Source organism: Scardinius erythrophthalmus (assembly GCF_964197995.2).
Source record: "Scardinius erythrophthalmus genome assembly, chromosome: 19".
Classification (NCBI taxonomy): Eukaryota; Metazoa; Chordata; class Actinopteri; order Cypriniformes; family Leuciscidae; genus Scardinius; species Scardinius erythrophthalmus.
Window position 1 is genome coordinate 23606378 of NC_138239.1, and position 288358 is coordinate 23894735.

Consider the following 288358-nt stretch of genomic DNA (forward strand, 5'->3'; position numbering starts at 1 on the left):
ATGAAAATATGTGTGGAAATTGATTTTATCCATCTGCATTGGGAATTGATTGGATTATAAAAAGTAGGTCTTACATAAAATTAAAGGTCCCGTATTATGCCCCTTTTCACAAGATGTAAAATAAGTCTCTGATGTCCCCAGAGTGTGTATGTGAAGTTTCAGCTCAAAATACCCAACAGATCATTTTTTACAGCATGTTTAAATTGTCATTTTTTGGGGCTCAGAAAAACGCGCTGTTTTAGTGTGTGCCCTTTAAATGCAAATGAGCTGCTGCTGGACGACACAGGGGGCGGAGCTTCATGAGCTCGCGCTCAGTCTCTCAGGACAATTTCATCTCACGGAATGATGATAATATCAGAAACTCTCAGTAATGTGTTAATTTCGAGTCGGACAATAATGCCTACAGAGTCAGAGTGCTGTATAGAGATGAAACAGGTATAGTTTAGTAGTTTAATTATGGTTATTATAACGTATTTGACATCTGCTTGTATGTATCCATTATTTATTAATAGCCTACAAGTCTGCTGTTTCGGACCAGGTCCGAATGATGATCAAACATACTGATGAGTTTAATAAAGTTTATTGTACATCACACAAAAGATGAAGCGTCAGTTTTACTTCAGAAAATCACTGTAAGAGCTGAGTAAACACAGGAAGTTATTAGAAGTGCGCAAGTACATAAACGAATTTCGGTATAGAGTTGAGGGAGCATTCCTGTGGGCGGAGGTTAGTCAAAAAACGGTTCTAGTGACGTCATTAAAGAAGGAAGTAGAGGGATGTAGTCCAAACGGGCCGTTCGATGTTGGCGACTTCTGTTAAATAAAATATCTCGCTTGGCATTGAACTTTGAGCTTTATAATTTTACAGATATTATTTATACTCTAACAACAACATTACACACTAACTAAAGTTTGAAACATGGGATCACGAAGAACGGGACCTTTAAGTCGAATATGACTGCAAGTTTGCCTATTGTGGACTATTAAACTCATTCATGAAAAATATTTTTTATTTTTCTATAGGTGAGATCAGTTTAAAAAAAAAAGAGACTGTATTAAAAGTTAAATAGGGTCAATTCTTATTGACTTATCATGCTCAGCTGTACGTACATCTATATGCATAAATCTTACCTGTAATTGACTTTCATAAATGGCATTTACTGATATAGCATAATTGGGGTCTCATCATAGTAACTCTAATACTCATGCTCTGCTCTTTTGATCTGCCCGTGTGATATTTAAGGCCTGGCGAGGAGACAACTTGGACAAAGACAGTGGAAAAACATTTCTGCTATTTATAAGGTCTGATTAAGGTTCAGAGCTTCTCATGTGATAAAAACATAAACAAGTACATCTAGTTCATTGTCACATCACGGGGTCAGTCGCAGGGGGCTTTGAGAATTTAAAGAGCAGCCCCTTCTCAACGGGACCAGCAGCTTAATTAGACACATCACTGAAAGTCCTCTTGTTTTCAGACATCATGGTCCTCCTGCCTCATGCATGTTTTGCATGCTGCATGCATGCATTAACCCACAAAAGGCAAATGATCAAAACCACTATCTCTAGTTTATAATCAACATGAAGGGAGTCCTGGTCCTCAGAAAATGTCAGCTTGTTTTTATAGGTTATATAAGCAAATCTCTTTTGTAAACATGGAGCGTTTTTGAATCGTTAATGTTCTGTAAAATGGAGCTTGAGAATTTTTTTTGTCCATTTTATTGTCCATATATGTCAAAGGAAGTCAATGATGACCAGAACTGTTTGGTTACCAGCATTCTTCAAAATATCATCTTTTGTGTTCCGCAGAAGAAAGAAAGTCAGGTTTGGAATGCCACAAGGGGAAAATGATGGGAAACGTTTTTTTCGGGTGGGCTTTCCCTTTAAACCCCACAAACTGAGGCTTCATCTGATATCGCATACTATCTTGGTACTTATTTTGAATAAGTAATTACTTTGCAACCACTAAAAAAGTGTAAAAAGAATGTAAATACTACATCTGCCATTATCATTTGGCCTGCCAGTGTCAGTTGCATCGCTTCACTGCCATTCACAAATCCTCTCCCGTGGCCTCATGGGATAGTTAAGTGTCCATATGCACAATTCAGAATCTCGCTAGAAGTAGTAGGTCATCCGGGTACTTTTTGCCTATCTTTTACAAGTACTGTGAATTCAGACATATTTCTTTTGTCTTATACTTTTTTCACCAATACATATGGAAGTATGCGATGGAAGAAAAAGTGTAAAAAATGTATAAAACAAATTCTATGATCAATAAGTCATGACAACATGTTTTACATTGCTTTAACTCTTCAAAATAAGTAAAGCAATTTTCCACTTTTTATAAGTTATACAAGATTCAACTAATTTAAGCAAGTTTAACGTAATTTAAGTTGAAATGACATAAACATCCAGGTTGATTGTACTTAAAAATTTAAGGCAGCGACTTTTTTTTTACAGTGTAGATCAGAGAGAAAAAAAAATCTTATTTGTCTCCATTCTGGATGAGACTATGAATATATATTTACTAAAAAAAAATAATATATGTGTTGTTGGGACACAGGAAAGACTGTATTATTAGCATGTGTGGTGTTTACAATAAATGTACTGAGAAACTGACTTATAAGCTTTAGTAAATCACTAGTACAAGGGGTACTACTAGAAATTATACTGTAAAGATTGCTAAATATGTCTTAGCAGACAATATATAACAATACACACGATATCTCTGACTTCAGTTAAAGCAAAGGTTTTGTGAAGTATCGCCACCTAGAGGGGAAGTCAGGTAAAACATGCATTAGCTGAATGAAAAACATGCTGCTTGGCACTGAAAATAATTTAAACCAGTTTAGTTTGTAAATATAATACTGTAAATGTGATTTTTCTTTAGTTTATTTTCAGCATGACAGATGATGTCGATAGGGCTTGTAAACCCATTGCTTTAAGGTGAATCAACCTCATGCTGTAGAGTACAACCTGGTTCAGTACATTACTATTCTCAATCTATACTTGTATAAGTGGTTCTATACATTATCTTAGATATGGTAAATCTGCCACTAAATACCTTTAACTGCAACAATGAGTAAGGCACCTAGTGTACTTCGTTATTGATAAAATTCACACTTTTCCTTCATTTGGAACCGATAGCAATTACACTTTAACCATTAAGTAAACACTTCCTTGAATCCATCTCCAACAATTGTAAAGATAAGAACTTCTATACTTTACAGCCAAGTGACCTTCAGTCTGCTTAATCTGTCTGCATGGTTATCCGCCAAAGATATATGACACATACTTTGATGGTATTCTTACGAAACACCTGTTTCTGTCTGCTTAGACACACCTGAGCCACACGGACCAGGTGACCACAGATTGGAGGGACTGTTAAAGGGCCAGCGTCCAGCCATGATTGCGTGTTACTGATCGATATTTTAGGTTTTGGGAATATCCCTACAGTCATGTGAACATTTAAGCTGTGGCTTCAGGGTGTGTTTTGGTTCTAGAAGTTCGGTGCATGTGAAATGGAAAAGATTTATGGCAAAAGGAAGGGAATTACAGGTTTAAAGTTTGTTTCAGCACTACTATATCTGCTTATTTGTCTCAGAGCCTCATCATGTGATGAATGGCTTCTTGATGCCTCAGTTCACCCCATGGTAAGTTTCTTAAGATTTGTTCATCTGTAGTCTGGAACAGTATTGAATTTTTTCCCCCCTCAATTTACTTGAGCTAATGTCTGAAATATTGTGATTGCAGACAGCCAGAAGTGGCTTCAAACAGTGTACGGATGCCATTTGCCAAAGTGAGTAGGACTACTGCCAAGGTTTTGTAATAAATTTACAACTTATTTGCTTCTTTCACTTCGGTTTCTGCTTACTTATTGGTTTACAAACATTTACAATCTTCCTGTCCAGATGTTGTGTGTCAGCTCGCAGCACCTTATTCAACCTGGATCGGATCTCATAACATAACTATGAGCTGGGAGTCCCTGAATCAGTCTGATGTGGTGTATATTCTTCAGTGGACCGGTCCTAGTCTGTCTGGTTTTTGGGCACAAGCAGAGGTACTGAATGATTTTATGTTTATATTAATATTGATGACTAATAATTATTTGTTGCATTTGTACATCATACATTATTAGAGAGTGAAATACAGCATCATGCATTTGGATACAAAGAATATTCAGGATATATTTAATTTTAAAAATCAAAAGGAAAAAAAAACATATTTTTGCATCTATAAAGGCTATTTTATGACTATTAAGATATTTTGCATTGTGACATTATTTCAATGACAACTTCTCCCAAATCTGCCCTACTCTGTTCATAAACAATGATTAACATGATTTTTTTTAAAATCATTAAAGCTTAAATTCAATTCAGAATAAAGATATTAATGTGATGTATAAATGTACATATATATATATACACAAAACTGTAAAAAAAATGGTTTGGGCTCAGTTAGATTTGTATAATTTCTCTTATGCTCACTAAGTCTACACTATAAAAAAAAGTTGCCGCCTTAAATTTTTTAAGTACAATCAACTCAGATGTTTGCGTCATTTCAACTTAAATTACATTATGCTGACTATAAAAAATGGTTGAATCTAGTAAAACTTTTGAAAAAAGTAAAAAATTGCTTAACTTATTTTGATGAGTTAAAGCAATGTAAAAACATTGACATGAAACTTGGCATGAAATATCACTGGTACATTTCTTTACAGTTTTTTTGCATAAGATTAATTATTTTGGCAATGCTTTGTTTCTTTCCTCATAGAATGTTACAGAATCTACATACACTGTCATACAGTTGGAACCTTTTACCTACTATAAGTTCAGGGTTTGGGCCGTGACAGCAGAAATACACGCGTGTTCTCCAGCAAGCCATTGGTTCCAAACAAAACCCTTTGGACGTAGGTTAAATCAACAATTGATCAACAGTCTTTTTGCATTATGTTTCAAAATCAGTTGTTTAAAATGTTTCTCTTCCAAAAGTGCCCTCCAGCCCGTCCATTGAGAGTATTGAGAGCGTGTCTGGACAGAGTGTGGAGGTTCGCTGGTCTCTACCTGAGAAACCAGGAGGACCCATCTTGGGCTTCAACCTCAATCTCACATCCAATGAACACGTCATCAGTGACGCAACAGGAGGAAATGTATTCTTCAACACATTCTACCCAACGATCCACAACACTACATATAGGTAGTGTGCATACACAGTCTCCTCAGTTTTATAGTTATGCATTTTAAACTTTAATGCAACATAGAATGCAATATACAATGCGTTTAAAGGGTTAGTTCACCCAGCCATGGAAATTCTGTTATTAATTACTCACCCTCATGTCGTTCCAAACCCATAAGACTTCGGTTCAAAATAATCTCCAAACGCGCGTTCGTGCGTCAACTCAACTGTCAACTCACGTCAACTGTTGTGTTGACTTGAGAGCAGACGTTGCTGTGTGAACGCACTAATAATTTGTAAATTATGTTGTTGTTATTGTTTTTGCGCAAATAAAGCACTTGTGTCACTTCAGGAAATTGTGGTTAAACCACTGGAGTCACATGGATTACTTTAATGAAGTCTTTGCTACCTTTCTGGGGCTTGGAAGTGGTAGTTGCGTAGCTGTCAACGGAGGGACAGAAAGCTCTCAGATTTCATTAAAAAGATCGTCATTTGTGTTCCGAAGATGAACGAATGTCTTACGGGTTCGGAACAACATGAGGGTGAGAATTTTTGGGTGAACTATCCCTTTAGGTAGGCCCATACATTTTTACATTTCTGTGCACCCTTGGGATTCCAAACCATGGGCTTGGTATTACTTGCACTATGCAGTTTGATGTTATTATTTTTTGTTGATATAAAATCATGCTTGTACTTACTGTGTCTTACACAGGATCTCAATAGCTGCTGTAAATCAAGGGGGCCAGGGTTCAGTTGCTGAAGGCAGCATAACAACACCAGCACAAGTTGGTTAGTTTAAGCTCACAGTGAGACTTTCCGGCAAAGATGACCCTAATTTTGCCAAGTATAGGATGCTTTCTTGGATAAAAAAAAAAAAAAAGGACCTGGAGCAACATTACTTTTGCTAAAATTGTAAATTAATAATAAACATTTTCTATTCTTTAATATTTAGTGATATTTTTATTTCTGCAATTTCTTGTATTATAGTCTACAATTTGGTGATTTAAAAAAAAAATAATATAATAATAATAATACATTATAATAAAGTATTATTTCACTGTAAATATACATTACCGTTCAAAAGTTTGGGGACTGTGCGTTTTTTTTAAAGAAATTAATACTTTTAATCAATAAATTGATCAAAAGTGACAGTAGAGACCATTTATAACGTTACAAAAGATTTCTGTTTCAAATAAATCTTTTGAACTTTCTAATCAACAAAGTATTTTGAAAAATCTGGTTTCCACAAAAATATAAGACAACGCAACTGTTTTCAACATTGATAATAATAAGAAATATTTCTTGAGCAGCAAATCAGTAGCAAATTATTATATTATGTTATTATATTACTGTATATTATTACCTATTAGCGTGATTTCTGAAGGATCACGTGACACTGAGGAGTGGAGTAATGATGCTGAAAATCCAGCTTTGCCATCACAGGAATAAATGACATTTTAAAATATATTAAAATATAAAACAGTTATTATTTTAAAATGTAGTAATATTTTACATTGTTCATTTTTACTGTATATTTGATCAAATAAATGCAGCCTTGGTGAGCATAAGAGACTTCTTTCTGCCATAATCACGTTTTTTTGGACTCTTTGTGTTTTGTTATCGTCATTCATTTGTCATTCAGCTGTGCACTCATCAATCACCATCATTATCACCTGCATGTTTGCTTGAGTATTTGAGTATTGTATTTTCATGTATTTGAGCTCTGAACCTTCATCTTCGTGCACTTTATACAACACTAGTTGTGACACTTTCAAAAGTTTTTTGAAAAAAACCTCAACTTTTAAATATTGGCACCAACATTGAAAAAGCATATCAATTTCCTTTAAACCAAACTTAAAATCTGAGAATGTTATCCGAAAATGACTTGGCGAAATCACGGAAAGCTTCATGCAGCCGAAATACTTCAACTCTTCTGCTAATGTTTCTCAATGCATCGTGCTTGCAATGACTTGAAATAAACAATCTTATGGCTTCATCTGCGATGCTTTTCAGAGCAGAATGGAGGCCGCTGGGTCTTTGCGTCCAGATGGAACTCTTTAAGGATGAGAGAAGAGGATGCAGGTTTCTTCACTACAGCGCTGTGTCTCTCAGATAGTCTAATCCAGAGCAACATCACAGGTCCATTCCTCTGAATATCATTACATTTTTAACATCTCCACCATACAGGAGTGCTCATAGGAAAGAAGAATTACAAATGAGAGTCTACTTCAATATCTAAGTTGTTTCTCATAGACAGTAAGAAGATACTGAGAAAGACCCAAGTAAACTAAAGTTTATCCAATTTTACAAAATTCCCAAGACCAAATGATCTGAGTTACAGACAATATTTGGATATATAGCTTTGGAAAAGCAACCTTTAAGCAATAAGAATTTCCTTTAGATGTAGATGGTGCTTGCTTTCTGGCTTCTCACTGTTTTTTTTTTTGTTTGTTTGTTTTTTACAGGGGTGGCAGTGCACTACAGTTCCAACCATGTCTACTTCTCTGAAGGGACTCGTATCTGGTCGAAAGGGGCTGGGAATCTGACTGACCACTCAGATCTCAAACTTCTGCACTCTGCCCCGCTGGAGGTCACAGCACTGACTGTAGACTGGCTTTATCATAGGATTTACTATGTTTCCAGTGGAAGGGTGTGTATTTATCATTTATCGCACTTTAAAAACAATATTTAAATGTTCTGGAACATCCTACCCCATAGACTCCCATTGTGCATTACAATTTGCACATTGTGTGTATTTACCTTTAAATAGGGACTAAAATGACAATTTAGACAACTCTAAAGATAAACATCATATCAAATATAATTTTTTGTACAAAAAAACCCAATATAAGCATATATAAATTTTACTTGTGTTTACAAACTGAATGGCAGTTCGAAATGTAACAGATGCCATACAGAGAGATGAATTAGTTTGAAATTGGAATTTTATTTAAATGCTGTCATTAAACTTTATTTCCCACAAAAATCAAATGCAGGTCTACTATTGTGGATTGGATGACTGTTCCTTTCCAGTGGATATAAATCTCAACCTTTCCAGTGACATTGTAAATATTATAGCAGATCCGTATAATGGGTGAGAATCACAAACATTATTAAATACTGTTTGGCTAAGCTTGAATGTAAATCAATGTCTCGGCTTAATATAAAGCTATAAAACATTGTATAAACCCTCTGCATTTACAGTATTTTTTATCCTATCCTTTAGAGACAAGATTTTAGTTTATTATTTGGTTGGTTTTATAGGAATAGTACGGAGCCCCCCTAGTCCCACTTTGTCAAAAAAATTAATTATAACTATCTCGTGGCCTCAAGATACTACCTCGAGATACTCACAAGTTACTATCTTGAGGCCATGAGATAGTATCTTGAGGCCACGAGTTACTATCTTGAGGCCACGAGTTACTATCTTGAGGCCACGAGTTACTATCTTGAGGCCACGAGTTACTATCTTGAGGCCATGAGATAGTATCTTGAGGCCACGAGTTACTATCTTGAGGCCACGAGTTAGTATCTTGAGGCCACGAGTTACTATCTTGAGGCCACGAGTTACTATCTTGAGGCCATGAGTTACTATCTTGAGGCCACGAGTTACTATCTTGAGGCCTCGAGTTACTATCTTGAGGCCACGAGTTACTATCTTGAGGCCACGAGATAGTATCTTGAGGCCACGAGTTACTATCTTGAGGCCACGAGTTACTATCTTGAGGCCACGAGTTACTATCTTGAGGCCACGAGTTACTATCTTGAGGCCACGAGATAGTATCTTGAGGCCACGAGTTACTATCTTGAGGCCACGAGTTACTATCTTGAGGCCACGAGTTACTATCTTGAGGCCACGAGTTACTATCTTGAGGCCACGACATAGTATCTTGAGGCCACGAGTTACTATCTTGAGGCCACGAGTTACTATCTTGAGGCCACGAGTTACTATCTTGAGGCCACGAGATAGTATCTTGAGGCCACGAGTTACTATCTTGAGGCCACGAGTTACTATCTTGAGGCCACGAGTTACTATCTTGAGGCCACGAGTTACTATCTTGAGGCCACGAGTTACTATCTTGAGGCCACGAGTTACTATCTTGAGGCCACGACATAGTATCTTGAGGCCACGAGTTACTATCTTGAGGCCACGAGTTACTATCTTGAGGCCACGAGTTACTATCTTGAGGCCACGAGATAGTATCTTGAGGCCACGAGTTACTATCTTGAGGCCACGAGATACTATCTTGAGGCCACGAGATAGTTATAATAATTTTTTTTAACAAAGTGGGACTAGGCGGGCTCCGTAGAATAATTCACACAAAAATGAAAATTATGTCATAATTTACTCACCCTCAGGTTGTTCCAAGGCTGTATGAAGTTCTTTCTTCTGTTGAACACAAAAGAAGATATTTTGAAGAATATCGGTAACCAAACTGACTTACATAATATTTTATTGGAAGTCTATGGGGCCCATCAACTGTTTGGTTACTCATATTCTACAGAATATCTTATTTTTGTGTTCAACAGAAGAAAGAAACTCATACAGGTTTGGAACAACTTTGAGAGTGAGTAAATGATGACAGAGTTTACATTTTTGGGAGTAATTTAATAAAATTTAAAAATTGTATTGTCAGATGGCTGTTCTTGTTGCTGAGCAGTGGAATATACCGTTGCCCTCTTCCAGACGCCTCTGGCCAACAACATGAGATAAGTCACATCGTAAAAACACATTCGGTCTCCAACTTTGTGGTCAGTTTCCCCAATAAGAGACTGGTTTATCACAACAAAAGTGATCAAACGCTCAACGCCACATCTATGGATGGATTATTCCCCATTACGCTGTACAAAAACATTAACTTTGAAGCAAACAGCATTGTTTATGAGGATGATATCTTCATGCTCACCAATGGATATGCACTTTATAAAAAAGTTGGCCAGAGTCAAGTGGCCACCTTCAATGAATTCCCGATGGACTGTGATGTCATCCATAGTCAAAATGATGGATTTGGTAATCTCTGTGATTTTAGCGCATCTGCGCAACCTTATCCTGTGCCACGAAAGCCTAGACATCTACAAGTCCTGTTTGGATCAGATAAAGCCAATGTCTATTGGGATAAACCTGAAAATATGATTGGTGCAAGTGAGTGATACCAAGTTAATAGCACTATTGGGTTTTTTATTAGTAGGTGACTATTTTTTAAATATTTTTTATTCATTTATTAAAGCAAGATTTATTGGTTTAGATTTAATTTTGCTAAACATTACAATTGCTGTTGTCCATTAAATAAATGCAGTTTTGTTCCACACAGGTCCATCTGCCTGGCAAAATTGGACTTATGCTATAAACTGCTCTATGAATGGTTTGGTCGTGATGAGATTTAGTGGAAAAACTGGCACACATGTAACCGTCCCAGATCTGCAGAGCTCACAGCCGTACAGCGTCACAGTCAGGGCTTGTTCTCCTGCTGGATGCTCCAGATCAGTCTCATATGAAGGAACAACTCTTCAGCCTGGTGATTATATTGATGCACTTTATCATTTACTTTAATGTTTTTAAAATGGCCACTGTATAAAAGTCATCTTTTTTTCAGCCGATGAGCTCCCATTTATTGCTGCTGCAAGTGATGATGAGATATGGAAGCAAGATTTGGAGAGCACTGAATTAATGGAACCAATAGTGTCTTATATTGGAGATGTGAAAGGTAAGAAACCAGAAAAAATCATATATAGGCTAGACCATAACAGTGGACCCAAAAGGTATTTGGACTCTTTTGAACAACTAAGTCAAAGTTAAAAATGTTTAATTTGCACTGCATTAGATACAAAATATCAAACTATAATATTTTTTTACGTGTTGGTCCCATACAAGTGTCCTAGCAGAATAACCACAGGTGCGTAGTTTATTATATTAACCATAAACGTTCCATAAACAGTGTTGGGGGAAACACATTACACATTCAGCAATGCAAGTTACCTTATCAGATGACTTTTTCAAGTAACTAGTAAAGTAACTCATTACTTTTAAATTTACAAAAAAATATCTGAGTTACTTCTTTGAGAAGCTTTGCTATTGATTGCAAAACTTTTCAGTTCTTTGCGAGCAAACTCAAAGTTTCTCGGGTGAACGCAACATAAACTTTACTGAGAGATTGCAAAAACAGTGACATTTTTTTTTCTCCCATCTCATATTTTTTCCATCACCATGTCTCTTTTGGGGCTCCGTAAGGGTCTGACTGTTTAAAGGAAAATGAAATTGGAAAGGGATGTTTGTAGTGTTTTATTGTGCTGTTTTCTGTTTCATCAAATAAAAACACTTGAATTGATCCCACATTACCTATTCTACCTGTTGTTTTTTTCACATAGCAAGTAGCCTACATTATGATATGTGATCTCATTTAGAGCAATCCAATTTGGTAATATTAAAAATTGTGTATCTGGGTGATCCAATCCAATTTTGCTTTGAAAAATTGAACAAAAGTAAGATGGATTACCTTATCATGGATAGAAATAATATGGGATTTCCAAATCCAGACAATTCTGATCCAGATTAAACTTTTTAACAACTGCGTCCTGGTGTGAAAGATCCTTTGTTGTTTTTATGTTTATTTTTTATTTTTAATATTATAAAACAAACAAGGCGCGAGCCCGGCCCAGGTGAGAAAAGCAATACGCAAATGCTTTAGGGAGTTACTCAATTTTGTAATGCAATTTTAAAAGTAACTTTCCCCAACACTATCCATAAAGTTTGACTACCAAAATGTGTCCAAGACCTTTTGCCTTCTTTTTGAACAATATATTTAATGTTTCATATTTTGAAACGGGATAAATGACTCTTGCGCCCGGCGCAAATCTAAAAGGGGTTGGTCTGAAGTAGCTTCATTATTCATAGGTGTGGTTTGGGTGTAACGTGAAATAAACCAATCAGAGCGTCATCTCACATTCCCTTTAAGAGCAGACGCGCTTTTTCCATGGCGGATTGCTATTGTAACGGCGGATTTGCCAGGCGCGCGCCAGGAGCGGATCAGCCAAGGAGAGCAACGCTCTCGTCACGGCCGTAAAAGAGAGAAGTTACATTGAAATCTATCTATCGTAATAATGTATGATTTGCAAAAATGAAAACTGCTGCTTCTGTGTAGATGAGAGAATCAAAGTGTATGCGCGTTGTGCACACGCCACATTGATTATGGCCAAGCATGCGCCCTTAAAATAGCATATGAATAACATGCGCAACGCGCCACTGACTTTAAACTATTTTTTCCTGGTTAGTGGCGCAATTGTTTTCTAAACCTGCAAAATAGCATGAAGGAACGTTTGCGCCGGAACACGCCTCCTTTTTTGCGCTGAACCACTCAGGGAGCGCAAGTGTATTTCCCAACTTACCGACGTGCTTCTGTGGAGGGAAAAGCGCGCTTTGCGCGGGTGCAAAATAGGAATGATACATGCGTCGGTGTACAAAGTCAATTGCGCTGGGTGCAAGATAGGGCCCTACATTTTACAGTGTCATTGTTACTGTTACTGTAGTAATAACTATAAATTATGCATAATTACATGTGATTAACCCTAAGCCAAACCCTCATCCTAATCCTAACCCCTATAGTAAGTGCATGTAGTTCATTATTATTACTCAATACTTAAATGTATAATTACACTGTAATACTAACACCTTAAAATAAAGTGTAACCAAATCTTTTGTAACATTTTAAATGTCTTTACAGTCACTTTTGATCGATGTAATGCACCTTTGCAGAATAAAAGTATGGAAACACTTTATTTTACAGCATTCTTGTTACATATGTTACATGTACTTACCATAGTATTAACAGTAAATTATGCATAATTACATGCAACTAGCCCTCAACCAAACCCTAACCCTATAATAAGTACATGTAGTTGCTTATTATCACTCGGTAGGCTACTTAAATATATAATTACACTGTATTAATGACACATTAAAATAAAGTGTAACCAAAAGTATTAATTTCTTTAAAAAAAGAGAAATTTTACCGACCCTAAGCTTTTCAACAGTAGAGTATTTATTTAAAATACATTCCACTTGTTTTAAAATATTTTAGTTATATAATGCAATAAAAAAAACTATAGAATATCATTATGCATCCCATATTTCACAATGCAACTCCCTATAAAACAAGGTCAATAGCATGTTCTTCTTTCGTGATGAGCAGGCATGGATTGGTATAGCTCCACAATCTACTGGACTAACAGTTCGGGACACATTAACTGGATTGAACTGGGTAATCAGTCTCTGAGTGTGATGACAATGCCATCGCCCATGAATGCTGAAGCGCTGGCCTTTGACTGGTTGGGACAGTATCTATACTGGAGCTGCAACTCAAATCAGGTATGCTTTTAAATTAAGTCATGTTTGAATAAGTGTAATATTGAAGACATAATGAACAGAAGCTACTAATCCTTTATTGATTTTATATGAACTAATTGTGAGCCATCTTGCATCTCTTATCAGATATGCCGAGGGTCTCCTGCATCTGGTCATGGGGTTGAGATATTTCTTCAAGCAGAGCAGAAGATTCTCGGTTTGGTGATTGATTCATTGAATGCTGCCATCTACTGGACCACTGAATCATCAGTAGAAGGCTGTAGACTGGATGGAGAAGACTACCAACTCCTGGATAAACTGAGTGTGTTCTCAGGGAAGGAGGTGAGGACCTAATATACACTGCTAATACACTATCATTCAAAAGTTTGGGGTCTGTAAGATTTGAATAGTTTTTTTAGAAGACTATTATTCTTACTGGGATATAGTGAAACTATATAATAGTAAACAAATAATATTGTGAAATATGGCAAAATTTAATTTTCAGCATCATTACTCCTTCATGATCCTTCAGAAATCATTCTAATATGCTGATTTGCTGCTTAAGAAACATTTCTTATTATTATCAATGTTGAAAACAGTTGTGCTGCTTAATATTTCTGTGGAAACCATGAAACAGTTTCTTCTGGATTCTTTGATGAATAGAAAGTTCGGTTACACTTTATTTGAAGGTGTCTTTGTTACACAGTATTTATACTGTAATATTAATTAACTACATGTACTTACTATAGGGTTAGGATTAGGGTTTGGTTTAGGGTTAGTTGTATGTAATTATGCATAATTTACTGTTATTACTTTAGTAACTATATGTAACATATGTAACAATGACACTGTAAAATAAAGTGTCACCGAAAGTTCAAAAGAACAGCATTTATTTTGAAATAGAAATCTTTTGTATTTAGTCTTTACTGTCTTTTTTTTTATCAATTTAATGCATACTTGGTGAATAAACGTAATAATTTCTTCTTCTTTTTATTAAAAACATACTGACCCCAAACTTTTGAATTCACATATACACCCTGTAGACTCTTGAGTCCAGCCTTAGCGAAAAATTTTATTTCACTGACGAAAATCTCTAAATTATAGGTCGCTGGTATCACTTTGAATGTGATTGAAGGAAATCTGTATTGGTTGGTACAGGACGGCTCCCTGTTGAATCTTTACAGAGTCAACATCAGTCCTCTCAGGTTGGTACATATACAAATGTTGAACAGCTAGATCTCATTAATGAATGATCAATTTGGCTCATAATAATATTTTCATATTGAATAAATTTAGTTTTTTAATGATTTGCATAAATTCGTCCATTTGCTGTAACTTTAAAGGACGCAGAAGTCTAAAGTGGTGGAATTTGCAAGATGGACCACATCTCAAATCTCATATCATCAAGTGGGCTCCTATAGCGGACGACTTGTTTGGTTGGATGAGAACAAACAGCTCAGGATTCAGGAGTTGAACCAAAACAACAGTGTCCTGATGTCTTTCAGCAAACCACTGACAGCGTTTTCTGTTGTACAGCAAATGCTGAAACCTCTTCCAGGTCAGCACTGTATCATATCATATGTAATTTTGCTGTATGTGATTATCATAATCATTTTGTGTCTTTGTGTTTGTATCCCAGATGGATTTGTATCTCCTCCTTTAGTTATTCCACCTGCAGTTTCCAAAATTGTTCTTGAAGGGAATGACACATTCTTTCAGATACACTGGGAACCCAGCAGTGTTGACTACGGGACAGTGATTTATTGCGTAGTGTCTAAGGAACTGTGGAAAAATGTGGAACAGCTTCAAAATGTACTACACCGATTTTTGTTTATTATTGTAAATTAGATATTGTAAATATCTTTAAAAAGTACTTTAAAAGAAAACAATGTTTTATGTGACCATTTTTTTGTGTAAAATGTATTGATGATGTATTTCCAACACATTTCTGCAGAAATACCCCTCCAGATATTGTCACCCTGTTAATACGTTTTCCGAAACAGTCATAAACGTCACACGATTCAAACCAGGAGCCAAATTTAACATCACCATAACACCCTTTTCATATTGGGGTAGAGGGGAATCGACACAAACAACGTTCATTACTCCAGGTAAGAATGCTGCATCATTGAATATATATAAAGCTAAAGATGATTAAGAAAAAAATACACAGCATACCTTCCATTTGAATGAAAATGTACTTTTTTGCTTTCTGTGTATTTTATTGTGCTATCTAATACAAAAAGGCATTTTAAATGCACTGTGGTTGTCATCGCAGGTACTTCATTAGACACTGACATGACGTTGATTATTGTGATCGTATCAGTCGCTGCTGGTTTTACACTGATTATTCTCATCGTCGCAGCAGTCAGTAAGTACACAAATGACACAATTGCCTTTTATAAAAGACTGTTTCATTCCTGTAAGACTGGAAAAACTGAAAACAAAGGAAATTGCCAAGTCAAATCACCCTAATCTACATCTCTTTCCCTCCTTCCCCCCATTCTTTCTCTCTCTCATGCTGAGATCACCAAAATTCACCCAAAAATCTATATGGTTTCATGTGAATAATTATCATACACCACTATACATGTCTGGTATCATTTGAAATTTCTCAGTGTGACTGGTACAATGGTCTCGTCTCCACAGAAGTAAACCAAAAGATAATTAAGTTTTTAAGAGTTTAGAGATATCTTGCTTACAGAGAAGGGTGGGGCTTTCATATAGCATCCTGCCCTCAAAAGGTGTAAACTCTGAATGCAAATTCCCATTGTTAGCAAATGTTTCCATGTGAAAGAAGCGTCTGTCTCGATCTGAGTACTTAAAGAAATGCCACAAGAGGCTCGGGCGATTTTAATAGTTCAGTTTAGCCGTAAGTCATTATGACTGTTCGTATCTACTGTTCGTAATGCATTATGAGCATTATGAATTTTTCTAATGTCAGGTTTGCATCTTTTCTCTTTATTCCAGAGCATTTGATGTGTATGTAATGGCATGATACATTAACCTGAGCATTAATAAATTGTTACGTTTGGATTTATTCAGACTTACTCTGAAATTATTAAGTTTAGTTGATTACTTTGTAACCATTGTTACCGCAAAGCTGCGTCCAGGGTTAAGTACATACTAGATCTCATGTTAGATGGAGTATGGGGCACATCTGGTGAGATTTTAGATTACTGACTAACTGCTTGACTTTAACTAAGTTGTTAGGCTAGATAAAAATGCTATTGAGGTATAGCAAGCATTGGAGCAGCATTATCTTAATGTACTAGCCCATAACCTCTGGTTATTGTTTGGGCTATAACTAAGTTGTAATATAGGCGACTGTATGGGGGCTACATGGGTACCTTTTAACAATAGCGTGGGCGGCATAACCAAGTTATTGATCAGACTGGTGAGTTTGTGATCGTGGGCCCGCAAAAAATTAACGGCCGGTGTGAGGACCCTGTGCGACTTTGGTACCCGAGTGAGCAGGCATATCAAAATGAATGATAGAATATGAAAGTACAACATTTACTTCTGTTTTGATGTAGATCTGTGCAACATTTACTTCCCCTGCTGTTTTGATGTAGTTTGGCACAGCCGCCGTAAGAAAAAGTATCATGGGACAGTTACACAATCCGGTGTGCACATCCATCCAGATGTTGAGTTGGAGTATATTCGAGGTTTAGTTGGTCTTGGGAACGCCTGCTTTGCCATCAGGTACACGTAAACATCACTTACAAACTAAAGCTTCATTTTAATATGATTTTTTTTTTAAAACCACAAATATGTGTTAATATTTAAACAACTTTCCCCAGTGCCATACCTGCCCAGGGAGAGATTGAGTCACTTCCCGTGTTTCCTAGAGAATGTCTGAAGCTCCAGAGGTTGTTGGGTAGTGGTGCTTTTGGAGAAGTTTATGAAGGTGTTACAGTTGGCAACCAAATCACTGGAGTTGTGCCAGAGAGGAGAGTGGCTGTCAAGGTACATCTGGTTTAAACTGTTTAAATATTCCACTTTAAATAACATATATATATATACATTATATATACATGCATACATACAAGTAGGCTGTTTCAGCAAATAGCCTACCGATTCCAATCATGATGTCTGACAAATCAATCTCTTCACAGACACTGAGGAAAGAAGCCAGCGACTATGAGAAAACAGAATTCTTAAAAGAAGCTCATTTGATGAGGTAAAAGGAAAATTTGCTCAAAGCATCACACTAAAAATATGATTATAATAGGATACAATGGTGAACAACATATGATGATGATGAGGCACCCTGGCCTAGAGCAAATGGCAATGTTTGTGCTGGGGTCTGTTGTTATTCAGTGTTTTGGGGGAAAATAAAATCTAAACAGGTGTTTTACCCAAGGGGCTCTGTTTTACTCTATTGATTTACACTGTTCAGAATTTTGGGGTTGGTTTTGTAAGAAGTCTCTTTTATGCTCACCAAGGCTTCATTTATTCGAGCAAAAATATAGTAAAATCAGTAATATTGCGAAATATTATTACAATTTAAAATATAACTGTTCTCTGTTTAAAAATAAAATAATTCTTTGATATCAAAGCTGAATTTTCAGCACCAATATTGACCCAAAACCTTTTGAACGGTATTTTGTTTGTCCAATTATTTGGAGCACATTTATCATGCATGGTTTTGTGTTTGTGGCTCTCCAGCCAGTTTAATCATCCTAACATCCTGCGCTTGCTCGGAGTGTGTCTGCTAAACGAGCCACATTACCTCATCCTGGAGCTGATGGAAGGAGGAGACCTTCGATCTTACCTGAGAGGAGCTCGTCCTACCAATGTTAGGCTTTGCTTTCAAATATACTGTATGACATGCTTATTTACTGACAACACTAACATGTTCTTATGTCTCATAGACCCACAAAGAGCTACTAAACCTCACTAGCCTTCTGGACGTCAGTTTGGATGCTGCCACTGGATGTGCTTATTTAGAAAGGATGCACTTTGTTCATAGGTAAAGATGTGCTCATATACTGCTAATGCATTCCTGGAGCGCATGGTGCTCACAATGCCAAGGTCATGGGTTCAATGCATGAACACATACAATGTACACTTTGAATGCAATGCAAGTCACTTTGGATGAAAGTGTCTGCCAAATGCATTTAAATGAAACTACATTCAATGGTTCGTGTACAGGGATATCGCCGCAAGGAACTGTTTAGTGTCAGTAAGAAGCTACACAGACCCAGAAAGGGTCGTTAAAATCGGAGACTTCGGATTGGCCCGTGATGTGTATAAGAACGACTACTACAGGAAGAAGGGCGAAGGTCTGCTTCCTGTTCGCTGGATGTCACCAGAGAGTTTAACCGATGGCATTTTCAATAAATATTCTGATGTCTGGTCAGTATCTTGAGTATTAATGTTGTCTTATCTAGTAACATGCATATTCCAATAAAAATGTTTTCCTATAATTTGCTTTTTCCAGGGCATTTGGTGTGCTCTTATGGGAGATCATGACTTTAGGAAAGCTTCCATATCCCACGTACACCAACCATGAAGTCTTAAGCTTTATCAGTACAGGTGGACAACTGCCTTCACCAGCAGGATGTCCACAGAGATTGTAAGTGTTATGATTTCTACAAATACGTTATAAATTGATGGAATGCGAAGACAAAGATATGACGTGCTTTGAATGAATATGGTAAAAAGCAAAGATTACATTTCCATTTTATTACTGCTTTTTGTAGGTATAATCTGATGATGAGCTGTTGGAGTAAAGAACCGACTGAGAGGCCAAACTTCCAGTACCTTGAGGAAACCCTGAATAAACTGAGAGATTATGAGGAGAATAAAAGAGCAAACCAGAATGGAGCTGAAGGTCACGTGAACCAAGCCTACCAGGAAGACGGTGTGATTTTATATCAATATAAATATCAATATAATCAAAAATATTAGCTTTATTTCATCATATAAAAAGAATAAATGTTATGAATCTGATTCATTTGTACATCTGAATCAGATGTGCACAGATTTGTGACTTGTTACATGTACCTCTTGCTGATTTTCTCCAGAGGAGGAGGTCTGCACTGGTGTCGATGAAGATGAAGTTCTGGAAACTGGACTGTCTCCTGTGCTCAGCAAAGAGGGACTGAATTACTTGATGTATCGAGCTGAGAGCCCAGACAGTGTGCGAACAGACACATCGACACCCACTGAAGATAGATGAGACTATAATTGCCAAAGTCACTGGCACCTCAAGTTTGCACAAAGGCCTGTGAGCTGGACCTCACTTTTGTAATCTTCTTTCTTGTAAATATTGTGTTATTATAATAAAATAATAAATATTGTATTGTTTAATGTATAATGTTGAATGATTAATAAACAGATATCAATATTCTGCAAAGCAGTTAGATCTGTATTCGCTTAAATAAATACCAGTACTTGAAATTTTGCAACTGATTAAATTGTTATCTGGTTAAATTATGCAAACAGCAAAATAATAGCAATGATAATTTTATGCATAATGTGTAAAGTGAATGAACAATAAAAGGCATTATATCAACACTATAAAAAACCTAGGCCTACTTGCAATTCTGCAACTTACAGTAAGACAGTCAGACCATCTGTCAATTTTGAGATGTGGGGCTTTTTGGATTTTCCTAAAGTGTTTTTTCAGACTAGTGGAAAGAAAACATCCAAAATACACTTTTAAGACCCTCTCATCTTTGACTAATATGTCAAAAAAAAGAGAAAAAAAAAAAAAGAAAGAATTTTGAACCTGGCTTTATTCAATGTTCAGATTTTTGTTCTAGAAATGTATGCAAATTAGTGCATATTTAATTAGATTTCTCATTTGCATATTGAAACATTTCCGAAAACTTGTGGCTAATACAGTACAAAAAATACTGGGGAAGTACAGTGATATCTTTTTTTACCCTATTCACCTGGAGTGTCTTGCCTTAAAATGGTTATATTGTGCAAACATAAAATAGCCTAATACATTTCATGTATATATATATATATATATATATATATATATATATATATATATATATATATAATTGACAGAAATATTCAATGGCCATGGGATAGAAAAAGAAACGGGAAAATCAAATAAAAAAGCATTTATTTAAATTAAAATTGTTATCCTATTGTTATACTATGCAATGTGTTATTAGGCTATTTTATGTTTATATGTTATATTTTTGATGTCAACAGATTAACATTTTATTCACGACACCGCCCCTTTGCGACGTATGGTCCTCGCGTGTCACGTGACCGCCGTCGGTGGAAGCAGCATGGCGTGTGTGAGCGCGGAGCTCCTCCAAAAACTCTACTTTATTTGCACTTAGTTCGTCTTTATATTCAATCCATCAAAGGCGACGTGCACGTATTGAAAGCTGGAATAACACTCGCAGCATGGACGAAGGGAATAAACTCCAGTTCCCGTCCCTACCCGCCGCCAAAGAAGAGCAGCTGGTATGTTATGAACGTTAGCGCAGTGCTAACAACTGCTGGCTCACAGTCACTCTTCAATATGTCTGTTTTAAAGCATTGCCTGTCTGACTAGTACGTGTCAGTGCATGAATAAATACAGAGGTCTTTGCTGACATTTTAATGGATAATATAGCTCTTTAACTAACTCTTTGCGGTTAGCATGTACATTCAGTGGCAGTGTACAAGAAGAACAACAACTCAAAAAATCAAAGTCATCTATGCTGCAACATATCTCATTACAAATGACGACCTAGGTAGTATTTATTATGATACGCTGAATAATGTGTGAATAATCCGATAAATTAAACGTATTACCCTTTATTTATACGTTTAGACACTACCAATCACATTACTTGTCACTTACCTCCATTACGAGACTAATATATTGAGTAGCCTATAGTCAACTACAACAAAAAATAACCCATTTAATTGGCAATATACTATTTTTTTTAAAACTTTAATCTTAATAAAACGTACATTTCTAAATAATTAAAGTCTTCTGTGGAAGCATATTCTATGCAAACACAAGACTTGGCCAATGCATTGCAAGTGTATGATCCCTATTGTATGCATACTTCAAGTGCCTTCTTGCTTCCATGCTTTATTTAGGTCTAACTTGAGCAATAAACCTGACAGAAACCGATTAAGTGAGAAAGTGTTAACATTGTTTAAAAATGTCTGTCAAACCGATTATTGGTAGTTAGATGATGATAATTTTAATCCCTGTATTGGGCTGCAGTTTATGGTGCAGTGTTTATAGTTATACCTTTTCTGTTTTTTTTTGTTGTTGTTTTTTTTTACTGTAAGAATGCTTTTAAAAACTAATGATCTGATTTTGCAATCCCATTTCTACAGGATTGGGCGTATCCAATGAGAAGAGAGATGCAGGTGATCATGAAAATAGACTTTTCACATGATTGTATATCATTATGAATTGTTATGGCTTCTATACAGTACAGGATATTATTTTGTTAATACAAACATCCAGTACTTTTGCATGTTTTTGTTTTTTGCTATTTAATGTGTCTTTACTGTCAGCACTCAGGCACCTTCAATATAATTTTTTTGTATATTTCAAAATATGCAGTTTCATATCTCATTCTCATCAAATGATCACTTTTTAAATTTAAATCTGATGCACTGATTTAGGAAATCCTCCCAGGCTTGTTTCTTGGGCCCTATTCAGCTGCTATGAAGAGTAAGGTACTGTAGAGATGATCTGTTCTCATGCATCATGATGAAAATAATCTGTGCCCGGTTTCCTGTAATAATTCATCCTCTCTTTCAGCTCTCAATGCTGGAGAAGCAGGGCATTACTCACGTCGTGTGTGTCAGACAAGACATTGAAGCCAACTTTATAAAGCCAAACTTTCCCCATAAATTTAGGTATTTCGATTTCTGGTAGTCCTTTGTTCTATGCACATATGCGAGTTGTACTCAATATAAAGGTCCACTATTTCTAACAGCTGATTTACTTTAATTATTTGTTTATAGGTACCTTGTTTTAGATATAGCAGATAACCCTGTGGAAAATATAATTAGATATTTCCCAATGGTAAGCTGGTCTTTATTTATATAGTTTGTTATAATAAATGCTTTTTATTTGGTGTGTGATACTTTTGTCTAATTATGATTACCTGATTTTCTCTCTGTAGACTAAAGAATTTATTGATGGATGTTTAGAGACGGGGGGTAATGAATGTTTTTCCATATTAATCTTGTGTAGTAATGGCAGCATTGATACGAGTACAAACTTTATACTAAATATACATTCAATACTAGATTTTCTCATCCATCTTGCACATTTTTGTGTTGCAGGAAAGGTACTTGTTCATGGAAATGCAGGGATATCAAGAAGGTTCATGATCTTTTTTTATTATTTATGTTTATAAAAATAATTTCTTTTGACTGTCTCTTTTTGGATTTTTAAAAGAATCACTTTTGGGTATGTGGTTTGATTTTACTTAATACATCTAATTTATTTTTTTTTTTTTTCAGTGCTGCCTTAGTTATTGCCTACCTTATGGAGACATTTGGTGTAAAATACAGGTAATAGAATTTGTTGGAGATGCAGTTCACGCAGTTCCAAAAATATTAATACATGATAATACGAGTTTGACTTGAAGCCAATTGTGGATGCACCCATATGAAAATTTTGGCCAATAATTCTTCATATTTGAAAGCCGATAACTGATATATTGGCCGATAAATCTAAATCCAAATTTTATATAATTATTTCTGATTACAAAACAATTATCGCCATTAAATCCATATCCCAGCACACTATTATCATGATGCCCTCATTATAATTTTATGTAGCGTATATGACAGACTTGCCCTGCACATGTTGCAATTAACGGTATTTTCCTCTTTGAAGTGATTTCAATCATATTTCAAGCAATTCAAAACCATCATGGCGAACAGTGTGCATCTGAAGTGCCTCAGCTGAAGGAAATAATCCATTATTTATCGGCTTAAATATATCGGCCACATTTTCTTATCGGGTCGATGACGATAACGTTAAAAATTTGAATTTATCGGCTGATACTGATATGGTGGCCAATATATCGTGCATCCCTAATTGTGTCATATATTATCTTTACAGGGATGCCTTTAGTCATGTACAGGAGAGAAGGTTTTGTATTAATCCCAATGTTGGCTTTGTTCATCAGCTACAGGTATGATTTTAAAGTAATCTCAGCATTAATAGTTCATTCAACATTAAGTGCTATAGCTGTTTTATATACATACATGCATAATAAATGGATGTTCTTTCTGTTTTCATCAAGGAATATGAAGCAATATATCTTGCAAAGCTAACCATCAAGATGATGTCACCCATTCAGTTGGGCAGGTCTTTCTCCATCCAAGCTGGGATGCCAGGTAAGAGAACAATATTTTATGACCCAGTGGTCATAGTCAGTTTGTAATAGTTGAATTATTTCTACTAGTGATGCATAGTAGAACGGTACCGTATCCAGTCCCTCTAGGATTTTGCATTTCTGCGATTCACTTTTTTCTTGCAATTTTTCTAAATTGCCACAGATCTCCCGCAGATTTTCGGCCTAGACACGTCGTGTGATGTCATCATAGCGCACATTCAGCCAAAGCCCACTTCGAAGTAGGCTACATGCGTTAAACCGCTAAACTTCTGTTTGTGCCGTTGCTTCGGCAATGCATCTGTCACTACCAGTCAGTCAACCACCGCAACCCCGCTCACTCTGAAAGCATCCATTCTCTCTCTCTCTCTCTCTCTCTCTCTCTCTCTCTCTCTCTCTCTCTCTCTCTCTCTCTCTCTCTCTCTCTCTCTCTCTCTCTCTCTCTCTCTCTCTCTCTCTCTCTCTCTCTCTCTCTCTCTCTCTCTCTCTCTCTCTCTCATACACACACACACACACACACACACACAAACACACATGCTCTGAGTGACATCGTTCCATCAATCGGTTCAGTTTATCAACAGTGCTTGTATACTGCATAAAAGTGGCTCGCGCACTCTGTGACAACCCCAAAATGGACGAGGAGCAAGATGGACACGCTGAATGAAAATGTAAATTCCCTCTCTAGGTGGCGCTTATGGAGCAGCAGTATTATAGCGGTTTCCAGAATACTTAAAGGGATAGTTCCCCCCAAAAATGAAAATTAGCCCATGATTTACTCACCCTGAATCCATCCTAGGTGTATATGACATTCTTCTTTCAGACGAATACAATCGGAGTTATATTAAAAAATGTCCTGGCTCTTCCAAGCGTTATAATAGGAGTCAATGGGTATATTTTTTTGGAAATCCATCAAATTTTGCTGTCATTTTACGCCACAAAAATCAGGAAAAAGTCCCACGAAATCCTGGAGGGACTGCGTATCAGTTATCAGCTGATGCTTTTTTTTTTTTTTTTATCAGTATTGGATTTTTATTTGTATATGCTCATTTAGATTACCTTTTCCATAATCTAATCCTTAAAAACACTAATACTTTTAAATCTTTGGCAATTCTCAAAATGAATATTAATTTTTCATACTGTGCATTATAATGTTGCAATGCCTAAATTCATTAGTAGCATTTACAATGATTGATTTTAGTGTTTAGTGCTAACTTTTTATTTATTTTGATGAAATAGTGCAGAATTTTCTATCTTGTTCTCTTATTGTGTATTGTCAGTTTCTTTGCATTCTGACTCTGTTTTTGTTGTTGGCTTCATTTGATTAATGGTTGTTAGTAGTAATTCATTCGTTAGTCACTTCAGATGAAAACATTTGCTAAATAAAAATCTGTGGTGATAATGATGATAAATTATATGGTCTATTGTACTATAAGACTTGAGATGTGTAATTTGTAGAGGTCTGAATCTTTACTTTCCTCGTGATTCAATTTGATTACGATTTAGAGGGTAGCTATTCGATTATAACATGATTCTTGATGCATCATAATGCATCTTTTCCTCCAATTCTTTTATTATTAATAATAAGATTAAATAGTTTTTTTTTTTATTCTTATTAAAAATAAGAACAAAGATGGAAACGACAAACAGTTGAGCAAATACAATATAAGAAACAAATTAAATTAACAGTACTTTACTTTTTTCATTTTATATGTATTTAACAGAAACATTCAAGAAATTGAATAATCAAATGTAAAAAATAATCAATCTTTAGTGTATTTATTACAAATAAATAGATTATTAAAGCTAAAAAATTATTCAGTCAAAAGCAAGTGATATACGCAACTTTTTATATATATTACTAAAAAATAAATTACTTGCAATAAAACAGTACATTTACAGTACAGAATTACATTTTCACCTGAGATTTGGAGCCAAATTACAGGGGGGAGAAAATGACTTAAGAAAGATGGCATCATTATTTTATTTTTACGCAGAGATTAGTAGGTCTATTAGTTAAATCTGTTTACTTTAGCAATCTTTGTTGCATTATATGCCAACAGTGAAAGTTCAAAAATGGGAAAAAGCACTTCTAGTGTTTTTTGTCCCAAGTTTGTATGCCTGTAACTCAAGAATTTTTAATATGCTTTAAGACAAACCATGTGCAAATTCATAATTCATCACCATTGCCGATTATTTTCTCAAAAACGCGAAAAACGCTTGAAATTGCTGGTGTTGTGACGACACAAATTACCTTGTAACCAATCACGTCAACGGGTGGATCTCTGAGCTGGTGTGAGTGAGTGGAGGTGGGGCTAATTAGCATATTCATAGAACCGTGTATACTAAATGAGGCAAGGGTGTAGAGTTACATTCAAGCTATTTTAAGTCATTTTGGTGATTGAGGATGAGTTTTAATGGATAAAATGACTGACTACAGGGGGACTTTAGCAGAGTTTCATAGAATATACCTGTCTGAGTGCCATAAATATTGTTTTTTCAAAGTTTGCATGTATGTAACTCTAAAAGTATTAAAGAGATCTCAATATCCTTCTAGATTCTAATTCGTAATAAGCTTTACTTTTGGTCTCTTCACATTTAAGGTCCTATAGGGTTCAATCACATAGATATTAGGATCCCAATGTGACTGCATGTTCAAATTGTTGAATTTTACCCATGTTCAACAGTCAAAAACCAAATGTGGGTAACTTTTCAAATAGCTGATACTTACTGTGTTTAAAGAGGAAAGTCTGAAGAACAAATAATACTGAAACAAGAAATGCATCTTATTTCCCTCTTAAGTAAAGCGTGCCAAAAATTAAAACATTTTTAAGTTTACATGTCTGTAACTTAAAAAGTGTTAAAGACATCTTAATATGATTTTAGATTCTTATTCATTTGGAACTTTTCTTTTGGAATCTTAATTTTTAAGGCCCTATATGGTTCAATCCCAGAGATATTGGGATCGCTGCGTATTTTAACTCTTGGTAGCTTCAGAAGCTGTTTAAATGAACAATATTCTTTTCAATATAATATTAAAAAAAAATATATTTTTTTTTGAGAGCAAGTTAATGTGCCTTACATTTTCAATGGATTTTTGGAACTCAGAGAGGTGTGTTGTATGCAATTGTTTTGATAGAGGGGAACAAGACACATTTCTAGTTTCAACATTATTTATTCTTCAGACATTCCCCTTTAAAAGTATCAGCTGTATGCAAAGTAAACTACATTTGGTCTTTGACCACTGAACTGTGAAAAATACAACAAATTCAACATGGAGCCGCATTGAGATCCCCATATCTATGGGATTGAACCATAAAGGATCTTAAAAATGAAGATTTTAAAAGAAAAGTTTTAAGAACCAGAATCTAAAATCATATTGAGAAGAAGAATATTTTTGGAACTCAGACAGGTATGTTCTATACAATTTGTGATAGATAGATTGATGGTAGTTTTCTAGTTTCAACATTATTTGTTGTTCAGATATTTCTTTTTAACAGAAAAAAAAATCAACTGTTTGCAAAGTGACCCACATTCGGTTTTTGACCACTGAAAATGTGTACAATTGACCAAGATTTAACCAATAGACCTACCAATCTCTGTGTAACAAAAAAATTATGATGCTGCCATCTTTCTAAAAATATGAACAAAATAAAAAAAATTGAGCCAGTTGATTTGACACAGAATGACCCAATTATATTCCACAGCTCTATTAAATTGTACATGTTAGTAATATATGAAACTACATTATTCTTAAATGCATTTGTTCACACTGTGACTGTGGCTGATTTCTTTTTTTCCCCTACAGGAAGCCTAAAGCGAACACTAGAAGAGGATGAAGATTTTGGGAGTATGCAAGTTACAGCAGCACAAAATGGATAGGCTTTACTAAAAAAGTGCTTTACCACAGTGGACTTTTCTTTTTACATTTTTATTGGGATTAAAAATGTAAATATTTGTACAGAGGTTGGGAGGGAGAGACTGCTCCTCGTGACCCTTGGAGCTGGAGCTGGGGATGGTTTGATATTTTTTTTCTTTTTCCTTTTTGAGCTGTATGCACTGAAATTTTTTGCAGTTTTATAGTATTTAAAGCATTTTGCATTTGCAGCGGGACAGTATTGCAATAATGCACTTTTGATACTTGAATTACTATTATGTTTATGGACAGATTTGGGTTGGGGTGAGGGGGTATCAGAGGAATGCGACTCACTGCCATAGAAGTGAAATGGTAGGATGAATCAGTCGTCATGTAAGGAATGAATAAGGAAATACGTTTTGCCATAGAATTAACATCCCACTGCTCAATAAAAGATGGCTACTTACACCATGTGTTTTCAATGTTATCATTCCCTGGTGGAAAGATATGTGACTGCTTATGATAGAAATGTTGGGTGTGGATAGATTTCGAATGATAATCCAACTTCACTGAAATACATGAACTTCATATTTTATTGTTTCTAACCCTTCACCCACTTGTCATTCAATGGTTTTACATCAATTATAAAATGTAACGGTTATAAAAGGAAATATAACATCACTGCCACATATTTATTTGTTGACTGACAGAAAGTATTTAGATGCCCTTTATTTGTCGGCTTTTAGTGCAAGTACAAAAATAAAGGCATAGCGTAAAAAAGATGTGCTTTCATTACATCAGGATATATTTCAAAATAATTTATTTTCCTTCAACTAGGTTTGACACAACTAATGATTCAGCATCACCAGTGGCTAAGACAAGCCAAAACTGAGAAAATGCATGAGCATAATAAATAAATGTAAATCATTTTTTTTTATATTAATGATCTCTACGTTGAATGAAAACTGTGATTTGAGTTTTGGTATTTTTTTTTTAAGCATAAAGCACAAACCACAGCATTAACATGAAGTAAAAGAGGGAAATATGCCTTAAACGGTTTTGTAAATTGTTTGAAACAGTCTCTGTAATTAAAAATGCTTTCCCTCTAACAAAAAAAAACATGTATAGAAATCTTTACATTAGAAAATATTCAAGTACATAAGCCCTTCTCCTTTAAAACAAAACAGAACACAGTGTAAACCACATAGTTCGTATATGATCAGATCTGATTTCTACAGCTTTCTCTGCAAGTGCTTGATGTTGACTTTTAGAAAGAACGTTCATGAATATGCTCGTCTTATAGTGAATTCAAAATGCTTCTTTAACAATATTTTGTTATCGTTACTCGTCACCAAATGATCAAGTTTATTTTTTTATTTTTTTTGCTGGCTAAAAGTGAAAACTTGGAGGTAGTCTGATCTAAGATTCTCAGAGAATAGAACAGATCAAGAGTTCTAAAGCAAACATTCTGTGATGTTCGAGATTCTTTTGGATTCAGTCAAAGAACCGGCACTGCATGTAAGCCTCATCTGAAGAGGAGTAGCCAAACTTTTTATAAAATTCCACATTTTTTGGCGCACACTCCAGTGTTACTTTGTAGCACTGCAATTTTTTGCTGAGGAGAGTCAATGTTGATACCAACCTACAAAACAAACAAAATACGATATTCAAACATTCACTTTTGATACAGATGCGTTGAAAGAACATGCAGTATTCCTTAATCATGCACAATTAGTGTTGTGAAAGTGTTTTTAAAACCCAAACTCACAGTTTTCCCAGCTGTTTTCCTCTGCACACATCACTCACAACCACTTCTTCCACACGCCCCCTCTGCCAGGACAAAAAAACTAAATTATATTACATGTTCTATGAATATATGCGCTCTGAAAATACAGATTTAAAATGTATTAAAGTACCTTTGCACAAGCGTGGATGAATTTGTGCTCTATGATAAGTGTTGCTGTGGCAACAATTTGTCCAAGATTCGTGTCTTCCACCACTATGACATAATAGTCTCCAGATTTCTTCATATGTTCAAAATTTGCTGAAATTTTTTTTAAAAAGTGATTTTTTTTATAGTTTATTTAAAAAACAAAACAAAAAAACATATAGACCTTATGTAGCCCCGCCCTCTTTTCAGGGCTGCGCTCATGTTCTGTCTTCCGGTTTGTATTCCTACAGTATGAAGGTAAGATCTTACGGATTTATGAATGAACCGCTCATTTTAAAATCTTCCCGGTCTACTGACATTTGGTATGATATCCTCTTCAAACATCACAATGCTCAAGATAACTTTTGTTAACTCTACAATAAGTAAATGCATTTCACCAACTAATTACTCTTCGACAGTGATGCCATAGAAATACGGAAGTTCAAACACACACACAAAAAAAAAAGATGGCTGCACGCTTGTTTCTCTGGCACATAAGGTCTATATGAAGAACTGTGAGATGTTTTGAGTTAGGAACTTGCAGAACCTTTGAACTGTTCTTCTGTGACATCCCCAGCCACCGTGAGCTGTGATAAGACCTTGTAGAAACCTAAAAAAGGCATAAAGACAAACATATAACATGATTGTTTGCGCTAAAGCAGTGGTTCCCAATTCCAGTCCTCGTGACCCACTGCTCTGCACATTTTGTATGTCTCTCTTATCTAACACACTCAGTTCAGTTCATGGAGTCTCACCTAATGAGCTGATGATCTGGTTCAGGTGTGTTAAATAAGTGAGACATACAAAATGTGCAGAGCAGTGGGTCACGAGGACTGGAATTGGGAACCACTGCACTAAAGTATTAAACGTGAGTGGGCAGACCAGTATCAGTACCTCTGTCTAGGTCAGCAGTACAGAGAGGACGGAGGACCAGACCTTCTCCAGGCTGAGACGGAGAAATGGGAGGCGAGAAGGAGACGGTGTTGCTGCTCCAGTCCAGCTCTTTGAGTAGAGAAGGATCAAACAGGGGCGTCTCGTCCAGCAACATTCCAGACGCCCTATAATAAAATAACACGTTAGACAAATTTATCACGGATCAGGACTCCCTGTCAATAAATGTGTTACTGGTAACATTTTATTTGGACTTTGACCATCCAAACATTTACAATTCAAAGTCAAACTTGTGTACAGCTGCAGGTGCCTGTGTATGAAATCATCAGTCTTCTGTAATAAAATACAAGACACGCTAGACTATTAGAGTTAACTAAAACCATAAATAAATTTGTGTTACTTTTTAAATAACGTTCACTAAAATAGTCATTTAAATAAATCAATATCATAGTCAATAAATTAAGATTTTTTTCAGCTAGTTGCCAAAGGAAACAATTCTCATTTAGTTGAACTTGAACTAAAATAATTAAAATGAAACTATAAATAAATATAACCAAAACACTCAAAAAAAACTTTAAAATTAAAACAAAATAAACACTCATTAAAATAATTAATCAAAACTATGATAGTATCTCAATGATAATAAGATACCTTATCTTGATCTTTCTTTTAGAAGTGTGTTGTGTAAAGTATTTGAGTAAATATAATTAGTTACTATACTTGAAGGCTTAGTTCACCTAAAAATGAAAATTCTGTTATCATTTACTCACCCTGAAGTTGTTAGAAACCTGTATGAGTTTCTTTCTTCTGCTGAACACAAAAGAACATATTTTGAAGAGTGTTAGCCATCAAACAATTAATGGTAGCCAATGACTTACATAGTATGGACAAAAACCCCCAAAAAACTATGGAAGTCAATGGGGCCCATCAGCTGTCTGCTTACTGGCATTCTTCAAAATATCTTCTTTTGTGTTTAACAGAAGAAATAAATTCATACATGTTTGAAACAACAGAATTTTCATTTTTAGGTGAACTATCCCTTTAAAAAATCCAGACCAGGTGAGTAGCCTAAATGATGGCATAGTGAACTATCTCTTTAACTGAGACTTGAGAGTCTGTTAGAGGCTGTTGTGTCGACCTTGATTTATTACAATATTGAGGTGTTCAGTTTTATTTCGATTTTAGAAAATAAACGTGATTGCTCTCTTCACAAATCAACAGTTTCTTGTTTTTCACTGGCATGTCTCTTAGGTGTTCAGTGTTAATCATCTTTAAGCCTACATTCATTACGAGTACAATACTTAAGTACTGTTAAAATCAAATACTATAACCCCCGGTTTCACAGAGAAATCTTAAACCTAATCCCAGACTAAAATGCCTGTTTGAGCTGTTTTAACTGAAAGCAACTTGCCCTGATATCTTAAAATATGTCAGTACCATTGTTTTGTCTCAAGATGCACAAGAACAATGTTTTTTTTTAAGGTACGTTTATAAAAGCTATTTAAATGTCCTAATTAAACTAATGTCTAATCCTGGTTTAATCTAAGACATGAAACCAGGCCAATAAGACTTTTTTTTTGGAATTGGTCACATGTAACTTGTGATGGTGTCATTTTGTCTGTAAGGTATCTGAACTTTTACTCAAGTATAGTTTTCAGGTACACTTTACACCTGTTACAAACCAAAAATCCAAAGTATGACATCTTGTACAACATTTTTTTTTTATCGCAAAGCAGTTTATGGCAGCCCCTAATAAATGAAACATTTAAATGACAAAGGTCACGATTCAGTGTAGAATAGAAAGTACATAATATCACGTCCAGGAACTGATCAGATTTATTCCATATGCCTTTCATTTATATAAAAAAAAAAAAACCTACTGTTTTCTGGGGACGAAATCATCCCACATTCCCAATTTGTATCCCAAAATACCGTCCATGTTCAATTAAATGATAAAAGAGCTCGCGATCAAACTGCTTTAGAATCGTGTATCTGAGCTCGATTTGTCATTTACTTACGGAGACATTCGGATATTGACAGCTTTTGCTTTTCTAAAATGTTTGAATGAATCCTGGCACCTCGATTCCAGTAACAGTGATCCTCAATGTTCCAGCATGACATATACTTCCTCCTCCTGCGTTATTATTTTACACCACACGTATTCTAACGAGCCCCGCTTGTCACCCAATCACTGTTTGCTGTGGTTGGTCCGGTTGATAATCGACTTCTCAATTGTCCAATCGCAAACTTGCTGCAAGTACATCTGACCAATCATCGCAAATACTGATCAGATAAAGGGCGGGACCTGCGTGTCTCACCCCCTCCTCCCTCTGTCTGCGTGCGTGGAATATGACGTGGCTCGGGGTTGAACGAGGGCGCGGTGCAATGACGTTCATATCCGTCTAGGGAAAGAAAAAGATGTTTAGCAGGATAAACGTGAAGATTATAAACTGGTTCTGTGATCTTAGACGTGTTGAGTATGAAAACTGACACCTTCTGGTTCGACAAGACTGAAATGAATTGAAATGAAGAGGTGTCTATCAGTGTATTAGTTACCCACCGTGTAACCCGCGCTCGAACGAACACCTACAAATATTACTGTGGTAAATAAGTTGATCCAAAATACTTCACGGTTAATACATATCGACTCAGCGACAAACTGATAAGTTATATAATACATGCACTTTACTTTACAGTGTGATATTGGCTATAATATAATGACATTTTCAATTTATATGTTTCTTGCATAAATATTATTCCAGTTATAATACACAGCTAATTTTGAATGGCTGTCAGATGGAAAGAATCAGCACCGGTTACTGGAATTCATCTCTCTTCCTTCACGTATTGATTTTCTCAAGTGTCTAAACAAAAATAACTATTAATAATATTTTCAAATGTTTTTAAGCAGATATATTTTGTAGGATGTGACTACAGAAAGGACCAACAAGAAATTTGAGAAGGAAACACCACTGATGGCAAATCCTTCCATGTGCCTGCACTATAAGGTATAATATCAAAACAGACCACAAAGCAGTCAATAATTCAAATTATTTGCCTCAATATTCCTTATGAAGGATATTTAAACATTTTAATACATATAAACCAACCATTCTGCTAATTTCATTTCTCAATTCTAACAATGTCATATCGAACATTTTAAAATTATTTTTCAAAGAAATTAGCAAGTAAGGCTTAATGGTGTGGCTTGTCAATATGGTGCACACATTTAATGAAATAATGATGGTACATATATAGACAAAGCACTTGTGACAACAGTGATTCCATAATGCGTCTCCAATTACTGCTTAAAAATGCTGCAGGCATACTTAATAAGCTCAATAACTTGCATGAAAAGGGAAGCCGAGAGACAGCAGATATTGAATGAACCTTGCGGGAAATAGGGAGGCTGAGAGCACACAAAATGCCTGCAGAAAGCTGATATACTAGTTCACATGACTATACCATGGATCATTACATTGAGTGAGATACAAATCATTGAAATACAGTCTGTTTGTCTTTAGTGCCTGTACATGGCCGATAAAATTAGACAGCAAATATTGGCCTAACATATTTTAATGTACATGATTTATTAAAACAGAACAATGTAACATTGTCACCCTATTTAATGTGTGTATATAAAATAATTTATGATGCTATATTTGTAAATCTTATTGTCGTTTTGGTCACACTTTAGATTAGGGTACAATTCTCACTATTCACCAACTATTTAAGCTCATGCTCCACTCGTCACAATGGTGGTAATCCCCCAAAAAACAAAATACCAGAAACTTTTCTAAACTATAGCAACACAAAACATTAAACATGACTAAATCTCCCACTTAACATTAATCTGGTACAAAACAATTTTAGCATTTACTCTCCCTTTTAAGTGTCATGGCAAAGCATGCTGGGGAATAGAGATCCCACCCCAGTTTCAGTTAAATTTAAGTTTGTCTAAATTAAAAGAAACAAGTTCATAGAACTCAAAACAATTCAACATAATTAAAATGTGTAAGTTTTGTGAACTCAAAAGAAAAGAAAGTTCTAAATACTCATAAAAGTTAATTTGATTGAACTAATTTGTATAATTTAAGTTGGCTCTACTCAACCAATTAATTCTTTTGAGCGTTAGGGTTTACAGTGAATGACCTTCGCTTCAATAAACTCCTAATTACTGCTTATTAATAGTTAGTAAGGTAGTTGTTAAGTTTAGGTATTGGGTATGATGTAGGGATGTAGAATATGGTCATGCAGAATAAAGCATTAATATGTGCTTTATAAGAACTAATAAACAGCCAGTATCCAAGGAATATGCATGCTAATAAGCAACTAGTGACCCTAAACTAAAGTGTTACCAGAATTTTCTGTTCACTCTTGTCATATGACCATATGAGTAAAATGCAATGTTTATGGACAAACTTCTGATGAAACTCAGAGAACAAGATTAATTAGAGAATTATATTATGTCCCCAAAATTGATCTCAAACTAATTCAGTAGACAAAAAAAGACCCTGGTTAGCAATTTAATGCATTTGTAAAAGTGCAAAAGTAACCTTGAAATAAAAATGGACAATTCTTGCTTTTAATGGAATGTTGAATAGTATGCATTATAAATTATTTATCTGTGCACGTAATACATTTTTTTTTTAATTGATGTGCCCTCTCTTGCAGAGACATCTCTTCTTTTCTCTGATTATGTGTTTTTTAGCTTAAGGTCGGGATAACCTGTCACTCACACGAGATCGACCAATAGCAAACCACAACCAACCAATTCCCGATGGATAAAATCCCCCAAAAAATTCTTGTTCGAGAAGCCGCTTCGCTCAGATATTCGTCACAATAGGTAAGAAAAACAACTTTCCATTTCATGCCGACTTTAATAATTTTTTATGCAAAGCAGTTGCTGAGTTGTTTTGATTGGATGTTTTTAATGTGTTGCTATGTGCTGGTTCAAATCAAAAGTGCAAAAATCTGTATTATATTTAAGTGCCATCAATGTTTGTCTTAACAGGTTTTCCAAACACATCGGCATCTGCTATTGGTCGGTCAAATAGATAATCCTGTCCTCAAACTCACGCCCCTGGTTGAGTCAGTGTTGCTATTTTGGGCTTGTCGGAATGCCTAAACAAATACATCAAGGTTTTATAGCGCCAAAGAGACAAATCCATCGGAAAATGCTTTACTTTCTTGTTTCTGCATATTAGAAAGTATTTTAATACTAACAAATCACACACTTTGGCTTTAAAATAACAACAGACAATTTGATTTCTCTCAAAGCACTTGCTAGCCCATAACACAGACACCCAGAGCACCTCAACTGCAACAGCCGTTACAGAAGCCATCCAGATACTGATACAGATCAATGGAGAGAACATGAACACTAGAGCCATGGAGCCAGAGACTTCCCGCTGATTTAATTACAGACTTTCCATCACTCAAAGAGCCACCGTTCTGAAGCAACATCAGTAGCATCTACACTTGAATGATGGTCATGCGATATTATCGGCCAGACATGTTGTGAACCGGTGCAGACAATGGAATCATTATGACTGCAGGAGTCTTTTTCTGAGAGCCTTAAACTTCCTTATTACCATAAACAAGTCTTGGGGGAGGTGTTAAGACTGTACACTGAAAAAAAGTGCTCATAAAATGAGAGTAAGGCTTGTATGGCTTTTGTCTTACAGTTTGACAACGCAATCAAATGAAAAATTCATGATGTCCATGGTTGCTCTGCTGTGCATCAGATCGATAGCACAGTAATAGCTGGCATATCTGAGACTTGCTTGGCAAGGTTCCCTCTCTTTGATAAACTGTGCCATGTTAATGGGCATACTGAGTTACTGTCCTCTTTGTGGAGGAAGCTGATTTTTCACTATAGCATACAGATAAAGAGGACAGATTTGTGCACATGTGTGATACAGGAGCTTGTTCTCCCAGTTGTCTGATCCCGTTACTTCTTCCAGCTAAACATGCTTCACTTCTGCATTGTGCGGTCTGGTGGGAATCCAAATTTAGTCCCAAGTATTTGATAGAAGCAGTACAATTCTAGTAATTCATGGGGAGGGAAGGTTAGAGGGGAATAAATGATGCTGCTCACAAAATGATGATTCAAAATTCACTATAAGAATACATTTTGATAATGATAATTTAAAGTAGTGAAAGCCTTTTATTCTAATACACTGTTTTGTTTGTTTGTTTGTTTTTTAGGTCAAGCCATCGACGGCAGATAAACTTCTGATCAGTAAGTTTATTTTATTAAATTGTTTTGCTCAAATGGGCCTACAAATGGTTTTGTAGTCCTTTTCATCCGCTTCCCAGCATGCATTGGGGCATGAATAATTATGGTTAACAGTTTTCAAGGCTATTTTGTTGTCATCTTGTGTAACCTATTAGTATTGTGATTACTTTAAATGATAAGTTAGGTGATTGTTCCGACACTTTCAAACCTGGAACGATAATTATAAAGATAACTTTAACGAAAACTAGGTCCATATAAGCATCCTCACCAACGTACAATATTGTTCTGTATATTGTTTCTCTGTGCCCTTATCGTTATAGTTGTGGTGTTGACTCTGTTACTCTTTTATATTTGGAACGATTTTTAAAACTATATTTGTCGTTATCATCTTTTGTTTGTGGCAATGTTGTCTTTTAGTATTTTTTAAATTCTGTAACAGTATTTCATTATATTTTTTATTTCCTTTTTAATATATTTTTGTTTTTTATTATTTTTTATTTCAGTTTTAGTCATTTTAGTACTTAAACTTGTTTATTTTAGTTTATTTCAACAATTATAATTCAACATTTTTATTTATCCCTTAAGACTGAACAAATTAAACATGTAAATAAACTGAACAATTTACATACATCTCCTAAATTCATAATATGTCAGAACATTCACTTACAATTAAAAAATACTTTCATAACATTTACTCACACTGTAAAAATACATGCAAAATGTTGCCTTTATTTTTTAAGTTCTACAACAAGAAGGGAAAAGAATATAAGAGAAAGGACCAAACGCATAATAATTCTTACATTTGTAAGATATGCAGAGCCTTTACACATTGATCCGATCAACCTCTTTTAACAGATCGCAAGAGAATTCATCACTCAGTTTCTTGCATGCTGTCCTGCTTGCCTCACACATTTGTGTGTAGAGTGAAAAAGAGAGACAGATTACAGTGAAAATTTATGAAAACAAGACGCACAGGATGCTCTGCTGAATAATTCATTGCTATACAGTGGCCTGCCTGTGATATTAAACAAAAGAGAGTAACATATTTTAATATTTGAGAATGATATCATCTAATGACTTCACAGCCATAATGAATTATTGAATTTATTTTGTAATCCATTTAGCCGGCCGGAACTGCATGCCTCTGATATTCCTCTTGATATTTGATACTTTCTGGGTGGATGTGGACCCCTGGCCTGACCACCATCTGAAATGGGTGTCAAAAATTGCTTTTACGCCAGGCAAATGTTTGCCGGATGTTCCCAAATTAAAGCAGGGCACATATCAATCAATAAATCAATGAAGTAGAGCTCTCAGTGTCTGTTAGGAAATTTCCCATTTCCTTCCTAACAAGGTTGCTCTCGTAAATAGACGTCCATTATTATTGACTAATTACATTTAGCTCATTGATTCATTGATGGTCAGTCAAAGTTCATGCTAAAAACTAATACATTTAAAAAGATTTTAATGTTGTGGGCTTGTGGCTTATTTAAGAGATAGACATGTTTTGCAAGTAAAACTGCCTATAATAATATAGCATACATATATATAGTTTAAAACTGATATTGATTATACATCGTATTGCCTGCTCATTTAAAATTCTCAATGTCATTTCTTCAGGACAGCGTATTCATCGTTGTATATGTTAGGTTAACTGTCCATTGACAAAAGTACCTCTTCCGTCCAGTGAAGGGCAAGTATTCCTCTGAGGAATTGATACTTGAGAGGTTTTAAATAGGAGGGATGCGCTTCCTCCCTTCAGTTCATGCCGAGCTCTCACTGCACGAACTTCAGGCATGGAGAAATTCATCACTCCTCTGTGAGGACGTAAGATTTTCCATCCTGCATTTTATTCTGAAGGTAGGATTTGATATATATATATATTTTTTTTTTCATAAAGATACCGGTTGAATAGTTTAAAGTTTTCAGTTATTAGTTGTATGTGCGTCTGTTACATGTATATAGTTGTTATATTTATATATAAAATAACAGATATCCTGAGTGCAGATGATATTTAATGTTTTTTAAATTAATGTAGGAATTCTAAAATTATGTAGACCTAAACTGCTTTACAGTTACAGTTGTAAATTGTACATTACAGTTTTCCAAAATATGTATTTTTTTATTTTATAAAATGTATATGATATATATAAAATATATATAATTGCATAATAATTGCATATATATATATGTGTGTGTGTGTGTATACAGTGTATATATACATATATACGTATATATATATATATATATATATATATATATATATATATATATATATATATATATATATATACATACACACACACTAGCCTGGGAAAACCCAGACAACTTCCGGCAAATTTAGATTTGCTCTGCAAGTTACTACTGAGAATGGTCTCAGAACCAGGCTACACACACACAGTATATATATATATAAATATTTAATTTTTAATATAATTTAATTTCCTAAATATTTAATTTATTTAATTTTAGTTATTAAATGTAAAATAGTTTTTAACTAAATAATAATAAAAAAAGATTATTAGTCTATTATTTGAAGTATTTTTATATTTGTGAATAGAATCCTGTTTATTTCCTGATAACTCACCACATAAAAGTTATTTGTGACTGTAGTTGGATATGAATAGTCTGTGTCTGTCCATCAATATACAGAGCATTCATTAATATTGTAATATTTTATGCCTTTCAGTATGGAAACCTTAAATTAGATTATTAGCCTTGCAGTAGTAGCAGTAGTATTATTCCTCAAATTTTTCTTTGCCAATCGTAATTGATTTTCAAATTCTGTGCAGCACTTTTCTGAAAAGGGCCTGCAACAATGTCAGAGAGGAAGCCCAAAAACTCGGACACACGTCCCAAGAACCTGCGGAGCTGGAGTGCTGATAGTTACATCCGCAGTATTAAAAAACGCTCCCGAGGGTCACGCCATGAGACAGCGCCCAGTGGGGAAGATGGGGAAGGAACAGACGACCAGGGCGTACGCTCTGCCTCTTGTCCTCGGAGACGTCGAGAGCGAAAGTGCAGCTGCACGATCCCTGGAGAACCAGATTCAGACTCTCCTTGCAGGAAAGGTCTGTCCCGTCGTTCCCTGAGGCAGAAGTTTCAGGATGCCGTCGGCCAGTGCCTTCCTCTTCGCAACCACCACCACCATCATCACCAGTCCGGGTCCTCGCGCCCGTTCTCTGTCCTCCTTTGGTCCAAACGGAAGATTCATGTGTCCGAGCTCATGGAGGACAAGTGTCCGTTCTCTCCGAAATCTGAACTAGCTCAGTGTTGGCATCTGATCAAGAGACACGGCGGTCACACCAAACCCGCTTTAAGCATCGAAACCGAACCCAAGGGTCCCTTGTTATCCTCCTCACCTCCAGCGCTCATTTCCTGGGAGGAGATCAACTCATCCGGGGCTTCTAGTCTGGATGACTGGGATCCGTCTTTTGCACATGGGGACGCCCAGTGCTGTGCCCACACTGACTACATCCTGGTTCCAGATCTGCTTCAGATCAACAACAGCCCCTGTTATTGGGGGGTCCTGGATCGTTTCGAAGCCGAGCAGCTTTTGGAAGGGCAACCAGAAGGAACCTTCCTGCTACGAGACTCTGCCCAGGACGAATACCTCTTCTCGGTTAGCTTCAGGCGCTATAGCCGCTCCCTCCACGCTCGGATAGAGCAAAACGGGAAGCGCTTTAGCTTTGATGGCCGTGACCCTTGCATGTACAGAGATTCCAGCGTCACGGGCCTACTAAAGCACTACAGTGACCCTGCCAGCTGCCTGTTTTTTGAGCCTCTTCTCTCTCGCCCTCTACCTAGGAACTTTCCGTTCTCTCTGCAGCACATGTGCAGGGCGGTCATCTGTAGCTGTACAACATATCAGGGCATTGATGCTTTGCCATTACCCTACACTTTGAGATACTTCCTTAGGCAATACCACTATCGGTGCAATGGAGCTTGTGCTGTTTAAAAACTGTGACAGAAATGGGACGAAACTACATGTTGCTGGATTTGACGGATTGAAAGGCACAGTAAATGTATTCAACACAGCATGGTGGACGTACAGAAGTTACCATGCAGCACAAAAAAAAAAAACAGTTCATGTTTCTAATATAATCTTGTGCAAACCAAAGATATGCAGGACATTGGTTCACATTTTAAGTATTTTTTGCAGGTTTTCAACTATATGAATTTAATTTCTGAAATAACATCATCTGTTATTATCATTTACTTTTTGTATGCAATTTTTACTTTTTGTATGCAGTTTTGTACCCTAGATCTTCATGCTAAAACAGGGAATTAATAACTTTTCTTTCATTTATTGGAAGTTTTTCCTATTGTAGTACTTACCAGATTCCACTAGATAGCAGACTTGTAAAACTGACTTGACAATTTCTAACTACTACTACTATCTATTCATCTTGTATTTTAGAACTTAACAGTGCCTAAACCATATCTGTTTGAGTTGCAAAACCATGTCAGTATATTATTTGATAAATCTGTCCCGTATAACCACGCAGTCTTGAAGCAATTCAACCACATATTGTAGCTAAACATTTTCAATAAAACAAGCAATAGAATCAACAAATAAGTTAAGACTGATTTGTTTCGCTGTGCTATGGTTTACATCAAATCTCCTTTCAGATTATGCTTTATCATACAAGATTTCACTGGGTGACTATATGTGAAGTTAACTGCTATTTATGAATCTGGGTGTATTGATGTACAGGGACAAAACCAGTAAACTGAGGGGCATATATTGATTAAAAGATCAATAATATTCTCACTTTTTACAAAATGTGATATGATTCTCTCTTAGAAAACTGATTTACTCATAATCTGCCAAACCCATTCATGTTAAATATTTATGTTCGTCAGATGATGAAATCTTTATGAATTTAAAGTGAAGGATCTTTATCATGAACTCTTTATAGCTCATATACCATTGTGAAATATTAGAAGAACCTCTATATAGACAAAACAACAAATGTCGCATTCATAATTAGCAAAACAGTACAGACACATTTTTCTACTTTTAACTTCCTTGTAGGGGCTATTTGCTGATCACCATTTAGGTCATTTCAGATTTTAAATGTCTCAAAGATCCTTCTGAGAACAATTCGTCTTTAAAATGTAGGCAAATCCGGACACACGTCCACAAACAAAAAAGACAGGAACTAAATCATGCAGAAATGACATGCCCTAATGTGACCATTAATCTTATCATAATATTTGGTATTGCATTTCATTCTACAAGCAGATACAAGAGCTGCTTCCTGGAGTATCAAATTATTCAACAAACAGACAATGAGGATAATTTGTCTATTCTCTTGAAGAGGATTAAAGTACAACCCTAGGCTGTATTACATTATTGATGCTTAAGCCTCATACCAGACAGTTTTGCTTCAGGCAGATCCAATTGCTGTTTGCCACTTATTTTTTTGAGAACGATTACATTGTTTTTGCATGCGGCTCAAGCATTTTAAAATAATAGTAACTATGAGAAATTATCGACTGATTCATTTATAAAAATAAATAATTATTTTAAAAATACTTTTAATGTAGAACTAATATGTCTGGAACGTCACTACACGTCACACTTTGGGTGGGGCCAACACTCTGATTCAGCCAATGACATTTGGTAAAAATTAACGGTCCGTCCCACTTTCACACGTCACTAGTGTCAGCGCGGGAGATGTGAGCGAGTGTGGCGCTGAATGCTGAGAATTACCGCCAAGTTAAAGCTGTAAGTACTGCGTGTTGTTTAAAACATTTATGCAGCGTATATCGATGTATTGTTATTCGATTATAATCGTTTACTTTGACACTCGCATTCTCCCTTGGGATATTTTGTTTTTATTCCGCGGTTGTTGTCGATCATTTTGCATGGAAATCAGCTGTCTTAGAAGCACATTTGCACTTCTTTGTTTTCCAAAGATTGTTTTTTTTTGTTGTTGTCTGAAACTTGAGATAAAAATGAACTTACTTTTAGTAAAGGCTGATTATGTTTGCATCACAAAACAAAAAAATGTCAAATGACGTTAATTTCTGGTTTGTAAATGTGATCATGGTCATTCTGTTCCTTGAGAGAGGAAGAGATCAAGTAGGGAAGTTACATTAATAAAAACAATATCATTTGTCACAAGTCCCAGTAGTTACAGATAATGTAATTTTTTTAAATGTTTGATTATAGAAGTAAATTAGAATGCTGTAATTATTAGTATTATATATTTTATTATTATTAGTATATCTGTTATATAAGCAAATTGAGTATCAATGTGTGCAAGTTACATTAGACTATAAGACTCGATACAGAGTAATATTGTATTGTAGTAGCACTGAGGATAAATTAATTTATCGAATTAGTTATCAAATTAAATTATGCATTATTCCTGTATATGAAAAGCTTAATTTCAAATGTAAAATGAATTATATATAAATTATATGTAATGCAAATATATATTATTACACATATCACCAGCAGCAGACATTGTCTGTCCTGTATCTGATTGTCCTCCTGAGAGCATCATGCCGTGTGAAAGGAAGCCCATGCGTTACGGTCACTCAGAAGGCCACACTGATGTCTGCTTTGATGATGAGGGAAAGTAAGTGACATCTTCTGTAATATCTCAAAACATACATTTGATTTCAGACTTAATAAATGGGCAATAATAAGATGCCTGTAATCCACTTTATGATCTTTCCCAGATGTATTGTGACTTGTGGCAGTGATGGTGATGTCCGCATATGGGAAAGTCTAGATGACGACGATCCCAAGTCTATAAATGTCGGGGAGAAGGTCTATTCTGTAGCCTTGAAGGTAAGTTAACATTTGTTTTGGTGTGTTCTTTCACAGTGTATTATAAAAGCATATTATATTAATAATGCTACAGAGAGCTTTCTCGTAAAACACCTGAAAACGGTCAATTATATTTGAATCCTGTTCATTTTACTGCTATTTAAATGTCAGTGTTTATTTTTTCCTACAGAATGGAAAGCTAGTTACAGCAGTTTCCAACAACACGGTTCAGATTCACACTTTCCCAGAGGGAGATCCAGATGGCATACTCACTCGATTCACCACCAACGCAAACCACGTCACCTTCAACGCCAGCGGGTCAAGAGTGGCTGCCGGCTCAAGGTACGAGTTGCTTTCATTCCTTTACATGCTGCAATCGTGTTCTTAAAGGGACAGTTCACCCAAAAATTTAAATGGTCATGTCATAAATGACTGTAAAATGCTTAAACCCATCTTTGGAAACAAAAATGAAGAACTTTTTAATGAAATCTGAGAGATTTCTGTCTCCCTGTTGAAAGTCTATTTACCCAAAACTCAAAATGTTCATTAAGAGATCATAAAACTAATCCATATGAACAGCTCAACAGCACTTGCTTGACAATCTAGAAAAAAAAACTTGGTTCTTGTGCATCAAGCAAGCATGTTTGAGCTTCTGTTTACCGAAATTAAATCTGTTCATCATTTAAAGCAATCGTGTCTCTTCAGAAGGCTTGGATTAAACTGCTCGATTTATAAGGATTTTTCTTTCTTCGAAAGACATACAGATTTGTCTTTAAGCATGTTTGTCTTATTTCCATGTTTTGTTTTTTATATGTATTTTTAGTAGCGGTTTTGTGTATTAGTTAAAATTGGTGAAATAAAAATCATTCAAATCTCATGGGTCATTTAATATTTGAGTTCTCCCATCTCCGTGCTTTTGTGGAGAGGAAACCACTTCGATTGTTGTATGATTAGTTACAAATGGCCGCTTGCCGGACATATGGATTGTTTTAAGTGGCTGCATCACGGATGAAGGCAGCGAGCATGTCACAGCATTGATTGAGCAGTTTTATCCCGCTGCCGATGCTTGAATATTGATGCACTGGCAGCTGAGCTCCAAACAGGTTATTTGATTTTTTTTTTTTTTTCTATAGAGGTCGGAAATGAGTTTTCATTTATTTCCCCACTTCAGATCAAAAGATCTACAGTGCCAATATGAGTCTCTGTTGAGCTGAAAATGGTGGAGGATGAAGGGGCTAATCTTGGCGTTCTGTTTTCCAGCGACTTCCTGGTGAAGATAGTGGAGGTGGCGGACAGCAGTCAGCAGAAGACCCTACGTGGGCATGACGCTCCCGTCCTCAGTGTGGCTCTTGATCCTTCTGATGAGTTCCTTGTGAGTGTCATGGTGCCTTTTTTGATGGTCAACAGGTGTTATGTTTTAAATGTGGCTAAATTAAGAATTGCTCGTGAATCAGTTATCACTGTCATGTTTGTCGCATACATTACTGTTGAAAAGATTTTGTTTAAGAAAGAATGCATTAAATTGATAAAAATAGTAAAGACTATTAATAATATTACAAAATATTTCTGTTTCAAATAAATGCTGTTCTTTTGATCATTCTATCAAAGAATCCTGGAAAAAAGTCATGGTTTCCACAAAATATGAAGCAGCACAACTGTTTTCAACATTGATAATAATAAGAAATGTTTCTTGAGCAGCAAATCAGCATATTCAAATAATTTCTGAAGGATCATGTGACACTGAAGACTGGAGTAATGATGCCTAGAAGTCAGCTTTGCCATCACAAGAATAAATTACATTTTCAAATATCTAAAAATAGAAACAGTTATTGTAAATTGTAATAATATTACATAGTAATTCTGTTTTTACTGTATTTTTTTATTAAATAAATACTGCTTTGATAAGATACACTTTCAAAAGCATTAAAAATCTACCGATCCCAGGCTTGTGAACTGTCCTGTGTGTTGTTTGTGAAATTTAACATGTACTGATGAGTATTAATGTATTTAAAACGACTGTTGGGCCAGTATTGGTAATTTTGTTGTGCTGATGTGACTTCCTGACAGGCTTCCTCCAGCTGTGATGGATCAGTCACTGTGTGGTCTATTGAGTCACAGGTGAGGTATTATCAGCTCTTTATACAACGAAATAGATGTACAATGATGTCCAAAAGTCATAGAGCACTAATGAAAACGCTTCTATATTGCATTTTGTAATTGTAACTTTTATTACATACCATAACAATTGAATAAACAAATCAAATTTAACTGTTAACTTTTAGTTTTGAACATTTATTTAGAACTAATTCACATGGTGCAAAATAAAGCAGAATCGTCAATAGTTTTGCATTTTATATGAGCCTTTGTTTTGTTCACAAAAAAAAAAAAAAATCCTAGATTTTCAGTGTGATCTCAGTCTTCTGGGCCCTTCTGTATTTTGATGTAAAGCTAATCCCTGTTGTGTGTTTTAGACTCAAGTAGCTCAATGGAAAGTTCTCCAGAAGTCAAGTGATGTTAGCAATGCCAAGTCTCTGTGTAGACTTGCTTGGCAGCCTCGTTCTGGAAAGGTATTGAAAATGTCACGTTTATATAAGCTTTTTTTAAATTCACTTAACATTTTCAGGTTTCTCTCTTCAGTGGCTTCATATATAACTACTTGATGAGCACATCAGTCAATCTGTCAGTCTTGTAAATGACTCCTATCACCAGTTTCTTACAACAGTCGTGACATTAAGATACATTTTCTTTTTTTCATTGTTGTATGTACTTGTAGCTGCTTGCCGTACCGGTGGACTTAACCATTCAGCTGTATGACAAAAACACATGGACACATGTTAGCACACTCTCTGATGAACTCATCACGCAGGTCAGTAGAAAACCGTCCAGTAGTTTACAGTGGAACAGTTGTTTATAAGAGGAATATAATTAGAAAAGGTCATTTGTGGGTGGTGGAAACCTTTATTAGCGTTACAATTGCGTATTAACCTTTCCCTTACTGTATCAGATGAGATAATGTACTTTGTGGTTAAAGTTGTGTGTTATATTGCAATGCATTTTAATGTTGTCATGAACAATTCTTTCCGATTCGTTCTCCTCTCCAGGTTTTTAATGTTGTGGTCTGGTCGCCGTGTGGGAAGTTTCTGGCTGCAGGAACAGTTGGCGGAAACCTGTTGATTTGGGATGTAGAGGCCAAACTGTGTATCGAGAGGTTATAGTCATATTGATCTTAATATTATTGATCATTTTGCATGTTGAAACCCAGTGTTGGAGGTAACACTTTACAAGTAATGTGAGTTACACAATCAGATGACTTTTTCCCAAGTAATTAGTGAAGCAACACAATGCTTTTAAATTAAAAAAGTTCTTCAAAAGTAACATAACACATTGCTTTACATAAAAAGTAACTAAGTAGCGTTACTTTTTAAGGGAGTCACACAATGTTGTAACGCATTACTTTTAAAGTAACTTTCCCCAACACTGTTGAAATCTGACTGTAAATATTGCATTGACCTCGCATTGAATATAACTGTACACAATATTGGTTGTATTTGAGGATGTTTTTAGTGGTGATGGTGTTTGTTAATCTTGTACCATTGCAGACAGAAACATGAGAAAGGGTTCACTGTGTGTGGGATGGCGTGGCATCCCTCTGGGGGCCGGATCGCTTACACGGACACAGAGGGCTGCCTCGGGCTCCTGGAAGACGTGTCGTCCTCTTCCTCTACCATCCAGAACACCAAGGTCAGTTGTACCCCCAGGCTCTCGCCTCCCTGAACATACTGCACCAGAAATAGCATCACCAACGTAAAGTCATGAGTGTCTAATAGGGATGTAACGATACATTGTTATAACGAGATATCGCAGTATAAAAATGCGACGATATGTATCGTCGATGTAAACAAAACGAGTTAGTTTTTCTCCAAGACACAGCTTACTGTATTTATAAAGTATAATTCACACAAAAATGTAAATTGTCATCATGTTCTCACCCTCATATCGTTTCAAACAAAGGATTTTCGTTTATCTTCCAAAATATAATCTTAAATTATTATTACATTAGTTCATGTTCATTCAAATACTTTGAAATGTTATAATATAACTAAATTTGATATTCATACTGTAATATGCATGAAGTACTGATTATCTAATGTCTGTACATAAATGTTAATTTAAATGTGCTCCTTTTTTTCAACTCATGTAAATGAATGTATAATGTTTTTTTTATGCTGATGTTTAGGCCACTGCAGCTAAAGAAACAAATGACTATGATGACCTGTTTGATGAGGATGATGACCGGATGCTGGACGAGGGCACAAGTGACTCGCGGTCTCCAGTGAAGAAACCCATCATGGATGACGATGACGAGGACGACGACCTCATGCCTGCCACGGGCAGACCGCGGAACAGAGGGTCATTCTTGGATGACGATGACAATTCTCAAGGTATGAGGCATCACCGCAAAGCAAATAGTGTTGGAAGATACTTCAAGTAAAGCGCTTTAGTTAAAGGTCAGATGTTTTGGTATCTCAAGATCCAGGCTCTGTAAAACTGGATGGACTTCCAGAGGAGGATGGCAACAGTGCTGTTCTTCCTGCAGTGGGTCCTGCAGTGTCCCGTCCCATATACGAGGGTCCCATGCCATCACAACCCCAAAGGGCTTTCCAGCCGGGATCTACCCCAGTGCACCTCATGCATCGCTTTATGGTGAGGAGAAATCATACCCGTTTTCAAGTCAAGTCACCTTCATTTATATGGCGCTTTTTACAATACAGATTGTATCAAAGCAGATTCACAGTGATAACATGAAAATAATACATCAAAGTTTGTTTCTAGAAGAAAATTGCGCCAGATGACAACTAGGGCTGGGTTGAGAAATGGATAAATACACATGAGATTGTCAAAATATCCTCATAAACACAGTCGGTTATGTCTTAAGTGAATGTAAACAAAAGAAAATGCACATGTACAGTACATTGGATCTGTGCATTAGGTCTTAAAGTGACAGCACCCTAATAAACCTGCAGCCATCTGTGTCGTCAATTTTAAGGACAAAAGAAAAAGAAAATCACTCACTGCCCTTGACTGAATAACTTTTAAGGGTCAATCTATATTTTATTTATAAAAAGAAAACTATGCAGTGCTATTTTACATCTGATTTCAATTTCTATACCTTGAACTTTGTTCAGTGGTGTTTGTTTGTGCTATTGCTAATTCATTTATTTGTTCTTATTTTATCAAGACTGTTTACTTGTCTTTAATAATGTCTGAAATTTATATTAGTTAGTCTAGTTTTTGCTGTGATATATTTGTTAAAATTAAAGGCAAGTGTTCATAAGTGTTTAGGCTACTGATTTGTGTTCATGGTTTTCAGCTGCAACAGAATGTTTTGCAAAAAGACAGATTAAATGTGTATATCTAAATGTTTGACTTAAATGTTTATTTTTTTTATTTTATTTTTTTTACCTTATTGGAATTGAAACTGGGAATCGCTCAAATTCAGCGATACGGTACCTACCCTAACTACAACACCATAAACATAATATGCATTACTAATATTTAATAACAATAATTTATTATTTTGAAAACACAATAATGTGCAAACAACAAGAACCGTACAACAACTTGAAGGGATTATGTTGATTTCCTGTTAAATCAAATGTAGTAAGTAAATATTTTTTATTTTTATTTAATATGAGAAGGTCTTTTAAAGCTCCCTATGTTCCCTCTCAGATGTGGAACTCCGTGGGCATCGTCCGTGGCTATAATGATGATCAGGACAACGCCATTGATGTGGAGTTTCACGATACTGCTATCCATCATGCCATGCATCTCACCAACTCCCTGGGCCACACCATGGCTGATCTATCCCAGGAGGCCGTGCTGCTGGCCTGTGAGGGAACTGATGAGCTCGCCAGGTACAAGATCTCAGTAATCATAGTTGACTTGATTTTCTTACCTGATTTAGACATTAAGATTTTCCTCTCTTTAATTTAGACATTTGCTGAATTGGATTTAGAGTTTTTTTTTTTTATTCAACGGGTCAGCTATTACAGTAAGTTAGATTACAGTCAGGAGAAGCTGGTGTGAACCTTGCTCTGTAGACCCATTTCCCCTTTGTCCTGAATTGCTTGTCCTTGTTTGCGAAGCAAATTTGCACTTTGCCTCCATTTTTATTTGCATAACTACTGCCTATCTGTGAAATGCACTGTTTTTAAATGAATAATTAATTGCAACTGTTCTAGTGGAATAGCAAATAAAAGGGGAATAGCTAATTTTTTGTGTAAAACGGGTTACACATAATTTTTATGATGTTATATTTGATATTATATAATTAAGATGTTCTTGTTAGTGTAATTATACATTTGTGACCCTGGACCACAAAACCACATGGGTAAATTTTGAAATTGAGATTTATACATATGTAAGGATATGACAATATTTGGCTGAGATACAACTATTTGAAAATCTGAGGGTGAAAACAAATCTAAACATTGAGAAAATCGCCTTTAAAGTTGTCGGTTTATGTTCACGATTTTGCTGCATTCTCTTACAAAAATAAATATTTTATATATTTACGGTAGGAAATTAGCAAAATATCTTCATGGAACATGATCTTTACTTAAAAAGTAAAATCGATATTTTTGACCCATACAATGTATTGTTGGCTATTGCCACAAATATACCAGTGCAACTTATGACTGGCTTTGTGGTCCAGGGTCACATTTAAGTACTGAGTAATATTAAGAACATATACTTAAAATAGCGTTAGGGTTATGATTGGGGTTAGTTGCATGAAATTATGCATCATTTACTTTTATTATTACATTAATTATATTGAACATATCTAACAAGGACACTGTATGATAGTGTTACTGGAAAATGTAACAGGACCGGTGTTGTAACATAATCACACCCTGAAACTCCTTAAACATAATGACATAAAGTATGAAAACTGACATAAATTAGAGAGAAAGTAAATATTTTGGTATAAAGAACAAGTAACATCATAGAAAACAATAAATATTGTGTCATAAATATTTTAATAGAAAATCTTTTTGTTCCTTTCTCAAATATCTAATTTTCACTATATTTTTCTCTCTCTCTCTCTCTCTCTCTCTCTAACAGTAAGATCCAGTGTTTGCACTTCTCGTGCTGGGACACTCATAAGGACTGGATGGTGGATCTTCCTAAAGGCGAGGATGCGCGTGCCTTGTGTCTGGGTCAGGGCTGGGCGGCAGTGGCCACCAGTGCTCTGATGGTCAGGCTGTTCTCCATCGGTGGTGTGCAGAAGGAGATCTTCAGCCTGCCAGGAGCTGTGGTCTGCATGGCAGGACATGGAGAGCAGCTCCTCATAGTGTATCACAGAGGTACTTAATTGTCGCCTGGTTCAGATTAGTGAGCAAGTGACAAATATCTGTATCGGCCAACGGTTGTTTGTTAAAATCTGTATTGCACTGGCACAAAAAAAAAAATCCTAATGGTTTATCCCTAATGCTAGTGTTTGTTATTTATCGTTATATTTAAATGATTGGCAAAGCAGTTGTAAAAGAGAAAATATTGAAGTTACTTAAAAACAAAGTAATAACTTGTGAAATGCCACATCTGCAAATGAGAATCCGAGCAGATTCTCCAAAATGAATCTGACTTTGCTTGTGCTTTTTGTCTGCAAATTGTATGAGCTTGATTGTCATGTATGCCGTCAGGTACTGGGTTTGATGGAGACCAGGCCCTTGGCGTACAGCTGCTCCAGCTCGGGCAGAAGAGAAGGCAGGTCATCCACGGAGAACCGTTGCCTCTCTCACGGAAGTCCTATCTGGCATGGATGGGCTTCACTGCAGAGGGTGAGTCACCGTCAACCTTCCGGTTGAGCAGGAGTTACTCGCATACTTCCTCAAGCTCTACTGTATTCACTTCCTGCTCTTTGAATTGTTTTCTTTAAGGAAATTGAGAAAAATTAACAACTGCCTAGAGAATTTCTATGTAACCTTGACTTTAGCTTCAATTTCCTGATAGTTGTCACATGCTATGCACAATACTGTTCAAAAGATTGGGGTTGGTACATAAAAGTATAGTGTTTTTGATCAAATAGATGCAGCCTTGGTGAGCATAAGAGACTTTTCAAAAACATTAAAAAACCTTACCAACCCCAAACTTTTGAACAGTAGTGTATGCATACAGACAGCCTCAATCAAAGCTAATAGACGGACTAAAAAAAAAAAAAAAAAATTAATTAAAGGAGTCCTGTGGTTTCTTTGGTTTACCTTTACCTATTTGAGTAGTGAATGATCATAACTCTTTTTGCAGGAACCCCGTGCTGTATTGACTCGGAGGGTGTTGTACGTATGCTGAACCGGTCCCTGGGGAACACATGGGCTCCTGTCTGCAACACCAGAGACACCTGCAAGACCAAATCAGACCATTGTTGGGTTGTTGGGGTTCATGAGAATCCACAGCAGATCAGGTGCGTCATTTTCCTTTATTCACAAATGCCAGATCTTTATGGAAGCTTGTTTCCACCCCAAAATAAAAAAAATTAAAAGATAATTGTGGCTTTTTATTTCACAATTGACTGACTTATGTCCAGAATTGCATGATATAATGTCAGAATTGCGAGATTTAAAGTCAGAATTGCATGATATAAACTCGCAATTTCATGACATACACTCTCTCATGACAAAATGTAAGAATTGCGAGTTTATATCATGCAATTCTGAATTGATAACAAGCAAATACGACTATATCGTGCAATTCTGACTTTATTTCTCACAATTGCGAGTTTATATCATGCAATTCTGACTTTATAACACAATTGTGAGTTTCTATAATGTAATTCTGATTTTCTATCACACAATTCTGAGATAAAAAGTCAGAATTGTGAGATGAAAAGTCGCAATTACCTTTTATTTATTTTTTTATTCTGGTACAGAAACAAGCTTTCTTAGATCTGTGACCCACTGTGTCTATAGTCATTGAAACTGGGAATCTTCCTCATTTGTCTCAGGTGTATCCCTTGTAAAGGCTCACGTTTCCCACCCACCCTACCCCGTCCTGCTGTGGCCGTCCTGCCCTTTAACCTGCCTTATTGCCAGACCACTACAGAGAAAGGCCAAATGGAGGTATGGCCTAAAATCCATCCTGGAGTCTTGTCAAATTCATTCAAACTATAGTATCATGTAGAGTTCTCTACTAATATGTGTTTTATTTATTTATACATTTTAAATTGTTGGTCTATATAGACATGTTCAGAATGATGTCTTAGCAGTGTTTCTTGCTGTTTTTTGCTCCAGAATTGTGTGTTTTTATAAAATAGGTCAGCCTTTAAAAACATGCATTGTTTCATTCTTTTTTTTTTTTTTGATGTTAATTTAAAGGGGTGGTAAAACACGATTTCACTTTTCTAACTTTAGTTAGTGTGTGATGTTGCTGTTTGAGCATAAACAACATCTGCAAAGTTACAACGTTCAAAGTTTAAAGCAAAGGGAGATATTTGCTTTTAAAGAAATCAATTTCTAAGAACTACAGAAACGGCTGAGAAGGACTACACGACATTCCTGTGGGCTTGCTGACATCACTAAGCCCAACATTTACATAAACCCCTCCTCTGGGAACACAATACATAGAGGGGGCGAGGCCATTTTATGTTGCTTTGGAGAAGAGTTGTTGTGGTAGTAGAGAGTCTTTGCCGCTATGCCGTCGAAACGCTGTTATTTTCACCCAGATTGCAGGTCCACTTTGTTCAGTCTTCCTAAGGACGGTTACAATTTATTTTTAACTCGGTCCCTCATAATTATAATCCAAATGTCGCTCTCTGTGCTGCACATTTTCCGGAGGAAAGCTTCCTCAATCTACGAGTTACAATGCAGGATTCACACAACGGCTTGTCCTGAAAGATCGAGCAGTTCCAACTTTAAAAACAGAAGCTGTTTACGAGCCACAACATGTAAGTATGATTTTTTCGTTGATGAGTTTTCCTGTAATAGTTCGTATTGTTAATTGTACATTGTAGTGAGGAAGTAAACGAAGGACAACGCTGTTTGTCTCCACAAACCAGTTTGTTAAATGCTAACGTTAATTCATACTTATCCGACAAACACATACAAACTTCTGTTTAATATCACCAGCGCAGCGAACTTGGAATGTTCGTGGTTGTTGTCGTTTATGTGATCACTGTAAATTATTCTTTGATTATAGCTTTTATGTATTGTTTATTTACAGGCATGCTAAACATGGTTTGTGTTTGATTTGGCTACTGTTGTAAAGCCGATGTTTAGTGTTCGTATTGGGTTAATAGTTCTGGCGACAGATATTTAGCTACAATCGTTTTAAATATACAAAAGTAACAGCATCATATAGCGATCACAATAGATCTGCAGTCTTAAAAAAAAAAAACATACCTTTCTGAAACGTCCTTTAACAGCCGTTCTTGAACAGGTTCTGCTCGATCCTCTCCACTAACATTCTCTGGGTCTGATTCGGGCTCAAACTGGTATGGGAATATTAACGCCGTTGTTTACTGAAGCACAAACTACCGGTGAGGGTAAGGGGCGTTTCCGAAACAACGTGAACTTGGCGGTTAGCGAATCACAACACACTGGGCCAGCTAACCAATCTGAGCCCATTGCGTATTTTTGAGGGCGGGGCTTCTTAGAACCAGGAAATCATCCGACCGTTTTTACAAGGAGGGACAGAGCAGTGTAGAATAATGGTTAAATATGTGAAAAATAATGCGAATTTTAAAAAACGAAGCATGAACACATGTTACAGTGCACCCCACAAACACAATCAAGCCTTCGAAAAAAGGTGTTTTACCACCCCTTTAATTTTATTTCCAGTGTTGCTGACCTGGACTAAAAGTTGTAGCCATCCCTGTCTTGCCAGTGCATTATTTGTCTGACACTTGATGTGGATCCTGAAATATGCCATATATGTGTTTTGTTAAAACTGTTTATTTATGTTTGTTTTCTAGGAGCAGTACTGGCGGTCTATGCTCTTTCATAACCACTTTGGCTTTCTGTCATCCAGTGGTTATGAAATTGACAGCGAGGGTCAGTCTCAGGCCGAGAAAGAGCAGCAGGAACTGCTAATGAAGATGTTCGCTGTAAGTCATTCACGTGGCCAGAACAGGAAGTTAAAGCCTGGTTAAATTCAATTGCTTATGCCTGGATTGAATTTCACTGTGTGATTTCTGTAAAACAATTGTGGAATGTCGTATATCAGAACTCTGCTTTGACGTGTGCATGTCTTATATTCAGGCTTAGCTTGCACATTCGATCAGATTGGTTTTAACGGTCCTTCCAGACATCTCACCATGTTTTATGCTGTTTGTTGTCTGTTTGTGTGTGTGTGTGTGCCCGGGCAGCTGTCGTGTAAACTGGAGCGTGAGTTCCGGTGTGTGGAGCTGGCTGAGCTGATGACTCACAGCGTTGTGACGCTCGCCATCCGTTACGCATCTCGTTCCAGACGCATGGCCCTGGCACAGAGACTCAGTGAACTCGCCCTGGAAAAGGCCAATCAGCTGCAGGAGGAGGAGCAGGAAGAAGAAGATGAGCCGGCCTATCAGAGGTTAGCACGGAAATCCGGTTGTTATATTTATATTAATTATAATTTTTTCAGCTCTACTCCTGGAAATTAGATGTCTAAGAATTGTTGGATTGGTTGCAGTTTCTTAGAAACTAGTATTTCTTCTTGGCTTTTAAGCAGAAAAAGCTTATGAACTGTGGGATCAGTGTTTTGCCTGTTATCTTATTTATTCTCTCCTAAAGTTTGTAAAACCTAGAAACAACCTAGGATTTTTTTCTGTCTTTTTGTTTTTGTATCCAGCCCTAGAAAAGTAAAAAAAAAACCTCATATTTCTACATTGAATACTTTTTTTGTAGTTATATTTAGCTCAGTTGCGATAGTCTTTATTTCCCCTATTGTGACGTATATCAGAGTGAAATGGCTTCTCAAACAAGAAAAAATGTAGGGTGTGACTTGATTTTGTCCATGGGAAATGATTGGGTGGTTGTGGTTTTCTGGAGTGACAGGTTGTCCCGCCTTTGTGCCAGTAAACGCATCGTCAGAGAAGAGATGTCGTTCATCATTAATCATTTATAATAAATACTATCATTGTCAATGTTGATTTCATGCTGACTTTAAAATACGTAATCTGCTTTGTGAATCCAATGTCTTTAAAATTATTTCAAAGTGAAAAAATCCCTTTCAATAGTCATAGTAGGATTTGACCAAAAGTTTTGGGAACTCTAAATCAAATAACCTTGAAAATTGTGATGCCAACATGCCAAATATTTTGTTTCTGTATATTTAGACACACCAGTGGAGAATATAGACGATCCAATAAGATGAGCAGCAGACAAGCACAAGTTGAGAATGGCTGTGAGGAGGAGGAAGAGCAGGAAGAATATCCACAGGAAGAGCAAATGGATGCAGAGGAATCAACAGAGACCAGGAAACCACGTAAATATGCTGTTTTTTCTCCAAACACATCTGAAAAGTAGTATAGTAAACCAAATGCCCCATGCATTTCAGCTGTGTGTTTCTTGATGTTTGAAATAGAGGCTTTCTTGATCATTCACATTACTTGTTTCAGCATGAGTCTCAAATACTGCAGTAGACAGCTTTAAGATTAAGAAATGCATTTTTCTTTAACCTGATTTAATTGTTTTTTAATATGAAGATATTTTGGCTTGCCAGGTTTGAATCCATTCAAAAAAGGAGGAAAATCACCTGAAAGGCCCTCTCCCAAACCAGGCGAGTAGAATATTAAACCATTTCTATAAACGGAAAATTATAAAACTCGAAGGAATATGTAAAATAGTTCAAAACTGAGCATTTATAAACCATCAACTCCAAATGCAACATTTTATTTTTCAGTGTAGAAATAAAGGAATTCATTTTTGATTATCTAAGTGCTACTTTTTTCTACATGACATCTTTAACTTTCTAATTAATTTAACAATTTTTCAAATGACTTTGAGTGGTATAAATGGCTGCCATGAGAGATGAGTGTCTGGTGACAATAACAATTGTGCTTGTGTGTCACAGTGAGCAGAGAAGGACGCGTGAACCCTTTCAAGGTAAGACGTGCACATTGTTAGTGAAAGTAAGCAAGCTCCATATACGTGTTGTGTTTCAAGAATACTTGACGTGCATTTTTACATTTACATTATAAAAAATGCATTTAAACTTACAGGTGTCTGGTGCAGAAAAGTCCTCAAGTTCTCCAGCTGGTCAGCCCAGAACGACTAATGTTTTGGACAGCATGACGATGTCCAGCAGAAAACCTGCAACTCTCAGCGGAACATCAAAACAGGGCAAAGCCCCCGTCCTGAAGCCCCTGGCACCCAAGCCAAAGTCCAAGGTACAGTGTATTGCTCAAATACAAATGTTCTCCATCCCTGTGGGGTCACACAACCTGTCTGACCCCATAAAACTCACTCTTAGCTCTGTCTGCAAGGGATGACCTGGTTATCTTTTCCTCTAACAAATGTTCTGCTATCAGAACTAAACAATCTTAGAGTAAAATGTCAGAGGTGTTTCTATTGGAATATAAGCATTTTTAGTCAATGCACTGGACACAAAAATCCCATCTTGTACAAAACATCTTTAGATGAGCTATAGAGAAAAATATGTGAGATGCAATCATTTCTCACAGCGAGTGCCATGCGCAATAGAACAATAACAAAGACGACACAGTACACTGTCATATGGAGGTAAACACAGAGCTGAATTGAAAGCATGGGGGATTATTATTAGGAGGACATGATTGATAAAGGCCAATGGAGGGAATTTGGCCAGGACACCAGGATTACACCCTTACTCTTTACAAGAAGTGCCATGGGATTTTTAACGACCACAGAGAGTTAGGACCTCCTCAGTGCAACGTCAAGTCAAATCAAGTCACCTTTATTTATATAGCGCTTTTTACAATACAGATTGTTTCAAAGCAGCTTTGAACGTCTCATCTGTAGGACTAGTATATGAGTAAAACATCTCACTGTCCCTCCACTAACTTTGCTGCCAACTTTCATGTTCAATGAGTGACCAAAGAACTACCGCTATGTAAAGTCTTTGGAGTGACTCCCATCAGCGCAGAATTGTGACGAATGTTGATCTAGAGTGCTGTTAAAGTTGCATGAATTCTGATGATGACTGAGGTCGCATTACAAAACATCAGACCTGTATCTGATTTAAGACCACATATGGAAGTGGGCCAAATCAGAAAGGAAAATATCAGATTCCATGTGGTTTGTGCTGTTCACATTGTTATGAAACACTTTTTTTTGTTCTGCAGTCTGAATGTAGTATTTTTTTTTTTTGTTCCTTCTTTTTTTAGACCCAGGCCACACTGCTGCAGATGAGTGCCTCTAAAGGAAACAGTAAGAAACAGGAGGACAGCCAATCAGAAGCTGAGAAAATGAAACCAGTTCCTGCGGCTACACCTCCAGTATCAGCGGAGAATATCGAAAACAGAAAGTAAGAGAGACCGCAGCACCTTTTTCCATGTCAGATGTCATTGTTGCCCAAGTGTCTATAAATGATCAAATTTAGAGATGCACAATATAAAAGTTTGTATGATTGCTTTTATAATTCTTTTTATGGCTGTTAAAATAGTGTAAATCATTTTCTTAAAGATAAAAGGTGCCTGAAGCTCTTGTGCCAGTCTAAATTTAAATCCTGTGTAGTATAAAATATAAGAACCTTCACAATTTGGCATAGATGAAGAGTTTGCTGTTAAATTCAAATTTCTGTTAATTAAAAAAAACATGATATTGTATTAGTTATATATACAATGTTAGCTCAATCAGATTAAAGCAGATAATTAACACTGTTGATTGTGGTTGATCGATGTTTAATTTCAGTAATTGTATACATTTTATTTGCTTTTATTAAATAGTGTGTGTGTGTGTGCATATAATTTATTTACATCCCACAATTACTCAAATGAAATTATAGTAAGTCATATGTCATTACTTATAATCAGTATTAATTTTAATTTCTTTTTTTTAAATGGTAAATCAATCGATAGTTATCTGATGTCGAAAATCACAAAATATTTCCAGATGAATCAGTCTTTCGCTATTTGTTTTGGCTGACACCAGTGTGTTCATCTGTATGTTGTGCTTCCCTAATCAAGTAGCAGATGATTGATTAAGGAACTGTCAGTCCTTTTTATTGGTTTGTTTGCACTTGTCCATAACCAGTTTACTTTCTTTAGGCCAAAAACCGGCTTTCAGCTGTGGCTTGAGGAGAATAGGAAGAGCATTCTCGCAGACAATCCTGACTTTGAGGAAATGGATGTTATCAAGGAAGGCATGGGGCGTTTCCGCACTCTCTCAGCAGAGGAAAGACTGGTAAGACATTTCATGCATGGGACATGTATTTTATCCAAAACAGTTTACTTATTTCTCAAGCAAATCCTTCAACCTGTTATTTAATCCAGGAAGGTTACTTGGGAATTTCCGTTTCAGTTTTCTTGCATGTGTCCTCGTTGTTATGTGACAGATTTCATTCGTGCACTCGTGCGGTTTTTTTTTTCTAGTTCAATTTCCTCCAATTTTTTTATGCTCTCTAAAACTCAATTTATCCATGACAACACTGTTCATTAGCAGGCATCCTCCTGTTTTCTGATCTCCACTTACCTGTGTACATGTGTGGGCTTTCCAAACACTCTCCGCCTGTATGAACAATCTGTTCGTGATCCCGCACCCACAGAGCCACTCAGTGCAGGACAGAATGACTCTTCACACACTCCAGCCTGGAGGGCGAATGGGTGGTACGACTGTTGCTCTGGAAACTCAGGCTGGGGGTGTGTGCCGTACTCATTGATCTTATGTTAATGACATGAGGGTGGCATTAGGCGGTGAAAGAGTGCGTTACAATGGTGAATGGCGTACATTGGGAGGGGGAAGGGGAGGGAACGTGCAGAAAGAGTCCCGGTGCTCATATGTGAAATGGGTCCGGTGACTCATCACGGTCATCTGTAAATGTTCACCTCCTTTGTTTACGCCAACCGTGAACAAATGTGTCTGGGTTGGCAGTGGTTTGTCAGTCATTTTTAATTACAATCACTGAGGCTTATTTGAACGATGCAGTTTAATGCTTGTGTATAAAAATCCCGTATCTTTTTCATTCAGAACTGGACGGAGAGAGCAAAGGGCAACTCGGACCCCAAGAAAAGAAAGCGCGAAGATGAAGCAGGACGAGTAGATGAACATACGGAGTCAGACGAGGGCAGTGCCAAAAAGAAAAAGTCCCTGGATACTTCTGCTAAACTTTCTGCATTTGCATTTAACAAAGAATAGTACTTAACACAATTTAGTTTAATGCTTATATATTTTTTACATTTATATTTTAATATCGATTGGGGGGGAAAACTTTTAAAAGTAGTTTTTTCATTGCTTACTGTGATTTTTGTCTGATCATTTGTGATCCACTTGTTCTCCATAAATTTTCTCAAGTTGGAGCTCTTTTGAAAGCAGTACACGTCTCTCTTCATTTGCATTTGAAATGAAGCAAAGGCTCTTTGTTAATAAATTTGCAAGATGGTTGATAACAAGGTCTCTTTGAATCTGGTGATACTCTGAATGCTGTGGTCTCGCCTACTTTATTTTTGGCTGCTTTGTACATATGTTGTTGTGTGTGAAATTTTGTACTGTTTGTAAAACAATCATAATAAAAGCTAAAATGTTGTATTTTGAGTCTTGTCTGCTGTATTTTCTTTATTCTAAATGTTATCTTGGGAAATCTGCAAGTTGAAAGAGCGTAATGTTGCTTATTGCACACCGGTGATGTAATGACGGGCATCCTTCAAATGTGAAATGAATGGTTTTCTGATGTTCATCTGTGGTCACTGAACTTTGCTTTTGCAACCGGACTGACATGAAATGAAACTGATCTGAACTGACATGTTGCCACCAGTACAACCTCTTGGTTGCCTAATGCATTTGACTTTAAAAACACTGATTTTATTTTTAATCATAAGAACAACCTCACCCAAAGGTCTAGTCAATCCCCTTAGGTGGTTTGATCTGCTCCAAGACATCACTTTAATGTGTAGAAGAGATCTCATCCTCTTACTAGATACAGGTGGCCTGACGCAAGCACGCCTCTCGGCCAACAGGAATCGGGCTCCGTGACGCAGTCTCTCCTGTTGACCAATAGGAACGCGTACGGATTAGCTCATGTTAATAAAACCCCCGTCTGCTTCTACAAAAGAACCGAGTTTGACAAGAGTATTATAACCGTTGAACTTCACTCAAGTTTTTTTCTGTTACACCTTAAGCAGTGTTTTAAAGACAGATTAAAAGTAGCATTAAAACCGACTTTGAGGAACCCAAGCTGTCACTTTCAGGTAATCATGGAGCGCCCCAAACAGAAACAAATGAATCAAAATGAAAATGAAACAGATGCCGCGGTCAATGGACACTTTGACAGCCGGGTGAAGATGCCCGGATGGAGCGCCGGTGGTGCCGCCGGGGACCCGAGCACCGTGTCGTCCCCCAGCGTGATGGAGAGCTGGCGGGAAGAGCGCACTCGCAGTCTGGAAGACAACGAAATGAGCTTGCCGAGCATCGCCGCGGCTTACACCACTATCCTCAGGGGTCTCGGGGAAGACCCGCAGCGACAGGGGCTGCTCAAAACTCCGTGGAGAGCCGCCACAGCCATGCAGTTCTTCACCAAGGGCTATCAGGAAAAAATCATTGGTGAGTTGCGAAAATGACTGACAGGTGAAAAGCCGTGTGCACACTTTTTGTGGTTTACTTTTGTTTTTAAGCACAATACCTTTTTTTCCTGAAGTTGAGATATTCTGAAGTGTCAGGGTGTTTTATTCTATTCTCGAAGAGAAATAAACACGATAAAACATCAACATATAAGTTAGCATTCTGTTTTTCAGTAGGCTACTTTACTTTTTTTATTACACTAACGTTCATATGCGTTCTTGGATTCAAAACCAACTAGACAGAGCGAGACAACAGGGGTATAAAGTTGTTTTTACAAATGTTTACAAGTAGCCAAGTTCATTGAGTCAGATTTTTATTAATGAATCAGTTGATTTAGTTTTAAAAAAATGGTCTGAACTGACTCAGTGTGGATCTGGTCATGGTTAACATCACACTGGAGGTTAAGAATGTTTGAGAAGATTTTCAATAAAAACTTAATTTAAATTTGGGTCTCTTACTCATGTAAAACTATCATATGACATCAGAAGACTTGGGATATAATGCACAAGTCATATGGACCACTTTTATGGTGAGTTTGAGTACTTTTTGAGACATCATACTGATTTTATGGAAAACATCAGCCAGTACATTCTTCAAAATCATGTCATGTATTTGTATATGTATTTTCAACACAATTTCATGGCAGTTTTTGTCATATTTTGGAATTGGTGGCTATGTACAAACTCATTTCGTGCATTTCACTGACGGTTAGGTTTCAGGTGGACCTTCATGCTTATGTTTTTACAAATGCTTACGAAATCGACCTCCTAAAATAGTTTTTTTTTTGCTTTGCTTTGACTTAATTATGATGCAGAGAGTTTTATAACCCACAGACCATTCATCTTTTACAGACTCAAGCAGTGTCAAGCATTTCTCATTAAAAGTATTTCCTCAAACACTTCCATGTGCCATCAATATAAACAACTGGCCCAACAGGTACTCCAGCTCAAAGCAAAGGTTTATCTTGTGTATTTGTTCACTGGTCACTCTCAGGCTGTTGTCTAAGTGGTTGAGCCAGGGTGCTGCCCACCGTCTCAACACCAATAGCATCCCCACATAGAAAACAGCACATCTGGACCTGGTTTGTGTAGCATTTTTAGGGCCCATGCATGTGGAATATATTAATGTTGCTTTTTTACCCCCCAAAAAACTCCTTGTTAAAGCAGACTGCCCTCAATGACCTCAAAACACTTACATATGCATTGCTTGAACATGGTCCACAGGTCATAGATGGTAGAACATGCAATGTCACGGTGACGGAAGGTCTTCGTCTTCGATGAGATTGGCTAAGGTTTGCACCACCCCTACAGCTTCTTGAATTTTTCTGGAGTATTTTTTTTAGTCTCCAACAGAAAGTCATTTGCAGTGTTGGGACAGCTTTGAGGCAGAAAACTAGCAATCTCAGTGGGTTTGTGTGAGGCTGTGTTGCATTTTCATGTTTTTGTGGGTGACTCATGAGTTAATTCTCTGAGAAAAGGAAGCTGTTGGTGCTTGAATGTTTTTATGGAAATTAGGGATGCGCGATACATCGGCCAGCATATCGGTATCGGCCGATATATGTTCATTTTTAATGTTATTTTTATAATGTTATCATTATACTTATGTGCTTGGGACATGGCTTTTAATGGTGAGACTTTTGTTTTTGTAATCAGGCTTTTAAAAATTATATCTAGATTTATCTGCCAATATATCGGTTATCGGCTTTCAAGAAATCAGTTATCGTTATCGACCAAAAATGTTAATATCGGTGCATCCCTAAAAACTTGAGCCATTTGTCGATATGCAATACGTATCGCATTCTCAGTGTTTTTCAATAATTTCGACCAAACAGCCATTGTAGACATAGACAAATAGATTCAAAATGTTAAATGTAAGCAGTCAAATACAAATAAATAACTTTTTACATTAAATTAACACAAGAAAATAATAATATAATAATTTAAACACAAATATACTGTATATAAATATAAAAAACAAACAGCAATGTTTACATATATTTTCACTTAAACATTTTAATACATAAGATATAACAATGCCAATGAAAATGAATAGTTGTATCCGTTTTGAACACCATTTTGCTTCTTAAATTTATATCAGATGGCAATAAAATAGCTTAATGCGGCTGTATTTACACACATATAAGAGCTGTATTTATGAACGTGAAATAACGATTCATTTTCCTGTCGATTAATCTATCTATTATTTTTCCGATTTATCGAATAATTTGATGATTACGAGATAGTAGTCTACATTTGAGCCTACTATAAACATTTTGATGATGGAAATTAATAGTTGAATCCGTTTTGAGCACCATTTTGCGACTTAAATTTATATCAGATGCCAATAAAGCAGGGCTGGAACTAAAAGATTATTTTTTCGATTAATCGCGTCTCGCACCCACGGCAACTCGTACAAAACAATGCTGTATAAATGCAGCCGCATTAAGCACAAAATATAGGATTCGATCTCTGTTAAAAAAAATTCCACACTTCAGATCTGGCTCGATATTTTTAGAAAAACGGCTGATCTTCAGCATGCCCGGGAGCCGCCATCATTGGGGAACATGCGACGCATTCCACTCAAATTGACTTAATCGAAGCAATCGGTTACGTTGACACGTCGTTCCAGCCCTACAATAAAACATATCTGCTACTCATTAGTCACAGACAAAAGGAAGGAAGGATTGTGAAATGAAGGAATTATCATTGCATCATTATTATGTATTATGTTTCCTTACAGTTTATGGACCCATGTCCCATAAAACCATTACAGGTCATAGAGACGAGTGATATTGCTCCAATTACAGCGGTTTACGCAGCTCAGTACGGTTTCTTTCCTGCATTACCCATCATTATGCTGCGTTGTCCCCTGCCCCCACTGGCTGGACGGATGCCTGTCTCTTATTTAAGAGATGGAGATCAAGCCAAGCCCTCAACAGCAGTAACATTACCCATAACCAGCGCTCTGCTTGTTGAAATCTTCACAATTTCAATGGGTTTCTATGGTTACTTATTGTATTTCAAGTGTATGTTTGCTTAGTGTGTAAGCAAGTTTGTGTTTAATTGAGTGTGTGTGACGGTGGCAGCGAGGCTGAAAGATGACTTCGAGGAGATGCTGATTTGATTTCCTGTTCTTTTTTTCGGTGCCACCACCGTCATACGTGAGACCTTTTCATGTGTTGTGCCTGTGCATTTGAGAGCGGCTGTTTGTTTAGGACGAGACTGATGACAGTTGTCTCTCGTAACAGCTGCTGCCCTCAGGTTAAACTCAGCAGAGATGCTCAGATCAGCTACAACATTTACACAACACTGCATGCGTATATGATCGGTTTCTGTAAAGCAGGCTGGTTAGTGGTGACCAGAATCAGTTTAAATATTAACAAAAGTTCGAGGAACCATGAAACGACATGGAAATAACCACTTTTATGAGAGATACTATCAGTTTGTCAGTGGTGGTTGCATAACTATTATTACTATTGCTCATTACCAGTTTTTAAATCTTTTTTCCCCTCTACAGACAATAATGTTTCCTCAAATCATGCAGCTTTCTATGTGATCTGACTGTTTTTGGGAAATCTGTGAAGTAATTCCCAGAAGCTTAGATTTAAAGGAACTTAGTCACATCTAGTGACCCGAATAGCACAGATACTCTTTTGAGACCCATAACACCCTTGCGACACCCTAACAACCAGCCACAACATGATGATGAGTCTGCACGCACGAGTTTTGCTCTTTTTTTACTCTCTAGAAAATGTAAAAAATATTTGTTAGATTTAAGTGCTGTCATACCTGTCCTGTGGTCATAAACAGCCTGAAAAATGATTGCTTTCTGCCTTTTTCAATCACACAGTGACTGCACAAAAGTGGCAACAAAATATGGGAGTCACATCTCAACAAAACCCTGAAGCTTCGCCGTCGGTTTGCCATGTTTCCACGGAAACCTTCCCTGAGATAGGCAGCCAGGAAATTAAAAAGCCCCGCAAGAAAAGACAGTGCATTCTCAATAGATAAAATGGGATATGTTTGAACAATGATTGAAGCTAAGAGAAATGACACAGGAAGAGCGCATGGGGTGAAATATAATGATTTCATGATGTCATATCACTCACTTCATCTTGATTTGTTGTTGTACCTTCTTGTAGATGTCCTGAATGACGCGATCTTTGATGAAGACCATGACGAGATGGTGATCGTGAAGGATATCGACATGTTTTCCATGTGTGAACACCATTTAGTTCCCATTTTTGGCCGGGTAAGACTAACCATTTCCCTTTTCCCTTCATTAGCATGTCACCCTTGCACTGCAGCCCATATGACCATATTTGTGAGACACCTTTTTTTTTGCATTAAATATGTAGTTTTAAAAATGAATTTGTCACACCTCTATCCTATAAGGCTTTTAGGATAGGTTATTAAAAGTCTTTATTTAATCTTTTTCAATAAAAAGTTTATTTTATGATCAATTTCTTAAAGTCATTTTTTTTTTTATTTAATATATTATAAAAAATATATATTTTCATTTTATTATTATTACTTTTTGCTTTTGCTATTTATTTTGCATTATGTATTTAATATCCAGGTCATTTTCAACCCCATATTCAAAATAATAAAATATAGAAATGATTGAATTATATAAATTATTATTAAGAATTTATATTTTGGCAAACAAATTAAGCCTATATGTTTGGAACTATAGATTTTTTTGCATTATGACATTATTTTCATAAAGCTTATTGTAAGTCAAAAATAGCACTCTCATTACTGTAATGTGGAATCAATACTAATATATTATTAAAATTGTTAAGTATATTGTGAAGCACTGTTGCTCAAGTAAGTAGTGTTGTAAGTCAATTTATGCTGACTAAAAATCAGATTGATTTTTATTTCACTTTGAATTTGGTGGCAAATGTGCTTAATAATCACGACAAGAAATGCATTAAAAACGGCTTTATTTTTTATGCAATTTTTCTTGTGTGTGTGATTGTGGAGTGAAAAATGACCTGGACTTTTTTTTGAGAGAGTGATTCACCCACATGAAGGCAGAAACATTTTTTTTTTTTTTTTTTTGATGCACCTGAAAAAACTTGATGTGTAATCTGCCAATAACCAAGTTAATTAGCTATAATTAAATCTGGAAACAGGTAACGAGAACATGCTGCAATATCAGATCTGAGTTCCGCTGAAAAACAATGACCACTTTTTATCCTCTAGGTTTGACATTTAGTACCTCCCTCGAGCTCATAGCACCGCAGGTGTCTGCCATTTAAGACAAAAGAGACGCCGTCGATCCTGTCACGCCACAAATGGGCTACTGATGATAGACTGAGCCATTGATCAAGCGCACTGAACGGCTTTTTTTTTTCCACCACTTGCAATTTTGTTTGTCAGATGCTGTTGTAGGGCCGTGGTTTCCGCTTTGTCCCCCGCTGATAGCTCCCTATCCCTTCTCATCTATTTACCTCGCCTCTCTCTCCGCATCTGCAACAAGATAATGACTCGCCAATTTCTTTCGAAGAGGCGTGCGTCCGTTCTCTTTCATTTTTGGCCCTCTTGCTTGCGCTTCAGCGTCCTCCATGATTACACTCTTAGTGTCCATCACGAACACCGAGGCCAACAAGTGCGCTCTCTTAGGCTAGAAACATATCTACCGTACAGCCGACACACGTCTTACCTGTTGGTCTAAAGTGGATTTCGCTACAAAAAGCGCTGGTAAAGTTCGATTGATGCATTTTAGAGGATGTCGAGAGGAGTTTGCCGGCCCTGAACGAAGGCCAAGAGGTTTTTCAGTGACGCGCAGGATTATCGCATCAGAAGAGAAAAAAGAGAAAATTCTTGCGTGTCTGTTGATGCTGCCCTTTCTCTGGGCCGTTTCATCAAATTGTTGGTGACATTTCAGTTTGATGGCGGAGAGGAGGGGAGGGGTGCGAAGATGCACATGTACAGATACGGCTCTCTCCAGCCACTGTTTTACTGTCTGCATGTTTTACTTTTCGTCTGATTCTGTGACATGTAGCTTGCTAGTGCCAATATACAGTTTTGAAACAGGTAATCATGTAAAAAAAAACGAGTTCTGGAAGAATTGTGTATATACTCCCATGTTTTGTAGTTATATCTTTCTGTTGTCAGTTAATGTGTTGTGTTTTTCACAGGTGCATATAGGTTACCTTCCAAACAAGAGGGTTCTTGGTCTGAGTAAATTAGCACGGTAGGTCAAATACTCCCAGTGGCTGGTTGCATAAACTGCTTCGACTAGTCTTAAGTTAGCCATAACATTCTTTTCTATCAAGACTGGTCGATTGGTAGATTGGTCTCTCTCATTTGAATCCGAAAAGTAAGACTGATTAGCCCAAACTATTTGCTAGTTGGTCAGACTAGTTCTTGAGACTGAGTTAGCGGGTATGTTTATGCAACTGGCCCCAGGTTTCTCACACAAAATGAATGTAAAACCTGTTTCCAAATCCAAATTCCAAATTGACAAATCTTGTTTTTTTATGGAATGCTGCTGTGTTCATTACAGATGTTTCATCGGTGCTCTTTATTATTTTTATAAATTCAAGTGCCCTTATAATCTTCAATCAAAATAACTTCTCTACATCGGTTCACTGGCATGAGGGCGGGACAACCTGTCACTCACATGACATCACAGCAATAGCAAACCACAACCATCCAATTAATTTGCAGTGGACAAAATCAAGCCCCGCTCTAAATCTAAAGCAGTTTCACTACATCACAATAGAGAAGAAAGGACATAACTTCCTACTTTAATTTATTTTTATTTTTTTCATTTTTGCCCGTTTACATCTCAGTTTGTGTTTTCTCAAACATCGGCCTCAAAAAGTATTTGGACTCTTAAAGGAGAACTCCGGTCAATTTTAACATTGAGCTCATTTTTTTTGTAAATTTGGAGTGGTGTCAGTAAAGAGAACAACGACAAAAATCGGTGTTGCCTACACCGTGTTATCCTCTTTTTAAAATTTGCACCCTGTTGACTTCAATGGTCAAGTTTTAAATCTGCTTTTAGCCTCTTAACATCCTTGATGTGTCATTACAAGTGCACAGCCAATGTGAGTGATTCCTTCAGAGTGAACACGGGTGAATCTGACTGCAGTAGATGTGAAAGATATTAATAAAAGTGATGTTAATTGTTAATCAGTAGTCGATTGTCGAGTTCACACGCATAGGTTTAGTTACCTATGATCACACGCGTGAACTCGACAATCGATTACTATGGACTTCGACCGAAAACAGGATGTAAACACAGGTATGTCCGCTGGCTGAAATAACATCATTTTTATTAATTTCTTTCACATCTACTGCAGTCAGATTCACTCGTGATCACTCTGAAGGAATCACTCACATTAGCTGTGCACTTGTAATGACACATCAAGGATGTTAAGAGGCTAAAAGCAGGTTTAAAACTTGCCCCATTGAAGTCAACAGGGTGCAAATTTAAAAAAAAGGGATAACACGGTGTAGGCAACACCGATTTTTGTCGTTGTTCTCTGTATTGACAGCACTCCAAATTTACAAAAAAATGAGCTCAATGTTAAAATTTACCGGAGTTCTCCTTTAAGCCACTTCCATCTTCCAACAGTCATTGCATTAGATAACAAAATACAGTCTTAGCAGACTAACCACAAGTGTAGGTTATTACATTAACTCTGGATATGTACTACTAATGTTTGACAATCAGAAAAGTATTATAAATAATAAAAAACAAAGTTTTTTTTTTTCAACTAAAATTTGTATGTGGGGTCAGGAAGATTTTTTAAAAGAAATTATTATTTTTTATTTAAATAGAAAACATTTTTTCACCTTGGTGAGCGCAAGAGACTTTTTAAAAAACATAAAAAATATCTTACTGACCCCTAACTTTTGAACACTAGTATGTGTATATAAAATATACAGGGGTGCTCTGTTTCGACAGGTTTATAAACGCAATTAAACTCTTTTAATTGAACATAGTTTACCTTCTCAAAATGCGAATAGTCTATTATTTTATTCCTCATGGATTTTGATTCACGTAAACCAGAGTGAAATTAACAAGGCCTTGTGGCAAAAATGCCTTCAAAATGAACAAAAATGCCCCTGAAAATATAAAATACCGCAATAAAGATTTCCGGTTTTCATATTTATAACAACGTAGTTAAGCAATAATCTATCACACAAGCAAGAGTGCTGTTTCTCCCCAAAAATTATTTTGAATATGTGATATTGATGTTATAGAACATTTAAACAATAAGTTAATATGAAGTCATTTACATTTTAGACACATATTGTCTGTTTTTGCTCCTTCAACGAAAATAGTTTCAAACAAAGCCACATCAGAACCGTTGCACGCGTCTTGCAACCCCGTTTCTTTCCTGAAAGAATCTGTTTTTTATCGAATTGATTTGAATGAATGATTCAACGACTCATTAAGCCATTGATTTGCCGCCACCTACTGGCGGGTTTCTGCTGCACTCCTCTCTGGAGGTCGGCACAAGTGTAGGAGGCTCGTTTACTGCCTGCAAAAATACCTCAGTAGCCCGTTCTCAGAGAATGTTCGTTAAGCTTTGTGGCATTGACAAGTTTAATTACATCGTTATAAACTAATACTATAGACTTTTCTACCAATACCTTTCAGCACCCCCAATCCAAAACATCTTCCCACACCCCATTTATGTATTTGTGTGTGTACATATATATATTTATTTGAAACTTGCTATCCTTCTTTAAAATATATTGTACGTTTTTATATTATGTAGTGCCATTCACACATAAGGTATATGGCTTAAGTGTTCAAATTCTTTTGGGCCCATTGCAGGTTCATTTATGTTTTTCTAGTGCAGTATCGAGTCTTAATGGATCCCTTCAGGAGTATGCAAATTTATCGTGCCACAATGCAGTGCTTTTTCAGTGAAATCAGCAGCATACGCACGAGTGAAGGAGATTAATGGCTCTTTCGCCTCAGGAATGTTGTTCGTGTGTGAAATCAAGATGCACGTGTGTGTGTGTGTGTGTGTGTGTGTGTGTGTGTGTGTGTGTGTGTGTGTTTGAAGCAGTGAGAGTGTAAGTGTCTGTAAGAGGATTAGACACAATGTGTGAGTGACAAAGAGAAGCTTGATCCAATTTGACCCCAATACCTGTGGCTTATCCATCTCACAATGTACTAACCGTAATACTACACTCCACTAATGAAGACATGACAACAGCAGTCATGTAACTCTTACCAGTACCACACACACACTTAATCACACATGCACACACACACAGTTGCATTTCTGATTTCTAAAAGTGGTTATTGTTTCATTAACCTATATCATTACCACAAACAACTGAAATCTCTGAGCAGTAAAGTTCATGTAATCAAACCACTATTACATTAAATTGAGGTATATTGTGTATAACTTAAGCTTAATTATTAACTATGTTTATGCTTTTTGTTTTTCCCCAGGATTGTTGAGATATACAGCAGGAGATTGCAAGGTAAAGCTCTTTTTTCCTCCCAAACAAACAATTCTAGGATGGAATATTATTCATACACCTTCCAAATCCTTGTTTGTTTCACTAATAGCTGTGAAACTTCTGATCTGTCGGCTTCTCTTATTGCAGTTCAAGAGCGTCTAACTAAACAGATTGCGGTGGCCATCACCGAAGCTTTGAAGCCTGCTGGTGTCGGAGTGGTTGTTGAAGCCACGTACGTGAACGTTCAAGTTCAACGTTATTTTACAATGCTCTGTCTGACTAGAACTCAAGATTCATTTTCTCTCCTTTCTGTTCTCCAGTCACATGTGCATGGTTATGCGAGGCGTCCAGAAGATGAACAGCAAGACTGTGACCAGCACCATGCTGGGCGTTTTCCGCGAGGACCCCAAGACACGGGACGAGTTCCTGACCCTGATCCGGAGCTGATCTCTGCACTGCCAAAACTCTCAGTCCAGCCCCCTTCTCAAACGCCTCAGCGACGAGGCCCTGCTGCTGTGTAACATAGAGTCCCACCCGCCTCGGTAACACCATCTCATCTCTGTCCCCTGTGTGTGTGTGTGTGTGTGGTGTGTTTCATTGATTAAGGTTTAGTCAGTCGAGCTGCGGGAGCCTCTGCTGACAGGACTGCGGCTGTTGCTGTAACATGGAAGCATTGCGTTCTAGATTAGCACAATTTAACCTCTCTAAACTAACAAGCACCAAAATGTGTTTACATCTCTCTCCGGTCGGGTCACTTTTGCGCTCTATTAAACGCAATTGAGTTGCCAGACATACACAACAAAGCAGTTTTATTTTCACGCTTTTGAACAGGGAGGGACGTGGCATTCTGAATACTCAATTTTACTGATATAAAAAGTACTGTCGAGGTACCGCGGTACAGTAATGGTAATGAAAATCACCATGGTACTTAATTATTACCAAAATTCATATTCCTTGATATTTACAAGGTACTTGAATAGACAAGGTAAAGATTATTATGGTATTATAATGGTACATGTCCCAAAAGACATAGTATTACAATAGCACCACTTTTTAAAAAATGAATAATCCCAGACAGGTTTTATTGTTGTTTTACTATGTGCTGAAAATGTCTACGCTGTCTTATAATGTAATATTTAATATAACGTGTCCTGTGCATCAGTCAGCATTTGTGCCCAAACCCAAAGTTCTTAAAGGGAGAGTTTACCCAGAAATAAAACTTCTATCCTCTTTTACTCACCCTAAAAGGGTGATTTACTCATTGAAATAATGGTACAAAAATAGTACTACTTTTTTTTTTTTTTTTAGACAAAATCTAAAAGAAATCTAAATAAATAAAATAAAAGTTGTATATGTTGAGCATCCTATTTGATATTAATAGGCTTTATTGGCTCATATACAATAGTATGATATAGTAAGAATATGAAACTCAGACATTTTTGTCAAAAATTAGCAAAAGTTTGCAATTTGGTGCGGTTTCTGATTTTTTATATGACCAAAAATAAGAAAAGATTCTGATAGGTTGTAATGTAAATCAGTGAGATCTTTATAACAGTATAACACATAAATATCACTTGTCAGTTGTCATTTACTCACCCTCATGTCACTATAAAAATCGCTAAAGAAATTTCTGTCCCTCTTATTGAAAAGCTACGAAACTTTGACGCCTCAAAGTTCATAAAGAGATCGTAAAACGAATCCATATGAATTGAGCGGCGGTTGTGTGGACTGAAATCTCTCGGATCAACTACGACCATACACTTCATATCGCACATCCTGTTGCGGATGGACACATCACGATATCAATGCTAAAACCATATATCGTGCAGGCCTTTAAAACTGATAGAAGTTTGATTTTTGGGGTGAACTATCCCTTTAAGTGTTTATTATTGCTAGTATTTTCAGGTTTCGTGCAACACTATTATTTTTCTGTTTCGAATCAACTGTTGAGTCTGATGTGTTGGATATTACGTGTTGAAGTGATAACCAGGTCCAGCCTTTTGAATATCCTGTCTGTATGGCCATAGATGTTGTTTACACTCTGAAGGTTGTTTTTTTATTTCTTGGGGGGAAAAAAAAGACCAAAGGTGAAAGGTCCAGTGGAGGTCAACATAGTATCTGATTTTGCACATTGTGGGATTCATGGAAAATACCGAACATACCTGTACTGATAAATGTGATCTTTGTAATTAAAGTATGATTTAAAAAACAAGAAGATGGAAACCAACTAAAAGATATTTTAAGATTCTACATTTGTAGAACATATTTTGTACATTTACTCTGATGCATGTTTACCTGTCCTTGGGTATGTGTAATGTGTTTTGAGCATTATTGTTAGAATTTCAATTATATACTATGTATCATTGTAGAAAATTATATTAACCTCAAAAACGACGGATGCTGTGGATTTACTGACACTAATGTATTGCCTGTGACTTTTTATTATGACAATTTCTTTGAGTGATGTTCTGCATTTATGAGTTCGAATGAAGTTCGGAGTCGTGATGCTTCTGAAGACGCTACGAGATGTTCAATGTCACATTAAGAACATGAGGACTAGTGTTAATCATGTGGCCTTCTTTAAACGAAAGACTCAGTCTTTCAAATACTTTACTATTGATGTTCATCATCATTTTCAGCTTAAAAATAATAAATCTTATGTAAAATATGTTAGCATGTTCTTGTTTTTTGTGTGGGGGTTGTCAGAAAGCAACGTCGTTTATCGTTAAATAAAGATTAAGCGTGATTTAAACATTTTTATTATTATTACTATTTCTTGAATGAATTTGGACTCTGGAGACGGGAAGAGTGTGCTTATCGTGAGACGACAGCATAATAACTAAACGCGAAAAAAAAATGAATGTAGAAAAGGCTTCATTTCCTTTAAGCATAATATCCTATCTTTCATCATTTTCCCTCCTTTTTGATGCGAAATAATGACAATTTTCTTGTGATTTGTACAAAGTTAAGTTGTTTTTTTTGAATGACTTTTATTTCATCTATGTATTAAAATAGCCAATTTCACTTTCTAATCGTTCAACATGTTTGCATGACCACCTATGTGACACTTTCATTTGCATATCATAAAGCTGAGAGTGACCGAGAGTGACTTGTGTCACAGAGAGCCCCGCCTCTTGGCAATATCAATCCGTCTCGAGCTCTCTGATTGGTTGAGATCGAGGAGGCAGTAAATTCCTCACAGACTCGTGGTTAGGGCTGCCCTTAATATGAGCAAACAAGCTCAAAGCAAAGCATAAAACAGCTTGTTTGAAATCAGAGAAACACGTGAAGTCCTTTTCAAAAGTTACTCTTTAATACTTTTCGTCTGTGGTTATTACAAAAATGTCAAGCATTTAACACAGACCCAAATGATACACATTCAGTTGGCGGACAGAACATCACGGACACATACACACAGTATAGCAGGGATCAGCAACTCCGGTCCTGGAGGGCCACTGTCCTGCAGAGTTTAGCTCCAACCCTAATTAAACACACCTGAACAAGGCAATCAGTGTTTTCGGGATTACTAGATAGATACAGGCAGGTGAGTTTTTATCAGGGCTGAAGCTAAACTCTGCAGGACAGTGGCCCTCCAGGACCGGAGTTGCTGACCCCTGCAGTATAGTCTCCCACTAACACACACAAGGCCACGAACCAAAGAGGGAAAGATATTAACGAAATCCCTCTTTTTTTTCTTGACTGAAGTCGTTAATTTCAGTAAAGATGTTTAAATCTGCGCTGCGCTGCGACGCCTCACAGGTAAGCGTTGGAGCAAACACCTTCCGATGATGACACAACATTTTATAAGAGGGTATGTACAAAAAAAAATTACAAGACAATCCGGTTTCTCACCTGGATACACAGTGTCACACTCGCACAAGTACAGACAAAAATATATACACATCTGCGTGTTGTACAGACAGATATAATTCATAACTTCATAACAGCACTGAAGTACCTAAAGCATACAGATTCCCATGAACTTCCAGCACGCTCCTTCTGAGCCTCACGGAAACGAGAATCAGCTCGTATGGACTTTGTATGATTTGAAGTTTCCATCATCAATGCGTCTGGCTTATCTCTATATTTCAGAGCCATATAAAATCATTTACATTTGGGGGTAAATGTCTGAATACAAAAAAAAAAAAAAAGGAAAAAAAAAAAAGGCACTGCCATTTGTTATTCTAGATATGACTTCCCAGCCTCTTGCATGCATCTCTAAAATATAAATTACTTTTTTTTAATCGTTTTTTTGTTTGTTTTCGCACTTTTTTTATTTGGTTTTACCTTTTCATAAACATAACAATCTTTTAAAATATATATTTTATATATATACGCATATGTACGTCAGCCTGCAGTCAATACAGGACATCGGCTCTTGAAAATAACGAAAACAGAATAAACAACGGGAAAAAAGAGCGTAGTAAAGCAAAAAAAAAAAAAAAAAACTCTTGTTTCAGAATAAATGCAACATAATAATAAAAAATAAAATAAAATCAGCATTAGATACGTTCTGATTTGCTAACGCGCCCAAAACAAACAATGAAGACTTGCGTCATACTCCGCTATCCAATCGCGAGCGAGCAGCGTTCTTCGTAAACAACGACGCAATGACGCTACGCATATAAACACTGTAACAGCCGAGGTGAAAATCAGCAACAGAATAACGGTGAAAAATTGCAAAACAGCAAAAACCAAAAAACGATTCTTATATAAAAAAAATATTTAACCACATTTTAAAGAAAGAAAAACTGGCTCTTTGTTTACGACGTGACAATAACACTTTCCTTAAAATACACCATCTGGGGAGGGTTAGCAAAATAGAAGCATTTAGAGATACTCACAAGAAAGTAAAAAGAAAAGAAACCAGCAATATTTAAAAAAAGAAAAAAGCCTGACATGTCTTTTGACTATCACGTAGCCTATGTTTTTTTTTTTTTTAGATAAAGAACGCAAATTGGGAAAACAACGTCAAAAAAATAACTAGGTTGTTATTTGAGATGTACTTATGGTTACCAGCCATAGCAAAAGTTAATACACAAGGTATCTTAAATAATACATCTAATGAATACAATAACCTCTGCATCAATAATAGAAAAGAATAAATAATCATTTGAATCTGCTAATTGTTTTCAAATGGCAGTGATGAGTGGCTTAATACACACGAACAAATGCACCTCTATAAACAAGATGCACAAGATGCCACATGATGGTTTGCTAACATGCTTTGTAAAACACTGGCTACCATTTTGTTTAAGGCATTTCATGCACTTTAAAAGCTCTAGTTTGGAGGCACCAAGTCTCTATGAAGCTGAAACACTGCATAGTCAACATTCTCTCTTTTAGGCAGCTTTATAACCGTGTGGGTCTCCACTCGATGGATGTGAAAGTGCCTCTGTCTGTTTACTGTCATGATCTGTTTCTTTGGATGAGCCGAAAAGCATAAAACACTTGAGGTGTGGGTAGGTGCATCAAGTTGCAGGCCGGCAACACGCGGACAACAGGGTACAACAGTCCTGTGGGGTGGGAATTGGGGGGGGGGGGGGTATTTGGCGGGAGGGCGATGCTAATCCAGTTCTCCCCCCACCCCCCCACCCCCCCCGCTGCCCTTGATTCACACCGTGTTGCTGATGAGAGTCTATTGCACATTTTTGCAAATTCACTTTTGACGGTTTCAGCAAGGATTCACAGCACCAACGGCACGAAGAGCAAAGTTATTATAGCAAAAACTCTAATTAATATACATTAACAATCACTGAACACCCTCATAAAGGGCCTTTAATGTCCTGGATTACAACAGTTAAAGCAACAACAATAAAAAAGACCCTTCCCATGCAGAAAATCAGATCTTCACTTGTAAGAGTCCAAAACTAAAAGCTCATTTCTTATTGTAAACTTTCTACTTTTTATACCTGGCATGATTAACTAATGGCTGATATTAAGACAATGCTGAAATAAAAAAAAAGACTAGCCTCATTTATTGGTAACTATTGCACAGTTTCACCACAAGGCGGCGCTCTGTATTAATAACTGGTGCATTAGTGTTATTTCCTTATACATTTCAATGTGACATACATCTCTGCCTGTTGCTCCCACAGTCTCATGTCCTGCTGACCAAGTGTACCACGCATGTGATATCCCAAATACACAGACGCAATATCAAAACGTCCATATGACCCAAAAATCACTCCACGGCTGTGTGTTTACAGAAAAGAATTCAAAGCATAAAACTGATCTGTAAAAATGTGAATATATCTCTCTAGGCCCATACAGAATCTGTAGAAATCTCTGAACAAACATCATTCATGAAGTACACATCTCCCAAGTCTAGTGTTTTAAACCACCAATAAAAGCTATATATATTTATATATTATATCAAAATATAACATATTTCTGCATATTCTGCCCGGACCTGTGCACCTCTGACCTACACGTTCACCTGCTCCACTTCAACCTTTCCATCTACTTGCATTTGCTGGCATTTCTCCCATATTCCCCTCCTCTGACCTCCTGATCTCCCTCGACCTCTGTTCCTCACGTCAGAATCGCAGACCCTTCCACCCGCATCACTTCCTGTTTCCTTTCCCATCGCGGCTCGCACGTTCCCTCTCTTTCTTCCGAGTACCATCCGTAGCTCTGACTGTCTTTGTAGTGCTGTAAATCAGCTTTCCTGCTGGCACAAAAGAAAACTAGAACAACAAAACAGTAAATACAAACAATTGTAAACTATGAAGCCGTTTAGGAACCTAAAGCTGTACACCCGTCCTCGGATTTGAACAATTACTGTTTTGATATCCTTGACAGTATTGTGTGTAAACATACTGTGACATAATATTTGTAGCATCTGCACAGAGGTGCAGAAATCTAAGCTGTTACTACACGTCATCTGGTTTCGTCTGCTGGTTGGTTTTGGATTTTGTGACGTCCCAGACTGAACGCTTCCAGTGGTCTCCGTTGCTTTACGGACCCCCTCTGATGGCCTGCCTTCACGAAGACCCTTTGCTGTGATTTTCTCCCAGAATCGAATGTAAACACGCTGAAGTAGTCGTGATGACAGAACTTGCTCGTGTTGAGCCTTTCAGTAAACGGTGAATGGCACTGTGTAGGCCACGCCCCACCTCTCCTATTGGCTATTGGGTTGGTAGGTGAGCAGGTGGTTTATAGACAGAGGGGCTCGTGACCTCTTGATGACCTTTCCCCTGCTGCCAGGCATGCCGTCTCCCCGCGCGCCCCTTTCTCTTCTCTTCTCTCAGATGGTTGAGGTTCGATCGACGCCATCTATGGAAATATGTGACATCACAGTTTTTGAATACTATCACAGAAGACAAACACTTCTGGAAACATTCACTCAAAAATATGTGACATCTTTTATTCAATCACATGTTCCATTCAAATTTAATGCTTTAACAGAAGTATTTTATGCTCACCAAGGCTGCAATTATTTAATGAAAAATACAGTGAAAACAGTGAAATGTTATTACAAGTTTTCTATATGAATATATTTGAAAATGTTATTTATTCCAGTGATGCAAAGCTGAATTTTCAGCATCATTACTCCAGTCTTCAGTGTCACATGATCCTTCAGAAATCATTCTAATATGCCGATTTGCTGCTCATGAAAAATGTCTTATTATTATCAATGTTGAGAACAATATTTTTGAGAAAACCGATACATTTTTTCAGGATTCTTTGATGAAAAGAAAGTTCAATAGCATTTATTTGAAATAGAAATCTTTTGTGACATTATGAATGTCACTTTTGATCAATTTGATGCATCCTTGTTGAATAAAAGTAACAATTTCTGAACGAATGATATAACTAAGAAAATATAAAGCACAGGACTTCTGGGAATCCACTTTGAGTGACTCAAATGACTCAATGAATCAGTTTAATCTAAAATGAACTGGATTCCCAACCGTAGAGTTTCACAGAGCAAGCAGTGTCATTCTGCGTAATGAGGGCACCAAAGCTCCCAGGCAGGGTGCTGACCAGAGGAGCTGGTTGGTCCTGAGTGGGGGGGTACGTTGCCACATGAACACTACGGGCTCTGTTGGCAGCTGTGGAGCGAGCGGGGCATTCCTGAGCTCACCGCATGCGCTGCCCACTGCTTCTGCCCGTCTCCCTGATTCAGCCTGTCTGCCTCTCTCCTGTCTGTCTCCCTGCACTCCCCCAACACAAAGCTGTGCTTGTCCAGCGCCGAGCCCACTGCACTGAAAGCCTCTGTGTCAGCTCTGAGAGAAAAAAACTCTCTTTATGTAAAGAAAACCTCCACTTCACACGGGAATGCTCTCTGCATTGATCCCGCGACGTGTGGATACAAAGTAACGCTCCTTCCCCGTCTGGAACTGATAGTCACAATATTATACAAGATTGTTGTGTCTGATGCGTCTTCGCCCACAGAAACACCTCAAAAAGTTCAATTAAATGTCGCGGAGAAGAAAAAAACATTTCCCCTTGAGCATTTTCAAAGGGAAAAAGAGCACTTCAGAAGGGTTTTTGACCTTTTAAATGAGTGTCAGACGGGATGATCCCGACAGAAACGTTTTCCTGTGGGGTTTCGTGACACTCCCGTAGTCAGCATGGATCCAATCCGTTTCCTCAAATTCCATTCTCATGGATTAAATCAGAGACTTTTTGTCACACAGATTGGTAAACAAACAAGTGAAGTATAAATAACATTCTTATTCATCAGCTTGCACCAAAAGATGAGTATTAGAGTATAGATTCAGACATCAAGACGTGTATAAATCTTCGAAAAACATACCGACAGACCGCTTAACAACTACTAGATAAGTACTTCCTGTTTTCAGAGATGGACATGTCAACATCTTAACAAGTAGACAAGTAGTTTAAGGTTTTTTTAAAGGTGGATATGTCAATGTCATTAAACTACTACTGTTAAGTGTTCTAACTGCTAACTTTTCCTTATATCATTTATTGTTCATGTGGATTGCAAATGACAGAGGTTCAAATCCATTGTCATTTATTGAAGATATTAACAAATTAATCTCTGATAACATGTTTATTGTAGGATATCTGCGTGCCCAACTCTTAAAATGTTGAACTACACTACGGGTAATATCTCTTAAGCTCACAAAGGCTGCATTTATTTGACAAAATACCCTTAATATTGTGAAATATTATTACAATTGAAAATAACTTTTTCTGTTTTAATATATTTTAAAATGTAATTTATTCTTGTCATGGCAATGCTGCTTTCAGTATTTCCTTCCCAATAAATAATAAATAAATAAATAAAAACTGATGTAACTGACCCAAAATGTATGAATGGTAGTGTAATTGTCATAACATAACATTGATGAACTATTATTTTAAGTGCAGTATTTGTAAACTGAACAAGAAGTGGACACGTACCTCCCAGAGCGTGTTCGGTCATGCTGAGACACAGAGACTCCAAACGATTATTGATGTCTGGCTCAGTCACAGGCACATGTAAATCTGCAAAACCATAAACAAACTGTGTAAACTTTAACAAATGACGACAATAAACAACACATAACAAGCCAAGTGAGGTCTCCATGACTTAGACTGATGTCTTGACATACCATATAATTTAGAAAAAGGGGTTATTTGTGCTTTTTGCCACATGTTAAAGACAGGAAGAGAAGGAACAGAACAGATAGAAAATCAGTAAATAGATTCGGCACACAATGCAGGTCAGATTTGAAACTTCATCCATGCTGATTATTTTTATCAGACACTTTCAATTACAGTACATTTATTACATGAAGTGTCGCCCTTGCATCAATCAATGGTTATGTGTTTTGCTCAAAAGCACAATAGATTCAGGTCACCCCTTGTCAGATTCAAACCTTTAACCTTGAAGTTATCAGCCCAGACCTTAGACCAAAAGTTTCAGATAAATCATAGATAAAAACAGTCTCTAATAATCTGACCAATATTTCATCCTTTCTTTTTTACCATTAACCCACTCAGACCTTTACCAGCTACTAAAAAGCCAAACAAAGGTCTATTTCAAACTTCTCAAAGTGTCCCATTCACATCCTAGTCATTATGCCTGCTACAATTGATCAATAGGTCCAAATTGCGACCTCAATTTTCAAAATTCACAGCCATTATGCTTGCAAATTACACTGAACTGATTGTGAACCGAATGTGATCAGTTCCCTCAGTAGTATACTGGACTACAGTGGGATCTCTGTTGTAAAAGAGTTGATTCAGTCTGGATGGGGCGGACTCTGGTTGCTCAGGACTCCTGCAGCGCTGCTTGGCCTGGCCTTTACAGTGCTCGTCTTTAGCTGAGTCAACAGCAAACAGGCCTTTGAAAATCCCTTGTGGGAAGGAAGAGCTGAGTTAGGCAACCACTGGCTGGACGGAACAGACAACCTGCTATTTTTAAACATTAAATCCTGTAAGGCCCCTCAAGTCTCTCTCACAGTGCTCTCGTTTTGATGCCTTTGAATTAATCAAGGCGTTAGTATGAACGCATTGGGATGGGCAGCAATGAGAAAGGGAAGGAGGAGAGTCAGAGAGAGAAAGTGGCAGGCACAAAGAAAGTCATTGTAGCATGCAACCTAGCACACAAAAAACACTGCACACACTCCCGTGCACAGCCCCGCTTTCTTCTTCTTCGAGTATTTCTGCAAATCCGCGAGAACGGAGCAAACTAAAGGAAGTGAGTTTCAGCTGCAGGCGGAGAGGAACATCTGTCTGCTCTGAATGTGTGTCAGTGGAGCACACACAGCACAACGCTTGAGTCGATGTGTGAAGAGCATGGAAAACTTTCCCTTTAAACATGTGACGCGGTTTCAGTCAGAAGAAAGAAACTGTCTCTGATCACTAGCAAATATTTGATAATATCTTTTTACTTGACAAGAGCCTTATTATAGCTCAGAAATACATTTAAAATAAGGGTATCTGCCTGTTTAAGGGAATGAAATTTAAGACATTTTAAATCTTTACAATGCAAAAAACATATATATATATATATATATATATATATATATATATATATATATATATATATATATATATATATATATATATATATATATATATATATATATATATATACACACACACACACACACACACACACACACACACACACACACATATAAGTAAAACAAATTTATATAAAAAATATATATATTTTATTAAAACCTCTGATTGGAATATCTTAATTTATTTTAGCTTTTTGATCATATTAATTAGTACAAAAATGTGGTCTAGAAAAATGATGGTGCCTTCACACAGACTTTAAAGGGTTAGTTCACCCAAAAATGAAAATTCTGTCAGTAATTACTCACCCTCATGTTGTTCCAACCGCGTAAGACCTTCGTTCATCTTCGGAACACAAATTAAGATATTTTTGATGAAATCTGAGCCATGTCTGAATCCTCCATAGGCTTCTTTGTGACCGAAACTTGCTGGCCCAGAAAAGTTATTAAAGAGATCGTTAATATAGTCCAAGTGACTCCAGTGGCTCAATCTTAAGTATATCAAGCGACGAGAATACTTTTTGTGCGCAAAAACAAACAAAAATAACGACTTTATTCCACTATTCATTTCCTTCTCTCTGGACCTCTAGTTGGTTCGCGTAGTGTTTTTGCGCTGCGCGTCTGTGTTACACGTCACCACGTAGGCTCACTATTGGCCGACGCCGGTCATGTGTGTGATGCGTGATGACGTGCAACACAGACGCGCAGCGCAAAAACACTACGCGAACCAACTAGAGGTCCAGAGAGAAGGAAATGAATAGTGGAATAAAGTCGTTATTTTTGTTTGTTTTTGCGCACAAAAAGTATTCTCGTCGCTTGATATACTTAAGATTGAGCCACTGGAGTCACTTGGACTATATTAACGATCTCTTTAATAACTTTTCTGGGCCAGCAAGTTTCGGTCACATAGCAGCCTATGGAGGATTCAGAAATGGCTCAGATTTCATCAAAAATATCTTAATTTGTGTTCCGAAGATGAACGAAGGTCTTACGCGGTTGGAACAACATGAGGGTGAGTAATTACTGACAGAATTTTCATTTTTGGGTGAACTAACCCTTTAATACAGCACAGTGTAATGCACACTTGAATGTTGATTATTCATTTTCATGCACAGCCAAAAAGAAAAAAGAAGAAGAAACAGCAGAATGACCAATGGCTCGGATGGCACTTCATTTACAAGCTTTTTTTAACCCCAGAGTTCATTAACTGGAGGGAAACTATTCCAAACTGTTGCCTCTCTTAAGTCATCTGGGGTTTTTTTGTGTCGGAGATGAAGGAACTCCAGACTGTGAGTTACTCATAATCAGTGTGTTTGAGTTCCTGTCTCTTACCTGTTTGCTGGAACATGGCCATGGTGTGTGGGTTGGTGTGGACGGGTAGTGATCGAGTCCTCTGAACTGAGCTGTGTGTGCGGCTGGGCATGCTGTTACTGCCCCCTGGGTTGGCAAACCACAAACCCTAACAAAAAACAACAACACACGTCAACCAAATTACATTCACATCATACTACAATCTGTGCTCATGTGAATGTGGGGACTGACAAAATAGACTTGGAAAATAATAACAAATGTAACGGAATTCATTCAAATAAAATCTGAATAACACATGAAAAACAGTTTCACATATTATAAAGCCTTTTATTGTTCCAAACATAAATGTCTAGTTATAAAAGCACATCCTTTCTCATTCATTCAGTGTGAAACATGAACAAATTTAATGTCACACTGGGTAAAACAGGATTTCTTCTGATTTTGGGGTGACATTTGTAACTGATTGTCTTGTAAGTTTCATCCATTCATGGAGTGATTTGATGCGAATAAGCCTTTCTAACCTGCCTATCCTACTTTCATTCACTCTCTCACTCCCTTCATTTGACTCCCTCTCCCCCCTTTCCTGGCCCTCCCGTTCAGAGGAGCAGGGAAAAACAGGAAATGCCTGTGCACTGTTCTCACTGCCTCTGACTAGCTCACTCTCTCTTTCTTTTTCTCCTCTCCTCTTCTTTTCTCCCCTCCCTCCAGTCGCACTTCTCCCCACACATGACTCATCGCTATTTCGCGCACCTAACCCCACCGTCCACAGACTCTGAACCGGGGAGGCAGTTGGAACTTCCTCCCATTGTAAGCGTGCCTAGAAAAATGTTTGAGCAGACACGCAAGAATGCCAGGTTATCGCTCGCTTCCAAAACCCAATCCTCAGTTGTTCCATTCAACAGTGATGTTGGAATTCTGGAATGCTGTAAATTGCCTCCAGCTCCATCCACTTCAAAAACTAGTGCTCCCTTCAGTTTGAAGTGGTAATAGAGTCATTTGTTGTTGAAAGCCACTGTAAATGACAAACCTGTCTGCCCTGTTTCAGGCCGGTAGGGGTGCTGCTGCTGCTCCGGGGGGTTGGTCCGAACAGCCCGGTGGTACCCAAAAGGCCAGGTCTTATACCAGGCAAACTCCGCATCTGATACTGGCGCAAGTTTCTCCGTGTGGGAACGCCGCTGCCTACACAGCCCGTGGTTGGGAGGGAGTTGGACTGACCGTAGCGGCTGCTGGAATGAAACAGGCAGACAGCGTCGTAAAATATATAGAAAAATTCTATATTAAAAAACAGAAAATTATATATACAAATATTTAAAACAAATTTAAAATGTATATAATAATATTATTATTAAGATATTATACATTATTAATATATACACGTGTGTGTATATATATTAATAATAATAATAATAATAATAATATTATATCCATTTTAAAAAGAAACGTCCTGTCACTTTCAGCTGATTTTTTTCCTAGCAGTTATTTCACTGTGTAAACATTTGTATGAACATAAAAAGATTTAACAACCGAGACATAAACGGACCAATTTTCACAGGCATCTGATGAACAGAAATGGAATAATGAGTCCCTGAACAGAGCTGAGGTCAGTATCAAAAGTAGCCGTCAGTATGTGGAGTGTCCACCGGCTGCTTTGAGTACTACTGTACATCTCATCCTCATGGACCGCAGCAGATTTGCTAGTTCTTGTTACTCCACCCTTCCACCCAGACACTTTTTAAAGCTCTCGAACACGTCTGAGGGGACACGTGGTCTCACGTGCTTTGACACTGCAGGGATGACCAGCTGTCCTTCCTGTCTCCCTGTGACACTGTCTTAGGCGTCTTACATTACAGACATTGCAGTTTATTGCTCTGGCCACATCTGCAGTCCTCATGCCTCCTGCAGCAGGACTATGGCATGTTCAAATGAATGTTCAGATGAAGCTTTTTTGGCAGCAAACACTTAATATGGGTTTGGTTCATACAGGGATAAAAAAGTACCCCATGAGTAAAATGAAATACTCTGCTGTATCTTTAATGCTGTGGGCCTAATTTTCTGCCAGAGGTCCTGGACATCTTGTTCAGATACATGGCATCATGGATTCGATCAAATTCGATCAAAAAGACAGTGATCCAAAAACAAAAATAAAAATCAAAACAAAAATGGGTCACTGAGCACAAAACCAAGCATCTGCAATGGCCACCCCAGTCCCCTAAACTGAACCCTATAGAAAATGAGTGGGCTGAACTGAAGAGAAGAAGCACCAACACAGATCTGGGAATCTGAAGGATCTGGAGAGATTCTGTATGGAGGAACGGTCTCTGATCTCTTGTCAGGTGTTCTCCAAACTCATCAGACATTATAGGAGAACACTCAGAGCTGTTATCTTGGAAAAAGGAGGTTGCAAAAAGTATTTAATTAAAGGGGGCAAATAATTGTTCCCAACGTGTTTTGGAGAAAAACATTTATTTCATAATGTGATTTCCCCCCCTCTTTATATATATATATATATATATATATATATATATATATATATATATATATATATATATATATATATATGCAATGATATGTTAATTTTAAGGCACTGTAAACAAATATAACAAATAAAAAAAAGAGTGTACAGTTTAATTTATTCATTACTTTAATGTATTTGACAGCCCTGATTTGTATTAAAAAAGACTGAAAACAAGCGAGTGCTTTTGGTATAATTTTGATTTTGGCAGAAGTACAAGACAAAAAAACAGAGTCTGTGTAGGAGGGCCTTCCAGTACTGACTTTGGCAATGGGGACCATAAAGTTACAAAGGTTGTGAACCACTAATGTAGAAGTCTGTAATGCTTCACGCTGAGACATAAAATCGGAGATTCTAGCTGAGTATCATATGCTCTATTTTCAGACCCTGATGCAATCCAGTAGGGAGTGACGGCATACCGTGACTCATAGTCCTAAACACTTCTGTGTGGTTTGTGGTATCCGATCATTATTAAAGTCTTAGTCCAATAAATAAAAACACAGATGACAATTCTGCCCTAAATCAATCAACATATCTGACAGGGTAAACCTCAAAAGTACCGTTCTTGCCTAAAGTTCTCAGTCCACTGTATGATGTCATTTGGTAAAACTTGAGCAACAAAACAGGTTTTCTTAGGAAACACTGCCCTATTAATCAGATCAAAATCTTCCACTGAAATTTACTCAATCATTTACAAGTCACTGATAATGTACAGTTAACCTGTCAGTTTATTACAGTCATGATGGTGCAATAATGATAATGATAAGTTTATATTCTTCAAAATATAAAAGAAATTCATACAGGTTTGAAACAACTTGAGGGTGAGTAAATGATGACAGGATTTTTATTTTTGGGTGAACTATCCCTCTAAGACAGCTACTTACCAAATTAAATTGCCAAAAAAATATTTTATGAAAACTGACAGACGCAATTACATGCTAAAACTATCTGGTAGATGTAGAAGTATCCGTTTATTTTATTTGGATTTGTTTTATTGTATTTTTCTACAGCATGTTTCGGATGTCTTGGGTCAAACTTACTCCAAATAGGAAATCCTGAATAACAATGAATTTTTGAAGGGTAAATTTAAGGATAAAACAGAGGGTTAAAACTAATATCGGTCTAAAGGGTTTCAATATGTCGGAGGGACATGACGTTTTCCAGTATCAGAGTTTCTAGGACCCCAGACAGAAGAAAAGTAAATCTCAGCAGAAACAAATGTTAAATTGCGTGCTAATCATGACCTCCGAAATTCACTCTACCTTCGTCTCTGTCCTGTTAAGTCCAGTAAAGTTTTCCGTGAAATTGACCGGAACTGCACCTGCACCTGCTGTTTCCATGACAACAACCTCTTCTTCTGCGTCTCTGTGAAGGCCTGCGAGGGGTGCGAGACGTCAGAGCAGTGAGGGGTGGGACAGAGAGACTCAACACTGCCCAACATTAACATCACACCTCATAAGTGAAGACTCCAAAACCTTGTCTAATGGGACTATGTCTGCTTATTCTTTGATTATGTGTGATTTGTTCAGCAGTTTCAATAATAAGAATAATACAAACCAATAAAAAGAACTGTATGCTTGCCATTTGCTGGCTATGACAGTCACGAACGACTAAACTAAAGCAGTTTTGTATTTTGATTGGGATAAAAGCACCTAATCAGTAAATGCCTTAAACACCATGAAGTCAAAATTGTTTAGTGACTTTAAGATCACTTTTATTAGCTTTGAAACATGAAATAAATTATATTTTTTTAATCAGATAGACTCTTCTGCAGTCTTCCTGATAAGAAGACCATAAATATTGATGACAATATACAAATACAAATTTTATCCAATCAAGTGCTCTCTAGGATGATAACGTCCCCATCGGTCTAAATCAGAGAAGCAAATCATGATTAAATCATGATTTTAATTATTTAAAATTAGATTTTATTTTTTATATTATGTCCTTTTGTCTTTTTTATTAGTTTTTAAAAATATTTCTATTTGGCTTTAATTTTTTATTTATTTTTTCTGTTTAAGTTATTTTAATGTTTCAACTTCAACTTATTTCAGTAAGTTGCCAAACATTTCTCATTTGTGACCCTGGACCACAAAACCAGTCACAAGTACAGTCGCACGGGTATATTTGTGGCAATAGCCAACAATACATTGTATGGGTAAAAATTATAGATTTTTCTTTTATGCCAAACATCGTTAGGATATTAAGTAAAGATCATGCTCATGAAGATATTTTAATTTTTTTTTACATAAAATATATTTTTGTGAGTGGATGCAGCAAAATCGTGAACATAAATGGACAACTTTAAAGGCAATTTTCTCAATGTTTCGATTTTAATTTTATAAATTATTGTTAATATTTTCAGTACTGGTTACCTAACCATTTTACTAAATAATGTAACATAACTATAATTTTAATTTAATTTTACTTTATTTCTAGCTTAACTTTAATTACAGAAAAAATATTGTTAATATTTTCAGAACTGGTTACCTAACCATTTTACTAAATAATGTAACATAACTATAATATAACTATAATATCATAACATATTTTTCTGAGTGAAACAGGATACTCAACAAGTTAGGACTTGATTGTCTCCAATGAGAATTTATTGAATAATAAAAAGCGGATCAATATTTCATAATAAGACCCAGAACTTTCATATATTAAGAAATTAATTTTGCTTTCATGAATGCTTACCTCATGAATTAGGCACTTATCAATAAGCTGTAGGTAGGAACTAATGTTCTCCTCATCCGACCCGGAGACGAGGAGTTGTGTGCAAACTGTCACAAAGAAATACAAAAAGAGTCACATATTTATTCAAAATAAAAATAAAAACTTTTACCATGATGCCAAAACTACTACTGCTGCTGCTAGGTTTCAGTATGAGTTTAATGTGACTTTCAGTCTCATATGTTTATGGAAAGCTCAGCAAAAATTAAGGAAAGTAGATTACATAATCTCTGTCTGACAACCTCTGACCCATTTTTCTGTCTGTAAGATAAAGACGTGTGGAAATGGAAAGTAACGGATAGGATTTAAACAATCCTAAAAGCCTCAAATGATTCTCAGATTACGGGAAGGAAGAACTACGCGTGAACCTTTGCCCATGACGCGAGTGAACTGAGCAGGGATGTCTCCCTCGGCTATGAGCGTGGAGTTTCCCTCCGTCTCTCCTCCGCCCAGGTGTGAGCTGGCGATGCTGCTCTTCCCCTCTGCGCTCAGCAGGTGGCGCTGTGATGAATCCTCTGTGCTGCAGGTTTTAATGGGCGTCTGGATGATCTGGTGGAGCTCCTGCAAAGGAGCACGTAGATTCCCTCCCTCCAAAATATCCTGAAAGAGAGAGCGAGAGAGCGAGAGAGAGAGAGAGATGACAAATGAATGGATGCAAGTTATTCAAGGTTGCGGTGCAGCATTATTTTGGACACTTCCATAAATTCAATACGGGCAACTGTCAGGTGTCGGGATATTTCAGACATGTAATGAGGCGGAAAATGACATGTGAGGACAAAATAAAGGTCTACCAAAAATACGTGCGTGTTTGTTTCCCCGTCGCACGGTGCGACTCTAACGGGGCCGACACATGCGGGGCATTAAAACTTTAAATGGATCCGGCTATCGGGAGGAGGTGTCTTATTTCTGAAGCTACAAATGTTCCGAGATGGAAAGCTTGATGAAAAGGTTGCTCTGAAATTAGACATCTGGCTCCTTCCTGTCTCTTGTTGTTTCAAATATTGTTCTTGAATTAAAAAGATGATAATTAACACGCATTAAAACTGCATGTGAAAATGATATTAGCGGAGGTTCGGGCTCCAGAGTTAGTGTGGCACTGCTGTTAAAGATCAAGGCTGGAAACTGTAAGATTGAAGGTGGAAACTAAAAGTGAAACAAATGAATGCGAATGTGAAGTTTGTGATCAATAGGACTGTTCAGATTATGGGTTGAAATAAACTGAGATGGGAAAAGAGAGGCTCTGACCTTCTCCAAACAGCGCAGCATGTTATGTCGGTCTTTCAGCTTCTGAATACTGATGATGATCTTGTGCCGTGCCCCTTTAGTGACTTGCTATATCAGAGGAAAACAATGTTTAAGACACAATCTGACATTCTACATGACATAAAAACAGATTGCTTTTATCTTACCTGATAATGTGCAACAATGCTACAACATATACAATTTACAAATCTATAAATGTAGGTACAAGATGGGCAAATTATATAAGATTCACCTACAATAATAGCCAATCAATAGCCAAATTTCACACATAAAAACTTTTCCATATGTGTTATTCCACAAGCAATGTCTTTCTATGTTTTGTATGCATTGCTACCACAGCAACTCTACAACTAGTTGTGGGCACAAAGTATTTGGAGCTAAATGCACAACATAGCTAGCTAAATCAAGATACTATAATTGTGAGTCTCCCGTGTATCACATAAATGACAAGAAGTAATTAAGTCTTGTGTTTGGCTCAAACTCAGCATGTCTGCATCTTGTACATGCTAGAACTTCTCTGGCAATGTTACTTTGTAACTTTAAGCTATTAAACCGATTGGAAGTGATCTGCAGTTTTTTTACTTATTTTCCAATATGAATACCTAAATTCTTAAAACAAGACACATTTCGTTGAGAAAGAAAACTTCACTATATGAAGTCTAATTTTAGAGATGTCTAATAAAATTGAGTGAGATTTATGCTTAAATTAGAAGGGGAAAAAAACTGCCAATGGGGTAAGAAATATAAATCGAAAGGCAACACAAATGTGTGGTATAAATTGGAAAAATTCAAACATTAAAACTATTTTTTCGAGGCGTAACAACGAAGAGCAATGAAAGCACCAACCTGAGCTTCCAGCTGATGCTCTGACAGTGACATCATCTCATCATATGTCATGGTGGAGAAGAGCCCGGCGTACTTATGTAGACGTAGACTCTTCAGCCATGCCGGCACATCTGAAAGTGACATCACATTATTTCAGATGAAAAGCAATGCAAGATTCATGTGAGTGACCTAATTTTTAAAGGTCTGGGGGCTCATCTTAATGACTCATTAGACCAATTATTTATTTCCAAGATCTGCTTTGCTTGCACTAAAAATGGGTTTAACACAGTCAGTCACATCCCTGTTTCTTTAAATCTGCATGAACACATTTGTGGCTCACCCCTCATTCCGCTGCCGTCCTCATGGAATGTACTTCGGACAGCAGTGTGTTCCTCCAGGTGCTCGCTGCCTCCGCTGCCCGAGGACGCCACGCTGCTCTGGGGAGAGATGGGGGCGTGGTCGGGGGCCGGCCCGCGGGGACGCAGGTCCTCCTGAGAGAGCCACCCGTGCCCCAGAGGCTGGTTAGATCCGCCGCTCATCGGAGGGGTCAGAGACACAGAACGCCTCAGAGGACTGTGCTGCCCACCCGACAGGACTGCGAGAGAAAAGAAAAAAAAAAAAACAGACATGCGCCGTGAGATCATCGTGAACACAAACAAGTCGGGACCGTTATATTTCCGGAAACTTCTATCAAAAGCTTCAAATTCACAAGCTACGTTTAGTAGCTCTGCTGTTACCAAGCAGACATAAAGAGGAACTTTTTAAAACGCTCTATTTTCTGTCTAGTCAGTGTGGACAATCTGAGGGTAGAATAGTACAGGGGCTTTCAGTTGCTTTAAATATGCAAAATTATTTTGGACTGCAATGAATATGAGCAACAGGATATGATTTCATACTCCAAGGGTATTCTGAATAAATAATTAATTAATAATAATGAATTCAAAATGTAACAATACCATCTACTCCACCATGCAACTCTTATTTTAAACTGAAACTTTTTTGATGTGACCAAAACAAAAGAAGAGTTTCTTAGATGTTTAATTATTACATTAAATACAATACAGTACATTAGAACTGGATTTTATTTTTATATATATTGAGGTTTCATTTTAATTTTAAGTCATTTAAAAAAAATTTTTGTGTTATTTTTAATTTTAGTTTTACTAATTTTAGTACCTGAAATTAAATGTCTTTTTTTAATTTAATTTTTTATTTAAGTTAGTTGTCAAGGTAACATTTCTAATTTTCATTCATTTTTCTTAAATTGAAACTTTTCATCTAATTAAATTATATATATGATTCAGCTTTATTTCAATAAATTATTTTTTGTTATATAGTTTTCAATTTAGTTATCAATAACAGTGGTTTACACAAACTTTTCAGACTTTTCATAATCTTTGTTGAGACGCATAAAACTATCTATTAAATCACAATACTAAGAACAAAAATTGCTCATTTGTTTGATTCAGTTATTTTTTACAAAGTACTACTGACAAACATCATAATATGTAACTTTAATGACATGTTATGCACATGCAGTTAGTAAGTACACTGATTTAAAGGAGAACTCGGCAACTCTAGCGAACTCTAGTCACTTCTTCGCTGATTTTTCCTTTTGTTGTCGCATGTTTTCCCCACGAGCTCCCCCTACAGCTGTGGTGGGGCGTATATTTCACAACACAGTCGTAAAAAACTCTCTTGCGGCAGCCTCCTCCCCCTCTCTACCGCTGCTCATGTGCGTTTGTTTTGATCGGAGCAAGCCAACTGTATCGCGTGGAGCTATGTCTACCGAGGTGGGTAATCTGGTAATACATCATACATGCGTGTGTGTTTATGTCGAATTGCCGTAAAGCAATTCGTGTTTCGCGCTCGTTCTCGTTCTCATTCTCGCTTCTCACGAGACTTCCAATTTCTATCTTGCCGGGACGGTAGTGAACAAGTTGCAAGGTTGGTTTTCCGCCTGGGAACGCTGGGGGGAGCGGGGAAAGTCACCAATATCACCAGAACAGGTTGTTTAACCATCCAAATGATTTCTAGACAGTTTTATTAAGTTAAAAAAGCTACCAAGTTCTCCTTTAAGTCTCATAACACAACATAAGAAGTTATAAGCTGTTAGGGTTAGGTATGTATGTTTTTTGATTCACTGGAAAAAAATAAACCCTCATAAGAGTCATTCATTTTGGGAATCAGATTACACTGTTTTTGATTCACTGAAAAGAACCGACTCATGAGAGTCTGAAAGATTTAGAACCCGTTCTAAACAAAAGTTTCCTTTCCCTAAAGACAGGCAAATGATATGTTATCAATAACGGGTAATCAACTCAAATTACAGTATGTACACATGAACCGTACCCCAGATCCCATTTTTAAGCAGACTTGTGTGTGGTTCCTTGGTGTGAACTTTCACTCCAAGCAAACAAACCTAAATCTGATGTCAAAGAGATTCAGATTTACAGCACAAATCTGAGACAAGTCTGACTAACAGCTTCTGTAGCACTTATTGCTTTAGCCAGAACAACCAACACAAGTTTATTTGTTTCCTCCGAGGGGGGGAAACTTGGCAAACCAAACAAGCTGTGAGTCTTTTCCATTGCACCTACTAAACAGGTGAGCCTGTCTTCTTCTTCTGGAACATTCAACCCCGCCACGGGTGAGGGGAAAGAGGAAACAAACAGAGAACGAGATGGAGAAGATACGTTATAGGCCGTGTGGAGCCCGTCTTCTCCTCCTATATGCGGCTGTAAATGTTTGGACTATGTATAGGTCTTCGCGGGCTAGTTTAAAATAGGTGCCCAGCTAACATTTCAAGTTCCAGTCCCTAAATATTAGCCATTTTCCCTAAATACAAACCTCCACAAAGGATACCTTACAAGGGAAGAGCTGGGATGGTATGTGGTGCTTAGTTGGGGAGGTGAGAGGGTGTTTGTGTGAGTAAAGGAGGACACAGGATGCTCTTCTAGTTCAATTTTCAATGTTCCATGGTGATTATGAGGAGAAAATTGACCATGTTTAAAAAAGGTCTTATATATTGTTACAATTTATTCTTAGTCAAGGAGACAGTGATGTTTTTTACTCTTACTTCACAATTAAATTTGCATCTAAAAAGTACATTTGCACCTATCTCACTTTGTTGACCTGATACCCTACATAACTGAAGCAGTCATGATAAAGTATTATATTTTATAATATTAAAAAAAAGTATATAGATAAAGCAGTCATTTTGTGCCTCTGTCACGTTTTGTTGACCTGTTTATCTTACATGGACCAAAATCAGAATGACTTTTAAAAGCCTACATCCTGAGGTTGCTGGAGGAGAGTTGTGAAACCAGTCCTTTGTGCTGTTGAAACTCTAAGTAGTCAAAAAATAAAGAGGATCTGGTAGAGCAGTGCTTTAAATGTGCCCTTATTTATATCCTCAGCTGTCTCCTTCATCAGAAAAAAAAGACCCTTGCATTCTTAGCTGGAAATATCGTGCTCTGACCACAGATATGTTCAATCTGAATATCTTTGTTACGCCCACAGCACGGCTGTGTTCTGAATGCTCCTACATGCGAGGTAAAATTGAAGTCTTAAGTACAGCATCTGAATTGTCCTGGAGGACATGGGTAGGGATTTAAGAGGGTCACTCACAATAATGTAATTTTTTAAAGAGTTGCTGAATCTGCAGCTGTTTTAATCTCACTTGCCAAAGGAAAAAAAAAGCAGATAGCTTAGATGAAACACCTGTGGTTATAGACAGACAAAGAGTGTCCCGGGTTAAGCCAAAAGTGAAGAATAGCCCACTCACTTGTGTTGGTCCCACTGCCTGTTCCTACAGCATTGATAGTGGAGGGCACAGAGGATGCTGGGTACAGTGAGAGGTGGCCGTTTTCACAGCCCTGTTGCTGATGCTGCTGCCAACTTCCGAGCCCAGAGTCCCTCGAGCCCTGCCAGCCATTGAGGCGGTCATCCGACCCGTAGCGCTGGTGGTGGGGGTAGAGGTGAGGAGGCTGCCCGTGGTGAGATGAAGACACACGCTCAAGGGAGTCTCCTGCTCCTCGGGCAGCCGCCCGCTCCTCCAGGTGGTTGAGCCAGAGGGCGAGGTTCGCCCGGTCCTCGAGGGAGGTTGCAGGGTGAATGAGGGCGTAGGACAGAAGCTGCCTGCTTTCCTCCAAGTGCCGGCCATGTTCGATAGTGTGGCTCAAGATCTTTGGCAGGAGACTCATGTACTCCACCTTGGCCTCGACGTTCCCCGGTTTAAGGAGAGGCAGGTGAGTCAGAACCAGAGAGATGACCCGTTCCTTCGTCTCGCTCTGCCACTGACTGATCAATACTGCAAAACAAAAAAAATAGCATTAAGTTAGGAAAATGTTAGCACGAGTTAACAGAAAAGGCAGTTTAAAATAAAGAATGAAATAAAAGGAATTCAAAGTATAGTGTAAGTTTACATCTTAATAAAATAAAAATTAAATAAAATAAAAGCTAAGGGAGGTAGGGTAATGATCACATGTTCACAGAAAAGGGCACATTAAAAATAAGTAATAAAATAAAAGGAATTCAAGGTTAATAAAATATGAGATTAACTTGAGCAAAGTCATCCCTGTTTTTCATTCTTCCTTTAAAATAGCTGCCACATTTTAAATCTTTTTTTGAGAGCACTACTCATAACCAGGGTCACGCAGCCTATTTTAACATGCCTCAGAAACTATAGGAACTATAGATATTTTGAGGTCACGACAGAGGCTTTGTCCACCACCAATAATAGAGAACGTCGGCCACGGAGTGAACTTCTGGCCACTTCCAGATCAGGTCTATGACTCATTTATTCTCTTGGTCTGCCTTTTACGTATAGCCACAAATGGGATCCAGGAATGTCTTGTATGATCACAATCTCATGAAAGCTAGAAAAAAAAAATGTCTCACTCACATTTTTAGGATGACTAAGATTGTGTTTCATAACCATATTATTTAAAAAAAAAAAATAATAACGTGAGAAAATAATGATATTTATTATTTAAATTATATAAAAAAATTAATTAAACATCATTGTAGTATGTGCTACTACCTTTAATGCGGACTTAAAGAAATCATTATTTTAAATTGTGAGTCACAACTGAAAATAATGGGAATTACAAAAATTAACTTTATAAGATGATGATCTACACTCAAATACTTTAACTTGCCTTTATTAAATAGTTTCAGTGGGACATAAAAATGTAATTCTTCCTCAATGAACAAAATAATTTGAAAAACGATCACATCCGGATACATTATGGTAATGAGAATTTGCGCTTGGTCCCAAAAAAGTTCTAAAAATAAGTCATATTTGTTATGCAAAACTTTTCCCTGTTTGATTTTGGGACAAAATGAGACCCTGACACGTTCTGACGAGTATGCAAAAAAAAAGAAAATAATCATTACCATAAGATCAATAGACATATTTTGCACTTCAAAAAGACAACAATGATTGTAGCGTTAATGAAACAGGATGATAAATGACTGTTTCATAAGTGTGTGCATGAGTAGAGATGTTTCAGAGGTCTTCTGTCATGTTTAGCAGGGAGCTATGCTTGTTTAGACCACATCATACCAATGTCATGCTAAAGAGAGACACACAGACTTGAGGACAACTGGGGACCAATGATTAAGTGTCTCTCTGGGAGTCTTTTTCAGGCACTTCCATTTTTACTGATGGGCCAACGGCCTTCAAGAGTGGTCTTTTATCTGAGACTTTTAAGCAATATTCAGTATTCAAACCCGCAACTTATCAGTTACTAAGCCAGACTTTAAAGCAAAATCCATTTGTCATAAAACACAAAACAAAAAGTGCTTGATGGAAATATTTAATCAAGTTCATGTCTTCAGTACTAAATAAGACCATGTGTGTGCAACCGCAATCACAAACCACTAAAAACATGCCATTTTAAGGGATGACTTTTGCAAGATGTGACAAACTATGTAAAAAAAGAACGTTTCTGAAATCAACATTAGACAAAAGCGCCAATTTAGAAACACAGGAAAATCCAATATGTGGTGAGAGAAGGTTATTCATCCACCACAACGTGTCACCACTCAGCCCGGTTCAGTTTGTGCCTTGCCAAAGGTTGTGATGAGTTTATCTGGTAATAAAGTCCTCATGACCCTCAGTAACACTCCTCTACTAAAATTAGAGCCCAGCATTCAACTTGGCCAGCGTCCTGCTCTACCTCAGTGGTTGCCAGCTCCTCTATGGCTCCCACTCTCCTCCATCATTACACAGTTCTTCTTCCTTCGCTCCACCCATCCAGCTGGATATAGAGGGAGTGCTGCTGCTAAAACAATGCAACCTACTCATCTCAAGGATTCTGACTTCCTCTGCCACCATCCCCCCGTTCACTTCCTTCAGGATCCGATCACAGAGCTTCCAGAGAGACGGTAGCCCTCTTTCTCACGCTCTCCCTTTTCCATGCGTCTCACTGCTGAATCCTACATTGGGAATTTTGCAAGAACAGACTCACCAGATATTGCAAAACCCATCTCATGTGTGAGCTAGACAAGTTCAATAAATAATCTGAGTTCAGTCAGTTTTTTGCATACTTGCATTACGTTCTGACACATTTCGGAACATAACACATACCGATAGGCCATTAAATTGCTGATATTAAAATTCTATATTATCAAGTTACATTATTATAGTATTTTTGAATTAGCTTTTATTTTTATGTTATTTAGTAATTTATGTGCTTTTGTAATTTTTAAGGCCGGTTGCATAAACCGCTAAGACTAGTTTTACAAGTAAGACAAACTTTTTTCTTTAAGACCGTTCATAATGCATTTAAATTAGTTACATAAAAATCTAGATTGGCCTATTCTGGTACCGAAAAGTAAGACTGGCTGCCCCTTGACAGTTAGTGGGTCATACTAGATATTAAGACACTGTCTTAATATAATGGCTATGTTTATGCAACTGGCCCAATGTTTATGTTTATGCAACTGAAAAATGTTGGCAAAATGGTCTAGTGGTTTTGGCCAGCTGTTAAATTCCCAAAAAAACCTTTAAAACCAGCTTGACCAGGCTAGGAGAGCACACACAGGACGAGCAAACCTGGATTAAGCTGTTTTTATCTGTAATCCAGTGAAAGGTACATAAAACATACTAATTCATAATCTCATAGCTAAGCAGTCGGTTCATAGACCCCGTTCTTGTGGAACGTAACCCTCACAGGAATGCGCTTCTCTCTGACTCTCCTTCTGAGCCCACAACTCTCTCCTTTTAACTCTTCTTTTGACTTATCCACCAAACCGCCTCCCTTTTACAGTATTTAAACTGTTTACAATTCGTTACAATTGCATTGGGATGTGACTTAAAGAAAGAGAGAGAAAGAGGCCGAAACGGAGTGAAAGCAACACTCTGCAGGGGAGTCTGTGAATCACAGTTGATTCACGGCGGTCAGTCTGAGGAAAGCCCTTCTTTAAGGCTTCACTGAGTCATTTTTAGACAGTAAAACAATGTGTTCCAGTGAACTCCACGTGGCGCCCGCTCTCAGGGAACAGAGCTTTCAAACATCCCTGAGTTCGGCCGTAATTTGTTTTTTTCTCCACCCCTTGCACTTAACCTTCCGATTGGTTTAAATTAGAAGCTGCTCTTCAATGGCACAATGTTTGAGTGCACAAACTACTCTAGAGGAGCGAGGCATGAGCAAAAACAATGACTGAAAATATTCCTTCTGAGTGAGCCTCACTAAACACATTACTGTCTTTATGAGCAGGTCAATGAATCATTCAACCAACTGATTTGTTCAAGAACGAAACGACTGACTGGCTGAATTTAGAATATCATGCTATCATTCTACTCCTAATTTTAACATACAAAGGTCTGACAGAAACTGTAAGAGTAGCAATTCAAATTCAGCCACTGTGTTTATGAGTGAGACAATGAATCATAAATCGACTTCAGAACCAATCACAGACATATCCGATGAGCGCCTGAACACAATGGCAATTAAAAAATGTCAGTACCGACTTATACCGAAGTTGATACTTGGTACTTTTTGAATTTTGACAACTCTACTCAGGAATAAAACAAGACTGGCTGAATTTGGAATGTCATACAATCATCCTACTTCTAATTTTACATATAAAACATGAAATAGTAGTAGAAATATAGTAGCATGCTACTAGTACGCTATTTTGAATTCAGCCATTGTTTTTATGAGAGTCTGAATCATTTATTTAACTGATTACTGATTAAATCTCATACACATAATAATACTAATAATCAATGTCAATATCGAAGTGTATCTCCTGGCATAGCAGGGTGTCAGAGTCGATATGTTACATATGAAGCAAAGAAGCCAGTGTGATGAAGAGAATACAGCCAGCCTTGTACATCGACAGACCTTTAACAAACAAACAAACAGAACACAGACAGACATGCTGTTCACCAGACGGAGATGGGTGATTAAACCCAAGCAGTGCACATTAGAGACCATTCAGCCGACCGTACGCAGACAGACATTTTCCCCTTTTAATTAGATGAACTTTGAGTCACTTATAATGAGAGACTGAATATAAACCCCCTGCAGGCCGGTCACAGCATCAGTGCCCCTCCTGAATATGGATACACGCCCAGATAACATGCAACCCCCCCATCCTATGTCATCAGATGCTCCATTAACACCAGGGACACAATTGGCGGCTGATAAAAACACATGCACAGTCATACAAACAGTCACGCACATGCCTACATGTGCATGGGAGGAGATGTGTTTGTCAGACACATGATTCTCTCGAGCTAAAAATAGGATGGCCACAACACCAAATCCAAACACCAGGGGACTGGTGATAACACCCTATTTATACGAGACCATCAGAGACGACATCAACTGAAACCACACACACCCTGTGCTGACACACTGCACACAGTAAGAAGGTCACTGAAATGTGGTTTTGTGACCTCATTTTCACCTTCGTCTCTTAAAAAAAAAAAAAAAGTACTATGGTATCAGATTCCCATAGTACATCCAGTACATAGTCTTACATTTTTTCTAATATAAATATACACTCACCGGCCATTTTATTAGGTACACTTTGATAGTACCGGGTTGGACCCCCTTTTGCCTTCAGAACTGGCTTAATTCTTCATGGCACAGATTCAACAAGGTGCTCAGTTGCCAAAGTGTGGCGAGAAAATATACCCGAGACCATTACACCACCAACAGCCTGAACCATTGATCCAAGGCAGGATGGACCTATGCTTCATGTTGTTTACGCCTAATTCTGACCCGACCATCTGAATGGCGCAACAGAACATCGAGACTCATCAGACCAAGCAACCCTTTTTCAATCTTCTATTGTCCAATTTTGGTCAGCCCATGCCAATTGTAGCCTCAGTTTCCTGTTATTAGCTGACAGGAGTGGCACCCGGTGTGATCCTCTGCTGCTGTGGCCCATCTGCTTTAAGCTTTGACATGATGTGCATTCAGAGATGCTCTTCTGCAGACCTTGGTTGTAACTAGTGTTAATATCAGTAACTGTTGCTTTTCTATCAGCTCGAACCAGTCTGGCCATTCTCCTCTGACCTCTGGCATCAACAAGACATTTTTGCCCACAGAACTGCTACTCACTGGATATTTCCTTTTTCAGACAATTATCTGTAAACCCTAGAGATGATTGTGCGTGAAAATCCCAGTAGATCAGCAGTTTCTGAAATACTCAGACCAGCCCGTCTGGCACCCACAATCATGCCATGTTCAAAGTCACTTAAATCAATTCTTCCCCATTCTGATGCTCAGATTGAACTTCAGCTGATCGTCCTGACCATGTCTGCATGCCTAAAAGCATTGAGTTGCTGCCATCCATTTGATTGGCTGATCTTTCTGACCCCAAACTTTTGTACATACTAAAAGGTACTTCAACAGCACCATCATAGTGTTTTTTACAGTAATAAAATAAAACATTAGGGTAATACAATTCATAATGTGGCTGCATCCAAGGTGATCCTGGGCTCAACTATTGTCCAATATTTGTCTTGTTAGCACAACAAACACAGCAAGAGTTGGTTTACAACAGGATCATTCCCATTTATAGTTGTTGAGTCAACAAAGTAAGGACACAATGTGTTCCTGGGAGGATGATGCACCACTTTTTAATCTCTTCGGAGGGAGACAGTGGACACACAACGTCAGGTTCAGGAATAATGCCAATAAGCACCAGGCGCAGCTGTAAAAGAACCAAAACTGCTGTATAACACATCAGAAGGTCTAAAAATTAGGTCTGTCTGTACTCTTTTTTCCACTTATGAGGGAAAAAACAACAACACTGGAATTGGTCTGTGGACACAGTACGAACTTGCACCGAGAAGATTTTTCCAATAGGGAAAGAGGGGAAAGGAAAAATGGCCTATTTGGAAAAAGTGGCTAGAGAGTGAGAAGAGAAAGAACGAGCGAGCGAGCGAGCGAGCAAGAGAGAGAGAGAGAGAGAGAGAGAGAGAGAGAGAGAGAGAGAGAGAGAGAGAGAGAGAGAGAGAGAGAGAGAGAGAGAGAGAGAGAGAGAGAGAGAGAGAGAGAGAAGAGAGAGAAAGAGAGAGAGAGAGAGAGAGAGAGAGAGAGAGAGAGAGAGAGAGAGAGGATGCCCCACCCATCCCTCTGGCTGCTTGCTCCAGCTCAGCAGTGCGGAATGTTCTGGCATACCACAGGTCTAACAGAAGAATGCACAGTTTCCGACTGGGGTGCGTTGCATCCGAAAGGACGCTGGTTAGACACATACCTTCTTTTTGAGATCATCCCCCTCAACGCTACTTTAGCAAACACTTCCTTAAACGGGCTCCCCAAGATTTAATGCATTCAGCAGAGTAGTGGGTGGAGAGAAATATGGAGCATCATTGATATAGAGAAAGGGAGGGGAAGAGAAAAGAAAAAAAGTAAGGAGAATTACCGTATGGTTAAACCAAACACCATTCCACCTAATGACCAGTGGAAACACTTCCATGTGAAGGACAGAGGCCCATTGAAAAGATTCCCAGGAGTCCGGAATAAGACACTCATGTGAGTGGGAAGCTGGGAGGAAAGCCTCAGATGACACTCCAAGAAGGAACAGAGGAAAGAATGAAAAAATGACAGAATCGATGTGTGGTATCCTGAAATGACACCCAAGGGGAGTGTGCGTGAAGCTCTGGAGAGGCTGACGCTTTAGTTGGCAGAGAAAGAAAGAATGTAAAAGAGGCCCCTGTTGAACTTCAGTGGCCCCACCTTTCTTCAACAGCAGTTTTAACAGGCAATGGCTCGATCTCTACAGGTCTCCACAGGCCCGGACCCCACCGGCACCCTGTCTGGGCCTTATAGTGCACCTAAATTTCAGTATGTACAATAGCTGGGCCAAGCCATACAGATAACAAATTGGCACTGCCCATTGGGAATGAAATAGGGTTCAGTGAATTTATTACAAGTTCTTGATGGCACAAAGTTATTGCATTCTCAAAACGCGGAATAAACTTGTATGCAAAGACCATGTTTTTTTGTGGGCATGTTATGTTGTAGGCCAGTTGAATTTGTGAAGGTTTGACAATCATATTTGATTGAAATAAGGCATGATCATCTTCCTCGGTCTGCCTCAAAGGTCCTGACCTTCTGACTCATACACAGACAGAGTTGCCCTTGGTCAGCTGAATTAATTACCCAGAAGGTGTAAACATACAACTTCAGGTCATCCGCCCCCTCAGTTCCTCTTCGCGCACAAATCGCCTAATGCTACGTCTGCTGTAGAAATTAGAGAATGAGGCCGACAGTTCTAATTTTGGCTTGGCAGGCTCATTGTACTGAGAGTGTCTGTACTCGCGCATACACTTTCTTCCTCTCTTCCTTTGAGCCAGTGATATTTATGGCCGCTAATCCTGTTCGATGTTGGAAATAGCAGCGCAGGCTAACTAACCATTGAGTTCAGCTGGACAGACAACAAAGTGGGAAACACCTGCCTCTGTCAGTAGACACAGCAGTCACAGTGGCTCCAAGTCATCTGTGCGTGTCTCTATTGTTCAGAACGGATGATGAGCTCCCTCTCTCAAATGCAGGAAGCTCGTCACGTCCCACATGTGAACCTCATTCACTGACCCCAAAGCGTTTTTTCTATCTGATCTTTAAGATGTTAAATGAAAGCCCCGACAAGCTTTCAACCTGTGAAAATGAGCAATGCTGTTTCCATCTTGACCCCAAATGTGCTGCAGTGCAAAAACAGGTTTGGCCTGATCCTAAAAAAAAAGAAACATTCCGATATTTTGATTATCTGTGATAATCGCTGAAACAACAACCGCAAAAATATGTCGACTATGAACAATTCCTCCATAATCACAATAATGAATGGCCTAGTCATTGCATTTTTCTTTTGATATGAAGGATTATGATTGTTTTGCTACAGAGTGCTAATATTTCACCTCATCAGCAGTCAGTGAGGAAACTATGAGGCCTCAGACTTTGGCCCCAAAAACCTGCTCCATTCATACCCCCAGATAGGACAACCTCGGGCAGGAAGTGCCATTGTAACCTGATGACCGTAACAGCCGTAAAAGATGAGCTGGAATCAAACGGAAGTTTAGTCTACCTGTGGAAGCCCAAGGGGATGCGTGTGTTAAATGAATTACTCCATGTACAAATATTCCATGTAGTCTTTCAATTAATAAGAGTAAAACAGTAATACAATGTAAAACAAAAAAACAAACAAGCATGTCACATTGTAGGACATTTTAAATTGAAGGGACATAAAATTAACAATTGTCATTTTGACTTCATGTAATTTGTATTATCTACATAGAGTACATTTAAAAGCTACAACAATTTTGGTTAGAATAACCAAAATAAGAGTGTCAGACCTCAGAATTGTAAAATTTAACTTAATAATACTGATTAGGCTACATGATTGATGAATGGTCGATAACTACATATCCTATTCCTTTTTATGAAAAAGTAACTAAAATCTACTTAAAAAATAGTAGTACTTATGACAATTTCCATATAAAACAATTTTATCCTTCATGAAAGAATTAAAAAATATTAAATGCCTAAATTGTTGCTGTTCATCAATAAATGGATGATGTTAAAATAGTATATTTAAGTAAATTTTTAAGGTAACACGCCAAATTTTTGGGACTTTAGCTTATTCACCGTATCCCCTAGAGTTAGTATCTCTCAGAGCAGAGTTGAATCCAACTCTGAGCAAGCTCTCTGCTCCTCACCACAGGGCTTCTCAGGTGCTGCGAGCAAATCACTTCGCCCAAGTAACAGTGCTTCACCTTCTGAGAATATAGTTCCCAGTATGTATACGGTTAAAAGAAGGCTGTGTCTCATGTGACTTTGTTATTTGTACACGCTGTGACTATACAAATCACAACATGTAAATAGGAAAATGTTGGCGTTATTTTGTCACTTATTGGGAGCAGTGTGCTAGCTGGAGCCGTTTACCTCCAGTCTTTGTGCTAAGCTAGGCTAGCGGTGGGTGCGTAGTTACCGCACGCACGGAGATGAAAAGGGTATGTATGGACTTATCTAACTCTGGGGGATACGATGAATAAGCTAAAGTCCCAAAAAATCGGCGTGTTCCTTTAAGTAAATTACAACAGTATCAAAAATGGATAATCATTTTCTAAAGATTAAAGCAGCAGTATCTGGCTGATAACGGTGCCAATATATTCTGTAAAAATCTAAAATTATATCAAAACAATTATACCTTTAATGATCAAGTTAAAACTTATTTTTTGTTAAAAAAACACTATGAGGGGCAAATAATAATAAAAATGCTACTTTTGAGCAAGTCCCAAGTCAAACCTGATGTGTTCCTATAAAACTGAGCAAAAAAAAAAAAAGAAAAATTCAGGCTTCATAGAATTTTTTTTTTTTCTCAAGGAAACTTTGGAGACAAACTCTGGCACAATGTGTCACTGTAACCAGATGGATGTAACATCTATAAAAGCCTCGACTGATGGAACATCAATTTAGTCTACCTGTAGACGTTCCAGGGGTTTGTGTGTGTGTTCGTGTGGCGCAGAATGTCACAGCTGGAGCTATTCCTGGAATGTGAGCCTCAAGTCTGCGGATTTGAGCTCAGAGAGCTCTATTTAAGGAAATGTCTGGGCCCCTGTGCTACTTGAACCCCCTCCTCATTCACTGATCATTATTTTCCTATTCGGAAGAAATCTTTATTTCCGTACCTGCAGGAGAGAGAACAGAGATTCTTTTGCGAGCTGATCTGTGAAAAAAGTCCCATTTAGGGCAACTGAAAAGAACACATCCTCAAACTCAAATGCAAACCCACTCCTGCTTCACGACTGTCTGGGAGCTGAACGGAGTGGTGGGAGGGGGAGAGTCTCAGCCTGACCTCTTAAAAGCGCAATCAGCACTTTTGAACAAAGTCTGCATTGTGGCACCGTGATGCAGCTGCCTGCACTATGTATTGCAGCTGCAGAATAACGCATACTAAACAGCAGCCACAAAGAGACATGACACCAGCCTCACCAAAGACACACTCAAGTGAAGCTAAGAGAACTGCTAGGTATGTGAAGAGCGAGTGTCTTGACGCATTGTTCTCTGCTGCAGTCAAGCGTGCACTGACAGCTCAACCGAAGTGTGGCACGAGCTACAGAACCGGTCTGATGGCGTGGGAGACAACCGAGAGGAGCATGAGGCAGGACACAGGAGGTGGAGAGGAAACCGTTGAAGAGGAGAGCCTCGCCAGTAGATTTCACCATCTTTTAAGCAAAGACACATTCAATTCATTAAAAGTGACAGTAAAGACAGATTTCTATTTCAAATAAATGCTGCTTTCTAATCATCTAACATTCTAATCATCAAGGAATCCTGAAAAGTGTATCAGTTTCTACAAAAATATTAAGCAGCACAACAGTTTTTAACATTGAGGATAATAAGAAATGTTTCTTAAGTAGCAAATCAGCATATTAGAATGATTTCTGAAGGATCATGTATGTGACACTGAAGACTGGAGTAATAATGCTGAAAATTCAGCTTTGCCTTTACAGAAAGACATTACTTAATTTTAAAATATATTCATAGAAAACAGTTATTTTAAATTATAATAATATTTCACAATGTTACTGTATTTTTTTTTATCAAAGCCTATATAAAAAGGTATATCGCTCAACTCCCTAGCCATGATAAAAATGAATAATTGGATGTGTTATAGCCTAATCATCATTATGTCCAGGGATCAATCAAAAGCTGATTGATCTCAAGAAAGACTTATCTAGCAAACCTCAAGACAACATAAGATAAGAATCTCCCAAATGACAAAATGCCACATGCATGAAAACTGCATGTAACCAACATAAAAGTAGATTGCTATTGCTGTCTCAGCTAATCAAACTGACTTGCAGTTGAGCGCAATTGTATAGACAAGACCGCAAATTAAACACAGTCTCCTTCAACAGCAGCAGAGATGCCATAAGGAAAGCAACTGTTCTCAGTAAGGAGAAAGGGTGATATATCTTATGCCTTTCAAGTACCTGCATGTCATCCATTCCTTTTCGCTGAGATGAGCATATTTTGCCATTCATTAGGATGAGAAACAGGTGATGTGTAAGTTATCACCCAGACTGACTCAAGTGCTGATGTCATCCAAGCTCAGCATTTCTCTGAGGCACCTTAACAAAGTTAACATCGGCGCCACGGTTTCAACAACTTAACTCACGTGAAAAACAAGAAGTGGTACCAAAGTAAAGCGTGTCTGAGAGGGCAAAGTTAATGCTAATTACACTACATTGAGCTTCTCTTCAAAGATTTTCAGTTCAATTTTGACATAGCCTATAATGTTCAAGGTCTTCTGTGTACAACAACACATTAATATCTAGCTAATGTTTAATGCTAATACATAAATACATGTTTTTGCCATTAAATTGACACTGACAACTCATAGATGATCAAGGCCGGGTCAAAAGGATTTATTAATGTCAGTTAATTGAGTCTGGTTGAGAGGAATGTGAGGAAATTTAATTCCATTATATCAATTATAAATTAAAACTGATGATTGATTATGTTATGACCTGTAATGGTCCAATATTTTATTGTATAAGACGACAAAAGGTTCAGATTGAGTCTCATGATCAATATTATTACCTAGCATTTGTTATTGTATTTTCATAAAACCATTTTATGGTTTAACAAAAAACTATGACTTTATAAAGACCAAAACATAAAATGTAATTGCTCTAAAATCGCAACTGTGCTACAGTGCTACAGTATTTTGTTTGTCTAGTAGTTTTTAATCGATGGTCTAAAATTGAAAAAATGAGCATCAGCGTCTTAAAGGGATAGTTCACCCATCTTCATTAGTGTTTCAAAGAAGAACAAAAGTTGAATGCTTTGTAACGATGTGGGTAATCAATGCCAAAATTTCATTTTTGGGTAAACTATCACTTTAAGGACTTTGTGTTTTACTAGCAACAAGTCATAAAATCACTACAGAGCCAAAAAAGACCTGCTGAACAAGAAGAAGAGGGTCTTCAGGTCTGGAGATTAGGAGAGATAAAGCAAGTGCAGGTATTGCAAAAAAGACAACTCTACTGTATAAGGGGAAAACAGTCTAGCAGAATAATGTGAGAGAGATGGTATATTGATGTTTTATCCAAAGCAACATACAGTAGACTTAAATTAAAAAGAAGAGCTCATTTGGACAACAGGTGGATGATGGTTTAATTTTACACACCAAGCCGACGTCAAAGAACTATAGCAACGACGAAAGCTGACTGTGTTGTTGCCTCTCATCGGCTGTGTCTCGGGCCAAAAAGCTGCGCTTGAACACACCAAAAGGACTAAAGGCGACAGTCAACTTGCACGTGCAAGTAAATACCTGTAGGCCTATATATCAGCAGGTATCAATAGTCTATTTTTGTCATTCAATAAGGGAAACCAAAACTAGGACTACGGATAAACAAACCATAAACAAAGCAGAGCTTGCTTACCATTTTGAAAATCAATCACGCTGATCACATTCTTCATTCCAGTCAGCTCATGTTATTATGAACATATTCATGCATTCGAAAGCTCAAGTAAGATGAAGTAAAATTATTACAGTCTTCTGTCTGTACCATCTTGACTTCTTTGCTCGCTTTCATCACTCGTTTGCTAATCAGTTCTCTCTCTCACCAACGGCTCAAAATGCCAAATCGGCCTAAAAAACCCGGACGGCGTTGGACTAGAGACTTGGTGTGCCAGTCTTTACACCAGCGATATTGGTGATACAGAGACTATTAGTGATTCCAACAGGCCAGTAACCTGGTAGTTCTGGAGAACTTCCCAGGAAATTGTCCCTAGTATCCATTCTGTTCTACATTCTACATGACAGGCAACATCAGCTCACATGAAGTGTAATGTATGTCCTACCTATCAACTTCACCACTGGCCAGACATAATTCTCAAGTGCTGTTATTTTAAAATGGTCAAGCCAACACAGAAGACAAGGGATGGGCTTTCACACTGACTCAACTAATCTTATACTCTCAAAAAGGGCTGACACTATAAAAAAGGAGAGTTTGATTCAGAGCAAAAAGGAATATTTTGGCAGGTTCTCCATGGCTCTCCCTAGGGTTGCGTATGAGTTCACGGAACACACCGAGGGCCAGAAATAAACTGTTTGCTCATGCGTGGGTGCGATGTAACAGTTCGACACCCAAACCAGAAACAAGCACTCTTTCTTTTCCAAGCAGCTCATTGACGTTTCTCCGAAAGGCAGAAGAGGAAAAAAAACACATAAAACAGGCCGGACAGGAGAAGGGTCTGGACACTGGTCACTAGGGAAGGTGCGTCTCAAGGTCAGTGGATGAAGGCAGGCAAGCACACAAAACTCATAATCATAGAGTAACATTATTCACAATTTTAACTGACTTCTCAATGTAGCCTAATTATCTTCCTTCGCAAATGTAATACTCGTAATGTGTTCAGTTCCACTTTTAAGAAAATAATCAAAATCATGTGTAAAAAGAAGCTGTAGAAAGCTCACACACAAAAGTAAAATATATTTAAATATATTAGTCATGTTAAAAAAGATCTTTTTAAAAAAACATTTGAAGGTATAATTGGCAGTCCTAAATTAACTATTATACTTTCAAAACTGTATGGCATAAATAGAGTATATCGACGCACAGCAATAAAAAAAGCTAAATTTTAAACATTGCAAATAAGTTTACATGTTCTGTTGTGTGCATGTTTCCAAATATTTGTTAAATAAAATTTAGCTTCTTTCCTTAAAGAGGTGATGACATGAGAAATCACATTTGCCTTGATCTTTTGACATATAAGAGGTCTTTGTACAATTAAATCATCCAGCAAGTTTCAGAGCTTAAACTTTCTCCAGATTATAAACCAAAAATGGCTCGCTTGGATGTAGGGGGACTTGTGACGTCACACAGGCAAATGCATTTGCATATGCCTGCCTCCAGAGCAAGACATCGACGAATAGTTTTACATCACACATCACAGGCCCCGCCTACTGCCGCTCAGTCACTTAACGGCTAACACTTGTCCACACCGCATGCGAGCATCGTGTCAAAAGCGAATAGAACCCATTATAAACACTGACGCTACACTAGATACAGTATACAGACGCCTGGGCACTTTACTCCACACACTTTAGTCTGCAGACAAGAGGACAACTGTAGAGGAAATAGAAGCGTAAAGGAACATTCATTTTGACACGTCCTGTTACAACAGCTCATTTGCGTCTCTGTACAGACTTGCAGGAACAAGTGTACAGTTCATTTTTAATGGCGTCCTGGATCGCTTTGGAGGAATATAGACCTTATGTAGCCCCACCCCTTTTCAGAGCTGCACTCGTTTTGTTCTGTCTTCCGGTTTGTATTCCCACAGCATGAAGGTAAGATCTTACGATTAATGAATGAACCGCTTGTTTTAAAATCTTCCCGGACACGTGTGACGTAGGCGGAAGTGCCGACCCAGTGTTTACAAAGATAACGTGCAAAGAGTAAGTCAAACGCCCTTTACAAAAGAAGGTGAAACAACGATGGCGGACGATTTTGATGTTGAAGGAGAAAATGAAATCGAGTTTTTTTGCCCTACCCTACCTTCCGCCAACGTCACGTGTGTTCTTTCCAACGTGAATACATAATGTGTGAAGTCGTGGACGCGCATCACAGTGCTAGTGCAAGATGAGCATTTGTGGTTAAAAAGTATTTACATTTTTATTATTTTAAGAAACTGGCCAATCGTTTGGCTATATAAGACCCTTATTCCTCGGCTGGGATCGTGTAGAGCCCTTAGAAGCTGCATTGAAAATGCAATTTGGACCCTCAACCCGTTGATCCCCATTGAAGTCCACTATATGGAGAAAAATACTGGAATGTTTTCCACAAAAACCTTAATTTCTTTTCGACTGAAGGAAGAAAGAAAGACATGGACATCTTGGATGAAGGGGGGGTGGGGGTGAGTAAATTATCAGGAAATTTTAAATTCTGGAGGGAACTAATCCTTTAAGACTGACCATTACATTACAAATTACATTACATTACAAATTAGATTCCCTGTACCTCAAACTGTAAAGCATAGTGCCAACAACAGCAAAGTCATGGGTAGGGCCCTAACCATCAATGGTTAATCAATCATTCACAGACAAAATCAAAAGACCAATACATAAACTGATTTATGGAAGATTGAAAACCCTTGAATTCTAAAGCGTAACATTTCAGCTCTAACTGTAAATTCGCTACATACAATAGTTCAACAGTGTGAATGGGGGACAACGATCAAACAAATGACTATTTAGAAATATCAGTATGTCAACACAAATACTCTCCCGTCACATTACCCGTCACAATGGGGAATGTCAGTTCAGTCCAGCTGGTTCGGTTTAAATACAGTATGGGTGTTTGACATTTCCGAAGGTACATTGCAGCATCTCACAGAGAGGCCACCATGTTGGAAAAACAACTCAGGGAGCCTTCATCATCTCAAACACACACACACACACACACACACACACACACACACACACACACAGAGGTATGAAGTCAGTCATTCATAACAACAGTGCCCCTCCTGTCCGGGCTCTACTCTGCCTCTGGGCTGTGAGGTGGAGGGGTGGAAAAAGGGCCAAGGGTTAAACACCAGCTCAGACAGGAATAATATTCCGACAAACATGTGCCCTCTCTTGTTTACGCACATAGACTTACACACACTCTCTGTTTTATCTGAAGTCCACACTGGATGGAACGGTCGAAAAATTCAAACAACAACAAAACCTAGGCCAGGGCTGTGTAGCTTTGTGTGTTTTGCCTTCACTTCTTTCATAGATACTTAATCGCACATATGTCAATTGTCAACTTAAACCACTGTACTGATGGTGTTTAAGACTAATATAACTAGATGAAGGTATCATCACCAAGTAAATGTAAACTCTACTGCACAAAAACAGCCTTTTTAGCATTTAAAGTGTAAGATATGAAACTGAATACAACATATGCAATTTTACCTCTGACTAACACACAAAACACACATGCATTTTGTTAATGTGTACGATGCTGAGATGAGAGGCAAAATAAGTTGCATCATTTGGGTCAGGGGAACAAGGCAGCTCCTTCACAGAGGGAAATAAGTAGGTCATTGTGGATTCCTCTCATTGGCGCAGTTCTTTCCAAATAGTTGCATCTTTCCACTCAACTTCCAGCTGCGAGTTAACTCTGAATACACTATTCTAATGAACAGGGATGTCTTAAAGTGGTCATTTACAGGTTTATAAAAAAAGAAAGAAAATTGGACTTTGAGGATAGATGAGAATACTCATCCTAAAATAAAATTCAACATGGCATGTCTAATCAAAATTACAATTGATATGTAATAGTAATATAATTATATGTAAGATGTATAATAGAAGTAAAAAATGACATAAAAATTGTATGTATGTATGTATGTATGTATATATATATATATATATATATATATATATATATATATATATACATACATACATATATATATATATATATATATATATATATATAGTAGTGCTGTTGAATCCATTAATCGTAACATAAATGTCTTTGTTTATATAATATATGCATGTATGTATGTATGTATACATATACAAACAAAAACTTATGTTATATGGGATTAATCGCGCACTAATATTTTGACAGCACTCATATATTGTTAACAGATTATTGATTAATGATCTAATTATAAATGTAAAATATACAATAAAATTATATATATAAAAAAAAAATTATATATATATATATATATATATATATATACACAACATACCTATATACATACACACATATATTTATATACATAACATATACTGTCAAATTTACTATAATTATTTTATATGCAGACTATATTATATAGAAATCGTATATATATTATATATTTCTGCATAGATTATAGATAATAAAAATGTATTAATGTTTATTAATCAATTTGATCAGTCAAATTTCTAATTTGCCATCTTAAATACACTATATTTTCCACGCACTTTAATAAAAAAAATCCCCTTAATAACCAAGTAGATTCAAAACCACACCCAAGTCAGACAATTCAAAAACTGTAAAATATCAACGTAAGATTGGTTAAAATTGTGTCGATCTAAACAAGTCAAAACGTAACCTTCATACAGGAAAACAGACAACTAAAACATCTGAAGTGAGATAGTTAATGAGGGCCCAGGCTAAACCAGACGTCTGCTTGAATGAAAGAAAATACGCTGATTAACCAAAGAATCCCTACTGTCTGGTGAGTAATAGGAAGCTGACATGAGCTTTGGGCTGACATAGGCAGGACTGCGTAATACTGCCCTTAGGTGAATCGCACAGGTAGGCATGCGCAGACAGTCACATTTGGAGTGCATTCATTCAAAAGGTTACCACCACATACAGTACAAGCATGCAAATCCACCATCTGCAATAACAAACCACAAACTCATCATCAACGTATGATTCCAACAGCATACACCAGAAATACACTATCCAGAAGAGTTTCAGATGGACTGCACCCCGTCAGCTGGTTTTAATGTCAGTGGACACACCAGGGTGAGGACCACTTTAAAAAACTTCATGAGTTCTTCTTTGATGTCTTCATCTTGAAGTTTTAGAATAACAATGACAGAGCTGCACTAAAACCCCTCATATAAAATACAACACGCACCACTACAAGGAGGCTCTTTATGAGTCTCAGCCCACTATAAACTCCGATGGGAATCCCATGTTTGAGTTTTAGGGCATGTATGTGTGCAAGAAAGAAAAATACAATACTTCTTTCTTACGGTACATTTGTCCTTACGTATATGAAATACCCTCAGGTCATGCCTTCAGCTCAGCATGTTGGTCTTGTAAATAAATGAATGTGCTCTTTCGTCATTAGGCAATTTTCCATGGTCACATGCACACTCCCTCAAATTTAGCCAAAAACTATGGATACAAAATCACATATTATGCTTTTTAAATACAGATTGGAGTCAAAGCAAATCTCTATTACACGAATCTGGAATTTGTACCAATGTCTAATGGGTAGGTTAAAGACACCAAGAAACCTCTACATGAACCAAAAGACCTGGGTGCACCTGTTCTTAACAGGTACAGCTCAACACCACGCGCTCGCATACGGTTAGTAGTATTGGCAGAAAAGGTGGTAGCTTCTGTACTGACCTGGATTATTGGCCTCCCTTTCCAGAACATGCAGCTCAGTGCAGTCAGCCAAGGAATGCTCCAGACAGAGCTGAAGGAAGCGTGCTTGGGTCCGACTGACCCGCTTGAGGAGAGATAGTAACGCCACTGTCTGTTCGCACTCGTTCCAACCCTTAAACCAGCCAGCGAGGACTCCCACCTGGTCACGAAACATCATGATCTGGTGGGCAGGCTCACAATACCAAGAATTGGAAATCAGGTTCGTCGAGAGGGGGAGCGAGAGATGGCCACGACCCAATGATGTTGCTTTGCAGCTTAATGGAGACTCGCCACACAAAAACACACTTGCTTTTGCCCTCACTTGAGGTTTGACAGAGAATAGCCCTTTTATTTGCTAGTAGGTACCAACGTATTGCATCTTTGTTCTTGGGTTTTGGGAGTTAGGCTTGGTGGTAGGAAATCCCTGTTTGAAGCTTTTGATGTGGTATTCGTCAGAGCTCTCCTGCCCTCTGGCCACTTCGGGCTTACAAAACGTTCCTCAGCTTTCCTCCAGCATACAGTGACTGTCCAGCTTTAGTCTTGATGGCATTTTCCACAGAGAACATCTCCTTTCTGTAAAAGTAAAGAGTAGAGATTGTATAGTCTGTACTTCAGAAGAAAAACATACACAAAAAGGCAAGCCCTGGTAAAAATGTAATCTTAAATGTCATCTTAAAGCTGGGAATTGTGTTTTGGAAGCTGCTTTATAAACCATGCTGGTCTTTTAGCTGTTCAACCAGTTCCAAAAAAAGCATGACTACCTTATGCTGGTTTGGCCAGCTGATAGTCAACTTGCTATTAGTCTACCAGCTAGTAGACTATCAGCTGTATAGTCCATAAATTCTGAAACTCATTGCTGGTTTCCGAACCCTTTGGAATCTGTTGGTTGACTCTTTCAGACTGACAATGACACGTACATAAAATTTCTTCCAAGAAACACAAACAGGGTAACCATTTATAACAAGTTGGCAAATATCAATGGTTTCAGTCCATGAAACAACTCTACTTTCCTTTCCAGCGACAAAAACAAACCTGTTTCATCCATTGGTGTTTCATTCGAAAATGAATCAGAGTTTGAGTCGTTTAAGAGAATGAATAATGTGTTCATTTCAATGCACAGACTACTAGTTTTCGCTCACAAGCTGACTATAGTACAAGAAATTAGCATTAGTTCATTAATTAAATGAAAAAAGAAAAGAAGAACAACAACAACAACGAGGCATCTCGTTCACAAATGAAAGGAATAAACTAGCACATCTCAATAGTGAATCTTGCATCTATCTCAGTGTGAGTCGTTAAATTCTGCACGTGTCACAATTACATAAAGGACAGAGAAGAGGAGAAAAATGTATGATCTTTCGCAAATTAAGAATAATTCAGAAATGTCGTCCCCTATTCTATGGGGTCAAATGTCCATTAAAAACACCTTTTTCTGTGGATTAATTTACACAGATTAATTGTTCACCAAAAGACTATCTATGTGCGCTAACTAAGTAAATATAGCCTATTCAATTTTTATTTAATGCAGACTTAGACTATGTTAGCAAAAACCTGTTTTGGACTAAGCGACTGTGCGTTTAACGAATCATTTGACGATTCAATGACTCGATCACACAAAAATAGACTCGCTGATCGCCACCTACTGACATAACGATGGATCCTGCAAACAAAGAACAAATCCTATTTAGTGATTCTAAAAATTCGAGTCTGAGATTAATCCAAACTTAAGTATTTCTGAGGGGCTAGTTGACACATTAGCGGGCGCGAGCGAGTTTATAAGAATGCAGTTATAGTGAGCATCTATTAAAAGCACGCGCTGACGTTACACACACACAGATGAACTGTAAAAGGGAACTCCGCAAAAATAATGCAGCCTCAATATCTTTTCTGAGTCCTGTATGGTAACCTAAAGTACACACTTACCTCCAAAAGCCTCACATGTGGACAAATAAAAATAAACAGGCTTTCAGTTTCTATTCGCGTCCATGCGGTACTCAAGCGATCGATATCCGAACTGAATCGCAGACTGTCCAGAACATTCCCAAAAATTGTTGCTCGACTGTCCCTACTGTAAGTCTGTACAGCCCTCATTTTCACAACTCTTTACATCTAAAGCAATTTCACACTCTTAAGTCAGCAGTGTGGTTGGTTACCCTGACTAAACCCCCTTTATTAAGTATAATTAATGAACAATCCAAAACTTTTAATAAAACAGACGCGTTGCGATTTCCATTTTTCATACTCAAAGAGTTCCCATAGAAAGCTACCGTTGTAGCAACAAAAAAAGCTGGGACGAGAGATGTTGCAACCCAAGTTTATACTGTAAAAGGCTATTATACTCTAGTAAAAACCCTCAGAAGTGACTTACCTAAAGGCGCAGTTGCATTGGTGCTGGTCGCAGGACAGGACTGGACGGGACGGGGAGCGGTGCCCCTTCACTCTGGGTCAGTGTGTTTGTCCATCTTGACGAGGTTTTCTCCCCGCAGTCAGTCGCTCTTGTTTAAGCAGCAGAGGAGAGTCTCGGCATCGCTTCCCACATGCTAATAATTAACACGGAGCATTACGTCAGGGGCTTGGCAGCACAAGGAAGCACAAAAATAGAGAATGGAGTTAGGGAGCAGATCGTATTGCTTATCCTACAGGAGACGACTGACCGGGAATCAGGGAATCTTTTTATTTTTTTTAAATAAATTATTTATTTATTTTTTAGGGAGAAAAGAGTCCGAGAGGTGTCCGCATCAAACTGGACGACGTTACGGCAGGAGTGGAAGTTTTGTTTGAACTGTTTAGAGGGGAGGGGTAGCTAGATAAAAAGTTCTGTTCGTCGAAGTCTGAGGACGTTTTTTTTAGAATGGAATTTTGTAAATCTGACCTACTGTGACGCGCTGAATGTGGGTTACAAAGTGTCGAAAAAGGAAACTTGGACACATTCGATTCCGCCCTTGAATTCTTCAGCTACAGCGAGGCTCGTTGCAGTAGCGGATTCCGTCCATGAGATGGCGCTGCTCTACCACAGTTTGAAATCAGGAGGATAGATAGATAGATAGATAGATAGATAGATAGATAGATAGATAGATAGATAGATAGATAGATAGATAGATAGATAGATAGATAGATAGATAGATAGATAGATAGATAGATAGATAGATAGGAAACTTTGGAAAAATTTAGTAAATGGTATGCTAAATCAAATAAATAAATAATATTCAAAGAAAAGAGATATATTTGCTAAATTAAATTCATATTATAATATATTATAGATAAATATAATATTACAAGAAAAGAAATATAGCTGTTTAAATAAATAAATACATCTAAAACATTTTGCTGCATTACACTTGAGAAAAAAAAAGAGTTTCTTGATTTTTAACAGTTAAATAAAAAGATGTACTGTATTTAAAAGTTCTGCCTGTTTAAGAGGAGAACATCACTAGAAACATTAAAGGAAACTGGATTTAAGCATACTAACATTTCACCATCAGAAAATATCTTTTTCTGTAGGCTACAGTTGACAGGCTGTATCAGTATCACCGCCTAATACTGAACTTAGTATTTGGCGACATCATGTGGAGAACTGCATGTCGTGCAATTTTCATCCAAAGGAAGGCGTTCCTAGTTCATGCTAACGATATTAGAAGAGATGATTTTACAGTTCAACCCGACAGAATCACTGAGATAGTTATATGAGAATAAAATAAAGCATATTTTGCTACACAATGCTTTGTGGATGCGCGTTAGCTCCAATCATTCATGTATCGGGTGTCGTGTCGCAGCAGTAGTCGTTAGGTCACGTACTTCACGTAGCGGCTGATTCAATCGGAAGTGAACGTGTCTTTACGTGTTATTTACTTGAACTACGCATTACACAAACACCGTAGCGAGTGAGCAGCAGTGTGAAGAAGACCCGTTTTTACCGAACTCGGTTCAGTGATAATGAAATCTTTCATTTTGTTGGCGGTTTTACTCACTAGCGTTCACGTGACGACAGCTGGATCCGCTGCTCACAGGTGCTTCTGTCAGGTGAGACGCACAATATACAACATCGCTGATGTTGTTACATCGCTTTGGAAGCAGATTTGAATTAAGTATCAAATATGTGCCACTTACTAGCCTAAAAATTACAATAGTAAGGTATGTCAGTCACTAGCCTAAAAATTACAATAGTAAGGGGTTTATTTGGTCTGAAACTATGGTAATATCATATGGTAAGTAATCACTCAAATATACCGTGCATGTATACGTCCCACAGTCATGGGAAATTTACAATTATAGATATTATTAATATTTACATGCTGTTTTATATTTTCCGTTTTGATTTTAATTTTAGTCAAAGTGTTAGTACCGTAATTTTGTTGTGTGTTTTGTTTTTATTTCGTAAGTAGGCTAAGTTAGTTCATTAAGTAATGAACATTTTTTATGGTTTTAGTTTTAGTGAACTTTAATAATTCTGTTTTGAAATTGTGACTTAGTGTCCTAAAAAGTATTTTCTATAATTGTTTTCTAGTTATGATCAGCTCAGATATTTCATCAAATATTAATAGCTGTGATTAATAGTACAGGGTGGGCCATTTATATGGATACACCGTAATAACATGGGAATGGTTGGTGATATTAAAGTCCTGTTTGTGGCACATTAGTATATGTGAGGGGGCAAACTCCTCAAGATGGGTGGTGACCATGACATATACTAATGTGCCACAAACAGGACTTTAATATCACCAACCATTCCCATGTTATTACGGTGTATCCATATAAATGGCCCACCCTGTATAATAGATAGGCCTAACAGTGTGTGATTAGCCTAAACAATATTATTTTGAAATTTCCATGTCCAGTTATCCACAAACAACTTGGATGAAAAGGTGTGGCAATATAAAGTACTATAGTATTACAATTTGCAACCATCACCACACCATGGTACCATTACAGTACTTTTATTTATAAAGTGTGTTCTGAGACTGTTAATATTGGTTTGCGAATAAACCTGATTTGATGTCGAAATGTGTCACTTTTGATTGATTAATTGGTTACATTTTGGTTGTAGGTCACCGGGACTCTTGATGATTGTGCGTGTGATGTTGAGACCATCGACAGTTTCAACAACAAAGAAATCTTTCCCAAACTACAGAAACTACTATCATCTGATTATTTCCGGTTTTACCAGGTGATTTTATTGTTGACGATACAGTGAAAATATCTATTCATTGTTCATCTCTAATATTCAATAGTCTGCTCCTCAGGTCAATCTGAACAACCCCTGTCCGTTCTGGACAGACCACAGCCAGTGTGGACTCAAATACTGTGCTGTGAAACCGTGCACACCGGTGAGCTTTGCAAAGTTCATTCAGATGATTTTGTCTCGAGGGATTTTGTGAAATGAAAAGACTCCTTGTGTCTTTCTGAACAGGGTGAAGTACCAGAGGGTCTTAAATCCAGCAGTTATAAGGTATTAGAAAGTCATATAGTGTATGTCATGCATATTGGTGTTGTTGGATGTTAATAATTTTTTCCCATAGTATTCAGAAGAAGCTAGTCAGGATTTAGAGAAATGTGAGAAGGAAGAGAAACTTGGAGCTGTCAACAGTTCTCTAAGGTTTGTTTAAAAGCTGTTGCACCTTCTGAGAGTCAATAATACTCAATATTTCTTAACTTTTTGACCTTGTTTGTGTGAGTTCTCACTCAATGTTTCTCTATGTAGTGATGAGACACTTCAGGCTCTTCAAGAGTGGAAGAAACACGATGATGAATCAGATCGTTTCTGCATGTTGGATGGTAGTTTGTTAGTTTGATCAAATAATCTGCTTTTTATTTGAGGTGCCTGATAATGGGCAAGCTCACATTGGGCTACAAGTACAGTATGCTTTACAGCTTTAGTCATCCTCCACAGGCTGCATAATTGTTTTTTATTTTATTTTCTCAGATGAGGACTCACCTGAATCAAAGTATGTCGATCTCCTGCTAAACCCTGAGCGTTTCACCGGCTATAAAGGACCAGAGGCCTGGCGGATCTGGAACAGCATATATGAGGAGAACTGCTTCAAGTAAAGAGTCACCTTTATTCTGATCAGTGTGCAAATTATTCATTTTAGGTCACAGGAGGTCAACTTTAAGGAATTTCTAAAGGAAGTTTGTCTCACTTTTCCAAATGGACCTTTTATAAGAATCCGTCCGTGTCCCACGGCGGTCCACAGACTGTCTGGGTGACGTAATTTTCGTCATCAGGAGGGTCCACGCACTCTTGTGCAGCCCAATATTTGTGTCTGTGTGGACAGTGTGCGTACACCTGTGTGAGTGCTTAAAAGTCCACTAGATAGAGTGCTTGCACCGAACGTGTCTTTCCACACTCATGGCCAAAGGAGTGTACTTTGAAAGGCTTGCACGCTCAACTGTACACGAGACAGAGCGTAATGTGGAAATTGAAGTATAGGGCCTTAAGAATAGTTAGCCAACTATCTTAGCCAGCTAACTTCATGGTCTTTTGATATTATCTTGTGATATGTCAATAATAGCATAATAAACGACCACAACTTCTATCCGTGAGTGTTAAGTGCACTCTGATTTATACACTCAGACCTTTTCTGATTATTTGTAAAATAGATTATGACATATCGTATATAAAATGAAAGACTGTGAACCTTTAACATTTGTGATTACAGAAATGTTTGAAAATGCTGTTTGAAATTAATTACACTACCTTTCAAAAGTTTGGGGTCAGTAGGATTTTTTTTTTTTTTAAGGAAGTTAAAATTATTCAGCAAAAATGTGTTAAATTGATCAAAAGTGACAGTAAAGACATTTATAATGATACAAATATTTATTTTTCAAATATATCTGCCTAGGAAATCGCCTAGTGTTAATCTGCATCGCTATTTGTACTCGTGAATACGCAGGCCACAATAAGTAATTAGGTGTTTTTTTTTTAATTGTTTATATCACTTTTACTCAGGACATGCTACCTGGCAACAAAGGATTCCATTCATTGTGCTAAGCTAAGCTAGCGCCGACCCTGTCAAACTAAAACAATGCATGCACTGAGACAAAAATGCATTTGCCCACCTATCTAAATGTAGGAAAGAAGGTGAATAAGCCCTGTTTCAAAAAACGGTGGAGTGTTCCTTTAACAGAATAATTCATCTGATATCATCATCTTAACCTTAAATGCTAAATACAATGCACTTCACTTTAGTTTTTCATTTGATGTTATGTCAAGACGTAGATGTAACATATTCTTAAATTTGTAATCCCACAGTACTCATAATGTTGTAACAACTTCCATCCTTTTTTGTTACTTTTTCAGACCGTATTCAGTTAAGCGACCGCTGAATCCTTTGGTGTCTAACAGTGGTGAGCATTTATTGCTAATGCATTGTTTTGTGTTTTCAAGTCTAAAATGTGTCAGTTTTAAAGCACATAGATTTTTCAGTACACACAGTAGATCAAATAGAGCTCATGACCTATAATCCTCTCTCTCTCTCTTTCTGTCCACTTTAGGAGATGATGGTAAGGTCATGTTCTTCAGATACATTTAACCCAATTTGATTATCTAGATAATGACATGTCTATTTCTTATTAAAGGTCAGGGGTTCTATCGCTGGCTGGAGGGTAAGTGGCTCTTAAAGGGAAAGTTCAGGCAAAACTGAAAATTCTGTTACTCACCCTCAAGTTGTTTTTCTTTCTGCTGAACACAAAAGAAGACATTTTGAAGAATGTCGGTAACCAAAAAGTTGATGGACCCCATTGACTTCCATAGTATTTTTTCCCCTCCATACAGTGGAAGTCAATGGGGCCCATCAACTGTTTGGTTACAACTTAAGGCTGATTAAATGATGACAGAATTTACATTTTTTTGGGTGAACTATCCCTTTAAAGGTGCTCTATCGTATATGTACTACTGTATATTTAAATTGACATATTCCTTACATGTTCCTCTTGTTGTTTCCCTAGGCTTGTGTGTGGAGAAACGAGCTTTCTTTAGGCTGATCTCAGGACTGCATAGCAGTATTAACATACACCTGAGTGCCAGGTACCTCCTCAATGGTGAGTACTACCTATTTGTTTCTTTATAATTATTAAAAAAAATTCTGGCACTCTTTAAACTTGTCTGATTTGATTGGTCAGAAAACTGGTTTGAAATGAAGTGGGGTCACAATGTGTCCGAGTTCCAGCTGAGGTTTGACGAGGAGCTGACAGAAGGGGAGGGGCCAAAGAGGCTACGCAACCTCTACTTCCTGTACCTCATTGAGCTGCGTGCTCTGGCCAAAATTCTACCGTATTTTGAACGTTCCACCTTCCATTTGTACACCGGCCAGCCGACACAAGACAACGAAAACAAGAAACTGCTTTTAGAGCTCCTCCATGTGGCTAAGTAAGAGCATTGCAATGGTTGCATCAAAAATGTAACCAATCCATTTAGAGTGGTTAAAATATTGGGTTCTTAATATGTATAAATATGTTTAAAAAATGTTATTTAACTAAAGGCTAGAATAAACTATGCGATTTTTGCCCTGATTTGCAGAAGAAGAGTAGACCAAAGTTGTCAAAAGCCAGAGCAAGCGTAATTGAAGAAATTGCGTAGTGTATGATGGTCACTTAATGTTTTTTTTTTTTTTAGCTTCAGACTATGATTCCATACAATCAGATGATACAAACATGTTTACAAAATTGTAGCCGATGGACCCTTTTCACATTCTCAGAAGCGGAAGTCGTCATAGTTGGGTAAACTTCTATAGCTGTGAATGGGAGACGACAGCAAATATCATTTTTGTATTTCCATTTGCTCCAATAGCAAAATAAAAAATCCATGATAGAGTTTCCACGTCTTTCCAAAAAAGGGAAAAGATTTCAAGAGATTGATAACAGCAGGCAGAAGAGAGAATGACGTGAAATTTGCCGTCACTCCATCAGCTGTTGTATTAGAAACGCCCTTTGTTTTTTCTCATTAATTGAAAAGGTAATGTAACACAAAGTATAGCATTATAAATGTGTATTAAATAATTTTTTTAATGAAAATATGAATAACTACTAGATTTGCAATGTTAACTGGAAACGCGTCATCAGTCTGTGGAAAGGGTCCTTCTAAGAACACATTTTGTCATTTGTCAAAAATTTTATCATAATAAATATTAGTTAATTTATTATCTATAAATTGAGTACATTTAACAGTACATTATCATAGTGAGTACAATATATACTGTAATAATGTAACTTACAGTAATAGAAAATAATTTTAGATTTATAATATTAATTTTTCAGTTTTCAGATGCCTGCATTTTAAGATGGGGTCCCTCACACAAGGATGATGATATTTGGGGGGCCGTGGGAAACTTCTGGTGTAGTGTGTTCCAGCCGTGATATAACGAATTCTTTATTTGCAGATCTTTTCCATTGCATTTTGATGAGACTGCTCTGTTTGCTGGAAATAAGAAGGAAGCCATGAAACTAAAGGCCAGTGGCTCTTTTCCAAGTTTGCTATAACAACAATGATACAGAAATGTAAGTTTTAGAGCAATAATAAATAAATTGGTTCTTCCTTGACTATAGGAAGACTTCAAGCTCACCTTTAAGAACATCTCGCGCATCATGGATTGTGTCGAATGCTTTAAATGCAGACTTTGGGGCAAATTGCAGGTAAGACAACAAAGATCATGACGGGTAATCGGATGATGTTATTTGTGTTGAAATGTGAAATTCAATAAATGTCTCTCATAGACCCAGGGCCTGGGAACCGCACTGAAAATCCTGTTCTCAGAAAGGCAAATCGAGGCCATGCCCAACACAAGCAACACCAATCCATCATTTCAGCTCAGCCGGCAGGAAATTGTGTCTTTGTTCAATGCTTTTGGAAGGTAAGTCATTTAAAAGGAATGTCTATGTCTATTTATGTTCAAATATCTTTAGTTGAAATGGGTCTTAATTATGTTTTTTTTTTTTTTTTTTTCAGGATCTCAACAAGTGTTAGAGAGTTGAAGAACTTCCGGTCGCTGTTGTCAGAGCTCAAACAGTGACAAAGTCCATCCTTTGGCAACAGTCAAGAACTTGATGTCTATAATCACATGAAATGACCGAATTCTATCCTTTTGGGTTGATAAATGACCGTTTTCAGAATGATGTTTTATACCAGCTGTTGATAAATACAGTTGACAGCTCTGCACTGTTTTAATCCTTAAGAACTGAGAACTTTAGTCTCAAAACTGTAATGTTAGGGCCAATTTTGCACTATTACATGAAAAATACATTTTTGTAAGTGACAATGTCTCTTGGTAAATCAATGGAATTACATAAATATACTTTAAATGGTATACAAGAGGGACATATTTTGCATAATATGAAGTCAAGGTGGCATTTCTTTATAGGTGTAATCATTTTTTGGGGGGGAAATGACCATTTTGAAAAAATGCCATTCAAATTTGTGGTTATTGTGTTGTGTATTTTGAATATATGCCTTAGCACCTATATTTTGTGAGTATATTGACTGCATTTAAAAAGATCAATGCTTTATTTTGGACATTGTTCTTTTTTTTCAATTCTGAGTTAAGCAAACACGTGCTTTGCTTTAATTTTGTGATGAATGTTAATGTGTCTTGGGGAGGTTTATATGTGTCTTCTTTTATACATTGTTTTATACATTTGACACTTCAGTGCATTCAGTGTGTACACTTGATCAATATACGTGTTCCTTGGCAATCAAACCCTTGACATTGTTAGTTCCATGATCTTCCAGTTGAGCTGCAAGATGTAATGCAACTGACAAAGGTTTTACATTACATACTATAACTGCTGAATATGCAAAGTGCTTAATCAAACATCGAATAGCTTGCAATATTAGATTCATAGGCTCCTAATTTAAGATGTTCCATTAGACTACATGTTCAATTGTGGCCTGCAGTTCAGCCAAGAAACTAAAACGCAATTATGTTAGACATTTATCAAAATAAATGAATGCTAGTATTTTGAATGGAAAACACTGAGGGTAAGAAAGAAACACTTTAGATCTGGAGTTGAAAAACATGTATGCATATACACACTCCTGTGCAAAAAAGAAAAAGGGCCACGCCAAAATGGCTGAACACCAAGTTTTTATTTGCATTAATTGCAAATTATTGGTCAGGGAAATAGCAAAATGTTAGCAAATTCACTACTTGAAAAATGTATTGCTGCCTCAGTTTTTGGCAGAATATGAGAAATTGACCAGTGATTTGCGATTAAATTGGTTAAAACGAAAAGACCACTAAATATTTTGCCATTTTTTGCCTGGTCCTTTTTTCCACTCTCTCTTTTTTAAACTTTTTTTTTTTTGGCCCAGGATTGTGCAATAGACACAAAACATTACTTTTCTGTAATCTTCTTTACACCAAATGACCCAGACATCACACCAAACCTGCTTTTAAAACAGTGCAATAAAACTTTATTTTTTTATGGTAGTGCTTGTGTACATCTTTAATGAACTATGAACATGGGTAAACAAGTTACATTCATTGGCCTCAAACAAAAATAAAAGGCTTTACTTGCTCTTTTGCTAGATTCAAGAGTTGATAAGACAGATTTTCACAGTAACATTTTACAGACCAGACTCACATTTATAAATTAATAAAAAATAAAAACAAACCTACAACTCATACACGTCCCCATCCTTTCTGTGGTTTGTCAGGAAATGAACCCAATCAGCATTCAATTTAACGCACAACCTTTCCATCAATTAACGCTCATGTTCGCTAATAAGTGAAAAGCTTTGCTACACATCAGCTGTCAGAAAGCAAGGAAGCAGGCCAACTTAAAATGTCCAAATCAATGAAAATCATCCACTTGTTTAGTACAGCATACACAAAATCCTGCAAGACGCAATTTAAAATAACGCATTTTAAAAATAAATCCAATAGAGCAGGTGCGAATGGCGTTTCAACCATACAGCTGCACATTCATCATATTTACACCACCTCTGATGATTGCTTCAGCCAAATGATTGTTGATATCTTATACACAGCTCATAACATACGGAGCAGCAAATTAGGTGATTAAAAAAAAATAAGCTTCATTTTTTTTTTGCTAAAACACAAAACAATTACATTTCAGGGAAATGGAAAGGGCCGCTTCATTTAAGCTGGATATGGGGCACTGATTGCTGGCCAATCACGCTCCTGAAATACAATTATACAGGAATGATGATATAAAGCTTATGAAACATGTTCAATACAAACGTTAAATTTGTGCAACAAGTTTTCGTCTAGGAAAACCATACGACGGCACCATTTCTGGCTTCCCTGGAAAATGATATACTAGATTTCGACTACTGATATACGTGGGTAAATTCACCCACAAGCCCTCAGGAGTGTCCTTCAGAAGCCAAGTACCAAAATATTAGAGGATGTAAGTAGAGTTAGTCACACTTGGTACATTTGAATACACTAAGGCTCAGTCGTCGTTCCAGGGATTGTGGGAATCAGGTGTCTTTTTGTCTTTGGGAAGCATGGAAATCTACTACCATAGAGGCTCAGGGATCAAGCCTGGATTTAAGCACGGGCTCTTTGGCAACAGAATAAAAACATTAAAGGAAATCAAGAAAGAGACACGTGGATTTCGTGAATGACAGTGCACGTTTGGTCCTAGTACCAACGGACCCAGAATCCTCTTTCACTTGCATGTCTCGGATGGACTAGGGGGTCATGCTGTTTCTCAAAGACGAAGACATATAAAAAGTATACTCCCCAAAAATTTGACAATCCTCACCACCATCACATTCTGGCCTACACCTATTCCAACTGATCCAAATATGAAATGTAGGCCCAAAGTAAGTGCAAAAAGTACATCCCAACTCACAGAGGGGAGTCCATGTGCTGAAGTCTCCAAAGAGTCAATTGCGACAACATTCTGAACCCAAGGAAAGGTGATGGGATGAATGGTTTTCGGAAATGAGAACATCGAAGTAAGAGGAAAATCTGGTCCATTTGGTCCAAATAAAGCCCCCTCCCCCCCATCACCTTTGAATTGTCCCTTTAAATGTTCTGCCACATGGATGTGAGCAGAAACCTCGACTGAGGGGGAAGACAACAATAAAACACTGCTCAGTGATGTCCTGGCTGAGCCAAACCTCACACTAGATCGATCCCACATTAGTTCTGAGGGGTGGTGTAGTGTGTCTGAGAGGTTGAGTAGTAGTTTTGAGGGGTGGAATAGTAATTGTGGTGTTGGTTGGTCTGATTGTTGCCATAGGCAAAGAGAAGAGGCGCGGTTGATGTTTGGGGGCCGTTCAGCAGGTGAGGGATCGGCGTAAGGCTGCCATTCCTCTGGATAGAGCCGTACCAAATTGGGCCCGTCTGTGGCGTGGACGACAGGACACTGCTGGAAAACAGAACCTTAAGACGTAAGGCCCGTTCACACTAAGGATGATAACTATAACAATAGAGATATCGTTCTAAATAGAAAAGAATAGCAGATACCACACGCCACAACTATAATAAAGACATCACAGAGAAACAATATTGTTAAAATCACTTGCAGAACGTTTTTTTTCCAGCTCATGAACGATAAAAACATTGACAGCCAATCAGAATCAAACTGCAAACTGCAGCGCGCGCTCAGAATGTGTGGACGCTAATATAGTTATCTTTATAGATGTCATTCTTGATGTCAACGGGCAGTTAAACGCTAGGTGGCGCTATTACACATCTTCTGAAAGAGTAAAGAATTTCCTGATCAAAATCCGTGCGAGGAAGATGCAGATACAAGCGATATCATACGTAATCATATGCATATGTAAAATAACAAGATCATCAACATTAAAAAGCATATAAATCATAACTGCCGAATGCTATTGAATGAAATGTCGACCCAGGACGAGCTATAACTCTGCAAGCTTTGGAGGTGTTGATCATCGTTCTGAATTCGTTCAAAAAACGTGATTTTCTCCGCTTTTTCGCTTAAAATGTTGCTTTTTTAAATTAAACTTACCAACATACAAGTGTTAATAAAAAAATAATGTATTAAGCTAAAATACAACTTTTTTGTTGACGTTAAAAAGCAGAGAGGGTCTGTTTCTTTCTTGCATGGTCAGATATTCATACAATAAAATATTCTGGAGGCCATGAAACTTTTGTGAAAATGATCAAAAACGATGGCGGTGGCTGACATCTTTTTTCAAAAACGTGAAGACGTGAAGGTGCGTCGGGGGCCTCAAGACAAACTAAAATGGTTGCAAATGCAACAAAAAATAAACATTTGCGAGTCATCATTGCTGTTCGCAAACAAATGACTTTTATGAACTAGTTCAGTTAAACTTTATTTTAAGGTGTCCTTGTTACAGTGTAATTATTAACTTAAGTACTGAGTAATATTAATTAACAACATGTACTATAGGGTTATGGTTAGGATTAGGGTTAGTTGCATGTAACTATTATTACTAGTAGTTACTAATAGTAACAGCATGCAACACATTTAACAAGAACACTAAAACAAAGTGTTACCACTGGTTCCTTTTAAGTTATTCATGAAACAGCCTTGAACTTGCTCATGAGTAAGAGGTTCAAAAGTTTGGGGTCAGTAAAAATTATTAGTATTCATTTTTAGAAATTAACACTTTTTTTTAGCAAGGAGGCATTAAATTGATCAAAAGTGACAGTAAAGTTATATTAAATAAATACTGTTCTTTCTTTTAATCAAAGAATTCTGGAAAACAATGCATCATGGTTTTCACAAATAATATTAAGCAGCACAACTGTTTTCAACTGATAATAATAATAAATATTTCTTGAGCACCAAATTGACACTGTAATTGTTGCTCACCAAGCTTTGCCATCACAGGAATAAATTACATTTTAAAATATATTAACATACTATACAAAACAGTTATTTTAAATTGTAATATTTCACAATATAACTATTTTACTGCATTTTTGATCAAATAAATGCAGCCTTGGTGTATAAAAATATATATTTTTTAAAACCAACCCCAAACTTTAAACGGCAGTGTATGTCAGATTCAAAAATGCTTTAGGTCTGTGAGACTTGCATTAATCAATCTTACTCACCATTTGTTATATACAAGACACTTACAATGCACTTAGTGAAGCACTTCTGAACAACAATGTTTATTGAGAAATAAACTTTAGTGTTTATTGAGTAAACTCGCGTCTAAAAAAAGGGGGCCGATGGCTCCTGTACGGTGTAAATCATTTTTAGATGAACCTTCCTTTAATAACGTCATAATAACTGCAAGTAACTATAACACACATATCTTTTTAAAAAGATAAAATTTGACTAAACACACCTGCATCTCTCTCCTCGGGAAGTTGTGTTTCTAGACAGATCATCGTCACTATCATAGCGCCGTGGGTTGTCGAAGAAATACGCCCTGGAACTAAAGCTGTGACTGTTGATCATGCCGCCCGGTGTCTGCGGAAACAATGTATACAAAATATAAATAAAACCATATGATTGGCCTAACACACCAGCAATGCAGCATGTGATGTTGTTTTCAGTGGGGCAGACGTATGAGTAATTAATTCTATCTGACAGGAAAACAGCTCTCCATTGGGGCTTAAAAAGCCAATCTCAGGCTCTCGTCATTGAGTAAGTGTCCAGCTGTGATATTGACAGACGGATTTAGAAGTGAGACAGGATTAGACTTTCACCAGGTTCTGATTGGGCCGCTGCACTCTGAAGAACAACACCATCAGACTGGTGGGCAGCAACTCCCAAAAGAACAGGATGATCCCAAAGACCACATAGGCTTCCCCATTGATCTTCTCTGCATCCGCCTGGAGACACAAACACAATGCAAGACAAATTTAAACACTGAGAACCATATTGATGTATTGATGCACTGTAAAGGCCAATAGACCTTAGTCAGAGTGGACACTGGGGTTGTTATTGCTAGCTAAAATTAAAAGTTTTCCTACACTGGAATTAAGAAATAAAATAAAATATAAGATGGAAAAATTCCTAAATGAAAATGAATTTTTTTATTTTGGCTTGGCAACTAACTTAAGTAAAATAAGTTGAATTTCAAAAATTACTAAAACTAAAAGAAATATTAAATAAAAAAAGAAAAAAAAAGAAAATATGTGCTATTGTGTTTCTAAGCAATCTGACTTAGCCTATACCAAGTTTTTTTTATTTTTTTTTTATTATGTATTTTTACAAAAACAACATTATCAAGATGTGTTGTCTTGTTCTAGCTAACCAGTTATGAATCAGAACTGATCAAATTATAATGTACATTTGGGAATGCAACATGCACCAACCATCTTCCCAAACTTGTAATGGCAAGTGTCAACAAAAAAGAAGCTTTAAGTGCTTCCTGTCAAAATAAAAGCTCAATTTTTACTGTTTGAAAACGTAGAAATTAAGAAAGCCATACATTTTAGCACTGTAATTTTACATTTGTACTTAAAATAAATTATTAGTATTATTATATTTTTCTTAAATACTTGAGTTTTATTTTACAGTGAAATATAATGATAGTAATATTTCCTGTTTTGTTTAATATTTTTATTTAGTAATACTACCAATCATAAAAAAAATAATCATAATTATGCAGCTTTAATGATTATAAAATAATAATTATTATTATTATCATCATCAAAATTTTGGGCCATATTGTGCAGCCCGTCAAACAAGCACCGCATTTTAAATCTGAATCGTAATTTTTATCAGAAAAATTGCAGTCCGTTTTTCCCCTAAAAGCATGCCAACCTAGAAGAGAGTGTCCATGCACATACTCCACAACCATTAAAAATGACAACAACACGGCACAGCTAGTGGCCTACAAAAACAAAACAAAAGCACAAACATCATGGACACAAATATCTGCAAAAAGACAACACAGGACAAAGCAGGATGTATACAATCCCAGAATTAGATGCCTAGCATCAAAACAGCGAACAACAAATCCTGACAACAGCTTTGCATGGGACAGACAAAGTGGCTTTATGAAGAATAAGCAAGCAGACAGCCACCCAAACATATGCAGCTGAGTCAGAGAAGGGGAACCTCGGCCTCCTGTCGGCCCGTCTCAGAGGTGAACCCAAACTAGGTCACCACCAGGCAGCAGTCCTTTCTGCACAGCAGCCTTGCCCGGGCTATTTATAGCAAAACAAAGACCTTTCCCCCACAGAGCCCATATCCGTCTAAATCCCCTCAAATGGATTGTTTCTGCAGTGCGCAAAGAAGCATAATCCATGTTGAATTACTTTATTTTGAATGAATGAAGACAACATCTCCTTTTATAAAACACCAAAACTGCATTTGTAAATATGCAACAAAAAGCATTATCTAAAATTCATTATAGCATGTATTAAACTCCAAAATACTTCAAATCTACCACACGCAAAACAGAATGACTCGAACCCTTGAAGGATACAGTACTAAATCAGGGCACACAAGAATTAGCAACTATGACACACATAAATGCATTATAACTTCATAAATCTCATATTAAGATGAAAAGAACATTGATTATTAACTCAAACAGCTGTGCCACACTAGCAGCAGTGAGCTCTCTGAGACTTGTTTATCTGGGACAGTTAAAGTTCAATGAGGGTTTATCAGTGTTATGCTTTCTTCACACACTTCCGTTCTAAAGTTTGGAGTCGGTAAGGATTTTTTAATGTTTTTGAAAGAATCTTTTATGCTCACCAACTTGAGTGGATTTATTAGATCAAAAATACAGTAAAAACAGTAATTTTGTGAAATATTATTACAATTTAAAAGAGATGTTTTCTATTTTAATGCATTTTAAAATGTATTTTATTCCTGTGATGGCAGTCTTCAGTGTCACATGATCCTTCAGAAATTATTCTAATATGATGATTTGCTGATCAAGAAACATTTCTTATTATCATCAGTGTTGTAAACAGTTGTGCTGCTTAACATTTTTTTTTAAACATATTTTTTTTTTAGATTCTTAGATGATCAGAAAGTTAAAAATAACAGCATTTTTTAAAAATAGAAATCTTTTCTAACAATATAAATGTCTTTACTGTCACTTTAATGCATCCTTGCTGAATAGAAGTATTAATTAAACAGCAGTGTATAAGTGTAGAGGCACAATTTTCATTCTTTAGTTTATAACTGTTAAAGGGTTCATATACATCGTTTTTATTCTGTATTTTTTTTTTCAATAAAGATACACTAAAGATATGTTGGCCTCTGTATCACCATCTGTTTATAACATAACATTGCATGTCACTTGCAGAGTAGTTCAATCAATCAATCAATCAATCAATCAATCAATCTATCTATCTATCTATCTATCTATCTATCTATCTATCTATCTATCTATCTATCTATCTATCTATCTATCTATCTATCTATCTATCTATCTATCTATCTATCTATGAATTTCTTTCATTTTTAAGCTTTAACAGTCATAATTGAGTTTATTTCCCCCCCTCATTCTGACCTTTGGAATTAACAATAATAATATATAGAGTTATGCTGAATGTACCTGGTCAGATACATTGTACCAGCCGTAATTGAATGGGCTGGGCCGATCTTCAGGAGAAAGAGCCACCACAACCAGGTTATAACAGGCTCTGGAAGTGTAGAGGAGTATAACTGCTGCCCCGATGGCTGTGGCCTGGCATACTGATGTCCCCTAAATCGCAATCACAAAGATCACCGCATTTAGACAGAACAGTAATTACTTTTTCAACACCGTTCGTAAGCGATCAGCTGTTATTGCACTGTCATACTGAAAACACTGCACTGTTGTTCTGAACCACAATCGCATACTTCTGAGTATAAGTACGTACTAACAACATGTTTTAAGTATGAAGCAAGCCATTATCCAAATACAAAAATGCTTGATATAAATCTCAAAATCCAAACAGCATCCCTTGTTCACTTACCTTTGATTCCAGGTAGACATTTGCAGAAGACATTTTAGCGATCTTGAAGATGCATATGGCGAGTGAGATCGCACAGAGAACGAAGAGGCTGTCGTTAACCAGCACTCGTGCCAGAACGGCATCCTTCACCTGACTCTCGGCCGCATCACCCTGAACCAGCATGGCACACGTCATGTTCACCACCAAGAAAAAAACACCGGCCAGCAGAAACCCTAGACACAGGGGCACCCTATTGAGAGTGGAGAGAAAAATTATTTTACAGAAAGAAACATGTCTTGAACAACCTTAATAACTACATTTTATTATTAGATTTAAATTATTTCATTTTAACCCGACTAAACATCCCTACACGCATTGGACGCGATTCATCAGTGCACTTTATTCTAAAGAATGTATTTTTTCATTTTTGATAATCTAATCAAAATGTAATGCATTTCTTTCATTTTTTCTGAAAAATGATATTATTAATAATTCAATTCACCCTCTTATGTGGAATCAAATCAAGCCCCGTCCTATCATTCTTCATGCTCAATATTTTGATTCACTCAAAAATACAGCATATTGAAAAAAAATCAATACAAGGTGAAAGCTCAAAGACGTTAAAGAGACGAGCGCAGTCAAGCCGTTGCTTAGCTCAGTCTGGGTCATGTGTCAATCCTCTCCTCCACCAAATGCCTCTGGGACGGGACAAGGTGGGAGGATTTGATCTCCAAGCTTTTCACTCAGCATCAGACTCGAATCACCTGATCAAAGCCCCATTTGTACAGATCAGATTAATGCTCCAAAAGAAAAAAAGAAAAAACGAAAGTCTGTTTAAAAGTTGGCTCAAACTTCTTTAAAGTCTTTTGATATTTTCAACCAAAGAAAAAAGGCTTCTAAATCCTTCTAATTTCACCCCAAAAGAATAAATGTTCACTCTCATGTTGTTCCAAAGCTGTGTGATTTCTTTTCTTATGTGGAAGATGAGTAAATAAGTAGTGGGGCTGTCAGACAAAACAAAAAAGGCTACATAAAAGTACCATAAACTATTTTATTCTTTGCTTTATTCCAAAACATCTGAAGCCATATGATTAAAACCTTCACCATTAACCTGTTTGTTGAAATTAAAAGTGACAGTAAAAACATTTAGGCAACACTTTACAAACGTCTCATTTGTTAACATTAACAGATGTTAATATATATTTTTACATCTATTGCTAACCTTTGTAAATGTTCATGTTAATTCACAGTGCATTAACTAATGTAAACCGATACAACTTTTGATCTTAAAAATGTATTGGTAAATGTTGAGATTAACATTAACTAAGATTAATAAATAGCATGGAAGTATCGCTCACTGTTAATTCATGTTACGTTACCGACATTTATACAAAAAATAGAGAAAAAATTGTTTTTTTTTTTATTTCTGTGTTTTGTGATCAGTGACTCAAATTTCGGCTATAACTTTCATGGTGCTTTGGTATTTGAAGCTTGACAGGCTCAGTATTCCTTCATTGTATGGAAATATGAACATTCTGCTAATGTTCCACAGAAGAAATCATACAGGTTTGAAATGGCTGAGTAAATGTTTTTTTTTTTACTATCTCTTTTAATTAATGTAGTGTATAGACAACAGTATGCCAATTGTGCAGGGATGACATATTTTTGTAGGCCAAAACCCGGAAATGAGTTATCATTTTAGCAAGTCTGGTTCCATTATCTCCGTTCCGTTTTTTGAATGAGTTTTTGGTTAAATGCCTGAAATAAGGTCTCTGGTTATCACAAGTTCAAGATGTTTTATTCTACGACATAAAATGCATCAGTAATACATACTTGTGTTTTTTTTTTAAAGCTTTCACTTGTCTTGCAAAAGGCAGTTGCTAACATTGTGGCTAAATGCGACTACAGAGGTTGTCAGGGACATTAAACATCATCATCCGAACAGGTAAATTCATCTACTTTGACTTTTATAAGGTTTATAATCACACTTTTGCAAACAATTCTAATTTAAACTTTCAGGGAAAATGTTTTTAAACAAAGACTAAAAGAGTTGTCAAAGGCTTAATGATCGTGATGACGCTGAAGTCAAGCGACTGCGGCGTAGTTCGTTTATAGCCTACCTTTAGCTTTTGACTTCGGCAGATTGTATTTAGGCTTCAAAATTCATAAAAGTGGTGTTAATCTGTGAAGATTATCATGATGAATAAGATAAATAAGAATCATGGGGCCGGATTTACTAAACAGGGCAAATTAGCGTGGGAGCGCAATTCCAAAATGGCGCCGATGGAAGTGGAAAGTTCTGCGTGTGATCTACTGACGACGTGCAAATTAAAGAACACAGACGCAGATCATTTCCATAATGACCAACACAATCAACCAAGAGCAGCGCGAATTAGCGTCTGGTTTAAGACATGCTTTTTTTTTGAGTGTTAAATAATGGCGCAAATACCAGTAAACTGACTAGCGCAAACCTTAGTAAACCACCTTGTGTGATTCATTTAAATACTCTCCTCCCATAAATTTTGCTTCTGAAAGGGAAACTCTTACAAATGCATATGCAATAAGGTCACCCGCAAAAATAACCCTGTTCACACCTTATCAGTGCTAATTTTTCACTCCGCGTCTTTAGTAAATCCTGGCGGTACTTTTTTAACGGCAAAAGAGGGTTTGCGCTGGCGCAAGCTGTGAGTAAATCTGGCCCATTAGTCACAGAGCTTATTTTTGCAATAATCCAAAAGCCAATGGAAAAATCCTATTGGGTTTTTGTCGAGGCAACCAGAGTGATGCTAACTTCCGGATTGGCCTAGAAATATACGTAATTCCTAAACTGCTCTATACTAAACACTCTATAATAATAACAAAAAACCTGAGTGAAAGTTGGGCAAGATTTCAGGGGTGATAACAGTTTAAAGCACTTGAAAATGTAAAGAAAGAGCATATTGTTCATACGGGTGCTTTCTCACTAAGCAACCAATTCATTCACAGCACTTACAGCTAAGAAAGAAAGTCTCTTACTTGTACTTGTTGAGTTCTGGGGAATACTTCGCTTTGGCTTTGAAAATCACCTGTGGAAGAGGACATAGTAAGATTTTATTACTTGCAAACATGACCAGGACAAACTCTAGCTTAGATCTTTGGTTATTTGAGGAGAGATTTTATCAGTACAAAGCTTGCTTTCACCAAGAAACTTCTGCTAGTATCTGTACTTCAAGCCTGCTCACAGGCCAAGTGATGACTAGCTTGTCCTAAAGCAAATATAAGGGTGAGCAGGCTATATCTCATTCTCTGAGTTTATTTCAACAGAAACATCTCCTGGTTAAGCAAACATCCTCATAGCGCAATAACCACTGAAAGTTATTGGTTTTATCAAAGGTCTTTGCAACTCTAACCCTAATGTCAACCCAAGGCAAGCACAACTAGGCTTGCGCAACCTTCACTGATAAGTGTTCACGGACAGTTTTCACTCTGACTTGGCCTTCAAGTATTTCTCACAAAATGTGAACTACATGAAGGCCATTAGCAAGTGATGTACTGTAGCACCATATACACTACAGTTCAAAAGATAGGGGTCAGTAAGTAAAAAAAAAAAGGAAATTAATACTTTTATTCAGCAAAGATGCATTAAATTGATCGAAAGTGACAGTGAACACATTTACAATGTTATAAAATATTTCTATTGCAATGGCTGCCTGTTCTTTTAAAATCTCTATTCATCAGAGAATCCTGAAACAATTAAATCACAGTTTCCATGTGACACTGAAGACTGAAGAAATGGCTGCTTTGCATCACAGGAATAAATTACGTTTACTCATATATTAAAATAGAAAACAGGTATTTTACATTGTAATAGTATTTCACAATACTACCGTTTTACTTTTGATTAAATAAATGCAGCCTTGTTGAGTAAGAGTCTTCATTCAAAAACATTTTAATAATTACCGACCCCAAACTTTGACCGATAATGTATGAAGTTGAGCACACGCATGTCCCCATACTTCAAAGTAATGATTGGCAATTGAAGGCTTTCTTTAAGCTGTGTCATATTAAATTCTGTACATTATAAAACCACAACAGTAGACGGCAGCTGGAACAGGAAAAGGAAATGACCTCACCAGTTGCTTTCTGCACCTGCACATTGAAAAGGTCTGGGTTTCATGTGAAAGTTAGATTTCAAATGAGATGAAAAAGGATTCATTATTAAAATCTCTTTATTGATTATAATCAACTCTAAAGAACATTTAGAAAGTGAAAAAGCAATCTGCACATCATTCTGCAAAATCTAGCCCTTCTGTTTTTTTTCCCCATTATGACAACTCATGACACTATCCAAAAACAACCATGGTACCCTATGTAGTCGACTAGTTGACTAAACTACTAAATATAGAGCTGTACGATTCTGGATGAATTGAGGAATCACGATTTTTTTTTTTTTTTTTAAATAGAGATCATGATTCTCCCACAATTCTGAACAGACAACTTAAAATAAATAAATATATTTTTACGAGAGGTTCTGACAAAATGTTAATTGCTGCAGTCTATTTAAAAATATTTAATTTGAACTTTTTTTTTTAAATCCATTTGAATGAATGATTCAATGACTCGTTCATAAAGACTTCACTTGTTTAATCTGGATGAATCCATGGTTTTGAATGAATCTCTTGAATGATTCAATGACAAATACATTTTTAAGTCACATGTTGCCACCTACTGGTGTAAGAATGTAACTATCAGTGTTTATATCCAAACTATACGCTTTTATCCTGGTACGTCTGTGTGATGAGTTGAATTATTAAGAAAGAAATAGTGATACTGTGTGGTTGAAAAGACTGTTTGGGAAGCTTTACCATTCCTATACATGGCAACTGATCTCTCAAGATCAGCAGCAGCGTCCAACACAGATCTGAATGTTCGCTGTGATCGTACATGTCAAAGGTTTAGTCGAATCGTTGTTATTTAGAAATAAGATCGCGTGGGTGTTTGAATCGAGATTGCGATCTTTTAACGATTTATCGTGCAGCTCTAGTTAAATATAATTTCCCATTAAAGTCAAAATGAAAAGGAAGTTGCGATAATCTTTTCATTGGATCATTGTGGTTTGCTATTGCTGTTATCTCAAGAGATGTCACTGCGTGATGGAGGGGAAGTTATTTTGATTAAAAATTACACACATGAATTAAAAAAGAATAATGATGTGCACAGATAAATCATTTATAATAAATACTGCAATATTCCATAAATAGCTAGCATTGTCTGTTTTGATTTCATGGTGACTCTAAACTTTAACATATTTACAAATTTCAGTTTGCTTTAAATCATTACAAAGACTCCACTCACGATGGTGACCTGTACACTTTTGTGATTTACAATCTATGGCACTTTCACAAAACATTTCAACGGAAATGCTTCCAATTGGGTCATAAAAATTGAATATTTGTGACACAAAACATAAGTACCGATGCATGGAATGATCTTGGACACAGTGACAATAAGGCAAGGGATAATGGGAATTTACTAGGTTCCTTCATTTAAGAAACAACAGTGAAAACTCACACGTCATGTCTACATTCCTGATCACACATATGTAGGATCCTGACTCCACTCTTCTCAGACATGACTGATGAAATGCAACAAAGTACTCTCAGATTGTAGACCAAAATGAGAAGGACAAGTGCCAAATGATCTCAGACCGAGACCAAAATGAGAAGGACAAGTGCCAAATGATCTCTGTAAAGAGATCTCTCTTACGGCAAACCAGCAAGACTTACAGCAAATTTATTTATTTTTTTAAAGGATGTCTGTGTAACCAAAGCAGTATTGCTCATGACTATCAAGAGAACTCGGGTGTAAAACAGCTGAACACACCAGGACAGTGCAGATGCCTCCATTCACTGGACTACGACACCCGTCCAACAGGCTGCGTTTGACAGCCATCAGTGGCGGCACATGAGCAAATGGAGAACAGATGCTGTGTTGTTTGTATATGCACAAGGGCAGTGGGCATCTGCAGTGACTTAGAATGAATTTGAAGGTTTCATGAAGAAATAATAAACTTACTTTAAAATGAATCATATATTCAATCATTATCACTGAATTAAAATGTACAAATATCCTATTAAGTGGAAGTAAAATTAAAAGGGGCAACAATTTCAAAATAAAAGTACTATTCAGACATGCTAGTGTTCATATCGCAAAGCTCCCTCTCCCTCCCTTCCACCTATATAATTTAGCTACAAAAATGGGTCATTCAGAAATCATGGTTATGTCATCACAACCATAAAGCACATTCACATAAGGCCATTCACTTTTAGATATCTATATCTTTTTACAGTATTCAGCCACTATCCTGTGTGAAACATGCTGGTGCAGAGGTTTAAAAGTTTGGGGTTGGTAAATTTTGATTTGATCAAAAAAATATAATTCCAAATTAAATAACTATTAATGAATTAATATATTAATTCATTTTAATATATTTTAAAATGTAATTTATTCCTGTGATCAAAGCTGAAATTTCAGCATCATTACTCATCTTCAGTGTCACATGATCCTTCAGAAATCATAATAATATGACGTTTTTCTGCTCAAGTATTTCTTATTATCAATGTTGAAAACAGTTGTGCTGCTTAATATTTTTGTGGAAACCATTATTCATTTTTTTCAGGATTCTTTAATGAATATAAAATGTATTAATTTGAAATGGAAGTCTTTTGTAACATTTTAAATGTCTTTACAGTCACTTTTTATCAATAATGCATTCCTGCTGTTTAAATTTGAACGCTAGTGTAAATCTTAAACGTACAGTATCAAAAACAGCCAAAGAGGGTGGAAAATATCACAATTTAGGGTGAATTTGAAATTTTTTACTGACCTTCAAAGAAAAGAAAAAAAATCAAATGCTCAAAATGCAAAATATGACAAATTTAACAAGGAAATCAGAAGAGATAAAAGGTGCAGTGGTCGATACTTGTGTTGTGTATGAATTGTGCATGCTGATGCGTGTCATCCTCATGTGTCTCCCGGAAGCAGACGCACTGCAGACTGCACCGAGACACCACAGCACAGCATGATTCTGAGTTATAGAAGACTTGCAAAAATAAACACACAAACTGCACCTCATGTTTCGTCATCTCACGAGAGAGTGATAGGCTCAAGGGACCCGTGTTGCCCCGAGCGCAGTGCTTTCACAGAGAAAAGGCAGCATTAAAACCTCCTATCTTTCTGCTCTCAGCTCCCCACCCCAAAGCAGTCTTACATGCAAAAACAAGGTCAGCACACTCCGCACTGCCTCCAAACAGATTTGATATTGCAATTTGTTTGTCACACGGTGGAGAAAGGTACAAGTCATAGGAAAAAAGAATAACTAAAAAAGTAGATTTTTTATCCTCAGAAAGAAAGTCCAGTGTAAAAGAAATAATCACAATGCCCCAGTATTGCAATGCAGTTGCTAGGGTGATCTAAGTGGTTGTTAGTGTGAGTTAATTGCTTAATTATGGGGTTAGAATTGTTTCATTATTCCAAATAATTAAAATTAAGATTCACAAATATAATGAAAAGAGATTTGCAGAAATGAATCAAATTCACAAATAAATAGATTAAGATCCACAAATAAATGTAAAGAGTTTCACAAAAATTATCAAATTCACAAATAAATAAAATTAAATAAAATGTTAAAATACAAAAGTGTTTTATGTCAAAACACAACTCTCCCTGGCATTCATTTGTGGATCACTTTTTGTGCATTTGTGGATCCCTGCAAGCATTTGTGGATTTTGAAACACTTCAAAGTCGTGCAGAAAAATCGAATAAGTGGACTCTACCCACTGTTTACTCAAGCCAATCAGATAACAGCCACATTGCGCTGACCAATCATAGCAAGTTCTCGCAACAACCAATCACGATTTGCTTTACAATCAGATTCACAGGAACAGATTCATTTTGCACCCCTGAAAGGAACTATATTCTATGGTCTCTTTGTGTGGTTAAAACACCCCGTTTCCTGAAGATTATTGGAGTTTAAAGGGTTAGTTCACCCAAAAATGAAAATTCTGTCAGTAATTACTCACCCTCATGTTGTTCCAACCCCATAAGACTTTCGTTCATCTTCGGAACACAAATTAAGATATTTTTGATTAAATCTGAGAGCTGGATCACTCCTCCATAGGCTTCTAAGACATTATAACTTGCCGGCCAAGAAAATGTATTAAAGACATCGTTAATATAGTCCAAGTGACTACAGTGGCTCAATCTTAAGTTTATAAAGCGATGAGAATACTTTTTGTGCGCAAAAAAAACACAAAATTAACGACTTTATTCCACTATTCATTTCCTTCTCTCTGGGCCTCGAGTGAATTCACGTAGTATAACTGCGTAGCGCTTCTGGGTTATACGTCACACACATGAATTGAACTAACCCTTTAAGGCTTCTTTATATTTCCATCATTGGTGAATTGGATAAACTCAGGATTATATACAAAATATAATATAGGACATATCATATATAACACCAAATATGAGGCCAAATGACCATCATTGATGTAACAGTATAAGAGTATACATCTTTGCATTTATTTTGGATGCTGTCAGTAACTTAGAGTAAATTATTAAGTCTGATTCATATGTAATATTATTTGTGTGATCAAGTGTTTTAATCAAAAATGATGCATATCACTGGTCTGCTGGGTATTTCACTTGTTTCATGCAACAACACCCTGTCACACGTTTAAAAAGAACCCACCAATATCTTCTCTACAAACAAAGGGAATCGTAATACATGTACAGTATTTAATGTTTAAAATACTATTTATAATGCTCTATAAATCGTTAGATCCATGGAGCAGGTCATGTGCTCATATGCGTCATTAAAACTGCTTAAATGAAGAAGTGGGAAGCGGTGCTGGCTGTTGTATAGGAGAGTAATTTCACCTATTACACAAACTCGCATGTTTATCACGAGGTTGAATCCAGTTATTCATTAGTCAGCTACTTATTGATGCTTTTCTGTTCCATCTTGAATAACGTGACTCTTCCATAACGCGTTGTTGCCATAACAGAGATGTAAAGCACTCAAAGGCTCATAAAATATAATACTGTGGCTTGGCTTGATACACAGTCTAATGGTCTAACGAAATCCAAATTTTAAACATCTTTTACTGTACCAATTTTATGGGCCTTATGAATGCCAGGCAGAGTTGTGTTTGTGATATTAAACACATTTGTAGAAAAAAAAAGCTAATTTTATTAATTTGTGATTTTTTGTGTGTGTGAGAAACTCTTTACATTTATTGTAATTAATTAAATCTATTTATTTGTGAATTTGATTATTTTTTGTGAATCTCGACATTTATTTGTAAATCTCAATCTATTTGAAATAATAGAACAATTCTAACCCCATATTTACTGGTCCAAGTCAAAAGGGCCCTGAGAGTCTTTGATATTCTGGTAACATGTAGGGCCAGTATTCACTCTCAGTATCTTTTTGTTGTTGTTTTTACTGGGGCATTACCCTTTCAAAAGGAACACCTTTGTACCTTATATGAATATTAATAGGCTACCTAAAATTACATGTGTACTTAAAGCATACATTTACTTTTTGAAAGAGTACCGCCCCAGCGATAGCTTTTGTACTTTTTTTTTTCCTGAGAGTGTTCAATATAAAATATATTTTAATGATTTCTATTTATTTAAATAAAATTAAAATAAAGTTGAACAAAAAAGTGAAAAAGAAAAGGGAGCAAACAAATAAGGATAGGCCTGTATTCTGAGCTAAGACAGACATGTTTTGTTTGGTATAAAATGTGAACTCATGACTTCTATAAGCACACGCACAGGCGCGCACACACACACACACACACAAGTAACTTTCGGCCAGTCACATAAAAAAGACAAGAAAAAAAAAGGAAGCAGGCAGGAGTCTTCTCAGAGGACTGATATTTAAGCCCTTTCTGTGACCCGTATGCAGACATTTGTCTCAGTTCCTTAAATGTATTTGTACCATAATAAGACTTCCACATCACACTGAGTCATGCTTTTGAAAATGCATAATGCTGCGGTTCGGTGTCATGAGACTTTGTGACTTCTTCCTCTTTTACTGATGGTGTGGAATGATATCGCTATACGCATGATGCTTGAGAACTAAAACCAAAAAGATTTATTCCACAATTATATATAATATAAAATTAACCTAGCAAGAAAAATAGCTTGTTTTATGAATAATATTAATGTCCTTTTTTAATTTTGTACATTTTTATATTTAATTTTGATGTTTGAGTCCATTGCTCCAAAAATTTCACACAAATACAGGTTTTGATTTCAAAGATATATATATATATATAGGATACACACACACACACACACACACACACACACACACACACACACACACACACACACACAGTATAAATGTATATATATAATTTAATGTAAATAGGCCCTACAAAACTGTTCAGTGCATATGTCTGATTTACCAAACCAAAGAGAAAGAAAGCTTTTATCTGAATGGACACTGAGGACTTCTGACATGTTTACATGTTTGAACACATAATTTCCTGTTTTCCTCCTCGGTAATCAGAACACAACCCTGCAAACACACACGTTCCCCTTCAGTGCCTCATGTCGAGCGGGCCCCAAGGAAGTTTAAAACCAGTGATTCATCTACCTACACTAAGAAACAAATCTGGAACGCTCCCCTCTGATATGTTTAATACTTGTTTTTGTACAAGATTGCTACGTAGAGCCCTCACTGAACATGTGAGTGATGGAGGTTCTGTATCCTGTGTGAAGTCAAAGCAGGTCAAAATAAATAAATAGGCCTACATACACAGTAAGACTCATTGGGATGGTTAATAGTCAACCAAACTAATCCATTCAGTATCAACAATTTCCGAGCCAAGCTGGATAAGTTCAGGATCGTGCCAGGAAAAAGTAGGTTTTTAAGCTGCTACAAGTCAAGGACTGCTTCCAAAAAATCATTATCATTATCATATTATCAAAATGCAAAGATATTCAAAAGCCTTATTTGAGACATTTAGCAACAAGTAAATGTTCTGCTCTCAACAAATTATGCTGGGGTACATCATTATCATCACATAAAAGGTCAAAAGTGTCAAAATTATAAGTCATGGAGAGATAAAAAGTTGAAATGAGATACTACGTCATAATTTTGAGATAATTATGATTATGAAATAAAATTATGACATAAGATTAAATTATAAGATACTAAGTAATAACTATTGCATAAAAACCTAACATTTCTGTGTAAAAATTACTTTTTGTGATAAATTCAACTTTTTATGTCATATCAATCATGATTTACCAATGCATTTTTTCTTCTTCAGATTTGCCCAACCTGTAATGGCGAATTGTATAGCTGGTCACTTTCAATGTCAGATAGCCTTTAAGTGGGACCAGACTACTCACTGGCAGTCAAACTTCAGGCTACCCAGGACAACAGGAGTGCAAACAGCTTTCAGGTTAAGGCACGCCAACTTCATTTCCAGACTGCACATGCATGCTTTACCAATACACCCAATTCCACAATAAAAGCAGCACAAAACCACTGGACTTATTGAACAGTATGACCACTACACTTAAGCCCAGATAATAAAACAAAAACACTCTTTAGACTCTATTAGTCTTCAGAATCCTGTTTGGCAACTCTTGGGACAATCATTCCCCCTATCTATTTGATTCTGATTAGCTTGCGACCGTTCAAGCGGGAAAGTGCGTGTTTGGGGAGCAGAAATGATGCGAGTTTGAAGCCCATGCCAAGTGAGTCATACTTTACTGTCCATAATAACACAAACCCTTGTATAACATCTGCAGCCAGCAAACACACACTTTCACAGAAAAAGCATTGACAAAAAGTGTGAATAAACATGCTGTGGTAACTGAAATCATATGGGTTACGCTTTCACGTGATGTCACGCTAGCTTTGGCACACAAAAAAATCTGTATATAATAATACGGTAACACTTTACAATAAGGTTCATTAGTTAACTACATTAGTTAACTAACTAATAATGAACTGCACTTATACAGCATTTGTTCATCTTTGTTAATGTTAATTTCAACATTTACTAATACTTTATTAAAATCTTGTTAACATTAGTTAATGCACTGTGAACTAACATGAACAAACAATGAACAGCTTTATTTTTATTAACTAACATTAACAAAGATTAACAAAAACAGTAGTAAATGTATTGCTCACTGTTAGTTCATGTTAGTTAATACATTTACTAATGTTTAATAAAGGAAGCTTATTGTAAAGTGTTACCAATAATACATTCAGGATAGCTTGATAATAGCTATTTATAACACCACAAGGAGTTTTGTGTCTTGGAATAGCTTTAAGGCTATTTAATACGCTAATGTAGTCCTAAAATGTACATTTTATTCATTTAGCAGACCATGTTGCCCAAAATGACATACAAATGTGAGATTGCACCACTGTTCAAAAGTTTGGGTTGAGCATTTTTTTTTTTTTTTTTCAGTTAAGATGCATTAAATTGATCAAACTGATCAAATTGTAAACACTTTCTCATTTAATTGTTTTTTATTATTTTAAATAAATGCTTTATTAAAACTTTCTATTCGAATTTTTTTAAAAATGCATCAGTTTTCACAAAAATATTAACCGTTTTTAACATAAGAAATGTTTCTTGAGCATCAAATCAGCATATCAGAATGATTTCTGAAGGATCACGTGACACCTTTTTTAAAAAATATATTAAAATATAAAACGTTTTGTTTAAATCCTCATAAAATTGCACAATATTACTGTTTTTTTACTGTATATCGGCATAAGAGACTTCTCTTAAAAAAAAACTTACCAACCCAAAACTTCTGAACGGTAGTGTAGTGTACATGAATATTTATGCAAATAGAAGTTAACTTGTTACAAGATACCTTGGCTAACTAGTGGGCATCAGGGAAAAACACTGCAAAAAGTACGACATGGTCCCTTTAAGATGCTGACATATAATAGAGTCAAATTCAGCCCACTTATGTAGAGAAACAACAACTGTATTTTCCAGGAACAAACAAGCAGCTAATTTAGGGAGCAGGACGATTAAATGACTGTTTTCCTTCAACACTCTTGTGGACTGTCCTCACGATCCACATCTTCCCTTTACAAGACGAGCAGGTCTACAGAACCTAGATATCCCTGCCAAAGAATCTGTGGCCTAGTTACAGATTAACAACAGCCATCCTAAACCTCTCCTGACACAACAGCACAACTGTTAAAACCATTAGGAGAAAACAAATTCCAGCATAAACCTCTCCAAGTCAGCTGTCAAAGGGCAAAATGTGATCCATTCCAATAAGGACCAGCCAATGAACAACTCTAACAGGTGCTTAAGCTTGTTGAACAAATAATGTGGCACGGTTCGGTTACCAATCCCGATCACGTGACTTAGTCCCAAGTATGAGTAAAGAAGCACTGGAGGCGTGTAAACAGCAGTCCACCTAACATCATAATGATCTATACCAAACTTGCATATCTAGGGATGGTTTACAAGGACAAAAACGCTGAGAGGGTGTGTGGGGAATAAGAAAACAACATTCCAGTAAGCTGTAATGGAGCCGAGCGGGGGCGATGCCAACATTTGGCTGACCATTATAAAGATTCCTTAGCAAACTGAATTAATAAGACTCTCCGGGATGACACGGCTGCAGAAACAGGCCGTCAATGAGTGGTTTGACGTGATAAATGTGAAGAAATGTCATGCTTTAACAAACTTTTATGGTCAAGAGATGACAGACAGATATTAAGTAAGGTCTGACATAAGCAACGTCAAGGATATGTCATTCTTTCAAAACTGTATTGAATAATAGAGGAAATTGGATTAAATAAGCAAATTTATGCAACTGTACAGTAAAACTTCACATTGCACTGTTTTATAATACGTGACTGAAATATACTGTATATACCCTTAACACTTTTTTTTTCCTAGGCAGATATTGACTTGGGACTATATTAGGGGGAAGCACAGGCGAAGCACTGCTACTTGGGCGCAGAGATATCACACCCAAGTAGCAGTGCTTCGCCTGTGCTTCCCCCTAATATAGTCCTTAATATATAAGTCAATATCTGCCTGGGAAATCGCCTAGTGTTAATCTTCATCGCTATTTATACTTGTTGTGAATACGCAGGCCACAAGAAGTAATTAGGTGGGGTTTTTAAAATTTTTATATCACTTTTACTCAGGAAATGCTAGCTGGCAACAAAGGATTCCATTCATTATGCTAAGCTAAGCTAGCGCCGACCCTGTCAAACTAAAACAATGCATGCACTGAGACAAAAATGCATTTGCCCACCTATCTAAATGTAGGAAAGAAAGTGAATAAGCCCTATTTCAAAAAATGTTGGAGTGTTCCTTTAATGCCAGAAGTGCTATTACTAAATAGAAAAACTAAGATACGTGCTTAAACAAAACTACAAGCTGCACATTTCTGTTTTTAAACCCTCCAGGACGCCTTGGCCCATATACTTTTATTGTCTCTCAAGGGCATTACCCTCACCGGGACTTTTGGTCATTTTTATAAAACGAGGGATAAGTCAAAATTATTGCCTTAAGTAATCGAAAGCATGTCACAGATGTCAATTTTCCTTTTCCTTTACCTAGATTCTAGAACATTCTTGTGAAATGATGTTTAAAATAACGCCCGGGCAGCACCAAAAACTGCCGACAGTGTGCCACCAACTGCATCAACAGCAAAAAACATACAAGGGTGAAAAATGGGCCCATCTCTTCTCTTTTGCAGAGCTTTGCTGATGAGGTCTCATGTGATGCATTACTCTCACACACCTACATGCAGAAATCACACATGCTTTTCACAAGGGAGTTTCTGCTTCAAGTAAACAGTTAGCAACGGTACACACGCCTTTAATGCGTTTCCTCCACGCACGAGAGTTGCTGAAAGTGTAATTTGAAAAAAATAATTGGTCATCACTTTGGTACCACCTCAGGGAACAGGATGACACAGGAAGAACAGAAGTGAAAACTGTGAAATATGACAATACTTGCAAAGGATTTCATGCATTATTTACAGTGTTGCAATTTTTAAGTCCCCTAAAGAGCGAGCATTTTCTCTGCATTCTGGCTGTGAAAAACAACTACCGACATTTTGAGTTCCAGCACACATTTTGGAAAAAACATATGTTTGCAAATGCGTGTCTCAAATGGGTCAATGTGATTTCACCGAGTAAAACATGTTCCTGGAACAACATCCTTGATTTGAGGGATAGGTTTACGGTTTCTGTCAAGTTTAGGCTTACAGTAGGGGCTTCTACACCATTCTTATTCACCTTTCATTTCCGTCTGATTTTAGGGATAAGTTATGAGTAGGGTTAGCTTTACACTCAGGAAAAAAAGGTACAAAAGCTGTCACTGGCGCAGCACCTTTTTAAAAGGTACACTTTTGTTCTTTTTAGGTACCAATATGCACCCTTACACAAGTGTACCTATAAGGTGTAGAGGCAGGGATATGGTTAGGACTATGTTTTTACACAGGAATGTCGTTCCAGGATTAACAAAAGATGTTGATCCAGGAACATGTCTTACTTGGCATGAAATGACTTTGTTTTTTTAACAGCACAGATAAGATACTGTATATAATGCTGCATTTCCCTTCCAAATCAGTGATTTGAATGAGGTAACCTTCCAAAAGTATATACAGCTAACCCGTTTTTGCAGCAACTAACATCAATCGCACTATAGTGACCACTAATAGTGGTCATTAGGTCATTACCGTGCGTGTCGTGCACAGCATGCACGAACAAACCACTCGGATACGCACCCCGTGCGGGGTACAGTACCCCGCCGATGGGATTTTTGTTTTTGGCTGACATTTGGAAGTCAGGGTGCTTGCCGTCTTTGTCTGTGCATTTGCTGTTCTTAGAGCAGAATGCTGCACACCCCTTTTGTTGTGCCTGGAATAGCACAGGACTGAGCAGGGTGATGTAATGCTTTTGCAGCAGGTGCTTCTGATTGGCTCGCACCTTCAAATGCCAACTCGCAGTGTTCAGGCAGTGTCTGTACGATGCCCACATCTCAAATAGCTCCCGAGTAATACGCACAAAGACCAGCTCTCTCAAGCAACCCTCTGCAACCTAATGTGGGTGTAAGGGGAAAGGCTGCAGACATGCATAAATGGTGGTTGCATAAAACAAAGCTGTCAATAAATCTAACAGGACTGCAGCGCTTGTCAGTCAGGTTTGATTGTGCCACAGCTCTTTGTGCTGACTACGGGTGAAATAAAATGCAATATAAGCAAGGTTAGATTAATATCAGCCGGGGTCATGTCGGACAGAACGGAAAGGGCAAAGCACACATTTGTTGAGTTTGGGACATGAATAATAACGAGAATCTCATATACACTTGCAAATTAGAGTAAAAAAATATTTCACCATAACAGGGTTGTTTCTGTGTCTTTTGGCTTGCACAGACAAACAAATTAAATAAATTAGAGGGTGATTTGATGCCTTCAAAGGGCGTATTAATAACATGCTCAAACATATTAAGGATCTTTTCAGCCTTGAACTTTTAAGAGAAAACAAGACCTCCAGAGCAACAGTACTTTATAAAAACTTTCCTCTGCTTCATGAGATATTTAATTTCCAGCATTCTTCAAAATATCTTCTTTTGTTTTAGAGAAAAAAAAGGAGAAGTTTAGCAGAATGACACTTCTCTTTTTCATAAAAAGAAAATGAACGAAAAACACAGAGACATCTCGCGTCCGATTTTGAAACCATATTTATATTCAAATCGCAAATGAGATTTTAGAGCTACATCGGAGGAATTTATTTTAAGCATAAAACGACTTAAATTTGTATTTATATTATGCATTTTTATCGAAAGCAACTTACATTGGGAGACTGGGAATCAAACCCACGACGTTGCAAATGGCAGGTTGTACTGTTTGAGCAACAGGAACTCAACCATTTTGGTCTGTTTCAATCATAAATCCATCAGAAGACTGGGATCAGGGATATAGCACGCTGTACTCATACTGACTGACTACTATTATGTTTTATGGAGTGTATTTTTTTTTTTTTTTTTGGAGCTTGACAGCCCTAAGTCACCATTCACTTTCTCTGTACGGAAAAGAGCAGTGTGGACCCACTTCTAAACCTCTCTTTTTGTGGTGTACAGAATAAATTAAATACAACAGCTTTGGTGATGAATAGTGTTAGTGTAATTTTTGTGTGAACCAAGTAGTTGTTATTTTTCCAGCATAGAATTAGGACCTGTAATGTTCTGTCCTCCAGTGCACAAAGCTTCGGAGAGGAGATGAACAATATTTCATCCCCTGCATGATAAGGTTATGCATTCACAGACGGCCAAGACTTCACAAAGGGTGGAAGGATGGACCAAAAGTGGCAATAATAGACCTCATTCAGAGTGTCCTGTGAACTGCTCTGTTGTGGCCAAGCAGAGGGACTCGCACAGAAACTGATGACCTCCAGCTGCGCTCTTGTCCCAGTATCATGAACATGATGATGAATGTCTCTGAATTTTTTTAAAAAAACATAATATGCCTGAAAGACAGTATGATGATGCTTTCAACTGCAACAGCATGAAGTCATTCAGATGAAGTAAACACATTTGGTGGGAGGGACCCACTTAGATGTGAGTTGCATGGAAATTGCATTCAACATGAATGCAAAAGGAGTCATTTCATCTCTGTATAACAGATTACATTGATTTATGTGCTAATTAGATAATCAGCCCACATAAAGACACATTTAGATGTTGTGTAATACACTGCAAAACAAAAACAAATTCAATTCAACGGGAAACAGCAAAGTAGGACTTACCTGAGCAAAATAAAGGTTGAGCAGACACAATGTGAAGAACTGCAGGCAGACTGGAAAACAATACAGGAGCCAGAACGGCAAAGGCTGAAGCTGGTTTGCTTGAACAACATTTTTAAAGTAGAAAGAGAAGAGTGTCGTCCTCAAAGCCGACCAGAGCAAACAGAGAAAGAGAAAAACACTCTGGTAGCTGAAGCGCTTGTATCCGTAGCGCAGAATCAACCAGAGCTGCAGGTAAACAAACACGAACAGGAGCGAATACAAAACTGTGTAAAGAACCGTGAGACCGAGCTCCACGGACGGGGGAACCGCAGCCTGGATCAGCTCGGCGGAGGAGGATGATGAAGAGGAGGAGGAGGAGTCCGTCCAAACACTGACACTGACCTGGTTTTCTAGTAAAAACAACATATCGCCTGGATGCTCGCTATGACGCCGACTTATCCAAAACGTTCTATCGTTTTCCTTTTCCATGAAACTTTTCGTGCAGACGTTTAAAAATCATAAGAAATGTAAAAACGTCAAACTTAATTACAAATGACATATGAGCTGAAAATGAAAAACTACAGGCTGCCCTGAGTTCTTATCCTACGGAATAAACTTTAACGTAAATTCTTGGATGTTCAAAAGCAAGATGTGGAAAACAAATTATTTAAAAAAACGACAGAGTCCCCCCAATCTCTGCAAAGCAGCTCCCTCCGAGCTAAGAAAAGCAAACTCTAGAGCGAGAAAAAAGCGATCAGCTGGCTAGCGTTGCAGCTCGGGCCCCGCCTACTGACCAATGGGAAAGAGCTAGAATCTGACGCACTTGTGTCGCCATGTTGGCTCTCAGTTGAATAGAGCTGAATGGAAAATTTCTGTCGCATTCGAGCCAAAATGACTTGACTTTTCTAGTACGTTGGCCAAAGAGCGATTAGCGCTCCGCCTATTTTTTTTTGGAGAAACCAATCATTTGTCTTTTTAGGTGTCCTGCCTCTGGTCCTCTACGTTCTTAATTTACTAAGTATTGACGTTATTATTTTCAGTACCATCAATTCGCTTGGACGTTTGCGCATGTTGCTTTTAATGTCTACAGTAGTTAATTTGTAAGACTGGATTGAATTTGTAATCGGTAACGTAAAATGTAAAATAATTGCATTCTTTATTTTTTTTAAATTGATGGATGTACAATCTGTTAAGCTGTGACTTGTGCATGCAATAGATTATTGGACGTTTTGTAAGCATGGTATGGAAAAATAAGTATAATAATTAAAAAAAATAATCTCTGCAAAGGCAGCTCCCTCCTCCAAGCACAGAAAAACAACTCTATAAAAAAACGATTATCAAATGTAGCGATCACGGTCGGGCCCCACCTTCCGGGAGAAGCTGGAAACTGACGCGCTTAGTCGCCATCTTGGATCCCATTAGAAATAGTGGGTGTGTTGAAAATACTGTTCTTTCGAGCCAAAATGACAGGCTTTTCCACCGATGATCCATGATATATCCGCCTACTTCATTCTCATTGGTTTTCTCATTGGCACCATGAGCCTTCTGATTGGTGTTCAACACACCGTTAAACCCTCCCCAAACATTTGATTGGACAACATATGCGCATGTTGTTGTAGACAGTAATGTTTGAGGATGTACGCTTTCCTTGCAGTGGTTAAGTTTTGTAACAGTGGCCCGGAATTATTAACCTAAAAGGATTTGCAAAAGGGTCATATAGGCTTTTTTTAATAGGTTAATCCTTAAGCTATGAATTATGCATTCAGCTGGATACTATTGAGTTATTTTGATTGGATATGGATTCTTTGAGTACCATTTGTTATTGATGGGTTCATCCCTATTATGAACTAATGTAAATATATATAAGTTAAAGGTCCATAAAGTGGAAAAGGGCACCATGTGCATCTTCTATTTGGTTGTGTTTCTGTTTGGCCTGACAGCAGAACAATGTTCCTCCGAACTGATAGAAGATTCCAGCCAGAGCTTCATGGAGAGGATGCTTACGGGGAAGACATCCTTTATATACTTTGGAAACCATGGTGAGACTTTGTTTAATGTTTTGAAAATGAATGAATAGCAGCTGTCATAATATGTCAGATCAGCACTTCTGCGCATTTCAATGAATTTGAGGTGTCAAAACAAAGTTAAATTATTAATTATTATTATTATTTTTACTTGCAGTCAATCCAACCATCAAATTGTTCATGGAGCAGCTCGAGATGTCAGCAGATGCCCTAGAGGACTATGGGATATCTGTTGTAAAGGTGAGAAAAATCTCATTTGATCTCACCAGAGAGATGCATCGGAATGTAAGCACAAGGAGCTTTGGTTTGTAGTTATGTTAGTATAACTTGGTACATGAAATTGATTATGTTGCAATAAAGCGAAACAGCTTGAATATAACTGTTTTTACAGGTGAACTGTTCAAAAGATGCTATAGAAAATTACTGCACTGGAGAAAAGCTCATGACCAAGGCACACTTGTTCAGGTACAGGTTTATATAATTTACCCTCATCTAATTATAGAAACATTTTTGTTTAAAAGTTTGGGGTAAGTAAAATTTAAGGATTTTTCAAAGAAAGTAAGGGTATATTCAAATGACAGCAAAGTGACAATAAAGACATTTATATTGTTAAAAACTATATATATTTAAAATAAATGCTGTTCTAATGAACTTTAAAAATTCCTGTATCACAGGATGTCCTCAAAAATATTAAGGAGCACAACTGTTGTCAATAATGAATGTTTCTTGAGCAGCAAATCATCATATTAGAATGATTTCTGAAGGATCATGTGACACTGAAGACTGGAGTAATGATGCTGAAAATTCAGCTTCGATCACAGGAACAAATTGCATTTTAAAATATTATAATACAAAACTGTTATTTTAATTTGTTAATGTATGTTACGATATTACTGTTTTTACTGTATTTTTGATCAAATGTAGCCTTGTTGAGCATAAGGGACTTCTTTCAGAAAAAATTTTACTGACCCCAAACCTTTGAACGGCAGTGTATACACCCATATGATTTTCTTTTATCCATGGAACACAGAAGGATATGTTTGCCATACTGTGAAGGTGAATGAGTTCAGCATCAAAAATGATAAGAAAGTGCCGTAAAAATGGTCAATATGACTCCAGTCATGCTGGTCTGGAATGACATGAATCCCATTTTTTTTTATCTTTTATCATTCCAGAGGCTCTGAGGTCCTTAGGAGTTTTGACATCGATACCGTGTTTGACGTCAACGCGATTGTTTCTCATGTCCTTTTGTGAGTTCTTATTTAAAACTGACTGTAGCAACAACGTTTAAAGATCTTCATATTTTGCCTGATGGAACTACAGTGACGACCTTTGAATGTCTCCTTTTATCCTCCATTCAGCTCGGTCCTCTTCAATGAAGTCCGTTACGTACACACACCTGCTGAGCTGCTGCGCGTGGAGAAAGCGGCCAAACAAAACAGTGACATTGTGGTCGGTCACATACCGGTGCTTGGCCTTCCAGGTACGATCTCTATTCTCTGTATGTATTTTGCTTTTAGAGTCCGTTTTCTTGATTGGAATGAAGCAATAACATTTCCTGTTTCTTTGTCCGAACAGAGCACCGAGCTTTGATGGAGGCAGCATTTGTGTATGGAGCCAAGTACCAGTTTGTCCAGACAACTGGCTCTCTAGTCCTGAAACACATGGGGTGAGCTTAAAATTACTCTAAAGAGTGATATACTTTCAAGCCCTTCTTAAAGTATTTCAAAAATGGCCACAAGGTGTCGTTCTAAAGCTCTCATCAGATGTTTGCATATCCATCAACCACAATATAGTCAGCTAACATTTCATTAAAGCGCCCCATTATGCTTTTTTGTATATTACCCGTCATGTAGTGTGTAATATAGCTGTATGTTAATGAAAAAGGTCTGCAAAGTTTCAAAGATCAAAGAGTAACTGTCTCCGGTAGACCAATCACAACAGACTGGGCTATCTGACCAATCAGATGACTGAGACTGTGAGAAATGAAGAGATGCTGCAAAGTGTTTTATGAAAAAATCAAAGGGTTTGTGACCTTGGATGCATGTAAACCTATTGTAGGAGACCGAATTAAACTAAAATAAAATAGGAACCTTTAAAATAGCATAATAGGAGCACTTTAATAGATATTGTTAAGTTTTGTCTTAAATTATAACGAATTCTTCTGCTTTAGTGTCCCTCAAATGTATCTTGTTCTGTACAGGGTCGCCGATTCCTCTTCCTCACAAGCACGACTGTGGTTTCTGAACTGTAAAGGTGTGTCCAGCCAGTCTGATCCATGCCCCAGCGTTCCCATGAGGAAACCACTCAAAACCATCAACATACACACCTTCCTCCAGCTGATGGAGGCACCTCTAGTGGTGAGTAAGCATCTTCTACTTCCTGACATTTATGCCATTTATGGTGAAAAGGAGTTTTTCTGATTCTCAAGTCTCTTGCATAAGTTCATTATCCATTCTGTTTTGATCCAATTCTGGACTTTTCTGGCAGACAGAGGCCGAGGTGGCCCCCTCTGAGGTAGATGTGGTTCATATCCACCTCAGTGTGCCCGTGCTGTTTCTGTTCTCTCAGCCCCAAACCCAGCACCTGGACCGGGCCACCGCTCAAACTCTCGCCCTGCAGCTCCGCGGGGAGGTTGGCGTAGTGCTCATTTCCAGGTACTGATGATGACAATAAAAACAATAGCGCAATTCATACAACTTCAATATTTATATAACAAGATTCTATGGGAAATAATGGCCAACACTTTACAATAAGTAATTAGCGAATGCATTAAAGCTACAATATGTACGATTTTTGTAATAAAATATCACTTGCACAGTGTGATATAATTCCTACAGTTGTGTACTTACAATATCCCAAAAGTTCCAAAAGATTTTTAATTTCAGAGAAATTCCAATTTTAAATAATGGCTCGTCCCTGTCGCCCTGTCCCACTTGTCGCCTGTCAATGACGTAATATCTGCGTTATCCCTGGTTTCCACTCGTACTACCATAGTAACCATGGCGACAGACGTGGACAACTGCGCTACGTCTAGCGCCACGCTCACGCTGTTGTTGTTTCGTTCAAACATTATGGACCATGGCAAGCAGACTTTAGGACAAAAGGAGAACTAAAACGAGGATCAATATCAGCGTGGCGTTTTCGAGATGCCGAGATATCCACGTCTGTGACAAACTTTGACTTGACAGACACGCGCAAATGTACATAAAACTAATCAATGTTATATAGCTCAACAATAATGAAATGTTAGAATATGATCAGTATGTTATTCTAATGTTGATCTAGCATACTGCTAGTCTCGTAAAGACAAACTAACACATAGAATAACATAACTTTCAACACACTCAAATGCAGTTTAGTGTGATAGTGTAGACCAAGTGAAACCTCACAAGTTCAATTCGTCAAATAAATTGACCTGTGTGAGTATGAATTCAACACTTGCGGGTAAGTTAGTTCGGTAGAATGAAATGTCCTTATTCCTTTATATCCGCGGGACTCGCGTGTGACGCTGATATCTTTCTCTCATCAGCAATCGCGCCCTGCTTCATACCACAGTCATGTTAAAAACATCAATGTTTTCACTCATCCATAAACATTATTAGATCCTTCGGCATGACGGCAAGTTCCATAATTCCACTTATGCGTCATCAACCTACGCCTTTGTTATTTTAAGAGGTTAGTGACCCCTAGCGGTGAAACAAATTACATATTGTAGCTTTAAAAAATGAACTAACAATATTTTTTAGAGGGTTTAAAATTGTCTTGGTTAATGTTTATATATTTTTTTATTTAATATATATTATTTTAAGTAAGTAAGTTTATAAAAATCTTATAATATCTTATAATCTTATATTTTAAAATGTTATTTATTCCTGTGATGGCAAAGCTGAAGCATTATTACTCCAGTCTTCAATGTCACATGATCCTTCAGAAATCATTCTATGATGATTTGATAATAATTATAAATGTTTCTTGAGCAGCAATGTTGTGCTGCTTAATATTTTTGCTATCTTGTTCTATAGGTTCAAAACCATTCTACATTTTTTTAAGGATTCTTTGCTGAATAGAAAGTTCAAAAGATCAGCATTTATTTGAAATGTAAATGTTGTTACTATCACTTGATTAATTTAATGCATATTTGCTGAGTAAAAGCATTAATTTTGAATTAAAATAATCGCTAAATAACTGATATATTAGGGCATTGTACAATGTTTTAATATTTACTAATTTTTATGTTAACAATGCATCAGTGTTCACAAAAATAAGTATTATCCAAGATTAATAATAATAAAAGTATTATTTATTGTTAGACATGTTAACTATCACATTAACTGCATTAATGTTGTATACACCTTATTATAGGTCTGGATTTGAGGAATATGATATAATTGGTAATATTTATTTTCCCATGAGCTAAAAACAAAAGTTGGAAGCATAGAAAGTTCTTAGATTTTGGTGAATATTACGAAAAACTTTTCTTGGCATAGGATGTACTAATGAATCATGCACAATAAGAGTAAAAGGAAATGGGGTCAGTTTTGCTATATCCATACAGCATCCAAATACCCTTCCAAAGAACTTATTTTTTAGTCAACACTGTATCTTTCATTTTTCAGGGAAAGTCCAAACGTGAAAACTCCACTGAAATATAACGCAGCATACAGACTCCCACAGGAGGTCAGTTTAACCTTTGAATGTGGCTGTGATTATCTGAAAAATCTGTTTCTAACAAGAACTTTTGTCAACAGGATGTGAAATATTTGACCCTAAATAGTGCAGAGGAGGTTATGAAACTTTTCAAAGAAGAACTTTTGCAAGAACACAAGATTGAAGATGAAGAGGGAGATGAGGAACAGTGGTCAGATCTTGGTAGGATGCCACCTGTGTGATCGTTGCTAACTAGTTCCAGGTCTTAGAATGGTTTTAAACTGGTTCTTGTTGACTTCATCCAGATATCCTTGATGATGAGGTGTCAGAGTCTGTGTACAGAGACCGTGATCATATGCCGGATTTGGAGTCTGTTACTGAACTCACATCAGACACTTTTCAAACTACAGTCACGCTGAATGATATCACGGTGGTGCTGTTCTATTTTAAATGTAAGGTTTAATATTTGTCTCACTATATTTGCTGTATTAGAGGAATCTATGAACCTGATGTATCCACTTTTGTCCTCTAGGGGACGCTGTCTGTATGGCTTTTATTCAGTCATATATAGAGGTGGCGGATGCACTTGAAGGTAAAAGCATTTTTAAATGAATCTTTTAAAAAAAACAAAGGCATAACTCAATTTACAGCATTTCTACATTCTGCTTCTCAGTTGAACACAATTGCCAGAGTAGCAGAATGTAGAAATGCTGTAAATTGAGTTATGCCTTTGTTTTTGTTTTTTTCAAAGATTCATTTGATGGAATCCATTTTCAGCCAATGTTAAAGAAAAATCATTATCTGATCTCCACATAATAAATAGTTTTGCTTTTACAGTGGCCTCAAAGAATTATTTGCATTAGATAATAAAATAACAACCAAAGTGGAATCTGCAAACAAATAATGTTGAACTTTTTCCTCAGAACCAACATCCCTTTTCTGAGCATTTTTGTAACGATTTTTAACCGACTGGTCTGTGATTTTAGTTGATCTATGCAGTTATTTCCTTTATCTTTTATTTCATCATCTTTCTTGAAATAATTTGATTTAATACAACTAAATCAAATCCTGTCATTATTTACTCTCGTCATTTAATACCTGTATGACTTTCTCTCTTTTGTGGAATGAAAAAAGAATACATTTTGTAGCATTTTGGGGTCCAAACAATATTAGAATCTCATTGATTCTAATTGTATCGTATTATTGTAGACAAAAACAGACATTTTTCAAAATATCATCTGTGTTCCACATAAATATGGGGCAAATACTTTTTCACACCTGAAGATTGCATAATTAAAACGTCAAGGGATTTAAAGATGCACCATTTTTGTGTCCATTTTATCAAATGACACCACATTCTATGTTAAAAAATGTCCACTAATGTTAGTTAGGGTGGCGAAGACTTTGTAATTAATATCAGCATTCACTAAATGCACTTTTCTTTATCGTGTTCAGGTGTGAGTGGGGTGGAGTTGGCCGCTGTAGACTGTGGAGAATTGACTGATATTTGCAGTGATCAGAACATCACTTCCTTCCCCACCGTTATGATCTACCGCCCCATGGCTGCTGCTCAGCCGTACAGAGGCATGCTGGGAACCAAGAGCCTACACACGTTCATACTACTGTGAGTTTCACGTCATCTTTCTCACGCAAATTCCGATCCTCTGGGTGTGATTCAGTCTGTCACTCAGGATTAACCTGAAAGCGGCTTTTTTTAATTAGTGGCCTCGTGATTGTGTGCAAGAGTCGAGTGCTACAGTGTGCATTTGCAGTTTGCCTTCTATTATATGTTCTTATATGGTTTGAGCTGATAATGGCAATTGTGGTGTCTTATCTGTAGAGCACCATCAAAAATCAATTAATAGTTAGTCCCAAGACAACAGTGCAGGGATAGTAAATGCACTGCCTACATTCCCAACCGAAAAAACAATAGTCTTTAATAAAGACATCGCAATTGAACATTCCACACTTCAGTAATGTTTATTAATGAGTTAATTTTGTTCTTGCAGGAGTCTGGTCGTCAGTCCTTCCCATCTGTCCTCCTCTGCTGAGGTGACGTCATTCTTAGAGGGAGATTTGTACAGTAAACATGTAGATTTGTCCGCTGTCAGAGTGCTGGGCCTGTTCAGTTCATTGCAAGATACTGGTAAGCTCCTTTTTCCCAAAAACCAACATCCCTTTTCTGGGCATTTTTATAATGTTTTTTTTTTAACCGACTGGACTGTGATTTTAGTTGATGTATCCAGTCATTACCTCTATACTTTATTTCCTCATCTTTCCTTGTATAATTTGATGTAGTGCAATGAAAGTGACTTCAAAAATGAAATGAAAAAAAGCAGTTTGTTGTCTGTAAGATTATTTTAGTAAAGGTAGTTTAGGCAGTTTCAGAGAGGCTAGCAATAGCAAGCTAGCTTTGAAAGCATTAGATCCCACCCTCCCTACAGAGCGAACCAAATGCAATGATAGGACAAACATTTCTTGGTCCTGAGACTTCCACAGAAGAGATATATCTTTTTTTTTTTTTTTCATATTTAGACCACTTCTATTATTGATCAGGATGTGAAAAGTGTTAAAAAAAACATTACCTACCTAACCTTTAAGCAAGTATTCAGTAAATTGATCAAAAGTGACAGTAAAACCTAAACTTCTGTCATCATTTACTCACCCTTATTTCGTTCCAAACTTGTATGACTTTTTTTTTTTTTTTTTTTTGCTGTGTAACACAGAAGATATTTTGAAAAATGTCTCTCTTTTTTTTTTTTCATCTTTTTTTTCATATGGAAGTCGATGCTTACCAAAACTGTTTTGTTACCAGCAATTTTCTAAATAAATTCGTTTATGTTACGGTTTTGAATGACATGAGGGTGAGAAAATGCATTTTTGGTGAACTATCCCATAGCGGACTGTTTAATTGTAATGGTCAGAGAGATGGTGGCATGATTGAAAACTAAATTACTACTGGTTTTGGCTTACTACTGTATGACCAACCTCTTAAAATGTTACTCTACTTGTATGTTGCATTCTTCATTTTATATTATGGCAACCAAAATGTATTTTATTGGGTGTAGCATGTATTGCATAACTTGATATGCCCATGAATCTGTCATTCAGGTGCTCTTAATGTTTTAGGTGTAACCTCATTTGAAGAAGCTGCAAGACTCCTCAGAGGAGAGACAATTCTTGGGCTATTTGCCAACAAAGAGGCGGAGCAATGGTACCTGACAGTTTAACCGTAACTATTTTGATGATGTAATCAACTTTAGATTATATCTTGCATTTCAAAAGATGTCAAGCTCCTTAACAAGATGATACATGTGTGGACTTTTCAGTGTAGTGTAAGAAAGCGTTCTGGCTGACTGCTCTGTATTTGATCAGGGTAGAGGGACTGTCAGTGAACCTGCCTGCTTTACTGGTATCCCACGGCCCTGGAGTTCCTTATGAAGTCTATTCTATCCCATCATCCTCACCAACGGACCAGGTCTCACTCATAAAACGAGTGGAACTGGATCATTTTGTAAGTTGTTTTGGTAGCATAGTTGCAAGTTCACTCTAGCCTCTAAACATCATGCTTCACAGTTGCTCAATGGTACGTTATATTGAAATCACGTGTTTTAGTGGAATTTAAGTCATTTGAATTGACTGTCTCTCCCCATTGACGTAGTTAACAGTGCTTTTAACCACCAAAAACTCACTAACAAGATGAAAATATGTTTTGCATTAAAGCCTGAACTGACAGTGGAGAATCTTTCCTGGTATTTGGAGCTTGGGAAACCTTTGCTACTGCTTTTTATCGGAAAGGAGGACAGTACAGAGAGTACGAAGTCTTTAGCAGAGATAAAGCGTCCACTGAGCTCTGGACAGCTGGATTCCTTCCTGCCATGTTGGATCCATCTGTGAGGAACATGATCTGTTAGACTCATTAATCAAAATGCATTCACTTTAAGCAAACCCTTTGTTAGTTGTCATCAATGTGGTTTCATTGTTCTAGGGGTCGGACAGCTGTTGGGAGGTCTGTCCTGGAGAAATATCTTGGCTTTGTACCTCCACTTCCTGCTTTGGTGATTTCAAAGTTAAGAACTGGAGGAGAGGTGTTCCTTTTCCCCTCAGAGCGCCCCCTTATGGCTAAGAACATCCTGCAGTGGATTCATGATGTGGAAAATGGACAGGAACAACCAGCAGGTGAGTCCCTGTATCTTTTAATTAGAGGTTTTTAATCCCAAAAAACCTACAAAATATGATTGAGCAGTTCTAACACACACAGTTTTGGGGCAATAAATCAAATTTTTATCTTATTTAATGGCATCTGTATGTACACTGTCTGTGACTTTGTCAGTAGATCACTTTCATTCATGATAGAAAAACTACTCGTAATTGGCTTTGCCTTTTTGTCAAAATTGAGGAGATTTTGCACGAATTTCACAAGAATATAAGTGTGAAAACAGTGGAAACATGAAGGATGTGAATGCCTTCACACCTCCTCTTTAGCTGCTGTTCACATTACTTCATATTTGATGTCTTCAAATGTGTGTCCTTGTATAGTTATTGATGTCTGTTACATGCCCACACTTCCAGGAATCGGTCATTGCACGGCCCTGAAAAGGCTGGCACAAAGTAAAGATGTTTTATGAGATCACACCCTGTCCATTCAGAACTTCATCAACACTTTTCCCCGAATACAATCTCTATTGTTGCCTGTGGTAAAAAACAAACCCAAACACTCAGATCCAGCACTCAGCTCTGTTGATGCCCTTCCAAAATGCGCTCTCACTCGAATGTCCCCAAAGACACGCCACTCCATTCCTGCTGATGGTCTCAGAGCGAGTCTTGCTTTTGTCAGCGTCAAAACCTGGACTGGTTTTATACCCACATCTCAGCATCTCCCATCTGCTTCCTACAAAGCTGAGTGGAAACTGTATCCCTTAATTGTGTCTGATTGTTACAAGTTATTTCCCTGAAACCTTCTGCCGGACTCCTGGGGCCTGGGGACTTTTTTGGCAGCTTTTTGCACTTGGCTTCATCCGTCTGTCGGTTAAAATGTGTTTTATGAGGATGGATGAAGCACTTTATCCATCGGAAGATATTTATTAAATTTCATATGCCAGTCAGATGCAGAGCAAATACAATTGTCTACACATCATCTGAATTTTATCCTTGAAGCATTAGTGTAATTATAATGAAATGTCCTTTGTATTGCTGTTAAAGGAACCACCGTATACGCGCCTGTTTTGTGACTCTTGGTAGTTGAAAAAACAATAGTTGTTTCCTTCCTGCTTTATGACCCCATAGATTTTATTAGGCTCTTTGTATGTTGTCTCACTGCCGTATGACTGTGATATAAGTGTTTTAGCTTCTTATACAGCAAGTGTGACTGGGTGGTAGTGTAATCTTTCCCATTACACATCCATGGGTTTGTCCTTCCTTTTTCTCTGTGACCAGAGAAAGGATTCAGTCTGAGCACAAGCAAGATTCTTTTTTTAATTTCACATTTCACATAGAAACTTCCTCAATAAGTGTCAGTGTCCTTCTGTATCATCAACATGTTCAAGTTACACTAGTTTAGATGCGCCAAGACTCACCGTCTTTGCGCTCAGGGGGGGCGAGAAGAGTTTGAATTCTGGTTTGTGTCCCTCTTCAGTTTAAGTCTATGACTGTTTTATAGTCCACATGTTGAATCATAAGTCGGATTCAAAGGATAAGTAATATGATGCCTTTTCTCAATAAACTGTGTTATTTGAGGTATGGGAAAAACCTCTAACTGTAAGTATGAGCAATTATAATAATGACGCTTGTCACCAAAAATGTGTTTGGAATCAATATCATTCTCCTTTTCCAAAATAATTCCAAGGACCCAGATGTCCGCTTTTCCTGTAATTTGAGCAACCAACATTTTGTTTGGTCGGTTACTATGCATTTCGCGGGAGCGACAAAACATTCACGCAGGCTGATTAATCCCACCGCACCACAGACATTAGTGATAGCTGGAGACTCATGAGAAGAGGAGTCATACTGATAGTCCGTCAGTCTCCTGATATGTAGAAGCATGGCTGTCCAGCATTTTGCAGTAGAAACCACCACATCTGTTGATCCACGTCCACAGAGTGTGACGAGTGCTGATGTTTGGCTCAAAATCCTGCGGTTCTAGTTCTTAGCCAAGTTAAATATACACCACCGTTCAAAAGAAATCAAATTTTCCTTGATCTTTTGACATATAATATGTCATTGTACTATAAAAATATCCTGTAAGTCAAAACCTCCTCATTAGTCCAAAAACAGCTTTTAATGAAACCAAGCTCAGAAAACGACTAATTTCGGATTGTGTCACATTATTACGTCATAGTGTGACAGAAGACTAGAAAAAGATCAACACCTACTTCTACATTACAATATTGCTTCTTTAGTAGTAAATAGTGGTGTAAGGGTATATCCATACAGTGTATGTCACAATATTATGTTTGGCGATACTGTATCGATTCTCAAAAACACTGTATCTTGAATGTGGCATGCCCATTAAAACAGTGTGTTCGAAAGAGAGGGTCAAAAACAGGATAGAAAATAGCTTATTATTCTGAAAGGGGGGTATTATTATTCTCAATCTCCTGTTAATCTTGAGTACCTATAGAGTAGTACTGCATCCTTCATATCTCCAAAAAGTCTTTAGTTTTATTATATTTATAAAAGAAAGATAGGCTGTACCGAGTCTTTCCGGAAAAAAAACGAGCGGCTGGGGGCGGGCCGAGTGGGCGAAGCTAAAGCTGTGCTTACCCGCCTAGCTAACAATAACACACTTAGACATTTGAAGCAGTTTTACTCACCGCCTGCGACCGCGAACCTTTATCATTGTGACTGCTCGATCCTTAAGCATTAGACGATCTGCAAATCCGTCGATCTGGGCTTTGTTTATAAAACAATCATCGTCGAAATGCAGGGAACAAACAAGTCTTACACAACTCCCTTGATGCTTCGAAAAAACAAACTCCATCCACTGGTCCCTTAACGCTGGGTTCTTTGGGAATCTGTGCAGGGTTGTCTTGCCCTGGCAACCAAAAACACACTTCTTTGGTGACATTGACTTTACTAAAGCCGAGCACAGCGCTTTGATGAGGTACTGCTTTCGCTCTCTCGCTCTGGTCTACGAGTGCGCGCGCGCCCGCGCTGTTCCGGGAGAAACTTGTGACAAACCGGAAGGACAATTTTTGGCACAGAAATACTCCTTCAAACGTACAATTTAATTTTTGAAACTTTGTCCATGTTTAGCATGGGAATCCAACTCTTTAGCAGTGTAAAAAACTCAGTATGCATGAAATAGCATTTCACCCCCCCTTTAATGAGGATGTTTTTTGGTGTAGAAATCTTGATAACATGTTGATGTCAGTAAAGACATTTATAATTTTTTACAAAAGATTCCTATTTAAAATACATTTTGTTCTTTTGTACTTTCTGTTCATCAAAGAATCCTGCAAATTAGACAACTGTTATTTTAAATTGTAATAATATTTCACAGGATTACTGTATTATTGATCAAATAAATGAAGCCTTGATGAGCTTAGAGTCTTCTTTCAAAAATATTTTAAAAACCTTACTAACCCCAAACATTTAAACGGCGGTGTACACATTTATTTATTCAGCAGTTGTTTTTCAATCCAGAAACTGCTGGACTCTTCCAGTTATGCTTGTTATAGGTGTCAGGGGTGCACAGGTTTTTAATCAGTGTGCTGCAAAAATGTTTTGCAAAGTAATATCCATGAAATATCCAGCAATTATTTCTTTTGGATGGAAAAGATACTAAGGTCTGCACATATTTTCCACGTTTTCAGTGTTGTCTATGCGCCCATTTCAGTGGAGACAGCAGAGGCAATGTTTGGTCTTCCAGTTTGCTGTGTGTCAGATTGTTTTATCATCTCCATGGCGCTGTAAAACTATTTCGAATTTGAATTATCTGTGACGCATGACTTTTTATAATTCATGGAACCCTTTTCTGTAGAAATTAACAGTAACTTTCAAAAGTTTAGGGTCTATAAGATTTTTTTTTGCAATATTGCATTTATTTGATCAGAAATACAGTAAAAACTATAATATTGTGAAATATTACAATTTCAAAGTGTTTTCTATTTTAATATGTTAAGCTGAATTTGCACATGATCCTTCAGAAATCAATCTAATATGCTGATTTGCTGCTCACAAAGTAAAAAACAACTGTGCTGCTTAATGTTTTTGTGGAAATACTGTTTATCAATTTAATCCATTATTGCTGAATAAAAGTATAATTTTTTCTTTTTTTTTCTTCTTTTTTTAAATCTAACTGACTCCGAACATTTAAACAGTACTACATTTTCGACCAATATAAAGTTTAGAGAACATTTTGATCTAAACGTTTGGTCAATTTAATTGGCTGTTTTTGGATTGTGTAAATTCAGATGAGTTAATTTCACAAATACTAAGAATAAAATGCCTAACCCCCAGTGTTTAGTGATTTGCATTCATTTCTAAATAGTTTTATTTATAAAGTCTGTTATAGCATGCAAGCAGCTATGTTTTCACAGTAGATCAGTTTACATTTACATAGTTTCCACACCAAGACATCTGGAAGCAGTTGTCACTCTCCATTAGTAAGCTCCTCTACTTCAGATTTCCAGGTATCAAGCATCATTTACTCCCTAAGTGCTGTTTTGTTGTCACAAGTAGCGTGTGCGCAGAGTAGTTTGTGTTAAGTTACGCTAGCTGTTCTTCATCAACATTCATGAAACAATGAGTTTGACAGACGTCACCAACAACAACAATCTCTGTTTTTTCTCTGTTGTTCTTTTAGGCTTGATCCCAGATGGTAAATGGGGCCCTCCTGTACCGTTCTTTGACTTTTTGGCAATAATGGACCAAGAAGCACCAACTTACGCAGCCCAGAAGGGTCCTAAAATGAAGAATGGGGGCAGGGAAGGCAACAGACAGCAGAGGCCTAACCAAAAACAAACTCCACATCCATCAGCAAACCCCCAAGCACCCCGTCAGCACTCTGAACTATAAAGTCAAGTCCTCTCATGGCACTGAGGGTTATGTAAACATTTCACATGACTGCTTGACATCTGCCAGATTTCACGTTACATGTGCCGTTTTAATGTCTTCTGTGCAATTCGCAGAAATGTTTATCAGAATGTCGAGGTTGCACATTATCCAACTTCTTTTTTCAAAATCAAATGGACTTTTCCAGAAATAAAATCAAGCACTCGCCAGATAGTTTACATTTTAGTGCTGTAACTTTATCCATACAGTATTTAAAGTCTACGACACATTTTATCAAAAGAATTTATGTAAACATTTTTCGGAAAATTATTCTTATTCTTACAGTATGTGCCTGTTTGATAGTGCTTTTATACAAATACAGAGCTTCACATGTGGATGACATTTGCGATTTGTACACTGCACATTGTTTCAGTCACGGAAGAACAGCAACTGTTTTTTTTTTTCTGTTCTTTTTCTTAACCATACCGTGCTTCTTCCATGATGGAAAGTGTAACGTCAAACCGGAAAGTGAGTGCGTCTTTGGTTGATTGCATTGTTAAAGTAAATTAGCATCACATTTAACAAGGGAAGAACTACTTTTTAATTCAAACCAAACTTACCAAACAAGCCCCCCATCTTTTGTGAGTGCTGCTGGAATCTGAGTCCAGTATTTAAACCCTAATGCAGATGTTTTTCGGGAACATCTTAAATACCATTTTTTGGCAATGCAATGTGATCCAAAGTGTGGTTGCATGCACATGCGATGTTCATATATACTGCATACATAGCCATGTGAAGGTCATTATACAGTATAAGTCTGCATGGAAATTCCATAAGCACAGTCATTTAGACCTCTGCTCTGTTTATCTGTACTACTTCTCATGAGCTCTCTGACTTCTCTAATGGACATTGTTTCAACAGTAAAATTGCTTTATTAAAAGTTGAGTCTTATTGTTTATCTTTGTTCCAAAACCTAGATCCATCTTGCTGTCTAACAAATGTAATACTCTTAAATTAATAATATGCAAAAACAAATACATAGGCTACTATACACAAATATTGACTTATTGGATGAAATATATTTTAAAGGTACATAACAATATGTAACTTTTTTTGTCCAAAACTTAAAAAATAAGTCAATACATTATTAATCCTTCTTCCAAAATGTGTTTCCCCCCCCCCCCTTACCCCGTTACACTATGGTTAAGCCTATTATAAGTGTTTATTTAGACCTGTCGGGATGGTTTTGCGGGAAATTGCGAACATATGTCACTCGTCATATCCGTTATTAGAGAAAAGTTGCTCTGCTCCAGCTACTTTGACATGTGGGAGCTTTTGTGTGGGAGTGGCTTTATACGATTTGAAACCTAAAAGCAACGCGGAGATGGTGTTTTTGTCACTCAACAGGTGAGCAAGGTACTATTTTGAATAGATAAATTGCCATGTAGCACTGTAATGTTTTTAAAGCATCTATTGTGAAGAGTCATTTCATTATGGCTGTTGTAGCGTTGTGCTGGAATGTATTTTCAAGGAAGTAATTATTGTGTCTATAAATGGGTTTAGCAACATTGACATCGTCAGCTAGTCAGCTTGAGATCCTTTCCATCTAAACTGGTATATCTCCTATCTCCTAATGTTTTATGAGCAGTAGGATAATCTCTCACTCTTTTGCCAGAATATCAGTTATTTAAAAAAATTGCAACATTTGACTATAAGACTGGCAATCGTCATGATAACAACGTTTGTAACGTCATTATTTAAAAAAAGCAGTGTTTCAAATAAGTCAAAACAACAGCATAAAGTATTGCTATTGAAATCTGTTTTTTTGGATTCCCATGTAGGACATGTGTTGCGAACCATATTCATGACAGTCAAGTAGCCTAGAACCAAAGCACAACCAAAACAATGTTCTTGCGCAAAATGCATGTAGTTTTGTTTTTTGACCGCTAGATGTCCAAACATTGCATGATCTACCCTGTAAATAAAATTTTCCTTGAATTCATAAACCATCTTTATGGTTGCTTGAATTTTTTGCTCTAAACTTGTCATTATGTGATTGTTTTCACAGGAAATCATGTCCTTATAAGCAGCGTTTTTGTATGATTTTTTTCTTTGACTTTCAAGGTACCATAATGTCTACTGTGATGATCTAGGACAAATTCACATGAGCATTAAAGACCATGTGGAAATTTAACATTGCATGTGGATCATTTAAGGCTAAACTCCTAAGTCATTCAGTTGATTTTGGATCAGAGCTCATGTTTATCCGTAGTTAAATTATATTATATATATGACTATTTAAAGAAACCCTTCAAAATTGTGTAAACCTACAATGAACCACTGCTGTTTGTGTAAACAATAGACCTTATTCAGAGCAGCGCCATGACAGGTATGAAAGTGAGGCTGTGAGGGATAGACTTGCCGTGTTTCCAACGGCATCCGCTGTAAAAAGCTGTATAAAGCTCCTAGATTACTTACAATTTTCCACAGCTTATATTGTCGGGAGTTGTTTGTCAACTGAAATTTCGTGGAAAGATATTTTTCCAGTGTTTCATGAGCAGAACAATCCAAAAATACATTAAATAACAGTACAGCCCATTGAAGAGATGCATGTCTGTCCCTCACAGCCTTGCTTTCATTCCCATTAAAAATCAAAGATGGCGCTCCCGTGAATAAGGTCAATACCATTCAAATCAGTAGGTCAGTAAGTTTGAAAGAAGTCTCTTACACTCACCAAGCCTGCATTTATTTGATCAAAAATATGGTAAAAACAGCAATAGTGTGAAATATTATTACAATTTAAGATAATTATTTTATTTTAATAGTATTTATATAAAATTACAGTTTTCTATTTCAGTATAATTAAAAATGTAATTTATTCTTGTGCTGTCAAACTCAAATCTGAATTTTCAGCATCATTACTCCAGGCTTCAGTGTCACATGAGCCTTCACAAATCATTCTAATATGCTGATTTTGTGCTCAAGAAACATTTCTGACCCTAAACTTTTGAACAGTAGTGTGCATTCTTGAAATCATTGGTTTTGGTTGTGCCCATTTCTAGCAGTTCAATTATGGTCAAATCTTAAAAGTTGATCTATACTCATTATGACATCATGATAGCCATTAGTGGAATTGTCTTGCAGTGTCTGGAAAGAAATGACTGCAGACGTTAGCTGGCAGTGCAGTTACTAACGCAATGCACTAGGGACCAATCATATCATTTTATTGATTTTGTCTTGAAGCTCTTATTGTCCTATCGATCTTCAGACAAATTCTTGGGAATTAGATGAAATCCACACTAAGAAACTTATTATTAGATTTCCAGATAGGGCCAGAAAGTCAGTCACATGGTCGTAATTTTGATTTTAAAAATCAATGTGAAGCTTTTATGGAGTTCATGGAGGTTTGTGAGGTAAAGCTGGGTGTTGGTTAGGACATGGAGGGTTTATGTTTTATTCATTTACTCTGGTCTAGAAGAACACGTGTACATTTTAAAGAGTCCGGAGGATGTGATGCATCTCTTATTTAACCCTCTGACCTCATGAGAGAAAATGTGTACGTTTTTAAGATCAATAAATATTAAAGGGTTTACCGAATTTCCTGAAAATTTAGAGTAGTGGCTCTGTAATGGTTCTTCTGTGGTCTGCACTGTAAATTATGAAACAGGTGGTAAGAGTTTGAAGAGTGAATTGCCGATAGATGCTTTTTTTGGTTTCTGACTTGAGATGCCTGGGGATAGTATTGGTAAGATGTTATGCCTATAGTATTTGCATGTTTACATCTGGTGATTTTTGCTGAAATACAGATCTGTTGACACACAAAGATTTGCTGTGTCTGAAATCCCAATGGCCAAAGGTCATTTCAAACAAAATCAGGCCAAAACAAAGTTGGAGTTTGACAAATCAAACTTTCCAGAGTCATACGCAGTCTCAGGACAGCAACGCCGGACCAGTGGTCTCAGACCAGAAGTTAGAGTGGAGATTATAGCATTATTAAAGGCAGAGTTCACCCAAAAATGAAAATTATACCATCATTTACTCACACTCAAGCCATCCTAGATGTATATGACTTTCTTCTTTCAGCTGAATGCAGTCCGAGTTATATTAAATAATATCTTGGCTCTTGCAGCTTTATAATGACATTGAATAGCGCCTGAGTTTTTGAAGCTCCAAAAAGCGCATCCATCCATCCAATCCATACGACTCAAGTGGGTTAATAAATGCCTTTTGAAGTGAAGCAATTGGTTTTTGTAAGAAAAATATCCATATTTAAATTAAATTCTAAACTATAATCACTGGCTTCCGGCAACGGCCATAATCGCGTTGACGAGAAAGTCAAGTTCCGGCAGAAGAGGTCTGTTTAAAGGAGAACTCTGGTCAGTTTTAACATTGAGCTAATTTTTTTGTAAATTTGGAGTGCTGTCAATACAGAGAACAACGACAAAAATCGGTGTTGCCTACACCGTGTTATCCTCTTTTTAAAATTTGCACCCTGTTGACTTCAATGGTCAAGTTTTAAATCTGCTTTTAGCCTCTTAACATCCTTGATGTGTCATTACAAGTGCCCAGCCATTGAATAAAAGTGATGTTATTTCAGCCAGCGCACATACCTGTATTTACTTCCTGTTTTCGGTCGAAGTCCACAGTAATCGATTGTCGAGTTCACGCGCGTGATCAGATTCATAGGTAACTAAACCTATGCACGTGAACTCGACAGTCGACTACTGTGGACTTCGACCGAAAACAGGAAGTAAACACAGGTATGTGCGCTGGCTGAAATAACATCACTTTTATTAATATCTTTCACATCTACTGCAGTCAGATTCACTCGTGATCACTCTGAAGGAATCACTCACATGGCTGTGCACTTGTAATGACACATCAAGAATGTTAAGAAGCTAAAAGCAGGTTTAAAACTTTCCCCATTGAAGTCAAGAGGGTGCAAATTTTAAAAAGAGGATAACCAATTTTTGTTGTTGTTCTCTGTACTGACAGCACTCCAATTTTACAAAAAAAATGAGCTCAATGTTAAAATTGACCAGAGTTCTCCTTTAAAGGTGGTATCAGTGATTTCAGGCCCAAAAATATTTTATCACATTCATCGAATATTTCCTAACGATCCGCTAGCTGCCCGCCCCATAAGCCTGCCGTCAAAAAAAACGCGTCTCTGTAGGCAGCCTAGGCTCTGAGATCTGCACACAAAAACAAATGGTTTAGCCAAACACTCAAAACCAAAACATATAGTGTTCCAACCAATCACCGACAGGGGGAGGGTGTTGTGAGGTTTTGAGCCAGCTTTTTCTTCAGCTCTGACTTTGCGTGCAGCCGTGCACGAGCACAAAACCTCACAACACCACACAAGTTTTTGTGTGCAGATCTCAGAGCCTAGGCTGCGTACAGAGACGCGTGTTTTTTTTTTGACGGCAGGCTTATGGGGCGGGCAGCTAGCAGATCGTTAGGAAAGATTAGATGAATGTGATAAAAATATTTTTGGGCCTGAAATCACTGATACCACCTTTTACTGTATTTAGTGAAGTATTTCATGAACTTAGTTCCAACTGTTGATTAAGTGTGTTCTTTTGGTAGTTGTAAATACACCACATCCACCATCTTATTATTGACCTTTGACCCTGTGATGGACCAAGATGGACTGCACAACTTACTCAACAACTTACTTAGTACCTTAGCCAACCTACTTGAACTATTTTGGATTTTTTTATTTTTTTTTCTTGAATCTGACTGCTCCATTTTCCTCAAGCCTGTTTAATTATATAGTTGGAGTGGCAGGGATTACATACCAAAGCTAATCAGCCAAACCTTGACCCTCAAGGTGGTGCTGGTGATGTCTTTTCACAAGCCAAGATAATTATTCTCATTTATAGTTGTGTCATTCAGCTGTATTCTTGCATAAGCCTTATCATAACATCTGACCCCAAACGGTTGCATTCTCTCAGTTTTAAAAGTTGCTGCTGCAGATTCATTTCTACCCACATAAGGCCACAGGTTGAGTTTCAGAATGACTGCTAGTTTATCATTTTTGTAGACTTCGCAGTCATTCTTGTAGGTTTGCAGCTCCTCTTGTGAGCATTATTCACATAAGAACAGCTCTTTTCCCAGTAAACCTGTTTTTCTCCCCTAATGAAACAAACAATAGTTCTGCAATGAAATCTGGGTTTGATAGTAAGATAACCTTGCTTTCTGGAATAACCCTCTTGGTGTGACAAAATCTAAATCAAACAAACCAAATCAGGCCAAAACTAAGTCTGTTTGGAGTTCGAAACAGCTTGCCAAATCAAACTTTCTGGAAAAGTTGGCTGATAAACACTTTTGTTCCACAATTGGTCCATTGTCATTATGCAGCTACAGTAGTTGTGGTCTGAGGATATTTATATCATCGTTCTTATTTACATACACTATCTTTCAAAAGTTTGGAGTTGATAAGATTGTGATTTTGAAAGAAATCTCCTATACTCACCAAGGATGCATTTATCTGGTAAAAAAAAACAAAAACAATAAAAACAGTAATATTGTGAAATATTACAATTTAAAGTAACTTTTTTTAATTGAATATAAAAAAAAAGAATTCCTGTGATGTCAAAGCTGAATTTTCAGCATCATTACTCCAGTCTTCAGTGCCACATGATCCTTCAGAAATCCTTCTGATGATGTACTGCTCAAGAAACATTTCTTATGAAAATCAATGTTGAGAACAGTTGTGCTGCTTAATATTTTTTGAGCTACTTAATTATTTTTTCAGGATACTTTGATGAATAGAAAGTTCAAAAGAACAGCATTTATTTGTAATAGAAGTCTTTTCTCTCACTTTTGACCAATTTAATGTGTCCTAGCAAAAAAAGAAAGAAAATTTCTTTACAAAATCATACTGACCCCAAACTCTTGAATGGCAGTATGTAGCTGTGCAGTATAATTAAAAAAGGAAATATTTTGTTCAATAAGCATTATATTTAGGTTCCTGTCTGATTTATTGATTTAGTAATCAAACAGGATACTAGCCAAATTAATAAATTGCCGTTTCTGACACCTAAGATTAGCCTGAAGAACAGACACGGACATTTTATCGACAAAATACCCTCTAACTCTTTATAATGAATTTAACATTTAACATTTTATAAACGACTCTCAGCGCTTCTGCCTCAAGCAGCTAATTTGATTTAACATAAGGTATGTGATTGATTGCTGTCACGTTTTCAACAAAATGATCACTTGAAGCTCGAAGTTCCACCACAGAAGGCAATTTGCTTTCATAATGTGGTTTATTAAAGCTGAAACCAATGACAGCAATACACAGTTGTGGGTTGTCAAGTGTACGGCTTGTTTTAAGGGGAAAGTCTGAAGCAGAAGTTGTTTTTTCTTTCATTTCTTTTTTATTTTGGCACAAGTTAAGCCAGTGGATTGCAAAAGGTTTTGAAATGTACACGCTAGATAGACCTGATAGACCAGATTAAACTATCATTTAAACTTCAGGCAAATACTGTTTTAGTACTGAAAGGTCAGAAGGTTTTCCTTCTTTAATAAATGTTTAAAAGGGGAGGGGGGAGGGGGGGGAGGATTCATGGTGAGTCACAACAGAATGAGGATATTCATTCTTGCAACAGGATTCATGTACAATACTTTGATTTCAGTGAGCTTTGTGATTAAGTAAGATTTAAAGGGACAGTTCACCCTAAAATAAAAATGTCTGTTATTTTCTAACCTTCATGTCCAAACATGATGTGCTTTCTAGAACTTCTAGCCATTAAGTCACACAAGAATCTTGTCCTTGTATAATTAAACCTGGCAGTTTCAGACAATCTTTCTTTTGTAACATGAAAGACGAATTTCTGAAGAACATCCAGACTTTTTTTTTTTTTTTTTTCATTTAATGAAAGTGAATAAATACTTGGAGGAACAAAACAACATAATGACTTAAAGGTCAGTCTTTTCCTCAGGCAAAGCTATCATGTGGTTTCGAAAGATTAGAAGCAATAGTGCATGAGTGTCAATACATATGGACCACTTTTATCATGCATTTATAGTGTTTTTTAGAGCTTGGCAGCTCCAGTCTCCATTCACTTTCGTTAAATGGAAAAAAAACATCCTGGATATTCTAATTCTACACAAAAAAAAGACACAAAGAAAGAAGAAGTCATACTGGTTTGAAACAAATTGAGGGTGAGTATAATGAGAGAGTGTTAATTTTTCTAAGCAACACGCCATTTCTGAAACTGGCAGGTAGAATTACAGGAACCATGCATGATTTTTATGAGGAAGTACAAGTAAAAACATGTGTGAACTCTTCTGTGTGAAATCTGCTGAAGAGATATCTTTACTTTGATGACAGCCAGGTGTGTCTTCCACCATAAAGCCCTTAATCTTTAATCCACAGCTCATTACAAAACATTAAGCTTGTTGTCAATTGAATTGATATTCGCTAACTCAATTTGCGTGTTGACGATATTAAAAAATGATTCTTTGAACTAATACGATCAGAGAGGAAGGGTGCGCAGCGGATGAGTAACAGAATGCTATAATCACTTCACAATAAATATAAATGCATCCAGGGCAATACAGATGTGCTAATCAATAACAGTAATTAGACAGTAAGCTTCTGTTATGTGATCTTGTTATCAGTTGCCGCACAGATAAAATGCGTAGAGTGAGTTTTGCATGGGCAAACAACTCATATTTTCTTCAGAACACTTTAAAATCTCTTAATAATTCTATGCTCTGCAGTCACTGAATGAATTTATTGGAGAGATATATTGATATTTCAATCATTTTTGGCCCTGAATAAATCCCCATCTCAGACATAAAACTGCACGTATGTCCTTGTGCAAAACTCTTCGGCTAGCAGATGAAATCCTTTAAATAAGCCGGTGGATAAATGAACTTGGCCCAATGCTTGATGCTTTTGATTGTATCTTCTGCTGAACGATAGCCCACATCCATCACAGATGAAATATAGGCCCGATATGCTGCACTGAAGGTGATGGTAGGCATTAATCTCCAGATCTTTCTAGTATGGGCAATTGAATCCGATTTGCCATTTTACGTAGTTTATGCTTGGCTGTGTGTTTTGTTTGCAGCACAAGCTGTAACCTGATCCACTTCTTGTTAAATGGATGACATTCAAGTGATTAAAGTGATATCTTAGGTCACAAAAAGTTAGCATGCTCTGTTTATAACCTAAGTAATTGATTTTGAGTTCAATATATCTTTCTGAATCACTAAATCAGTTTAGTATTAAGTAGTTAGGAATATGTTTTTACTTAAAAATTGTTCATATATTTCATTAAATTTTAATTCAAATGCTTTTGCTTTGAGAAAATTATCAAAATTGTCAAATCCACCTTTTTAATGATAAATTGACAATTTATAATAATTTATTCACTATTTTGAATTTAAATAATTCGGGGTTGGTAAGATTTCTGTCTCACCAAGTCTACCAAGACTACTCATGAGGCTGCATTTTATTTAACCAAAAATACAGTAAAATAGTTTATTATTGTGAAGTAGTATTACAATTTTTCTATTTTATCTATATTTTAAAATATATAGATTTATATAGACCTTTCAACGTGATTACGTAATGTGTGGCGCATCACTGCTTTTGCAAGATGAGCATTTGCGGTTAAAAAGTATATATTTTTTCAGATTTTTTTTTTAGAAATGGACCGATCATTATTTTGGCTAGATAAGACCCTTATTCCTCGGCTGATCGTGTAGAGCCCTTAGAAGCTGCAATGAAACTGCAATTTGAACCTTGAAGTCCTCTATATGGAGAAAAATCCTGGAATGTTTTCCTCCAAGGCCTTAATTTCTTTTCGACTGAAGAGAGAAAGACGTGAACATCGTGGATGACGTGGGGGTGAGTAAATTATCAGGAAATTTGATTTCTGAAGTGAACTAATCTTGTAATGGAGTGATGTCTAACCTTTATGTCTATTTGGCATAAGCAGGCTTCAGGTGGTAGGTCTCTCTTCCCAACAAACAAACATTGTCTGGTCCATTATCAGAGTACTGGGTGAAGAGTTACATCCTCTTTCTGAGACCCCTCGGGACAAGGAAGAAATCGGTTTTCAAAGAACAAAACAAAACAAAGAAAAGCATGCGCCCTGCAACACTTCCTCCATGTGTGCACGAAACTGGCTGTTTCTGCTCGGCTGTCGCCATCCCTAGAGACCAATGCAAGTCATGCTCAAAAGGGAGGACTGAGAGACTGTTCCTGATGTCTAAGTCAAATGTGAACCTATTCCGCATGGGAAATGTGTTGTGACTTTCAAAGCTAACCAATTTTAAGAGACAGTGACTGACATTTACGATTCACTTTAACCAAAAAAATGTCAATCACTGTCTCCATTTGTTAGACATGAAAGTTTGTTAGGAAACACATTTGTCATACTAAGTAGGTTTGCATTTTGATGTTGTCATACTCTTGCTGAGGTGTTGCTGAGTGCATCGCTAAGTGGTTTGTAGGTACTTTTTCATATAAAAACAAACATAAAGTGATCGTGTCTCTTCAAGACTTGGATTAAACTACTCGATTCATATGTGTTTATTCAACGCATTGTCATCCATTGTCAACGCATTGTCATATACTGCCGCTTTTGACATTTTGTCGACATCGAACGCACATGGCACCATTTAGCGTCACTATGAGACGCACAGAGCTTTGTTCGGTTATGGCTAGGTTTAGGTCTGGTGTAGGGTTAGGGTTTGACCTCTAGGAGGCGCCTTCTGGCCCATTTCTATCTGCTTCTCATATTGACGCTAAAGGGTGCCATGTGCGTTCGATGTAGACGAAATGTCAAAAACGTCAATATATGACGCCCTAGGATGAGAACGGGCTGGTTTATTTTACGATCTCTTTATGAACATTCTGAAGTTTCAAGAGTTTTGGGTGAACAGACTTTCAATGGAGAGACAGAAAAAAATACCTTCATTTGTGTTTCAAAGATGAACAAAAGTATTTTGGTTTTGGAACAACATGAGAGTGAGTAGCATTTTTGGGTGCTAAAACTCCCTAAATGGTTAGCTGTTGATGACCGCTCAGCAAACTGAATGTTTTTCTGTTTCAGGATGTGTAAAGACATTCCCCGTTTATCCAGGAGGTTAAATTTCATTCAGTAGCTGGTAGACGATTCAAACTTCAAGCCAACAGTGTACAGAAGCCAGTGTGCCATCAGGCCTTACAGAGTTTTAGCCCATGGTCCAATTCTATCTTGCTGCACAAAGGTCAGAGACTGTTAAAAATAACAATGGGTTGTGTATTATATCAGACTCATGACGCCTATAGGGATAGAAGGGTCATCCTACATATGTTGTACATAGCAACAGTTGGAGTCTTGACGTATTGTTTAGCATCATACATAACAAGACATGAGTAATGCAGTGACAACAATGTTTAGATCTCCATGTGGGAACACTACACAGACAGTTGTTGACGTGTCCAGAGGATATTCAGTTTAAGTTGGTTTAATTTTCTTGCATCTGTGAAATAACAGGAATTAAGCGAGCCTGTCTCTCTCTTGCATATGAGAACAATTATAGTTAAACAAGCCAGAAAGGACTAAAATGATATAATATTCCATTATAACAATGGAAATCCCAAAAACAAAATCCCCCTCTCTATTACCTTTTGGGAATAACAAGTATTGGACTCTTTTTATGATATAATAATATTATATCTAATGAATTATAGATATTTATATAGACTACCATTTAAAAGATTTGAGGTCAGATTTTATTAATTTTTTTAAAAGAAATTAATACTTTTATTCAGAAAGGGTGCATTAAATTTATCACAAAAAACATTTATGGTGTTACAAATGATTTCAAACAGTTATTTTAAATTGTAATAATATTTCACAATGTTACTGTTCTTACTGTATTTTTGATCAAATAAATGCAGCCTTGGTAACAGACTATTTTTTATTGTTTTTGAAAGAAGTCTCTTATGCTCATCAAGCCTGCATTTATTTGTTCAAAATACAGAAAAAACTGTAATATTGTGAAATATAAACTTCAGTATTATTGAAGTTTAATATAATGGTTTTCAATTGTAATATACTTGTCACGTTCTGGGTTTTGTTTCTTGTTCTTGGTTCTCGTCTTGTCATGTGATTCCCTGTTTGTCATGTGATCCTGCCATGTGTTTTGTCATTGGTTAATCGTCTGATTATTGCTCACAGGTGTCCCTTGTCTTGTATTTATGCCCTCATTTATGCCCTCATGTTTGCCCTGTGTCTTTGTCTAGTATTGCATGTTCTATGTCCTAGATCCGGTTTCTTGTTCTCTAGTCTCGGTTTGTGTTCCTGTTTTAGTTTAGAGTTTCCCATGCCTGGTCATGCTTTTGTTTTGTATTTGTTTTATGTTTGATAATTAAATTGCATTTGGGTTCTCTACATCTTTCCTCCAGTGATTTCGTTGCAATACTTCAAAATGCAGTTTATTCCTGTGAGGGCAAATCTGAATTTTACAGCATCATTACTACAGTCTTCAGTGTCACATGATTCTTCAGAAAAGATTTATATTTTAAATTAATGCTGTTCTTTTTTAAACTTTTTATTCATCAAGGAATCCTGAAAAAAGTATCATGGGTTAAAAAAAAATAAGCAGCACAACTGTTTCCAACATTCATAATAAATCAGCATATTCGAATGATTTCTGAAGGATCATGTGGCACCGAAGAGAGTAATTGCGGCTGAAAATTCAGCTTTGCATCACAGAAATAAATTATATTTTAATATAAGTATATTAAGTATATTAAAATAGAAAATCATTTTAAATTGTAATAATATATCACTATATATATATATATATATATATATATATATATATATATATATATATATATATATATATATATATAGGGGAGAGAGCACAACCTAACGCTTTTTGACTTTCTCAGTTTGTGTAAATCTACTTATGGTTAAGAGTATTTATTTTTTCCCACATTAATTTCCCACATGTCTAGTACAATTATGTGTTTTTGTTTTATCAATACAGTATATACTTTTTTCTTGATATACCCCGAAAGAATGGAAGTGAAATGTGACAACATGCCCCATAGGTGGGGTACATTGTAACATGTGTGGGGCACATTGTAACATAACATATGACAGCTTAAAATGTTATCTGATCCATCTTTTTCATATAAAATAATGGCAATTTTTAATAATTAAATAGAAACTCATTTTTGAGTTTTGATTACGAACACATGAAAACAAAGCTAAACAACATAGTTCAAAACAAATAAATAATTAGTAATTTCTGGACATTGACATTTTCTGGACGTTTTCTCAATAAAATTAATAAAAGTATAGAATATAATAGCATATTTCTAATAGGGGCACATTGTAACGCAGTGTTACAACATGCCCCCGCCTGCACAACTGGGATTTAAACCCTGCTAGTGTCTTCTGCTAGTTAGCAAAGCATTAAAGAACTATCTCAACTGTTAAATAACATCTTGGAGATTAAAATAATATCAGATTTGTCTTATTTTAAATAAACACAAAAAATAGAGATGAAAAATTAACTTAAGTAAGAAATTTACTTTTGCTATGGTTTAATAAATGTCTATGGATATCTTCCAAAAAAAATTTTTTTTGGCAGATTTTTTTTTCTATATAGTGTTGATATGGCAACTAGTAAATAAACAAAGTTCCGTCATCCAAGCATGTGCGGAAGTATTAAAAACAAGCGTGTTACAACTAACCCCGCGTTAGGTTGTGCCCCGCGCTCCCCTATATATGTATATTGTATTATTATTAATAATATATATTGTATTATTATTAATAATAAATATTTTACATGTGTTATATATAATATATATATATATATATATATTATTTTTTTTTTAATCTGCTGCTGCTTGCGCAGAGCAAGTGCAGGACTTACTATGCCAATACATACACGACACACTGCTGTGAGCAAGTAAGACATGCTGCTGCTGCTGCTGCTGTACAATATAGCGTACATGAATTACCCGTAGCAGATCTATACAGGTGGAGCTGGGGAAGGTGATGGTTTCTGAAAGAAGGGCACTGCTACTGAAAATGCCAACCAAGTATTTGAAGGTTGAGTATGCAAGCTCAATGGCTACTGATACAGCAGGCACCAATCATCTGTGTCAAATGCTGACAGAATTTTATATATATTACAATACTTACTGTAAAACCTGATGAGTTAGTTCAACTCAAACCGTTTGAGGAAACCGATTGCCTTAAATCATTTAAGTTTATTAACTCAAACAATTTAAGCATAAAAAAAATTTGATTTGTGTCCAAGTAACTCAATAACTTATTGTTAAGATTACTTGGGTATATAAAGTTAATATTACTAATTCCATTCAGTTAATATAACTTAAATCTGTAAACCCGAATAAGTTGGCAGAACTCAAAACATTTAAGGCAATCAATTACCTCAATTTTTTTACATTCTGAAATTCAAAGTTTAAGTAAGCAGAACTATCAGATTTTTATTTTGTACTTAAACATTTCAAGTTAAGAACAATTAAAATGTATGAGTATATTAATTCATACAATTAACTTAAAACTTTCATGTAATCTCAATGTTAATACTTTTATTAGTATAAACTTAGCTTTAAAAAGCTAATCTGCTAACATACTAATTTGCTAATATATTAGCAATAGTATGTTATACAGAAGCACTTATGAGCGCAATAATATAAAGGGATTATTTGCTCTCAAATCAAGCTGCATGCACCACTTGTCACCATGATGGTAACTATATAGCCAACATTAATAGAAATTCTTCTAAATTAGCATAACAAAACATTAATCACTACTAAATCTCACACTTAACATTAATCTTACACCAAAAAAAAACATTATATTATACTTAATTTTAGGATTTACTATCCCTTTCGAGAGCCATCGGCAAAGCATGCTGGGAAATAGACATCCCAGCCGTTTCTTTTAAACTTAAGTTCATCTAAATGAAAATAAATAATTTGATAAAACTCAAAACAATGAAACAGTTCAGTTTACTTAAAATATATCAGTTAAGTTAACTTGAAAGAAAAAGAAAGTGCTAAATACTAAGTTCATTTGACTGAACTAATTCGTTTAATTTAAGTTTGTCCTACTCAAACCAATTAATTATTTTGAGCGTAGAGTTTACAGTAGTTCATTCCCTCATTAAGGATTTCAGTACACAATCTTGTACTTTTTTATCCAATTATATGATGTTTTTTAGTGTCATATAGAAGTTTATAATGTTGTGATTCATCTTGGAGTTTTTTTAGCGCAATTTTCCAACGGACAAAATTGTTAACTCATGATTTCTGTTCTGTCTGTGCGCACCAATCTTGCACTTCTATCTCCTCCTCAACCAGACCACCTAGAGACTTCGGGTTTTCGGCATTATGTTAAGGAAGGTCTAATCTCGGGAACGCACACAAAAAAAAAAAAAAAAAAAAAAAACATAAAAAGATTTACTATCTCTTGTGATCCCATGACGTCAGAAAATTGCGCTAAAACACTCACTGAGTTTTTATTACTTGTTTATTTGATTTGGTTGAGAAATGCCTAATGAGAAACAACTTCCAAATCCCAGGCCACAGAAAAATAGTGGTCCACCAATGTTGTGCACACTAGGCACTGATCTTCTCCAAGCTGTGTTGGAATGCACTGCACACGAAGAAGATGTTATTTCAGCTCCACTCCTGGTGCTTCAGATTGTAAAAACAAATCACGTTAATCAGTCCAAGCAGACTTAAAGTGCTTCCATCTCGAATTAACAACAGTGCTATTAGGTTTATTGTTTTCATTACCTTTGCTAGTAGTTCTCCAGTTTTTAAGTGGAAGCCAGGCCTCTCAGTGAAAATGATTCTGATACAATCATCTTTTAGCATCATTCTGTCATGCAGTTTATGGTCCTCCGCCAGTCGTATCTTAGCAGAGGTTCTCATGAACATTGAGGCTGGGCTGTTCTCTCCTGAGGTTTCTGCTTGTCATATGGCCCATTCCAAAGTATCTGTCTGAATTATTTTTGGGCTGGGAAGTCCACGCCATCGGTTACATGCTTGGCTGAGCTCTTCGGAGGCGAGGATGACCAGTGCGATGAGTTTATGTGTTTTCCCGTATGCCCAACCCCTGGTATCCACCATAGACAGGACATGAATGTTATACCTAATTAGTCCTGCCTCAGTTCTACTAATCAAAAGCAGAAGGGCACATAAAAACCATCCAAATGCATGAGCTAGTTAATAATTGCCTATTCTGAGAGTTTTCTTCATAACGGAAAGCACTCTTTCTTGGGTGGAGGATATTGCGGCTATGACATGAGCTTAAAAAATTAAGATAATTTTGTGGTTGTCATACCTCTCAGACCCCCATTAGTCTGTTTTTTGTTATCTCCGATCGTCTTGCGCACATTACAGCTATACGTGACACCTAGTATGCAATTTGGCTAGTTTCGGACGTGATTGGGCGGGTTTTGAATAGCAATTGGGCTGGTTTTGTTACCCAAACCTGGCAACCCTGTCTGCAGTGTTTTTTTTTTTTATTTCCCATTAGGACCAAGTAAAAACATTGGTCATGCATTCCTTGTCTAGAGCCTTATATTATTCAATTTATTGGACAAACCAAATAAGGCTGAAATCCATCAACAAAGTCCTTTTTTAAAATCTGCTTTATGAAATATTGATTTTTAGAGACCCTAAGAAAAAAATGTGTCTTATGGAAGTGGGTCCATGTCTTTTAGCCGTATGACCACATTTTATATATAATCAAAAGGAAATACATACCAACAGTACTGGTTATAAAATTGTGTTACATAGTGTCTTGCTGTTGTCCTTGTTTTAAAAGCATAATGTCTCAATCAAAGCACTAGCCATGCGTAGGCTACAGCATTTCAGTAAATGCGTTGAACGGAAATGAGTGTTTCTTTTCCAAGTAGAGTCATTTAACATATGCCAAAAGAAGCAAAAGTCTCGTTTGAAGGAATAGTTCTCCCAATAATTACAACATTGGACCCCATTTTCACTGTATTGGACAAAAAAAAAACCCTGAATGCTGGCTTGGAAATTGAGTAAATGATGGAAGAATGTTTATTTTTTGGTGAAGTAACCTTAAGGTCATCGAGCAATGCTGTTGAGCTCAGCAAATAGCTTTATTTCACACCACATTAAACTTCACACAGCACCAGTAATGACAGGACTGATATTGACCACTTTTCCCAGAGTGAGAAATGTAGGAATGAGTGTTCGGGGGACTGAGAAAAATAAAAGTGAGAAAAGGGAGGGAAATGTATGAGCAACGTTCATTATAGAGTCTGTCAGTGTGTGCTTGTAATACATGATGATGGGTCTCCGCTGATGTGTGGCATCGACTATCTCCCAAGAGATGAGCAGCTGTTTCCTGCTGTTTCCTGCTAGTCATCCGCTGGTGCTCTGGCCGGGGCTCGTAGATAACCTCACAGATCATTGCAGTCAACAGAGATGCGTCCTCCCTTTGCGTCAGAAAACAAATAAGCATGTAAACACAGTTAGATCTGCTTTATGTGATTACAATGAAAACTTTCATGAGATTAAACTGGCCACTGCGCCACACAGTCCTTCATGAGTCTCCAATCTTCATTACCATCGTTGACGCTAATTACAGTGGATGGCATTCATTAGCATTGGTGTAATTGGGTAAATCTCAAGGCAACATTTCCAGCTCATATTTCACCCCAAAATCTAAAAAATCTACAAATAAATAAGAAATTGCATTTTTCATAACTAAATCAAGTATATTTTAGAACTATTAATAAGATTGTGTTCAGGACCTTTTCATTTTAAGGTTTAGTGCAATTCTGATTAAGAATGGTGTTTTGTTTTTGTGTTTTGTTTTTAAATTTTCACTACTGTAATTTTTTTTAAATAAAGAATTCTATTATAATATTTTATAAATTATATTTTATTTGATGTTATGTAAATATATACAGTTGTCAGGAGAACGGTACTTGCCTCACTGCATTGTGCCAAGTGTAAAGTTTGGTGGAGGGGGGATTATGGTGTGGGGTTGTTTTTCAGGGGTTGGGCTTGGCCCCTTAGTTCCAGTGAAAGGAACTTTAAATGCTACAGCATACCTAAACATTTTGGACAATTTCATACTCCCGACTTTGTGGGATTAGTTCGGGGATGGCCCCTTCCTGTTCCAACATGACTGTGCACTGCACATACCAAGGTCCATAAAGACATGGATGTGCGAGTTTGGAGTGTAAGAACTTGACTGGCCTTGCACAGAGTCCTGAACTTAACCCGATTAGAGCGGAGAATATGAGCCAGGCCTTCTCGTCCAACATCAGTGCCTGACCTCACAAATGCGCTTCAAGAAGAATGGTTAAAAATTCCCATAAACACACCTAAATTGTGGAAAGCCTTCCCAGAAGAGTTGAAGCTGTTATAGCTGCAATGGGTGGGCCAACTCCACATTAAACCCTACGGATTAAGAATGGGATGTCATTAAAGTTAATGTGCATGTAAAGGCAGACGTCCCAAAACTTTTGGCAATATAGTTTATATTTTGTTATATATTGTGAAATATAGATTTTTTTTAAAGGTTTTAATGCAATTAAGACACAACATAGGCTACTCGTTTCAGTCGTAAACTGATGTTTAACATGCTATTATCTTAAAATACATAATGGACAATTAATCATGAGAAGACACTTATGCAAATTGTTATGTATATGGTTGACTACACACTACACAGGTATAATAAACAAGTATAGAAGCCGAAACGGCTCATGTAGCGATTTTAATGAGATCTTAAGTCTGTGAATATATCATTCAGAATCAATGGACTGAATCAATAGACTTTCACACAACGGTGTAAAGACACTGCAGAGGCGAGAGACAAGGCATCAGGCACCATGGGAATCACTTTAAGGGATTTTACAACAAATCAAGTTGACACTTCATTGCCTCTGTATTCAGAGAAATAAAAAGTGGTTGAGGACTGATAGTTATAATTTAAGCCAAGGCTTCTAAATTTAATTGTATCTCATCAGCGATGCAGTAAATGTTCTGAACACTTTTATGAATTCTCAGGGTAGGCTAAATCACCAAATTAACCACAGGAAATTCTAGCTCTCAAGACAGGCTCAGGCACCTGAGCTGTGGTTTGCTATATAGAAACGTTACCATGACGTCTGAGACGAGGTTTGCTCTAGCTGAAGGGAAGCGATCAAGATCTGACTTTGTCCTTCTTCCCACACTCCCTATGGGTGCACCGTGTCACGAGCATCAGACCCCGTGCTGTTATCTAAATATTCGCATATTTTGATATTTGTCTTGTGAAAAACTCAAGTTCCCACAATCAGGCTGAAGCTAAGTGATTTCAACTTTTAGTAACTGCAATGATCTTTCAGATAAAATAAACAGAATTGTTTTTGTGAGGTTGATCTCTGACATCCTCATATCTGCCGAATGATTAATAGACTTATGGGGGGCTCTGTTCCATATATCAGATGTGTAAACCCAGTGTGTTTTCCATTGATTGTTATCAATACTTGGTGTTCATTTTTTTTCAAAGAGTAGGCTACAATCTTTATCTCCATGCAATGGTGCGCTTGATGAATTAATTACACAAAAGTTATTCATGACTTGTGAAGAATTTGCGTAGAATTCATTCACATATTTACATATTCTGTGAGTGTTGTTGTGAGTCAGTTGTATTTAATTACTTAAAATTAATTACTTACTTATCACTGTGCAAAAAGCAGAAAGCTTTTATGTCAGGTTGTTATGTCCTAACGCTATGTGGTAAAAGTAGAATTGTGTGTGTATTATCACCCTCCCGGACAAGATGTGCTATCCACCAATCAGAGAGGTTCCTGAATTTCAATCAATTTTTGATTGGAGAATATCTGGCATTTTTGCATGGTTGCTTGAGCCCCGGAGTGATGCCAGAGATTCCCAAACTTTTTCAATATTAACCAACTGCAGAACCGCAGAACCATACGTCATAGCAGTGTGAGGATGACAGCGCCAGCCTAACAGTCTGATGCCGGAAGTGGGCGGGGTAAAAGCATCTAAGGGGTGGAGATGGGTAGGTTTAGGGGTGGGTTAAGGGATCAGGAGGTGGAGATGGGTAGGTTTAGGGGTGGGTTTAGGGGTCAGGGGGTGGAGATGGGTAGGTTTAGGGGTGGGTTTAGGGGTCAGGGAGTGGAGATGGGTAGGTTTAGGGGTGGGTTTAGGGGTCAGGGGGTGGAGATGGGTTGGTTTAGGGGTGGGTTTAGGGGTCAGGGGGTGGAGATGGGTAGGTTTAGGGGTCAGGGAGTGGAGATGGGTAGGTTTAGGGGTGGGTTTAGGGATCAGGGGTGGAGATGGGTAGGTTTAGGGGTGGGTTTAGGGGTCAGGGAGTGGAGATGGGTAGGTTTAGGTATGGTATATGTAAGGTGGATATGTATGGTATGCGGTTCCGGCATCAGACTGTTAGGCTGGCGCTGTCATCCTCACACTGCTATGACGTATGGTTCTGCGGTTCTGCAGTCAGACCTATCTCAACTTTTTTGTCAGCTGAACCCCTTTGACCTAAAATATTTACTTGAATACACCTTAAGATTTGAAGTTAATATTTCAATAATTAAACAACACATTTGCATGTTCTCAGTTATTGGTAAATGGTCACTTGACATGCAGGCAAACAAATAAAATATTAGTCTTTTTAGTAAGTGTTTTCATTATTTTATTTTAAAATTGTTAAAAATTTATGATTTAATGAATTGTTAGCTTTTCACTTCCTGCAGTTCCATCACAAACCAAGTTTTTGCGACCCCTGGTTTAGGAAACTCTGCATTATGCGAGCAGAACCTGACGTAGGCATCTGAAAATGTGGAGTGGAGTTGATTCCAAAATCCAAACTGGCATGGCTCCTTTCACACCCTCAAACACGTTAGACATTCCTGTCTGTCAGAGAGTACTCTATGTAGGCGGCCCAAGGCTTAAAACGCAAACTAACGCACACATAATTGCATTCAGAAATATACAATTGCAATGTGTTTTTTCTATGGTCAGTTCAGATCAGTTACTGTCATGGCAGAGCAGGAGTTTGAAGAAAAAAATTTGCTAAGCAAGTTAATTAAAGTTTGCTAAACATGCAGAGGAATTAGTAACTTGGAATAAAACACATGGCAAGACTATCACCCCCTTGAGTCACATGGTTTATCACAGCACTGTAATGCAAGAACATTAAATATGTACAACAGGACCATGTGCAAGCAATGCGCTCAACAAGCATTTCAGTGTTCGCATACTTCGCCTCAGGGAAAGTATGCATGCTTTATTTATTTCTTTGTCAAGAGACACGAGTCCTGAGCAGGTTTGGGCAAAATTCAGAAATGAAAAATTGTCTCCCTTTTTATTCATGAATTGGAATTTAAATTTAAGGCCTATAAACCTTCAAACTTAAAGGCTTTTTAAACTTTTTTTTTTTTTTTTTACAACTTTCAAACCACACACAACACGATTTTGTCTTGACAAACAACTTTTCTTGTTAAAAATGACAGATAATACTTCCTTATATTCAAATTCAAAATGCATCTCTTATCTTATCAATCTCTTATTGATTTGCTCCGTTTTGAAGTGCATCTCAATGACTTGCTTAGAATATGTCACATTAAACAGACAGTTTCACAACACTTCAACATAAATTACATGCATACGTAGATAACACATTATTTCATGAAGTACATTCAAGACCTTCAAAGGCACAGAAAAACAAGTATCTTGACACAAAGAACAGGTCTGTAGCTACTGAACGGCACCACGCATGTCGTCATGCTTAAATGCTTATACTTATGTACAATTATGTACAATCGGAATCTCTCACATGAAAGAAATGACTGATTCATGTCAGCCTACATACATATGAAGACACATATATATCATTAACTTGTAGTTGTATTAACATAAATTAAAGCACAATAAATATGTTGAGATTATAAATACAAGCAGACAGCTTTCATATGTAACATTTGAAGAACTGAATTACTTGAAATGCAAACTACGTCATATGAGTCACTTGACAACAAACGTGTCCAAAGGAGAACGTGCCGTTTTTACCATTAACCTGAAAAGCACAAGCCTGCAAAAAATTTGGATGAGTAATGATCATGGAACGATAGCTTCAGGACAGTTTCTCTGTTTTCAAACAGTCCAATCACAGAATATCCCCGGCAAAACTGAAAAATCCTCCATGAATTAACTCCCAGTGAACATGCCTTAAACATTTTTCAACTTCTTCAGGTAATTGCAGTTAACAGGGCTCCTGGTCTCAAAACAATTACTGTAGTGGTTGAGGGAATGCAACGTATCCCTTTGACCTCACATTTGACTTTATCTTACTCAGTTTCTGAATCTGTTTTTAGATCAACAAACAAACCAGATCACCAACGGCAGACAAATCAGTTAAGATGTTCTTGGATGGATGGATGGACGGACGGACGGACGGACGGACAGATAGATAGATAGATTGTAAAAAGTGATCAGTTGACTTAACTTAAGGAAAACCGTTGCCTTAAATTGATTAAGTTAATAAACTTCATGTGTAATTAAAAATAAATCAGTTATGTGGAATTTTCAAGTTCACATAACTTAATTTTATTAAGTACACATGAAGTTTTTTACTAAGTTATACAACTAAGTTATTTACTTAATAATTTTAAGGCAACGGTTTTCCTCAATTTGTTTAAGTTGTCAACTGATAAGATTCTGGAATTTTGAAATACTATTAAAGAACTTTAAACCTCGATGAGCCTTGCCTTCCAAATCATATCGATTTCCAGTCCATCGTCATTGTCCTCATCACTTCAGATCATCTGAACAGACTTGCTGAGGTGTGTGGTCTCCACACAGGTGGAACTGGGTTGAAACAGCTCGATTTGGCCAGCAGGATTCTTGGAAATGGACGTTTTGAACAAGGAGTTCCTGGAGGGCATTAAGGGGGTCTTACACAGCGCCCCCCAGAGGAAGCGCAGAACCGAGGGGCTGAGAATGATGAACACCCACGGGTCAATGATGGAGTTGACCGAGAGGAACCGCAGAGCAATTAGATCAAACTTGTTTTTTACAGGCTTTTCCATGGAGTTGATGTACACACGGATCTAGAGAGAAAAAGGTAATTCAGAGACATTAACCACAGAACATTAACCACAGATGATGATGTCATAGGAAACGATTTTTTATTCCGAGCACAACCCTCTGAGACTTACAAATAAACCAGAGAAGCATGAAGATGCATATCTATTTTCAGAAATACTGTATCAAATGTCAAGAACCAAAAACTTTGATATTAATTTTTCAGAAGAGCATCAGCAATTGCAAATCTTATTTCTGGTCAATGTAGACTTAATGCATCGTTGGTTTTTAGGCCTTTTAGATACATATAGATTGAATATTTTCAAACTAGATCTATCTAGACTCAATTTATTAATAATTAATCACAGTTGGTTACATATCATCATGTAAATTTAGCATGTAGTGTGACAACTGCTAGCAATAGTTGTAATGAAAGCATTGTGATGAGGTATGCGGAGTCACTGTATACAATGTCTGGTCCAGAGTATAGTTTTGCATTTCATGGTTTTAATAATTCATGTTACTTTTCCACATCCCACAAATCATATCTAATCGGAGAAACCATTATCAATGCTGACAAGCTTCAATAAGACACCAGCTCATTGATCAATATTAATGACAACAACGTGGATGTGTTTCATCTCACACACAAGATAATGCGCTTAAATCGCATTACTTTCATCAACGTGCACGTTAACATGTTATTACTCTAAATTACAGATAGCAATTTAAAAGGCAAGAGACTTATCAGTCATTTTCCCCATTGACTCCATTTTAAGGAGCTTTTGCTTTGAACACTTATGTGGTCTCATAAGATTTTGTGTGTGCATAAAACAACTCAAAAATATAAACATAGGCACAGTCTGTCAAAACTTTGCTATTTCTGTCACCCATGGAAGCAGTTATGTAAAAATTACAATCCACTCTCTAGATGTCTTCATCTTGGAGTTCCCATCAATGACTCACAAGATCGCTATAAAAAACTTCATTTCACAGTTCATTCTCCTAAAAAGAGCAGAAATGATTCATATTATTTTCCTAAGTTTGCTTACCTCTGCTCATAGTTTATAGTTACATAAGCCTTTGTTTCGTTTTTCCTTTATCACACAGAAAAGTGATGGTAAACACACTGTAGAAATTATATTTTTCCTAATAGGATTGTTTTTTTTCACAGACCATGAAGTATGATGAAAGTTAGCTATTACGAAATTCTCATGCACTGCATTTCATCAAACTGGAGTCTTAAAATGCGTAATCTCTTTGATGTTAAAATACTTTCTTCTTTCCCATTTTAATATGCAGAAACCATGGCATTCATATGTTATTTCCCCCAAAAAAGTGTACACACTGATGCTGAATCTTTTCAAAATTCCTTATCCTTATAAGTTTATCAGTGCATATATACATTTAAAAATCTGTTTTACTAAACATTTGATCAAGTAAAAGATTCCTTTTTGTTATGAAATCTAATGATTCTGATTATGCATGATCTTTCACCAGACAGGAGCCTTCCATCATTACATTTACCTAGTTGCCCGTCCCACAAATTTAGTCAGTGGGTTGCTGGGATCTGAAATTACATTACTTGTAATTTATGCTGAAATTCAGTTGTCCTTAATAAACTCAATTCAAACCAGTGAATCAGCAATAAGTTTGCAGAAGGAGCCACGAATACTAAACTGTAATACTTTAATGTCATTTCACCTTATGTTAATGTAATTTCTAAATAATTAACATGGCTGGCATAGTTCCAGGTGATTGAAGAGCTGGATTTGAGTCTGGTTTCAGCTAGACTTGGTCTGTCAGAGTCTTTGTGCGTCGCAACCACAATCTAGTCGCTTTTCACAAGAATTAATAATACACTCCAAGCAAAAATAAGCTCCAGCTATCTAAATCTCATACTGTCAGTTATTGTAGGTACAGAAGCTCTGATGGAGGTGAGATGATTTTGAAAGTAGCTCCATATCATGATTTTCGGTTTGATCAAGATCTCAGTAAGCCGTCCTTTTCGAAATGCTAAATGCTTTCGTGCACTTACGTTTCCGTGGCATTTCTTTTCATAAATACCAGCTTCTCCAAGACAGGTTAAAACCTTTTTCATTTTTATAACCATTCCTTTCTGTCAATAAATCAGCAAGAAAATATGCGGTTACTTAGAAACCACAACATCCCCATGCCCAGTAACCTGAACTATAATATGGAAGCATCCGTCCATGAAACCTGTTGTTTACTTTTAATTACCTTTTCCAAATCTAACCAGACTTAATCTGCAAAAGACGGTTAAACGATAATGTCTCTTTTCTATAACCTGAATATAAATGACAGCTACATTATAAATTAAGACAAGAAAAAAAGACTTCTTGACTTCAAAAATATAAATAAAAAATCATGATTTATCTGCAAATTAATGTCTCTGTAGCCCGTTTGCAGTTATATTATATTATACTATACCATACCATCTTTTTATATCGATTAATGTTGTTTCTTATTCATCTTTTATCTTTTGCAACTTCTGATATTGTTGTTAATATGAATATATTTTCTCTAGGGATAAGTAAGAAGGTTACTTCTTGCAAAATCATTAATATTAATAATAAGTAGTGAAATATAAAAAATATGTTTTACCCTCTTTTTTACATCATACACTTTAACTATAACATTTATTTAATTTTCTCTCTCTTTATAAAGTAGTTTATTGATTATTGATTACTTTTAAAATATTTTAGTGAATTTACAACAAATCACTTTCCTTCATCCTAATAAGATACTGTAAGTCTTACCATTAATGGCATGGAACAAATGACAAATATGACTGTCATGACGACCAGAAGAATGAGATGTTCCACCTCCTCTGCCCATGAGAAGTGCCTCCTGTCTCTTTTACTCCGGGTCTGCACCGATCCTCGGTTCATTTTGCGCCTCCGGTTCATCAACACCAGATGATAAACTACAAAACAGTTGCATGCCACTATAACTACAATAATAAGCAGCAACACGGTGGCATAAACGTTGGCGTAAGCCTGGTCCTCAGGCTTATCAGGCTTCATGTCAATAAAACACCACGTCCCTGGACAGTATTGCACGTATTCCCCGAAGCCTGCAAACGGCATCAAGCAGAACAGAAAGCAGACTAGATAAATGCAAGGGATGGTGATGTATCCACAGCGCTTGGTGACGTGCCTCCCATAGTGGTACGGGTACCCGATGGAAATGCACCTCTCCAGTGCCGTGGCGAGGAGGATGGAAAGTGTCCCCAGACTGAAGAAAGTCATTGCAAATCCAAAATATTGACACACTGCTGAAGACTCGGTCATCCCAACTAGTGTGGTATTAGTTAAGTATGCAATCTGCACAAGGGGACTGATCATGCAGGTGCCCATTAGATCCGTAATGACCAACGTGGTCACCAACAAATGGAACAGAGATTGCCGCTGCCGGTTCTTCTCTTTCCTCCTGCGGAACTCCAGGAGAACCAACGCAACCAGGTTCCCCAGCACTCCAGCTGCGAACATCATCGCGCTGATGGTCGGGCCCCCGTTCTCCTCAATGCTGAGACTGTCACGACAGGTTTTGTTCTCTGTCTCCATTCCTGCAGTGGATGTATTGCTGCCGTTGCTCATCTTCTTGGAACCTCAAAGTTCTTCAAGTGAAAATCTTCCTTGAATTAGTTTAGGTTGGCATGTTTGAGAAAACCCAACTCTACATCAGAAAAACTGCATTCAATTTAAAAATCTAAAAAGGTTAAAGGATGTTCATCCTGGTAAAAGCATGGAGGTCATCAATCTAAGCATGGTGTGCACCGCATTGTAGAACCATAGCAGTAATTCAATGCCTCTGGAGTCAGACAGACTTGCCTCTTTGTCTGCCCCATGCTCTCGAAGGCAAAGAGGCAGTGGTGGGAGAATGAAGTGTGAGCCATGAGTTCCTCTGCTGAATGAGCTGTTGACTGGTGAAACAACGTCTTGACTCCACCCTCAACACACACACACACACACTGGTCCAGACACAGTACTGAGAAATTCAAGCTCCCTTAAAACCTCATGTGCCGTTGAGACTCTACTTCCTGACAGTTTGGGGTCCCAAAAGAGCCCTGTGCTGTATTTGTACTAATAATAATAATCAAATAGCTATTCTAAATTTTTTTTTAAATGGCCCTGAAATTGTCTCTTGGTAAGGGTTGCATGTGATTTAAGCTACTAAATGTGCCTTTAGGAAAGAATGATTGTCAAAATTACCACTGATTAAATAATGGCCACTATTCTTGAAATTACAACGAAACATCACACCACCAAAGACTACAATTGTATACATTTGACAGACTTTTTAAAAATCTATGACAATAAATGAAATAAAATAAACACAAATACATTTGTCCTCCAAAGTACTAAGTGCTCTTTAGATCTTATTCTAGAATGGACCTGTTCAAAACCTTTGAAAACGGCCCCGAAACATTGATCTTTAGACCCAGAAACAGCTCAATTGGCTTTTTTTCCAACATTTTCTTTATTTTCAGATAGTTAAATCTACTTTATAACCAAACGTTTCTAAATGCTGAGAGACGTTACAGAACTTTCCATGGCTTTAAGGTTGGGCTGTACAGACCTGAGCTCACAACATGCTGCTACGTGTTTTATTGTCTTGCCAGAAGGAATTTTTGTACTCTTTTACTTTAGGGCTTCCTGGTATTTTAATGTTTTATGTTATAATCAAACAGCATTTACACATTATCAATTACAATTTTATGTATACTGCTGTTTTTTAAAATGTTTTGTTCATATTGTTAGCTATGTAGGCATATTTTCATCCAAGAAACAAAACTTTTTTGGTAACACTTTATTTTAAAGTGTCCCTGTTACACATTTTGCATGTAGTTAATATAGTAATAACAGTCAATTATGCGTGATACTTACCCTAACCCTAATTATGTACATGTAGTTAATTAGCCTACTACTAATTACACTGTAACAAGGACACCTTAAAGGGATAGTTCACCCAAAAATGAAAATTCTGTCATTATAGACCTACCCTCAAGTTGTTTCAAACCTGTATGAATTTCTTTTTTCTGCTGAACACAAAAGAAGATATTTTGAAAAATGTCTGTAACCAAACAGTTGATGTGTCCATTTACTTCCATAGTAGGGGAAAAATACTATGGAAGTAAATGGACACATCAACTGTTTGGTTACAGACATTTTTCAAAATATCTTCTTTTGTGTTCAGCAGAAAAAAGAAATTCATACAGGTTTGAAACAACTTGAGGGTGAGTATATGATGACAGAATTTTCATTTTTGGGTGAACTATGCCTTTAAAATAAAGTGTAACCCTTTTTTTTCTACCTTAAATGTGGAGCTTGCATTTGTGTTAGGCCTATATGGGAATGATGGTTGGATTCGCAGAGCTCTCCTCATGTCTGGCCACCATAATGCTTGATGTTGCACACATACTGTTACAGTACAAATAGCTCGGATTATGTTCATGTTGACAAACCAAACACGGTTATGAACAAAGCAAACTGTCCTGAAACTTGAAACTGAGGGACATCTCACGTACATCAGGAGACGATCAAATTTCACTTAGCCAATGAAAAGACACACGTCACTAACTAACAAAATAATAGAGGCCTAAAGGAAACCTTATTGTGCAATTTATGATTGTTGTAGGATGAATAAATGAGCCAACGTAATGTAAAACAAATAATACATGATTTTGCGTTGTTGAGGTGTGATAACAAAAGTTTATTTGCAACACAAAAAAATCTAAAATCGATTTACAGATTACAAACCAATTCAGCGTTAGGTTTAGTGTGTTTTGTTTTTATCTGGCGCCCTCCACAGGCTAAATAAGGTAAGGCTATTTTTATGGTACTAAAATTATTACATGTATTCGACAGTTGTAGAAATTAAATGTGAATGTTTTATGATTTTTTTATGATCTATATAAATCTGTAATATATATATATATATATATATATATATATATATATATATATATATATATAGTCAAGTTAAGTCAAGTCAAGTGTATTTGTATAGCGCTTTTCCAATACAGATTGTATCAAAGCAGCTTCACGGTATTAAATTAAAATAATACAACAAGGTTTGTTTCTAATGGAATTTATTAATTGATAAAATTAAAATTAAATATCCCCAAAATATCCCCAACTGAGCAAGCCAAAGGCAACAGTGGCAAGGAACCGAAAAACTCCATCAGGTGACCTAATGGTGTCCTAAAACTCCATCAGGTGACCTAATGGAGAAAAAAAAAAAACCTTGCAGAACCCAGGCTCAGTCAGGGGCCTTCTCTCTGGCGTTTATGAACTAAAGACTGGATTTAACTGTAAGATTAAAAATATTATATGAATGCCTGGCTGAAGAGATGCGTCTTTAATCTAGTTTTAAACTGGGAGAGCGAGTCTGAGCAACGAACAGTATCAGGAAGGCTATTCCAGAGTTTTGGAGCTAAATGTGAAAATGCTCTCCCTCCTTTGGTGGATATAGGTATGACCAAAAGCCTTGAATTTAGTGATCTTAAAGAGCGCGATGGATTATAGGGCGATAGAAGATCCGTTAAATAGACTGGAGCTAAGCCGTTTAGGGCTTTATAAGTCACTAGCAATACCTTGTAATTAATACGGGACTTTATAGGTAACCAATGTAGTGATGATAAAATTGGTGTTATATGGTCAAATTTTCTTGATCTAGTAAGAACTCTAGCGGCGGCATTTTGGACTAACTGCAGCTTGTTTATTGAGGATGCAGGACAACCAGCTAATAAAGCATTACAGTAATCTAGTCTCGAGGTCATGAATGCTGCATGAACTAACTTTTCTGCATCAGAAACTGATAGCATATTACATAGCTTGTTTTACATAGCATAGCAATGTTTCTAAGGTGGAAAAATGCTGTTTTTGTAACATATGAAATATGATTTTCAAAAGACAGGTTGCAGTCTAATATAGCCTAACACCCAGGTCTTTTACTGTAGGATAAAGTAACAGGACATCCTACTATGTTAAAGTTGTATTGTGAGAGGTTTTGTGGGTGTTTTTTTGAACCGATAAGTATTACCTCTGTCTTGTCTGGATTTAATAAAAGAAAATTGCGCGTCATCCAATCTTTTATATCCTTAACACACTCTGTCAGTTTAGATAATTTAGCGTTTTCATTCGGCCGTGATGAAATATAGATTTGAGTGTCATCAGCATAACAATGGAAACTAATTCCATATTTCCTTATAATATTTCCAAGTGGCAGCATATATATTGAGAATAACAGAGGGCCTAACACAGATCCCTGCGGCACTCCATAGTTTACTGAAGTTATGATCGATTTTTCTCCATTTAAATAGACAAAATGGTAGCGGTCTGATAAGTATGATCTCAATCAGCTTAATGCTTGTCCTTGAACACCAGTATAATTTTGTAGTCGATCTAAGAGTATTGTATGATCTATAGTATCGAACACAGCACTAAGATCAAGTAAAACTAGTATTGAGATACAGCCTTGGTCAGAAGCTAAGAGTAAATCATTTGTGATTTTAACGAGCGCAGTTTCAGTGCTATGGTGCGGCCTGAACCCAGACTGAAACTTTTCATAGATATCATTTTCTTGCAAGAAAGAGCCTAGTTGGGCAGACACAACTTTTTCTAGTATTTTAGACATAAATGGAAGATTTGAAATTGGTCTATAATTTGCTAGATTATGTGGATCTAATTGTGGTTTCTTAATGAGAGGTTTTATAACTGCCAATTTAAATGTTCTTGGAACATGACCTAAAGTTAAAGATGAGTTAATAATATTGTGGAGAGGCTCTTCCACTATAGGTAACACTTCTTTCAGTAATTTAGTTGGTATAGGATCTAATAAACATGTTGTTGTTTTAGATGAAGTGATAAGTTTATTTAGCTCTTTTTGTTCTATAGTTGTAAAGCACTGTATATAAAAATATGTATGTATATATATATATATATATATATATATATATATATATATATATATATATATATATATATGTGTATATATGTGTGTATATATATATATATATATATATATATATATATATATATATATATATATATACATACATATTTTTATATATATACATATAAATCCATATCTCAACCTTTCAAATGTTTGGGGTATTTTTTTATTTTTATTTGATTTTTTAAAGAAATCAATATTTTTATTCAGCAAGGATAAATTAAATGATTAAATGTATCAAAAATGAAAAGTAAAGACATTTATGTTACTTAAGATTTTCATTTCAAATAGATGCTGTTCTTTTGAACTTTCTGCTCATCAAAGAATCATCATCATCCTGTATCAAATCAAATTAAAATTTGACCTCAAATCTTTTGTCAGCTCTTGCAATGACACGTGGAACAGGACGGGTTCTCAGTATTTAATAACAAACAGGTTTAGGAAAATACTGTGGCCTTTCACCCTGAGGGGCCTTTTGCCCTGTTGGACACTAAACATTAATAGATAATCAAGTTTGTGTCCTTGTAAACGATCAGAAACTAAACCTTTTTATTGGTTTGAAGATTCAGATAAAACAAATAAAAGAGCATGAATCAAAATTGCATGGTTTAATTTAACTTTGTTGTGACTTACAAAACTCTGACCTGTGCTGCTCTACAGTCCATGTTACCAATGAGTGATCATTTCTCTAAGGAGCAATCACTCCATTTCATTTTCATGTTTACAGACAAAGTTGTTATAAGACAAGAGAAAAGGTCAAGCCACGGCACAAGTCAAAAACATGATCTTGTTCTAAGACCTTATGGTTTGTGCCATAGTCCTGCAAAAATTATTTTCACATTATTTCTTATTTTTTGTCCCATTTCCAGCTTTGATGATAGGAATGGCCACTAGATGGCATCAAAAACAAAGAAGATATGATCAGTTCTCACGACGAGTGATCAGCACAAGCATATACAAGAAAATATGAAATACAAATACAGCACTGTTGTCACACATAATAAATAATTTACACAATATGTACAATACAGAAATGACAGAAAGTATGTATTGTGTAATATTCACAAAGCCAATACAAACATGATAGCAACAGAACGTCACTGTCATGCAGTCTTTGTTGAGCCTCAGCAGTGATTAGATTAGTGATACTCATCCATTTGTTATTGATATTTACACTCCTTAAGTTGATTAAAGATTCTTTCAGATTGAATAATTGGATTAAAGCAGTCTTAATGTAATTATCATTAAACTGTCAGGTAAAAGCATAGGGAAAAGAGGGGAAAACCACGAGGGATTATGAAAAGCTGGATATTTAACAGAATAAAATATATTATTATATAATTTGACTATAAATTTAGAGATAGTTATTTGTCATTTTTTAATACTAATATTATAACATTTTAATTAATATATATATATATATATATATATATATATATATATATATATATATATATATATATATATATATATATATATATATATATATATATTATAATATAATATAAAGAATTATTTAAGAAGACCATACTTTTAAAAATAATTTCTAATAAATTTCGCCATTAAATAAATAAATTTCGCCTTTTTGCCCCCCCCCCCTCTCTTTTCTTGTAAATAATGTAATGAAATGCAGACGGTGTCCCGAGTGTCACCCGTTAGCCAATCAACGTCCGCGTGACCTCCTACAAACCTTCCCGTCCCGTGGAGTTCTGGATCCCAAGCTTCCCACTTCATGCCCAACATCATCAGCGCGCACTCAAACTCATTCAATCTGAGTGTGCCGCATGCATACTAAGCTGCATGTGTACTAAAATGACGTGGGGCAAAACAACGCTGTTCTTTTTACAACTTTTCTGGACAGTTCACCATGTCACAGCTATCCACAGACATGACATCTATCCATATGGGATGTTTTACGGCGATGTAACTCTGCAAGAGGGGGACGATGAGACTTCTGAAGTGATCACGCTAACCAAACCCATGTACTTCTATGAGGCGTCCTTCACTATCTTATATGTGAGTACATCAAGCGTCTGATAATGTGTTGTTGTTGTTGTCTTGCCTAAAGAATTAGCGTATCTCGTACTGTAACAAGTATATAATACATACATATTAATAGATCAGGCTGTGTAGATAGATCACGTTGTATGTATAAAGACTTTAAGCAAAGTCTAAGATTTCCAAAAATCTAATAATAATAATAAATGATTATGCTGTAATATTAAAAAGATTTGTTGTTATTTTTAGATGAGCATGTCCCTGTAAAACAATTTCATTATTATGTTATATGACATTTTTATTTCTGTCTGTACTTATCACAGTAATGTTTGTAATTTCTTCTCAGTTTTTTTAAAATAGTTTTTAGAATTTAAATGCTTTTAAAAGCTTTGGTAACACTTTATTTTAAGGTGACAGTTACACGTTACTACATGTACTTACTATAGTAATAACAGCAAATTATGCATAATTACAAGTAGCCTAACTAACCCTAAACCAAACCTTAACCATAACTCTATAGTAAGTACATGCAGTTAATTATTATTACTCAGTACTTACTTGAGTAATTACAATGTAACTATGTCACCTTAAAATAAAGGGTTACACTTTATTTTAAAGTGTCATTATTACAGTGTAATTATATATTTAAGTACTGAGTAATATTAAGGTTATGGTTTGGTTTAGGGTTAGCTTGTAATTATGCATAAGTTGCTGTTATTACTATGGTAAGTACATGTAACATATGTAACACGGACACTGTAAAATAAAGTGTTACCAAATAAACTGTAACGAATTTTTTTTATTATTATTTAAAAGTTTAACGTTTTAAGCTCATTTTTTAATTTAAATCCAAAGTGGTCAAAAATGAATGTATGATTTTACTCTAAAAACAGCAAGAACATGACCCCAGATTAAGATCATCATGGACAGTTTTCATTTTGTTTAGTGTCTTTAAATGTCTCGTTCCAGGTGGCCACCAATGGAATCATCTCAACTCAGGATCTTCCCATGGAGAAGCAGTACGTGGATGACGGCTTCCCCACCGACTTCCCTGTCATCGCCCCCTTCCTGGCTGACATTGACACCAGCAAAGGAAAAGGATCCATCTTCTACCGGCAGACGGAGTCTCCTACCGTGCTGAAGCGGGCGGAAGCGGATGTCAGGAGAGGCTTTCCAGATGCCACGTTCACCCCTACCCATGCCTTCATCGCCACCTGGGAGAACGTGTCAGCTTATGAGGAGGTCACCCGCAGCTCCGGCCCATCCAGTCGGGTAAGAGAACTGCTTAAAGCGGTGCTTTACCTGAGCTCCTTTTAGGCAGAGGTTATCAAAGCTGGTCATCTGTCCTAATCTCAGGCCTAGAGGGGGGGCTGCGCACACAATAGCGTCTCCCAGAATCCGCTAATCTATCCCAGAGCCCTTCAGCCTTTCATTTTACCTGCAATTCACTGGAACGATTGGTGGGATTGAGTTGCTCCTAATTGTCCCCGTCACTTCAGTGATTAGGTTTTATCAACACCTCGCATACCACAGAAATGCTGAGTAATGACTTGGAAGGTTTTAGATAATCAGAGCCACAGTGTTTCTCAGGGGGCCTGACGGGCGTATTGAATCTAATTAAGTTTGCAGTGGTTCCCAGCTGGCTTTGCTTCTAGGGTCAAATTTTACATCGGACATCAAGCAGAGTACCAGAATAGGAAAACAGGAAAAAAATGCAGTTAAAATCACACATTGAAAGTATAGATTTAATAATCTATTAACTTAATCAAATATTGTTACATAGTCAAATCTTGTAATATTTATTAATGTAATAAAGTTGATTATTTTTATTAATAACATTTTTTTTTTTTTTGCTATGCAAACTTAACACAAAATGGTAAGTTGTATTTATTATTTGTATTTAGCATTGGTTTTCCCAAATGTCCATTAAAACAGCTCTGTGGTCCATTTTAAGTAATCATCAAGTGTACACTATACAGTTTTTTTTCTTTAAAGAAATTAATACTTCTATTCAGCAAGTACACATTAAATTGGTCAAAAGTGACAGCAAAAAATATGTATAAAGTTACAAAAGTTCTTTTGAACTTTCTATTCTTCAAAGAATCCTGACAAAATCATGGTTTTTACTTTTTTCAAGCATCAAATCATCATATTAGCATGATTTCTGAAGGATCATGTGACACTGAAGACTGGAGTAGCCTAATGATGCTGAAAATACAGCTTTTGCATCACATTAATAAATTATATTTTAAAATATATTAAAATAGCAAAAAGTTTTTTATTGTAATAACATTTCACAATATTATTCTTTTAGTGTAATTTTGATCAAATAAATGCCGCCGTGGTGTGCATAGAAGAAAAAACATAAAATCTTACCAATCCCAAACTTTTACACAGTAATGCATCTGTTGAACCACATTTACAGGCACAAAATCCAGTTTTATATTATTTATAGGTGAATTTCTCAGTAGACTGGTCATATCCTAAATGTATCTCACATTCAGACCATATTTCCATTTAGCAATGTAACAGTTGTCGGTCAGTCTTCTGATGTGTTAGTGAAGTGATTGCAGAGCTGAAATGGAACTGAATTCTGAGTGTTTTCAGTGTTTTACTCTAATGGGCATTAATGAGAGGGTCCTTCTTCAAGCCTCTAGTCACTAGAGTCTAGTGTTTGGCTCTCTTGTCCAGACTGCTGAGCAGAAACAGCTGCTCTGCTCATAAAATATTAGCATTTGTTGTTCATTGGTTCCGGAAGCAGCATTTCTTCTCTTGTTGAGGTTGCACAATGCCATGTTCATATTCATGTTTGTATCCTCAGAGTAAATATCACCAAGAGTTCCACTGGGTTCTGTTCAGCAGAAAAAAGAACAAAGCTAAATGCAAATAATAAAATGCAACTAGCCAACTAAGCATATTTAGGATTAAAAAATAAATAGGTTATTCAACATTCAACATTTTTACATAAAAGTGCATCCAATCAAACTCCAGTATTTTGGCCCAGTCACTTGGTAGAAGCTAGATAGATAGCTCCCATTGCAGGGATACTGGGAGGAAAGTCAAACTGCAGTCATCTTTCCGGACTAAAAGGTTGCATGCTTTTAGAACTGTTTACTATCTTACGCAATGTTTGCTTACTACATTTTACTTGATTGCAGTTGAATAGCTGTAGGCCATAGGGCTTGTTTGAAGAAAGCACATCCTTGAGTTGATTTACTACGCTTCCGCTCAGTCTCTCTGCAGTTTGCTGAAGCTCAGGGGGACTAAATGGTTGAAATCTCGGGATGATATCTTGTTTTCCTTTGGGATTTGAACCACTATATCTGGTCTTGTGCCCCTTCCAGATTTCTGAAGGACGGGCTTATGGAGGTGATACTTCACAAATGTTGGACTTTATACACAAAACAAATGAAGTTTGACAAGAAAAAGAAACACAGTATACAATATAACAAATAACAATAAAAAAGTATTCAAATCCTTAAAATTAGTAATGAAATAAGTTTTAGAAAATAAAAAATAAAATAAATAAATAAAATATTTTACATATATATATACTATAATATTAAACATTTAATATTCAACAATATTATTGATCTGCCTGAATTGACACCATTATTTGAGAACTGAACTGAGCCGTTTCCTCCAGAGCGGCTATATATACATTATATAAATGAACTAAATTAATAACATTTTTAAAACAAAAATGAACCATCACTGAACTTACTTAAGTTAGACTATAACATTATTTTCTTCTAAATCTGCTGTACAGCAGAAACAAACTTTTTTTTTTTTTTTTTTTTACAAAACAATATTTTCCTGTTATCACTGTATAGCTGCTTTAAAACAATCTGTATTGTAAAAAGCGCTATATAAATAAAGGTGACTTGACTATATATAGTCACTATATATACTGTATAAGACATAATGAAGAAAAATACTGTAATAGTACTGATGTTATGATGGTGATGAGGATTACTGAACACGTAATGCGCATGTGCGTGACGTCTGCGTTTTCACGGGTTTGCGTTTTTGAGGTTTGCGCAGAGATAACGGATAATCGTTTGCACCTTCGAACCTATTTCAGGGAGTGCGTTCTTGAGACACCAGGCACTGTTTTGTGCGGCTGGGCGGCCAGAGAGTGTAAAGTTGTGTTAGCGAGTTAAGTTAAAGGTGGTATCAGTGATTTCAGGCCCAAAAATATTTGTATCACATTCTTCTAATCTTTCCTAACGATCCGCTAGCTGCCCGCCCCATAAGCATGCCGTCAAAAAAACGCGTCTCTGTAGGCAGCCTAGGCTCTGAGATCTGCACACAAAAACAAATGGTTTAGCCAAACACTCAAAACCAAAACAAATAGTGTTCCAACCAATCACCGACAGGGGGAGGGTGTTGTGAGGTTTTGAGCCAGCTTTTTCTTCAGCTCTGACTTCGCGTGCAGCCGTGCACGAGCACAAAACCTCACAACACCCTCCCCCTGTTGGTGATTGGTTGGAACACTATTTGTTTTGGTTTTGAGTGTTTGGCTAAACCATTTGTTTAGGGCAGCTAGCGGATCGTTAGGAAAGATTAGATGAATGTGATAAAAATATTTTTGGGCCTGAAATCACTGATACCACCTTTAAACTAAGTTAATAACTAATGATCTTCGCAACGGAAGTGAATCAATCAATCAAAACTAACTTTAGCTGGACAATAACTTTATCCTAGAGCTGTTGTAAAGCCTAAACAATCTGTTTCGGTAATTTCGATAATATTGATGTAGTACCATCTCAAGCTCATAAGCCCCTACATTGGGGGGGGTCTAATATCTTTTTCGCACCTTAACATCTTTAAACGATCTTGTTTATGGGTGTGTTTCTGCACTGCTCAGAGGCAGTGTGGTCCTGCAATTAGGAGTTTGAAGCTGAAGGCTGCAGGGTTGGGTGAGGGGATCGAGGAGGGATGCATGCTGGGGAATGAGGCAGCCCGAGGCTCTCTGAAAGCCAGATGCAGCATTGTCTCTCTGGAATTGGGGGTTGTTTCGTGGAGGTGATAGCTCTACTCGGGGACAGCTTGGATTACTAAACAGAGGAGAGGAATTTCACACACAACCTCTGTGTGTGTGTGTGTACGTGAGAGGCTGGAAAGGGGGAAGGGCATCTTAATATCTGGGTTGAATATCATTAGGATGTCTTGTTAGAAAAGCTTGCTTAAAAAATAGACCCAGTTTATTTTCATAATGCGCATTCCTTACCTTATTGGGAACAACTCATCTTTGCAAGTTATTCAGAAGAAGAAACATGCTCGCTTTCATAATCTTTGATGAAAATGTAATGTAACTCGCTCCATTTATGCAGCAACTGCACCAAGCATCCTTATTTGTATATCAAGGCTCATTTGGAATTATTTTACATTATGAATGCAAAATGGATCGCAAACTTCCTTTGATGTTGATTTTGCATGTAAGTGTTGCAGGCACAATTGAGAGGCTAGTTGGGCAGTGAACTATTAAAAACTGTCAATTGAACTAAAGCTGGAATAAAACGAGAGAGAAATGGGAAATGTTGCCTTGTCAACTAAATGAAAGTACGAAAATGACTAAAACTAAAATAAAAATAAAATGGAAACTAAAAATGTATAAATGTATTAAAGCTAATTCAAAATATGAATAAATACTATAACTGTATATAAATAATAATGCTAACATAATATCCTCTGATCCTCTTCATCATATCTGCCACAGTTGACATGGCCAAGAGTCACAGACTCTCAAAACTTTTTTAGTGGTGTGTTAAGTGCAGTAAAAATAAGTGTGAAAAACAACAATGGCCCTGTTTACACCTGGTATAAAGATTTTTTTGTAAACATTTTTTATCGATCACAAGTGGACATCGGTAAATACAGGTGTAAACAGGGTCTAAAACGTCTCGAGCTAGTCTAGCTAGTCACTTTTGACCACTTCCAGAGTTAGTTGAAAACGCATTCGACCGGATTGCTTTCGTAGAGTAAACGCACATATGGTTGAATGAGTTCAAACAGCCACAAAAAACAGCCACAAAAGACCGCCTACTTTCTGCCTACTGACCTAACGCGTAAACATTTTGGGAAGTGAACAAGCTAGACAGGATTTAAACTTTGTCGGCTGGAAACCCAAATTTGGTTTGAAGATGAAAAATGTACCAAGCACAATGTTCTCTCACCATTCCTGATTTCTAACATTTCTAACGTATGTTTTTCCGCCATCTCCAGGCACGTTCATATGTAAATTGTGCAAGCTTATTTTGTCCATTACATCGAAAGATCTAAAAAAAACATACATTTACCCACTTCTAGACCCTCCCCTAACAGAAATCAGGACAGAAGTGATTGAAAGGGGACAAAAGAGATTTAAAATACCAGGTGTAAACTGGAATTTGTCTCCCTTGTCTACTTGTGATCCGATCGACCAAAATGCATATTAATACCAGGTGTAAACAGGGCCAAAAGGAGGCAACAGATAGTACTGATGTGGGGAATCCTTTGGTGGGTCACTTGGCTTGTAAAATCAGTGAAGCTGTTAGAAACACCATATTTGGGTTACGGCTGAAGTTCTAGATTGATGTACACAGAAAGCAAATCTCTTTGAGATCACTTTGTCCAAAAGTAAGGAAAAATAAGTTCTTTAGTTAAACATGTTCGATAGATTTACAGTATATAATGGAATATTTACAGGTGATTTGTTTTGAAAGTCTTTTTATTACCTTCTAAAGTGCTGCAAAGAATTCTGGAGCCCTGAGTAATGGCCATCTCTTCTTTCTTTTAGATAAACACGTTCCAAGTGGTGCTTGCGTACAATGAGAAGGATACTTATGCGCTCTTTCTGTACCCTGAGGATGGCCTGCAGTTTTTTGGGACACGGCCCAAAGAATCTTACAATGTCGAAATTGAGCTTCCGGCACGTGTGGGCTTTACCAGAGGAGAGCTGTCCTACTTCTTCTTTTCTCGGACAGAGGGGCCTTACTACAGCGTCACCACCAACGAGCAGTCCGTCAAGAACCTTTACCAGTAAGCTTACCATAAAATAAAATAACTTTTTCTTTTAGAATTAATACAGAAAGTTATTCGAAAATAAAATAAACTGTTATCAGTTAGTGTTCATAAATAATAACATTTATACACTATACACTACTCTTCAAAAGTTTTGGGTTGGTAGTATTATTTTTTATGGTTTTGAAAGTTTTTGAAAGATTACATTTATGTAATCAAAAACACAGTAAAATATTATGAAATAAATATTTTCTATTTTAATGTTTAAAATGTTACTTATTCCTGTGATGGCAAAGCTGAATTTTCAGATGCTATTAGAGATGTCAATATTTATTATTAATTTCAGTGTTGAAAACAGTTGTTCTGCATAATATTTTAGTCATTTTTGATGCATTCTTGCTAAATAAAATGATTCATTTCATTTAAAAAAAACATACAGACCCCAAACTTTTGAACGGTGTATATCTCCCCAAATTATAAAACAGGTAAAGCAGAACAAACATTAAATGATTATTTGAAATCCATTTATTATTATTATTTTATTATATTTTATTAATATAGTACAATAAAAGCATTAATAAAAAAAAAATCTTATTCTGAATATTTTTAATTTGATAAATTGCCATGATAAAAATGATAATATTATCATTTAATATTATAATTCTCCTCAGAAAGGGAAACATAGGAGAGCCTGGAGTTTGGCTTTTCCACGTTGGAAACAGATATTCCTTCCAGAATGTGGTTCCTGCTCAGAATGAGGCTGTTTTAACCAAAGCTCCCCCAGACCTGGACGCTGTGTTTCCAGATGAAGAGTACACAGATACAGATGAGGAGGAGTACTCCATCGATCCAGACTTCCAGGATCCCACCACAACAGAGTTCCTTAAGCCAGAGCAGGACTCCTCCCTACTGGAGCGTCTCAACCAGGAGACCCCTCTTGGTCAATCTCCACTTCAGCCCTCAGTGTCAGGTCCAGGCGAATTCCCTCATCCGGATCCCCGTAATCTCCCCCCGGAGGATGTGACCCAGCCCCAGCGGCCATTACCAAAGCACGCAATTCTGCAGGTGTACCCCAACCGTGTGAAGGACAACCCACCTCACCCCTCTGGTGGCCAAGTGTTCAGTGTTGAGGAGAAAGTGAACTTTGACTCTGGAGGTGAGAGTTTAATTATTGTTATCCATAACCAATACTGATATATACAGATGGAACCTTTGCTAATTTAAAGGGATAGTTCACTTTGAAATAAATTTTTGATATGTTTTAGCTTACCTCAAGGGCATCCAAGATGTAGGTGTCTTTGTTTCCGCAGTAGTTTCAATTTTGATATTTTTAGGTCAAACCGTTCTTGTCTGTCAGTCATATAATGCAGGTTTATGGTCACTGTCTCAAAACACAAGCACAGAGTCCAAATTAAAACAATTCCCCATCGTCCAAATGAAACAATTCCCCATCGTAAGTACACATTGATGGCCTAAGACACGAAACGAGCGGTTTGTGTGAGAAAACAAACAGTATTTATATCGTTGTTATCTCTTGAACACAGCACACGTCTAAATGATCTGACGGCGCGGGCGGGTATAGATATATACATAGATGTCGCCTTGGCTACGGTTTGTTCCAATGAACTGCAGTAGCTAAGGCGACATCTATGTATATATCTATACCCGCCCGCGCCGTCAGATCATTTGGACGTGTGCTGTGTTCAAGAGATAACAACGATATAAATACTGTTTGTTTTCTCACACAAACCGCTCGTTTCGTGTCTTAGGCCATCAATGTGTACTTACGATGGGGAATTGTTTCATTTGGACGATGGGGAATTGTTTTAATTTGGACTCTGTGCATGCTCTTTGAGACAGTGACCATAAACCTGCATGAAATGACTGACAGACAAGAACGGTTTGACCTAAAAATATCAAAATTGAAACTACGGCGGAAAAAAAGACACCTACATCTTGGATGCCCTTGAGGTAAGCTAAAACATACCAAAATTTTATTTCAAAGTGAACTATACCTTTAACCTTCACTAAGCCCCGCCTTAAACATGTTACTGACCAATCCTACTTTAGCATCTATTGCCGTACGCCATCTCAGACAAGCTTTTGCTCTTTTCTAATGTATGTATATGGATAGCATTGTGTGTTAAGCTAAAAGTGTTGTTGTTGGTGTTAACTAAAACTATTAAAAAATCATTTTTATAATTGAAATAAAGCTAAAATAATACAAAATATAAGTATTACATGAAAAACTTGCCTTGGCAACTACCGTGACTGAAATAAAATACGTTTATTATAATAAATTTGATTTAATTTCTAAAATGTTTGTTTTTCTATTTTGGTTTAGCAAATTAAATTTTAATTTAATGTAAACAAAAAAGCAACATAAACATTTACACCAGAAACGTACACAATTTTACACAAAATGAATTTCCAAAATAAAATAACAAAAATAAATTCAATCAAAAATATTTTTTTTTATCACAAAATATTTTTTAATGCACCTTTATTTTGATTCAAGTATTGTGATTATTGTGATTATTTGATGCAAGTACTGTGACCATATCGGTATAGGCCGATAAATGTTAATTTTTAATGTTAACGTTATCGGCCCGATAAGAAAATTTGGCTGATATATTAAAGCGGATAAATAATGGATTATTTTTATCAGCTGAGACACTTCAGTATGCACTGGCCTTGAATTGCTGAAAATATGATTGGAATTACTTTGAGGAGGAAAATACAGTGCAACATGCTAGTATTTCATATAGGTTACATAAAATTATAATGAGAACATCATTATATTATAATTGTGTGCTTGGGATATGATGAGACTTTGGTTTTTGTAATCAGGCTCTCAAAAATTATATAAAAATTTGGATTTAGATCTATCGGCCAATATATCGGTTATCGGCTTTCAAATATAAAATATAGCTGCGAGCAGCGATTACGGGCCCAAGCCGGTGGCACCGCAACCCCGATGCCTTTAGTTACCTAAAGGCACCGGGGTGGCGGTGCCGCCGGCTTTGGCCCTTCATCGCTGCTCGCAGCTATATTTATATATATATATATATATATATATATATAATCTTGAATGTATTTTTTATCATGTTGAAAAAGTTTGGTGTGAATAAAATAAACCACTTAGGAGGAGTAACTAAAAACTCAGAGTCTGACATATCCAAAAAATCCACATTCAAACCAAAATATCTGACTTCCTGTTGCTCGGAGCTAATGACTGTAAATTAGAAAGTTGTCCGGCTCGATGAGACCAATATGCGTACTGATTTTTGTAACTGTGGGTAAAAGTAACCCCCCCCACTTTTGATAAAAGCATTTTGAAAGTGACACACTTCCTGCTACCAGTTGGTGGCGCTATAACTTTGACTCACAATAGTTACATCCATCTGACCGGCCTCTTACCATGAACACACTGCTGAAGTTTCATCAAGATCAGTTAATGTATGCAGAAGTTATAACACTTCGTGTTTCTCTTTTCTCGCCATAAATTTGTTTCCTCGCCACGGCCAAACCGTTCGAGATATCAAAAATCCGTCCGCAATTTAGCATCCTCAATGTCTTGACTTCATGCACACCGAGTTTGGTGGCGATTGGATGAATTCTCTAGGAGGAGTAGTTCACATTCCACAGCAAGCGTTTTCCAAACAACCCATAATAGCTGACTTCCTGTTGGGCGGAGCTAATAACTTAGACTGCGGAAGTTGTTCGGCCCGATGAGATCTATATGTGTACCGAGTTTCATATTAATTCATGCAAGTGTGTTTGACATATGGACCAAGTTTTCAGACCGTGTTCAAGGGGGCGCTGTTGAGCCCCCTGCCACGCCCGGGTACCAGCTTCAGCCCGGCACTGATGGCCGTGGGTTCTGACCTGTGTGTAAAGTTTCAAGAGTTTTTGAGCACGTTAAGGACCCCAAAAGCCCCTGAAACCTTGATTAACAATATAAAAGCAATAGTCAAATCCCCCCCTCCCCTCACACACACAGAGACACAGAGAGAGGGAGAGAAAATTCTTCAGAAAATCCACATTCAAACCAAAATATCTCTTTTCCTGTTGGTCAGAGATCGTTAATGTAAATTAGAAAGTTGTCCGTCTTGATGAGAACAATACACATACCAAGTTTTGTTGCTGTTGATAAAACTAACCCCCCCCATTTATGACTAAAGGTGGCGCTACTGAGCCCCTCACCACGCCCGTTTCTGAAACTTTGCACAAGTCTACGGGCTAATAAGTGTGATGTGTCTGTCGAGTTTCATTCAATTTCAAGTATGTTAAGAGTCTCAAAAGCATCAAAAAACAATATAAAAGTTTGATGCGTTGCCACGACAACAGTATTAAAGATATCAAAAATCCTTTCACAGGTCTACATCTGCCGTGTGTTTACATTATACACATAAAGTTTGAAGCAAATCGGGTAAAAATAAGAGGGTGATTTCAAAGCATTTTGAAAGTGACACACTTCCTGCTGCCAGTTGGTGGCGCTATAACTTTGACTCACAATAGTCACATCCTTGTGTTCGGCCTCTTACAACGAACACACTGCTGAAGTTTCATCAAGATCAGATAATGTATGCTGAAGTTATAACACACTTCCTGTGTCCCTTATTCGCCATAAATTCGTTTCCTTGCCACGGCCAAACCGTTTGAGATATCAAAAATCCGTCCGCAATTTAGCATCCTCAATGTCTTGACTTCATGCACACCGAGTTTGGTGGGGATGGGATGAATTTTCTAGGAGGAGTAGTTCACATTCCACAGCAAGCGTTTTCCAAACAACCCATAATAGCCGACTTCCTGTTGGGCTGGCGTGAAACTTGACAGAGGGAAAGTTGTTCGGCCCGATGAGATCTATATGTGTACCGAGTTTCATATTAATTCATGCAAGCGTGTTTGATATATGGACCAAGTTTTCAGACCCCGTTCAAGGGGGCGCTGTTGAGCCCCCCTGCCATGCCCGTTTCTGAAACTTTTCACATGTCTACTGGCTAATAAATGTGATGTATCTGTCGAGTTTCATCCAATTTCAAGCATGCTAAGAGTCTCAAACGCATCCGAAAAGAATATTAAAGTTTGATGCGTTGCCACGGCAACAGTATCTAAGATATCAATAATCCTTTCACAGGTCTACATCTGCCGTGTGTCTACATTATACACATAAAGTTTGAAGCAAATCGGGTAAAATTAAGAGGGTGAATTCAAAGAATTTTGAAAGTGACACACTTCCTGCTGCCAGTTGGTGGCGCTATAACTTTGACTCACAATAGTCACATCCATGTGATCGGCCTCTTACAACAAACACACTGCTGAAGTTTCATCAAGATCAGTTAATGTATGCAGAAGTTATAACACACTTCCTGTGTCCCATTATTCGCCATAAATTTGTTTCCTCGCCACGGCCAAACCGTTTGAGATATCAAAAATCCATTCGCAAGAATTCATCCTCAATGTCTTGACTTTATTCTCACCGAGTTTGGTGGCGATCGGATGAAATCCCTAGGAGGAGTATTTCACATTCCATTGTATGCGTTTTCCAAACAACGTATAATAACCGACTTCCTGTTGGGCTTTTGTAAAACTTAGAGCACGAAAGTTGTTCGGCCCGATGAGATCTATATGTGTACTGAGTTTCATATTATTACATGCAAGCGTGTTTGATTTATGGACCAAGTTTTCGGACCCCATTCCAGGGGGCGCTGTCGAGCCCCCCTGCCACGCCCCGGTACCAGCTTCAGCCCGGCCCTGATGGCCGCGGGTTCTGACGTGTGTGCAAAATTTCAAGAGTTTTTGAGCATGTTAAGGGCCCCAAAAGTGGCAAAAAGGCAAAAAAAAAAATAATGAAGAAAAAAAAAAAAAATAATCCTTACGAAAACAATAGGGCCTCCGCCCTTTCAGGGCTTGGGCCCTAATTATCGGTTATCGGCATCGGCCAAAATTTTCATATCGATGCATCCCTAATTAATAATACGATACAGAGAGAATTTAAGATTGTGTAGGAATGTGACTTATGACTTAAACAGTGGATAAGTTCGACTTTACTAGCCTATTTATGAGCAGTCTTTCCATGTCTCTCCTGCAGTGATCCATTACTCAACTGATAATAAAGAGAAGTGCGATCGCTTCCAGCAGCAGTGCAGTCAGAACGCACACTGCACCGACTATTCCACTGGCTTCTGCTGCCACTGCAACTCAGGATTCTACGGCAACGGCCGCCACTGCCTGCCAAACGGTAAGACTGGAGCGGGAATGTTGTATAAAGAGCCGTTGTAAAAGCCACACATAACATGACCTTGTTCTGAAAGTATGAACAACATTTGCAGTAAACCTCTGGGGACAGATTACCAGTGTTTCTCTTTCCAACACAGTATTTGTAAAGGTAAAAACATCTATTTTTGTAATGCAAAGGAATTTGTAGATAAAATTTCGATTTGGCGCACACGTTGGGCCGGTTAGGTATGCAGATTCCATGCAGTTGTTTCTTGTCAAATCTAGCCACGTCTCCTAGCATAAACTTTTACTAACAGCTTCACTCTTGTGCTAATTGTCTGTAATTGACGAACACATGTGTTAAGTGGCTGCGGTAATACCCACAACTTCTTCCACAGTCTCTTTTGTAATAGTTGTGGCTGCCATGCCAAATTTGTGGGAGGTTTTATGTCGGAAACACTTGATCTTTTGGAAAGTCTTTTGGACAGGAATTCCCCAGTGAATCATTCTGCGGCTCTCACGGGGCCTGAGTAACAGGATCTTTTCAAGACAATGACATCACATTGGCCTTGTATGACTGTAATCTACCTGTGAACATCCACTACAAGCCTAAGTGTGAAAGAAAACTTGAGCCCCGTTTCAAAGCGGCACGTCTGGCTTGTACTGAATGACAGACATTTGTTTCTGAGAGAAAATATTCAGTGGAAAAGCTTCCTCAGCTGTTGGATATGCGTGTGAACAGTAGGAGCTTTGTGTGGCCGGTGAGGGAGGTGGTGGAGAGGGAAAACCTTCCAAAACCAGTCTGAAACAGCTGAGTAACTGGAGAAATTAGAGCTTTTGAGGGCAATAATCCAAAAGCCAATGGAAAAAACCCTATTGGCTTTTTGTTGAGGGAACCAGGGTGCATTCAAGTCATGTTGAGTGTGTTTACGAGTTGAACACGCTTGAACACCAGCACAAAGTCGTAATTACAAGTGGGAAACTCAGAACTTTCCGAGTTTCTGTGTTGGGGGCATGTTAGTGAGAAAATAGTGGCTGTATTGTTGGGAAATTTGTTGAAATAAATAATGTTATTGTAAATAAAAAAAATTTGTTTAAGTATAAAATAAGTTGCATGTACAAAATTCGATAGTATTGTACAATTACAACAAAATATACAATGATTCTATTTACTGCACCTTTATAAATTTAACAAAAACACAAAACACTCATTTCTTTTCATCGCCATCTTGCTCAATCCAAAGTGACTTGAACGCATCCGACATCATAATTACGACACGTAATTCTCAGCAAGTACATGCAATCTTTTATGGAGGACTTGGACGTACCATTACTTTCAGATTGGCCTAAAAAACATAATCTCTGCAGCACTCTATTGGTCATTTAGAATGACGAATAAAAACATAAAAATGACATTTCTGCCTACTTAATCCTTATTTTAACCTCTCAGATTTAGTTCTTGACTCCGGGAATTAATCAGCAATCCACATAGACTTGCAAAAGATTTTCATTTTCATGATTTGGTCTTCACCTTGTCCTCAGGTGCACCTCATCGTGTGAATGGAAAGGTCAGAGGGACCGTACTGGTGGGTGGCACAGCAGTGCAGCTGGACAGCATCGACCTGCACGCCTACATCGTGGTTGGCGATGGGCGAGCGTACACCGCCATCAGTGAGGTCCCGGAGCCGGTGGGCTGGGCCCTCATGCCCGTGGCCCCCATTGGAGGTCTGTTTGGTTGGCTCTTTGCCCTAGAGCTGCCAAACAGCCTTAATGGCTTCAGTATCACCGGTGAGGCCGTCATGATCTAATTTTCTACCTCTTTTATGGTGTTGCATGTTTGTTAAAACACATGGCCTCCTGCTGTGAGATTTTAGGCTTAGCGGTTTTGTTCTCACTAATAGAGTCCCACTAGGGCTTTGCTAGACTGATATCCAAGGCATGTACAACAACCCTTTCCCCTAATTTAAGTCAGGTGCTCCATTGTATGATAATATGTTTTCACTTTGCATGAAAAAGCCTGTTTTTTTCTTTTCGAAAAAGACCCAAATGTTCATCAAGCACCGTTTATAAGGGTCACAACCCCCATCTGGATCTTATTTCTTGACTTAATATTTGTTTGTAGTAAAATGAGTGAGCCACAACACTGCTTTTTAACGACCTTTAAAACAGTTATGTTGAAAAGGAACATTTCTGTTTCACAGGTGCTGAATTCACTCGTCGTGCCGATGTGACCTTCTATCCCGGTAACCAGCGTCTCAGCATCGTCCAGACAGCTACGGGTTTGGATACCCAGAACTACCTCAATGTGGACACTCACTTACAAGGCAGTATTCCCTTCATCCCTCCTGGTGCCACAGTGCAGATGGAGCCATTTAAGGACACTTACCAGTATTATCCTTCATGTAAGTTCTGAAGGGAGTAACTAGGGAGTAAAAAACATCTGTCCACCTTTGTTTGATCCCTTTTCTGAGCATTTTTCCTGATGGAATTTCTTTCAAATTTTTTTTTATATCTACCAGGACTGTCAATGGAATACACTTAAATAGATCAAATGAATTACACAATATGAATGAATTAATCAAATTACTCACATACTGTATATACTGTATACTGTTCAAAAGTTTGGGGTCAGTAAGATATTTTTAAGTAAATGAATACTTTTATTCACCAAGGACTCATTCAGTTGATCAAAAGTGACAATCAAGACATTTATAATGTAATCGTAGTTTTGCTAAATTCTGTTTTCTATGCAGCACAACTGTTTTCAGCATTGATAATAATAATAAATGTTTCTTGAGCGCCAAATCAGCATATTTGAATGATTTCTGAAGGATCGTGTGACACTGAAGACTGAAGTAAAATTAGAGCTTTGCCATCAGAGGAATATATATATATTTTTTAAACATATTAGAATAAAACATTATTTTAAGTTTTAATAATCTTTCACAATATTACGGTTTTACTGTATTTTTTATCAAATAAATGCATCCTTTGTGAGCATTGAGCAAGAGACTTCTTTTAAAACCATTAAAAAATGTACTGACAACAGAGGTGTGGCCTTTTGAAAATGGCTTAGTGATTATTATTTTTATTTTTTTTAATTCACAAATTCAGTATAAAACAAAAGGAGGGAAATGTAAGCTAAAAAAATAGATCTTGTGACGTCTCCTGTCTCCTCCATTTCCTTTCAAAGGAAGCTCTGTCTGATCTTGCACCCTAAATAAAAGCAGTTCCCATGTTGCTGAACATGATGATGCTTAACAATCAAATCCTGTTGGATTTTGGGTCTAGAATTGAAGAGCCAAAGTTTGTTGTGAATTGCTTTCCTCTTGTCAGGTCAAGTCACCTTCATTTATACAGCGCTTTTAACAATATAGATTGTTTCAAAGCAGCTTTACAGTGATAATAGGAAATTAAAGTAACAGAGATTGTTTTGGCTTTACAGCAGCTCTAGAATAAAGTTATGGTCCAACTAAAGTTAGTGAACTCTCTAAACTCTTGTCTTTTTTATCTTTCTCAGTGATTACCTCATCATCAGTGCGTGAGTTTACAGTCGTGTCAGCTGAAAACGGAGCGGAGACCTTCACTTTCCAGGTCAAACAGAACATCACATACAGGGACTGCAGTCACGGGCACCGCAGCGGACTGGAGACGCAGGAGCTGAGAATGGAGCGCATATTTGTTATGTACGTCAAAGAGGAGCGCATCCTTCGATACGCCATCACCAACAAGATCGGCCCTCTCGGAGGTAGGCTGCCAGCACTGTCACAGGGTATGAAGACCCTGAAGGTCACGTTATTTTGATTAAACTCAGGGTTTGGAATGACGCTGGCTTAACAGTTTCAAGTGTAAAAAGCCTATCAGTTGATCGTTTTGGTATCTTCTTCTCCATTTTCTGTAGAAAAACCTTCCTAATTTAAGAGAAACTGAGTCTCTTTGTATATGGCCTCCTCCTCATCCTTCGTTTAGGCCGACCCTCATTTTTGGCATAGTTTCTTTATTAACATGCTGACTGATGTGGCATTGAGACGTCTGGCTCTCACACAGGACTTACACTGGCTTGCTTTCAGCTGCCTTCCCATCATGCAAAATAGGAGGTCTAAGATAACCACTCCGAACCACCTGCTGCTCTCTACCACGGCCCGGCATTAGACAGCGGACCCAGGGGCTGGAGAGAGAGGTCTGCACTTAAAATGAACAATGTCTGTGAAGTGAGCCTGTAGCAATTTGTTGCATGTGCAGTTTGTTACAAATCCCTTTATCCAGCGAGTTCCCTCAAGGAATAGATCAAACGTTTCTTTTTTAACCCCACTCGATTTGTGACCTTGTAAGGCTGTGTTGTTCCCAAGAGAGGTTTTAGTGGGACAAAGGCACATCACACTATGCTTTGTACGGCCCTGTAGTTCCTGGCTAATGCTGTAGTAGACGCTGACTTTAGGATGATAAGTGGGGCTCGGATGAGCGTATCTCCAGCTGTGTTGTATCTAGTCTGTGGGTCGAATAAGATCCAGTTTCTTAGAGTTGCTCAATCGGCAAAACCTGATGTGACCTTCCATTCGCTTGCTATGGATTGCAAGTTCATACGTGAAGATACAACATTGCATTATAATGAATGTTATCTTACCATTAGATGATAAACACACGAACTAAGCCTCATTTATGCAAGAGCGTATCGTCAGAGATAGGGATGTGCGTTTTGGTCATTTTGACTGCTTTGAACCCTGTGTTCAAGTTGGATCGCCCAATATATCATCATATATCATATATAATTATCAGCCGAAATTGAATATTGGCCAATACTGTATAATGTTCATTCTCATTTCCCCTATTTTTACATTTAGATTAGATTACCTTTATCCTCATCTAATGCTAATTGCCTTAATTCCCTCTTGTAGCATTTAAAATGCTTGATTTAGTGTTTTATTTTTTTTTACATTTATTTAGACAAAATAGGGTAGGATTTGAATGTCCATTTATCAGCCATTGTATATCGTCCAGAAATTTTTGTATCCCTAGCTGGAAAGCCACACAGTTAATGTGTTTTCATAATTGATCATTGCTGTCACTGTGTAAACTGAAACCACAGGACCTAGTTGCTGGATTTTATGTAATAAATAGTAAGATGTGGTTGGTCAACTACAAGGTTGTTTCTTAGCCAGATCATGCCCTGTGAGAGTATTTAGTGTTCGGGGAGTACAGTCTCCTCCAGATGTTGATATATAACCTAAATAGTGTGTGTGATAAGTTTCATACTGCTGTTATTGTTGTGTTAACTCGGACAAAGTATCCCTAACGGGGGCCGGGTTGAGGAATAGTTGCAGAGTGATGTTGTGGGAACAGAAGGACACCCCGGAATCCCTGTACCCAAGTGAGCCATGCATGGACTCTGGCCGAGGCTGGAAAACACAGCTGCCACTGTCTGTCCAGCTTGTTCGGCACGACTGACGTGTAGTAATTAGACCAGTGCTGACACATAATCAGACCTGATCTGACTAAAAGCATATTAGATTAGACTGAGGTGGATTCACACGCTTGTGTGACCGTATAACGTGTCATTATGGTCCTGCTGACTGTGAACACGAAGAGGTATGTGGCTGGATCTCAGTTCTCAGTCATTTCAGACCAGCTGTTAGAGTTTCATGTGGTTGATGATGTTTAAAGCAGTCGTTTTTTTTCCCATAAACCGGGGCTGGTGGAATTTGTTCAGGGTCCCTTTAAGGGAAGTCTGTTCACTCGCTGGCCATCTTGGCAACATGCAAATACAGCTCTTATCTACATTTTTGCATTTGGTAGACACTTTTGTTGAAAGTTACATTACATCCAAGGTGTAGGCCTACAATTTATCAGTTCATGCATTCTCTGGGAATCAAACCCATGACCTTGGCACTTCTAATGCTCCTTACTCTACTGTTTGGGCTACCGGAATCCGTAAAATAATATCATTGTCATAAATACATTAATAGCATGATTATGTTTCTTTACCACCGAAACACGCTCTTCCATTTTGGCACCATCTATTTTTTTTTCATGTTATTGCATAAAGAAATATTGATGAGAAATTGTCCAACCACAAGAGCCTGATTCTGTAGATATCAAATTTATAATTAACCATGGTGCAGTTCATTCATTTAAAATTATTTAATAAATTATTAATAAACTCTCTCTTAAATTAAATTAAATATTATATATAGATTTGAAAGACATTTTTACAAACATTTCTGAAGATTAATTCACCTTGGAAATTTCAAATGTAGAACCATATTTTTAACTTAACTAAAGCAAGCATTGGTTTATGCTTTAGCTAACTTTTTTTGGTTGCATGGGTGGATGTTGGTCCAGAAACATGTCCAAATTAAGTTTTGGGTTTGTTTAGATGAACGTGTAGAAAAGTGATGGTCAGTGTTTTATGTCTGTCAGTTACTTTAAGCTTGTGTATTGGGTTCTGTTTCTTCTGGCACAAGCTCAGTCCTCTAGATGCCCCCATCACACACTCTTAACATAAGTTTAGTTGTGTGAACTACTTGAGGAGTGTTTCTCTCCCACTTGCGACAACAGTTTCCCACCTGGTGCATCCACCCCCTTCGTTTTCCTCAAAGTCTTGTGTTAACCAGCGCTCCGCCCCACTGGTCTGCCCCTGTCCCTTTAATTAGCAAAAAGTTAAAAAGAACCCCCCCCCGACCAACTTTGGCAACGTTTGTCCTGTAGTTTCTCTCCGCTTTTCCCCCTCCCCTGTGGAGTCACTTTAAAGGGGACCGTCTTTCTCATTCTCTCTCACTTCAAACAAAAGTCTTCCTGTCTGGCTTTGATAATTGGCCAAATTGGTCCCTGGCCTGGGGTGAGGAAATCAAGCTGTTTTTAATGCGTGATGAGTAGGCGTTGGGTGGGGGTGAAGGTAGTCCGCATGGCCCAAGGGTCCCAACAATGGGTCCCTCATGGTAGGCCGAATGGGTAAGAGCACAACGAAGTCCTGTTGTCTTGGTCTAAAGGGGTTTGGTAATGTCACTTGTAGTTTCAGTAATGGTGTGTGAACCACCCTGTGTTTTAAGACCCTTTTAAGGGTGTTGTGTTTTCCAGGTCAGGTACTTTGACCCCCAAGGTCAAATTTAAATAACATACGGACCATTTGAAATTGTGTTGGTTTGGCGGGAAGCAAAGTGTTCACACCTCTCCATATGTTAACACCTGTGAATGCACATTTATCACAAAGACTCTCATTACTCAAGGTCTGTGGTTATATAACATTACTTAGAATAAAGTCATGTCCGGCGCGGACGTCCCAGCATTCCCTATCGCTGTGATTAGGGCTGGGCGGTATAGTTTGTACGATAATATGTCAATATATTTCTTTGGAACGATATGGAGCGCTGCCGCGCACATGTGTGCCAAACAGACGGAGCACAATAGAATAGTAGCGCAATAATTCTGACTAAAATATACATATTGCTAAAATATTTGTTGTTGGAAACAATGAATGCGCCATATGTGGAATTTTAAACCTACAAGTATATTTGTATGAAAGTGACCATTATAATGGGGTAATCAAATGCAGGATAATATAATTAGTTTAAGTGCTTTTGTTTTTATTTTCATTTTTAGTTTAGCCTTTAATCAAAAGCATTATTTTTGTTTTTAGATTGTAATGTTACAATGTTAAAATGTATTTAACCACCTTTTTGCACATAATATATTGCATAGCCTATATTACATGCACTGTAGCCTATTTGTTTCCATATCCTTCAATATCAACATTGTTTGTAGGATATCATTGGGCAGGATGTGAAAGGACATTTTTAAAATAAATACAGATTTTCTTTATCCAAATAGAAAAACGTAGAAAGTACTGTATATATCGCCATTTAACCAAAAAAATACAGAGATATTATTTTTTGGCCATATCGCCCAGCCCTAGCAGTGATGGCTGTAATAGCAAAGCTCCATCAGTCATTCTTATTTGCTTATTTTTGTAAGAAACCTCCTCTCAGGATGCTGACTTTGGCTGGATGTTTTAAGAGATCTGCAGTGACTCATGCCATGCATCTGTGAGTCACATTTCCAGTCCGTGTTCCCTATCACAATGAATTAGTTTGGTATCTTGTACAAACAGCAGTATAATCAATCAATATTATAACCTGGCACAAAAATAGAGCTACCCAGTGGGGTTCTGGGAGTAAAAATTCATTTCAGAAATCTCCATTTGAGTGTTTTATGACATACAGTTCATTAAATTGACTTTTTTCCTTGCCATAGTCATGTTTGGCACTATTTTCTTTTTTAAAAGGCGCTTTTAAACATACTTTTCGGTAAATTTAGGGGATAGTTCACACAAAAATTTCATACATTTCTCGCCCTTTTTATTTTATTTATTTATTTTATTTTTGCAAATCTGTATGACTTTTTTTATTCTGCGGAACACAAAAGAAAATATTTTGAGAAATGTATCTGGGATTTTTTTATCCATACAGTGAAAGTCAATGGGTTACGATGTTGTTCGGACCCAAATGTTCTTCAAAAGATGTTATTTTGTGTTGCGAAGAAGAAAAGTCATACAGGTTTGGAATGATGTGAGGAGTGAGGCCCGTTCACACTAGTGACTTGATGGAAAAAAATTAGGGAGAAATACGCACCAATGGACAATAATGTTGTGTGCGCAATAAAGTCGTCTGTCGTCGGATGCTTTAAATGCTCAAGCTCTTTAAGGCAGGATGGATTCTGATTGGCGTGTTTTTTTTGTTTGTCAGCTGAAAGTTCATTCTGAAAGTAAATCTGAAAATTAGCCTCATCTCCGCGCAATCACGCAAGCTTAGAATACCTAATCCACTCTCTCAACTTTACTGGTTTAATTTAACCATATGTGACCCTGGACCACAAAACCAGTCACATGGGTACATTTTTTGAAATTGAGATGTATACATCATCTGAAAACTGAATAAATAAGCTTTCCATTGATGTTTGGTTTGTTAGGATAGGACAATATTTGGCCGAGATACAACTATTTAAAAGAAAATCTGGAATCTGAGAGTGCAAAAAAATCGAAACGTTGAGAAAATCGCCTTTAAAATTGTCCGTTTATGTTCGCGATTGTGCTACATTCACTCACAAAAATAAGTGTTTTATATTTACGGTAGGAAATTTACAAAATATCTTTATGGGACATGATCTTTACTTAATATCCTAATGATTTTTGGCATAAAAGAACAATCTATAATTTTGACCCATACAATGTATTGTTAGCTATTGCCACAAATATACCCATGCTACTTATGACTGGTTTTGTGATCCAGGGTCACATATATGTTTGAACTAGAAGAAGTGGAAGAAGTGGAAGAGTGAATTATACAGGGTCACTTACAAGTCAATGTATCAGATTGGTAATACGTTTTACGTATTGCTCTCTACAATGTCGGACGGACACATAACGGTAATTAATATGATTAGCCTTTTGCTTGACTATGGTAACAACAGCTAATAATGTGTTGCTAATTTTACACAAACCATGTTCCCATTCGCCATCTCAGAGACAGACAGCTGCCAACTCAGAACGTCAGTGGAGAAAGGCGTATCGTTCACCATAACATCATATACAATGTTTCATATCAACCGAAAAATATACCGGGATAACCTGGCTTCTCTTGAGACTCCCCTGCTTCGCAACATAGTTAATGATATGCTAAAGCCCACCGGCACGTTGTTGTTATTGGTTACAAGGTAGTTTGTTATGGAAGAAACAGGTGATTTTAGAGACTGTCTGCAGTTTTAAGGAGAAAATATTCAGAAATGGTGTTGACTTATGAATTTGCACATGGTTTGTCTTAAAGCATATTAAAAAGACCGCATAAACAACATTAAAAACTTGATTTTCACCACAGGGGGGGTCTTTAAAGCTATATATTTATAGTTATCGTCCTTGGTGTGAAAGAGCCTTAACTATTGACCCCTTTTATAGAAGTGTTTCCCTTTGCTAAGTTTTCAATGGGACTGATTCAGTTGTTATCCATTGATATTACATAAGAAGTTATTTGTTGTGATATTAGCTCAGTTCCTATTTATAGTTTTGTTGCCTTCACATCTTTTCTCAGCTGGAGAACCCGAGCCAGAAAATGTGAACCCCTGTTACTCCGGAAATCATGACTGTGACACAACTGCACAGTGCGTGCCGGGCGACGGACAGCTGTTCTCGTGCCAGTGCGCCACAGGTTACAGTGGAGACGGGCGCAACTGTTATGGTAAGAGAAGTTATATGGAGAAATGTCCTCCGCCTTGTGCAAACACACGTTTGAGCCGTAAATTCAATTCCAGGCCCTTGACACTCTGTTTAATAAGTCGAGGGTCTGGAATACTTCGAGAATAACCCCAAACCTTCGTCTTCCTTCATTAGAGCAATGCATCTGCGTAACATCAACACTACATGTCGTCCAGAAGTGGGGTCGTCACCACTGTAGTACATTAGCACGACCAGACGTTTCCTATCTGATGAGTCAGACGCAAAGTAGAGGAAACCCTCAGTGAATCATGAACGTGCCTGGGGTCTCCCCCCCCCGTTCCTCTCTCATCTTCTTCCTCCCACTGTTACCAAGTCAAACAACAGAAAGACTAAACACTCTTTAGGTGGAATGTGGGAGATCTGTGGGGTTGCGGTGAGTCTGGGGAAGATTTGTAAGCAAAGGCACATTGCTGTGGCATTTCTGTTTGAGCTGCACACGCAGAGGCCACATCCTCAGCTTCAAGCTAGTTGGGGGGGCTGAGACCACCTAATATTTCCCCGTTTGAAGAGGGGTGAGAGCAAATCGCACCTCCCCTTCTGAAAACTCCCAATGTACCCACACAGATGTGCATTTTGTTCCCTATTCCAGATGATATTTGATATAGAGACAAATGAATTGCGATCAAATTGATTCTGATTCAATGATTTGGTTGAACTGATTCACAAAGCAAAAGTTGGGCTGCGCAACTGAGATGTATTGCTAGTGGGAAAAAAAAGATGTCATTATAATTGGACAAAGAATCAGCTTTCTTGCACCTAAAAAATAACATTCTGGATTGGAAAGTGTTATAGAATAGATTAACTACAGCAGTACATATTGAATAATATCAGAAATAAAATGTTTCAAAATTACTTTGACAGTTTCTAAAAAGAAATTGTTTATGCATATTTTTATAATGCTTGTTTGAATAAAGTTACACTTTTCTCAGACCCATAAAGCATTGCAAAAAAAAAAAAAGAAAGAAAATATTCTCATTGAAGTGTAATGACTAATCCCTGTATGTGAACATACCATAAGGGATGATTTTGTTCAGTTGAAAAGAATATTGTGGAATAACTAATTTTAATATTATTAAATATATCATTATTAATATTGGCAACATTGTTGTGTATTTTGTTGTGGAGAATTACCTGACGCAACCTATATTTTCTAATCAGAAACGTAGTGATAAATGCTTTTAGGTATGATTCTTTTCTTTTATTTTATAACAATTTCTTTTAAACTGGCTCTTTGGAACAAACCATCTGAACAAACTGAACAATGAATAATCTTTCTTGCACTTAAACTAACATTCCGGGTGGGAAAGTGTTATGGGATATATAAACTGCTACAGTGCATATTGCATAATATCACAAATGATATGATTCAAAAAAATAACCTGTCCATGCATAATTTTGTTTACGCTGACAGTTTCTAAAAATGAAATGGTCCATACATCATGTCCATAAAGCTCATTTGCATAAAGTTAAACTTCACATCGCTTGACACACCCATAAAACACTGCAACAAAAGGGAATGACTTATTGCTGTTTTGTCACTCTAAATCAGTGTACATGTGTACACCTCATAAGGGATCTTTTTTTTAAAGAGTAAAACTGATGGAAAGAAATATTGTGGAGTAATTGTTAACACTATTGCCATTAGAAATGAATACATTTTGTTGTTAAAAATGATCTGACAACCTCATTCACATAATTTGATTCACTGACTCATTTCTTCTAGAACAAACCATTCGAATGAACTGATTCACCAGAATGAATCAGATTTCCCAGTGTTACTCCGAAGGCACTGTCTGCGCTTGATTATGTGTGCGTGAGTGTGTTTTCAGGCATCGTGTTCCTATTAGAGGAACATTTTATCACCTGTCTGAACTCTTCACTCTAGAGTAGATAATAAGGGGGTCAAGGAAAGAGAGCAGAGAAAAATCAAGAGAGAGAGAGGTGGGACCGTGGGCTCCTTACCCTCCCTGTAATTAGCAGTGATCAAAACCAGGTCTCCTGCTGACCAGCTCTAAACCCACCCAGAGCCTCAGGCCTGTTCCCACACACTCCGACAGGGACGAGATCCCCTTCTATCTTTCTCTGTCATCACAAACGTCAGGATCTCAGGGCATGATTTATCTCTCCAGCGCCTCACTGACATGTTCACACCAAGGCATCTCTCACAGCTTTCTAGACACCTGTCTTCCAAGAACATGAATCTTGTTGTCTGGTTGGGTCAAATGAGGGCATTATGGCTTGCAATTGAGCAGTTTCTTTCTCCCTGTAGATGTGGATGAGTGTGCAGAAGGTCTGAGCTCATGTGGTGCTCACTCTCACTGTGTGAACCTGCCTGGAAGCCATCGCTGTCAGTGTGAGAGCGGATTTCAGTTTGGATATGATGGCCGCACATGTCAGGGTAAGAAACTTTTTTTGTTTCGCTTGCCTTGATTTAACAAAACTCTTCCAACCACATTGGATATTATTATTTATCATTCAGAGACCATTGTATACCTGATGTGTTAGTGGAATTGGGGGTCTTTGAATAAAAAAATGGTATTGTCATTCAATTAGGAGTTTAATTCTATATATATATAGAATTACTGAATGAAAATTAAACTTCCAAATAGCCACATTTTTATTTAATTTTTTATTTTTTTATCACCACAACTACATTGCAATGCACTTGACTTGACCTTCTGATTCCAGTGTGACAAATGAACAAGAAATAATTACAAACCTTTTCTTGACTCATTACTTGTGTGGACTTAAATGAATTGAATTTAATATAAATGATTAAAATCTTTTAAATATTCATATTTTCTAATTTAAAGTGAGAGAAAACATGCAAAGTTTGGGGTCAGTAAGATTTTCTTTTTTGAAAGAAGTAAATACTTTTATTTTGGATGAATGCATGAAATTGATTAAAAGTGACAGTAAAAATGTTTATAATGCTACAAAGATAATCAAATAAATGCTGCTCTGCTTTCTATTCATCAAAAATCCTGAAGGATATGTAGCATGGTGTCTACAAATACATTAGGCAGCACAACGGTTTTCAACATTTATAATAATATTAAATGTTTCTTGAGCAGCATATCAGAATGATTTCTGAAGGGTCATTTCAGTAATAATGCTGAAAATTCAGCTTTGCCATCACAGGAATAAATTATATTTTAAAATATATTAAAATAGAAAAGTTATTTTAAATTGTAATAATATTACTGTTTTCACTGTATTTTTGTTCAAACAAATGCAGCCTTGATGAGCAGAAGAGACTTCTTTTTAAAGGTCCCGTTCTTCGTGATCCCATGTTTCAAACTTTAGTTAGTGTGTAATGTTGTTGTTAGAGCATAAATAATATCTGTAAAATTATAAAGCTCAAAGTTCAATGCCAATGAGATATTTTATTTAACAGAAGTCGCCTACACCGAACGGCCCGTTTGGACTACATCCCTCTACTTCCTTCTTTAATGACGTCAGTAGAACAGTTTTTTGACTAACCTCCGCCCACAGGAATGCTCCCTCAACTCTACCGAAATTCGTTTATGTACTTGCGCACTTCTTATAACTTCCTGTGTTTACTCAGCTCTTACGGTGATTTTCTGAAGTAAAACTGACGCTTCATCTTTTGTGTGATGTACAATAACTTTATTAAACTCATCAGTATATGTTTGATCATCATTCAGACAGCAGACTTGTAGGCTATTAATAAATAATGGATACATACAAGCAGATGACAAATACGTTATAATAACCGTAATTAAACTACTAAACTATACCTGTTTCATCTCTATACAGCAGTCTGACTCTGTAGGCATTATTGTCCGACTCGAAATGAACACCGTTACTGAGAGTTTCTGATATTATCATCATTCCTTGAGATGAAATTGTCCTGAGAGACTGAGCGCGAGCTCATGAAGCTCCGCCCCCTGTGTCGTCCAGCAGCACCTCATTTGCATTTAAAGGGCACACACTAAAACAGCGCGTTTTTCTGTGCCCCAAAAAATGTCAATTTAAAAATGCTGTAAAAAATGATCTGTTGGGTATTTTGAGCTGAAACTTCACATACACACTCTGGGGACATCAGAGACTTATTTTACATCTTGTGAAAAGGGGCATAATACGGGACCTTTAAAAACATAAATTTTTTATAGTAGTCTAACTATTTTTTTTCCTGGTAAAAACTGAATGCTTCTCGTGGCATTAAACGTGCATAATGTGACTATGTTTGATGTTTCATTGTTATACTGTACAGTGTACTATTTCACATACTATGCTGCACAGTATACTGTACAGTAAGCAGTATCTTATCTATATTAGCTTTTAAGAGCATGGTCAGCAAGTGTGCTGTCAGTGAGATTTGATGTATTATGGAGGTTAAATGTTGGTTAAGATCACAGGCTCATTCTCTCAGCTGAATGCTGAAGGTGAAGGGTTTACAGTGTGGAGAGAGGGCAGGGGTAACCAGAGCCGCTGTGGAAGGGAGGGTATTTTGAAACAATGACCCAATGTCCTCACTCAGGGAATGTGCGTAGGAAACTCGCAGCTGAAGAACACAAGGAGGTCAGAGGACAGTTCACTCTTCTTCTTCCTGTTCAGCGCTTTCTGGTCTTTGACGGGATGGTGGGAGTTTGGAGCTTTTGGGCAACAGCTAGAATGACTCAGACTAACATCCTGTGGAATGTGGTTAATGTTGTATTTGTTGAATTATGGAGTGAGTGTTTTGTTTTGTGGTGTTTGCAGATGTAGACGAGTGTCGTGACCAGCCGTGTCACGCCCAGGCTTTGTGCTCCAATGGACCGGGATCTTTCCAGTGCCAGTGCCAACCAGGATACCATGGAGATGGTTTCCAGTGCCACCCTCAAAATGGTAGTTGTTTGCATATTTGTTTTTTGATGTTGTTATTTAAAAAGAAAGTTCTGTCATCAGTTACCCACTTTCATTTCGTTCCAAACCAATAAGACTTTCGTTCATCTTCTGAACACAAATGAAGATATTTTTAATGAAATCGGAGAGATTGCTTTCACTCCACTGAAAGTCTTTTCACCCAAAACTCGGTCACATTTCAAAACTTTTATAAAGAGATCATAAAATGATATGAATCGAGTGGTTAAATCCAAGTCTTCTGAAGAGACACAATCGCTTTATATGATGAACAGATTTAAAGGGATAGTTCACCCAAAAATGGAAATTCTGTCATCATTTACTCTCCCTCAAGTTGTTCCAAACTTGTATGACTTTCTTTTTTCTGCTGAACACAAAAGAAGATATTTTGAAGAAAGTCGGTAACCAAACGACTGATGGACCCCATTGACTTCCATAGTAGGAAAAAAAAATACTATGGATGTCAATGGGGACCAGCAACTGTTTAATTACCAACCTTCATTAACATATCTTCTTTTGTGTTTAGCAGAAGAAAGGAAATCATACAGGTTTGGAACAACTTGAGGGAGAGTAAATGATGACAGAATTTTCATTTTTGGGTGAACTATCCCTTTAATAGAGTTTTATTCACATACTGTAAACAGAAGCTCAACCGTAGTTGCTTGATGCGTAAGAACAAACCTCATTAGTTCTTGCAGAAGCTCAATGCTCGGCTGTGAGTCACTCACACAGCCTGTGACGCCCGAATGAACCTCATTGGTTCTCGCATGTCAAGCAAGCATGCTTGAGCTTCCGTTTACCGTATTTGAGTGCTATAAACATGTTTGCTAATCAATGTTTATAGGTGAATAAAAGCTAAATTAAATCTGTTCATTGTATAAAGCAATCGTTATTCTTCAGAAGACTTGGAATAAACCGCTCAATTCATATATTAATTTATTTTACGATCTCTTTATGAACATTTTGAACTGTCAGAGTTTTGGGTTAATAGGCTTCCAGTGGAGAGACAGAAATCTCTCAGATTTTATCTGTTTTGGAACAACATGAGGGTGACTTATTGATGACAGAATTTTCATTTTTTGGAGAACTAACCCTCCAAGTAAATTCTATATTCTCTGGTACGTTTACATTGAAGGTCGTCCCAAGACCCAGTGTGAGCAGCACAGAGACAGTCTTCAGAGTGGAAACGGTGGTGTTCCTCTGGTGGGAGGCTTCATCCCTCAGTGTGATGAGGAGGGTCAGTACAGGCCTCAGCAGTGTCACGGGTCCACAGGTCACTGCTGGTGTGTGGACAGTAGGGGGCAGGAGAGAGCGGGAACCCGAACTCCACCTGGAACCCCGAGAAGAAACTGTGACGAGCCTGGTAAGCATGTCTACCTGAAATTGAAGTTTTTTGTATAAAATTGTCATAGTCCTCTCTCAATAGGTCATATGTCCTATTTTAAATACTATTTCTAATGTTTTTTACTAATTAATTGTCTTGGGATCTGATATAGAGAGGTAGCAAATGCTTTTTTGTTTTTTGGGATCAGTTTTAAAGTTCTTAAAAGAAGTCTCTTCTGCTCATGAAGGCTGCATTTATTTGATAAAAAATACAGTAAAAACTGTAATATTGTTAAATATTATTACAATTTAAAATAACAGTTTTATGTTATTTATTCTTGTGATGCAAAGCTGAATATTCAGCATTATTACTCCAGTCTTCAGTGTCACATGATCTTTCAGAAATCATTCTAATATGCTGATCTGATTCTTTTCTGAATAGAAAGTTTAAAAGACCAGCATTTATTTTAAACATAATATAACAGTGTAAAACAATGTAAAAGCCTTTACTGTTACTTTTGATCAATTTTATGCATCTCTGCTGAATACAAGTATTACATTCTTTCAAAAAAAAAAAAAAACTTACTGATTTTAAACTTTTGAATGATAGTGAATATCCTTGGTACAAACTCCAGATTCTACTCTTCGGAAGGAAGTCTGGGAAAACAGGCCCTGAACCTTAGAGTTTAAGGAGGATAGGATCAAAAATGTGAAGGGATGCAACTTTTTCTGTTGTAGACACATATTGCATTCCTCTATGATAAATATAGGATTTTAGGGAAGATCAAGGGTTGTCAAAACCACCTGTGTTTACATGGATAGTATTAACATCTGGAATATTACTATCAAAACAGATAATTCTTTAACTTTAATGGCGTTTAGAGTTAGGCAGCTCTTAAACTTACACAAAACCTTTCATTTCTTATAAACAAAGTGTTGTGCAAAGGAGTGTAATGGGGGAATAACAATCCCTTGTGTATCTCATGTGCATCCAGGTCGTCCCAAGACCCACTGTGAGCAGCACAGAGACAGTCTTCAGAGTGGAAACGATGGTGTTCCTCTGGTGGGAGGCTTCATCCCTCAGTGTGATGAGGAGGGTCAGTACAGGCCTCAGCAGTGTCACGGGTCCACAGGTCACTGCTGGTGTGTGGACAGTAGGGGGCAGGAGAGAGCGGGAACCCGAACTCCACCGGGAACCCCGAGAAGAAACTGTGACGAGCCTGGTAAGAGTGCTGTACCGCGGCCACCTCGCCCTAACAAGTCCTACGTTTCTAGTGTCAAGTAATTTTTCAGGCTTGAATAAAACCAAAACATTGCATTAAGGATTAAGCAATAAAATCACAGCCAATTGAATATACAGCTATGGAGTGGGATTTTGGTCCAATGGGATTATACTGTGGATGGGGCTGCTTCTCTAAGCTTTCAAACTTACAAGTTGGTACCTGGTAAATATAAAAGCTATTAAAATCCCATAGACCTACATCACAGGTGAGCCCTTTGCTATCTAGAGAGCAGAATAACAATCCCTTGTGTATCTCGTGTGCATCCAGGTCGTCCCAAGACCCAGTGTGAGCAGCACAGAGACAGTCTTCAGAGTGGAAACGGTGGTGTTACTCTGGTGGGAGCCTTCATCCCTCAGTGTGATGAGGAGGGTCAGTACAGGCCTCAGCAGTGTCACGGGTCCACAGGTCACTGCTGGTGTGTGGACAGTAGGGGGCAGGAGAGAGCGGGAACCCGAACTCCACCTGGAACCCCGAGAATAAACTGTGACGAGCCTGGTAAGAGTGCTGTATGCGGCCACCTCGTCCTAACAAGTCCTCCAGTGTCAAGCAATTTTTCAGGCTTGAATAAAACCAAAATATTGTATTAAGCGATAAAATCTCAGCCAATTGAATATACAGCTATGGAGTGGGATTTTGGTCTAATGGGATTATACTGTGGATGGGGCTGCTTCTCTAAGATATCAATCTTACAAGTTGGTACTTGGTGAATGATATAAAAGCTAATCAAATCTCATAGACTTTCATTACAGCTGGGGCCTTAAGGCGCAGGTATACTTCATATTCCACGTTCTGCTACGTCTCACACACAGTCGAGAGCGTGAGCCTTTAAAGTATACTCCTTTTGCCGTGAGCGCAGAAAGACATGTGCACTATCTAGTGGTTTACAAACTCTCAAGTCACTCTTATATGCGCTGTTGTATGCGCACCGTCCGCGCAGTCACAAAAATTGGGTTGCACGCGGACAGTGTGCGCAGACATCAGCGTAGACGCCAGATGATGAAAGTTACATTACACGGACTGTGCGAGGACCGTCGCGGAACATGGACGGCTGAAGTATACTTTGGGCTTTAGCCATATCTAGAGAGCAGAATAGCAATCCCTTGTGTATCTCATGTGCATCCAGGTCGTCCCAAGACCCACTGTGAGCAGCACAGAGAAAGTCTTCAAAGTGGAAACGGTGGTGTTCCTCTGTTGGGAGCCTTCATCCCTGAGTGTGATGAGGAGGGTCAGTACAGGCCTCAGCAGTGCCACGGGTCCACAGGTCACTGCTGGTGTGTGGACAGTAGGGGGCAGGAGAGAGCGGGAACCCGAACTCCACCTGGAACCCCGAGAAGAAACTGTGACGAGCCTGGTAAGAGTGCTGTACGCGGCCACCTCGTCCTAACAAGTCCTACGTTTCTAGTGTCAAGCAATTTTTCAGGCTTGAATAAAACCAAAATATTGCATTAAGGATAAACCAATAAAATCACAGCCAATTGAATATACAGCTATGGAGTGGGATTTTGGTCCAATGGGATTATACTGTGGATGGGGCTGCTTCTCTAAGCTATCAAACTTACAAGTTTTGTACCTGGTGAATATAAAAGTTAATAAAATCCCATAGACTTACATCACAGGTGAGCCTTTTGCCATATCTAGAGAGCAGAATAACAACCCCTTGTGTATCTCGTGTGCATCCAGATCGTCCCAAGACCCACTGTGAGCAGCACAGAGACAGTCTTCAGAGTGGAAACGATGGTGTTCCTCTGGTGGGAGCCTTCATCCCTGAGTGTGATGAGGAGGGTCAGTACAGGCCTCAGCAGTGCCACGGGTCCACAGGTCACTGCTGGTGTGTGGACAGTAGGGGGCAGGAGAGAGCGGGAACCCGAACTCCACCGGGAACCCAGAGAATAAACTGTGACGAGCCTGGTAAGAGTGCTGTATGCGGCCAGAGCCGGATTAACGCAAAGGCAAACTAGGCACGTGCCTAGGGCCCGATTGGCGGGATGGGGCCCAGACAGAGGGACAAAAAAAAAAAAAAAAAAAAAAAAAAAAATTAAATGTACAAATGTCCTATCTACAATTTATTTCAAAATTTATTAATTAACTAAAAATAGTGACAATGTTTATCTTAACCATAGACTGTTACATTACGTCACATTAACGCCAGCCCATGACTGTACAAAAGTCTACATAGGCACGCAAAGAAGCACAGCTCGTAATGCAGGTCATCGATTTTGGAGTGATTGCAATGTATTTTAAATATAAACGTGTGGGCTACTGTAGATCAGCGTCATTTCTGGAAAAATCATTCACCGCTTTGTTAGTCTACGAGTTTAAAAGAGCGCGAGCGTCATTAACGTGCCCAGACGCGACGCTTTGAATTTGCGCGTACAATGAATAACATCGCGTTGGGAGCTGACTAGTAAAAAAGCTACAAAAGTAAAAGATAAGACGTTTGTATTCAAAGTTAAAAAACCAACACACTGCAACATTTTTAAATGTTTCAAATAAAGGATCTCATATCTATGGGTCTATCTTCTATATTCTGCTGATGATTAGATAATACCCTGACATCATAGCCTATACGAATATTAGTTTAGATTTTTTTGCCTGCTCAGTAGCGATCGTATCTTTCTCTTCCACTTGATTTGTGTATAGCATATTTAAGGTAGCAATGCAATATCTGCCCATAACGCAGCTATGAAAACAATTATAAAAGCACGTTTATGTTCATCTACTGAAGTGGTATTCTGGAACTGTGAATAAACTGAATACACCAGCAAAATAACAACAAGAACAATAACATCTTCATTAAACAAAAAAGAGATTACCTTAGATAAAGTTTGATGTAGTAGGCTACCAGTAAAAAGTCTGGACCCATTACTATTTTTATTGTTTTTGAAAGAAGTTTCTTATTATGCTCTACAAGCCTGCATTTATTTGATCAAAAATACAGAAAAAAAAACAGGAATATTCAGCGAGGATGTGTTAAATATATAAAAGTGATAGTGAAGACTTTTTTAAAACAACTTTTTAATAATCAAAAAATCCTGAAAAAAAGTATCACATGTTATAAAATAAATATTAAGCACCATTTCTAACATTTGATAATAAATCAGAATATTATAAAGTTTTCTGAAGGATCACGTGACACTAAATTCAGCTTTGCATCACAGAAATATATTTTAAAGTATAGTAAAATAGAAAACCATTATTTTAAATTGTAATAATATTTCACTATATTATTTTTCTGTATTTTTGATCAAATAAAATCCAGGCTTGATGAGCATAAGAGACTTCTTTCAAAAACATTAAAAATAGTAATTTGTCCAAACTTATGTACTGTGTAAGTAAAAATATACTAAATTTAAAATGAAATGTTGTATAAATAAAAAAGTTAGGAATCATATTTGTTTCAAGTGTTTTTTATTGGGGGTGGGGGGCCTCCAACATGAATTTTGCCTAGGGCCTCCAAATGTCTAGAACCGGCCCTGTATGCGGCCACCTCATCCTAACAAGTCCTCCAGTGTCAAGCAATTTTTCAGGCTTAAATAAAACCAAAATATTGTATTAAGTAGGGGTGTGACGAGACACTTATCTCACGAGACGAGACACGACATTAGGTTCACGAGAACAAGACGAGACTAGATTTTTGCACAAAATTTTATAGAAATCCTCAATGGCAAAATTCATGACTAGAAAAATTGTCTGCAGGTGCATATTGATTTTTTTTAACTAATAATCATGTAATGAATGTCATTTCAGTTCTACTTTATGAGTATGAATTATCAAATGCCTTGAAAGACAACAATATACTGTACAAGCACTGTAAAAGGGTTTTGCCACAAACTCAAATGACTGTGCATGAAGTATGAGCTTCCAGAACTTCTGATTGAGGCTATGTGTGACCACCTAATTGAACTCCTTTCCACAAACTGAACATAGAAATAAAAACAGTATAAATAACAGTTTTTTTTTTTATCTTATTAAGTGCAAATAATAAGTGCAAGTGCAACCTAAATAAAATTAGGCTACTCAGTATTCAAGTGCAAACAGAGACCAAAACAGAGACCAGAGCCACAACTACACTGTCCAGAGATAGGTTTGATTTTGGGAGACGGGATTTTGTATATTTGCCTAATTTGCGCGTATCAGGGAGCCCGTGTTTTACTTTCACTTTCAGATTGGTGATCGCATGTACTTTGTGTATAGGGAGTGGCGGTGCTGAGCGCACATTCAACAATATAAAGCATTTATTAGACGTTTAGACTCTGATGCGCAACGAATCCTCCGCTATCATCACACGATCAGTGAACTGTGATTCGGGCTGCACTGTGTGTGACTGCAACTTGTGCTGGATGTGAATTTAGCGGTGGCATATTCTATGCTAATTTCACCCTCATCCTCATTTTGGTCTAATGGGATCTGTTCCTAGACCCTGGACCCGCACTGTGGATGGGGCTGCTTCTCTAAAGCCGGGGACTCACTTAAAGGTGAACTAAGTAACTTTTTTACCTTAACTGAACAGCTTCGGAGTCATTGGAATGGTTATATTACTTATTTCGGGTTGAATGGTGGTCGTTTCGCACCCCCCTGGTGCCCGTGAGCGGAAAATTCGCACTTGCAACTTTGAGACGGCGGGCCGCCGGCAGCCGCGGCAGGAAGTATCGCGTGATATCAGGTCTCGCGATGTAAACAATTGCTTTACGGCCAAAAGAAATCTGCTCAAATACTGTCATTATTGCGCTCCCTCACGCTGTCCGAACCCAAAGGAAGAAGACGTTTTAAAGAATGTCCCATCTGCTTTGATGTCGTTGATCTACAAGCCTCTGTGTCTGAGAATCACCAAAGAGTTTTTACAACAGTGTTGTCAAATATTTATTCCGAAGCTGTGGGGGGAGCTCTAGAGAGAAACCTGCGAGCAAAAAGCGAGAATACAGCGAAGAAATCCCGAAGCTACTGAGTGCTGCTTTAACGACTGTTTGGCCGATTATGAATGTAATTTGATACTTATGACTGATCATGCCCAAACGCACCGAGTCAGAGACAGTTGTGTTCAATCTGTGTTCAGAATCGGTGTTTAAAATCTGCTCCAGTTAATGCAAACAGTCTGCAAGTGTGTTCAGTTCAGTCTTAGAATGTTTCAGCTAGTCGTTAGGTTTGTCCCCGGCATAAGCAATCAATCTTACAAGTTGGTACTTGGTGAATGATATAAAAGCTAATCAAATCTCATATACTTTCATTACAGCTGGGGCCTTAAGGCGCAGGTATACTTCATTTTCCATGTTCCGCTCTGTCTCGCACACAGTCGAGAGCGTGAGCCTTTAACCCTCTGGGCTTCTTCGCCCGAAAACGGGCGAAAACTTGAACGTTTCGAATTGTTTAATTTTTTTGCTTCATCGGATGGGGTTGAAACTTGGTGACTTTTCTTTTATTACCTATATGAACACACAAAAAAATCAAGGAGATGATTCTGATATGTTAAAGGGTCGTAAAAAAAAAAGTCACACTTAGCTTCCTCCCGCCCGAAAACGGGCGACATAGGAAATGAATGGGAAATACGAAAAAATAGGAAAACTCAGAGAAACTTTTGGTGGTACAAGCTACAGATCAGCCACTGTGCTGAAAAAAAGTGTACAGCAATGAAGGGGTGACACTCTAGAACATCAAGAGTGCAAAAAAGACACCCTCCCCCCCACACACACACACCCACACACACAAACACACACACACACACACACACACACACACAGAGAAATGAACTGGTAAGACTGAAACAGCAAATTTTGCCCCAAACTATATAAAAATGATATAATCATAATAACTCCAAAACTATAGCAAGGAGAGTCAAAAGGTAGGTATCGTTTGAAAGAACTCTTTTTAAATTTTTTGAAAATATAAATTACATTACATTTGGACATTGTCCCGCCAAGAAACGGTGGATAAAAGACAATATATATATATAATTTTTATTATGATTTTGCATATCTTTCATATTTGTCATGGAATAACTCAGTAAGGAAATAAGGTAGGAGGAAAATTCTTTTTTAGTGAAGTCCCCCTACATGTTAGCTGCATCTGGATAAAAAAATAATAATTTTTGGATAAAGGAATCAAAAATTACAGCATTTTGAAAAGAGACAGCCTTTTTGTACAGTCTTTCACACCCCCTCATGGGCAATTTTTTCTCCATGAAGAATATCTTGTCATAAAAGCAATAGATTATGTTAATTTTGGGCTCATTTTAATTGTAATAATATGCTGTAAAAAATGAAGTGTCATTTTCAATTATCTGAGAATGTTTCATGAGCTGTATGATGTTTTTGACACATTGCAGTACATTATTTTATAGATTATGAAAAAAAGAGAAATTCTATGTATCAGCAAATAACTCAGCAATACTTAAGAGTTTTTCAAAGTGGATACATTCACTGTAAAGTTCAGACTCTAAGCTTTCAAATGACATCAACTTTGTGTTTATCAAGGCAAGATTTTTGAAAAATATGGTAATAAATATTTTCGCAGCTAGGTGGCGCCTGCTGGCGGTACACTTGGTTTTTGAGGGATTACTCAGCACTCGTTAGGAATTAATACATTTAATTAGATGCATTAAAAAGCTGAGATTCTAAGCTTTAAAATGATATATAATTTGTGTTGTTCCATTCAGTGGTTGATTAGTAATAAATTGTTTTCTTTCCGAATGGGAATAAATCAAATAAATAAATAAAAAAAGCTATAGGCCGCCTATGGGCGGTTATAGGACATGACACAAATTAATAAATTTTGAAGCCACTAGGTGGCGCTCTTCTCACTTGAAATATTTTTTTTTTTAGGCCTGCACTCTAATTTGATGTGAAATGTTGCATTTATTGAAAAATAAAATAAAATAAATAAAATAAAAATATATATATTAATTCTAATGGAAAAAATAGCTCATAAAAATTACATAATTAATGCAAAGTATCATAAAAAATTCTAAAAATTCTATATAATAATCAGAAAACATTATAGAACAAAACAATATTTGAATGGTTATCCTAGGACAAAGTTAAGTACAATTTTAAGGCTTCGCCCGTTTTCGGGCGGGAGGAAGCTAAGTGTGACCCAATTATGAAGAAGCCCAGAGGGTTAAAGTATACTCCTTTTGCCGTGAGCGCAGAAAGACATGTGCACTATCTAGTGGTTTACAAACTCTTAAGTCACTCACTTATTCGCTGTTGTATGCGCACCGTCCGCGCAGTCTCAAAAATTGGGTTGCACGCGGACAGTGTGCGCAGACATCAGCGGAGCCGCCTGATGATGAAAGTTACATAACACGGACTGTGCGAGGACCGTCGCGGAACATGGACGGCTGAAGTATACTTTGGGCTTTAGCCATATCTAGAGAGCAGAATAACAATCCCTTGTGTATCTCATGTGCATCCAGGTCGTCCCAAGACCCAGTGTGAGCAGCACAGAGACAGTCTTCAGAGTGGAAACGATGGTGTTACTCTAGTGGGAGCCTTCATCCCTCAGTGTGATGAGGAGGGTCAGTACAGGCCTCAGCAGTGCCACGGGTCCACAGGTCACTGCTGGTGTGTGGACAGTAGGGGGCAGGAGAGAGCGGGAACCCGAACTCCACCTGGAACCCCGAGAAGAAACTGTGACGAGCCTGGTAAGAGTGCTGTACCGCGGCCACCTCGTCCTAACAATTCCTATGTTTCTAGTGTCAAGCTATTTTTCAGGCTTGAATAAAACCAAAACATTGCATTATGGATTATTAAGCAATAAAATCACAGCCAATTGAATATACAGCTATGGAGTGGGATTTTGGTCCAATGGGATTATACTGTGGATGGGGCTGCTTCTCTAAGCTATCAAACTTACAAGTTGGTACCTGGTGAATATTAAAACTAGTAATAAAATCCCATAGACTTACATCACAGATGAGCCCTTTGCCATATCTAGAGAGCAGAATAACAATCCGTTGTGTATCTCATGTGCATCCAGGTCGTCCCAAGACCCACTGTGAGCAGTACAGAGACAGTCTTCAGAGTGGAAACGATGGTGTTACTCTGGTGGGAGCCTTCATCCCTCAGTGTGATGAGGAGGGTCAGTACAGGCCTCAGCAGTGTCACGGGTCCACAGGTCACTGCTGGTGTGTGGACAGTAGGGGGCAGGAGAGAGCGGGAACCCGAACTCCACCTGGAACCCCGAGAAGAAACTGTGACGAGCCTGGTAAGAGTGCTGTATGCGGCCACCTCGTCCTAACAAGTCCTACGTTTCCAGTGTCAAGTAATTCTTCAGGCCAGAATAAAACCTCTAATTTCTAATATACAGCTATGGAGTGGGATTTTGGTCTAATGGGGTTATACGGTGGAAGGATCTGCTTCTTTAAGCAATCAAACCTTTGAGTTGGTACATGGTGAATGATATGATAGATAATAAAATCCCTTTGACTTGCACTACAGCGGCCTTAGCCATATCAGCAGTTGCATTAAAAACACTCGCACAGCAATATGAACTATTTTTCAGAAATGTAATGCCAAGATAATGTAACACAAAGTATAGTCTTACAAATGTACATACATTTAAAAAAAAAAAAATGAAATAGAACACATTAACAACTGCATAGAAACGCCCTGGCAACCATCCACCATAAACTAGCATCATGGTGCCAACTTTTGCATAGGCTACACATCTAAAACACGTCTGACATGGTCTCCATCTGGTGTTATAATTGTAATATTGCTTGCAAATTATGGGCTTTCTACTTTGCTAAGCAGTTTCTTATCATGTGTAAGCAATCACTATAATCTGTAGCAGAGCTCAGAGAGTCCAGCCTGTGTCTCGAGTTTACAGAGCATTAGGAAAATATGAGCACTTTCGTCCATGTCAACACTGCCAATGAATGTGTCCTCACCACAGTTAAAAATGCTTCCTCTTTTGTCTCAATGTTTTGTGGCCAAAAATGAAACTTGCGAAGGAGTAAAAAAAAACTTTTAAACGTTTTTTTTTTTACTTTTTTTTTTTAAATAAAAAAAATATATATATTTTTAAATTTTTTTTAGAAATAGATGTTAGGGGTGCATAAACATATTTTACGTCTATTATATATAATTATGTTATTTATACTTTATATATATATATATATATATATATATATAGTTTTGCATTTGTATGTTATTAAAAAAAAAATTATATAGTATTTTTAAAATATATATGTTTTTTATTATTATTTCAGAATAATAATTATATACACTATATATATATTTTTTAATATATATATTTTTATACATTTAAAATGTATTTTAATTATTATTTGAAATTATTTAAACATACTTTTATTATTATTAATACTAGAATGAACAATAGCAACAATAATACATAAACGTAATCATCATAAAATCCATTCAGTACTTTTTAAATATCTGTTAAACATTTTGTTTTTTTTCTTCTGTTCTTTATCATGCTGGATTTGCTATTTTCATTTTCTCCATTTGCTATCTTCATTTCATAAATCTTTATGGTGTGGTGCTTGAAATATATAGATATGTAAATGTGGTGATTGAAATATATCCCCATTTTGTGCAGCATCAGTAATATGTTCGTGGTTTCCCCTCTGATATACCCAGTGATAGTCCCTCCAACCCAGCGTCCAGAGACCGTCTGTGAGCGCTGGAGAGCCAGTCTGATGCAGCAATATGGTGGCCAGCCGAATTCCCAGTCCTATCTACCTCAGTGTGACTCTTCCGGCGAGTTCAACCCGGTTCAGTGCTATGGAGACAGCAGCTACTGCTGGTGTGTGGACCGAAACGGACGGGAAGTACCAGGAACCCGCTCACATGACGCTGTGAAACCTGCCTGTGAGTGTCGCTCGCTGTGAAATGTACATTTTTCTACAAAAGACAATTTAAGTGTCTTCATGCTTGAACAAGAAGAGTTATGATGCTTCTGTAGTGGTTACTATTATGAATAATCTGTTTTATGTTCATATTCATAACAAGAGGCAGCAAAATTATTTCTTTTTCAAAGCTAAAACAATCAATCTTCTACCGTCTAGGTATACCTACTGTGGCCCCTCCCACCATGCGCCCTCTGCCACGCCCAGATGTGACCCCGCCTCCAGCAGGCACGTTCTTGCTCTATGCTCAGGGTCAACAGATTGGAGTCTTGCCTCTCAATGGCACACAGATGGACAAGCAGAGATCTTCAGTGCTGCTTGCTCTACATGTGAGACTTGCACAATATTGAATTAAAATACTGAAGTCTGTGGCTTTGAGAAAAGTATACTAATTCAGTCCTGTTTACACTTTCAGGGCTCTATAGTGGTCGGCATTGATTACGATTGCAGAGAAAGGAAAGTTTACTGGACAGATCTGGCAGGACGGACAATCAATCGAGCCAGTCTGGAGCCAGGATCAGAATCTGAGATTATCATAAATACAGGTATGTTTATTTTGCTAGAAAAAAAATCTATGATTTATGTAATGTAATGGAATATCTTTTATATTATATAATCTTTTCCAGCTCTGACGAGTCCAGAAGGTCTTGCTGTAGATGTGGCCCGTAGGAGACTGTTTTGGGTGGACAGCACACCAGACAAGATCGAAACAGCAAACCTTGATGGAAGTGACAGACGTGTTCTGTTCGAGAAAGACTTAGTAAATCCCAGAGCCATCATTGTGGACTCCCCTACAGGGTATGTGCTAATCTTGCTTAAAGATTATCTTAAAGATATCAAAAATCAATACCAGAAGAACACTAATGCTTCTCGTTTGATGCTTTGATATATATATATATATATATATATACAGTACCGGTCAAAAGTTTGGAAACATTACTATTTTTAATGTTTTTGAAAGAAGTCTCATGCTCAACAAGGCTGCATTTATTTGATCAAAATATTGTGAAATGTTATTACAATTAAAAAAAAAAATGGTTATCTATTTGAATATGTTTTAAAGTATAATTTACTTCTGTGATGCAAATCTGTATTTTCAGCATCATTACTCCAGTCTTCAGTGTCACATGATCCTTCAGAAATCATTCTAATATGCTGATTTATTATCAATGTTGGAAACAGTTGTGCTGCTTAATATTAATAGAATAATCTATTGTAATCTATAAAATAGAAATCTTTCATAACAATATATACAATTCTTTTTTTGAAAGAAAATAATACTTTTATTTAGCAAGGATGTGTTAAATTGCTTAAAAAAATTTTAAGTAAAGATTTATAATGTTAGAAAAGATTTCAATTTAAATAAATGCTGTTCTTTTCCACTTTTTTGTCTTGAGTGCTGGATCACTCCGACTGCATCATTATCAGGGGCATCTCTTAATTAATCCAATAATTGGCTGATTTAATGAACCATCATTTCCCCTCCATCTCCAACTTCCCATGTTTCCTTTACAAGAGTGCTCCAAAACCAAAAATCTGTTGGTATTGTTCAAGTGCGATTGAGGGGAAGCGAGAGAGGGAGGAGGTCAGGACGTGCATGGGAGGCAGAGAAAATAAGAGGGCAAGGCTACAAATTGGCCCAGATGTTAGTGTTGCTTCAGTGTCTGGCCTGGCTCTCGGGTCTCAGGGGAGGCAGGCAACGTGTGGGCCAGCAACTCCACAAACACAGCCATCTGCAACATCTGGAGCAACTGAACTAGTGTGGAGGACAGGAGATATAACACAAACCTCATGGGCCATGAGAATAGCTGCAAATGTGTGTTTGTGTTTGTTGGTGCTGCGATTCGCGCTACGTGCTAGTTTGTTTGTGCCGTAACGCATAATGTCTGCATGCTTGAGGTGATGGTTCCGATTAACATGCTATCTGGGTCGAAGTCTGATTCATCAGTTGAGAATTTTACAAAACAAATATTTAATCATTCATGCTGTCTGCGTTGTTCGCTGCTCCTCTTATAAATATCCCTTAAATCATTTTTTACCACAAATGCTGTGAAATTGTAATTTGATGCTTAGAAATCCTCTGGGAGGGACATAAGTAACATAATTTACGGTTATAAATCTTTTTTGACCAGTGAGTGATTCAGCATTAAAAATAGTGCTGGCTAGTTTTGATTAGTTTCATATGCCATGATTTAAAACATCTTGTTTAAATCAATGCTAAATAGTGCAGAACAGTTTTGTATGTTTCCTGTTTTCGCAAAACATGAATTGCAACTCTTGAAAAATCTCAAACTGTGAGCCATTTTGCCTCCTATATTAAAAGTCTTATATCTCAATCTAATGCATATTATTTCAAGCTTTGACTTTACTAATTTGATCAAACTGTTAAACCTATATGTTAAATATGAGAGAATTAGACTTGCACATGCAAGCATGCTTAATTATTAGTAATAGTTCTTATTATTATCAATGATGCTGCTGAATATTTTTGTGGAAACTGTAATACAATTTTACATTTTTAACACACACACACACACACACACACACACACACACACACACACACACACACACACACACACACACACACACATACATATATATATATATATATAAAATATAAATGTAAAATATAAACAAATAAAAAATATATAAATTTATAAATATAAAATATATCTATATTTATATCTAAGATTATATTTAACTAGAGGTGGGCATAGATTAATTTTTTTAATCTAGATTAATCTAGATTAATTTTGAAATTAATCTAGATTAATCTAGATTAAAATGGCTCATTTGAATTCTGCCGAAGGCATTCAGAATATGTGTGCTACCCAAATAATGACTATAAAAGTAGCCTAAGTCTTTGAGAACGGGTTTCTCAAGCCAGGTGGCGCATTAGACCAGGGGCTCATCTCCTGTTTCCAAAATGCATCTCAAACTGCTTGAGAAAGCTGTTCTACTCATAGACTGTAAAAGGTTACTTCTGTACTGTTACCGTCCGTAGGCAACATTAGGTAGGCCTATGTTATTATCAACTACTATAGGCTATCAATTAGGGGATGGGCGATATGGCCTAAAATCTATATTGTGATATACATTGCAGCCTCTTGTGATAACGATATACAGTATATTATAATAAAACCATTTCAGAACAGGTTACACAGACCCTGCTAAACAACTGCTAAATTTATTTTTTTAAAGGGTATATGTAGTTTTGAGAACATATATTGTGCAAAACTGTAAGTATACAACATAATTTTGCAGATAAATAAAATTTAAGTACACTAGCTGCAGAGATCTTAAGTAGGTAGGTCTAATGTTTATTATAGCTTTGAGCTTATGAAACCCCAAATTTAAAGTTATAATATTGTATAACTGATGTCTTTTCAGTTAAAAAGAAACACAACAACGATTCTTAAAATCGGGCGTAGACAGAGATTATGTGTTAACGTTACACCACTAAGATATATTGGAATGAGAATAATACGCGCGCGCTGGTATTCAGTGATATCATGTTTCGTTTTGAATTTGAGGTGGTAGAACGGATTAGTCGTGTGTTAACTTACCGAACCGTTACCCCACACACTCGGATAGTTTGCTGCTGTTTGTCGGACGGCTTAAATCCGAACCAAGTCCAAATAATGGATGTTGCAGCTTTCACTTACAGCCGTGTTTACTTAAGATGACGACGAATATGCGTTGCAGCCGGGTTTACCTCGCGGCCGCGGGTAGATTGCGTCATCATAGCTTGTGTAGTAGAGCCATCTCCCAACCCAACTTGGGGAATAGATTAACGGCGATATTTTTTTTATCGCGCGATAAGAGTCTCGCGTTAACGCAGCGCGATAAGAGTCTCGCTGCGTTAACGCCGATAACGGCCCACCACTATATTTAACAAAAAAGTAGTGCAGTCAAATCGATTAATCGCGATTTATCTATATAGATACATACACACACACACACACACACACACACACACACACACACACACACACACACACACACACACACACACACACATATATTTACAAACATTTATGTATCGTGATTAATCAGTTTGACAGGACTAAACAAAAGTCAACCAAAAGTTCCATTGTCATAATGTCCTGACAATCAAAACTTGATCTTTTCACAGAACCCTCTACTGGACTGACTGGAACCGAGAAGCTCCTAAAATCGAGAGCTCCACGGTGGATGGACAAAACCGAAGAGTCCTGGTACAGGATGGCATTGGACTTCCCAATGCTTTGGCCTACGACTCCACTACACGGCAGGTCTGCTGGGCCGATGCAGGTATGCGCTAAGCATATGTAGGCTAGTTTTTGTGCAGCAATATTTTGGGGTTTTGACAAAGTCTGGTCCACTTTGCATCTAATTCTGACCATGTCAATCTGAATTAGATACCACAATAACAGGCGGGGACTAAAAAGCTCATTCAAATTTGTTGATAACCTCTTTTTTATGTTTTGGGCAGGAACCAAGCGCCTAGAGTGCATATCGCCTAACGGGACAGGGAGACGTGTGGTTCAGAGTAACCTGAACTACCCCTTCAGCATGGTCTCCTTCGCCAATCACTACTATTACACAGACTGGAGGAGGTAAAGCATAGCACATGCATGTCCAACACAAAATGACCATCAGAATCATAACTACCTATCAGATGGCAAGTCCTTCATGCTCGTTTCACTTCACGTTCTGTGTCGCACTAGACTTTGTGCTCCATTAACTTCCATTCATACTAAATACAAGCATTAGAGCAACATGATTTGCAGTGAAACAGGAAACGGAGTAGATAATATAGCTTTATACCCTTTATAAAGTTTATTATTTGTTATTTACAATTTATCAAAAACAGAAGCCCTGAAGCTTATTCATATTTATTGTGAGGTCCAGTTTGTCAAGTGTGACTGACTGTACCTTCATCAATTAAAATATTACAAAATAACTGATCTCATTTTATATTTTGTTCTGTGATGTTTCAGAGATGGGGTCATCGCTCTCAGTCGAGATAACCAGTCAACAGATGAGTACTTGCCTGATCAGAGATCTCATTTGTATGGAATTACAGTTGCTCCTCCACACTGTTTATAAGGTGCTTACAGATTTCAGTGGTAAAGTATAATCGGTTTAGTTTTGCTAATGTATTTTCCATTCTATATCTATCTATCTAACTACACAATGTACACACACAAGTGCACACACATATTTATATATACAGTTGTAATTGAAATTATTCAACCCCCATTCCAAATCAGGTTTATTGCCAAGATTTACAGACTTTCAGCTGTTTGCATTGAACAAATCAAACAAAAGTAATTGAAATAGCTCAACAACTAATGTGTCAAGTGCTTTCCTCAAATTCAGCTGAAAATGCAACTTTTAATGACTTCTGCAGTCTCAAAATTATTCAACCACTTCATGGCAAGCATCTTTAGTACTTAGTAGAGCACCTTTTGCTGTTATGACCGGCTGTAAACGAGATGTACCAGACACCAGCTTCTGGCAGCGTTTCTGAGGAATCTTAGCCCATTCCTCATGAGCAATGGCCTCCAGTTCAATAATATTCTTGGGTTTGCTTGATGTAACCGCCTTCTTCAAAACCCACCAGAGATTTTCTATGGGGTTCAAGTCAGGTGACTGTGATGGCCACTGTAGAATCTATCAGGAATTCTTCTCCAACCAAGCCTAGGTGGAATTTGAGGTGTGCTTGGGATCATTGTCCTGTTAGAAGGTCCAATGACGTTTTCTACTAGGATTTCCTGATACTTCAATAGTCCATCTTGCCTTCCACACGCTGCAGGTTTCCAATGCCAGAGGATGCAAAGCAGCCCCAGAGCACCACCATGCTTACCTGTAGACAGTGTTCTTTTCAGCATATGCTTCATTCTTCTTCCTCCAGACATACCGCTGATACATAGGGCCTTAAAGCTCCAGTTTTGCTTCATTGCTCCACAGAACAGAATCCCAAAACTCCTGTGCCTTATTTTATTTGAGCTTTTTTCTTGTGCTTTTGGGTCAATAGTGATGTACATCTGGGAGTTCTGGCATGGAAAACGCATGCATTTAGTATGCGCCTTACTGTGCTGAAACCTCAGTGCCTGTTGCCACCAAGTCTTGCTGCAGGTATTTTGCAGTCACTCGAGGGTTTTTCTGAACCTGCCTTCTCAGAAATCTGGTTGCAGCTCTTGATAGCTTCCTTTTTCTGCCATATCCAGGTAGTGTAATCACTGTTCCTTTAACTTTGAACTTGTGAACAATGCTTCCAACGGTGTCTTTAGGAACATCAGATATTTCATGTGTTCTAGCTCAAGCACACCTGGTGCAACTAATGAAGCCCTTGATTAGTTGCATCAGGTGTGCTTGAGACAACACCTGTTTTGCAGATTTGTGCTGTTGTGAGGGATTCTAAATAATTTTGAGACTGCAGAAGTCATGAAAAGTTGCTTTTTCTGTTGAATTTGGGGAAAAACTTGACACATTTGTTGTGTTGAGCCATTTCCCTTACTTTTGTTTGATTTGTTCATTGCAAATAGCTGAACGTCTGTACATTTTGCTGTAATAAACCTGATTTGAAATGGGGGTTGAATAATTTTGATTACAACTGTGTGTGTGTGTATATATAAATACATACACATATATTATATGAACACAGACTTTTAAGTTAGATACAATTAATCAATTTGACAGCACTAATATACAGTAATGCACTCTGTAAATGGGCTTCTGCTTGTGTAGCTTAATAACCTAAAAGTACACGTTTACCATGTAGCAAAATGTGGGTGACCTCTTTTCAAGCAAATAACAGGATAACATTTTTCAGACATGAACTGTCAACTACAGGCACTTAAGAGAAAAGTACAAGGCACCTGCCTCAAATCACTGTAGTTTTGACAGAGGCGACGAAACACTGGTGTTGCACCGGTACTGCACCGTACTTCAAAGCATTTCAGTTCTTTAAAGACCAGAAAACAGTCAAACAAGATCAGAGTAAGAGTTTGTAAATCTGTACTAGCATATGAAAGCGGGCAATTTCCCCTGCTAGAAAATGAAATGTTTTCACATTTGTCCAAACTTGGCTTTCTTTGAAAGATTTCCGACAAGAGTCCCGTTTTGTGTTATAGGGAGACATTAATAACAGAACCAGCATTACATGGTGCTATTTTGGGCGAGCGTTTGGAGAGCTGGTGCTGTGGGAATCGCGGCGGAGTCGTGGACCAGGAGAGAGCGGATCGCGGAACCCGCAAGTCTCGACAAACGTCACCGTCAATGCCAAAGTGCAAATTTACAAACATGAAAGCGTGAATATTTTCTCAAAATATTTTTGTAAATTTGTTTTATACCTCATTTCATTCTACTGTATTTTTGTATGTGACTTTTTGTTATAAAAAACCCCTAACAAATAATAATAATAAAAAATACCCTCAGAGTTTAGTTGAGTAATTTGTATGTTAATAAAAACACTAAAACAGTATTTTTGGGGGAAAAGTAAAAAAATATATAATTCCTTTGAACAACGAAAGTGGTCTTTTACCAATCTTAATTTTTTAATCCGTTTTATCTTTTGTAAGATGTGATATTTATAACAATAAAATGTGACTGACAACTTTAATATATGCCTGTTTGCATTATTTTTTGGCTCTGCAGTGATTATTTTCTTGAATACAGTATATGCACAGTTGGAGGTATAAAGTTGAATTTCTTTCTCCAGGGGTAAAACAAACATAGAGTCTGGCCATAAAACTTTGCTGCGTTGCATTAAGGTTTATTATGCAACAAAAAAAATAGTCCAGCTTTTTATTGTAGCCCATGTAAAATTTCATAAGTGCATTTTTTTTTTATTAATTACAGGGGAAAGCAAATGCATTATAAAAAAAAAAAAAAAATCCAGTTTGGCATTCCCACAAAAATGCCTTGAATTCAAACAAAATATCTGTGGTGTGGTTAATGAAAACAAAGCATGTCTTGTGAAGAAGGTCTCTGCAGCAAGGTCCTGGCAGGACGTTTTTATCTCCCCACCTTTCCGAGGCGGTGATCTGTCTTGGGGTCAGCGATGATGGCCTGAACTGCCACGATAGCCTCGTTGATCTTTGTTTGTAAATCTCTGAGCTCCTCGATGTGAAGCAAGCGAAGAATTCTGGCCGCTTCGTTCAGAGACGCATCTGGAACGATCAAACATTCTTCGTGCTTACAATTCCTCCGGAAGTCAAAAGCATATGAAATTAAATGTAGAATGTGCGTGCAAACCTACCTCCGGTATCAAATCCTAAAAGATGCTTGTCAAGAGCGACTGGTAAACCCTATGAAAGAACAAAACCTTTCATTAAGATTTTTTTAAAGAAATTATTACTTTTATTCAGCAAGGATGCATTAAATAGCTCAAAAGTAAGAGTAAAAACATTTATAATGATACAAAAGATTTCCTTTACAAATAAATTTTTCTTTTGAGCTTTCAATTTATCAAAGAATCCAATAAAATAAAATGAATCAGTTTCCACAAAAATATTAAGCAGCACAACTGTTTGCAAAATTAATAATAATAAGAAATGTTTCTTGAACATCAAATCAGCATATTAGAATGATTTCTGAAGGATCATGTGACACTGAAGACTGGAGTAATGATGCTGAAAAGTCAGCTTTGCATCTCAGGAATAAATTACACTTGAAGATATATTTAAATAAAAAAAACATGTATTTGAAATTGTGATTATTTCACAATATAACAGTTTTACTGTATTCTTTTAATCAAATAAATGCAGCCATGGAAACCATAAGAGATTTCTTTCAAACAACATGAAACAATCTCCCCGACTGGCCTTTTTCATTTCAGAAGAACATTGAATGCTCACCTCTTTTGCTTGACTGGCCTTTGCAATGGCGTCAGGGTTCAGGCGTTCCTGAATCAGGATCCTAATGGCCTGTGATGACAAACAAACGAAATACCTTGAGTTTAATTGCACTGGATTCAAACGAATGTTTCATACCGTCAACAAAACGAACCATACTTACTTTAAGCATGACCAAATAGTCATCATGCCGCTGAATTTTGAGAAGATTAGCGAGAGCCGAGACACCAGCCTTAAAATCTGGATTATTAACTAAAGAGAGAAATCACATTTAATATCAGTCCTACATATAATTTAAAACTTTTTTCCCAATGCAAAACCTGTTTGACTTGGTTTAATTACTAATGACAAGAAAACATGATCTCTGCAAACAATGTTACCATAAAAATGCTTGATTTGTGATTAGTGGAATGAAACTACTCAGACCAAGACTATAATAAAGAAAACAACAACAACAGCAGAGCCAAATATTTTCCATTCAGTGAATCCCGTCCTCCCAGTGTGTCCTTATTCAGTTGACATCTGGAGGTTTCCTCCAGCTGTGGGTCACTGGCTCGGTTCAGCCCACTCATTGTGGGTTGAGGAGAGAGGTGGGTGTGTAATCGGTTTGTTCAGACATGCTTGGAAAGCCTCTTTAGCGACTGAGTTGGTTTCTTTAATCAGCCTTCTCCGTCTCATAACAACAGGACTGGAGACTGGAAAGACGTTTGGGGGAGAGAATACTCACTGTCCAGATTAATTAATGGGTCAGCAGACTTTTGAGCATCATTGGCCTCTGTCGCAGGTTTGCAGTTGCGATATTTCTCGACTGTGGGATGTAAAATAACATAAGTGGTTAGTTCGATGGAAACCAGAGGTTTCAAGTTGGCAAAATTATTTGATGGCATTTCTAGGAACATCTAGCTCTAAACATAAATGGAATCAAGATTGTGCAATCAAATGTGTGGGACAGCTGTAAGCTTTACATTTTATTAAAAAACTTTGCAAATGCTGCCATCTAGTGGTTTGAACATTGAAGATTGAACATTATTGCTAAACAGCTTTCAATGGGAAAGTCTCACCAATAAAAGGACAAAAATAGGTATGTTACAACTAGTGATATACCAATATACTATGAAAGCTTGTTTCCGCCACAGAATAAAACATTTTAAGAGATAATTGCGACTTTTTCTCTCACAATTGCGAGTTTACATATCGCAATTCTGACTTAATTTCTCAGAATTTCGAGATATAAAGTCAGAATTGCGTGAAATAAAGTCGCAATTGCATGAAATAAAGTCACAATTGCGTGTTATAAAGTCAGAATTGCGAGATATAAAGTCAGAATTGCATGAAATAAAGTCGCAATTGCGTGTTATAAAGTCAGAATTGCGTGAAATAAAGTCGCAATTGCGTGTTATAAAGTCGCAATTGCGTGTTATAAAGTCAGAATTGCGTGAAATAAAGTCACAATTACATCTTATAAAGTCAGAATTTGACTTTTTTCTCTCGCAATTGCGACTTTATATCATGCAATTCTGACTTTATAACACACAATTGGGAGATATACAGTCAGAATTGCATGATATAAAGTCGCAATTGCGTGTTATAAAGTCAGAATTGTGAGAAACTATTATGAAGTAAAAAAAAAAAAATTGGGAATTGGGAAAAAAAATTACACAATTGGGAGATATAAACTCGCAATTGTGTGATATAAAGTCGCAATTGCGAGAAAAAAAGTCAGAATTCTGACTTTATAACATGCAATTGCGACTTTATATCTCGCAATTCTGACTTTATAACACGCAATTGCAACTTTATTTCACGCAATTCTGACTTTGTATCTCGCAATTCTGAGAAATAAAGTCAGAATTGCAAGATGTAAACTCGCAATTGTGAGATAAAAAGTCACAATTATCATTTTTTATTTTGTGGCGGAAACAAGCTTCCATAATATACAGTAGTCAACATTTGAAGTGGATCAAACAAGTTAATCGAAGTTGTCCTAAGACAAGAAAGGGTATTGTTCCAAATTCATGTATAAATTTGATGAAAGGTTTTGATCCACTTCAAATGTTGACTACTGTATACGCATGGACGTTAAGTGCCTAATAATTGGCCATTTTGTGTTTACTTGGCAAATTAAAGGCACAGTGTGTAAGTTTCACGCTAGAGGTCGCTTATACAAAACAATAAAAAAGGTGTAGCTTGATGTGAATGAGTGAATGAGCGTGGAATCACGGCAGATGTCGACTGGACTCATGTCCATGGATGAGTTAATGTATTAAAGTTTTATTAATTACTGTGGTATGAAGCAGGGCGGGACAAGAGCCTGGGACTTTTTACTTTGTCGTTTTTATTTTGCTTATATGCGCATTTCACTCTGTGGCTGTATGAGACACTTGTTGACGCACACTGCAGTAAAGTAGATCAATATTAGAATACCATTCATCAATTAATAAAAGCTGGATGACTTGTGCTGCTAAATGGCATGTAATTCATTTGAAAACACTGTGTGGTGAAGGAAATGCTGTATTACTGTTACTACAAATGAAGCTCTCTCTGATTATGCCATGTTAGCCATTTGACAAAATAGTGTTGTCTGATTTACTTTTTAGGGTACAAACATGTTACTCGCGGTAAATCGAGAAAACATAAGATTCAAACAATAAGACTAGCTGTGTTGAGCTATATAACAATGGTTCGTTTTCCATGGATAAATGCATCCAAACAGTTGCTCACCTGTTTAATAAAACACATATTAAAGTGTCTTGGTGTTCCAATGGTTTCTACGGAAATCAAGGGTTTTGTGGATATGACGTCATTGACAGGTGACGCATCAAACATTACACTGTACACTACTTTTTTTATAATTATTATGTCTATTTGTTTATCTGTCTATCATATGTCTATGCAGCAACATGCAGTCCACAACAAATTGCCTTTTGAGGAGAATAAAGTATACCACTACACTGGTTAAAATAGACTTCTCTGGATTTTAAACATAATTGGAAACATTAAGGGGGAATGTAATTACACAAGTCAACAAAATACAGAACATTTTTCTAGTGGTTTTTGGATATTTTAATCCAAAAATCTGAAACATTGTGCTTTTAACATAAGTTTAGACCATCTTCACTGTGACATGGATAAACTGCTTTTTGAAAGTAAATAATGCATAAGTATTCCTCTTATTTTCTTTTGTATAAACTACCATTCAAAAATTTGGGGTTAGTAATTTGAAAGAACTCTCTTATGTTCATCAATACGTCATATATATATATATATATATATATATATATATATATATATATATATATATATATATATATATATATTACTCCAGTCTTCAGGGTCACATGATCCTTCAGAAATCATTCTAATATGCTGATTTGATGCTCAATAAACATTTCTTATTATCATCAATGTTGAAAAGATAATATTTTTGTGGAAATTCAGTCAAAAATCAGGATTTTTGACTGAATAGAAATTTCAAAAGAAAACCATTTATTTGAAATAGTAGGCCTAAGCTTTTGTAACATTATAAATGTCTTTATTGGGACGTTTGATCAATGAAATAAATCAATGCTGAATTTGTATTTAATTATTATTTTTTTATTATTATTATTTTAAAAACAACAACTTTTGAGTGGTAGTGTATATTGTTTATATCAGCCAAACTGCTCTCTAGATATTGATTGGCCTTAAAAAAAAACTATATTGGTCGACCACTGGTTTTAATCTCAAATAAATAATCATACCATTGTCTCCATATTCAAAACGAACAGCAAGACCCAGTAGCCAGTCAACGCTCTCTGGTCTTTCCTGAACACTGAATGGACAGTTCACATCTTGAAGGTACTACAAACATACAACACCAATTAATACATAATATTCATAATAATAACGATATAAATTAATTTAGGCCTACATATACACTAAACACATACATATGGAAATAAATCTGTTGATAAATATTAGTTTCACCTTTTCAAAATATTTAGGCCAGTCTGAGCTGGGAATATTCCTGAGATTTCCCCGGTCTTCAATTTTGTAGTGTCTGATTTTTTGATCTTCCAGCCAAACTATGAAATTTCTGAATTCCGTTTCATCTGGGTGAAGTAAAGAGCACACACAATATTAATAATACAATTAACATATAGATTAAACCTAGTTGTGAACGATAAATGCTTTCTATTAAACTCTGTTGGTATTCTCACTTGGAGAATTAGGAGCATGAGGTGGCAACACGTCTTTCATTTCTGACAGATTCCTACCTTTACAGTCAAATCCAGTTGGGTTGTGATACTCTAAGGCTGAAAGCTTCCTACGAAACATCCCTCTCACTTGTTAAAACTATTTAAAGAAGTTAATAGATGTATGATTTTGCTAAGGAAGGCACAACCTGCTACAGCCTTCAAATGGCACTGTAACACCGGAAGTAAAATAACCCATATTCTCTGTTTTCAAAATAAAGGTTTGTATTGAGGCGATGTTGATTAATTATTATTTTCTGTAACGTTACAACCACCAGATTTGATCTTTAATCCTCATCACCATCATCATCATCTTCTTTTTCTTCTTAATTTGACGGCACATTTCTCCTGAAATATAATTTTGATATCAGTTAAATTCCAATTAAATTAAGATGCATAAACTTTCCCAAACTGGCTCTATTCTGCTGGTGATTCGTTTATGAAAATATCTATAATGCATAATGTAAATTAATATGCATATAACTGAGTGAATGACTGAGAAGCGTTTGTTCTGTGGTGTTAATTGAGAATGTATACCTGCATACACAGACTTCCTAGATACAAAATTAATTATTGTTAAATAACACACAGCAGTGTTTGACAACATTCATTATTAAAAGGGAGTATTCTATATGGATAGTCTACTTTTATGCATGGGAAAGGAATTCATAATATTGATATTCATATTCATTTTTTTTACATTTTTATATTTAATACATCAGTATTAAATTCAGATTCTGACTTTATTTCTTAGAATTGCGAGTTCATATTCTGACTTTAGGCCTATAACAACGCAACTGCAGCTTTAGTTGTATCACGCGATGACTTTATAACTCACAGTTGCAAGTTTATACAAAGCAATTCTGAGAAAAAAGTCAGAATTGTAAGATGTAAACTCGCAATTGCGAGAAGAAAAAAAGTTAGAATTGCCACATTAAAAGTGGCCGAAACAAGCTTCCAAAAATGTAATGTTGTGTCTCAAATCACCTACTTATATACTACGCCCTAAAAGTATGTACTATTTTTGTGCAGACAAAGTACATACTTTTGAGTGTGTAGCAGAAGAGCAGACACGCTTTGGGACACATGTCGCTCTCTGTCGCTTAGTTACACGCATCCTAACTGACCTGTCAATCATCTTGTTAAAGATAAAATCCTCCACATTTAATTTAATTTCCTATTGTATCTGAGAGAAAAATTAAAAAAAATTTATCAGCTTAAATGTTGATTATTTGTCACTCAAACCCCGTTATCTAACCCTTAACCGTCAGTCGAGCACATCCGCCATGTTTTGTAGTATTCTGAGCAATTTTTAACTTGTATTTGTACTTCTGAACTGGATCCTCCTCCAAAGCACAATGGGTTGTGGGTACTTGGTATTGAGAAACGCCTAATGTAGGCGCTTGTCTTCTTGTGACAAACAGCCACATGTCGAGAAGCAAGAACAAGATCTGCTGTATGTCATCCATTGTTGTTTACTATGTCGCTTTCTTCTTCGCGCGAAAATGGCGTTGATCGCTTCTTTCCGGCAGAGGCTACACTACGCCTATCAAGTAAGGGTACTGTTGGCGGTGGAAACGCAAGCCGGATCAGGGTTTACCGTCCCGAACCGTACCGTACCGTATCATACCGTTCTGTACCGCACCGCACCGCACCGCTCAGTGGAAACGAGCCATTAGCTGTTATTCCAGTCCACTTTTAGACACGCACTTGCAAACTTCCCTAAGCACTTCCCCTCGGGGGAATCCCTGCCGCCATTTTGAAGTGCATTCCACTTCATGAAGTGGACGAGGGAAGTTTATACGGACAGACCCTACCGAGTCTACTTCATATGCAGTACGATTGTGACGTCACCACAGATCTCGTCTAATCACCACCACAACAAACAACTCTGTGATATATTAATTATAATATTTTTAATTTAAAACAACCCAGACACACCTATATACATTTGGAAGCTGCATTAAACAAATTCTTAAAGGGAATTTTTTTTTTTTAAATAATAAATCAACTCCATAGCTGATTCCAAGTGATCAAGGGCTTAGGACGTTCCAGTTCAGCCCATTGCAGTTTCCGCCAGTAGTGGGCACTCATGCAACGTACGTACATCCGAGTGAACGAGACGGAGGGAAGTTAGCAAGTGAAGGGCATGACAATTTTAGACACGAACTTGAGAACTGCACTTCCCCTCAGGGAATCCCCGTCGCCATTTTGAAGTGTGTCTCACTTCGTGAAGTGGGTGAGGGAATTATATGGACATACCTATTTTTTTACAGTCTATGGGACATACCCTCGTCCCCTTGATTTTGACCGAGGGGCGAGTCTAATCCGATGTACACTTCAAGCAGCTCTCCCACAAATAAATCGAGCACACAATTTACTTATTTTTTCTTGCATGTCATGTGTGGGGCTCGGCAGCATAGTGAGTAATATATTAATTTTTTTGAGATTTAATTGCATAATACTTGTAGCTACCTTATGTTCACAGTCAAAATTTATACTATTGATATTTTTTTTTTCATTTTTTCCAACAGCTCATATTGCCTACCTATAGGATTTTATATATTTTCTCCAACAACTTATATGGACATAGAACGGTGCATAAAACTAATTGATAGGTAAAAGGGGGTTTAAATAATAAATCAGCTCAATAGTGAATTCCAAGTGATCAAGGGCTAGTGCGTTCCACTTAAACATTATTTACGAGTTCCGCCAGTAGTGGGCACTCGTGCAACGTTAGCAATGACGCACATCCGAGTGAACGAGACGGAGGGAAGTTAAGGGCATAAACAATTGGAGTGGAATGCAGCCAGTGAGCACGGATCCACACTCCGAAAATCCACCGGATATAGTAGAGCATCCGGGGACTTCTGGCATACTCTTTTCAACAATGCTTTGGGACACACTTATTTGAATCTCACATACTTAGGATGAAAAGTATGGATATTGAGACGCAGGGATTGTTTATTCTATCCTGATCAAGCGTCAACCTTCCGGTCTCTCTTGAATCCAACACGGAAGTGACTTAAACTGCAATTCATCGACTGGCCGCTAGAGGCAGGCTCCGAAAGTCCATCCCATAGACCACCCATGTTAAAATGCCCAACTATACAGCAGAAAAGAATATGTTTACAGCCTGGTACAAAAAGTGGTTTTGGTCTATATAGCTAATTTTGCCCTTCATGACAACTGTGAGGAGGCTGAATTTTTGTATAACTCATCCGTTTAAATTATATTAAGCCTTAAAGTTCTGCATAAATAAGGCGGGACACTTGAGTGACAGGTCAATTCTGCTGTCTGTTAGACGTCACGTCACCTCAGCACTTGGCATCTCTGCCGTTTGTACTTTTCTCGGGATTATTTCAAACATTTTCAAATAATATGGCTTGCTCTGCGATTAATTGTACTAACAGATCGTCCAAGAAGTCTAAGGTCCATTTTTTCCGGTGAGTGAAATTTTAATAATAAATTATATACTAAATTATTTATAATAAATTGTATTTATTAATTTATTTAAAACTTTACAACACTCCAGAATCCGACAGACTGTGATTAGCTGTAGGCTGAAACCATAGACTGAATAAAACAGTCTGAAACGTTGGCATATAAGTTAGCCTAATGTTAACGTTACGCCTGCATTTCAATAGCGTAACATTTGCCAACACACTATTGGAAGTATTTGTTTTAATTGTTGACATGTCCTCAAAAATATGTGTAGGAAATATGCCTAAGTACTCAAGAATAGACAGTGCAGCGGAACAGAACGAGGACTGTGATGTCCACCACCCTTTCAGATAAAATATATTTATTATGACATTTTTGACACTGTAGTAATTCAAGTTGTATTGTTTACATGTAAAGTAGCCTGTGAAGGATTTGTCTGTGTAAAGTTTCCCTCTAGGTGATTCAGACCTTTCTAGGCTGGACCAGTGGGTGCTCAAAATTAAACGACTGAATTGGACCCCTAGCAAGGACTCTCGTCTGTGCAGTGAACACTTCGAGAGTCATCACTTCACCACTGACTCCAGGGTACAGAGACCTTGTTTCATACATTACAAAAAGTCAAGCAACTTATTGGTTGAAATTGGTGAAGTATTGACCATCATTCATACATTTACATTACATCACTAAGTATTTGATTAGGTGAAATTAGTGACACACTTGTGAAGTTTAGATTTTAGCAATTAAGCAACATGACCACTTTTAGCCAACCTTTACATTTCAGTGCATTTAATGCAAATAACCTATCACAGAGTGAGAATTGCTAAAAAAAAAAATTCTCTGTGAAATTCATGTTGGAAGAATTATTCTCCAAGTGAGACCGCAGAACACAGCATGATTCGAAGTGACAGTTATTGAGAAAAGTTACATATTCTTTTAATAGCAATAATAATTTTAATGTGTAATCTGTACTAGTGATAGACCGATTAATGAAACATAAACACATACAGTTCATCTCTGTTATTAATAACAGCCATTAACTGCAATAATGTCATATTTTTTATGTTTCTTGTCATTTTTATTAGGGAAGGACATGCCTGAAGGACACTGCTGTGCCTACCATTTTCAACTACAAGGGGGAAGAACAAAAGCCAAAAAGAAGACGCTCGGTAAGTATTAATGAGGTAGTAAGTGGCATCCCTATTTCTGCTGGAAATAGTAATGAGGATGTTGCATATGTAGACAATGTGAGTAGTGCCAACAGCCTAGCTGCCAATCAGAGCAATGTCATGATGGAAGACACATCTGAGCAGGCCTTTGTTGCTCAAGTCGTCATGCATGATGACATCGCTCTGACAGTGAATGTGTGTGAGGATGTTGGTTTGGGTAGCAGCGTTCAACACACAAATCGGAGTGGAAAACTAGCACACTCAGCATCAGGTCACTCTTACACTATGCCTAGCAGCTCTCTGAGTGATCACTGGTACTATATTTCAGAATCTTTCCGAAAACACTTAAAGGGTTAGTTCACCCAAAAATTAAAATTATGTCATTAATGACTCACCCTCATGTCGTTCCAAGCCCGTAAGACCTCCGTTCATCTTCGGAACACAGTTTAAGATATTTTAGATTTAGTCCGAGAGCTTTCTGTTCCTCCATTGAAAGTCAATGGACGGCATACTGTCCATGTCCAGAAAGGCAGTACAGACATCATCAAAGTAGTCCATGTGACATCAGTGGCTCAATCTTAAGTTTATCAAGCGACGAGAATACTTTTTGTGTGCAAAAAGTAAACAAAAATAACGACTTTATTCCACTATTCATTTCCTTCTCTCTGGGCCTCGAGTGAGTTCACGTAGTGTTTTTGCGCAGCGCGTCTGTGTTGTACGTCACACGTAGGCTCACTATTGGCCGACGCTGGTCATGTGTGATGCATGTGACGTACAACACAGACGCGCTACGCAAAAACACTACGTGAACTCACTCGAGGCCCAGAGAGAAGGAAACGAATAGTGGAATAAAGTCGTTATTTTCATTTTTGGGTGAACTAACCCTTTAAAAGGAAAGCTTAAAGGACAAGCTATGTGTAGCTCGCTAAAAGCTGAGGTTGAAAAGGCAACAGACAAGGAAACCAAAGGCAAGAGTTTCTTCATTGAAAGGTGTAATCAAAGTGCTTCAGGAGACACTTATAATTTCAACTGAATGTGCCTCTCTTCTTGAAATTCTGGATGATGTTCCCCGAGAGATCTTTCAGAGAATCCAAAAGAAGAAAAAGTCAGTGTTTTCTGAAAACTTGAAGCAATTCGCAAGTTCGCAATACTTCTACTCTCAAAAGCCCTATGACTATGTCAGAGATAAGTTCTCTTGGCTTTGCCTCATCCTCAGACCATGTGAAAATGCTACAGTAGCATCTCTGCAGAACCTGGATTTACTGTTGCTTCATTCACAGCTTTAAAATGTCATGTTGCTGAGCAGAAGAAAGTCGGAAAAGACACAGTTTGCTCATTGATGACGGATGAAATGTACATTCATAATCAAACTGAGTTTGCCGGGGACCAAATTAATGGCTATGTTGACATCAGTGATGGTGAGACAGAAAATGGAGTGGCAACACGAGCACTGGTCTTCATGGTTGTTGCAATCAATGAGTCTTGGAAGATTCCAATTGCTTACTTTCTTATCAATAGCATGACAGGACCAGAGAGAGCAAGCATCATCCGAGAGAGCCTTGTTAGGCTTCATGCAATCAGAGTTAGGGTTGTATTCTTGACGTGTGATGGACCCTCTCAAAACTTAGCAATGTTCAGGGAGCTTGGTGCAAACTTGGGCATCATGGACATGAGACCTTTCCTCATCCTGAGGATCACACACACAAATCCCATGTGCACTTGCTTTATTGCTTAATGTATGGCAGCTTTATACCAAAATAAAACACTTAGTTCCTTTATAATAATACATTTAATATTATAAATGGAATTGTTATATGATTGCACATGAATAAATTATTCGCATTCGGAAGAGTTTATGCGCTTCTGGACCTGCATTTGCCCTCCCGGACACCAGGGTGCAGCAGAACACATTGAGCTTGTTGGGAAGCAGCAGGAGCTCGAATCGCGTTGTTGCTTTGGCGAAAGGCTTTGTACGTACAATACTACAGTGAAGACGTTTAAAACATCAAGAGAACGCATGAAAGCCCCCGTTTGACCGCTGATCTTTATCTCTTTGTAAGTATTTAATTAAACGCTCACAACTCTTTCAATTTAAAGCATCATTTCCTCTCTGTTCCCTCTCATATGTAGCGTGCTAGCACGCATGCGAATGCATAACGCAGGTCTGCGAGTACGATGCTGATGATCAATAGTTTTAAGCTCAGATTTTATAGTAAACCATTAATAAGCGCTTGTGTGCACATGAGATCGCTGTTATTAAATATATTGCGTTGCATTATTAACATTGCGAAAAATGCAGTGCATGCAGGGGGTCTGCAGCATCTCTCAATGAATGCCTCAAAAGTCGTTAGCTTGTGTGGCTCGGGTTCCAGTGCAATGCTGGTGACACGTGTATTGAAATACATGTGAATATGCACCGATAAGGTTCATTATAGTTTATTTTCAGGTGTGTATGTTCTAGATGCAGACCTGCGCCTTCAGCATTCTATGACGTCACGCGCATTCTCAGCAAGGGAACCGGAAATACGTAGTTGGTTGGTTTAGCTCTGGCCCCTCTCATTGAAGAATTTTGCCCCCCAAACTTTTTTTTTGCCTCTCCTTCTATACGGATTCGCTACCGTATGTATAATTCCAATTAATCACTATTTATCTGCTAAAGTATTTAGAATTAAAGATCGAGGAAATATCAATATCAGTGTCAAAAGGGTCCTTCCTACTACACAGTGCATGTTCATGTCTATCATATGGATAAAAGTTTTAAAAATACTAATGAAATGGTAATAGCGACAGATTTTTCTTCTGAAATGTGTCTTACATCTGAGTGTAATGGATTATTGAAAATGAAAAGAGTGTCCCATCCTCTTTTTCAGCGGCCTTCTTGGTTCCAGAAGTGTTTTTTTCCATTCATTTTTCCCATAGGGATTTTTTAAAATACTCTTAGGCTGTGTCTGAAATCACCCCCTATATCCGTAAAAAAGCCACTATTTTAGGGGACAGCCATTTGCAGTGGTGTCCGAAACCATAGTGGACGTTATCGAGTGCACTCATTCAATTCCACAATGCATCGCAATAACGAGTGTACAACCGATGTACTCTCAATGGCTAGAGAATACCCATAATGCACTGTGACGGTCACATCACAGGGTCTCGCCAGAAGATGGTGTCCGCAGCTGAAACATCCATCCATTTTCCAAACCGCTGGTCCAATGTAGCTACAGCGTAATATCATAAATTCGTTACTACTGGAGCGGTCAGTTTTCTAAGTTTCAAAAGATTATTAAACCGCAAGCACAAACTATGCAAAAGCTGCAGCCCTTCTTGCACAGTCAGTGTCCGAATTCACTCGCTTGTTTTCATCCATTACCTCCAGTGGACTATATTAGTGGAGTAATGTAGGGAATTGTGAATACGGGTATAGGGGTGATTTTGAACACAGCTGCTTTGCTATGCTAAATATTGACTTGTATGAAAGCAATCTGGTCGAATGCGTTTTCGACTGCCTCTGGAAGGGGTTGAAAGAAGACAAGCTCAAAACATTTTAGACCCCATTTATATCTGTGTTATTTAGCGTCGTCCACTTGTGGTCCAATTGACCAAGTGTAATACCAGGTGTAAACATTGCCAAAATTGTCATTTCAAGTATTTTGTGGACATTTTTCTGTGGTACGACCAAAAGTTAACAGAAAAATAATTTTTATTGTCCCTGAATTCATTCATAGCGTAATGTAAGAAAACCTATGCAATATTGGCGCTAATTATGAAGTCCTGCAGAGTGACACAATCTATTTTTAAACTGGCGATTTGTTGGGGATCTTTCATTAACAGAGTAGGGTAAGTTTCACCCTTTATTAAAATAAAGATGTCAAAGTTTGTGAATATTGTGGCACCATTTGGCACCTGATATTTTACTTTCAGGTACTGATATTTTACTCTTTGAATATTTCAAAAACACTTTTTTTTTTTTTTAAATCTTACCTACCCCAAACTTTTAAACAGTAGTGTACTTTTGCAGTGCCACAGTGGGTCAGCTCAAATCTCACATAAATGGACATAAATTTAATCAGAATTTATGAGGTAAATGGGGGAAAGCGTTGAAGATGACAAAGCTATAATTTCTTAGCCAGAGGAAAAAAGAAAGACGGAAAAACATTTGTTTAATTGAGGGATGGAATGGAACAGTTAAATGAATAGTATGTGAATTAATGTGCCTAAATGTTGAAAATCCTTTTTTTTTTTTTTTTTACTTTTCATGTCTACATACGTTCTGAATAGGTAGCTGGAGATTCTGTCTATCGCTCATCCAAACTCGCAAACTCACTTTTTACATGTTTGTTGCCAGCTCTAATTTTGTTTTGCTATTTATTTACATGCTTTTATTGAAATACATGGAAGTTTAACATAAATGCGGGTGTTGCATTTTACAGTTAAATGTATAAAACAACCAAAAACTGTTTGTTCACATTTTAATGTCCTTAACGTTTAATTCTGTACAAGCGTGTCTTTATTTTATTTCATTGTATGTTTTTTTAAATTCTATTTATTTCCTATTTAGCCTTAATCAACTTCTGAATTAACTTTCATTTTGCTGTTGTTTTCATTCATTAAATTAATTTTCATTATTTTATTATTGCTGTTGATTTTTAAACTTGACACGTCTTTTTTCCCTCTCTTTATTATGCCAGTGTTACTATTCTATATAGAATGTTTTGTAAAGAAATTTGACTTGTAAGAGAATTAAAGAGTCTGCAGTTTTCTGCATGAGAATCTCAATTTCATGCTGCATTCACAATGAAAAAGTTCATGTCGTATGTCAACTGCCCTTTTCTGTCATAAATTATATTTGCTTTATCCAATATGTTGATACCAAAACTAAAAGTTTCACTCTTTCTGTCTTTTGAACTCCAGCAAATCAGCACTCCGCCAGCGGATCCTGGCCAGATGGACCAGTCATCAGGTACGAAACCAAACACCTCAATTTTACCATAGTTTTACTTTTAACTTCATTTGTTGTTGCAATTGGTCATTTTTTGTTAGTTTCGTCTCTCATGCTGATATATTATACCTTATTTGTCTTTTCTATCTCCTTTAGAGCTTGAGATTAAAGCTTCTGCTGATCAGGGTGAGAGCAGCAGCGGTCTGCCAGTGGAGGATGAGCTTGATGGACTGCCAGTCTTTGGAACAGATGAAGATGATTGGGAAATAGACAGTAGCTTCGCTCAGAAGGCTTTCTCTCAGATAGATGGGAACAGCAATGATAAAAATGAAAGTCAAGATGGACTGCCAACTAGTGGTGCTGAAGCAGGTGAGTTTGAAAATTTTAAATCATTTACTAAGCAAGATTTCATATGCTAAATAGTTTCTGCTGTGATATCAGGTCTCATTTACTAAGCATGCATAGGCACAAATTTGGGCATAAAATCTGGGTTCAAACAAATGATTCACCCATAATCAAAATGTTCAGGTTGTCGGCATGTTTTATGCAAATGACTAACCTTGAGCATGCGGTCGCTCATTTAGAAGACTCCAAATTCATTTGTACGGAATTTTTTGGTGAGAAGTTCACTTGTGCGTACAAATACGAAGTAATCTTTAAATGCGAAGCAATTATTAGTGAATTTTTATATATTTATGCAGCAAATCATCATTTAGTTGTCAAATGAACTAGTTCTTTAATGTGGGTGAATTATAAATCAGAATGTAGGCTAGTTGAACTATTCTGGACTAATTGGGCTCCTCTCTGACTACAGAAGAGAATAGCTCCTCTACCAATGGAACCTCAGAAATGGATGTGGAGAGAGCGAAGGTTTCTGAAGGCACCCCTGTCACCCCCTCATCAGATACCATTATAGGTAAAAGATAATGAAATTATGCTTTATACAATATACTTCAGTAATTCTGCTGCCTGTCCCAGAATAATTTACTCTGGTATAAGTACACTGGTTTTATGATGAGCTGGATGCCTTAAGAAAATTATGGAGCTGCATATATGTAAAAATGCTACTTTTGTCCTCCTGTGTCAGATATCCAAGACGTACAGTCTGAGCTTAGGATTGAGTCATCGCGAAGTGATGCCAACGTAAGTTTGGGTGAAAACAGTGACAGATATTGGGTGTTAATAGAAACGTGCTCTGGGGCCACTTTTTTAGTTATATAATACTTTATAGCACCCATTTTTGCTCCCAAAACATCCTAAATTCTTCATGGCATGACTCAGCAAGGTGCTGAAGGTGATTGGATATTTGATTAACAAGTAGGTGCGCATGTGCGCCTAATGAAGTGGCTGCTGAATGCATGTGGTTTAAGGTGAAGGATTGTTTATTTCCTTTTGCACATTTTTTTTCTGCTTGTTGTTTGGGCCTGTGTAGTTTGATAATAGTGTCTTTCATTCCCAGTTACAGCCGGAGATTCCTTCGGAATCCACTGATAGAGAAACCAATTACTCACCTGTAATAAGAATTAAGGATGAGCCTATTGATGAAGACTATGATAAAGCATTAATGCCCCAGTCTGACATGAGCCGTATTAAACAGGAGCTCGAGGGTTCTGAAAATAATGAGAATGAGGTAAGATTTGGTCTTGTTCTGTTCAGCGGTGCTGTTCAATCTGTTGTAAAAACCTGTCTCGTGTATTAAATGTCTTTTGACTCATTTCAGGCCTCCTCTGCATCTGATGAACTGAGGATTAGCTCTGTTTTCTCTGTCAGTGGAAGCAGCAGTGATGCAGTTTCGGGTGAGAGCACAAATATTTCTCTTTGTCCGTGCAGGACGTCACTGTTTGTCATCGGCTTTAATGCTACTACCTTACATGAGGGCTGCATGGTGTTGCTAAAATTATATCAGTCATTTTTGACACTGGTTGATATAGATCTTAACATTTATGTATTTGCTTCGAAATGGCTTTCTTTTTCTTTTCTTACAGAGAAACCATATCTTCACCAAACAGCCACAAACGGAAATAGATTGTGTAAAGCAGAATGTTTAATAAAAAACAACTTTTAAGACAGCAAAAAAAAAAAAGTCATAATCAATAAAAATTAATACACTGCTGTTTAAAAATGTGGGTCTAGTAAGGTTGTTGTTTTTCTTCCAAAAATGAATACTTTTATTTAGCAAGGATACATTAAATTGATTAAAATTGACCGTAAAGACATTTATAATATAAAAAAAGATGGTAACACTTTACAATAAGTTTTCATTTGTTAACATTAGTTGACTGCATTAGTTAACATGAACTAACAACAGTATTTCTACAGCATTTACTACTCTTAATTATTGTTAATCTCATCATTTACTTATAATTAAGATCAAAAGTTGTGTTTGTTAACATTAGTTAATGCACTGTGAACTAACATGAACATGAACATTTTTATTAATTAACATTAACAAAGGTTAATAAATAATATATCGCTCATAGTTAATGTTAGTTAACTTAATGCATTAACGAGTGTTAACCAATGAAACCTTATTTTAAAGTGTAAATGTGGTTCGTTTGAACTTTCTAGTCATCAAAGAATCCTAAAAAATCTAAAATGGTTCCTGAAATATTACGCAGCACAACTGTTTACATAAAACCTTTTTTTGGTGCGAGAAGCTTCGACTACAGTTTTAGGCAAATGACGTTACAAGTGTACAGCAGGGAAAAAAGGAATAATGCTAAAACAGTAGAATATGGCCTTTTCATGCCATAAGAACTAGAATGGTCAACATCTTTTAGCTCATTTGTGGTTTTTCTTATGGGTTTGTTTTCATGCAGCTTCTGTGGCACACTCCCAGCCATCTTCATTCTCAGTGATGTCCCAGAACACTGCTTCACTCAGAGGGACCACTATACTTCTGCCTCCCCAATCCCAAACTCAGCTTCAGCTCCGACTGCAGCCCAAGACCCAGATGCATCCTCAAATCCAGCCCCATGCCCGAATGCAGCCGCCGATGATGCCGCAAACCCACCTGCAGCCCCAGCCGCCCCAGGTCCACGCTCCTCCGCCCACAGTGAGGATCTGCTGCTCGGGCTGTTCTAAAGTCCTCCAGAAGGGGCAGACGGCGTTCCAGCGAAAAGGCTCCAACCAGTTGTTTTGCTCCACTGTTTGTCTAACTAGTTTCAGTTTACCATCGGTTCAGTTTACCCCCATTATCGCTCCTAAGAAAACCTGCCACCTCTGCCTTAAGTGAGTACTTTAGGTTGTGTACTATATAATTGTTTTCCATCTTTGGTCAGTTTATTGTGTTTACAAATATCTGAAAAAGTGTGTTAAATGGATAGTTTTCCTAAAAACCTGTTGTAACGGCGTTTAGATGTTATGGGAAGAAGGAGGCGGGAACCGGCGGACATTCAAACATATTTAATAAATAAATACACAAATACAAAAATGAAAGTAAAAGCCAGCAGCCCCTCACGGACGACTGCTGGCAACACAAACCAAAAACAAAACATCAACTAAAACACAGGCCTGTCCTCTCTCGCTCTTCACTGTCGTCGCTCCTCCTTTATGCCTCCGCTCCTCCGTGAGAGATGCGAGACCGGTGCGTCTCACAGGTGTAGCTCATCATAATTACGCCACCGGCCTCGCGCCGTCCTCCCACGGCCCTTGGCCTCGTCCTGCTCGCCACACCTGTGGCTTTCTTCCATTGAACCCGAAGGAAGTTCATCAGAAAACCTTTGCTCTTTGCCGTACAACAAAATTGGGAGCCTTGAGGCTGTTATGCTGTCATTTTTGTAGCTCATTTTGTTGTATGGAAAAGAGCTTCTAAAAAATAACTTATGTTATTAAGGCATTTGGAATGACATAATGGTGAATAAATAATGACAGAGTGAACTTTTCCTTTACTTTTCACCATATCGGTATCGGTCGAGATATCGTTATTGGCAAGATAAGAAAATGTGGCCTATACATTAAAGCTGATAAATTGATAATTTCCTTCAGCTGAGGCACTTCTGTTTGTCGTGATGGTTTTGAATGGCTTGAAATAGGATTGGAATCACAAGGAAAATACAGTTAAGTGCCACATGTGCTGTCATATAGACTACCTAAAATTATAATGAGATCATTATAATTGTGTGCTTGGGACATGGCTTTTAATGGTGAGACTTTTGTTTTGGTAATCAGGCTCTCAAAAATTAAAAAAAAAATTTGGATTTAGATTTATCGGCATATATATATATATATATATATATATATATATATAATATATATATATATATATATATATATACACACGTGTAATCGGCTTTCAAATATAAAGAGTTATCGGTATCTGCCTAGGAAATCGTCTAGTGTTAATCTGCATCGCTATTTGTACTTGTTGTGAATACGCAGGCCACAAGAAGTAATTAGGTGGTTTTTTTTTTTTATATCACTTTTACTCAGGACATGCTAGCTGGCAACAAAGGATTCCATTCATTGTGCTAAGCTAAGCTAGCGCCGACCCTGTCAAACTAAAACAATGCATGCACTGAGACAAAAATGCATTTGCCCACCTATCTAAATGTAGGAAAGAAGGTGAATAAGCCCTATTTCAAAAAACGGTGGAGTGTTCCTTTAAGTGTGGAAAACTATTATGTAACTGATAATGATTCAAATATTTAATCTGATCATGCAAATCAAATAAATTATGCAAGGTTTTTAATGCAATTTATACAAATGGAATGTGGAATTGATCATTTTATTAATCTACTTTATTGTTCCAAAGGGTCATTGTCAATCTAAAGGACTTAATAACCATTCCCGTGGGCGCCATGAACACACTAAAGGAATTTTGCAGCCAAGCTTGTCTGAGTATTTATAAAGACAGGTATGAAGATGCACCTGTGGATCTATTTACACACTGCAGCGTGTGTAAGTTGGTCAAAGAGGTAAGGCTCAAATTATACAAATGCAATTTCGTTGTTGTGGTTTTGCATATTCAAATTTGTTACTCCCTTATGGGCTGAGTTGTTTTGATTAATGCACATTATGAAGTAGATTATTTGTATGTACAGTACAATGCAATGTATGTTGTAAGCCTAAACTTGCATTCAGTTTCCCAAATAAACAGTAAAAGATGCTTATGTTCACAAACATTCCAAAAAATTCCAACATGGCGTTACTCAGCTCGAGGGTGCAATTATCTTGAAAGGCTTGTTTTCTCTGTTATCTTGCATAATGAGCATATGAGACACTTGCACAATTTCTTAACATTTGGAGAAGTCAATAGTCTTGCTTTACCATTTTATATTTACCATCTTAACAATCATAAATATACATAGTTTGTTAAAGCTGTAGTCTACGATGTTGAAAATCGGTCGAGAAAGCCTGAGATGGTTGGGAATTTTTAAAAAACTCATCCCACCCCTCCACACACACACCCCTCCCCTCTGTGCTACCTGATCCCTCCCACCGGGAAACGACCTGAACAACGTCACTCAGTCTGTCAAGCTGTGATCACCGGTAGTAAACATCGGAACAGAGATTTACCATGTGCGATGTCAAAATAGCTCAGAGGTACACGTTTGAGTTCACGCTCACGCAAAATTAGCAACACATGCAATGTTCTAAACCCCCCACCACCCGAAACACAAACAATAATAAATAAATAAAATAAATAATACTGTATTACAGCTGCCGTCTTAGGAGGGTACGTTTGACATACGTTTCCCCTCCTGAGCCTCGTTTACCCTGTTCAAAAGTGCTACCTAAGGCACATTAATTGCATTATTAGTTAGTATTGCTAAGTATTGTAATTGTTATAGCAGCACACAGCGCATCTTGTTCAAATTCCGATCGGCTCGAACAGAACCCACTAGGCCTACTAAAATATATTCAAGCACTTCAAGAAATATAATTACTTTGACCCGTGATAGGCGATGCTAAACGGCTAACATTCCAATGCCGACCGGCAGCATAAGCATGTTGTCAGACTGATAAAAAGCTATTTATGTAACACCTCACACCATAAAAGTATAAATAAATGCTTACCTGCTCAACAAAAAGTCAGCCGTGACTGTGGGGGCAAGCAGGGGCCGCTTGCTGCTTTCGGTTTGTTTTTTTCTCCATTGCTGAGCTGATGCTACTCTGCTAGCTACCATAGACTGTCAGCTGCTTGCACGCGAAATTTCATGTTGCAGGAGGGGGGCGGGGTGGGGTGCATTGGGGTGGAGACGCGAGCGCCACGTGGAGTTTCAAGCAGAGCGGGGGATTGGATGAGAGCAGTTGACCAATGTAAGCTGTCCGGCCGGACAGCTTACATTGGTCAACTTCTCTGCGGGTGTACACCCAATAGAGTGAATGGATTTTTTTCATTCTTTTTTCTCTTCATATTGTTAGGATTGTACTGTAGAACCATAACCAGCATCTAAACGAGGTTATTAATAATGAACAATCTTTGAAATCGTAGACCATAGCTTTAATTTGAAAAATAAACTCACCAGGGAAGTGTAATTAAACCATATAAAGTAAAACAAACCTTTTATAATTGTCCTCAGCCTGACATTCAGTCTTAAAAACTTAACGCTTATGGTGTGCTGTTGCCGTAATTTTGCCGAGACATGATCCTGGAACTACATTTCTTTCCGAAAACACCTCCTAACACCTTAAACCTAACCATAACCTGTTTCTAAAGTCAGAGGGAAATGATAGGTGAATCACAGTGGTGTAGAAGCACCTAAACCTGGTTGTAAGCCTAAACTCGACATCAACTGTAAATTTTCACTCAAATCTGATTGGTTGATTGGAATGTTGCTCCAGGATTAACAAAGATGTTGATCCAGGAACGTGTTGTACTTGGTGAAATCACGTTCCTTTAGTCCACAATGTCATAGAACATCAGTGCAAATTGGAATCCATACAGTTAAATGCTGTTTGAGCCATTATCTGTTTTTTTTATTGTTGTTGTTTTTTGCATTACAGATTCAGCATGAAGTGACTCATCTGGGTGCCATACACAAGCTGTGCAGCGATGAATGCTTTGCACGCTTCAGATCCTCCAGAAACCTCTACATGAGCTACTGTGAGAACTGTGGCAACTGTACAGCCTCAGGAAACTATCACCTGGTTCAGATAGAGGATAGTATTAAAAAGTTCTGCTGCACCGAATGCATCAGCAATTACAAACAGGTACCCCGACATTAAACGACTGAACTCTCTGTTCTCTGCTCAAGCTGTGTTAGTCAGGCATGGCCCTTCAGTGGGGTTAAAGCTGTTGTCTTTCTCACTGTGTTGCAGAAGAGTGGCAAGCGGCTTCACTGTCCCTACTGCCAAGAAATCAAAAATATTGAACAAATGATGGAGGGGACAAACATACAGGGTGTCACGGAATTCTTCTGCTCTCAGAGATGTGTGGCCCTGAGTCAAGCGTCTCCCAGTTTGACAGGTAAATATTGTGTTGTAATAGAGCACCATGACAAATATTCACGTTTGTGTGTCCACATCATATTTCAGCACACAAAAAAACATATTTTTCATAATGACATTAAAGCCTATTTTTAAGACCATTGATTTAAAAAAATCTTCAATATCTCAAAAACAGGCTTTTGTTTAGTAAAAGTAAAATATTTCCTTTTAGAATATTTTGTTTTTTGTTTTATGAGATTCATCTAAAGAGTTTTTATTTTATTTTTTTCTTGTGCTGATCCATCTTGCTTTTCTCTTAGGCACCTCTTTCCCATGCACAACTTGCAAGAAGTTAGCTGTTCCTCAGTATCACCTTGCCATTTCTGATGGGTCCATCAGGAACTTCTGCTCATTAGACTGTGTTGGCAAATTCCAGGTGTTGCAGTCTTTCTCTATTTACAGTGTTTTTTGTTGTGCTTTTTTAAACTAGTTTAAATAATGTAATGGACAATATTTAATTTAATAATCTAGTTTAGGATTTAGCTTATTTCCTATCTTGTTTTTGTGACTTAGACTAATATTGTATTTTATATAATATACACTAGCTTTGGGGTCGGTTAGAATCGATGAAGTCTCTTATGCTCACCAAGGCTCCATTTATTTGATCAAACATTCAGTAAGAACAGTAATGTTGTAAAATATGTTCTGCCTGCTCGACCAAATGGTTGAGCACATTTTGAGTCACTATATTTTATTGAGAGGAGTACCTAACTTAACTCAGGCTGATTGATCCATCTCTACCATCTGGTTGAGGTACGCTATGCCAAAAAAAATCCACTAGATGTCAGTGTCAATCAACAGCACTTGTCACAACACTTCTTCTAACGTGGATTTTAGAAACAAGCAAATCACTCCTGCCATGTGAACTTTTCTTGGTGAAATCTTGCAAGGTAAGCATATTTTTTTGACATATTACACTGTAAAAGCCCTAACTTTACAAAGTTATGTTACTTGGTGCAATGAAAAAACTTTAGTATGTTTTCAATAATTTGCTATTAGAAAAGTAGAAAAACTAAGCTAATGTTTTCAGATCATCCATTTCTGCAGTCAGAATGGACTATCTGCTGAGAAATATAAACTTCTGATCATTCATAGCCATGAATATGACACAGCTATTGTTATTTCTTCATGAATATACTGAGATAATTTCTTAAGTATGTTTTTTTTTTGCCACTTTTGGATATTTTTTAAGTAAATATAATGAATTCATAGAATGAATGTGTGGAAATCATAATTATCAGAGGCAATTACTTCTTAAATGACGAATACTGGTCTACTAACATTACTAAAATTGCAAGAGATTATTTATTTATTTTTATTTATTTTTTTATTTTTACAATTACTAGATGGATGTCAACAGTTTTTATGGTACAAGAACGCGCATTCTTCAGGCCCTTGTACCAGAAAACCCAGAAGACTCTTGATGCTGATATCAGTGATGATGATGAAAAAATAGAGGATCCAGATTATCACCCCGTCCGAGAAGAGGTAGCTGGTGAGGGTTCTTTTGAGTCCCTGGATGAAGATGATGCTCCCTTAACAAGTACATCCTCTACAAAGCTTCCATGTAAGAATAGAAGAAAAGGAAAAAACACTCTAAAAACAGTTTACTTGAAGGAGCCAGAGGATACCCCTGGCTCAAGTTCCCCCTCAGGCCCACACAATGCCAGAAATGAAAGAATTTGGAAGCATGAAGACATTGAGGAATTCCAGGTCACAGAATCAAGATTTGAACCCCCTGTGGTTGTACAGTCACCCTTCCAATACTTCAAAATGCTCTTCACTGATGAGATGATTCATCATGTTGCTCATCATGCCAACCTGTATTCTGCCCAGGAGCTGGGGGATCCAATCAAGACCAGCCCAGAAGAGATTGAAGATTTTCTCTCCATGCTACTCTTTATGGGTGTTTTCAAATTTCCATCGATGGAGGATTACTGGCACCATGAGTCACGCTTCAGTGTGATATCTGATATCATGCCAGCTGTTGCGCCGTTATATTCATTTCAATGACAATCAGCGGTTCAGTGAGAATCCAGATCGATTTTACAAAATCCGTCCACTCTTTGACATGCTTCGCAAGCAGTGTCTCCTGATACCATCCACTTACAACCACAGTGTGGATGAGGTCATGATAGGATATAAAGGCACAAGAGCTGGCACCCTCTGCCAATATATTAGCAATAAACCAGACAAGTGTCAGAGCCAGTTCATCTGGCATCATCCATGACCTGCTGATGTATCAAGGGGCGTCCACATTCTTCAATGTCGCCCTCAGTGAGGAGGAGCAGATGCTACCTCTAGGAGCCAAAGTGGTGACAACACTATGCAAAACTATACAACAGCCACGTCTTTCTGTTGTCTTCTTTGACAACTTTTTTACAAGCTTTAATTTGGTCCAGACCCTACAAACCTCCTTGGGTGTCAAGTGCATCGGCACTGTCTGCGCAAACCGCACGGGTGGAGCTCCTTTGATGACAGATAAAGAGCTGATTAAAGAGAGGACGTGGGTCATATGACTACAGGTCTGCTGAAGGGGTGATTGCCGTAAAATGGTTTGACAACAAATGTGTCAACCTTTTGAGCAATGCCTGTGGGATCATGCCTCTTTCAGCTGTCAAACGGTGGAGCAAAGAGTCCTAGGAAAAGATCACTGTCCCGTGTCCATCACTCATCCCTGCTTACAATGAGCATATGGGTGGGATTGATCTTTCTGACATGCTGGTACACTTGTACAAGACCCCAGTCAAGGCAAAGAGAAGGTACATTCCTCTCTTTGGATACATCCTTGATCTGTCCATTGCAAACCTCTTGGCTGGTCTACAAGAGGGACTGTGGCCTACTAAATGAGAAAGCAATGCCTCTCAAACGGTTCCGCCTGGCAGTTGCCCATAGTTTGAACAAGGTCAACAAGCCTGCATCCAAAGTTGGTCGACCATCACCCAGCTCTGAACCACCAGCAAAGAAACACTACACCCCAAGACCCTCACTCCCAAAACCACAACCAGATGTGCGCTATGACAGCTTGGGACATTGGCCACTACACTGTGACAAGCGGGGACGGTGCAACTACTGTCCGAAGGGTGTGTCAAGATGGAAATGTCAAAAATGCAATGTTTTTCTGTGCTTGAATGCAAACCAAGAATGCTTTGCAGCATACCACCAGAAATAAGGGGTGGTTCTCATGTTGAGGAAGCACTCGCGCTGTTGCGCTATTTCACATGTAAGAGATGCTGCTAAAATGTTTTACAATCATTAGTGTTTTATATTGTTTAAAGGATTGTTTCTAATGTTGGCTTACACTACACAGCATTGCTGGTTTACAAAGAAATGTTAATTTATCTAAAAAATAAAAAATCCTGTTGCACTACCACGTTTGACTGCGTGTTTCTTGAACCATAAAAGCCTCAGAGATGGGTAGTAACGAAGTACATTTACTTTGTTACATTTACTTGAGTATTTTTATGGAAAATTTGTACTTTTAAGAGTAGATTTAAATGTGGGTACTTTAATTCGAGTACATTTCTAATGAAAAAACTGTACTTTTACTTCATTACGTGGGGGCGACGTTCCTCTCTGTACTTTATTTTAATGCAATACATATTGTTAAATGCGTAGTTTATTTCAAGCGCGCTGTATCTTTTTTTTTTCGAGTCATGAGCGATGTTCAATTCACAAATGAATCACTCTTTTGAGTCCATTCTGTTCAAAGACTTCATCAAACAAGTTGGCAGATCTGTCTAAATTGTTTCGCAAATCAGTTTGAATGATTTGTTCAGTTTCCTTCACGCACTGAATTGTCTGAAGCGGTTTCACACTCGGAGTCGTAACAGGAAGGTTTTAGAACATCAAGAGCGTTGGATGAAGTGGCTGTTTGCCATATTGTTTGCCAGCGATGAAGATCTTTTTTAGTTGAACATCTTCGTATGCTGTCTGTGAATGAATGATTCCATAGGACGATACATTCGATTTCATTTCATTTAGGTAATACATTTTACAACCAAACTGATTATTACGCCATGATAGCACTACTACAAAGTATGACATTACCAGTTTTTTTGGACATATTCCCTTAATCCCATTGTTCACAGTTTATGAAATGAACACCCACCATCCCGCGGTAATTTGTGTGTATTGCGCGGTGGCGTGCGAAATCGTCTTGAAAAGCTTTGCCTGCCTTAGACACAGTTAACCAGTTTAAACATGCTTGCAGAAATATACATTTGATTACATTTTGGAGAAAAGACGTGAGAAGATCCGTCGATGTGCTTTTGATCGTTGTTTGTGTTCAGATGTTCAATAGCGGTCATGAGCGCGAGCACATGTGAAGAGTTTTAACTCTTTCTTCTCTGTGTCAATGGTTCCCTCACTTTAAATGCTTTTGAATGCAAAACTCTGCAGATTCACTTTATTTCGACATTGTCTAATAATCCAAATGTAGTTGTATAAGTTACTATTACACAAACCAAAGGACAGGCAATGATTTTCGGGCTACAGATGGCAGAAATAATGCTTGTCTCTTCTGTTTTTTGTTGCAATCTAATTATGATGATAATAGTTATTTAAAAATATCTAAATAATATCATGATATATATACATACGTACGTACATACATACAACATAGGCCTATATATGATCCGAAGTAACTGGCTACTTGAGTAGTTTTTTCATTGGATACTTTTTACTCTTACTCAAGTAACTATTAAGATTTTTACTTTTTACTTTGAGTAAATATTTCTATAAGTACTTGTACTTTTACTTGAGTACAGTTTTTAGATAGTCTACCCACCTCTGAATGCCATTATATTACTATCTTTTGCTTCTTTTTTTAGTTTTTGAATGCAGAAAGAATGTAATGTCTTTGGTTTTGTTACTTTTAGTTATTTGTGTTATTTATTTTTGTTTATTGTTAAAAAAACTAGAAAATCTTTAATTTCGTGTTAAAATGAAAATCTGAAATATTTAATGGCATACTTCAATAAACAAAAGAAGATTCAATATACAAAACTATTTTACTTTGATTATGTTTTTAAATTAGTATTACAGTTCATATTTTCTGATTTTCATAGTATGTGAATTAATTCCGGTACTTTTACGCTTAAGTGACATATCAATCATTTGGTAGAGGCTGATATTTTAAAAATGATGGGATGTGCTAAAAAAAAAACTACTATTATTACTATATATACTAATACTACTATTAAATATATTGTGGTTACTAGTGACGCAAGGAGATAATAAATGCAAACAACATTTTTTTACAAATGCCTTTTTCTTGGTGGGGCAGTTAAAGGGTTAAAATAATTGTTTTCTTTTGTAACATTTTAAAATGAAATTTATTCCTGTGATGGCATGTTCAGCATTATTACTCAAGTCTTCAGTGTCACATGATCCTTTAGAAATCATTCTAATATGCTGATTTGGAGCTCAAAAAACATTTCTTACTATGTTCAATGTTGACAACAGCTTAAAAGTTCACATTAACAGCATTTATATCTTTTGTAACATTTAATGTAAATTTTCTTTTTTTCTCTCTCTCTTTAGGAGAAACTGAATGCATCTGTTCCTCATAACCAGATGAATGGAAACTCTCATGGACCTCAGCCTCAGAGCGCTGCACCACCTCGGCCCAACAACGACCATCTACAGCCCATCCAAACGTCTTCCAATGTGCCTGGCCCAAGCCACAACCCTCCGCCACCTTTTGTACCACCCTCAAATCAAAATCCAGTTCCAACTTATGTGCCGGCTCCTGGTGTGGTAAATTCACAAGAAGCCCAGCAGCAATGGCCAAACAAGCTTCCCTCGTCCTCTGACACAATACGACTCGCATGCAAGCAGTGCCAGAATCAGTTTAGTTCAAAGCCTGAGGTTTTCCAGTTTAAGGTATGACTTCCAAAAGTGGTCACATGAGCAAAAGTGATATTACTGTGGCTGAATCACAGACGTATTGATGTTCAGAACAACAGTGCAATTGCAATTGTGATGTTACTTTCATAAAACACCTCTATAATAAGCTTCAGACAGTATTGGAAAGGTGAAATTAATCTTTTGTTGTACTTCAAAAACTGTCGTTAAAGCACCCTCTTTTTTTCTTCTCTTAGGGTCACGCAGGGTTGTTCTGTTCTCGAGCGTGTTGCGACACATATAAGAGGGAAAGCAACGTGAAAGCTGTGTGCGAGTACTGCAAACTAGAGAAAGTAGTCAAAGACATCATCACATATGAAAAGCAGCCTAGATCTTTCTGTTGTGAAGGTTTGTCTAATCTCTTTACTTGATTCTTGATTATATCAGTGGTTCACAAATGAAAACAAAAAATGGAATGGCAGTCATCTTATTCAGCCCTTGTGATGCTTATTATTGGGCCTATGCCATTCAGGTTAACATTAGGGGCTTTCGCACCAGGTAGTTATAGGAATTTTCATTTTCACTTTCGTGGCATTCAACAATGTCAACAACTCTATAGTGCAAAGGTTAAGAAGTGCCTGGACTTCAGCGTCTGTCCATCTATCTCTGTTTTCCATATTCATGGAGTAAGTATAATTTACATATGTAAAACCCTACTCTGCAGTAGGAGTTAATTTAGTTCCCCCCCCCCAAAAGGTGTTCCTATAACTAAAATCGGTCACACTTTAGTTTAGGGTCCATTTCTCACTGTTAACTAACTATTAACTAGGACTTTTTGCCTCAATAAACTCCTAATTACTGCTTATTAATAGTTAGTAAGGTAGTTAAGTTTAGGTTTTGGGTAGGCATTCATATGTGCTTTATAAGTACTAATAAACAGCCAATATCCTAGTAATATGCATGCTAATGAGCAACTAGTTAATAGTGAGAATTGGACCCTAAACTAAAGTGTTACCCTAAAATCATTCCCAGTTCCTGTGGTAGGAACATGCCTAAAAGCTGGTGTTGGATCTTAAGGAAATTTTCATTTAATAAACAATTTAGTTCATGGTTTTGGTGGCCACTTGACGTACAATGAAAAAGCGCGAAGAAAAACAACTTTTCTAATTAAAGGTTGGTTTTTATGCCTAACTTTTTCCACATATATTTACTTGTCTTTCATTCTTTCGATCTTCTTTTTCTAGGTTGTAAACTGCTTTTTAAGCATGACCTTGCCAAACGACATGGAGGTCAATGCAGGGTTTGTGCCTACTGTCAAAACATGACCCATAAAACCATTCAGAACTTCTTCGGGGGCAAACTGGAGGAGTTTTGCACAGAAGAGTGCATGTCTCTCTACACCGTGCTCTTTTATGAGGTTAGAGATGCCATTTATTTTTGTTTTGTTTTTTTCTTCTTTTAGCTGTAGTTGTCCTTTATTTTTTAAAGAAAGCCTCACAATCACCTGTTTTTAGTTGGGGTTAAAATTACATTGTGAATTGAGCAACAATTTTTGCTTTTTGTATTTAAGATACACTTGTTGAATTCTTCATATTGCCAGCGTTTTTTAATTGTTACTTCTTTTTGCATCATTCCTGCATGAATTTGTTGTGTCAGATGGCCAAGTGTCACTGCTGTAAGAATCAGGGCTCACTAAAGGAAAGCCTCGTCTGGGATGGAACAACAAGGCACTTCTGTAACCTGTCCTGTTTGCTGCAGTTCTTTTCAAAGTATATTTCCCCTCATCATCCAGCAAGCAACGGTACGTCTCCATGTAGTTTTATATGTAAAACTGGTGTAAAACTATGTAGTAGTAGGGCTACCAAATGACATTAACACTTATTTTAAGTGAAACCTATTTATAAAAACCTTTAACAAATTTGCAGAGTTTCTGCTGTGAAATGTAATTTTCAAAACTGGTTTTATTACAAGGACTCACTCTTGTTTCTTTATCATTGAAGGTACTGTGTCTAATACCACTACAGTCCAAGCTCCGTTATCTTTGTCGAAGGACATGCCTGTTATTGGTGGTGTGGTGTCTCTGGCCTCCACATTACCTGGAAATACTGCTCTCACAGGTATTCATTTGTCATGCTTTACAATTTTGAATTAAAAGATTTTGCTGTTTAATTCCATTAGTTTTAATGTAATTCATTTTCTTTGTAGGAGCACTACCTACCTCAAATGCCAGTTCAAAAAACATTGGGGAAGTAAGTAGTGATGCACACATACATTGTGTGACAAAGTGTTGTATTAAATACATGCTACTGTTCAAACGTTTGGGGTAAGTTTGCTTTTTAAAAGAAATTAATACTTTTATTCAGCAAGGATGACAATAAAAGACATTAATAATGTTACAAAATATTTCCATTTCAAATATGTAATTTTGAACTGAATCAAAGAATAAAAAAGTGTATAATGGTTTCCATAAAAATATTAAGCAGCACAACTTTTTTTCCACATTGATTATAATAAGAAATGTTTTGTAATTATTCTTATTAAAATGTTGCTGTTTTTACTGTATTTTTGATCAAATTAATGCAGCCTTGTTGAGCATAAGAGACTTCTTTCAGAAACATTATAAAATCTTACCCACCCCCAAACTTTGAACGGTAGTGTGTGTAAAGATGCAAGTATCAAAGGAGACTACCGGTAATGTGAACACTTTTCTTTAGTATTGTAATACAAATAAAACAATAAATAAAATAAAATTTTAATGTATAATTTTTTTATTCAGTTTTGCTATTAAAATTAGATTTGAGAATTGTGAAATTTCTCTAGTATTGATATTGGCTATTAACATTTTGGTTTTATTTTATTTCATTAGCTCTTTCCAAAACGTGCATCTTTTTCTTTTTTTTTTCTTTTTTTTCAAAATGTGATTTATTTATTTTTTGACACTTATATGTAATGTTTTTTTTCCCAATAGGCCAGCACTCAAACTGATGCTTCAGTGGCTGCTATTCCATATCGAAGAATGTTGAAGAACAAAGCTCTCATGTGCAGACCTATTACTGAAGAGCAAGGCGTCCAGTGTGAGCCAGAGCCTCCAGTAGTACCTCCAGTCCCTCCAAATATGTCTGAAAGAGGTTGGCCTTCCTCACTTTCACCATCACCCCTACTAGAAGTTGTTATGCCGTTCTCATAATCATTGCAAAAAATGTTGAAATGAAATATTGTATTTACACTTTCTCTGTCCACAGTGATTGATGAAAATGGAGAGACTGTGAGGTATGTGCCTGTGCCGGTGCCCATTCCGATGCCTGTCTACATCCCAGTGCCAATGCATCTATACACCCAGTACACACCCTTTCCACTGGGGCTACCTCTACCGGTATGTCATCTTTATTTTCTAATCATTTATTCTGTGCTATAGTTTAGAGCTCTTTTATAATCATGCGGTTACCGTCCAGGTGCCTGTTCCTATGGTCATCCCCGGATATCAAGACACTGCTGAAAAGAAAGACACTAAATGTAGCCTGCCTGCCCAGAGCTCAGTGGAAGACGATGAGGTGGAGAAAGGAAAAGACAAGCCTGCGTTACTTGGTACATAAACGTTTTGTTACTATTGGACCTGTTTGCTTATCCAAACCAAAGTACTTCAGTGTTTGATTATATTGGGATTATTGCCTTGTACAGACCAGGGCAGCACTTACAGTGGCGATCTAGAGTCAGAGGCCAGATCGACACCCTTCAGCTGGGCAGATGCTGAGGATCCTGGAACCAACGTGAAGCCACAGGTGGCATCGTCAGAAAGAGAGGAGCCGATAGCTGCCCCTACCACGTCTTTGCCATCAGAACAGCCAGATCTGGAAAATGATTTTCCTCGTGGTAAGTTAAGATTTAAGACATTTGTTTTAGGCCTGTAAATTGATTTAAAATACATAGTTGGAATTCATCTAAACTATTTACTTTCTGTAGTTAAACGTGCCAACATGTTAACGATTTGTGCTTTTTGCAGTAGAACAAAGTCTATATTTCAAAAAAAAAAAAAAGAATATTCAAAGCTTCGGAGAGAGGGGGCATATTCTTCTCTCTAATAAAGGCAGTATTCTCTATGTGTATGTCTGTCCGTTTGCATTTTGATTATTTCGAGAACCGTTCATCCAATCGACTTCAAAGGGGAGTGCAGTGTCGCATTTGGTGCAATATAGATAGACACGTGAGACGCGACACATTCAGAATTAATAAACTTTTAATAAACTACAGAACAACGCGAGCGGGAAGCGGCGCACCTCACACGGGCAGGGCTTATATGCTTCGAGAACGGACACTGCACTAGTGATATTAAACACATCTTCCCCATGAACAACACAAAGTAAATACACTCGCACGTAATACACACTCACAGGTCTGTAAACTTAAGCAATACTTTTAATAAGGTAGTCTAATATTTTTCTGACTAACAAATTACTGACACAGTAAAGGGTAGATTTAAATAAAGAAAAACGAAATTTAAATAAAGAAAAAAACGAAATTTAAATAAAGAAAAAACGAAATTTAAATAAAGAAAAACAAAATTAAGTTAAATTAAAAACGAGATTAATTTAGATTGATATTAAAGGGTAAAAAGCTTAATACATTTTGTATCTATTATTCTGTTTTCCACAATGTCAAAGCAACGCAGCTTAACCCAAAATACAAGCTCAGGCATGCACTTCTGTCCATACAAACTCTGCTGTTCTGCGCTCTAGCCAGAGAACACTCCCGTTGCAGGAACTCTTTAGTAGGCCAAGAAGAAGCAAATATATTTATTAAGTATAACGAGGTTGGGTTCCTTCAACTGTCTATCCTATTAAAAATGGCTAGGCTATATAAGATAATTGTAAAAAAGAGTATTGTATTTCGTCAGATTTTATAGTGTTGAACATATTCAAGCGCGAATGAAAACCGTTTCGAGGGGGATGCCAGGTGTGCAAACCCCCCCCAAAAAAACTGAATATTCAAATGTCAAATTTTTCAAATCGAATACCAACCCACCGAACGAATATTCGAATATTTGGGTCCAGCCCTACTAGGGCTTTTCACACTTGAAATAGTTAACCCTGGGTAGGGCTGTGCAATTAATTAAATTTCGATTTTGGCTCCCAACGATCACCAAAATTGTACAGTAAAAACGATTATTTGCCATGCTCTGTTTTGCAAAAACACTCTTATTCTGTCTTGTGTTCTGAATGACACGCACACATCCGCCCCTCCCGAAGCCATAAACTCTCTCAGCTTGAATGTTTAAACTGATAAGACTTAAAAAGAAGTGAAAATTATCAACTTCAGTTCAATCAATGTTTGCGGGGGAGTTTCCCGCATTATAAGTGGTAGCCCTGCGGGAATTATTAAAATACTTATTGAAGTATTATCTATTATATTATTTATTTTAATAATCCCAAAGTCATGTGAAATGATCGTGTTACATAATCGTGATTTCAATACTGACCAAAATAATCGTGATTATGATTTTTTCCATAATTGAGCAGCCCTAACCCTGGGTCATTCTAAACCCAGGGTAAACTGAATCCTGGGTTATCTTTATTCACGTTTCACACTACTCATACTATTCCTGGGGTTAACAATTAATCCTGGGTATTCATAAGCTGACGTTTCACACTGTACATTCCTAAACCCTGGGTTAAAGTTCTTATTTGCGGGCTCAGTGTCATTGATTGGATGAACACAGCACACGACCTGTTTACATAAAAGCTCTAGCATTGCGCATCGAGTTTATACTGAACGGATACTTCGGACTATAAAGGTAAGACCAAAACGGGCTGCTCTTCACTCAAATTGTCGCGTTTTCTGTCAGCGTTTGACATTTTTCCTCTCAAATGCTGAATTTACTGTTTATACAATGTGCAGTGTTTTTGTGACTGTCCAAATCCTGCAAATGTGTACGCTATTGGTTGTGTGTTACTAAACATCGAGCTTTAACATTCTAACACCGCATCGTTTCACACTGTACAAGTTTGGCACCGCAATATGGTGTTAACAGTGCAAGAGCGGTGCTAACTCTGCTCCGGAGCAGGGTTTAATAACCCCGGGTAAAAATCGGTGCTAACCCAACTTCTAAATTAATAGTGTGCAAAGATCCAGGGTTAAAAGCTGTGTTTAGAGCGACGATAACCCGGGGTTAAGCGCAGTGTGAAAAGACCTACTGATAACAAGAATTGAATTTTCAGTTTTGCCTCACTTTATGGACTTAGCCTTAATTTATAGAATGTTCTGTCATCCTTTTCATTCATGTTTGTACAGATGTGAGTAATATTTAATTCTTGTTGAGCTTTGATGATAATCTATTAGGGCTGCACGATTTGGGGAAAATGTCATATTGCGATAATTGAGGTCAATATTGCGATTACGATTGCGATATGCGATATAATAAACAAATGGTTTCATGAGTCAACTTGCTTGGTTCTCAAGGAAAATAAATGCACACACAGATTAGTGATAATCAGCCTAAAGAAAAAAGTTCTTTAGTCAAGAGCAGTGAGTTTTTCTCTGTTCCCTTTGTTCTTTGATTAACTTTAGCGACAGATTTTTTTTTTTTTTTTTTTGATTGCATTTTAACAAGAACAAAACATAATTTACATACAAGAGTACATATAACCATACATGTCAGGGGTAAAGAATAATAATAATAAAAAAAAAGCAAAAAAAAAAAATAGAATAACTTTAGCGACAGATGTAATTAGTGGCTACTGTGTACTATCCCTTTAAGACCAGCCGCTGCTGTCAGAGACGCGGATCTCACACGCGCCTCATTCTTTAACGAGTCATCACAACTCTTCATGTTCATCATAAGACTACTCTTATGTTATGAAGACACTCGACAAAAAGACATTTTGGCATAATTGTGTGTGTTACTGTTCGTTCAAGTTCGAAAGAGAACTGTATTCTGTCATGCTGTTTTGTGCGCACGCACGATATTAGCGCGAGTCTTTCTGTCTGTCACAGTCAGACATTCACAGGCAGCGCGTTCATTTTGGCATACATGTGTGTTGTTCGTTCTACCGCGAAAGAGAACTTGATACTGGCGCGTGTCTATCTGTGTGTGTGTGTGTGTGTGTGTGTGTGTGTGTGTCAGGAGGACATTCACAGGCAGCTCGTTCTTTTATGTATTATCGCGCATGAATGGTTTAAAAGCATTTGCATTAATAAGTGCGTTAACAGCGCTAATTTGTTTATTTAATATAAAATCGCAACATTTTGCGTCATATAATCGCGTAGGCTTGACATCGCGATTGCGATACGATTAATCGTGCAGCACTATAATCAATTTAAAAAAGCAAATATTTTATTTTTGGATGCTGTACATAAAATGTCCCTGCTACAACTAATACATAATGGCATTACACATTTTTGAACAAACTATTGCGTTAATTCTTTTTTGTTTCTTTCATACAGATTTAGCAGCTTTTGACAGCTTTCCTGTTTTATAATTTGTAAAATCCCCCAAAATATTAACATTCATGTCATTTCACAGCACCAACTGACCCTGGATCAGCTAAAGAGAACAGACTGGTGTTGACGCTGAAGAGACGCAAGAGGGGTAGAGACAGCCACCCTCCCAGAAAAAGGGTATGTAATCTGAACGAATCAGATTCCTGGCTTGTTGGAAAGACATTTGGCACAAGTGACAGAACACCAGAGAGTCCGCCGCAGTCTTTTTGCAGTTTGGAAGGTTGAAGTGGGAAGTCTGTTGAAGTGGGTTGTTTCCCAGCTTTTAAATGAATGATAAAGACTTTCCAAAGTAAAAAATGAAGTGTTCACCAAAGGTTTAGAGAGGTTTTAAATATCTTGTTTTTTTACTTTAGTTATTTTTACTAAGTAGTAAAGATTCTTGTTTTCAAGTTTTTATACTTGACAGCATACTAACTACAGATAGACTATTCTATCTAGAAAGCTTAATTGTTTTTTTAAAGTTTTTAACATTTCAGATCATTTTGGCTGTATCTATTATTTTCTATTGTCAAGATGCAGGATTGTTAAATGCTTCAAAGCATTAATCGCATTGGCCTCCATTGGTAGTTTGCAGTTTTGATCGTTTTAAAAACTTTGTGAATGGCTGATAAAGGGAATGATGTTTTTCATTTGTCAATGGAAAATCACAAGGTTGTTTTACTGTTCTTCTATAAGCTTTGTATTACTCTAGATGTACCTTTAGTTAATCAAGAGGTTGTGCAATAAACCATTTGAGTTTTCATGGAGATGAACAAATGTAATTGTTGTTGTTGAGAATTGGACTAATTTGTGGGTTCTGGACATGAGCAAAGTTCCCATTAAATTTTGGAAATGAAATGTTGTGGAGTTCGTGTCCACCTGGCTAAATTAATCACATAATGTCATTATTATTCCTGAAATTATGCACTATGCCATTTTGGCTTCAATGAAAAAAGAATTAAAAAACTCGAAGAAAAATATAAATCCAGTCCTGGTTTTGGATGTGTTAAGAAAAAAAAAGAAAGTAAAACTGGCTGTAAAGCTAAATGAAACTGCATTGTAGAGGATAGTTAACCCAGAAATGACAATTCTGCCATAAATGACATTTACCTACCGTCATATAATTCTAAACCTGTATGATTTTTCTTCTTTGAAACAGATGAACTCTAATAACATTTCATTTGTGGGTGAGATGTGTCGTGTGCTGAAATTAAACATGTAGATGCCATAGTCCCATCATCCCCTGCAGACTGCTGCTCATTACAAAACTTTACTAGGTTACTGACAGAAATAATACTCCTCATTTTTAAAAGCTTAAAATACCGGCTCCAATTTCTGTGTGAGCTTAGCTGAATTTATAAAGAATTGGTCATATTCCTATTCTTATTGTTTAGGGTTTTGGTAGCCCACAAGTGAAAATTGGAAAAGAAACGAGAGCTGCCCTAATTAATCTTTAAAAGATTGTGATCTCGATTCAAACACCCACCCGTCATTCCAGTCTATTAAAACTTTGACAAAATCACACAAGAACATTCAAATCTGCACTGTCACTGACCCAGAGAAAGCAATTATCATGTATAGGTTTAAAAACAGGTTCACCAACAGTCTTTTTAAATACACAATATCCTTATTTCTGTGTTACAAATATTCAAGTACTGAGATAAAAGTTTATAGTTCGGATATGAACACTGATGTCTACGGAAGCAATCAAAATAGAGCAAACCACCTTTTGAAAGTAACTTGGCGCTCTAAGTAACGATTATATCAATTGCATTGTTACACCAGTAGGTGGCTGAAAGTGACATAAAAATATGTATTTGTCATTGAATACTTAATTCAAGAGATTCATTCAAAAACGCTGATTCATCCAGTAGTGGTGCAACGGATCATCATTGATCCGTGATCCTTTCGGATCAATATCTTCGGTTCGGCACACACGTGATTCGCGGATTGATTTATGAAAAAAAGAAGTTGTGCGTATGTTCAGTCCACACACAGCGTGGTCATGGCGAGCGGAGGACGGGGGAGCTTGAATGCCCCGCGTCATTTAAAATTACCTGTATGGGAGCATTTTGGCTTCCCTGGAACACGCGTCTATTTCGCTTCAAACGCTTGCTTTATCATGATACGCGCGCGGTGCGTCCTATTCGCTTTGGACGCGCGAAAGGATTCAAACTGTTCAAGCATCGAACTAGACGCGAATTTGACGCTCTATTCGCATTTCGTGTGAACGCAGCAAAATGAACAGGCTGCGATGTCAAGATTGCAATGCGTGTGTGTGTGAGAGAGAGGCACGGGCGCGATCGAACAGTGAAAACATTAATCTGTTTATTTTGAAGTTACACATTCTACATTGATTAAAAAAGAAAATCAAATGTTGTTAATGGTAGGCCTAGTATTATTTTATACAGAAATAAATTATTTATAATTCAGATGAGAATAACGTTAAAGTTTAATTTTAAATTCATTCAGGTACAATTACCAAACATATCTCAAGGTCTTTTGAATAAAGGGTGGCAGTCTTTCATTATCAACTGTTGTTGTGGACTATATACTGAAGAAGTATTTGTTCTCCATTTGAGTGAGATGTTTGTATGTGGCTAATTGAGCAAAGTGCTTCCATATATTTTATTATTAGTAGTATTAGTTCAAGATTAAAATAAAAATATCGGATTGATTTCGGTATCGGCAAATAGCCAAAGCTGCGGCATCGGTATCGTATCGGAAGTGAAAAAGTGGTATCGGGACATCGGTGGAAACACATCAAGCATGGCCACGTTACGTCATCCCGTCGCCATTTTAAAAGTGTTAATTTAAAAAAAAATTTTTGCTGATCCGAAAAATGATCCGATCCGTGACTCTGATCCGAGAAACGATCCGAACCGTGAGTTTTTTGATCCGTTGCACCCCTATCATCCAGTAATGAAACGGGTAAAGTCAAAACCTTGTCTTGTTTAGTTGTCTGTTCAGAATCATGATCTCTGTTTGGAACAACAACCAAAAAAATCGTGATTCGCAGTTTGTGCAGAATCGTGGAGCTCTAGAAAAACTGAACTGAATGGTTTGATATATCAAATCTGTCCCAAATTTAAAGATTTTTATGAACTTCAGGAGGAGTTTGGAAAGGTCATTTTTTTTAGAAAAGAAATTTGGAAAATCTAGCTGGAAATTTAGAGCATGCAGTGAATTAAAAGTGCGAATTAAGTATAGGTGGCACTGGAGAACAAATCAGATGGAGACTTTAAAATTGCCACCAGAAATCTTCAGGAATATTGTTCTAACTGGAAATAAAATAAAAAAGGGTGCTCTGAGAAGTGTAAAGCCGTCAGATGGCAGTTAGGAAGGTTCGTAATATCCCTCCGGAGGAAACCTGGCATATAGGACGGAGTAGCTCGTTTAAAGTGTGAAGCTGAAACGCTTCAGGAACTTTGTACATAACGCAACAAAGCCAAATACAATGAGACTGAATGCAGGCCAGATGGGGACCGAAGAAGCTGAAAGAGAAGGAGATGATGATGATGGAGGAATGGTTGCCATGGAGCTTGCTGCAGTTGAAGAAAGTCGCCATAAAAGCAGATGAATGTGTCGGCATCTGTCAAAATGGTTGTTACATTCTGAAGTGTCTGTGCCTGCTTTACAAGAATCGGATGTTATTCTTTATTTCTGTCATGCAAATTCTGGCATTTATTTCAGTATTATTCCCCTTGAGGCATCATCTTTATTTGTCTTCATTCATACAGTCTTAAAATGCATTTTATCTGTAATTGTTTATTTACATATTTAGAAAGAATTCAGTATAAGCCTTCATTTATATTGTCATCGTTATTTATATGATAATTTTTTTGTTGCTTCTGATGGGGAAATCATCAGAAGTTATTTGGATTCTTTTTATCTTGGTTGAATACAAGACAAAAGTGAATCAACAATTGGGGAGGGGTCTTGTATCAACCTGAAGTGGTTTATTTTTTGATAATGACTGGCCTACTGTACATTTATCATGATTATTACACAACTACTTACCAATAAAGTAAATACATGGAGATGAAATACTGATTTGAGAGTGTTTTTTCTTGTAGTTCTTGTAGTTGAAACAGAAAACAATCATCATAAGATTAACATTGAAACAATATTAATAAAATAGTTAGAATTTATTATCTGCAATGCAAGTTACTTTTTCTATGGACTTAGTGAGACATAGTCATAATTCTGAATAAACAACTAAACAAAATTATTAAAAAAAAAATATTTACTAGAGGTTCTGACAAAATGTTAATTGCTGCAGTCTATTAAAATATTTAATTTGAATTATTTTAAAAAACGGTTTAATAAATGATTCAATGACTCATATAGACTCAAATTGTTTCATTACGGGATGAATCAGTGTTTTTGACCAAATCTTTTGAATGCTTCAATGACAAATACATTTTTTGTCACTTGTCGCCACCTACTGGTGTAACAATGGAAGTGATACAATCTTTATTTGAAGCAGGGTTACTTTCAAACCGTGATTTAATTTTATTTTGATCACTACTGTAAACATCATTGTTTATATCCAAACTGTAAACTTTAGATTTTACTTTAGGCAACACAGATCTGAATGTTCGCTGTGATCATACTTGTCAGATGTATAATAATGAATAATATTGCGAGGGTGTTTGAATCGAGGTTACGATCTTTGAACGATTAATCGTTCCGCTCTATCAGGTTTTATCTACAAGTTAATGTCTTTCACTATTTTAAAGGGATAGTATTATTTTAGTATTACTTAGATATTCTTTTAGTATTTGTTAATATTTTTTTATTAGCTTTCATTTTAATTTAATGCAATTTTTGCATTACTTTTTAGAAAATATTATCAGTTAGCTTCATTTTAGCACCATTTGACCATTTAAACATTTTATTTCAGTTAGTATTCTAAAGAGCTGTTTAACAACATATTTTCAGATATTGCGTGCACTCCATTGGTTTTATTGGGCTTGATCTTTTTTGTAAGTTCTCTTTCATAATGTGTTGTGTTGTAATAAAACTAGTGTTTTGTGTCTCATTCAGGGACGTAAGCGATCTGGAACGGATACAGCAGGCAGTGTTTGGCTTAGTACGTCCTGCTCGAAGCTTAACCAAATGTACGGAGTCGAAGCTTGGGCCAGCTGGGTGAAAATGAAAACAGGACAAAGTGAACAGGAGCAGGAGTCCGGTAAGTTCACACATATGGGTCAGAACATGGAGTCGTTCCCTTCCCTCTCCGTCTGCCTCACGACTCGCGCAGCTTGTGTCATTAGTAAAGGTCATTGTCACAGTTGGTGCGTGACATTGCGCTGACCCACCATGTGTTTTAGCAACTTTTTCTTCTCCCACTGTGTCTTATTCAGAGGGCCCCATGACTGTGAAGATGGATTTGTTGCAGTGCACTCCTGCAGATCTCAGTTTGGGTCTGTGTCGTTTCATCAAGGAGGTCCGCAGGCCGAACGGCAAGGCGTACGAACCCGACAGCATCTACTACCTGTGCCTGGGCATTCAGCAGGTTTGAGAATAAATTAATTAATTTGCCTTTAAATTCAGCACCTTTGCTTCAAATGAATGTAATTACATGTAAAAAAAAAAATTTTTTTTGGATACATTATATATTTTTAACATACTCTGTCTTCAATCAATTCTTAGTGCCTGCTTGAAAATGAGCGTCTTGAGAACATCTTCACAGATTCACTCTATAGTCAGTTCATCACTGACATCACCACACTGCTGAAGGACTGGGGGAATTCATTGCCGCCTGGAGGTAAATCTTTTTTTTCCAAAACGACCTTGTTCTGTCACTTGCTGCAAAAATAAT

General features: G+C 37.1%; 13 protein-coding genes across 27 annotated transcripts in view; 8 read left to right on the forward strand and 5 right to left on the reverse strand.

Moving 5' to 3' along the window:
* Positions 1 to 20711: 20711 nt before the first annotated feature.
* On the forward strand, positions 20712 to 28166 carry styx (serine/threonine/tyrosine interacting protein). Of its 2 annotated transcripts, XM_081347154.1 has the most exons (11): positions 20712 to 20949; positions 21823 to 21855; positions 22117 to 22170; positions 22256 to 22353; positions 22462 to 22522; positions 22623 to 22659; positions 22786 to 22825; positions 22966 to 23016; positions 23573 to 23645; positions 23757 to 23850; positions 27652 to 28166. In XM_081347154.1, exons 1-11 carry the CDS (start codon positions 20890 to 20892, stop codon positions 27723 to 27725), a joined length of 675 nt encoding a protein of 224 aa, XP_081203280.1. In that variant the 5' UTR covers positions 20712 to 20889; the 3' UTR covers positions 27726 to 28166. The 2 variants fall into 2 exon arrangements, with proteins under 2 accessions (XP_081203280.1, XP_081203279.1); XM_081347153.1 differs by having other exon boundaries at positions 20720 to 20949; positions 22623 to 22825; positions 27652 to 27908.
* gnpnat1 (glucosamine-phosphate N-acetyltransferase 1) lies at positions 27891 to 32685 on the reverse strand. Of its 3 annotated transcripts, none has more exons than XM_081347162.1 (6): positions 32539 to 32685; positions 30524 to 30687; positions 30177 to 30239; positions 29616 to 29743; positions 29468 to 29529; positions 27891 to 29341 (listed from the first exon to the last, which is right to left on the reverse strand). In XM_081347162.1, the coding sequence occupies exons 1-6, from the start codon at positions 32544 to 32546 to the stop codon at positions 29194 to 29196; spliced, it is 573 nt and encodes a 190-aa protein (XP_081203288.1). In that variant the 5' UTR covers positions 32547 to 32685; the 3' UTR covers positions 27891 to 29193. The 3 variants fall into 3 exon arrangements, with proteins under 3 accessions (XP_081203288.1, XP_081203289.1, XP_081203287.1); XM_081347163.1 differs by having other exon boundaries at positions 28276 to 29341; positions 32599 to 32674; XM_081347161.1 differs by having other exon boundaries at positions 28276 to 29341; positions 32401 to 32674.
* A 186-nt stretch (positions 32686 to 32871) lies between these two features.
* Positions 32872 to 60247, forward strand: wdhd1 (WD repeat and HMG-box DNA binding protein 1). Of its 6 annotated transcripts, XM_081347117.1 has the most exons (30): positions 32872 to 33123; positions 33283 to 33364; positions 33445 to 33528; positions 35232 to 35366; positions 36731 to 36764; positions 43231 to 43354; positions 43458 to 43569; positions 43739 to 43890; positions 44809 to 44920; positions 45616 to 45666; positions 46020 to 46115; positions 46322 to 46414; positions 46650 to 46756; positions 47148 to 47289; positions 47786 to 47990; positions 48080 to 48252; positions 49279 to 49463; positions 50674 to 50915; positions 51252 to 51389; positions 51853 to 52009; positions 52550 to 52664; positions 54515 to 54646; positions 54908 to 55110; positions 55856 to 56004; positions 56242 to 56298; positions 56593 to 56624; positions 56741 to 56908; positions 57884 to 58023; positions 58766 to 58901; positions 59685 to 60247. In XM_081347117.1, the coding sequence occupies exons 6-30, from the start codon at positions 43278 to 43280 to the stop codon at positions 59850 to 59852; spliced, it is 3342 nt and encodes a 1113-aa protein (XP_081203243.1). In that variant the 5' UTR covers positions 32872 to 33123; positions 33283 to 33364; positions 33445 to 33528; positions 35232 to 35366; positions 36731 to 36764; positions 43231 to 43277; the 3' UTR covers positions 59853 to 60247. The 6 variants fall into 6 exon arrangements, with proteins under 6 accessions (XP_081203243.1, XP_081203241.1, XP_081203242.1 ...); XM_081347115.1 differs by lacking the exon at positions 33283 to 33364 and having other exon boundaries at positions 33432 to 33528; XM_081347116.1 differs by lacking the exon at positions 33283 to 33364 and having other exon boundaries at positions 33432 to 33528; positions 43234 to 43354.
* On the forward strand, positions 39463 to 41326 carry socs4 (suppressor of cytokine signaling 4). Its single transcript, XM_081347146.1, has one exon. The coding sequence runs from the start codon at positions 39580 to 39582 to the stop codon at positions 40717 to 40719; it is 1140 nt and encodes a 379-aa protein (XP_081203272.1). The 5' UTR covers positions 39463 to 39579; the 3' UTR covers positions 40720 to 41326.
* A 517-nt stretch (positions 60248 to 60764) lies between the features above and the next one.
* On the forward strand, positions 60765 to 73740 carry gch1 (GTP cyclohydrolase 1). The gene is made up of 6 exons (XM_081347159.1): positions 60765 to 61253; positions 65413 to 65522; positions 67420 to 67475; positions 70707 to 70738; positions 70865 to 70949; positions 71038 to 73740. Exons 1-6 carry the CDS (start codon positions 60908 to 60910, stop codon positions 71162 to 71164), a joined length of 756 nt encoding a protein of 251 aa, XP_081203285.1. The 5' UTR covers positions 60765 to 60907; the 3' UTR covers positions 71165 to 73740.
* Positions 73741 to 77832: 4092 nt separating this feature from the next.
* On the reverse strand, positions 77833 to 113327 carry samd4a (sterile alpha motif domain containing 4A). 2 transcript variants are annotated; one of them, XM_081347130.1, is made up of 12 exons: positions 112959 to 113327; positions 94134 to 94658; positions 90687 to 90941; positions 90368 to 90477; positions 89504 to 89590; positions 88627 to 88858; positions 88223 to 88308; positions 86785 to 86897; positions 84038 to 84236; positions 83032 to 83158; positions 80093 to 80176; positions 77833 to 77995 (listed from the first exon to the last, which is right to left on the reverse strand). In XM_081347130.1, the coding sequence occupies exons 1-12, from the start codon at positions 113152 to 113154 to the stop codon at positions 77967 to 77969; spliced, it is 2043 nt and encodes a 680-aa protein (XP_081203256.1). In that variant the 5' UTR covers positions 113155 to 113327; the 3' UTR covers positions 77833 to 77966. The 2 variants fall into 2 exon arrangements, with proteins under 2 accessions (XP_081203256.1, XP_081203255.1); XM_081347129.1 differs by having other exon boundaries at positions 84038 to 84233; positions 112959 to 113305.
* Positions 113328 to 116790: 3463 nt separating this feature from the next.
* Positions 116791 to 123471, forward strand: ero1a (endoplasmic reticulum oxidoreductase 1 alpha). Its single transcript, XM_081347180.1, has 15 exons — positions 116791 to 116996; positions 118021 to 118140; positions 118217 to 118300; positions 118384 to 118422; positions 118493 to 118569; positions 118675 to 118748; positions 118897 to 119017; positions 120274 to 120349; positions 120557 to 120578; positions 120921 to 121013; positions 121095 to 121341; positions 122351 to 122420; positions 122517 to 122603; positions 122685 to 122821; positions 122917 to 123471. Exons 1-15 carry the CDS (start codon positions 116910 to 116912, stop codon positions 122978 to 122980), a joined length of 1398 nt encoding a protein of 465 aa, XP_081203306.1. The 5' UTR covers positions 116791 to 116909; the 3' UTR covers positions 122981 to 123471.
* Positions 123472 to 124354: 883 nt separating this feature from the next.
* On the reverse strand, positions 124355 to 150426 carry gpr137c (G protein-coupled receptor 137c). 2 transcript variants are annotated; one of them, XM_081347139.1, is made up of 7 exons: positions 149616 to 150426; positions 134813 to 134862; positions 131819 to 132047; positions 131416 to 131565; positions 128600 to 128725; positions 128236 to 128360; positions 124355 to 126311 (listed from the first exon to the last, which is right to left on the reverse strand). In XM_081347139.1, the coding sequence occupies exons 1-7, from the start codon at positions 150081 to 150083 to the stop codon at positions 126083 to 126085; spliced, it is 1377 nt and encodes a 458-aa protein (XP_081203265.1). In that variant the 5' UTR covers positions 150084 to 150426; the 3' UTR covers positions 124355 to 126082. The 2 variants fall into 2 exon arrangements, with proteins under 2 accessions (XP_081203265.1, XP_081203264.1); XM_081347138.1 differs by having other exon boundaries at positions 124355 to 126308; positions 149616 to 150382.
* A 783-nt stretch (positions 150427 to 151209) lies between these two features.
* On the forward strand, positions 151210 to 167270 carry txndc16 (thioredoxin domain containing 16). Its single transcript, XM_081347125.1, has 19 exons — positions 151210 to 151633; positions 151776 to 151858; positions 152010 to 152083; positions 152794 to 152868; positions 152980 to 153101; positions 153197 to 153287; positions 153822 to 153978; positions 154109 to 154275; positions 156238 to 156298; positions 156370 to 156490; positions 156574 to 156720; positions 156801 to 156860; positions 157724 to 157892; positions 158278 to 158414; positions 159398 to 159482; positions 159644 to 159782; positions 159992 to 160161; positions 160257 to 160447; positions 165075 to 167270. Exons 1-19 carry the CDS (start codon positions 151492 to 151494, stop codon positions 165284 to 165286), a joined length of 2403 nt encoding a protein of 800 aa, XP_081203251.1. The 5' UTR covers positions 151210 to 151491; the 3' UTR covers positions 165287 to 167270.
* Positions 167271 to 186717: 19447 nt separating this feature from the next.
* Positions 186718 to 192290, reverse strand: ptger2a (prostaglandin E receptor 2a (subtype EP2)). Its single transcript, XM_081347147.1, has 2 exons — positions 191135 to 192290; positions 186718 to 188380 (listed from the first exon to the last, which is right to left on the reverse strand). The coding sequence occupies exons 1-2, from the start codon at positions 191972 to 191974 to the stop codon at positions 188087 to 188089; spliced, it is 1134 nt and encodes a 377-aa protein (XP_081203273.1). The 5' UTR covers positions 191975 to 192290; the 3' UTR covers positions 186718 to 188086.
* Positions 192291 to 198064: 5774 nt separating this feature from the next.
* nid2a (nidogen 2a (osteonidogen)) lies at positions 198065 to 246768 on the forward strand. Of its 2 annotated transcripts, none has more exons than XM_081347108.1 (26): positions 198065 to 198350; positions 199302 to 199604; positions 205114 to 205355; positions 206009 to 206493; positions 211432 to 211581; positions 213102 to 213347; positions 213761 to 213961; positions 215080 to 215307; positions 221636 to 221782; positions 224090 to 224218; positions 226546 to 226671; positions 227822 to 228049; positions 229005 to 229232; positions 229560 to 229787; positions 230416 to 230643; positions 230973 to 231200; positions 236701 to 236928; positions 237264 to 237491; positions 238889 to 239119; positions 239317 to 239486; positions 239573 to 239702; positions 239784 to 239955; positions 243295 to 243452; positions 243634 to 243757; positions 244142 to 244251; positions 246281 to 246768. In XM_081347108.1, exons 1-25 carry the CDS (start codon positions 198135 to 198137, stop codon positions 244248 to 244250), a joined length of 5163 nt encoding a protein of 1720 aa, XP_081203234.1. In that variant the 5' UTR covers positions 198065 to 198134; the 3' UTR covers position 244251; positions 246281 to 246768. The 2 variants fall into 2 exon arrangements, with proteins under 2 accessions (XP_081203234.1, XP_081203233.1); XM_081347107.1 differs by having other exon boundaries at positions 198074 to 198350; positions 244142 to 244270.
* On the reverse strand, positions 246690 to 252443 carry rtraf (RNA transcription, translation and transport factor). Of its 2 annotated transcripts, none has more exons than XM_081347157.1 (8): positions 252259 to 252443; positions 251969 to 252093; positions 251743 to 251842; positions 248730 to 248810; positions 248166 to 248254; positions 248006 to 248074; positions 247408 to 247456; positions 246690 to 247318 (listed from the first exon to the last, which is right to left on the reverse strand). In XM_081347157.1, exons 1-8 carry the CDS (start codon positions 252317 to 252319, stop codon positions 247164 to 247166), a joined length of 729 nt encoding a protein of 242 aa, XP_081203283.1. In that variant the 5' UTR covers positions 252320 to 252443; the 3' UTR covers positions 246690 to 247163. The 2 variants fall into 2 exon arrangements, with proteins under 2 accessions (XP_081203283.1, XP_081203282.1); XM_081347156.1 differs by having other exon boundaries at positions 246760 to 247318; positions 252202 to 252419.
* A 2553-nt stretch (positions 252444 to 254996) lies between these two features.
* LOC308679582 (zinc finger MYM-type protein 4) overlaps positions 254997 to 288358 on the forward strand; it is a 36265-nt gene continuing 2903 nt past the window's right edge. The window contains exons 1-28 of one of the 3 annotated variants that reach the window (XM_081347109.1): positions 254997 to 255683; positions 256128 to 256266; positions 256764 to 256847; positions 261753 to 261801; positions 261937 to 262149; positions 262595 to 262696; positions 262868 to 262923; positions 263240 to 263410; positions 263501 to 263576; positions 264600 to 265011; positions 266534 to 266696; positions 268729 to 268935; positions 269044 to 269191; positions 269472 to 269587; positions 274756 to 275097; positions 275316 to 275466; positions 276303 to 276475; positions 276715 to 276859; positions 277059 to 277175; positions 277264 to 277307; positions 278027 to 278186; positions 278301 to 278431; positions 278511 to 278643; positions 278737 to 278928; positions 282575 to 282669; positions 287581 to 287725; positions 287901 to 288052; positions 288190 to 288304. In XM_081347109.1, coding sequence (XP_081203235.1) covers positions 255619 to 255683; positions 256128 to 256266; positions 256764 to 256847; positions 261753 to 261801; positions 261937 to 262149; positions 262595 to 262696; positions 262868 to 262923; positions 263240 to 263410; positions 263501 to 263576; positions 264600 to 265011; positions 266534 to 266696; positions 268729 to 268935; positions 269044 to 269191; positions 269472 to 269587; positions 274756 to 275097; positions 275316 to 275466; positions 276303 to 276475; positions 276715 to 276859; positions 277059 to 277175; positions 277264 to 277307; positions 278027 to 278186; positions 278301 to 278431; positions 278511 to 278643; positions 278737 to 278928; positions 282575 to 282669; positions 287581 to 287725; positions 287901 to 288052; positions 288190 to 288304 — 4096 coding nt within the window. In that variant the 5' untranslated portion in view covers positions 254997 to 255618. Of the gene's footprint in view, positions 255684 to 255955; positions 256267 to 256763; positions 256848 to 258704; positions 258903 to 261752; positions 261802 to 261936; positions 262150 to 262594; positions 262697 to 262867; positions 262924 to 263239; positions 263411 to 263500; positions 263577 to 264599; positions 265012 to 266533; positions 266697 to 268728; positions 268936 to 269043; positions 269192 to 269471; positions 269588 to 274755; positions 275098 to 275315; positions 275467 to 276302; positions 276476 to 276714; positions 276860 to 277058; positions 277176 to 277263; positions 277308 to 278026; positions 278187 to 278300; positions 278432 to 278510; positions 278644 to 278736; positions 278929 to 282574; positions 282670 to 287580; positions 287726 to 287900; positions 288053 to 288189; positions 288305 to 288358 lie in introns of those variants that run through there. The other 2 variants (XM_081347111.1, XM_081347110.1) reach the window with 2 other exon arrangements.

Bases quoted from the DNA above. Each gene is read 5' to 3' on its own strand.
- wdhd1 (XM_081347117.1), top strand. From the start codon at position 43,278: ATGCCGTGTGAAAGGAAGCCCATGCGTTACGGTCACTCAGAAGGCCAC. The intron at 43,891-44,808 runs GTACGAGTTGCT...TCTGTTTTCCAG, and splicing joins AGAGTGGCTGCCGGCTCAAG to CGACTTCCTGGTGAAGATAG. The intron at 56,625-56,740 runs GTAAGACGTGCA...TTAAACTTACAG, and splicing joins GACGCGTGAACCCTTTCAAG to GTGTCTGGTGCAGAAAAGTC.
- ptger2a (XM_081347147.1), bottom strand. From the start codon at position 191,974: ATGAGCAACGGCAGCAATACATCCACTGCAGGAATGGAGACAGAGAAC. The intron at 188,381-191,134 runs GTAAGACTTACA...TTTTCTCTCTAG, and splicing joins TTTGTTCCATGCCATTAATG to ATCCGTGTGTACATCAACTC.
- socs4 (XM_081347146.1), top strand. From the start codon at position 39,580: ATGTCAGAGAGGAAGCCCAAAAACTCGGACACACGTCCCAAGAACCTG.
- gch1 (XM_081347159.1), top strand. From the start codon at position 60,908: ATGGAGCGCCCCAAACAGAAACAAATGAATCAAAATGAAAATGAAACA. The intron at 65,523-67,419 runs GTAAGACTAACC...TGTTTTTCACAG, and splicing joins TAGTTCCCATTTTTGGCCGG to GTGCATATAGGTTACCTTCC. The intron at 70,950-71,037 runs GTACGTGAACGT...TCTGTTCTCCAG, and splicing joins GGAGTGGTTGTTGAAGCCAC to TCACATGTGCATGGTTATGC.
- rtraf (XM_081347156.1), bottom strand. From the start codon at position 252,319: ATGTTTCGTAGGAAGCTTTCAGCCTTAGAGTATCACAACCCAACTGGA. The intron at 252,094-252,201 runs GTGAGAATACCA...TACTTCACCCAG, and splicing joins TCATGCTCCTAATTCTCCAA to ATGAAACGGAATTCAGAAAT. The intron at 247,457-248,005 runs GTGAGCATTCAA...GTTCTTTCATAG, and splicing joins AGGCCAGTCAAGCAAAAGAG to GGTTTACCAGTCGCTCTTGA.
- styx (XM_081347153.1), top strand. From the start codon at position 20,890: ATGGACGAAGGGAATAAACTCCAGTTCCCGTCCCTACCCGCCGCCAAA. The intron at 20,950-21,822 runs GTATGTTATGAA...CCATTTCTACAG, and splicing joins CCGCCAAAGAAGAGCAGCTG to GATTGGGCGTATCCAATGAG. The intron at 22,171-22,255 runs GTACTGTAGAGA...CCTCTCTTTCAG, and splicing joins CAGCTGCTATGAAGAGTAAG to CTCTCAATGCTGGAGAAGCA.
- nid2a (XM_081347108.1), top strand. From the start codon at position 198,135: ATGTGTACTAAAATGACGTGGGGCAAAACAACGCTGTTCTTTTTACAA. The intron at 213,962-215,079 runs GTAAGTTCTGAA...TATCTTTCTCAG, and splicing joins TTACCAGTATTATCCTTCAT to TGATTACCTCATCATCAGTG. The intron at 239,120-239,316 runs GTGAGTGTCGCT...TCTACCGTCTAG, and splicing joins TGACGCTGTGAAACCTGCCT to GTATACCTACTGTGGCCCCT.
- txndc16 (XM_081347125.1), top strand. From the start codon at position 151,492: ATGTGCATCTTCTATTTGGTTGTGTTTCTGTTTGGCCTGACAGCAGAA. The intron at 152,084-152,793 runs GTACAGGTTTAT...TTATCATTCCAG, and splicing joins ACCAAGGCACACTTGTTCAG to AGGCTCTGAGGTCCTTAGGA. The intron at 158,415-159,397 runs GTAAGCTCCTTT...TTAATGTTTTAG, and splicing joins CAGTTCATTGCAAGATACTG to GTGTAACCTCATTTGAAGAA.
- samd4a (XM_081347130.1), bottom strand. From the start codon at position 113,154: ATGATGTTTCGTGACCAGGTGGGAGTCCTCGCTGGCTGGTTTAAGGGT. The intron at 90,942-94,133 runs GTGAGTGGGCTA...TTTCTCTCGCAG, and splicing joins AGGCAGTGGGACCAACACAA to TCCTGTCGGGTGGGCAGCAC. The intron at 84,237-86,784 runs GTAGAGTGAATT...GTTTCATTCCAG, and splicing joins TTAACAGGACAGAGACGAAG to CAGCCGCTACGGTCAGTCCA.
- ero1a (XM_081347180.1), top strand. From the start codon at position 116,910: ATGAAATCTTTCATTTTGTTGGCGGTTTTACTCACTAGCGTTCACGTG. The intron at 121,014-121,094 runs GTGAGTACTACC...TTGATTGGTCAG, and splicing joins TGCCAGGTACCTCCTCAATG to AAAACTGGTTTGAAATGAAG. The intron at 122,421-122,516 runs GCCAGTGGCTCT...CCTTGACTATAG, and splicing joins AGGAAGCCATGAAACTAAAG to GAAGACTTCAAGCTCACCTT.
- gnpnat1 (XM_081347161.1), bottom strand. From the start codon at position 32,459: ATGGACGGTATTTTGGGATACAAATTGGGAATGTGGGATGATTTCGTC. The intron at 30,240-30,523 runs GTACTGATACTG...TGCCTTTTTTAG, and splicing joins TACTGCTGACCTAGACAGAG to GTTTCTACAAGGTCTTATCA. The intron at 29,530-29,615 runs GTACTTTAATAC...TTGTCCTGGCAG, and splicing joins TCATCCACGCTTGTGCAAAG to AGGGGGCGTGTGGAAGAAGT.
- gpr137c (XM_081347139.1), bottom strand. From the start codon at position 150,083: ATGGAAAAGGAAAACGATAGAACGTTTTGGATAAGTCGGCGTCATAGC. The intron at 132,048-134,812 runs GTAAGAGACTTT...CACTCTCAATAG, and splicing joins CCAGAACTCAACAAGTACAA to GGTGCCCCTGTGTCTAGGGT. The intron at 128,726-131,415 runs GTACATTCAGCA...TTGTGTCTCCAG, and splicing joins GGTACAATGTATCTGACCAG to GCGGATGCAGAGAAGATCAA.